Genomic DNA, 288,358 nt, shown 5'->3' on the forward strand with positions numbered 1-288,358 from the left:
ATGCTGTCCTTGACCTCATCCCACTTCACTCATTCATGGCCCATAGAGGCATGTGGGTAGAGGAAGAGAGAGTTTGAGGAATAATTAGAGTCCAATGTCAGGAACCTCCTGTCCTTTGAAGAGACATCCGTGCCAGGATGCTTCCTGAGATGTGTGAGTTTCTAGGTGGATAAAGTGCCTTCAGTTGGGTGGATAGGATCAGACATCCATTGACTGATATGGGTAGCACAATGTTTTCCCATTTAAAGCCAGCTCTCTCTCCTTTGAACAAATGTGAATATCATTCACTCAGAATAGTGCCCCGCAGGAACACTGAGGCTACCCCAAACTCAGCACATACACAAAAGAATTTGAACAGAAAAGACCCTTTTGTCACCTAAAGTGATCAATCCTCTTTTAGCAACATCAGTGGAATCCCCCTGTCCATTAGAGCGGCCATCTAATTTATTGCCTAAAATAGGAATTTATTAAAAGTTAAAGGGGGCACTATTAATAATTATGCCAGGAAAATACTTCCCTAAACAAACTGGGGCATGTGGTCACTCTGCTCAATGTGCAACACCCCCTAATGACTTGATTACAAAAGCTGCCATTGGCCACAGTAGGTTGTCTTGGGAGCCAGGTTCGTCCCATTTCCACCCCTGGGGCCTGCGTGGCTCCTCTCATTGTTGAAATTCCTGCCAGATTGGAGAGGACTCATCCTGTTTCCATTTCTTCCAGGAATTGAACTCTCCTGTCCACTTCTACCTTTCTCTGATGCTCTAAACTTAAGATGGCATCACTGACTCAATGGACATGAGTTTGAGCAAACTCAGGGAGATAGTGAAGGACAGGGAAGCCTGATGTTCTGCAGTCCATGGGGTCTCAAAGAGTCGGACACAACTTAGCAACTAAACAACAACAAGACTGTCTTTGACTCTCAGAGATGATGCACGTGACCATTAGATGTGGCTCTCTGAAATTTGGGTCCTGGGGAATGGATGAAATCTCTGTTTGGATCTCTCCATTTCTTTTCCTGCTCCTGTTCCCCTCTTTCAGAGACCCTGCTAGGTAATTCAGGTTAAAGAATTTCCCTCTACTTTTCTTTAAGCTAATTGGGTCATCCGTTCATGCTGCTAGAACTTTACATTTTCCATGGGGGGAGGGGTGGTCCCTGGCTCAGGTCCCTGCAGGACACCAGCTCTGAAGATCACACCACTTTCACAACCAGCAAAGGCATATCATTGCAGCAATAGTGAGTTTTATACTTGGCATTTGGGTGAGGAACAAAGAAAGTTTGGGGGCATTTCAAATAATGAAAGAAAGGAGCAGGCTTTTGAAATGCAAAGATATAAATCCCTTTCCAGGAGGCAAATTATACAGTGGAACAGAAGGGAAAAGAAAGGGAAGGAGGGGTTGAGGGGAGTAGGGTGGTGAAAGGAGGTGTTTAATGGATAGAGAAAGATCCAGAAAGGTGAGGTTCAGATCCTTCAGATAAAGCCACCCATCTACTCAGCGAAGATAAGAGGAAAAGCTGGTTGGCTTTATTCTTTTGACAAAGATGCACCAACGTGGCAGAGAGAGGAAGGAAGAGGGTTGGTGACAGCTCATTCCCATTTACCACTGAACTATCCTATCACTCTATAAAAAGGAGTTGCAGGAGACACGGGACATACAGTTTGACAGAATCTACAGTGGCAAAGAAAAAGAAGAGGAACACAGAGGAAAAGAGAGCTGATGTATTATTTACAGGTAGAGAACTTGAACAAAGCAGGATGCAAAAACAGGCCCAAAGACTCGTGTTTGTACGACTGTGGGATGAAGGCAGACACCTCTGAATTCTTGCTGCTGTACCTTTTGCTGCTGGAGACCTCTGTCAGTGCTGGGCCGGCGTGCCTGTGTGTCAGCTCATTGCTGTGCTCCAATCTGCCCTGCTCTTGGTTACATTTCCCTGCGGCCCGGAAGGAGTAAAGTTCTCACCAGGAAGCTGCTGGGCCTCTGTAGGTGCAGTCTCATTAGGCTGGGCACAGAGGGCATCTCGCTGGTAGTGGCAGGTCTAATAAGCATGCAGATGGAAGACACACGCGCACACACACACTCTCACTGAAGTCACGCAGTGGGCAGAGAGGAGGGATTCGGGGAATTGGATCCAAAAGGAACAAAAGGCTGCAGTCTCTGCAGTGAGCTGAGTGAGAGTGACAGGAAGACAGCGAAAGGCAACCAGAAGCAAAGTGTGAAAACCCACAGCCAAAGGCGCTGGGGAGCATATGCCCTGGACTTCGTGGCTTCCTCCTCTTCCCAGCTTACATTGGCTCCATATGCTGCTTCACATAGCGTTCCCGGGCCATAATGGGTTTTATTCCATAGTTTTTATACGAACGCGGATGACTCACATCTGCTCCAATACCCAATTCAGTCTCTAATGTCTTCGGCTGCTAGGAGAGAACTTGCCAATTGACAGGAGTGGCAAAAAAAAAAAAAAAAAAAAAAGCTTCAATTCAGGGATAAGGAAGGTTACCACCCCATAGGTGTGAGCTGGAAGGCCTTTGAGAGGGCAAGACCTTAGGGATGGGAAACAGACCCTGGGAAATGAGGAATTTGCTCCAGACTATCAAGACCTGAGGGTGAACCATTAAAGGGCAATAGGACAGTCCTAATTCAGAATGTACTTATTTTTCTTATTTCCCTGTCATGTTAAATCTTTTGCTAGGAACTTTTCTTCCCCATATAGACTGTGATGAGAAAAAAGTCACTTGGATTAATCACCAATGATAGCTAATCCCCCACTGGGATCAACTGTGTTCTGCATTACTTAAGCTGGTTATTAAAGTTTTAAATATTTGGGGGAATGCCTGGATAGGCTGGAGGCTGGGAGAGACTTAAAGGGCTGGGCCCTGCATGGAGACTCAACCTGGCTTCCAGATGTTTGAAGTCCCGTCCGAAATCAATTTCAAACCTAATGACAGTGACTGGCTTGATAACCCAAACTAATATGGCTTTTGGCTGGATCAGGTAATGACACTTGGCAAAACTGGATTCCCTTGACAGCTTTCATAGGCCCAGGGAATCTCCTCCACTTGAATGGAGGACAAAGTAGTAATCAAGAAGCAAGCACCTTGAAAGTTGATAACCGCACTCCCAGGCATCACAGGCCCCGGATGGAGCTGCCATGGGGAAACTAGGGCCTCAGTTTCCCCAGATGCCAGACAGCACGAAGCACCTTACATCCTCAGCAGCAGGCGGTGTGTGCTGCTGCAACCATCTCTAAAGCTTGGCGGTGGTGTTGTGTAACTGTTTGCCATCTGTTACTCAGAAGCAGCACCACAAAGCGCTGAGCAATGGACTACGGAGCTGCGGCTCCTGCCTGGAGCTGACAGCATCTCAGCAACTTGCCTGGGGGTCCCCTGCAGAGCCTGCCGCAGAACACTTAGCAGGCTCCAGACCGCAGGTCCAGGGCAAGGCTGCTGGAAGGGATCCAGGAAGCTCATGATACTGCAGAGAGGGGTTCTCTTGCTGCTGCCCCCAGCCCTCCCAGACTGTGATCTACCTGGACCTCTGCCCAGCCAAAGCAGTGGCTGGGGAGCCTACCCCAACCTTTCAGAGTACAGAGTTCTAATAAAGGCAAATGGTTCTGTGTGATGGTCTGAGAGCTCAGCTGAATCTTGAGATGGGCTGGCAAGACTGCTCAGCTTTTCTGGGCTGTTTTATTTTCTATCTTTGTTCCCACCCAAAACTTCTTATCTACAGCCTAGCCAAAAACACGATGGAGCTAGGAGGAAAGACTGTCCTGTGACTGAAAGACAATGTACCAAATACAGGAGCAGATGCCTCCATTTTTGACTCCACTTTTTTGCTGGCTTTGTCTTCCTGAAGAGTGAATTCTGGAGCCCTACTTCACACCTGCCCTGCCTCCTATGCTGGGCCCTGTGGGGAGAGGCAAAGAGGATGATGGCTAGAGTAGGAGGTGCATCACTTTCACCTCACCAACAACTTGATGAGATAAGCATTCTTCCAAGTCAGGCTCACACATCAGATGGCACTGTTCCCCAGGGAGAGCAAGGTGTCGTTCTCCCCCCCTTTCAGGGATCAGATGATCAAGTAACACCAGCACCTTGCACTTAGCTTTCACAACTATTCATTCACTTGTAAATCGTGCCCATTTCACAGATGAGGAATCTAAGCCTCCTGAGGTCTCCGTGATTCACACAGCTATTGCGGCTGACTGGGGCCAGGAACCCCTCATCCAGTGTTATCAGTGTCATTCCAGCCTAGCTGAGGCCCATGTAGGAATCCGGTTCAGACTGTGCTCTGCCTCTGGACCCAAGTAGTTTTAATCTTCAAGAGGAAGAAGGATGCACTTCCAAAAGGCATTTGGGGAAAAGGGCTTTTGAAAGATAGCCCTCTGCACCCACTACCCCCCTCCCTCCAAGTCACTTTGCAATGTTGACTTTGCAGTGTCAACCACATGGTTGACCCAACTTTGGACCCCACCCCCACCCCCTTTCTGCAAACACAGAGCCCTGATGCTCAGGGAGAGAAAACTCTTAAGGGAGGTAATTGCACCTTAATTTTTAAAAGGATTTCTTTAAAGTTAAATTTAGACCAACTCAGCGTTCCATTAAGCAGAAAAAGTTGCCAGGCACCTGCAGGCAGGCAGAGAAACACCCTGGGGAGTTGGCTGAACTCGGCCTTGGCCCTGAATGGCCAGGAGAGTGACCCTCGGGTGAGGCAGCAGGCCTGCCAGCGTCCTAAGGTCCCAGCGCCAGCTCCCCTAGGGTGGGTGCACACAGAGCGGGACCAGGCTGCGAGCGCCACGTGCAGACCCCCGTGGCGAGCGGGAAAGTCCTCCCAGGCACCGCTCCTCCAGGCACCGGCTGGCCTTTGGGTCCCGGCGTGCAGCTGGGGGCGGCGGGTCTCGCGGACGCACCGTTCCAGCCCCGCCCCGCCCCATCCCAGGATGGCCCCCGAGCTGCGCGCGGGGCTCGGCGCGGGCGGCCCCAGAACAGCACGCGGCGGAGTCTCGGTGGGCGGGCGGCGATAGCGCCCGCTCTTAGAGCCCAGCTCGCTCCCGCCCGGATTCCCTTTCGGAGTCGGTCTGTCTGTCGGTCCTCCCTTCCTCCCTCCCCCATCTCTCCCTCCCTCCACTCCCCGCTGGAGCTCCTCGCGGGGTGCCGGGCACAGCCTCGGATTCTTCCCTCCCCGCAGCTCGAGTCAGTTTCCCTCGCGGCGGCGGCGGCGGCAGCGCGGGGAGCATCTCGGCGGCCACCGCGCTTCTCCGGCTGGAGCGGTCGTCCAGCTTGGCGGCCCCTCCGCCCTCGCCTGCCGCGCCTCGGGGCACCGCGTGGTCCCCGCTTCTGCTCGCTGCTCTCCCGAGCGGGCGGGGCGCCTGGCAGGCTCCCGCCGGTCCTCTCCCGCTCCGGATCCCGGGGCTAGCGCTCGCGGGAGCAGGGCACTCTCCAGGACACCTGCCCCGCCGACCCTGACCGCCAGGGGGTGCCCCCGGGGCGCAGTGACGCCCAGAGGAGAAGGCAAGCGGGACCATGCGGCGCCTGAGTCGCCGCCTGGTGCTGCCAATCTTCGGGGTGCTCTGGATCACCGTGCTGCTGTTCTTCTGGGTAACCAAGAAGAAGTTGGAGGTGCCGACCGGACCCGAAGTGCAGACCCCCAAGGTACGGGGTTTGGCTGCGCGCCAGGCGCGGGGCAGTGATTGGCAGGAGGGCGCGCAGCTCGCGCGCGGGGTTTGCGGGCTCCCGGGAAGCCAGGGCGGGGGTCTGGGCGCTGCGAGCAGGTAACCCGGCGCCGGATGCGGCTACAGTGTGATATTTCTGGATTTTACAAAAGCTCAGGGGGCATCCCCGGCCCCGCGCTGTGTGGAAGTGGGAGTGGGTGTGGGTGGCGGGCGCGAGCTGGCTTGCGGAGCGGGGCTCTTAACTTGGGTACAGCTCGCCTGGGTCCCGGGGCGGCGAGGGCGCAGCGGTCGAGCCGCCCGGGGGTTGGTGGTCCGTGGACTCTGCGAGATAGTAGCTGGTGGGGGTCGAGTGGCAGGGCCGGCCGGCGCTTGGCGCCCGAGAGAAGTCTGGCGGCCGCGCTGACCTCCTTCCTTCCCGCAGCTGCCAGGCCGGAGCAGGGGAGGCCGGAGGCCCGGGGGTGCTCCGCGCGCGCGTGTGCGGCGCGGGCGAGCGCCCTGCAGCGTCCCGGGCGGCTGGCGCCCGGGCCCACCCAGCCTGTCGCAACCCTTGCTTTATAATTGTCTTCGATCTCTTCATCTGCATTGGAAGTTGAAATGAATGTGCCCTGAACATCACTAAAGAGCCTGTAAAAACAGACGCCTTGGTATTGGTGGGGAGTTGGGAAAATGAGAGTCTAAGTGGCTTTTCCAACTCCTGCCCAGGCGGTTCATCTGAGCGGAGCCACTGGGCTCTCCCTGCAGGCTCAGTCTTACCTTTACTCAGAGCCCCCATTCCTCGGTCTCTTCTTCCACAGACCTGGCCGTGGGACACAGAAGGGGGCCTCAGGGGGGTTTCCTGACCAGCCAGGCAACATTTATGAAGGGGTCCAGAGAGGTCATCCAGTAACTGTGAAAGACCCCTTGGAGAAGCTTATGGTCCCAAGCAGGAGACTGAAAATAATGGGGAGAGAGGGGAGTAAGTACAGCGCAAAGGACCGACTAGGTGCCAGGTACATGTGGGTGCTTCATAAATAGTTGTAGGAGTTGGGTGGGATTCTCCTTATTCCATATATTAGGAAACTGATTCAGTCTTGCCTTATGCTACTGATTTGAACTCAGACCTCTGATATTCAGGATCTTTCCACTGTATCAAGTTGCCTCTGAGATTGCCTTTTAACTGTCTTTGGGCACTTACATTCTGAAATCTTGCCAGTGCTTGATTGAATTCCCCAAGCATTTATTGATGATCTGCTGTGTGCCAGGCAGTGTGCTAGCTGCTGTGGGTACAGAGATGCAGAACCTATTCTCTGCAGGCAGGGGATTTGCTCAGGAATGGACCAGGACCATACAGTGTGCCCTAGGTGTCGTGGGGTCCTGGGGACTTAATGGAGGAGGAGGAGGAGGGCACAGGGAACTGAGTAGAGAAGGAAGAACAGTAGGTTTGGCACTAGGTAGGGAGGGTGTTCCAGGTAGAGGTTAATCGCACCAAACAGGCTGAGAGGAATGACACAGCATGCTGGGTGAGTTTGGCACAATTCGAGCGTCAAAGCATGTGGCTGATGGCGGGGATGAGCTTGGGGGTAATGTGTAAGAGTCCTGTGGGTAGGACCTTGAGGGTTCCAGGGGGCCTTGAGGCTGCATTAAGCAGGGGAGTGACAAGGTCAGATGGATGCCTTCCAACAGCCTTCATCACACTGGATCGATTTTCTCATTCCCTTCGGACCCGCCCATAGATCTGGGGAGCTTTTCCTCTTTTTCCTGGGTGGTTCTGCTTCTTGTGATGCAGTTAATGATGCCTGCGGGGACATGTACTCTCTCTGTTTTGTGTTGAACTTCATTACCTTAAGCTTGCTTATTCTAGTTTACTCCAGGGAGCTGGGACCAGAGATCTGTTTCTCCCTTCGTGCACTTTGTTGTTCTTCCTTACCTGCTTCTTCTCATCCCGCCGTGCGTTGAGCACACATTTACCCAGTGCAGCCACAGGCCAGGCTCTGTGCTGGGTTTCGGCATTGCTATGAGGAGCACACTCTGCCTCTGCCGTCTAGGGGTGGCTCTCACGACTTCCTGGTTGAGGCAGAATTGCAAACAAATGAGTAGTGGGATGGGGTGGGGGTAGTGGTCTCATGTCAGATATAGTGCTGTGCAGCCACGGAACAGGGGTCTCCTAGTTTTGACTACTTGCTCATTGTCTTAACATCTTCTTTCTCCCCCATTTTCTGTCTCCTTTATAACCATGAATTCTTTAGACTTGAACAATCTTGATACTTATTATTGTTGGTCACCCTTTCTTGTTAGTCTATTTCTTCTTTCTTTCACCTGTATTATGACTTTGTGTGTCTACTTACATATGTGTGTATATTCATGGGTGTATTTTGTGTCTGGTGGATGAGCACCCCTCTGCATCTTGGTGCATATGTATCTGAGGCGAGGGATGGAGAGACAGAGAGAGGTCCCTCTCAGTGCCACAACAGTCGTTCCCATCACTGATCTATCGGGAAATTTGCATGCTGGGTCCCAGGGAGTGCAGTAGGATTCCAAACCTGACTCCATGTCAGAACCACCTAAGAGAGCTCGTTTAACATACATGTTTTTATATTTACTGCAGAGATTATGATTCTGTGGGTTTTGGCAGAAGGTCCTAGAATCAGTATTTTTTTTTTTTTTTTAACAAGGGCCCCATGTGAATCTGAAGTAGCCTATTGACAGATGGTTTTGGAAGCTAGATGAAGAATATCAAGTCTATGGGGTTTTTTGTGGTTCAGTGGGCCCCGTGTAAATATGGCCGAATAATTTCATTCTTCTTGAGTTCCTGGTGGTCCAAGCTTGTGTGAGCATGTGCATTCATGTGAAATAACAATAGCTAGCATTTGCATTGGATCTCACAAATTCACAAACTCCATTTCACATGTATTAGCTCATTTAAGCTTCACAATGACCACAGACAATAAGGCAGATCATACTTTAATGCACATGAGCTTGAGTAATGAGGTTAAACAATTGGCTCAAGATAGCAGGGCTATTATTAAGTGGCAGCATCAGCACAAGAGTGGAATTGGATCATCCTGGCAACCACCCACAGCCTGTGCTCCTTCCTTTCGGATGCCTGGGTCTTTGCTGGGGGATGATGGGGTGAGGTAAGGTATACTTTCCAAGCACTTCATAACTCATTCCTAGGTGCTGGTCTTTGTAGAGCTCCAGGGAGGTTGGTGTAGTCTGTGGGGAAACCATCTCAGAGGGAGGCCTGCCCTACCCATGGAGGAGGCCATCTGGGGCCGTGGAAGCACTTCTGGCTGGACAGAGTGAACCCTGCTGGGACAGGTCCAGTGGGAGGCTACAGCGTCACTGGGTGGTTGCAACACCCTTGGTCTAGGAATCATTTGCCAGGGCAGAGATTGTTTCCTCAACAGTAAGAATTATCCAGGGACATTTGTCTATTGTAGGGTGAAAAATTTGGTTGTTGGGTGAGTTCAGTATCCCAGATTTCTCTAGATGATGCTTCTGCCCAGTCCTGGGGAGAGAGCTCTTGCCTTGGATGTGTCTGAAGCCATGGGGACTCTGCCTAGGGCTCTTCCCAGTGTGGTAGAAGGGTCAGTTTGTTTTCCAAAGCAAGAGCAGTGGGCTCCCTTCCCTCTGAAATATTTAGAGAAGTTGAAATGGTGGAGGGATTGGACAGGAGAGGGCTGCAGCCAGGACTCCTTGGCTGGGGACTTCCCAGCTTGTCCATTCCATGCAGCCAGTTGCCTTTGCTGGGAACCAGGCCCTGACTCTCTTCCTCAATGTAGGAAATATCCTCACTCACCTGGCAGTGGGATCTCCAAAGTGGGCCTGATAATAAAATAAAACCTATGCCCCGTCACAATCCAAGTGATATGGAGAAGCCAGGCTGCACTCTTGGTTTAAGAAAATTAATTGGGTTTTTTTCTTAGTTTCAAGAAGGGCTGGTTCTATTAATAGCTCAAACAAAGATTTCTTTAAGTTTGACTTTTCAATGTTGATTTGATTTTTATGGGGAGTCCCACCCCCAAATTCAGCAAAGCTCTAATTCCTAATTGAAAATCATGTAACAAGCTTGATGCTTTCATTTAAACAGGATTTTAGCAATAAGTACTGTACCACTAAAAAAAAAAAAAAAGAAAAATGTTTCCATTTCTTCTCTATCATTTGTTTGCCATTTGGAGAATTATTCAATGACTGACAGAGTTTTTTTTGTTTTTGTTTTTTTTAAACAGCATATTTTTCTCTTATTTTCAAGAAACTAAAATTTAGGCCAGGGGCTTGCTGCTGCTGCTGCTAAGTCGCTTCAGTCGTGTTTTACTCTGTGCGACCCCATAGACGGCAGCCCACCAGGCTCCTCCGTCCCTGGGATTTTCCAGGCAAGAATGGAGTGGGGTGCCATTGCCTTCTCCGAGGCCAGGGGCTTAGGGCTTAGTAAAAGAAGAATGTGAGGCCTGAGGGTAATTTTGGAGGAAGGTATTGGAAATGTAAAGGCTTTGAGTAAAGTGCCTCGGGCCCATGTAAATGTATTTGTGCTGTGCTAGAAATGTGGCAAACAGCTGTCAGAAAGGAGCTTGTTTTCTGTAATATTTGCATACTGCACACGCCTTATGTATATAGCACTGTCATTGTATTCCTCATTTATTAGATAATTTCTTCCACACACACACACAAATTCATCAGTTTTAGAGAGAGGCCCTAATAATCCGCTGAAGCTCCGTGGGCATATTTTAGATTCTGTTCAGGGAATTTCAACTCTGGCACGACCAGAAACAGCCCGTTTTCAGATGAACCTTCATCCTTCGTGAACATTCGTGCCTGTGTGTGCTGGTGCCCACGCTGGGCACTGTGCTGATTTCACATCTAAGCAATTCCTGGAGAAGGTGGCGGGGATGATGCTGCCTTCGTGGCCCAGATGTGGCTACCATGAGAAGCTGGGAAATATGAGACTAGCAGTTTAGAACTCCAGGTATTCAAGAAATGGCATGCCTTGCTTTCTAGATATTAACAAGCTTAAAGCAAAACAGAACAAAACAAACCACCGCCCCCCCGCCCACCTCCCCAAAAAGAAACCAAACCCTGAGCTCCCCTGTACTCCTCTCTTGCCTTGATCAGCCCCATCATGCTGGTGGCAATTTCTCTTCCCCGGGTCAGTTTTGGCCTGCCTGGGGTTGTACCCTTGTCCCAGCTGGTATTCTCCCCAGGCCGTATCCCAGGGACCCACAGATCTATTTTAAGGGAATCTCTTTGAGTCAATCTGGGGACCTGTCTCTCCCTCTCTGTCCCTAAACCCTTGTTCTCCTAAGTTGCCTGGTGCTCTTGGAAACAAAGACCAGGAATCCCCATCTCAAGATTTCCCAGAGGCCCAGAATGATACTTGCTGCAATCAGAGAAGACACAGGGACAAAACCAGAAAGGAAAGAGAAATTAATGTCCCTGTCACAAGCTTCCCCAGCCTGTCTAGAGACTACCCTTTTCCAAGGTTGCTCATCTGTTTGTATCATTTAAAAGTGCTAATCTCCACTCATAAGAGGTCATTTATTAGCTCAACAGGGACAGAATGAGGTTGCCCTTGGCTGATGCCTAAGGTCCAGGATCTTTACGAGGCCAGGTTCATGCCATCTCATCTGCTTCCTCTGCCTCCATCCTTTCCCACACCTCTCCCATCCCAAATTTCCAAAATAGTCTTATGCATTATCAGGCACCCAGGAACAAATTTTGAAGTTGAAGAAATGTGTTTCTGTGCCTCTGTTTAGTTTCTAACGTTTACAGTTATGTCATTCTTCCAGAGCATTTCGAAGTCCCTGATGTATTTTTCGGAAAAGGAATCTGAATTAGAAAGTAGGGACAAACCCCCGGCTCCCCTCTCTGGGGGTGTCTGTGAACCCTGCTATGACTTTTGCACATTCCACTTGAGATCAGTGTTATAGACCCGCCATCTGTTTGGGGAAGTGAGTCTCTACAGCTGACTGCTGCCTCTTCCCGCTTGCCCGCAGTGATCCGGAGCTGGGTAGTTGTCCTTCCTCCTTGTCTGGACCTCAGAGACTCAAACTGTGCACCAGGGTCGAAAAATGGGGACCCCAGCCCTCTCGTGGCAGCTCCCATCATGTCATAACCAAGTGTGGGTTTGCCCTCTGTTTTTTCTAATACACCTGGGAGCCCAGGTGTCTCTTTCTGCCATCGGTGGTGCCAGGGATCACTCAGATAGTCTTTTCTGGGCTCAGTCTCCTCATCTGTGAAATGGGAGCAGCACACTACAACCCTATCTATCCATCTCCCACTTGCCTTGCCAGCAGTCTGAGTCATTTTGCGTTACCTGTGAATAACTCTTGAAGTGAAACCTCATGGCTTTAAATAATTATACCACGGATACTCTGAGTCTATTACTTATCTTTTAATTATTTTATCAGAAACGCTAGATTAACCAAACACTAAATCAGTTTCTGAGTCCTGAGATGTTGAGCTGATTAAGAAAGAACCCCTTTGGGACAGTGAAAACTACATGCATGCACACACACGTGTACACTGGCACCCTGGGGAATTCTGCAGAAGCTCCTGAAATTTGCTGGCTCTGGCATTTTGGTATTTGAGGATAAATGGCCTGAGATGACCTTCTGGGGCAGCAGCCTTTGCATTCGGTAGCAGCTGCCGCCATCAGAGGACCTAATGGACACTAGGAAGCTGATGGCGAGAGGAAGGGAGATAACGTCTACAGTGAGAGGAATGTATATGCCTCCCAGGGAGTCCTCTTTCCTCCTGCTTTCCTTTCCATCACTTACTCTCCTCCCTTTATCACATTCTTCCTCCTTCTCTTACTCACATTTTCTGGGAAGCAAGAGGGCCCTGGAGCAGAGAGGCACAGGGCACTTGGTCAGGAGTCCCGGAAAGAAGTCTGGAGGCCTGGGAGCCTAGTACCTCCCTTCAGGCTCCGACCAAGGTCAGGAGCGGCTTGCCTAGCTGCTGGTCTGGACGCAAAGGCAGTTCTTTCCGAAGGAGGGATGTGTCTGCTCAGACGCCCTTTATCAGCACAAGTCCTTTTGGCTGGAATTAAGGGGCCAGTGGACCACTGCCTCCAGACAATGCCGATTTCAAGTATAGAGTCCCTTCTGCCTACCATTTCCCACAGACGAGATTAGGCACTTAAAAAAATAATTAAATTCTCCTCATATCACTTGTCTTCTTAACTGTGAGCACTACAGAGATCTTTCAAGGAAATGCAGGGGCGAGCAGCATAGGCACTTGTTCCTGCCACTGGATCTGAGTGCCCAGCCAAAGAGAGCCACCACCCAGCTGCCTCTTTCTAATGATCACGTTGTTTAAACCCAATTTGCATCTCATTCACGGCCAGGAGAGCATGAGGAACGTCTCCAGGGTGGGTAGGACCGCCCCATCGTGACACGCTCTTTCCCAAGAGGCAATCAGTCCCTTTCCTCAGTCCTCACTAAGGTTTGGAAATTAGGATTTTTTTCCTCTAATGGCCTAGGCTGAGGATTTATGTAGCTCCTGTTGTTCCTCTGAGAGCACTCTAATCGTTAATTCCCCACCCCCCGCCCCCCCAGCCACAGAGAGACTGAGCCGATCAATATTTATGCTCCCATCACTTGCAGCTGCAGTGTGTAGGCACAGTGGAGGCCAAACTCCTTGATGGTCATTGAGAAATTAGCTGGCATTCGTGTTTCAGGCTCATTGTTTTCTAGGATCTCCGGGAGATCAGACCACGTGGTCCATGGATTAACTAAGCCACCCAGATAATTGGCTGTTAATAGACGGGCAGTTGATAGCTGCCAGCTGAGTGCTGAATTGACAGGTCCTGATTGTGGTGGGCTGGTGGTCTTCACCTGCAGAGGGACTGCTCTGAATGATAAAGGTGAATCAGAAACTGGAGGATAAGAGAGACCTTCCTCCCTCCTCCTCTTCATGTGATGTTACAGAGTTTACAGAGCATTTTTATTCACAAATGCCTCCTTTGATTCTTCCTGCAACTGCATGTGGTGGGTGTTATTGTTACCCTCGTTCTCTGAAGTAGGATGAAAACTGAGGTTACAATAGGGAGGAGACAGGCAAGCTCGCCCAACCGTTACGTGGCCTTGAACTCACTCTTCTGACTGTAAAGCCTGTGCTGTTTCTATCATGGCTCTGCTCAATGTCCGGCTAGCTTCCTTTTCCAGGGGAAGTGGCAGTTCTTTTATATGTGTATGTGCTTTTTGTATATTTTCATCTGGACAAAAAGCTCGTGCTCTTGCTGAGAAATGATCTCTCTACCTCTGATAAACACCAGCATTGCTTTTCTGCATGTAAAGGGGAAGGGTGGGTCAGGTTAAGGGAACTGTACAACCTGTCTCTGAAGGGCCACCAGGACTTTGTGTTTTCTCCCAGGACAGGCCAGTTTAACTCAGTCTCAGACCCAGCAGAAACATGCTACGGGTGATTTGGGGAAGATCCTGGGCTGGACTGGCAGACTCGTGGTCCTGGGAGAAGTGGAGAGAGGCTTTCGTGCCCCTTCAGTCCTGTTGTCGGTACTGGCTCTGTCTTTCTATTAGTGAACCCCCCCAAGCCCCCACCCAGGATTGGCAAGGTTTGACAGCAGGAAATGAAGCTCTGCTGTCATTCAAGAGGCTGCTCAATGCAGAAGTCAATGGGATCCTGCAATTAAGACGGAAACTGTTGATCTGTATCCGTTTCGTGATGAATGTGGTTCTTAAACAATCAGAAGCAATTCCCCTCTAAGAGGAAAAATGTCATTTGAAAGAACCTAAGACGTACATCTTATTTGAAATGGAGGCAGGTAAATGGGGGAGTGACTCCAGGGAAGTGACTTTGGAAGGTACCCAGCATCACCTGAGAGAGCCTCATGGCTCAAAGATAGAGGGCGCCCTGCCTGCGTTGTGCTCTTCAGCCTTGAAGGGCCAGGGTTCAGCCATTTGGTGGCTGCTTTGGGGGTTGGGTGTGAGTAAGGGAGTTGCTGCCCATGTATATGCTTAAAGTTATGACAGCATAAAATCAGGAGGTTGCTGATATCTTCCTGGTATTTTTGTCTGCAGTTCTGGTGAGCTCCTAGAGAGCTCATGGTAATGCTTTTGTGATGTGGCCTGAATGTCACAGTCTGTATTGCGGGATCCTGGGCAGAAGCATTTTTCCACTCCTGTGCATTTCTACAGAGCGTGGCAACATTAATGGGGACAATATTTTTAAAGGATATGCTTGGAGTAAGAACGGAAGGAAACGTAAACCTAGTGAACTCTGATATTTTCCCTCTCTGCTCAAAAGTCCTGATGGTTTTCTAATCATTTGTTTAATTCTGGATCAGATAAACTCTCTGTAATTCTCCCTGCCTCTCTTAACACTGAGATTATGGCTTTTGCTTCAGGTTTTAGCTTTTCTGCTAAAACTGAGTGTGATTTTGGGGGCAGTGTCTTCTAAAGCTGAACATATGTATAATATATTAATATTCCTATGACCCTGCAATGTCACTCCTAGCCATAAACCCCAAAGAAATGCATTCGTATTTCAACGAACGCCTTGCATTCCAATTAAAGTCAGCACTTTTTTCTGTAAAGGGTCAGATACAGTAAGTCCCCCATATACAAACAAGTTCCATTCTGAGAGCACATTCGTAAGTCCAGTTTGATCGCTAAGTCCAACAACGTTGGCCTAGGTACCCAACTAACATAATCAGCTATATAGTCTTGTACTATAATAGGTTTATAATAGTTCTCACACAAATAATACATAAAAAACAAAAAAATAAAACATTTTTAATTTGGAAAAGGAAATGACAAACCACTCCACTATTCTTGCCTGGAGAATCCCACAGACAGAGGAGCCTGGCAGGGGTCCTCTGGGGTCACAGGAGTCGGACACAACTTAGCGACCAAAGAGACAGAGAATCTTACAGTCCAGTACTTTGAAAAGCACAGTATACAACAACTGGCATACAGGGGCTGGCATCGAGTGAACAGGCAAGAAGATTTACTAGCTGGAGGAGGGAGAGGAGGTGGGAGAAGGTAGAGCTGAAGGACTGTCAGCAATAGGAGACAGAGGGCAAGCTGCTGTTTCACTCATGCCTGACATTGATGGAATGCACGTTTGTATCTTTGAAAGTTTGCAATTTGAAGGTTCATATGTTGGGGATGTACTCAGAATCTTTTTTTTTTTTTTTTTTAGATCGTATGGTTTCTGTTGTAACTATTCAACTCTGATATTGTAGAGTGAAAGACATTATGTAAATGAAATGAGTGTGGCTGTGTTCCAGTAAAACTTTATTTATGGACCCTGAAATTTGAGTTTCATGTAGTTTTTCCCATCTTATGAAATGGATATCTCTTGGTGTGATTGTCAAAGATTTACAAATGTAAAAGCCATTCTTAGTTTGCAGGGTGTCCTAAGACAGGTGGCAGGCCAGATTTGGCCTTCAGGCTGTGGAAAGAAAGTAAAAGTGCTCAGTTGCGTCCGACTCTTTGCGACCCCATGGACTGTACAGTCCATGGAATTCTCCAGGCCAGGATACTGGAGTGGGTAGCCTTTCCCTTCTCCAGGGGATCTTCCCAACTCAGGGATTTAACCCAGGTCTCCTGCATTGCAGGAGGATTCTTAACAGCTGAGCCACCAGGGAAGCCCAAGAATACTGGAGTGGGTAGCCTCTCCCTTCCCCAGTGGATCTTCCCGACTGATGAATTGGCTGTGGAATTCTACTTAAAGTACAAGAACAGGCCAAACTAATCTGCGGTGTTTGGAGTCAGCTTCATGGTGACCCTTGGTTGGCCTCAGTGACCAGAAGGGAAACTGTGAGGCGGGGGAGCAGGGAGGGCGCGTTTGGGGAATTGTTACCCTGTTAGTTTCTTGATCTGGGTGCTTGTAACTTGCACAAAGTATGTTCGCTTTGTGGAAATTCACTGAATGCTTACTCTTTTCTGTTTGCATATGCCACCTCAATAAGGCCTTCGAAAAGAAAAGAATGAACTGAGTGGGTGGCTTCTGACTGCGGGTGTTAGCAACTCCTTTGAGGTCAGGGTACAGAAGTTTTCATTCTTATAGCCACTGGCTTCTGTTTCTGAACGGAGAACTGTCTTGATAGATCTTCCTAATTTCCCAATTCCTACTCTCTTTTACATACAGGGAGATGTTTCACAGCTAGTGTGGTACAGGTACCAGCCACCCAAAATACTATACCTGGAAGAGTTAACCTTTTAGTTGCTGAATCATAGGAAGATGGATAAGGGAGGGGAATTCTAAAGGAGACCCAGGCAGTGGGAACTGACAGTAGGAATTCGGCTGTTGGAGCTGCTCCATAGTGAATCTGGGCTGAAATCTACCTTTTTATTGTTAAGATGTGGAGGCTTAGATACATTTGTTGTTGGTTAGTTGCTCAGTCCTGTCCGACTCTTTGCGACCCCATGGACAGCCTAGCAGCCCACTAGGCTTCTCTGTCCATGTGATTTCCCAGGCAAGAATACTGGAGTGGTCAGGATGTTCCTGACCCAGGGATCGAACCCGTGTCTCCTGCATTGGGAGGTGGACTCTATACCGTCGAACCACCAGGGAAGTCCTACTTACAGTGAATGGAATTATATGGCATAAGCTACTGGCTTGTCGGAGAAAGCAATGGCACCCCACTCCAGTACTCTTGCCTGGAAAATCCCATGGACGGAGGAGCCTGGTAGGCTATAATCCATGGGGTCACTAAGAGTCGGACACGACTGAGTGACTTCACTTTCACTTTTCACTTTCATGCATTGGAGAAGGAAATGGCGACCCACTCCAGTGTTCTTGCCTGGAGAATCCCAGGGACAGGGGAGCCTAGAGGGCTGCTGTCTCTGGGGTCGCACAGAGTCGGACACGACTGAAGCAACTTAGCAGCAGCAGCAACTGGCTTGTAGAAAACCAGTTTTCCCTACCACCCCCCATCCAGCAAAAGAGCAGAGAACTAAGAACTCGAGCTCCTGTGAGTGCCAGGTGCTTCCTTTGTCAGACATCTGTCCTAACAGCCCTATGCAGTAGGCATCGGTAGCTTTGTTCTTCAGGTGAGCAACATCAAGGCTTAGGGAAGTTAAGTGACTTTCCCAAGGTCATGCCACTTACCAGTGGAGGAAGTGGATTCCAACCCAGATCTGTCTGGCTCCAGAACCCACCTCTTCCCACTTCACCATGCTCACCCCGGCTTCTTTCTCTCCCCTCACAGTCACACCGAATGTGGTCTCCTAAAAGAGATGCTGAATATATTTTCCCCTTAGCAACCTGCCGTTATAGCTGGCCTTTGTTCTGCTTCCTAGAATTACACACATCTTGTTGAGACCAGAAGCTGTTGAATGAGATAGTTTATATCAGAAGCTATCTCTTCCAGGACAAGTCATTTTAAAACAATAGGCAAGGAGAAACTTTACAACACTTTCAAAGAGAAATATACTGTGCTTTCAGCTTTGTTTGCTGTCCCTTGTGAACATGTCCAACCTATAGAGGACTGGAGATGTTTCTGGTCCCAGGGTTAAACTTTAAAAAAGGATGTCTTCAAGCTGTCACATTCTTGAGAGTGTGAAGGAGCTTTCGGTATGCCTCCAGACTGATTAAAGAGGGGATGGCATGGACTTAATCAACAGACACTGAAAATGCAAAGGCTGTCGTGAATGGAAAACAACCCCTCCCCCACAGCACCCCTCGGAGAGGAATAGTCCTGTATTCAGCATAATAGCACCAATTATTTGGTTGTTTGTACTGAGGAGTTGAAAGCTATCATGTGCCGGGAAAATACTCAGCATGGAGCAGTAATTATGGATCAGCTGATAATAAAGGATGCTCTGGATTGACTACTAATTAGATTATTAGCACCAAAAACAAATACCTGCTATTAACCATGAATAAGCCACATTTATGATATTTCCTACTTTTAAATATATATTCCTTTTTATAATGTGCAATTTCCTTTCTTCCCTTTCTGTGCCAAGACTTCCCATTTTCCCCAGTCATATTAAGCATAGTTGTCTGTTCAGCTGTAACCAAGTGGTTTTCTTGTTTCCTTCCAGTCTCTCAAAAGGGGCTGAGAATGCTGACGAATTGAGTGTCACATGTCAGACCCTATGTGAGATGTGCTAGGTGTTTTCAGGGGAGAAGTCAGGGTTATTCCAGAGCGGGATCCAGGTCTTTCCCAAGGAGCACAACATCTTTATAAGGGGTAAGGGGATGTATGGGCTTCCCTAGTGGCTCAGATGGTAAAGAATCCGCCTGCAATGTGGGAGACCTGGGCTGAGAAGATCCTGGAGAAAGGAATGACTACGCACTCCAGGATTCTTGCCTAAAGAATTCCATGGACAGAGAGCCTGGTGGGCTACAGTCCACGGGGTCACAAAGAGTCAGACACAACTGAGTGACTTTCACTTTCACACTTTCTTTTCACAAGGGATTGTACATTTTTCCCTGTCAAATACTGCTGGAGTTAATTGCCAAAGAAATGACCCAGTTGCTTTTTTTGTGGCACTTTGAGATTTGGTCCTTGTCTTCCCGATCTGAGGAGATGGGATGGGCATTTGGGTGCTTTGAGTGTCTGCTCTCACCCTCCCTGGCAAGTAAGCCATCTTCCTACAAGTTGGTTGACAATGCATTCCCAGTAGAATGAGATTCTAGCTATCTTCTGCCCAGGGCAGATGTGTGTTCTGTGGGTAGGACCATGTGGGAAGAGCCCTCAGGAGCCCCCTGGGATGTCTGCAGGGAGCAGCTGGCTATGGTAGGAGTCAGAGGGCAGCTCTGGCCACACCCTCAATAAGTGGTGAAAGTGACTGTCAGGAGTCCTGCAGGAAGTGCTAGTGATGGAACTTGTTTGTGACCACCATTATAAGCTAGAAGGGAGAAGCTTCCTTAGGGAGAGGGGTGAACAGCTACCTATCAGGAGAAATGCAAGTTGCTCTATCTGTGTTAAGTATTCGTTCTTTCCAAGGCCTACCACAAGACAGGCAGGCAAGATTTAGCTGGTACTTGCCAGTACAGTCATACTTGGTGTTTAAGACTGGCACCTTTCTGATTAAATAGTGTCTGAGCCATATAGATTGTTCAGATGTTCTCTTTTGAATATTATCTCTGGATGATGTATTGATTACTCTTATCTTACCACTGAAGAACTTGAGGTTTTATAGCATCCAGTGGGAACTTGCCTAAGTCTACAGAGCTCAAAAGTGTTGGAGCCAAGACAGGTCTGGTTGATGCTGGGGTGCCAGTGAGGGAGTCAGCAAGTGAGAAAGACAGTGCTCTCTTTGAAGGAGTATCTCCCTTTGAGCACCCATTCAGCGTGGGGAGAGAGGCTTGTCAAACACGGGGAGACAGAGTGGGCCAGTTCCCCTGCACTAGGCCACAGGGTCAGGCTCATCTGTTCATCCAGCAAACCTATATGGGCATTGCTGGGTGTGAAGTGCTGTGCAGGGCGTGGGAGATGACTGAGCCTGATTCTGCCTGCCTTGCCCTGGATGAATTCTTAGAGAACAGTAGAGTGTGGCCCTGTGGCCCCTAGCTGGTGCCTGGCTATTTCTGTCTCTAGAGCCCTGACTCCTTCTTGGACTTTAAGGTGTGTTGCTTTATTCCTGGAAAGATAGAACTGTGGCCCTGGGATGGCTGTTTAATGGTGAAAGGGGCTGCAAGATGGCTGGAAGTCTTTTCTGTCCTTTGAGTTAAAATGGGATGTAAGGCCAAGGGAAATGGAGAGAATCTTTACATGGGTTCGTCAGATAGAAGTTTGAGACAATTGCTTTTGAATTTACTAGCAGTTGTTCTGCAAGGTTGAATTTCTTCCCCTGATCATGTCAGTCTGCTGTTAGCTCAGAAAACTGTGGTTGAAGTTTAATCTCCTCCTTAAAGCTCTTTCACTAAAACAGGAACCTGTTATTCCGCAGGGCCTCTTATTAGAAGTAGAAGGATTTAGGGCGGCCTTTTAAAGTCAGTTCAGTGAGTTTTGAAGAAGTCCATTTGCCAGGACCCACTTGTCCCCAAAGTGTCTGGTCTTTGAAAAGCACAGCACTAGTGGAAGGATAATGGGAAAGGAAAACCAGTCTCGGGATAGAAAAATAGGCTAACTGAGCAACCCACTTTAATTTAGTCAAGGATGCTTATTGTGGCTTTTATACTGTTTTGGACACTGTAGACCGGGGTTGGCCCATGGGCCAAATTCAGACCCCACCTCCTCCTCTGCTTAGTCTGTGGGCTAAGAATGTTTTTTAAAAAATATTTTTAGTGGTTGGGAGAAAAAAAAAAAACTAGAAAGAAAAATATTTTGTGACACATGAACATTATCTGAAATTCAAATTTCAGTGTCCATAAATATAGTCTTATGGGAACCATCACCCGCAATTATGAGTTGTCCGTGGCTGTTCTCACCCTCCTGTGGGTGGCGGAGATGATAGCTGAGATGGAGACTAGGTGGCCCATGAAGCTGAAAATTTTACTGTCTTTTAGGAAAAGTTTGCTAACCCCTGCCTTAGACCTTCGGAGAAGGCAAAGGCAACCCACTTCAGTACTCTTGCCTCGAGAATCCCATGGATGGAGGAGCCTAGTAGGCTATAATCCATGGGGTCGCTAAGAGTCGGACATGACTGAGCGACTTCACTTTCACTTTTCACTTTCATGCATTGGAGAAGGAAATGGCCACCCACTCCAGTGTTCTTGCCTGGAGAGTGCCTGTTTGGGCTGCCGTCTATGGGGTTGCACAGAGTCAGACACGACTGATGCGACTTAGCGGCAGCAGCAGCGGCAGTGGCCTTAGACCTTTGCTTCTCAAAGTGTGTTTTGGTGGTAGTTTGTTAGAAATGCAGTTTCTGTGGCCACTCCACAGCTACTGATTGAAAATCTGCATCTTGACAAGATACTCAGGTGGTCGGTGCCACATTTCCCTGTTTATTGAATTCAGCCTGATTCTGAGCTCCCATTCCCCTGGGTTGAGGTGGGGATTCCACATCTGTCACAGGTTCACAAGGGTCGAGAAGGCTTCCTCATTGCCTGGTGACATGGGAAGAGCCTGGACCCTTTTAGCATCATGGTCATGTCTGTAACATCATCATTTTAATGCTCTCGGGCTGGTGGGTTCCTTGTGATGCTGGGAGCCTGGAGCCCAGGGCCCAGCCTCCCTAGGGGCACCACACAGCCATTCCTCTTGGACCCTGCTGTCCTGGGGGTACCCACCACTTTCAGGACTGGCTACCTTTGTTATCTTGCCAAGCTGGAGGAATTCCCTTTTTCCATCACCTTCTGGGCTACTCATTCTTTCAACATACCTAAGCTTTTATATACCGTTTCCCTGGGAGGGAGGGAGTGTCCTGTCCGGGTTATATGCTGAGGTTGGGGGCTGGTACAGGGCTGGGGTGAGAGTGAGTGGGTGGAATGCAGTGAGGATGAATACAAATGAGGATCCTGGTGCTTTAGTCTACCACTGTGGTGTGTTAGGGTATGGCTGGGGGACATGGCCAGCACAATGCAGTGGCAAATCTAGGATATCTTTCTGCAGAACAGGAAGAAATTCTGAAGGAATTTAGAGAAAGGGCGATTGTGTGGGTGGCAGGAGTGGAGAAGTTCTTCCTAAGTTAGTGGGACTCAGCAAGAGTGGCCAGAGGTCCATGCAAACCAGGAGCAGCCCAGATGGCGAAAGAGTCTGAAAATAAAGCCATTTGCTTATTTTTGTTCTTAGATGTGAATGTGTATGAAAGTAAATGGATCTCTTCAATTGGGAATGTTATAGTCTACTCACTGGGACTTTGTTCAAGAAATGTTTTATAATTTAAGAATTTTTAACTGCTTGGAGTACATTAATTGCTCTTAAAGGGGCAATTCCGTGAAACTTGGACATGACATTCCCTTTCTCTTACTCCCTGGCCTAAATGAGAGCTGCTGTGTTCTGTATTTCTCATCAAGGCTGATTCTGGTTTTTCTTGACCACCTATTTTCATCTTTAGTTTATGTAGCTGCTCTTAGAGAAACGCCTCATAGAGAAGTCATCTTTTCCATCTTAAATGAAGTCTTGGCAGGGCCATGGCCAAAAGTTACCTATAATAGTGAAGTCTTCTGAGTTCAGAAGACCTGAGTCTGTGTGTATTCATTGATGGATCAAGGAGTGAAGACATCCTGGCTGGTGTTACCAGGAGGATGGATTAAGATCAAGGCAAGGGAGATTTCATTCTTCTTATATATACCAGGTAACCCAAAGGCTGATGCCTTCCCTGGTGGCATTTGCTGAAATGTATGGCTAATCCACTGTATACTGTATCTCTCTCCAAATTATCTTCTTGGGAAACTAGACTAGGGGAGGACCTAACACAGTGGACATGTGATGTGCCAAATTAAAAAAAAAAGGATTCAAAGTTTTGTCCATAGTAGAATCCTATTTTGTTAAAAGCAAGATCAGTTCAGTCCAGTCACTCAGTTGTGTCTGACTCTTTGCGACCCCATGGACTGCAGCATGCCAGGCTTCCCTGTCCATCACCAACCCCCAGAGCAGCACACTAGGCCTCCCTGTCCATCACCAACTCCCAGAGTTCACCCAAACCCATGTCCATCCAGTCGGTAATGCCACCCAGCCATCTCATCTTCTGTCGTCCCCTTCTCCTCCTGCCCTCAATCTTTCCCAACATCAGGGTCTTTTCAAATGAGTCAGCTCTTTGCATCAGGTGGCCAAAGTATTGGAGTTTCAGCTTCAACATCAGTCCTTCCAATGAACACCCAGGACTGATCTCCTTTAGGATGGACTGGTTGGATCTCCTTGCAGTCCAAGGGACTCTCAAGAGTCTTCTCCAACACCACAGTTCAAAAGCATCAATTCTTCTGCGTTCAGCTTTCTTTATAGTGCAACTCTGACATCCATACATGACTACTGGAAAAACCATAGCCTTGACTAGACAGACCTTTGTTGGCAAAGTAATGTCTCTGCTTTTTAATATGCTATCTAGGTTGGTCATAACTTTCCTTCCAAGGAGTAAGCGTCTTTTAATTTCATGGCTGCAGTCACCATCTGCAGTGATTTTGGAGCCCAGAAATATAAAGTCAGCCACTGTTTCCACTGTTTCCCCATCTATCTGCCATGAAGTGATGGGACCAGATGCCATGATCTTCGTTTTCTGAATGTTGAACCTTAAGCCAACCTTTTCACTCTCCTCTTTCACTTTCATCAAGAGGCTCTTTAGTTCTTCTCCACTTTCTGCCATAAGGGTGGTGTCATCTGCATATCTGAGGTTATTGATATTTCTCCTGGCAACCTTGATTCCAGCTTGTGCTTCCTCCAGCCCAGCGTTTCTCATGATGTACTCTGCATATAAGTTAAATAAACAGGGTGACAATATACAGCCTTGACGTACTCCTTTTCCTATTTGGAACCAGTCTGTTGTTCCATGTCCAGTTCTAACTGTTGCTTCCTGACCTGCATACAGGTTTCCCAAGAGGCAGGTCAGGTGGTCTGATATTCCCATCTCTTTCAGAATTTTCCACAGTTTATTGTGATCCACACAGTCAAAGGCTTTGGCATGTCAATAAAGCAGAAATAGATGTTTTTCTGGAACTCTCTTGCATCCAGGTTGTTAGTTTACTTATTTTAGAGTGGAGGGGAGAGATGAGTGGAGGGCATTAGGGAGAAGATAAACATAAATCAATCAGTCAATTAATAGACAGCAATGAGAAATACGTGGGCTTCCCTGGTGGCCTAGATGGTAAAGAATTCACCTGCAACACAGGAGACCTGGGTTCAATCCCTGGGTTGATTGAAGATCCCCTGGAGAAGGAAATGGCAGGAAATGCCATAGATGGCAGCCCACCAGGCTCCCCCGTCCCTGGGATTCTCCAGGCAAGAACACTGGAGTGGGTTGCTATTTCCTTCTCCAATGCATGAAAGTTACAGATAGCTTTTTATCAGTCATATGTAGTGCAGATTTGTTTCTAGTTAATTGTTAAACTTTGGACTTTGTTTATAGTATATATTACCATATAATTTTTGCCTGTTTTTAGATAGTTAAATATGTCTTTAAAAGTAGTTAATGAGTGTTCTGTCTTGTTTTTTTATTAGAAAATCTTCCTAACTACTAAGTTGTATATAGAACATCCTAAATTTCCTCTTCTATATGAATTTCAAAAAAACCTTTTGAATCTTAAGTGCATCTGGATTTTAATTTCTAGTTTGCAGTAGGGATTTAACTCCATTTTCTTCCAAATGGATAGTTATTTGTGTCAGTATCATTAATTAAATGTCATCGTTTTCTCCACTAAACATTGAGTTTTAACTCTAGGAACTCTGCTCTATTGATCTTTTTATCTTACTATACTAATATCATACTTTTTACTAGAATTTTCTTAGTAAACCTAGAGGTTATGTGTTAATTAGTTCCATTAGATTTTCTAGGCATAAAATCATATAATTATCAAAATGAATTAAATTTATCTCTTCTTTTTGAATATTGATCTTGATTATTTCATTATTTTGTTTTGTCACATTCATGAGGACATTCAAAATGAAATACCCAGGCATATAAGACTCTTGATTTTGATGCACATGGCTATAGTATTTTATTATTTACTACTTCACATTTATGAAATATTCTTTATCATACTGTAGTAGTTTCCTTTCATTTCCTGCATTACTTCAGGTTTTTATTAGAAATATTTTTGGATTTTTAATTACATTTTTATTGAATCATATACTTTTTCTGTGTTATTGATGCAGTGAATTATTTTGATTTCTTTATTTTTGAACCATCCTTGCTTTCCTGGAATAAACCTTTCATAGTTATAGTTTATTTTTATTTATGCTGCTGGATTTTATTTGTTGGCGTTTATTTGGAAGTTTAACAGCTATGTTCATGAATTAGATTGATTTATAGTTTTTTTGGTACTCTATCAGGTTTTAAATTTAAGAGTATACTGCTTCCATAAAGCTGATTAGACAGATTTGTGTCTTTTTAAATGTTAAATAGTTAACATAATAGTTTAAATAACTTTGACATATCTGACATACATAAAACTCAGCTCTGAAGCTGTTAACTTCTTAAGTGGTAGCCCTTGATTCCTTTGAATACCTATTTTCATTTTTTAATCCAATCTGAAAATGTTAGTATCTTAATAGGAATATTCAACATATCATAATTAGTGAAATAATTGATATATTGAATATTTACTTCTTATTTTTCTTTCTTCTTTTTATTATTGTCACTATGTTAGCCAGTTGTTATTTCAATTTCTGTTTCCTTTTTGAATCTGGACATCTTACTTTACCATCAACACTGACTGTTACCTTCTTTTTCAGGATGTTCAAATAAGTACTTCTATCAAAACAAGATACAGACGAGTTTTCCCCACAAAAATGTTTCACTCATTTATTATCAATCTAATACATCAGGTCTTTTAAGAGTACTTGTACTTCTTTACTCTGTCTTACACTTAAATAGGGGGGACCTTTACAAGATTTTTACTCACCCTCTCCCCACTGCCACTAATTTCTAGATTTTGCTAAGATAATTTAACATTTCTAGAACTAAATGTCAGTTTTCTCTTTACAGAGTGTCTGTTTTTCAAGTATTCTTGTCATTTTTGTTACTTTATATTATCTGTTTAGAGTTAACTGTGCAAATTACACAGTTCATCACTCACCACTGTTTTCTCTTCATCTCATTCATCTTGAGATTTTTGTTTGAATTCATTCATTTTTTGACCTGAGTATCTTCCTGAGATGGGGTATGTCGGTTATATTTTCTACGAATGCTTGCATATCCACATATATCCTACCAGTCAGACAGGTGGAGTAACCTCTGGCTTAGCTGTCTGGCCGTCTGTGGATGGCTTCCCACTGTCTTCTAGGTTCCCAGTTTGCAGATGGCAGGTAATTAATAGTTAATTACATTTCCTTTATAAGTCACTTGTTCTTTCTGTCTGGCAGCCTGTGAGATTTCCTTCTTACCTTCAGAACTTAACATACTTTGGGTTAAGTCCTTTCCCGAGACTCCTGCAAGAAGCTCAATTCCATTTGCAGACATCAAGGGAAACCCTCTTCTTTCGTTTGTTTAATTCTTGTCTCTTACTTGTTCCTTTTTCTCCTTCTGGGATGACTCTTATTCACAAATTAGGTCTTCAGAGTAGATCTGCTATCCAAATTTTTCTTTTCCCTAATTATTATTTCTTTGTATGTTTGCTCTTATTTATTTTTTATTTTTTCTATTTGATCTTCTGAGCCACCAGTTCTGGTCAGTACTGTAACCATTCCTTACTCATTCATCTGATGAGATTTTTACTTTGAAAATCATGATTTTTTGTTCTAAAAAGTCTTCTCTTTTTCATGCTGTTGGAACATTTGTTCAGTTCAGTCGCTCAGTCATGTCCGACTCTTTGCGACCCCATGAATCAGTAAGTGCTGTTATTTTTGTTTGTATTGTTCTTTGGCTTCAGTGGCTCAGTTGGTAAAGAATCTGACTGTGATGAGGGAGGCCTGAGTTTGATCCCTGGGTTGGGAAGATCCCCTGGAGAAGGGAAAGGCTACTCACTCCAGTATTCTTGCCTGGAGAACTCCATGGACAGAAGAGTCTGGCAGGCTACAGTCCATGGGGTCGCAAAGAGTTGGACACAACTGAGCAACTTTCACTTGCCTTCTCCAGCATCTCTGTTTCATCAGCAGACTTCCCCTTCTGTGTTCTGCTCATTCATCTCTCTGGCTTCTGGTCTCCTCTGTGGGCAACTCTTTTCCTTTGTCTGTTGGATGAGTCGCTGCCTTTAGGTGAGAGCAGCAGAGAGTGGTGATGGGATTACAGTCTGGCTCCTGTACTTTGGAGTGGTTCCACCTGGCAGGTAACCAGTTCTCTGAAATACCAGAAGGAACTCCTGAACTGCTCTGGCTCCAGGCTAGAGGGGACTTAGCAGGATTATTCAGCTTCTAGCCCTTCCTCTGGGCCACAGAGCAGGAGGTCCTCTCTGAACACTCACACCAACTGAGCTGCCTTGCTCCTGGGGTCCATCCCACTCTGGGCTACGCTGCCCACAGGATTTTGGGAGCTCCAAGCTCACTCTGGCCTCTCTTCTGCTGCTCTCCAGGCTCTCTTTCAACCCTGCATCACTTTTTCCATCCAGCTCTGCAGGACCTGAGGTCTCTCTCATCGTAGACTCCAGACCACACCTGCGTGCTGGCCTCAGCGACTGCCAGGCTCACGACAGCAGCCTGCAGTTATTCAGATTGGCATTGAGAGAGACAACTCCAACTGTCAGCAGGGGCATGTTCAAGACCATTGTCTAAAATTGCTCCATCAACTCCTGAATTTTCAGCAGTGAGTTTTCAGAAATTTTTCAGCACACTGTTTTGAAATTTAGATCTCTTTGTGAAGCAGTTGAGTTCTAGGAGGAAGATGAGAAGACAGAGTCTTTGCCTCGACTTTTGTATCTTGCCATCTTCAAGGAGGGGCTTCCCCGGTGGCTCAGTGGTAAAGAATTTGCTTGCCATTGCAAAAGACTCAGGTTCGATCCCTGGGTTGGAAAGATCCCCTCAAGGAGGAAATGGCAACCCTACTCCAGTATTCTTGCCTGGAAAATTCCATAGACAGAGGTGCCTACAGTCCACAGGGTCACAGAGAGTTGGACATGACTGAACACCGCCCCCCACACATCCACACCTTCAAGGAGAGGGGGTTTTACTTTAGTTCTGAAAGAATTTCTATGCATTGGAAAGTGTTACTGTGATTTTATAGTAGCTGCATAGATAATACCACTGGATTGGCCGAATTTATCTGGACCAAAATTACTTCCTTATGGGGTTGTTTAGTCTACCACAAAGTAAGAGTTCCAGAAGCATATGGGGTGGGATTCTCAAATCAGAGGAAGGAGGTCTTGGTGTAGCCTGAGGATCAAAGAGGAGTGATTGGGGCTGGCAGGAAGTAGAAGGTTTGAAGTAGAATCAGGGCCAGACTCAATGGTGTTGTAGATAATGAGAATGTTCCATAGAGTGGACAGGATGCCAAGTGGACCCTGGGTCACTAGAAAATTCTTCGGTCAAGATGTTATCAGATGTCCTTTTAGGTTGGGAGAACTGGAATATGACCTAGGTCATGAATGTTGGCCGTTTTCCCTTGAAGATCACGACCTGTCACAAAGCCTACCTTATGAAGAATTCAAGAGATCCTCGTGTTTTTCAGAATTTATTAAACATTGGTTCCATACAAAAAATTGTGCCTAGTGCCCTCCCACACATCTGGTTTACTCTTCACCCAGTGATCTATGTTAAGCAGTGTTTCCCCAGTTTACCTAAAGAGCAAATTTGAGAAGTGAAGTGACTAGTTCAAGGTCACAGGTCAATAAATGCCCGGCATGATTTATTTGCTGGGCAGGAGGCCCAACTCCCATGTGATAGTGTGGTTGAAAAGCATAGGTTTTTGCCCAGAATTTACTCAAACGGTGGTTGGAATAAGAAAGCAACCGCGGTACATTGGTTACCCTCTGCCCTGTGCTGGCCCTCTGTGAGGAATGTTTCAAGGACCTTCTGCTGAATGGGCAGGAGTGCGACCAGTGGTGGTCTCCCCAAGGACAGCCTTTTACAGAATTGGCTCGAAATAGTAGCTGAGGTCCTCTGTGGAACAAGGAGACATACAAAGAAGAAAAGATGAAGAAACACACAGAGCTGGAAAGAGAGAAGGTGCCCAGCTTCATTGGTAGAGGCAACAGCTGTGTGGGGGACTGTCCTGTTGCTAATGGCACTTCTGGTAGCCTAGTTTAAAAATAAAAAGCAAATAAGATAGAAAAAAGAAGCAAAACAGATGTAGTCAAAGGAAGAGAAAATAAAATTGAAACTCCCTCTTGCATAGAAAAATATGACAAAAGCTGGTAAGGACCTTTGAAAAAAGTCTTAAGCAAATATCAACTTACCTGCCTCAACTCACCTCATTTTAAAAAGAAACAGAGGCTCTCAAGGTACACTTCAGGAGTCTCCAGAGGGCTAGGTTTAAGGGTGAGCTTTGGGTAGTCTATGATAGTTTATTTTCGGTTTGATGGGTTTGATGTGGTTTGAAGTCCTGGATGAAAGCCACACAGGGGGTGGACAGGAAAGCTGTCCTAGTCAAACCAGCCTGGAAGCCAGCAGAGAGGGGCTTTCCTGTCATTGATTTAGTGAACAGATTAAATTCTACAAACGTTTAGATGAACATCTGCTGTGTGTCCAGGGAGGAACTCAGCCTTGTGGGAATAAAATTTAGCCCTGGTCCTTATCCCTGGAGACTTGTGAAGTCTTGCAGGGTGGCTGCCCTGGGAGGGCCGCATGTCCTTGGGGGTCGCTTCTGCAGAGTCCTAGGGTCTGCCTTTTGGGTAGCTCAGCAATAGCATTTCCACATCTGCAGCCTAGACGGTTCCCTGGGGCTTCAGAAAGGAAGCAGGGGGCCTGTGTGTGTTTTCTGCCTCACCCCGGCTTGTTCCTTTGAGACTTTGGAGCACCCATGGGTTTCAGTTCTCTTGCTCTGCTGGGAGAGGGGATGGTTTGTCTAGCCGCGTCTTACAAATGGCCTGCATACCCCAGGGAGGACTAAAGTCCTTGACTCCAAGTCATTCAGGGGTTTGGAGTTACAGTCCAAGTTTCCTTAACCCACATGAGTCGGGTTGAGTCACATCTTTGAAAATCTGACTTGGAGATCTTTTTTCCCCTTATGAATCGAGTGCCTATGGGAAAGTTGATGTGAGTCAGTTTTCCCATTCAGAGAAAAAGACCAATCAGCTTGACATTAATCCCCCCAGATTTTCAAGCAGATGGTTTTCTGAGCACTTATGAAAAAAAATGTGATGGTTGCCAGGGCTAACATGGCTCTTCTCAGGACAAAGCATGTCTTCCTTCCTGTGGCCATTCTGCAGGGGGTCAGGGTGAAGACACAGCAAAGGAGGGCCAGCATCTAGCCCGTGTGCAGCCACTCCTTCCCAGCACTCAGCCCAGGGGAGACAGTGCTAACGGTCCCCTCTGCCAGCATACGGCCACAGTATTCATGGAAGCCAGTGCCAGGCTTGGTATCTCCTGTTCTGTTTTTGTTTTGCTCGTTAAAGACTGCCTTCTGGGTAAGAAGCAGGGTTCTTTCTTTCTTTGTGTGACTTTTTAAATCCTTGGCCTGTTTAATTTCCAAGATGCCCAGTGTGTGGAAGCTGTGTTCTTTGGGGTCAGTAAAGGTAGACAGCCTCTGACTTGATGAGCCAATGAATGGAGTATCTGAAAATGGGGGCCAGGAGGAGGTATTTGTGTACTTCTTTGTATTTATAGTGAATAAAGAGATTGAGGAAGTAAGAAGGGGAGAGAGAAGGATTGAGTCTGGCAATTCAGACACCTGGATTATTGTTTCAAAGACAGGCAGTGCAGAAATTAAACCATTTTTTTTTTAAAGAGATGGGGCTCAAAGACAAGGAAAGAATGGATTTGTTTTTAACGATTTCAAGTAGAATTGTGGCTGTTCCTGCAATTGTTGGAAATAAAATTGGTTAGAAAATGATGTCAGCAGAGAGTGGGGACTGTGAACCAGGAAAATAAATGAGCTCTGAAATCACCTTCTATTTTATAAATATTGTTTCTGGAGCTGAGAAAATTGAGACAGATTATTCCTTCTTCTCTCTCCCCAGCTATGGGTGGAAGAAACCCTGAGTATCCCATTTGGACCTTGTGAGGAGCGTCCCATCTTGTCCTGGCGCGCTAAGTAGCTTTGTCTGCATTTAGACACACTCCATTTCCCTCTCAAGGACCGCTATCAGCAGTAGCCAATTACAAACACACCTCATAACACATTATTGAGACACACTGCACACAAATAAGCTGGAGAGATGTTTAATGATTGTACCGCATCGCGTCCATTCCAATCTGTCCGCACTGCCAGAGGACGGAGGGGCCAGGCCGGGGCGCGAGCATCTCTGTGTACATGTTCTTATGTGTATTTCATTTTCACTGTGCCCTAATTGGACATAATTTGGGCCAAACCAGTTTACACTTTCAAGGAGGGAGAAAGGGCATCATTTCATAATCTGACAGGCTCCTTTTAAGCCTGAGATTCCTTGTCTTCAGTTTTCTAAAAGTATTGGAGCTATTAGCTGCCTGAATTCATCTGAGAACAAGGGGTGATGTGTTTTCCGACTCCATGGGTGGTTTTCTTCTGTTGTCTGTTTCTCATGGAGAAGCAAAAGGTGGGCAATTTAGAGAAATGCTACTTAGGCAGTCACTTCCTCCACTCTTACATCTATGGGTTTGGTTTTGCAGTAAGAGTTTGCTGAATTTTATTTTCTCTGCCATTTGCCATCTCTGTCAGTTTTGAAGTAATGACTGCATTTTGCCACGGCGACAGCTGCATTCCAGGCCTGGGAGAAGTCGTGGCTGGTTCAGAAAGCATAAGGCCTTCCCTTGCAGTGTGGGGTTAGGGGGATCAGAACTGGGAATGACATAACAGACAGGCTCTGGAGGGTAAACTGGAATTCTCACATGTTGAAGCAGGGAGCCTTTGGGTTTATCAGACCCACTTGCTCATCTTACATCTGAAGATGTTGGGACTAGAGAGATGGTACCCTCGCAATAGTACTCGGGGCTTCCCTGGTAGCTCAGTTGGTAAAGAATCCACTTGCAATGCAGGAGACCTAGATTTGATTCCTGGGTCGGGAAGATCCCCTGGAGAAGGGATAGGCTACCTACTCCAGTGTTCTTGGGCTTCCCTGGTGGCTCAGCTGGTAAGAATCCACCTGCAACGTGGGAGACCTGGGTTCAATCCCTGGGTTGGGAAGTTCCCCTGAAGGAGGGCAGGGCAACTCACTCCAGTATTTTTGCCTGGAGAATCCCCATGGACAGAGGAGCCTGGCAGGCTACAATCAATGGGGTCACAAAGTCAGACATGACTGAGCAGCTAAGCACAGCACAAGAGTACTCACTAGTTGGTGGTGGAACTTACCTGGAACCTGGCCTCTTGGCACTGAATCCAAGCTCTTTGCATGCTGCCTGTTTCAAGCTGGGTACATAGGCCTTCATCCAGTGTAGAGCTCAGGGGGGAGGTGGGAGCAGCTGAGGGGGATGTTGGGGGGCCTGCTGCACCCTCCAGCCATGAAAACCATCATGGAGCATGCAGACAATGAACACTTGTATAGTTCTCGTTCCCCAAGGAAACTCTTCCCCTTCCAAAGAGCCTTCTGAATGAGGGCATATGATTTCAAAGGATTATTTTATCAAAGGGTTGTTTTAATCCTCCTTCTTTTGGAGAAATGGTATGCCCAGCGTTCCTCCCCACGTTGCCTGGCTTTCATTTCACGCTTGTAGTTCTGAGCCTTCCTTGAAGGGTAGCAGAAAGAAGAGAGAACAAACCTTTATATCTGCCTTGAAATCAGTGAGGAAGGTTTTCAGCTGGATGGAAACCTGGGTCGGGTCTTCTAGAGCCTGTTTGTATAGCTGAGCGGGTGACGTGTCCAGCCTCCCAACTTGAAAAAATTTACTGTTCACACTTCATTCATATGTTCCCTAGTCCTTGGCAAGCAAATTGCTTTTGAAGAATTTATGTCCCCATCTGCCACTTCTATTACTAAGGGTGATGTTTGTGACTGATACGGTGATGGCAGAGTCCTGGGGCCTTGGTGATTTGACATTTCTCGTCTGTAGCTGAAACTTTGGGGTTCACGTGGGGTCATGAGTTTGGCATTTCCTGAATCACACCACCTGGCTGAGGGAGCCCGTGTTTTCTCCCAGCCAGGAGGATGGTGCCAAGTAGTGGCACATTCCTACTGCTCCTTTTGCAGCCAGCCAGGGAGATGAGACAGGGCAGCCAGCAAATTGGTATTTTGAAGAACCTGCTATGTCTGTGGGTGTGAGTGTGGGTGGTGTTGGGGAGGTGGTGAGAGTCTGGAGTCTAGTCCTAAAGAACCAGTTGTTCCCTGGCTGGTGGTCTACAGAAGAGCTGGTGCTGAAGGGGACGTAGGATGGGAGGTAAGACGATCAGCACCATGGAAAGCACCCTTTCTAACCCCAGGAGAGTTGCCTCAATTTGCACCTCCCATACTCTGCTTTCATCATCTTCAGAAGGAGCTGGGAGAAGGACAGCTGTTCCTTCTGCCCATTCTGCTGACGGGGACACTGAGGCTCATGGGGTGACAGGTTTGAGATGTTGTGGTGACCCAGCAGAACAGGCAAGTGGAACTTCCAGCATATGATTGTTTGTGTAAGGCACCCTCTTTTGCTTTCTGTTCTTGGATATTTTACAAAAGCAACAAAGAGAATAACTTAAAACTGCAAAGTGTCATTTCAGGTGGAATTAGAGAATAGGTATAGTCTGAAATCTGTGAAATCTGAAATATGTCCAAGGGCTACCCAGGAAGCTGGGTTCAGAAGAGGCCACTGGCAGATATGAAGAGGTGTAGAAGAGCAGCGGGAGGGCCTCAGGGCAGCAGATGGCAGAGAGTGTCAGCAAGATATGTGTCCTGGAGGTGCGAGGGCATCCCAAAGAACTCCAGCTGTGTCCTTTATTTGCAAATATTGGGCAGGGACTGGCATGAGCCGAACTGAAGGACGGTGCCTCTTGGTCCTCTGTTTTGCTTTAGAAAAGCAGAGGAGGTGGGTTGATACAAAGGATCCTCCAGAAAGACCTATTTGCAGAAAGTAATGTCTGTGCAGCAGAAAAACATCATTTCTCCCTCCCTCTCTTACTCCCTCCCTTCCTTCTTACCTACATTTTTCTTGATATCTAACATACATGCAATAAAGCATGTAACTATTTTTTAGCTTGATGAAATTTTATGTATGTGTACACTTGTGTAACCATCTCCCAGTTCATGATCTAGGGCATTTTCAGTACCCGAGAAATCTCCTTGTATCTCTTCCCAGTCATCCAGTCATTACCCCTTCCCACAAAGAGCTGTTTTGTTTTGTTTTGTTTTTTTAATAATAGTGAAGGGTTACCCTGGGTCTTCTGTCTGTCCCTCAAGGACTTCCTGCAAAAAAGCTGGTCTGAGAAAGTCCACTCATACAATAGTAAGTAGTAAAAGAGAAATGAGAAATTGAGAGTATTGGTAGAATAGAAGCAAATATTTTACAGTGAAAAAATATCAACAGTAGCCATAAAAAGTACCCCAAATAAGGAACATTCCCAGGTAAATGTAAGGAGGAGATGAAAATAATTGCAATGAAGTATTTCACCATGAATTTAAAGAACCCAATGAAGCAATCATTTCTATGAAAGAAAACTACAAACAGAAACAAGAATTTTGGAACGGATGACAAGATGGCAAGAGGTGGTGAAACACGAGCTGTCAGAACTCAAGGAGGAAATAGGAGAAAAAAGGCAAATCTATCTCAGAAATGAAGATCAAGTTGGAAGGACCTCAAGGGAAAATAGACACTAGAAAATTCAGTGCAGAACACAGATAATAGAAATGAGGACAGTGAATAATGCAATTGAAATAAGGGAAGTGCTCATAAAGATTCGGGAAAAAAAATGGTAAATGTAGAAGACATGTAGGAAATCCAACAGAAGCATCATTTAAGTTCCTGAAGGAAAACACAAACAATTGAATAGAATAAATATTTAAAATATAGATTAAGAAAGCTTTCATGATATACAAGAAGATTTAATATCTAAATGTTGAAAGAACACAAACTTGGGCTTTTGGGGGAAAATTACCCAGAAAAGTTAATACCAAGATATAGCCTTAGAAAGTTATAGGCATTAAAGAAAGGAGATCAGTCCCTTCTTTCCTTCTTTCTCTCCTCCCCTTCTCTTCTGTGTCCTCTCTTCCCCTTCACAGCAGAGTAGAGAGTAGGTGTGGAGCTGGCAGGCACAGAAGCTGGCCGGATGATTGGGAGATTAGTTATGGGGCAAATGAATTAATTTACTGAGCAAGTAAATATATAGAGAGAGGCTAATTGGATCCACGTTTTTCACTGTTTGTGAGAAGATTTATAAACAAGTAATGAGGGAGGGCTAGAAAGAACCTGGGGTGCTGGGATGGAACTAGAATTATCCATGTGTATGTGTATATATGTGTGTACACACATACATGTATTTCCTAACTCATTCTTCTGAGATGGTCTGGAGGCAGTAGAACTGCAGCAGCAGTGACTGCACGCTGAGTACTCAGATCCTGGTCTCTAAGTACTATTTTCCTCTAGGAATTACTGGAGCTCCTCAGAGAAATGGCTGATTTAAGAGATGGGGCAGAGAAAGTGTAAAATGAACCTGAAATATTGTTTTGCAGAAAGTCTGGAAAAGATTGTAACATGTCAGAAGGACACAGAAACCAGTTTGGAGTATCTACGGGCCAAATTGAGGACAGTATAAGCATCAAAGTAAATAATGAGTATCAGATTACAATCTATTGTGTATAATAGGAATCCATGTGATAAATGAATGAATAGATGAATGGATGGATGGATGGATGGATGAATCAGTCAATATACAGATAAAGAGATAAGTGGGGGGAGGAGGGGGAAAGTTTTCCTTATAGTAGAACGCCAACTGAGAAACAGAAGAAATGATGGAAATAGATATTCATCGCTTGACAGCTATCATAATGATAGTTTAAACAGGCAGGAGTTGTCAATGGATGCTAAGTCTTGTGGATGGAGATTTAATAAGACTCAGTGTTTCTGGCAAACTGGAATAGCTTCCCCCCAAGTTGTAATCAAATACAGTGGAAACATGGTAAATTGTCAGTGGCAAAACCTGGCAGATACTGCCTAGGCCAGATAATCAAAGTTAGCATTTCTAGTGGTGGAGTGGGTTGACCTAGGGCACCTTGGATGTGATGCGCTGAGAACACGGCATCATTTCTCTTGAATTCCTGCCAAGAGTGCATTGTCTTTGGTCATGGGGAAGCACTGAATGTACCGTCGCCCTTCAGAATGAAAGGCCTGAAACTGAAGCTTTGAAGGACTTGAGAAACAAAGAAAGACTGAGGGATTGTTCCAGATTGGAGGAAACTGATAAGACTTGACAACTAAGTGGAATACATGTTGATGGATAGACTCCTAGACTGGGAAGGGAAAGGAGGCTTTGTTAGGACATCTGGAGAAATTTGATTGGGCCTGTGGATCAGGCTGTACCATATCAGTGTTGAATTTTTGACTGGAAGGGTTTGTATGGTGGTTATACTTAAGAGAAGGATCCTTATTTTGGGGATGCATACATGTATTTAGAGGTGATAAACACCATGTCAAAAGAAAAATATCTCTCCACAGATGGGAAAAGTACAGTAAAATGTTCTCATTTAGATAATTTGTGTGGAGAGGGTCTAAGAGTTTGTATTGTTCTTGTAGCTTTTTTTTTTTTTAATGTTTGAAAAAGTGAAAAGTGAAAGTGTCAGTCACTCAGTTGTGTCTTTGTGATCCCATGGACTATAGCTTGCCAGACTCCTCTGTCCATGGAATTCTCTAGGAAAGAATACTGGAGTAGGCAGCCATTCGCATCTCCAGGGGATCTTCCTGACCCCCCCAGGAACCTGGGTCTCCTGCATTGCAGGCAGATTCTTTACTATCTGAGCCACCAGGAATGCTCAAGGTTTGAGATTACTTCAAAATTAACAAAAGGACCATGAAAAAGACAGTTGCAAAGAAGGAAGGAGAGAAGAAAGGAAGAAATAAAAGAAAAGAAAGGTAGAAAGGAATGGAAGACAAGGGAAAAAAGATAGGAAAAAGGAATTCATGGAGAATCTGGGCAAAGAAATCAAGTCACTTAGGAGGAGAAAAATAGCAGGGTGCCCCCAGTTTCCTCTGCAGAAGCATTAAACTCCTGGAAGTCAGTGAAATGTCTACAAGATAAGCAAGGGAAAAGGATATGAGCCAAAATTTACATCCATCCTAGCTGTCTTTTATGTATGAAGACAGTTTTGAGCATGTGATAACTCAGGGAATATTGTTCCCATGAGCGCTTCCTGAGCAAACTAGTAGAGGATGAACTTCAGCCAACAAAGAGAAGACAGAGGGTGAACAATGAGTAGTTCCAACTGTCAATCTATACTAAAGCTAAAACAAATATAAGGATTAGAGCGACAGAGGAGAATGTAAATGTTCTGTGTCCTGATAATGCAGAAATAATACCGCCAAAAAATACTGGAAGGGGAAGGGGTAAAAGTTAGTTGTCTGCCTCATTCAATACTAGCAGGGAGTCAAATAATAAAATTTAGAGCTGACAAATGGAGTAATATAAGCATAATTATATTTAACAATAAATGGTAAACATTACGAAAGATAATATTATTGACTAAAATCAGGTGATGGAAGAGAAACACAGCCTAGCCGGAGTCAGTGGTGCCCAAGGGGCTCTGTAACGTGCTTGGCATCTCCCTTCCTGTGTGCAGCTGCCACTGTGTTAAATCTCAGTGAATTTTTATAACCGGCATCCAGGGATTTGTGTCTTTTTCTCTTCCCACCCCAACCACGTCTTTGCTATTCTGCCTCTGTGGAAAGGGAAGTGAAGGGGAAAGGAGGAAATACACCAATTTTATCTTTGCTTGTACTATAGGACTCATAAATCACGTCTAAAGACATAGATTAAGATTATTATATAATGTTGTAGTTATGAAATGTAACCACTAGAATAAAAACATGAACCTTCCCAGAAGAATCCTACAGGATAAACAGTCACAGAAAGACTAAAAATAATGCCAAGAAGCCAAGAAACATGATATAAAATGAGAATGAGGAACAAACCCATTTGTCATATTGCTAAATATAAATGAATTTAACTCACATTTAAAAAAAGATTTTCAGATAGGATAACAAATCACAACCCAATTCTGTGTTGTTTAGAGCGACATCCCTCAGGAAAGTGGTATAGAAAGGCTGAAACTACAGGAAGAATGCATAAAGGAGCACCAGGAAAATGCTTAAAGTGGTTAATAAAAAGTAAGCATAAAACTAAAGTAATAATCACAGGCTTGCATCAGAAAAAGTAGTGTGTGCTGTGCTTAGTTGCTCAGTTGTGTCCGACTCTTTGTGACCCCATGGACTGTAGCCTGCCAGGCTTCTCTGTCCGTGGGATTCTCCAGGCAAGATACTGGAAAGGGTTGCCATGCCCTCCTCCGGGGATCTTCCCAACCCAGGGATCATACCCAGGTCTCCCACATTGAAGGCAGATTCTTCACCATCTGAGCCACCAGGGAAGCCCAAGAATACTGGAGTGGGTAACCTATCTCTTCTCCAGGGGATCTTCCCAACCCAGGAATTGAACCAGGGTCTCCTGCATTGCAGGCAGATTCTTTACCTCCTGAGCCATCAGGGAAGCCCAAGTTAAAATGCATTAAATGAAATAAAGGAATTTCATTATGCTAAATTGTACATTTCACAATGAAAAAAACCCAGCAATGCTGAGAAAAAAGAAATGTCAGGAGATGCAAGAAATAGACCAAAGCACACTAGTAACAGATCACTTTAATTTGCATGTTTTAGTCTCCAGATAGCTGGACAAGAATAAAAATCAATATTGAAGACCTAATTAACATAAGTAATAAAGCAGATCTGATTGATAAATAGCAAACCCAGGAGATTAAGTGAAGACAATGCACCTTTCAAGGGCCCATGAAACACAGATATTGACCATGTATTAACAGGCAAAGTGAACCTCAATAAATCCCCCAAATTAAAGAAAAAATGCAAACAGTATTTTCTGATTAAGCAGCATTAAGCTAGAAAATAATACTAACTCAGAAAATCAAAAGGCCATTCCATTAAAAGTAAAATCAAATCAGAACAAAAAGACCCCTTCAATGTATGGCTCAAAGAGGAAAATAGAAACTGAAATTTCAGATTTTCTGGAAAACAGCAACTGATATAAACACTAAAAATCAGGACAGATGTGATAAAGCTAAAGCAGAACTCAGAGGGAAAATAATGACTTTAAATATTTACACAAAAGAATGAAAACACATGAATAAAGTCATCTAAGTCAAGGAGTTATAACAGAATAAAAAGATTATAGTAGAGGGAAAGCAGAAGGAAGAAGTAGATAAAAGTGAAAATTAAGGAGTTAGAAAACAAAGCAGTTGGAATAAATTTCATACCTGGTTTTGGGGAAAAAACCATGAAATAGATAAATTGCTAGTTTGTGGGAGCAAGTGCAGAGATATCAAATAAAAATGATATGTGGGAAACAGTGACAAAAAAAGGAAGTTAAAGGAACCACAAATGCTACTTTGCTCAGATTTATGTAGATGTATCTGAAAGTCTGAATGTACTGTATTATTTTCCAAGAAAATAAAATTCACTAAACTGACCTCAGAAAAGAATCCAAAATGTCTAAGGCAGAACACAAAAAACAAACAAAAATTCCTTTTCAAATGGGGATACTCCACCCCAAAGAAAAAAACAATGCAGATGGTTCTACAGAGGAAATTTTATCAAACCTTGAAGAAACAGGCAATTCCAGTACATCCCAGAGCATAAGCAAGCAAGATAAATAGTTACCAAAATCTAACAAAGAAGGCACAAGTAGAAAGACAAAGACTAATCCCACTTATGATATCAATTCAAAAATCCTGGGGAAAATGGCAAAGCAATTTCAGCAATACAGTTGAAGACTAATAAATCATAATCAAGAGAGTTTTAGTCTTGGAATGAAGATATAGTTTTACACGAGTGAACATTAGCAGAAAAATGATTGGTTATCTTGAGAGAGTAGCATTGACATACATATATACATTCAGTTCAGTTCAGTTCAGTTCAGCCGCTCAGTCGTGTCTGACTCTTTGCGACCCCATGAATTGCAGCACGCCAGGCCTCCCTGTCCATCACCAACTCCCAGAGTTCACTCAAACTCATGTCATCGAGTCGTCGATGCCATCCAGCCATCTCATCCTCTGTCATCCCCTTCTCCTCCTGCCCCTAATCCCTCCCAGCATCAGAGTTTTTTCCAATGAGTCAACTCTTCCTATGAGGTGGCCAAAATATTGGAGTTTCAGCTTTAGCATCATTCCTTCCAGAGACCACCCAGGACTGATCTCCTTTAGAATGGACTGGTTGGATCTCCTTGCAGTCCAAGGGACTCTCAAGAGTCTTCTCCAACACCACAGTTCAAAAGCCTCAATTCTTAGGCGCTCAGCTTTCTTCACAGTCCAACTCTCACATCCATACGTGACTACTGGAAAAACCATAGCCTTGACTAGACGGACCTTTATTAGCAAAGTAATGTCTCTGCTTTTTAATATGCTATCTAGGTTGGTCATAACATTCCTTCCATATATACATTACCATGTGTAAAATAGATAGCTGGTGGGAAGCTGCTGTATAGCTTAGGGAGCTCAGCTCTGTGCTCTATGATGACCTAGATGGGGTGGGGGTGGTGGGAGGGAGGCTGAAGAGGGAGGGATGATATGTATACATATAGGTGATTCACATTGTACAGCAGAAACTAACACAACTTTGTAAAGCATTATATTCCAATAAAAAAGATATGGTTGTCTTCATAGATGTTGAAAGGCCTTTGAGAAAGTTCATTCATCATGTTTTATTAAAAATATATATATAAGAAAACAGGAACAGCTGGATGCTTTCTTAACATGCTAAAAGTACATTTATTTCAGACTAAATGCCAGCCTCATTCTTAATGGGGAAATGCTACAGGAATTCTTACTAAAGAAAAGAACAAGGGTCTCTACTATTAGTACTGTTATTCATCACTGAGATGGTGATACCTTCCTGTGCAACTAGATAAGAGAAAACAATTAGAAGAGAGAAATGGGGAGGAGCCAATAGTCACTATGTGAGATCCTGTGGCTGCATGACTGGAGAACATGTAAGAAATCACTGTAAAACTATTTCAGACAGTAAAAGAATCCCATGAGATGGCAAGGTACAAAAATTAGTAAACAGAAATCAATACCTTGCATATATACAGATGTCAAACAGAATGTACATTGGAAAAGCCCTCAGCTATAATAACAACAAAAAACATAAAGTGGTAATAAAACTTGGCAAGAAGATTTTTAGGGTATATAAAAAGACTTTTAAAATATTACAGAATGTTACAAAAGGAACCTTGAGCAAATGGAGAGATAGCTCATGTTCACTCATGGAAAAACAATAGATGTCATTCTCCTTATAAATTTAATACAATCTAAATAAAAGTACCAGTAGATCCCTTTGTTTAAAAAAATTCACATAAAAAATGAATAAGAATAGTCAGGAAAATTCTGAAAAAGAAAAACCGTGTGGGAAGACTGGCTCTACCAGATATTAGGATTTATCATAATGCCTCATTTATTGAGGGACTTCCCTGGTGGCTCAGTCGTAAAGAATCTACCTGCCAATGCAGGAGACTCAGGAGATGCAGTTTCGATCCCTGGGTCAGGAATATCCCCTGAAAGAGGAAATGGCAACCCACTCCAGTATTCTTGACTGGAAGATCCCATGGACCGAGGAGCCTGGTGGGCTACAGCCTGGTGAGTCTCAAAGAGTTGGACACAACCGAGTGTGCACTGCACACTTGCACTCATTCATTGAAACAGCATTGTAGGCACATGCACAAATAGTGAAACAGAATGGATAGTTTAGAAATAGATTCAAATACATGTGATCATTCAGTATTTGATAAAGGTAGCATATCAAGTCACTGGAGAAAAGTTTAAAAGTTTAAAGAGATCCCTATGGGAGAAGAATAAAACTGGAACACCATAGATATGCCAGGATAAAATTCAAAACAAAAATAAGATTTAAATATAAAAACAAAACTATAAAGATGTCAAAAGAAAACACAGAGAAGGCTTTTCTAACCAAGATTTAAACCTAGAAGCTGTAGAAGAAAAATCTGATATAACTTGATATGTATTTACATTTGCTTCTATATGCATGGAAAATTCTGGGAGGATATGTAACAGACTAACAGTGGTTTGCATTTAGGGGTGCTGATGTGAACTAAGGGTGGACAGGGGTGGAGGGAAACTTTTCATTGTGTGCCTTTTTTCCCCCCAACATGTAAATGCATTCATTTTTAAAGGGATTATTATACTAATAGGATTATGACATATTCACTGATAGATTTATATCACAAAATGCACATCCTCTTATCCCCTACCTACAGAACAGTTACATCTGCTTCTACTCCAACAAGATGTAATTTGCCTAAACATTTCCGCCCTTAATAAGTCGTGAAGATAGAGGCAGAGCGTCTCTGAGCCCACTGTTTTTCAGGTAACGTCAGCATCATCTCGAATCACTGACTTTTACGAGGCACTGGAGTGTTTGTTTGCAGAATGCAGTGCATTTGCTGAGTGTGCGGTTTGCATCTCCCCTGACAGTTTGGTATGGATGTGGATCAAGTGTTAGATGCTTGTTTTGCAGCTTTTTTAATAGAGATGTGCAATGATGACTAATACCAGTCTTGACCATAAGACAGCCTAGGATGTAAACTGGCGGGCGTGGAATGGATCATTGAATTCACTGGTCATCGTGGAAGGCACTCGGCTAGTCAGTGCTGAGCTAGAACAAAAGCCTTGAGGTTCTGAGCTGGAACCTGCCAGTTCTGGGTTCTTTCCTATCTTCCCCTTCCCCATGGCCGGGTCAGTACAGTGCGTCTCTGTGGACAGAATGAAGGAGGCCTAGTACTGGAGGATGAATGCCCCTTGTGTGAGGGCACTTGCACGTGGACTACAGGAAACAGAAGAATTAAGCGAAGGTAGGCTCAAAGTCCAGATAATACCCTTGGTCTCTCTCTGTAACAAAAGCCCTATTTTAGTTTATCATAGCCCATAACACTCTCAGAAAGATCTTGCTGGATTGTTGTTGCTGTTCGTTTGTTTATTTTTTAGTTCTGTGACTGAAGAGTCCTCATCTGGCTTACCTACTCCTGTACCTCTGATGCCAAGAACACATCCCAGGTGCTCAATAATTACTCGTGGGAGCAGTTAGTTCTCTGCCCTTGGAGTAGACGACGGAGGATGGAGCAAATATGTGGTCTAAGTGTGCGGAGAGGAATTGTCCCCAAAAGACGTTGAGAGGTGACAAATAGATGCCGAAATACAATTTTGGCATGAGGCCAAACTGTAACAAATGTCCCCTGAAATATAACAAATGTCCACCGTACCTCAAAGACTTTCAGGTAATCTTTAGTTCTCTTCTCCTTCCTTGTGCCCTAAGCAATGTCTTGACATTTTTAGGGCACAAGGAAAACACGTTTTCCCTTTTGTTGGATTTGACTCAAGAGGATGGGGAGAAGCTTCCATAATGGTGATAGGCACCTCGCACACCACTTAATACTCACACCACACTGTGGGACTCTCCCCAGTCCTTCCCCAGCTAGAGGATCCTGACTGCTTCTCCTTGATCTAGACCCAGGACTAACTTGATGGTGTGGAGTCTAACAGCAAGAAAAGAGGAGTATGGTTTTAGGAGTGAACTTTCGGTGGGACACAGCCATACAGAGGACTGAAATCCAAAGATGTCTTGATTCCTAGAAGCTGTGAGTATGTTAGGTTACATACTAATATGTATATTAGGTTACAAAGGGGAGTTAAATTGCTGATCAGTTGACAAAATAAGGAGATTATCCTGGGTTATCTAGGTGAAATGAAAGTGAAGTTGCTCAGTCGTGTCCAACTCTGCGACGCCATGGACTGTAGCCTACCAAAATCCTTAGTCCATGGGATTTTCCAGGCAAGAATACTGGAGTGGGTTGCCATTTCCTTCTCCAGGGGATCTTCCCGACCCAGGGATCAAACCTGGGTCTCCTGCATTGGAGGCAGATGCTTTACCGTCTGAGCTACCAGGGAAGCTATCTAGGTGAGTCCAATGTAAATATCAATACAAGAGTCCTTAAAGGGGAAGAAGGAGGCAGGAGAGGTCAGAGTGATGGTGTGAGAAGGACTAATCCAGTGTGCCTGGCTTTGGCAGGGGTCCCCAACCTCCAGGCCGCAGACCAGTACCTCCCGTCAGGTCAGCAGTGGCCTTAGGTTAGAAAGAAAATGCACAATAAATGTAATGCCCTTAAATCATCCTGAAACCACCCCTCACCCCACCCCCAGTCTGTGGAAAAATTGTCTTCTATAAAATTGGTCCCTGGTGTCAAAAAGGTTGGGGACAGCTGAGATAGAAGTCAAAGTCAAGAAATACAGGTGGTCTCTGTAAGCTGGAGAAGAGAAGGGAACCCGTTCTCCCCTAGGGCCTCTGGAGGGACCACACCATTGCAGACACCTTGATTTTAGCTCACTGACTTGTGTTAGCTTTCTAACCTGGAGAACTGCAGGAGAATAAATTAAACATTGTTTTAAGCCACTAATTTATGGCAATTTGTTACGGCAGCCATAGAGAAGGAATATAGGTCCCATCCCTCACATTTAACTAGGCACAGAAAGGAAGAGGGACTTTTTCTAGGTCATAAGTGTCAGCTACTTTGGGAACTTGTTTTAGATAAAGGAGTTGCCATGCTGAAAATATCCCATAAATACTATGGGAGATAACCTGGGAAAGCTTAGGATATTAAATAGCTAGTCTCAGAAATAAAATTTCCTCTCTTTTTAGCTAGCTTGCATTCCCTCTATGGAGGGTCAAGAGCTGTAAAATTTTTCAGTGACCTGATGTAATCATTGCTTGTCCTGATGAGCTGGCAGGTTGACCTTCTCAGGACCAAAGAACATCTTGGTGAAAGGTAAAACGTAGGAAGTTGAGGCAGAAACCATTTTTGTATAAATGGAAGTGGGGACTTTGGCATATGCACTTTTTTTTTTTTTTTTTTTAGGATGATTTACCCTGTGTTCAGTTAGCCTAGGTAGGAAAGGAGTGGGCTTCCCAGGTGGTGCTCGTGGTAAAGAACCCGCCTGCCAATGCAGGAGAGGTAGGCTATGTGGGTTCAATCCCTGGGTTGGGAAGATCCCCTGGAGGAGGGCAGGACAACCCATTCCAGTGTTCTTGCCTGGAGAATCCCCATGGACAGAGGAGCCAGGTGGGCTACAGTCCATGGGGTCGCAAAGAGTCGAACACGGCTGAAGCCACTGAGCATGCACACAGGGAAGGAGTAGCTTAATGCAGGGCCCGTGCTGAGGCAGATACTCAGCCTGCTCTGTTGTCCAAGCTGAGGCATCTTTGTTAGCACGCCTGGAACAAGGACACTGCGTTCTGGGTGGGATCCGAGTGGTTACCCTACTTGTTTCATGTTGATGACATTAAGCTGTTGCAGTGACAGATGTCTGCCAAGATGCAGTCATCTCTGGTTTTGCCACCTTTCTATTTCCACTCCCAGTTGTTCCCATGATTGTTCTTTTTTCTTTTGTAGTTTTCTTGGTTTATTCAAACATTTTATGACAGCTTGATTTATAATAATATAATTAAACTTATTTTCAAATACTTTTTATTTGAGTTAAAAAAATTTATTTAAATTGGAGGATAAATACTTTACATTATTGTGATGGGTTTTGCCATATGTCAACATGACTTGGCCATAGGCATACATGTCCCCTCTCTCCTGAACTGCTCCCCCCCACCTCCCTCCCCATCCATGACTGTTCTGCTGTTCCTCCCTCTTTAGTTCAGCACATTATTTGTACTCTCAGTGACTCAGCCAGAATATGCTCATTGATTCCACGCAAGACTTGACATTTGCCTGGTGGTTCTTTTGTATCAGTGTCCGACTCTCTTTCTCAGTTTGATCTTGATACTCCTCCCCCGTGCCTCTAACCTGACTTCTGGCCCAATCCATTCCTTGGACAGATGAGCTACTAAGGGCAGAGAGGAGAAATGACCCACGTGGGGTCCCGTGTTATTGGGGCAGCAGTGGAACCAGAGCCCACTTGCCTCTACTCCAGTCTTTGCCCCTCACCAGCACATCGCCTACTGTCTCTATGGGGACATCATTGCTGGACCAGAGGCAGCCTGTGCCTTCCAGTCTCAAGACCAGCCTTGTGTTCTATGGGAAAATTACTTAATCATAAACCTCCATTCTCCATAAGCAAAATGGAGAGAGCAGAGAAGAAGCTGAGAGATACCTGGGGAGTGGTAAAGTCTGGCATGTGCAATAAAAATGAATCAAGGGAAGCTCAAGGACATCCTATTGCAAAGAGAGTGATCAAGTGCTTCTGGCCACGTGTTGCCCACGGCCACTTTCACAGATAGCTTTGGTCTCTGAAGGGACCAGGTTAAAGCTTGCAGTCGGGGTAGATCTTATTGCACCATAAACAAATGTGACTGACCTGAATTCAGTGGGCTTCCATCCCATCAACATGCTTGGGAGGGACTTCTCAAGTCCTGCTCAGAGTAGATCTTGGAATAACCTGGCAGCCTTACTGTTATGCTCCTGGCAGTTTTTCTTTACAAGAGGTTGCAAGTCTGCAAAAGGGTTTTTCAGTCCATTTGCATTCAACACCTGCTGGATGCTACAGAAATAAAGTGATGTATACATGATAGATAATAATAAGAAATGTAGCACTTGTCATTTGTTAACGCTGCTATTCATTATTCTTTGCAGCAGTGTGGTATGATAGATTCGCGTTATCTTCCTCCTAAAGAGGAGAGACAGAGGCCTGGTGTGTGGGAATCAACATACCATGTCTTTGGTTCCTGCTCAGGATGTGCAGCCCGGAGTTCCCAGGCACTGCTTCTAGAAGTGGCATGGCCTTCTCTGCTGTACAAACATGGCCTCTGGGAATATTCTACCCTGTGGATGCTTGTGGTGTAGTTAAGGAAGCTTCTGTAAGATGAGTAGTCTTCTAAAAGATGAACAGATGCTGGTCACTGATCACTGCATTTTATATTCACAACATTGTATATTCACTACTTGGAGAATATGTAGTGATGGGGAACTCATTGCTTGAGGCAGCACTGATAGCCAGGATGCTTCTTTAGGTTGAGCTGAAATGGGTCTTCAGTCTTTCATTTACTTCTTACAACCACGGAGAAAGATCCTTATCTTCCTTCTTCCTAATAGTGTTTTGGATATTTGAAGCTCCCCTTTAATTATGTCTCTAGCCATTCTTCCCGTGACATGTGTCTGAGTCCCGGGACATTCCCGGTTGACTACCTGAATGTGATCCGTTTTGCCCATACCTCTATTAAAGTAAAATTCCCAGAGTCAAATCAAGACTCATTCTAGATCTTCTTCTGGAGTAGCCTTGGGGTAGTCCATTCTGAAGGAGATCAGCCCTGGGATTTCTTTGGAAGGAATGATGCTAAAGCTGAAACTCCAGTACTTTGTCCACCTCATGCGAAGAGTTGACTCATTGGAAAAGACTCTGATGCTGGGAGGGATTGGGGACAAGAAGAGAGGGGGACGACAGAGGATGAGATGGCCGGATGGCATCACCGACTCGATGGACGTGAGTCTGGGTGAGCTCCGGGAGTTGGTGATGGACAGGGAGGCCTGGCGTGCTGCGATTCATGGGGTCGCAAAGAGTCAGACACGACTGAGCGACTGAATTGAACTGAAGTAGAAAGAAGTTTATATTGGAAGTTGGCAGACTTTTCCATTGAAGAACAGTTAGTAAATAATTTGGCTTTACAGGCCATATGGTCTCTGTTGCAGCTACTCTGCTCTGCTGGTGTAGCTTGAAGGCAGCCACAGATAATATGTAAACAAGAGAGCATGGCTGTGTTTCAATAAATCTTTATTTATGGACACTAATTTGAATTTCATATAACTTTCATGTGTCACAAAATACTCATCTTTTGACTTGCTTTTCCAACTGTTTAAAAATGTAAAAACTGTTCTTAGCTCACCTTTCATACAAAAATAGGTGGTGGGTCAGATTTGGGCGGTGGACCACAGCTTGCTGACCTCTGGTCGATGTCTGTATTTAAGATCTGAGGATCTCCTTCAGTCAAAAAAATACAATTCATGGTATTTCATCCATGCTGGAAATACCACCATTGATGAGGATGGAAACATTGCCCTCCATGCAAAAGGGAAGGAAGGTCAGAGGGTCTGTTTAAAAGTGAAAATATTTTGGGGTGAGGGACTCCAATCTTTACAGTCTTTAGTATGAATCACTATTAATGACTTACCTTGTAAAACGCTTGCCAGTTCATGAACACACATTATTTAATTCTATCCTCACGGAACCTGTGAGGTGTATATTAAAATATCTAGCTTCACAGTAGAGGCGGAAATCCCTTAAAGATGAAGTGACTGCCTCGGGCTCCGTGGTTCAGGCAGAACTGAGGCTTAGTCCAGGCAGGTTGAATTCTCTGCTGCCTCCACTGTTAGGCTATAGCAAAGCATTTACTCAGCACCCACCTGTGTCTAGCACACTGCTAGAGAAGGAAATACAGGTGGGTAAGACACAGCCCCAGACCCAGAGAGCTTAGAGCCTTAAATTCTCAGGCTCAGGTATCTTAGATCTTTAGATACCTAATGTTATTGTCATTGTTTGGCTAGAAGGTAAGAGTAGGGTGCTTCTGGAATCTCAGGAGAGGGGACCTTCACCCAGCCCAGCCATAGACTGGAGGGCTTCTTGAGGGACATGCGTGTGTTCATGCTAAGTCTCTTCAGTCGTGTATGACTCTGTGACCCCATGAACTGTAACCTGCCAGGCTCCTCTGTCCATGGAATTCTCCAGGCAAGAATACTGGAGTGGGCTGCCATTTCCTCCTCCAGAGGATCTTCCTGACCCAGGGGTCAACCCACATCTCTTCTGTCTCCTGCACTGCAGGTGAATTCTTCACTATTAGAGCCATCTGGGAAGCCTTCTTGAGGGATGCTTTGCTCCAGTAGAGAAGGGAAGGTGGGCTGGCTTGATGATTCTGGCGTCTGGAAATGAGGGGAACTTGGGAGGGTAGATTGAACCTCTCTAGGGGATGGAAGGTGAGCGGCCTCCCTAACTTTACATGTTTGCTGTGGTAGCCCTGCAGCCTGGGGTGTTCTCTGGACCAGTCCTGTTTCCTCCACATATAACTGGTGGGTGTTGAGGGACCTTGTGAAACTGTCAGGCTCCTTGAACCGAGACTTCAAGGCACACTCTGCTACCCTGGCTCAGGCTAGGAAGGCCCTCGAGAGCTAGCTCCCTCTGATCTCTCCCAGGTATAAATAAGATCTGCATAACTGGGATGCAGGAAGCAGTCTGGCTGCTTGTTATTTCTGGGACCCCTTGTATGAAATACAGGCTCCCAAGCATCACCTGTCAGACCTGCTGCCCTTTGTTCCATTAAAAATAAAACAGAAAACCCTCTAAGCAATGGCATTAAAGCACATCTGGAAAATAACCCTTCTGCTTTCCCAGGGAAGATGTCAGTACGTCTGAGGCAGGATTGATGAAGGAATTTTTGAAGCAGTCCAGAAGAAAAAAAAAGACGGATCAGGCTTCAGGGAAGTTGGCATAAGAAGTGAGAAATAAAATAACCCCAAACCAGAAAATGTGTCTGTCTCCAAAAACAATAGTTCTAGTGGCTAACTCTTTAACAGCTAGTCTTGCCTGATTTGTTTTGGTCCAAGTCAGCTATTCTAGAAGATGAAACAGTGACAGACAAATACTTTTTCTTCTTAAGCCGGTTAACATGTAATTATTAAGCCTCCTCAGCATGACCAATGACATCACTATGTCATTGGTAAGCAGACGGCATGGCCCACGTGTCTTATCAGGCTCAGGTCCAGCAGAGCGAAGGGGAGGCATTAGTCCTGCAGGAAGCATTGAAAAGGCTAATCAGTATTGGATGGGAGTTGAGATTACAGATGCTGTAGGACAAGCGAGGTGTCCTGGTAATCTAGGGTCATTAGGAAAAGGTTTCAAGGAGAGAGCAGGGCTTATTAGAATCTAAATCAGTGGAGAAAATTAGACATTTAAGGAAAGGTATATAGCAGGCAAAAAGGCTCCCCCCCCCACCACCAAGAACACGTCCTAGAAATGACCTTGCATCTTTATTCCTTGAGAAGTTCGAGTCCATACAACCTGAGCTCTTCATCGTCCCTCGACCAGACTTTTAAATCTTCTGATGTCTGTACCCATTTTTTTCTCTGTTATTATAATGGAGGCTATATCACCCCCCTCACTTACCTTAGGCCAATGCCTCCACTTGTCTTCAGGACCTCCTTCCTTCTTGCTTTCTCATGGATGATGCCCTTCCAAAGCTATCTCACATTTCCAGGCAGCAAAATCCTCTTTCATGTCAATAGATCATTTTCCCATTAGTATACAAACATACTCTAGTATATCTTAAAAAAAAAAAGATATTTGAACACATACTTCACCTTGTATCAGTCAGTCATGTCCATAATCATGCTGCATAACAAATAAACACAGTGTCTCAGGCATTTGTATAATAAGTGTTTGTTTTTTGCTCGTTAGCCTCCGTGTTGTGGCTAGGAGTCCACAGATCTAAGCTGGGTTTCAGGTTGTGGGTTGTGTCCTAGTCTGTTCCACATGTCATTCATCCTCCTTCATCCAGAAGCTACCCAAGGTGTGTTCTTCTTGTCGAGAAAGGCAGGAGCCACAGAGAGTGGGCTCAGTCAGGCAAGCACATTTCAAGCCCTTGTTTAGGGCATATGCGCATCTCATTGGCCAGATCATGTCAGGTGTCCAAGTCCAGCATTAGCGGGGTGGGAAACACGCTCCTCTCCTGTGGGTGGTGGGAGAGGGAGTGCGTGCTTGATGAGCAATAATCTACTATAGTCTTTCATCGTCAGTGCCTTTGCTCTGTTCCTACTGATAGCCAGACCTCTGGAAGAGTTTGCCTGCACATGGGTGTCCCCAGTTCTTCACCTCCTGTTCTGCCTCCATCTCTTCCAGTGGCTTCTGTCACAACTACTTCACTCTGGTCGAGGCCCCTCTAGTCAAGGTCACCAACACTGTCCTCATTGTCAAAGCCAATGATGTGTTTCTATCCTCATCTTACTTTCTCCATCGCTCAGCAGCATTCCACCCAGGAAGCTGCTCCCTCCTTCCAGAACTCCTTTCTCTTTGGGATTTCATGGCTCCACCAGGTCCTGGTTTTACTCTCCCTCCACGACTGCCCCTCCTCAGCTCCCTCTTCTCTCCACCAGCTCAGGGGTGGTGTTTCTCAGGATAGATCTGAAGCCACTCTTGTTTTCTTTCTCTAAACTCCATCACTGTTCACAGAGTTTGAGGTGCTATCTCTGTGCTGATGACTCCTGGAGGTGGGTGTCTGGCTCAGGGTGTTCGCCTCCTCTCTATTCAGCTGTCTTGATGGTGCTGTTGGGATGCCATGCACAACCCTTGAAGTCGGTACATCCAAATGGAATTGTTTTTCTCTATAATGTGCCCCTTTAATGTCCCCATCTGCAGCCATAAAGATCTTAAACAGACTGCATTGGCACCTGCCTCAGAGCCTTTGGAAGGGCTGTTTCTTCTTCCTGGAAAGCCTTCTGCCCTCCTTCTCCCCACCCCACCCCTTCTCCTGGCTGATGTCTTGCCATTGTCCAGACTATATGGTCCAGTGTTACTACCCCCAAGAAGCCTTCCTTAACTGTTCTCTCTAAAGAAGGCCACTCCCCTCACACTGCTCATTCTTTATGTCCTGTGATTCCTACCAGTTACCATAATTAGTCATTCTTTCGAACTCATTTGTTCTCTTGGATTTTTTTCTGTCACTCTAACTAGAATGTATACTTCCTGGCAGGCACTCAGTAAGTATTTGTTGAATTAATGACCTTGAAAGGCCCTCGGAGATTATCTAGTCTTCTGTTTGCCAACCTACAGGCTGTGGACCCCTGGAGGACTGTGGAATTATTACCCTGGGTCCAGGAAGCCAGTGTGCCAGTAATAATAGACCTCACTCATCTATGTACTACTGTTTTTCAAATGATGGTGTTGTAATGAATACGGTACAAATTCATTTGAAGGTATTACCACATTCACAGGGTCTTTTTATCTTACCTTTTAACATAATTCATAGAACTCTGTCCTTAGAGCTGCAAACCCAGCTCCAGAGGGTTGAAGTTACTTTCTCAAGGTCACATTCTGCAGCAGTAGGAAGGTCTGGAGGGGGATGGGAAGTAAAGGTCAGGGGCCTGGGGAGCCATGCAGCCTGCTGATTAAGAGCGCTGTGAGCAGATGCTCTGAAGGGATCTGCTTCTGCAGGCAGGTGGGCCCGTGGGCCTGAGCTGACGTATGAGACTAAAAGACAATGACTTGGAGGGTAGTAGCAGGTGAGAGGGTTGAAGAGGTGACAACTCTATGTGCCTAGAAGTCACACTTTAGCCTGGAATAGTGTGGTGTGTCCAGAGGTCTTGGAACATAGTGAAGGCCTGATGGCCAGGGTGGGATGAGACAGAGCGGGTGTCACCCACGGGTAGGAACTGAGCATTTCAATGAGAGAAGTGATGAGAAGGCACAGGTGAGCTGAGGGGCCACAGCGGTGCACAGAAAGGAAGTGGAGTGACTTCCAATGATCTCATTAGAAGGCGGTGGGGGAGCGATGACAGGGAGATGGAGAAAGTGTGACGGAGGTGGTGGAAGTCAGGGTGCAGCTTGGGTTTTCATGGTGGGGCCACCAGTGCTCAGGCCCGGGACTGCAGAGGCAGACTCTGCGGCTGTGCTTGCGAGCATCTTTTAGAGACTCTGAAGTTTATGTCTGAGCACTGGCTCCCCTCTCTCTGTCTGGAAGCCCTTCTTGTTGTTCTGATCCTGGTTTGCCTTTTGGGATGACTGCAAGACCAGGAGTGAGGAATGGAGGCTTCAAGTCAGGCTCCTAGCTAGACAGGTCAAGTCAGGCTCCTAGCTAGACAGGTCAGTCTGGCATGGTTAAAAGCTGTTAATGGGGGGATGCCCATCGATTCTGTTTGGCTTAATGGCCTGGCACCCGGGTGGGTTAGCAAATGTTGCTCAAAATAATCTTCCCTATGTATGGAGGGCTACTCCGTACTGCATTCAGTGCTAAGCATGCCAAACGTGCTATTTTTTAATAGTCATACCAGCTATGGGTGATCCAGGTTATAGATGAAGAGACTGAGGTTCAGGGAGGTTAAGTGACTTGCTGAAGGCTGCCTAGTTACCAAGGGGCAGAGCCATGATTCCAGTCCTAACCTGTGGGGTGTATGAAGCCATGCTTCTCCTTCAATAGGCACCACAGCAGTGTTTCCAAAGAGGAACCGCCTGTCCATCCCACCCCCCAGGACCCAGTGAAGCTGAGCATCAGGTCATGGTGTCAAAGAGCTTAATAAACATAGAGGAGCTGGATACATCAACCACGAGGCTTTGAACACCACACGGGATGGCTGGCCCAGGGAAGACTTCCTCCAGCCCCAGGTCCCTGGGTCCTCACATCAGCCACCATCAACTGGGAGCATGTTCCTAATCCCCATCCCCACCCACATCTTTAAAGTTCCAGAATCAACTGGTTTTGCTTCAGCCAGCACACCCAGCTCCTCAGTAGCTTCGTTGCATGAACAGCTCACTTCTCTTAGCCTCGAATTCCACCTCGCTGAGATTGCTTCCTCATCCAAAAAAAAAAACAAAAGAGACATAGTAATGCTTATTTTGGAGTCTTATGCTGAGAATTAAATGAGGGTAAAATTTGCAAAATAGCCCTGTGCGGTGGCTGCTCCCAGTGCCTGTCTGGCGTGTGTTAGCTCAGGCTGAATTTGGAGGGCGATAAACATGCAGTTCGGGCTTCCCAGGTGGCACAGTGGCAAAGAACCTGCCTGCCAGTGCTGGAGACGCAAGAGATGTGGGTTCGATCCCTGGGTTAGGAAGATCTCCTAGAGAATTAAATGGAACCCACTCCAGTATTCTTGCCTGGAGAATTCTATGGACAGAGGAGCCTGGCAGGCTACAGTCCATGGGTCACAAAGAGTCGGACACGGCAGAGCACAGCAGCAAAAGTGCAGTTCTGTCGGTCAAGGGTGCTTTCTCTGGATTTACTATATAGCAGCAGCCTCTAGGAATTGTGTTCCTAAGCCCATCCCTAAAACCTCAGGGAACCGAGGGGTTCCTGGCAGCTTCCCCCACCAACAACCTCTCACCAAGCATCCTCCAGGAGAGACTTGTTTCCCCTGTTGTGGGATTCGTCAGCAGCAGGACAGGGAGTAGGAACTCCATTGCTCAGTCATATCCTACGCTTTGCCACCCCATGGACTGCAGCCCACCAGGCTCCTCTGTCCATGGAATTCTCCAGGCAAGAATACTAGAGTAGGTAGCCATTCTGTTCTCCAGGGCATCTTCCTGACCCAGGGATCGAAGTCACGTCTCCTGCATTGCAGGGAGATTCTTTACGTTTGAACCACCAGGAAAGCCTCTGAGGTCGTATAACTGCCCTCTTGTTGGGTTGCATTTAGGGTCTGGTGACAGATTATAGGGAAGGCCTTAGGCCTTGGCCCCTGACCCAGGAGACCAGGGCCTGCGCACTGAACCAGGGCTCCCTGACAGTAACCCCAGCTGAGAGCCTAGGCCTCTCTGCAGAGACACATCCCAGAAGGCAGCAGATCAAAACTCTGGGCTCGTCACACCACTTATTCAGATGCTATGTGTGAGGCTGAGTGCCCACCACCCTCCAGGTTCCTGCAGTGAGTGAGGCTCTGTCGGTACCCAGTGAAAGGTGGGGAGACCAGCTGAAACTCGATAATCCCAGGAGCAGCCAGACCCGGCTTCCTACCATTCCCTCCCGTCCTCTTGTTCTGTTTTCTTTAACTGGAACTGACGGGAGGAAATGATTAGACTCGGCAGCTCGTTAACGATCATTGATTCACCACGTTCACTTCACCAGGTGCTGTGACGGGAAAGGCCAGACCATGATCCGCAAATAAGAAAACTCAGTTTTCCCCGAAGCAAGATGCAGTACCTGGCTCCCTGACCCTGCTGGCCTCTGATGGCCACAGCTGAAGGCACTTAAGCCCACCTGCAGCTTCTGCCCCACCCCAGGCTCTGTGATCAGTTTGAAGGGCGAGAAGGACCAGCCATCCTGGTTTGCCTGGTTTAGTACTGGATGAACCACATCTTGGGAACGGATCAGTTCTGGGCAAACTGGACAGTTGGTTACACTAGCAGGGACGATTTCATCCACCTCCTCATCAGCAATAACTAACATTGAGCACTTCCCATGTACCAAGTTGACCTGTGCCACACATTCTAAATCTTTAGAAAGTCGATAATCCCCTTCAGGAAGCTGAGACCGGGTGACAGTTAATTTACCTGGTCAGTTTCTGCATGACTCTCTTTCCCCAAACCCCTAATTCATGTTCTTAGCAGCAGGTCAGCCTCCTGCAAGGGCTTCTCTAATCCTCTGGTTCCCCCTAAAATCCTGCCTTGTCCTGGTCTCTGGCTCTCAGCCCCTGCTATGGCTGACATCCGCTGAGTACTGCAGTCCCCCAGGACCAAGGTCAGCCTTGTTCCTGACTTCCATCCTGGGATTGAACAAAAGCCTGAATTGTCACACTTGAACTTCTACCGCTGAGGCTTGGCCTTTATACCTGCACTTGGATCCCATGTGGCTGCCTGCTCGTCACTTAGTGATTATCGCTGGTGCTTGGTTGGCCTTTCTGGAATTATCTGCAACTGGTCTGGGCTTGCAGAAGGCTGCGCTCTTGCTGTGTTGGCAAGGCGTGGGGAACACAGCCCTTTTCATATCACTCTGAACATCCTATAACTAGAGAGACAAATAGACCACTGGAAATAACATCATGCACTCCAAAGGCATGTATAAATGACTTTTGGAAAGGGTGGGCTCGATTAAAATCAAATTGATTCAAATCATGATTTGAATCACTAGTCAGGAAGAGTCGATTAAATCAATATTTTCCCTTCAAAAATGCATTCGTTTTTGATATAATTTTAATGCACAGCCTTCAGAACTCTGACAGAGATAGATGTGGTTTTCATTTTTAGAAGTTACATACCATGCATTTTTAAGCTGTGATTTATTTTGACATTTCGTTGAATCAATTTTGCAGCCACGTCTGAGTCTTGAGTGATGACTTGGTTATTTTATTTACCAAAGCTAATCAAACAAATGTGTATAATTTTCCCAACAAAATAAGCATGTGCACTTTTGAATGTTTAACTGTTTTTTTCTGTAAATGTAAAAATGTGTCTTTGCTGAGATGGAATTAGGCTGTTTTGGGCAGATCCAACACCAAAACACTTTTTATAGTTGGAGTTAACTCAGTCTTTACCTTTCCTTTCTGCTTACATGCATATTAGGAAAGAAAGGGTAAGCTTTTCTACTTTTGTGGTTCCCAAGTGATTTTAAAATTTAGGCCGAATTTGTCTTCTTTGGGAGGCACTCTTGAACCTGTCAGTCCTAAAGAAAATCAGTCCTGAATACTTATTGAAGGGCTGATGCTGAAGCTGAAGCTCCAATATTTTGGCCACCTGATTTGATGAATGACTCATTGGAAAAGACCTTGATGCTGGGAAAGATTTGAAGGCAGGAGGGGAAGGGGATGACAGAGGATGAAATGGTTGGATGGCATCATTGACTTGATAGACATAAGTTTGAGCAAGCTCTGGGAGTTGGTTATGGACAGGGAAGCCTGGCGTGCTACAGTCCATGGGGTCGTAAAGAGTCAGACATGACTGAGTGAACTGAACTTGAACCTGTAGAGAAGAAATAGCTATGATCACACAAACTTGATATTTGTCCTAATCGTTGTTGAGAATCCAGTGCTTGACTTCTGCCAGCCTTTGGTATGACCTTCATGAAGCTTTGTCAGCATCTTTCATGATTAATTGAGCTTTACCCTGTCTGAAACAAATTGTCTTCATGAGGATCAGTGGATTTTATTTTCAGAAAGTATTTTCACAACAACAAAATCTTTTAAGACATACCTTTGGAATTGGATACAGCCTTAATAGGGCTGTTTATGGAAGGGCTATTCTCTTTCCTTTTATCAGCCTGGGAAGGTTTTGGGATGGACCCCCATATGGTAGTAGAGGTCCAGGTAACTTACTTGGGTTCATCTTTTCTGATCCTATTTCTGTCCTCAACTCATGACATTTTCTCTTAGTGCAGGACCACATGAATTCTATGCCTGCTGGGAAATCAAGTGTCTACCAGTAGATGAATGGATAAAGAAAATGTGGCTTATATATGCAATGGAATGTTATTCAGCCATAAGAAAGTTGGAAATCCTATCATCTGTGAGAACGTGGATGAACCTGGAGGACATTATGCTAAGTGAAATAAGCCAGACACAGAAAGAGCAACACTGCATGATCTCATTTATATGTGGAATCTAAAACAGTTACACTCATAGGAGCAGAAAGTGGAATGGTGGTTACAGGGGGCGTGGGGAGGGGAGATGTTGGTCAAAGGGTACAAAGTTTTAATTATGAAAGATGAAGAAATTCTGGAGATCTAATATATAGCATGATGACTCTAGTTAATTAGATTATATACTTGGAATTTACTAAGAGGGTAAACTTAATTGTTCTTACCCTCCCCCCAAAGTGACTATGTGAGATGATGGATATGTTAAAATAGAAAGAAGAGACCTGTAAAGAAAGAACCTGCATCTTTTAAGCTGAAACAGGTGCCCTCTAGTTTTGTTTTTCTAAGACTTGGAACATAAATACATTTGTTTCACCCTGTTCCTATAGTTCTAATTGAATTGAATCATAACATTTTAGGATTGGAAAGAAAATACACATTTCCTAGTCCATCCTCAAACTAATTCTTTAGTAAAAATTATTGTATGTGACTTGTGTAGGTCACAAGCCTGGGACGAGAAACCATGTCCTCTGAGTCTCCTAGCACAGTGTTTCCTGTAATAATTCATGCTTGGGTTTGAGTAATTTCTCCTCTTAGTCTCCCTCTTCTGGAAAGTAATGGTTTTTAAAAACTAATTTCCATATACAAACATCTAACTTTTGTTTATTTATAGCTGTCCTTTGCTGGACTTTCACAGAAGTGCACTTAGAGTCTAGGTATAGAATGGATATTACATGGTTTTCTGGATGCCAGATTTAGCAAATGAAGATAGGGCATGCCCAGTTAAATTTGGAGTTCAGATAAGCAATGAATACTTTTTTAGTGTAAGTATGTCCCAGATATTGCATGGGGCAATATATGTTTTACTTATACCAAAACTTAACTGGGCTCCTGTATTTTACCTGGCAATCCTATTCTCCCTATTATTCAGGGTAATATATTTTATTTGGTTTCCTGTGCTGTTTCTAAGCATACGCATGAGCACGTGTGACTGTTTGCAGGAGCAGCTCTTCCTGGCCATCATCTTCCCTCTGGATGTGGTGCCTGGGCTATGGCTCTTGGTTCAGACAAGCTGGTTTCCCAAAGATGTGGTCACTTGAGCCAAAAAGCAGAGCATGCATTTCTGTTTCTTGTTTCTTGATGTTTTCGTGAATTAAAAATGGCCTACAGCTGAGGATCTGGGCCCCTCATCTCTGAATCCAGCCCTGGGCCCGCTATGAAGCTCCCTTGCTCTCCCTCCAAGGGCCTGGGATGGGCGTGCACAGTGGAAGACCTGCCCATGCAGCTTCCTGCTCCAGTGGACCCGAAGTGCCTGAGTCTGCAGCCCTGTGCTCCCCTCATCTATACACTAACCCTGCTTTGCCCTGCTCTCTGGCACCCGCTTTCTCCCAGCCTGTATCTTGTCCTGTGCCTTGACCTCACTTACCTGTCTCTTCCCTGTTGATCATCTTGGTGGCCTCACCAGGCTGCCCAGCTTCTGAGTCTTTGCCATGAGTGAACACTGTCCTGAGTGGGCAGGAGCCAGAGCCTAGGGGCTCCCTGGTCCTGGCACTGCAGCAAGGCTGGCCCCAAGACAGCTCACGTCAGCAGGGTAAGTGGGCTGGTTTGACCCGGGTCCAGGGAGTGGAAAGAGAAACCTTTAGTAGGCCAAATCCTCCCAGGATTGCTTTGATGAGAAATTCCAATCTTGACCCTTTCTTCTAAAGTCATTTAGTTGGCTTTAACTCTGGGTGCAATTTTCTGGTAACCTTTAAAACAATAGGGTTTTCTTATCAATCTGTGTTCCTTTAATAAGGGAAGGGCTGATTAAGACAGGAATGGAGGGGCAAACCTGGTGAACTTATGTGTCTAATGTTATCAAACCTAATTACCATCTTCAAAGCCTGGCTGAAACGCGCAAGTTGTTGAGCAGGATCATTACCGTTCAAGTTTTCTCCTCCTTAACAAGCCTGAACTTTCTCTGCCACAGCAGAACCTGATACTGTTGACGGTTGTCCCTACTGACTAATGAACATAATTGGTCGTGGCCTTTTTTCCAGCCTACTCGTTTCAGACCCAGCACAGTCTGTGCTGGAGCCAGTCTTTTCTTAACATTTCCTGTATCCCTGCACTTTTGCTCCTGCGTTGTCACTTCCGGCATGACGTAGCAAAGTCCTTAGCTCCCAACCTCAGCCTTGTGGCCTCCCCTGGTTGCTCTTGTCCCCAGGGTGGTACTGAACCAACTCCATCTGTGACCTGGTACACACTTCCCCGTGGATACAGCAGGAGGAATCTTACGTTCCTTGGCCCGTCCACCATAGCCTTTCAGTGTAGACCTACGCTGAAGTGCGATGCATGTGCAAGGGAAACTAGGCAGTGCTGTGGCTGCCCACCTCATCAGGCGATGAAACCCAGAGGTGATGAGAGTGAGTGAGAGATGTGTGTATTTTGCTGGTACCTAGGGAAAAGTCGGTTTAATTAAAGACAGATGAAGAGGTAAATAGAGATTTCTGGGGATTGTACAAGGGAACTTCTGGGCACTTTCGGTGTCATTATTGGATGATATAACTGTTTATTATTTTAAATTTTATTTTACAACTTAGACTTTCATTTGCCTTCATGAAGGAACTCAGGCTTATCAAACAAGATTAGTGAGCATCTTTGGAGATTTGTAACAAGAATGGAAACGGAGAAAGTGATATTTAGAGAGAAGGAAAGAGTATTATTTCCTGAGATAACTGAAGGGAAAACAAGAACAGATGTTAAGTAGGGAAACAGATGTTACAATGGAGGGAAGAAAACTCTGAAATGGCGGGAGCTGAGCTGTGGGTGGTGAAAGATGGGTGTGCGTATTGGATTTCATAACCTCCTTGAGGAATACGGGTCAGAACCTACACTTTTGTAATTAAGACAATGCCCTTTTTATTCAGGCAGTGCTGGAGTACTCACTGTTGTGGCCACTGGGCATGTCACTGAACCAAAACTCTTTGTTCCCTGTTTTACTATCTGTAAAATGGGTCTAAATAATGCCCCTCTCTTATCGTGAGACTCAAACAAGCTGATGTCTAATGGCTTAGTACAGTGTCAGGCATACCTAATCAGCAAAATGGCATTTATTAAAAGGATTGTTACTATAATAATATAAATAATAACAGAAGATTCAGTGCCTTGTCACAGGGACAAGGATGTGATGGGGTGGTACTGTGCAGAACTCAGCACTTGTATAGGACGCTTGAAAGTGCACTCTGTGTATGTCTGGCTGGAGTTTATGACCATCTAGCTACCTGAGGTGACCTTGCATCCTGGTTCACCTTGGCCAGTTCCATTTATATCTTTTTCCCAGTGCAATTATTAACAGTGTCTCCTTTCATTCTTGAGAGCATTCCAGTGTGGATGACAAATCATATAGTTATCCTACATGTGGTTCTTACTGTCTAAATCAGTTAGACAATGTTATTGTATTATTCATTGTTTCCTATTTTCTCAAATGGATTATGAGTTTCTTGAGGCCACTCTTTATATGCGTATGTATAAGTCTGTGTGTATATATCCACACAGGTACACACACACACAATTTAGTACTTCTTCTGTATTTGCATCAGTGCTTCAACAGTGCTCATCAGACAGAGAGGTAGTGCCCTCATTCTAAGTGGTCATCTCTCTAAGACCCTCCCCTCCCACTGTTACTGCTTTATGAGGCCCTCCCTCATTGCTCAGAGGGAGTCATCAGAGGACATCAGGTATGAGGAGACGTGGAGACAGAGTGTTCATAGGAGCAGGGTTAGTTGCTCAGTCATGTCCGACTGTTTGCAACCTCATGGTCTGTCCGTGGAACTCTCTAGGCAAGAATACTTTAGTGGGTTGCCATTCCCTTCTCCAGGGGATCTTCCTGACCCAGGGATCAAACCCAGGTCTCCTGCCTTGTAGGATTCTTTGCCATCTGAGCTACAAGGGAAGCAGAGTTGGTTCTAAATGAACTGTGGACCGATGGGTTTGCACCCTCAACTTCTCCTGGGTCAGTCACTGAACTTCTTCAAGTCTCCGTTTGCTCATATAGAAGAGTGAGTAACCTGGAAGGTTTGTTGGAAGGATTGCATTGCATGGTGCCTGACCGTAGAGGATGCTCAATAAATGGGAACCCTGAGCAGGACAGCCCTCTAAATACACATGGGCAACATCATGTCCCTGCCTGCTATTTCCCAGTCTTTCCTCCACTTCTCCCTGATGTTCCTTCTATATTTGGCTTCTGGTCTATGGGTGACCTGGGTCTGCTTGTGAGAAGACAGTTTCTGGCCAGATTGACAGACATGGCTGTTGGAGTTCTGGGGTACTTTAGAGAGTTCTCTCCCAGATTCATGAACGCATGTGTAGAACCCACCAGAGTCTGAGCCCAGTGTTAGGGAGAGGTCTTCCTACTGTGGGCTTGGTATTTCCTGCTTGCCTTGAAGTTCACTCGTGTTATGCAAACGGGATATTTGTGATTCAATAATCAATTCAACGGTGAAAGGCAAAGGAGCAGCCTGCCAGCCCTGGTGGAGTAAATCACCCCGTAAGCATACGAAGAGCAGCAGCCCCTAATAGCTCTTGTAAACATGCTGTCACTCTTGGGCTTGGGCGCGGTCCAGCCAGACCTCTCTCTGATGTTTGTCTCTATTTCTCGGAAGCGCTGTGAGAACCAGCTGTGACATGCATCCTGTACCAGTCAAGAAACACTTTTCCAACCCGTGTCTCTATCATCCCAAGATTGTTTCTGATTGTCTGCAGGTCAATCAAGAGGTCTTTTTGGAGCCACTTCTGAGTGGGGACCAGAGGGGAGGCTCAAGGATGGTTGAGTCAGGTTTGTATGTGAAAGATGCATGGGGATGGTGGAAGCCCTGTTCTGAGTCACACTCTGCATAGAATAGTTACATCTTTTGTCCAAGATCCTAGAGCTGCTGAGTGTTGGGTCCAGGCTGTTGGACTACAGTTAGAGCCCTTAAGTTGCTATTCCCAGGCGACCACTAGCTCCCATCACCAAGAAGAGGTGATTTTCCCAGCACAGATTGCCTGGCCTCTTTGATTCCCGGTGTTTCCTCTGAACCTGGGTATTTTCCTTACCCACATCTTCTTCCATGTATCCAACACTCAGGTGTTTAAGTGCACAAGACAGTTTATCATCATATGTTGAGAAAGTAGGGCTTAAGATACACAGACAATTAGCAAGGCCAGAGCAGGGCGCAGGAGCACAAGGTTGGAGTCTGGTGGCCAGGCCACCCTATTCGGCACTCTTCTGCCTGGGGTCCTAGTGTGAATGGCTTCCCTCACCCTCTGGCCCCATCTGCAAGGGGAGGGGAAGTCTGCTGGTCCCCATGCACTGTGAGGAGTCCTGTAGGGACATTGTCTGTCATGGGACAGGATGTCCTCCAGGTCTGCTTCAGCTGCAGGAGTCTGTGGGTCAGTGGGTCCACTAAGGGAGAAGCCGAGGAAGGCAGAACTGTTCAGGCAAACTAGAGCAGGGGAGGGGAGTGAGCACCCCTGAGCCGGGGCCACCCTAGGCTCCCCCTACCCCCCATCCACCCAGCACAAGGTGATCATGCCCTCCATTCCGTCCTCCCATTCTGAAATGCTTCTGTTTCCCCAGGTTCGTCTCTTCTTCCATATGTCTCTGTCACTTCCCTTTCTGCCCCTGCCGATTCCCTCTTTGGTCACACAAATGAACTCTATACCCCACAGTCCACACTGTCCCAGGGTGACAGCTCCTTCTGGGGGTGCTCAGCACCTCCAGTCCAGATGTCTGATTCAGGGCAGCTCCCAGAGCATGGCCAGCTTTCTGGGCCTGCAGTTCATGTAGCCGCACATGGCTCTGTGCTTGGCTTTAAGTCTGCTCTTAAAATTCTTGATGATTTTTTGAACAAGGAGCAGAACAAACTGCACTTTTGTTTGCACTGGGACCTACCAGTGATGAAGCCAGTCCTGTCTCAGAGAGTAGAAGCCCACCGAGGGGTCTGGAGGATGGGAGAGACACCAGAACTGAGAGAAGGATAGAGGTGCGAGCAAGGGAGGCCCAGACACACCAGGCCAGGTGAGGAGGAGGGCCTGGGAGCAGCTCAGAAGCTGCGGGGCAAGTTCCTGGGGCCAGGTGAGCCTAGCAATTCTGTAAGACAGGACAGGCCAGTAGGGACACTCAGAGTCAGAAGCTCCTGGGCTCTGACTCTATGTGGCTGGGCAATGAAAGAACCTGGAACAGCTGCAATGAGGAAGAAGATGTCACTCTTCACCAGTTTCTGAATGAAGCTTCTCTGTCCACCTTTGGTTTTAGATCCAGGTGACTGTCCTTGAAGCCTCTGGCTCTCCGTTATGCTCCGCTGTCCTTTGGACATTGTTCAAGAAACAGCTGCAGAAGCACAAGTCCGAGGAGGACTCAGGTTCATGATAAGCATCCTTGGTTGACCTTGGTTCTACTTTTCTCCAGGTTCAAGGAAGGCCCTGGCATCTCTCTGCCAGTAAAGGCGGCCCTTACTGCTCTTGCCAGTGTGTGCCCAAGCCCAAGTAGGGCCACCTCCCTCTGTCCTGCAAACATTGAACCCACACTTCCAAATCTGCAGTTTTGCAATTGGGCAAAGGATCTTGGATTGTTCTACCCACTCAGTGCTTTGGGCATTTGCTACACACTGGAATTTGGATGCACCTGAAAAAAAATTCAAGCTCCAGGATATAAGATTTCAAATTAAAATTAGAAGTGTGGTTCACAGCATTGCTTGTTTCGGCTGCACCGGCTCATGGCTGTCAGCCGCCTCCCCTTGGGCACACTGATAAATTGCTGCTGAGCAGTTTTCGGGCTGGTAGAAAATGGATGAATCACAGGGCTTGTGGAGCCTAACTGCAAGCTTGTGTAAGTTCAGTGTGAAATGGCAGGTGGAAGTAGATGGCCTATGAGTCAGAGCCCTAACAGGGGGACAGAAACACCTCTGTGTCTGAGGACAGGACCTCCTGGGCAAGATTTCTACAATCCTTTTGTGTTTAGAAGACTGTTTAGGACCTAGAGTGTCCCCTTTATAGTCCTCAAACTGACATCCTAGGTTTGTTTCTGTGCTCCTTTTGGGATGGTAGACAAACACTGGCTGGATTTCCAGCTGGTACTTGGCAAGTGGGTGAGAACATGGGAAGCAGGCTTGAGTGCACGATTGCGTTGAACATCCTGGGCCTCTGCTCAGGTGGTTTGTCTCTTTCCTCCCAGAGGCTCTTGGAGGATGCTTTGTGGAACTCCGGGGAGAGGTGTAGGTGGATGGAGGAAAGTGTGGCTTGGCTGTGGGCTGAGTGATTAAGCTGTTCTCCATTCCTTCACCGGGTCTGGGCCAGTGTTGATGGATCTCTCTCCTCCCTGTCACAGTGCCGGCTTCTCACCGAGCAAGGCTGTTCATCAGCCCATCGGGATGGGGGAGACAAATGACAGCAGTAACGTGAGCTGAGGAGGATTAGATAAAACCAAGGAGCTATCACACACAACAGTGGACAGTCATTTAAAAGGAGATCCATCTTGTTGTTGCCCGAGGCCTCTCGGGAAGAAAAAGACATCTTCCTATCACGAGTTTGGTTTTTATTGTGGGGGGTCAGCTCCTGCGGCAAGCTCTCCCAGGGTCAGGGGGAAGAGGGAGGGCTCCGGAGATGTACCTCCTGGTTCGCACTGGGTCTGCCTGTCCTCGGGCAAGACAGCACATTTAACCTCTCGGAAGTCCATTTCCTCGTTTGTCCAGTGTGGGTAATAAAAGCATTTCCTTTACAGGGCAATCGTGAAGGATAAATGAGGAGATACAAGCAGAGTGCTTAGGATGGAACCAGGATGCAGGCAGTGATAAGCGTGATGATTGTAGGGTAGATGCTGGCATCTAACCTGTCCATAGACAAATACACTCCAATGAACACAGACCCTCTGGCCTTCCTGATGTGGCCTGGGGTAAATAATCGTGAGGATGTTTAATGCTGTTTCTGAGATACTGATTTGCTCCCTACCCTTCTCCAGAAAGGAAGATAAAGGGCATGACTCAGCATCTTCTTATTTTTTAATAGCCTTATTGAGATACAGTTTATATACCATAAAGCCCACTCATAGAAAGTATACATTCAGTATTTCAGTGTATCCACAGGGCGTACAGCCATCACTGTCCGTACAACCATCGTACTCTTAGAGCATCTTCATCCCACCACCCCCGCCCCGCCAGGCCCTGATGCCCGCTAGTCTACTTTCTGTGAGGATTCGCCTGTTCTGGACAGTGGATACAAATGAGCGCATACAGTGTGTGGTCCTCTGGGACTGGCTTCTTTCACTCAACTTGTTTTCAAGGTTCATCCACATGGTAGCAAAAGTAATTGGGAAATAATATAGCCCGTTCCTCAGGCGGTGGGCACTTGGGTTGTTTCCGTTGTATTGTGAATAACCCAGCATCTGCTTAAACACCCAAGGACTCCACTGCTGTCCTGGGCTGCCAGGGGCTGGTGGTGAGGGGCGGTGTGCTGCTCCCAGGGTGACTCAGCATCTGATTTGGATACTCTGGGGTTGGGAGAAGAAGGGGGATCGCTTAAAGTGAGTATCGTGTTAGGGGCCTTTCTTGGGGTGCAGCCCTTTATTCTCCTTCAAAATCAGCCAGAACCCAGGTCCCTGCAGGGCCGGGCTCCACAGTCGTGACCAGAGGCTCCAGTTTGAGGAGTGACTGGGATCCCCTTTCTGAGTAGAGCTGGGGGCGGGATGGGGAGTGGAGGCTCCTAAAGTTTGTTGCTGTCTAGACAGGGAGAATCTACACCTGCAGGAAGGCAGAGCAGACTCAGGGACGAGGCCTTTCTGCCTGCATCTCCCCTGGAACGTGACTTGTGGGAACATTACTGCTGAGTGTGTCCAGATTGCCTGGAGGTGGCTCAGCCACCGGGGGATATTGAGCTGGTCACTGAGCACCTCTAAGCCCCAGTCCTTGTCTAAAAAGTGGAGTGAGTCACACCCACTTTCTAAAATGTAGATGAAAATTCAGTGAGCTGATGAGAGAGGAAACAGAGTGCGGCGTCTGTAACAGAGGGTCATTTTTACTGCACGAGTGGGATCTGCGCCTGTGTCTTCCCTTTGCAATAGGACAGGCTCCCCTACCCTTGATGCTGGGTAAACTGTGGCATGGGGAGGCAACCTCAGTCTTAGTGCCCTAGGGGCTGAGCTAGGGATCCTGCCTAGTTTCACAATAGATCCACTCACCTGCATATGCCCCACTTATCTGAGCAAATGTGTCTGCCTGTCGCAGGACTCCTGGGAAGAAGCTCGGTATTCTGTTAAGTCCTCAGGATGCGGTGGAGACAGCCCAGGCCTCAGTGATTCTGCGCCTCTGTGCTCACCAGCTCGTGGGCCTCTGCCCCTTGTCCTTGGCTTGGAGAGGGGGCTGCTGCTCCGGTCTCTGGACTCCCTATCTGGGTGCCAGGCTGGGCCCCCAATTCTCTTCCTCATCTTCGCTTGGAACATCCGGGCTGGAGAGGCTCTTCCTGCTAGCTTACCTTGCCCTTGTCCACAAATAGTCATGTATGAATGTGAGAATTGGACCAGAAAGAAAGCTTAAGCACTGAAGAATTGATGCTTTTGAACTGTAGTGTTGGAGAAGACTCTGGAGAGTCCCTTGGACTGCAAGGAGATCCAACCAGGCCATCCTAAAGATCAGTCCTAAATATTCACTGAATGCTGAAGCTGACATTCACTGATGCTGAAGCTGAAGCTCCAAAACTTTGACCACCTGGTGCAAAGAACTGACTCATTGGAAAAGACCCTGATGCTGGGAAAGATTGAAGGCAGGAGGAGAAGGGGGCGACAGAGGATGAGATGGTTGGATGGCATCACCGACTCAATGGACATGAGTTTGAGCAAGCTCCAGGAGTTGGTGATGGACAGGAAAGCCTGGCATGCTGCAGTCCATGGCGTCACAAAGAGTCTGACACGACTGAGTGACTGAACTGAGAACTGATGGCCAGGGAGGTCTAGTGGCTGGGTGAGAAGGACAGGGTGCGTCTGCTCCCCCAGAACCGGACGGAGGGAGTCTGAGTGGATAAAGTAGTCCCTGAGGGAAGGATGATGCCGTGGCTGCTGGGGGCAGAAAGAAGTCCTTGGCTGAGCCAGAAGTGGGCGCCATCCAGCCGCATCACTGGTGTTGGTGGGTGTGGGCGCCCCTTGCTGGAGGGTCTTGGGATTGGAGTTCTGAGCATCCCTGCACGTGGGTGAGGTGGGCCTGCAGCCAGTGCCCTCCCCAGTCTCCCCCTTCTTGGCCTTTCTGCTCAGCGCAGAAACCAGTATCTGCAGCCGATTTTATCTTTACGGTGAGATCTTTAGGATGAGGATGTTTTGGCCGAGAGGTAGTTCCTGTCCAGCCCGTGTCAGCATTTCTGAGGGGAAGAGCTCTAATTAAAGCCTTCCCTGCATAGCTCCTTCCCTGCTTGCTCAGCCCTAGGACATAAAGAAGCCCTTTATTTCTCTTGCACCAGCAAAACGAGACCCTTAACAGGTGGCTGGATGCCCTCTCCCCCAGCTCCACCCCCTGGCGGCCACTGGGAGTCCTGGTCAGAGTCCGTGAGTAACTGGGCCACTGGCCCAGCCTCAGCCTCCCTCTTCTAGCTTCTGACAGGCTCTTGAGTGCTTTACAGCAGGGAAGGGTGTTATAAATGCTTCCCTCTGCTTCTGACAGTGATGCGCTGGCCCCTGGGGTGGCCTAAGAATGGCGCAGCTGAGGAGTCTGTTGGTGAGAAGCATCTTACAATGGGTACACAGAATGGAGCCTTCGGGTTGTTGGGAAGAGGGGAATCGGGGTCCCAGGAAGGGGGCATCTGCCATGTGATGTCCTGCTCTGGGGGAGTTACCTTCCCTAGGATCTCATCTCTCTCACATAGTAGCCCTGGGAGCAAGCTGAGGAACAGAAGGCTCAAAGAAGTTGAGCAACTTGCTCTAAGTCACACAGCTAGGGAGAGGCTGGGCAGGGATTTGAATCCTGAGCTGAAGGCATACACTCTGGGCATCGCAGTCTACTGCCTTTTAGGGCAGTTGGTGGGGCTATTTGGCACGAATGTGTCAAAGCTAGAACCCAGACCCAGGCCCACCTCCTCCCTCTGCCCTGCTGTCCTGCTCCCCTTGGGCACCCAGGGCAAATTTGCTGGACACCCAGGATTTGTTGGGCACCTGGGGAAGATGTGTGAAATGGCTGATTGTGGTCTTTCTCAGAGCAGAAGGTTCCCATGCAATTTAAATGTGAGTCCTTTCACAATGCTTTGACTTACACATCATTTTTTAAATCTGATGATGGTGAGCAGAACCTAGAAATCTATGAGACTCAGGAGGGGCCATTACCAAGTTGATGGGTCTGAAAGGTGCATGGCAGCATTGGGCCATCCCAGGCCTTCCTCCTGGCCTCTTACTGGTGGGATGCTGGCAACCCCACCCAGCACCCTGCCAATCTTGTCCACTGAGATTTATCAGACATTGAACTAGGCTTGACCTTAATTCTAACCACTCTTGAAAATTATTCTCCTACTTCTCCTGTGCAGAAAATGGAGCCAGAGAGAATCAGTGGACTTGCTTAAGTTCCCACAACCTTGTAATAGAAGGGAGGGATCTGGACTAACTCATAGCAATGCTCTTCCTGGGTCATCTCAGCCTTTTGTGGAGGGAGGGGAGAGGAAGGGGGAGGCTTAAAGACAGAAGTGTAAAACAGATGAACTTACTGACAAAGCAGAAATAGAGACACCAATATACAGAACAAACTGATCATGCCAAGAGGGGAAGGGAGGGTGGGGTGAACTGGGAGATTGACGTATATACACTATTATGTATAAAATAGATATATGTATAACTATGTATAACTAATGAGAATCTACTGTATAGCACAGGAAATTCTACTCAGTGCTCTGTGGTGACCTAAATGAGAAGGAAATCAACAAAAGGGGGGATACACACACACACACACACACACACACACACACACACATATATATAGCTGATTCACTTTGCTGTACAGAATTAACACAACATTGTAGAGCAACTATGCTCCAATATAAAGTAACAAAAACATAGAAAGCAAACAAAAATCAGGCATTGTCTCTGCCCTCCAGGCGGACTTCAAGCATCCATATAATAGTTAAAATAATAAAAGGGTGAGTGATAAAGTATGTAGATGGATGCATAGATTTCTAATTCAGTGGGAGCCCAGAGCGGGTCTTCAGGGCTGATCTGGAAAGGAAGAATTTGGTTTGGGGCTTGCTTCCAGCTGTTCCTCCAGCGCCCCCACTTTTCATCCCCGAGGAGAAGCACAGCCAGCCTGAGACTCTGAGCGCTTAATCTGCCGGGAATGAAGGAGGAGATGAATCTCTTTAACCGTGCTAACGGTTTTTCACTGCTCTCTCCCTTCTCCTCTGTTTATTCTGGAGATCAATATAGACAAAGGAAAAGTTACTCCCCGGAGAGGACCTGGCTGTGTAGTTTTCAAAAATATCCTGAGTCCTTCTTTCCTGGTCCTGCTTGCCTTCCGCCACCACGTTTATTCAGAGCAGAGCCATTTCTGAGAAGCAGCACTGGGTTTGGTGCGGGACCTGAGCGCTCTGACTCCTGCAGCCTGGGCCTTGCAGGGCCAGTGGAGGACCCGGAAGCCTAGGTCTGAGGGATACCTAGCACAGGGAGCATAGCTCTTTCCTTAAGACAGAGACGTTCGCTTCCTGAGCCAGAGCCTTGGTGGGAAAGCGCTGCAAAGGCAGAGGACCCATGCTGGGTGGGGAGCGAGACGTAAATACCTTCTTGGCTTCAGATCTGAAGGGGCAGAGGTGTCTGACAAGATCCTGTTGGATGATCTGAAATCTGCCAGTCTAATAGAAATCAGTTTCCTTTGAACCATGGATTCTGACATGTAAACATACAGTCTTGACTACTCTATAAGTTAATTGAATGATCTAGGGAATTAGAATGGATGTTAACTTTCACATGTTACCCTTGGTGAATCCTTTTCGTAGGATTGATGTCTGCCATGTCGCAGATAGGAACCAGATTAAAGTGTAGCTTTGGTTTTAGGGGACCAGGGTTTGGGACAGACTCTACAGCCCCAGTTTCCCCTCGATGCTCCTATAGAATCTGGGTCTCTGAGGGCGGTAGGGGAAAGCACTGGAGGAGTTGGCCCCGAAGGTTGTCACTAGCTCTGATAATCTAGAAATTAACTTACATTATCCTACTCTCTCATTTGTGTCTAGACTCTCCACAGAGCCTGAAAGCCGTGCGGGCAGACACTACCTTCCATTTGATTTGTGCACCCAGTAGGAGCACAAAAACAGATTAGTGCCCACTGGAGTCTCAATCTCTGTTGCCACTGGAATCAAGGGTTTGCAGCAGGTTCTTTGGAGGAGAGAGCCGCTCTGCACCAATGTGGATGTGACATCCGTTCCATGTTCTGATGGACCTGGCTAGGAAACTTGCTGTTTTCCTCTCTTGGCATCTGTGAAAGAGGACTCTGCCCAATAGGGTTGAAATGAGAATGAAATTCTCATCTTGGAAGTCCCCTCCTGTCTTTTCAAATCTTTTGCTTCCAGGCAAGAGTATTCTCAAGTACTACCCGGGAGGAATTCAGTTCATTTTTAAGATTTTATTGAACCTGTTTGGTTCAGGCACTGTATGGAATGTTAGGAGTAGGAATGAACTTAAACTTAGATCTTGTCTTCAAGGACTGTTCAGTGTGAGTGGGGACAGTAGGTACATGGGGGCAGGTTTATAAGATGTAGTGATGAATACTCAGAAAAGAAGCAGGTTTAGAGTCGGTTGTAAGACTTTATTCTGAAAGGGCCGGGAAACTGGGCTGAAAGTATGAGCGATAAAGGAAAGAACAGTCCAGGAAGGGGAAATAGCGTGAGTGAACCCTTCATGTATCACGATGCTGGAGCTCGCAAGGTCACACAGTACTCTGGGGTAAGTGGGGAGGGTCTTTGGAGGTGAGACTGGCCAGAGAGTTTGGGTGCCAAGGGGGAGAATTTGAAGAGTTTGTTTCCAGAAGGGGACATTTGTGGTCATTCCTTAGTTTTGGGGAAACCATCCTGATGACATTTTTGAGGAAGCAAATTGGAGTGAGGAGCAAGAGGCACTCAGTTGTCCTAAGGAGGGATGATGGGAGTCCAGACTGGGATGGGATGATTTTATTTGGAATGGGAGCGAGGAAGGAGGCAGATTCTGGACATCTTTGGAAGCAGAATTAATAAACCCGTTTGTGAAGGTTGAGGAAGAGAAATTAAGGAAGATACCAAATGTCTGGTTTGAGAAACTGAATGGAGGAAAGAACTTGCAGCTGAGTTTGGAGCTGGGTGGAGAAAGAGCATGTTGGGCTTGGGAGGTGGAAATAAGGCTGGAACCAGGCTGGGTTTGCAGGGTTGATGGGATGTCCAAGTGGGACCCCTGGTAGGGAGTCTGCAGCTCAGGAGAGAGCCCTGGGGGAGTTTGGCATTTGGATGATGGCTGACTGCCTGAGTGTGGATGGCCACTGCAGGGGTTGAGGGGGTCACTTGAAAGCTGGGAAGAGAAACACCAACACTTAAGAAGGAAATGGAAAGGAAGATGAGAAAAATGCAGGACAAAGAGCCAGAAGACCTGTCTGTTCTTAAAAGCCTACTGGGAAGAAATCTGTGATTCCTGCAGCCTGTTCATCTCATATCTGTCCTGGGGCCTGCTGTGTCCTGGGCTTCCCCACAGGAGTCCTGGCTGGGGAGGTAGGGTGCAGTCAGACTCTGGGAAGAGTCAGCTGGTTCTGCAGAACTGAGTGTCCCCTGGGCCACCCCGGCTTCCCTTGGAGAGAGGTGACCCCACTTGGCCCCAGTGCCAAGACTCACTGGGAGAGCTCTTTAGCTTAGACGCATCACCCAACCCTGGCTGTGGGATGTGCAGCTGGCCCCCAGGAACCATGCTGACAGCCGTGGGCCTGTTAAAGGTGCATCGAGACTGGGGAGGCACCCCTCTGAGGCGCTGCTATGAACAGCATTTAATAGCCAGACTGTAGTTAATGGTTAGCAAATGTTTTATGAACAGATTCCTCGTGCTCTGTGAAGGCGGATTCAATTTATTCAGAATGGATTTGCTTTCCCCTGTTAAGCTCCAGAGTGTGTAATCAGCTCCTTCCCTCCACCAAAGGGCTTTATCCCTTGCAGAGGTGGGGCCTCTTTAGCACTGGTCCTGTCCAAGTTCAGTAGGAGGCCCTGGGTGGGAGGTGTTTCTGCAGGTCTCGTGTGGATTGTTGGCAAAGCGGAGGCTTGAGGGACTGATTGATGCTGGGCAGAGAGGGGCTACTGGAATAACTGCATGATCATAACAGCATCTCCCCAGCCTGATAGAAAAACCCCTGACCTGGGCCCTCCCTGCCTCCAGTCCCGGCTGCAAGGCTAGTTCCCTCATCACTCTTGGTGGAGCCATTTAGCTCCTCTCTGCCTCTGCTCTCCTCATCTGTGAAGTACAGCTAATAACACCTCTCACCCTCTCGAGTGTGCTGTAGGGATTAATGACCATGAAGCATCTCAAGCACTGGGGAGGGGAGAGGGCTGGGGGTTGCGTCCTTGCTAAGTGTTCAAGGAGTGTTGGGAATTCCTTTTGAAAGCCGGGGGTGGGGGTGAGGGGGTGGAATATAATTTGGCGTCGCCAGTACATCATACATTAAATTGAATTTCTGGTAATATTTATTCAGGCCAAGTCACATTTTAGGAGAGGCACAGAAAACACTGGATTGTTTCTATTCAGGAAGAAGTGGGCTGCAATGTCTGCTTTTAACCCAAGAAAACTACCATTGTTTTCTCCTTAGTGCTGGATGGGTGAGGAAGAGAGCAGAGACTCCAGGCAGGCTCACTCGCCCTTAAAACAAAGGTTAAGAAAATGTTGTCCCTTGGGAAATAAAAAATATTAGGACTTTAAACTCTCCAACTTTTACTTAAACATAAGATTCTTCCTTTGAGGACTTCCCTGGTGGCTCAGTCAGTAAAGAGACTGCCTGCAATGCAGGAGACCCAGGTTCGATCCCTGGGTCAGGAAGATCCCCTGGAGAAGGGAATGGCAACTTACTCTAGTACAGAGGAACCTGGTGGGCTACAGTCCATGGGGTCGAAAAGAGTTGAACCCGATTGAGTGACTAAACCATCCCACCACCAAGATGCTTCTTCTATTTCTCTGCTTTTTCCTGACAGTATTTTCACTAAATTACACAATCAAACCATAAACACTCAATGACTAGTAGATAGACAGCCTTGTCTCTTTGATACATTTATGTTTCTCAGTGCAAGAGGCTGTCTTTCCAGCCCAAAGACTTACTGAAGCGTGGGGGTTTTGTTGAGTCCATCTGAGCTCTTTCTGCTGGGAAAGCAATTGAGACATTGGTAAAGAAATATTAAGGATGAGGCCTGGTTTTGGTTTTCAGGAGGATGTATGATGCTGGACAAGTCTTCCATATCCCTGAACTTTGTCTCAACTCCCAAATATGTAGGGTAGTAAGGCTCACTTTATAATATTGTGAAGATCAAATGGGCATCATCTCTGAAAGCTCTGTGCACCTGTCAGGTGTGGGGATGTATTACTGAAGTGGGAAGAAGAGGGAAAATGAAGAGGAAATCTAGGGGTGTCACCCCCTAAACCAGATGGCTCCCCGGCACCCAGCCTGCCCTCCTTCTCTTCCTCCCATGGGGAATGGTCCCCTGGTTGCTGAGTGCTCTGAGGAGCAAGAGGCCCCTGTGTGTCTCCAAGAGACCTCTCCCAGAGTGCTTCTGGCCATGCTGGACTGGAGATCCACTAGGTCTGTTTACCTGGAACAAGCAGCAGGGTCACCTCTCCTTGGAGCACCTTGCTGGCTCTAATATGATGACTTGCCAGGAGCTTCTCCAGCCAGCACCCTGCTAGACCCTGCATACACACCATCCTGCTTCATCCGCACAGCCCCCCGTAGGAGTGGGTGCTGCAATTCCCCTTCCATGGATTAAGAGGCTCATATTGGTTGGGTGCCTTGTTTAAGGTCATGTAGCAGGGCAGGGATGTATCAGCTGGCAAGAAACGGCTGGCACACACTGTGGCTCAGAGGATCTTGGAGGATAATTGCTTTACAATGTTGTGTTGGTTTCTGCCATACAACAACATTAATCAGCTATAGGTATACATATATCCCCTCCCTCTTGATCCTCCCTCCTACTCCCATCCCCAATCCCACCCCTCTGGGTCATCACAGAGCACCAGGCTGAGCTCTCTGTGCTATGTAGTGACTTCCTGCTAGCTATCTATTTTACAACTTCCAGATGTTCAAGCTGGTTTTAGAAAAGGCAGAGGAGCCAGAGATCAAATTGCCAACATCTGCTGGATCATCAAAAAGGCAAGAAAGTTCCAGAAAAACATCTATTTCTTCTTTATTAACTATGCCAAAGCCTTTGACTGTGTGGATCACAATAAACTGTGGAAAATTCTGAAAGAGATGGGAATACCAGACCACCTGACCTGCCTCTTGAAAAACCTATATGTAGGTCAGGAAGTAACAGAACTGGACATGGAACAACAGACTGGTTCCAAATAGGAAAAGGAGTACGTCAAGGCCGTATATTGTCACCCTGCTTATTTAACTTCTATGCAGAGTACATCATGAGAAACGCTGGGCTGGAAGAAGCACAAGCTGGAATCAAGATTGCCAGGAGAAATATCAATAACCTCAGATATGCAGATGACACCGCCCTTATGGCAGAAAGTGAAGAGGAACTCAAAAGCCTCTTGATGAAAGTGAAAGTGGAGAGTGAAAAAGTTGGCTTAAAGCTCAACATTCAGAAAATGAAGATCATGGCATCCGGTCCCACCACTTCATGGGAAATAAATGGGGAAACAGTGGAAACTGTCAGACTTTATTTTTCTGGGCTCCAAAATCACTACAGATGGTGATTGCAGCCATGAAATTAAAAGACACTTACTCCTTGGAAGGAAAGTTATGACCAACCTAGACAGCATATTCAAAAGCAGAGACATTACTTTGCCAACAAAGGTCCATCTAGTCAAGGCTATGGTTTTTCCTGCGGTCATGTATGGATGTGCGAGTTGGACTGTGAAGAAGGCTGAGCGCCGAAGAATTGATGCTTTTGAACTGTGGTGTTGGAGAAGACTCTTGAGAGTCCCTTGGACTGCAAGGAGATCCAACCAGTCCATTCTGAAGGAGATCAGCCCTGGGATTTCTTTGGAAGGAATGATGCTAAAGCTGAAACTCCAGTACTTTGGCCACCTCATGTGAAGAGTTGACTCATTGGAAAAGACTCTGATGCTGGGAGGGATTGGGGGCAGGAGGAGAAGGGGACGACAGAGGATGAGATGGCTGGATGGCATCACTGACTCGATGGACGTGAGTCTGAGTGAAGTCTGGGAGTTGGTGATGGACAGGGAGGCCTGGCGTGCTGCGATTCATGGGGTCACAAAGAGTCGGACACGACTGAGCTACTGAACTGAACTTCCCCCACTGTGTTCCCAAGTCGATTCTCTTCTCTAGAAGACATAGAGACATCTGAGTCTCTATTCCTGCCCTGCAGATAGATTCATCAGTACCATCTTTCTAAATTCCGCATGTATGTGTTACTATATGATATTTGTTTTCTGTTTCTGACTTAATTCACTCTGTATTACAGGCTCTAGGTTCATTCATCTCAGTTCAACTGACTCAAATTCGTTCTTTTTTGACTGAGTACTGTTTCATTGTAAAGAGCTGTAGGCAGGGGTAAGGAAGCCAGCAGGGGACAGAGAACCCCCCAGGGGCCAGCACCAACAGGAAGCAGTTACTCTCTAGGGCTGGAGAGGCCGGAGAAGGGTGGTGTTACTGTAGCAGGTGCCCAGCACAGAATGGGTCTGCAGGGGTCAGCTCCCAGGGTGCAGAGCAGGGTGGGAATGGTCAGAGAATATATATCTGAGGGCAGATGGAGTATAACAGGATGCCAACCTGATTCTCAGGCATCAAAATTGGGCCTCGTTAGCATGTCACTCAGCTCAGCTAAGTGTTACATGTGCTCTCAGGTAGCCTATAGTTGTCATGCGATGACACAAAAGTGAAACTCTGGTGACTGTCCTTCCTGACAATTGTAAAGAGGGCTGTTACCTGTCCTTTGCTCCTGGAGCCAGACCTGGTGCCTCAGTACCTGAACGGGGATTCTTAACTTGGCCCTAGCTTTACACTTAACACGATGCAGCTGCTACAGCTCTTTTGAACTTTTTTTCCATCTTGTTGAAAGGTTAGTTGCTCAGTTGTGTCCGACTCTGCAACCCCATGGACTATAGCCCACCAGTCTCCATGGAATTTTCCAGGCAAGAATACTGGAATGCATTGCTATTCCCTTCTCCAGGTGCTCTTCCCATCGCAGGGATTGAACCCAGGTCTCCTGCATTGCAGGTGGATTCTTTACCATCTGAGCCACCTGGGAAGCCCTTTTCCCTCTTGTTACTGCCTTGAAATTATAGTAGTTCTTAAACCACTGCTAGATTTTGTTGAAAGCATTAATAAAGAAACACATATATGCTGTATCAACTTAAGATTTGTTGAAAAACCATATTTGAATAGAATGTTTCTTCTGTAACACCATGCATTTAACTTTGTGCATGTATAATAAGCCTTTTTTCTGAGAAGGGCTTCCCCACAGCACGTAGCCCCAGCCAAAGGCTCAGAACCTCTGGATGATCTGGACCCTACCTAAGTTGTTGCAGCAATAGGTCTTGCAACTGGATTGTGGTGATGCTTCGAAGGTTTAGGTCATAGGACCCAGCCAGGGGCTCCCCAGGTCCCAAGGTTGAGAGCCCTGGGCCAAGAATCAGGAGTGTTCTAAGATGGTTCTGGCTCTTTCTGCCTCTGGATTTACTAATGCAAACACCGATCCTTTCTCAGGATCACACTTTTGAGACAAGTGTCCTGAGGAGGGAAAGTGGGAATAGATAAGCCTTAACCTACCGAGTAGACAAGGGTAAACCAGCTCATCACCTTCAACTCGAGAGTTTCCTCAGTGTGTGGTCTGTTCATCCCCTGCCTTCCTCAGGATCACTTGGGAAGCTTATTAAAATGTAGATTCCCACTCCAGACCTCCTGAATCAGAATTTGGGGAGCAGAACCTGGGAATCTACATTTCATGGGGTTTTTATGTGGTTTAAGGGCACAGTGATATTTGAGACCCAGAACTGCTGCTTTGATTGGCTGTGCCCTGGGGCTTTTAATTTGACCTAAATTTCAAGATTTTAACTGGGTCTTCAAGAACACATCTAACTTCTAAACGAAGTTCCAGTCCAGTTGGAGGGAAGTGTGCATGGGAAGAGATTCGTGGCTTCTCAAATTGTGCTGGTCTGTCTGGCTCCTGTCCAGCGTAACTCAAGGTCTTCTTATCAGGTTCAACTGTGGCTCCAGCTCCTCTCTGGCTGGACCACTTTTCATAAGAGAAATAAGGCAACCAGTGACTGCACTAACAGGGTCTAATCTCCCCTGCTCTGGAAGCCACAAGAAGAAACAGATCCATTGGACCGTCCTTCAAGTAGAGACCTTCAAGACCTTTAGGCCATCGTAGCCAGGGACTGGCCAGTAGGGAGTCTCTGCCCTTTGCAGTGAGCCTACTCAAAGCTTCTTATTACAACAGGAGGCCACTCACAGCACCCAGTACACTGCAGGTGGGTGGAACAGACATTTGGGTGTCAGGGGCACGTCAGAGTCAGAGAGCGGGTGATGGTCTAATGGCCCCTTTGGCTCCAACAGCTGGAATCTCAGCTGACCTGGGCTGTTCTCTTTCTACTCTTAAAAGTTTTGCATTGCAGTGGCCAGTCAGTGGATCAAGTGAAATGACAAGGCAGTGGTTTATCCAGCATCTTTAATCCCAGCATTTAAAGAGCTGTTCAAAGGTCAGCTTCCGAGGAGTTAGTGCCCATGTCATTTAGCTTTTTAAACTATTAGGGAAAATGAAAAGCAGTTTACTGGCACCTTGCTAATGGATGCATACTTTCCAAATTTTCATTAGCCCTTCTGAGGATTGCCAGTATTATATGGATGATCCACTTGACAACAGGAAGCCTGAAGATTCATAGTATTTGTGCTGCAAATAATTTCAGCTTTCATGTAAATTACTCTCTTTTCTAGAACGGGATTTCTTTTATGTGCATTATTTCATGGCCAAGTCTCAGCCTCTTTTGCTCTGATGGTTTAGTGGGCAGACCTCTGGCCCAGGTTTCTTGTTCTCAATAAGGCTTGGGCCTCAGTCTTGCCATCCAGAAAATGGACAGCTATTCCTAGTCTCTGCTCCACCGCAAGAACCTTTTCATACTTTTTAATCTTGCTCTAAGATTTCCTGTCTTGAAAGATGTTTTCCACTTAATAAACGGCTTTGATGTTATAATGCTTTTGTTTTCCCACTTTTAATAGTCAAAACATATTCACTAATTAGAGTGTCTGATTAGCAAAGGAGCCAGTAATACTAACCCAGTTGAGATCCTTGTAGTCAAAGGCAAAAAAAAGGTGACATCTTATTTCTCTTGTGGGGCTTTATCAAGGGTAAGCAAACAGATGAAGCCTGGTAGGCTTTGGAATATAAGAAATTAACTCACAGGAGTCCTGGAGGTTGGAAACTTCTGGGTGGTTGTTCTTTCTGTTCGTTTATTTGTTCTTCGTTTGTGCACTACACTTCACTGCAGGCAGCACTTGCTGGGTGCTGAGGGTGTAGCTTCAAAGGGGACAGGCAAGAATGCGGGAGGACCTGTGAACAGAGAGGCCAGGCCCTGAGAAATGCCATCATAATGACAGGACAGGAGGCTGGGAGGGAGAGAGATGGGGCCACTTTAGATCAGGCAGTTGGGGGTGGTCTCTGCGGGAGGAGACATTTAAGGTGAGACGAGAAGGACAAGAGGGAGCCAGCCACACCAAGGTTACCTTTGGCCGCATTGACAGAGTGGCCTAGTAAGTCTACACATGTGTGAATGTGACTTCAGTCTTACTGTCAAGCATTTTTTTTTTCTCCAAAAAATCCAAACAGCCATAAAGTAGACAGCTCACCCCAGGGGCTCGAAGCATTTGTCACATTTCTGTGAAGTGTCTGTCTCCTTATCTCCCTCCCTAAATAATGTGTGACCCCTTTGAAGACGGGGACCCTGACTTGCTCTTCCCTGTAGCCACAGAGCCTGATGCTGTGCCTAACTCAGGGGAGGCCTGTAGTAAATTCAGCGGGTGGGGGAAGGAAGGGTAGAAGGATGGATGGAGGGAGGGAGGCAGGCAGTGTTGATTTTTACTTTGCTCAGGCTTTGTGGTGGGACATTCTTGCCAAGTAGTGACAGAGGCTCAAAGATGGGTGGGAACTGGTAAGTGGAGTCAGGAAAGGTCTTCCCAGCCTTCTTCAAGGGACTGATTTGCTAGTCCCTTGAAGAGTGTAGTCTGAAGACTGCAGGCAAATGAAAGGTCTTTAGTGAAATATTAATGCCCCTTGTTAAGAAAGCATGGGTGCCAGAATAGCTAAGAAGCCAATCTGATCAGACTTTTGAGCTGCCTGGAAGCAGCCCTGTCTATAGGGAAGGCTGGGAATGTGAGCAGAGGACAGTCCTGGGCTTCAGGCTGCAAGTGTAGTAGGGGCCTCGGGATGTGACAAGATGTCCGGGTTTCATGATTCCTGGGGCATTTTTGTGGGTCTTACTATCAAAGGCAGTCCTGCTCGGCACTGCACCTGGTTAAGATCTGATCCGCGGCCATCAGAGCTGGAGATGGGCTGGAGGGGAGGGCAGGGCAGGTGGGGAAAACAGGCTGAGAAGAGTTCCCCTCACCCTGCTGCAGGTAGAGTGGGTGAGTGTACACCTGCAGGCAGCATAGGGTTTGGGGGCTATAGCTGTCTTCAGTCAGGGAGGATAGGGTACCCAAGAGGAAGTGGCCTTCTACACAGTATGCCGGCTTTAGGCCCTCGACCCAAGGTCAGGCAAAGGGCCTGTGTTTTAGGCAGGTCCCCATGATAGCTCAGTTGGTAAAGAATCTGCCTGTAATGCAGGAGACCCTGGTTCGATTCCTGGGTCAGGAAGATCCGCTGGAGAAGGGATAGGCTACCCACTCCAGTATTCTTGGGCTTCCCTTGTGGCTCAGTTGGTAAAGAATCTGCCTGCAATGGAGGACCTGGGTTCGATCCCTGGGTTGGGAAAATCCCCTGGAGAAGGGAAAGGCTACCCACTTCAGTATTCTGGCCTGGAGAATTCCATGGACTGTATAGTCTATGGGGTCACAAAGACTTGGACACGACCGAGAGACTTTCACCTCCCCAGGCCTCAAAGAGGGGCTGAACTGGACCTCAGCACAGGCTTAAGAAGGGGATCACAAGACTAAGGCCTGGGGCCAAGGGAGAGTCTGTTGGGAGCACTGGGGCTATGCTTTGCTGTGTCTGGAGCTACTTAAACCCTTTCTGTCTCAGCTAAGGGGTGGGCCCAGCTATGAGGAAATGGGATGAGAGGCATGGAGGCTGGGGACCAGCAGGACCTGACTCTGTCACCCCCCTCCCCACTCTGCCACTGATCCCGGCTCTCCTGTGCTGGAAGTAGGGCTGTCAGATAAGATACAGGATGCCCAGTTATATTTGAATTTCAGAGAAACAACAAATAATTTTTTCATTATAAGTGTACCCCAGATATCACACAAAGTGTATTTGTAGTTGATCTGAAACTCACATTTTAACTGGGCATCCTGTATTTTTATTTGCTCAGTCTAGCAACCCTGATTTGAAGGCAAATGACAGACGCTCCCAAAGAAACCGCCGATTTCTGGCACATCGATTGCCTGGCTGTCGAGGCTGCTGGAGCCCATGCCTCTCCTCCAGTTCCTGAGCACATGTGCCCCTGGGTCAGCTGCTGGCCTGAGGCTGAGGGAAAGGGTGTCCGGGCCGAGTGGAGGAGGATATCCCGGCGGGCCCCAGGCTGCTGCTCCTTGCTCCCCTTCCTGGAAAACTGTCCAAAATGAAAATGCCCAGTGTCCCACTTTGTCCTTGAGTGTGTTCTCCAGCGACACCTAGCATGTGACCTCAAGGATGTCATCCACCCAACTACGTGGGTGGGGAGGGCCGGGCTCGCAGGACGTGAGTGACTGTGAGCCGTGTGGGGTGCTGGGGACATCGTCACCCTGACCTGCAACTCCCGGAAGCCCTGTGGAGGTTACTGGTTTCCTTGACGCTGAGAGAAGGAAAGCAGCCCACCCCAGTGGCTGGTTCTGCTCTGTGCCACGCTAACTGGTGCCCCTGTGAGGGTATCTCCTTGGCAGCCGGCATGTTTGTTCTCCTCCCTGGGGGACTTCTGTCAGCCCAGGCACACGTGGCTATGGGTGGCTGTGTGTGATGGGCTGTTATTTTTGAGTTGAAAACAAGAGGTGGGCGGGATGTCCACTAAGCTATTTCTGAAATGTTTGCCACTTCCTGTCCCTTTTGAGTACAGGGAAAGGCATTCTCTTAAGGCGATCAATATAAGCTCTTTATTTCAGTGAGGGAATGATGAAGCTGGGGAGCACCAGTGATGGGGAGTCACCATCTCCAGACTCACAGAGGGATGTCGCTGGGACCTGGGGTGAGGTCGCACACAGGGAAGGCCCCTTCACTGTGGGCTGCTCCCAAACCGCACCCACCACCCATGATGGAGACTCCTCACCTCCAGGAAGGTAGCACATTCAGTTGTTTTTTTTTTTTAATTAAACTTTCAGTTTAGAATAATTTTCAATTCATAGGAAAGTTGCAGAGATAGGACAGCATTCCTGCATACCTTCACCCAGTTCCCCACAAATGTTATCCTCTTATATCACATGGAACTTTTGTCAGCATGAAGAAACCACCATGGGAGCATTAACTCTGGGCTTTGTGTGGACGTCACTAGTTCTGTTCAGGAGCCAGTCCAGGAGCCCCGTTGTGCTCAGCGCTCCCCCACTTTCCAGGCGGGTTGGGTCTGTCGGCATCTTGCTTCTTCTCACCACACCTTTTCCGGGTCTCCCCCGCCCCCCCAGCAGATGTGTGTCACTGACCAGAGCTCGTGGCCGTGTCTGTTGATCTTTCTGCAGAGGCCTAACCTGGAGCTTTCTTCCCTCGTTCATGCTGGGAGGAAGGAAGCCACTCTGGCCACTTGGTAAATATTTTACAACATCTAATGGAATCAAGTTGTTTACTCTGCAGGAAATAGAAAGGCATTCGTTAAAGACAGTAACAAGCTGGCTGGTTGCTGACGCTTCAGGTTTAGCGAGAGACCTGGGAGCTTGAATGATTTTTACTTTAAGAAGCTTTAGTGCCGGCCTGCCGCTCGAGCATCCCTGAAGTGACTGGCTTCTGCTGCGTCTGGGGCAGGGCTCTGATTGCCGCAGGACCTAGGAGCCAGGGTCCCCACAGCCTCAGACTCACTAGGGGCCTCGCCAGGTTCCTGCTCAATTCTGTCCCAGAATGTCTCCCCTGCCCCAAACCTCATTCCTTCAAAGTTCTCTCTGTGGCCTCCTCCTCCCCAACCCGACTCTCCCAGCCTGTACCCTTGGGGGTGTCATCCCGAGCCTATTGTGTCTGAGCCCTACTGGGACCCCTGTGAGCTGTCCCATCAACACGGCTCCTTCCCCGTGGACCTGGCTTTTTTGTCTGGAACGAGAAGGACGGTGCCCAACATGCAGCCAGAGACAGAGTGAAAAGGGCTTCTCCTCCTGGTCGGGTCTGGGAGTCCCTCGTTGCCCAAAGCTGCCTTATTTCCTGCTCCTGCCCCCCGACCCCGACCTCCTTTCCCACCTCTGTTTTTCTGTACTTGGCCCCCCAGGAGTTTCATTTCACAGACGAGTGAAATAAAAATATTTATTATTTAAATCAGGGCACATAAAGGCTGCAGTAAATTGTTTTGATGCCGTTTACAAGCTGTGCCTTATAGTAAAGTTTAATGTGAAATCACAAGGGAATAAGTGAAAGAGGTCTGAGTGGAATTGTGAATGAAGGAGAAACGGATCTTACAGATCCTTAGGTTTGCAGTTTCGTCCCCTGCTGGCTTGTCATGCTGAGGAGAGCGCTGGCCTCCTGGTCCACCCTGCTCTGCCCCGTGGCTTCTGCTTCCTTTACTCAGTTGGCACCCCATCGTGCACCCTACCTGTACCCCCATTTGTCCTTCTGACCCCTGGAATGTGCATACCCAGTTCCAGGTCCTTCATGGCTGAGGGCGTCAGCGGCCTGCTGGTTCCTCAGCACCTCGTTCTGGCACCGGCCCACTGTCCCTGGGGACCTTTGATCAGCGCAGCTCTGGCTTGGAACACTCAGGAGCCTCCGACTGGATTTTGGGGATTTATGAGGATCCTGGGTCCTCTTTCTCAGTTGTTTTGAGTGATAGTCATTCCCGCTTTGAGCATTTCACCAGTGCACATTTGCATGTGATACGTGAGAGCAAGCTGAGAGCCTAAGAAGTGGGGACCCACGACAGATGGCGCTGAAGTGGACAGACGGACAGCTGCACCCCAAGTACAGCAAACAAGCGAGCCAGGGAATGGGTCTGTTACAGTGCAGAGAAGTAGCTGCATGAAATACATATTGCGGGAACCTGCAGGGTGTTCGAGGATAGCAGTGGAGACTTGTCATGGCCCGGATGCTCCCTCCTCATTCGTGTGGGAAGACTGGCCAGGCAGGGTGAGGGGAAGGGAGGAAAAGGAAGGAAGAGGGGTCTGTGGGCTGGACGGGGCATCAGTCCAGTGAAGGGGTCCTGGTAGGAATGAGCAGTTCAGGGGAAGGGCCCTGAATCCTGGTCGTGGGGGAGTTCAGTCCTCATCACAGGGACCGAGGGGCTTGTCTGGGGTCTGGGGGAGACAGCTGACCTGGCCCAAGGTCAAGAGAGTGATATCGTTGTTGTTTAGTCGCTAAGTCGTATCTGACTCTTTTGCAACCCCATGGACTGTAGCCCACCAGACTCCTCTGTCCATGAAGTTTTCTAGGCATGAATACTGAAGTGGGTTGCCATTCCTTCTCCAGGGGATCTTCCCGACTCAGGGATCGAACCTGCATCTGCTGCCTTGGCAGGTGGATTCTTTACTGCTGAGCCACCAGGGAAGCCTGCCAGAGAGTGATAGCAGCAGCGTAAAGTGAAGGAGTCAGCACAGGGCTCTCGGTACCTCGAGGGAGAGAGGATGAGACTGTGGCTCACGTTGGGGGCTCAGCGTGGGGGAGCGATGTGGAGAGGAAGGTGAGATAGGTGTCAGGGTGGGGAGGCTGTCCCCAGGCCTGGTCATCTCTAGCATTCCATCTCCCTCTCTTTCACGTTTTCTGCTAAGAACCTGGCCATCGATTGCTTTAGCCTTCAGAGGCTGGCAAGTGGTGAGTTTGGAAACTGGACGAAGGTGGGGTAAGACCCACTCCAGGCTGGAGCTCCCCGTCCGGGCCTTGCAGTCCATCTTCCATGAGGGCTGTCAGCTAATTGGCGAATGAAGTCAAGCCCTCTCCTCCGTCTGCCATTCTCCCTCATCAGAATCTCCAGGGGGAGAAGTGGCTGGTCCAAGGTACATCTGGGCATTCCTATACCCCTTAGCCAAAAGCCATAGAGCCAGCAACGCATCAAGCCTGTAGTTCCTAACAGAAAGCAGGAAGAAAGATGAGTGCAGGTGTCCTGCTATGTGCCCCCTACCCCAGCCTGGGATGGGCAGCACATACACACAGGAGCCCTCTTCGGGGTGATGAGGTTATCCCTGACTCTGAACATCACTCCATCTGGGCCCACAGCCACTGGGTTCATGGTCTTTGCATCTGGGCCATTTCTCCCGGAGAGCTCAGAGCTGGCTCTCTGGCGTTTGGAGTCATCCCACATGCTCAGCAGCTTTGGATTAAATGTTCTAAATCCGCCTATTATGGACCATAAGCTGGAGCGCCAAGGGGCTGGCACTTGGCTGCGAGCCAGCGCTCCCCCAAATAGGTTAGATACTGGCACTGAAAATGAGCCTGGAGACAAAGCTGGGTGGGTCCTCTTTCTGGTCCTGGCTGCTGAGAAGACTGAACCCCAGCTTTGTCCTCTTAGGGAGGGAGTCCCATCTGCAGAAGGTTGACATGCAGAGTCCAGGGACTTCTCGCCAAGTTTGTGTTTTCGTGTGTCTGGGGTATGGCTTGCATTTTGACGAAGATCTCCTGGGTGGTCCTGACATGCCTGCCGCCAGATTTGGAAAACCTTGCTCGAGTCCACCCTCCTAGAAAGACTCCCTTCAAAGTCAGTAGCCCAGGTTGTCATAGATTTGGATGTGGGAAAGAGACTGGGAAACACCCTGGGACCTTCCTCCGATTTGATTTTAGTTATACAGAGGGAGGAAATGTTACTGTAGTGCCCACTAGACTTCAGAGTATAGAGTCATTGGGAAGACCTGATTCTGAAGCTATTCAGGGCCCAGGAAGTAGCTGTGAATGGAGCCTGGGCCCCGGAGACATCCTGTCTCATAGTGAAGAGATGAGGTAGGGAGCAACATAAGGATGACTGGCTCTTGCCAGTGGTTGGGGAGGCAGGGCTGCTGGGGGGTCTCCTCGCTGCTTCTCTCAGCTACGTGAGGCCCATTCTCAGCCTCCTGCTGGATGGACTCTGCTCGGTGCTGTCCTGGAGGAGTGCTCCAGCCCGGTTGGTGGCTGGTGCTGTGCTCCCTCTGTGCTGTGGGGTTCCACTGGGGAGGACAGTCTGTCCTGGGAGATTTAGCCCCTCAAAAGGAAGCAAGAGGCTGGATGGAGTCTATTTCCAGCCTCATCACTTCCTAGCATCTATGCCCAGGTGAGGGCTCAGCCTCCCTGAGCCTTAGTTTCTCCATTGGCACAAGGGGTGAGGGTTGATTTCTGTCTTTCCTCCTCTAGAGAAACATTTCAAAGACCACATGAGTTGAGAGATGGGAGAATATCTTGAAATTCCTGAAGCAAGTCCATGAACTTACTATTTGGGACTAAATGAGTGAGCTGGGCAGTGAGGAATGGCGGGAGCTGCAGGGAACTGGGCAATAGAACTGGATTCAATTAGACAAAGTCAATACTATGGGCTCTGAATAGCTCATAGATGGGATCTAAATTTGGCTTTGCAGGCCAGCAGTTCACCTTTACTATCAAGTGTTATTCAAAAGTCAGGTAGCTGTCATAGATTTCCATACCATGTCCATCAGCTATGATATAGTAGCATTGCAAACAGTGCCCTGCAAAGTGTTTTATGCCTGGACTTATATATATAAAATGTGCTGTGCTGTGCTCAGTTGCTCAGTCGTGTCCAACTCTTTGCAGCCCTGTGGACTGTAGCCTGCCAGGCTCCTCTGCCCATGGAATTTTCCAGGCAAGAATACTGGAGTAGGGTGCCATTTCCTGCTCCAAGGGGTCTTCCTGACCCAGAGATCGAACCCAGATCTCCTGCGTCTCCACTAGCACCATCTGGGAAACCCCATATGTTTACGTGTGTGTGTGTGTGTGTGTGTGTGTATAGAGGCTCTAAGAGATGAGCTTAGACTCAGATCTGTTCTTTGGTGCTTAAGTTCAGTTCAGTTCAGTTCAGTTTAGTCGCTCAGTTGTGTCTGACTCTTTGTGACCCCGTGGACTTCAGCACGCCAGGCTTCCCTGTCCTCCACCACCTCCCAGAGCTCACTCAAACTCATGTCCATTGGGTCAGTGATGCCATCCAACCATCTCATCCTCTGTCGTCCCCTTCTCCTGCCTTCAGTCTTTCCCAGGGTCTTTTACAATAAGTCAGTTCTTTGCATCAGGTGGCTGAAGTATTGGAGCTTCAGTTTTAGCATCAGTCCTTCCAATGAATATTCAGGACTCATTTCCTTTAGGGTTAACTGGTTTGATCTCCTTGCAGTCCAAGGGACTCTCAAGAGACTTCTCCAACACCACAATTCAAAAGCATCAGTTCTTTGGTGATCAGCTTTCTTTATGGTTCAACTCTCACATTCATACATGACTACTGGAAAAACCATAGCTTTGACTGGACGGACTTTTGTTGGCAAAGTGATATCTCTTTAATATGCTGTTTAGGTTTGTCATAGCTTTTCTTCCAAGGAGCAAGTGTCTTTTAATTTCATGGCTGTAGTCATCGTTTGCAGTGATTTTGGAGACCAAGAAAATAAAGTCTGTCAATTGTTTCCCTATCTATTTGCCATTGAAGTGATGGGATGGGATGAAACAGCCGCACCTCTCCTCGTGAGAACTACCCTGAACCCAGGGCAAGAAAGCCATCTCACCTCTGGTGCTTAGACATGTTATTATGTTGTTTCTATTTTTCCTACTCTCATTTGCGTGTGTGTGTGTGTGCGTGCGCGCAAAATGTGGGTAATAACAGCACCTACATTGTTAGAATCCTATGTGGATTAAATGAGACAATCCATGAAAAGCTTAGCCTAATGAGTGCCCATAACTTGCTAAGTAAAAGTCCAGTATGATGGTTGTTGCTGTGTTATTGTTATTTTTTTCTGCTTTGTTGCACAAAGGATTGGAGGGCCATATGCAGTAGTAACAGGTAATAAGGATAAGAGATGGTAGTAAAGAAGAGTCAGAACTTAAGAGCAGACAAGGGTGACCCCAGAGGTCTCATGTGGTTCCTCTGGAAAGTTTGTATTTTACTTTGAGCTTCCTGTTAAACAGCGAGCCCAGGGAGAAATGGCCAGTTATAAGCTTCTTATCAAAATGGAAGAGGGGTCATGGAAGCTCCTTCTGGATCCACCCTTGTCTTTTGTTCAAGAAAAAAAGTGGAAAAAACTTTCATCCTTGGTTGCAATGACTGTGAATGTACCTGAATAATAGGTGTGTGGAGTTTGGAGACTAGTGTTTCCTCACTGGCAGGTCTGAGCCCAGTGTGATAACCTTGGTTGTTTTTAAACCTCAGTGGTCTTCAGACGCTGGGACCTAGAAATTGTCCCTTCATGGCTAGTGCCTCAAAGTTTAAGATTTGGGCCAGTGTTCTCATCTTCCTGAATGTGCCAGACCATGGGTGCTGCTCAAATATCTCAGTGGATCTGTCCTCATCTGCACCTGGTACCTAACCCTCTCCTGCAGCAAACTGGTCACTCTTCTCTTGCTGACATACCAATAGCTCTGACATCTGCCTTCTGTCCTCCCATCTTGAAGCCCTTTATTTCTTTTTTTAAAATGAAGAGAACATTTTTAAATTAATTAAGTTATTTATTAGTTTGGGCTGTGCTGGGTCTTTGTTGCTGCACGGGCTTTTCTCTAGTTGCTGTGAATGGGGGTTACTCTCTGGTTGCGGTGCCCGGGCTTCTCATTACACTGGCTTCTCTTGTCGAGGAGCATGGGCTCCAGGGTGCACAGGCTTCAGCAGTTGTGGCTCCTGGGCTCCAGAGCACAGGATCAGTAGTTGTGGTACATGGGCTTAGTTGTCCTTGGCATGTGGAATCTTCCCGGATCAGAGATCGTAACCATCTCTCTTGCGCTGGCAGGTGGGTTCTTTATCACTGAGCCACCAGGGAAGCCCTTGAGGCCTTTTCTGAAGGTTTTCTGGGTGGTGACTTCCTGTGAGCACACTGACTTGGGTTCCTGATGCCTTTCGTAGTTCTGACATCCCATACTTCTGACTACCCAAACATTGCTAGGAGAGAATGTGACTAGTATGTAATTTCTAGAAGACTCCTTTCTGGTTTGTGCACTGTTAATATGGAACATTGAAGTACAGCTTTCTAGAGTACACAGACCACACATCTGTTTATCTTACTCTGATTTATATTCTATGCACAGAAGGATACTTAAAGCAATGTCCTGATGAAGATGGGGGTAGTGTCAGTAAATGATAATAATTGGGGCAGCACAAGAGGAAAATAATACCTGATTTAAATGCAAACCTTGAGTTTTCAGAGGAAAGCAAGCTCTGTGCAATGTATTTATTTTAAGAAGGCAGTGTGTTGACTTTGCAAACCACTGCTGGATGAAATGAGTGGTGCATTATTCCATTGCTGAGTCCTTCCAAATGTTTTTGGGAACTCTGATTTTTTACAGACAATGCATTTTTACAACAATGCATGTCCTTAAAAGTCTTACTAATGGAACATGAAGAAACAATTATTGAAAAAATTTGATTTTTGAATGATTAAAGTGAAGTAAAAGTGTTAGTCGCTCAGCAGTGTCTGACTCTTTGCAGCCTCATGGACTGTAGCCCACCAGGCTCCTCTGTCCATGGGATTCTCCAGACAAGAATACTGGAGTGGGTTGCCATGCCCTTCTCCAGGGGATCTTCCCAATCCAGGGATCGAACCTGGGTCTCCTGTGTTGCAGGCAGATTCTTTACCATCTAAACCGAAGGACCTTGTAAAAAGTTGTTTTGGTCCTTTGCTATGCTGCTATAGGGTCCAGTACATGAAGTGGGCGGTCAGGAAACTCAACACGGTTCCCAGATGGTGGGTCGTTCTGGTACTGATTTCTGCGATGCGGGAAGGCACCCAGTAGCCTGGCTGGCCCTTTCCCTGGTCATCCTTTACCCCTGTCCACTCCAGTACCGGTTTCACCACTGTGAAACTGTGTTGCACCTGTGATTCGTATAGATGTCAATATTGTATTGCATTAGAATTCTTTGTTTACATGTTGATCTCTCTGGAATGTGCAGGGGGACCAGTGTGGTGTGATGTTGTGTTAATCTTCACATGCACATGAGGAGGCCCTCAGTATATATTTGTTGAATACATTAATTTTGGAAAAACAGTAAAAAATAACCACCTGGTCCATCCCTTCTGGTAAGGTGGAGGATCCCAGAGAGTTTTAAAACCTTGTCCAAAGCCCTAGGTCCAGAATGTGGCCCATACAGACTGGGTCTTTAGCTTTGTGTTCAACTGCAACGTTTTTGGCTGGAATTGTCAAGCTGTGGTTTTTCCCCTTCTTGTTTGATTACACTGTTTTTTCTTCTTTATACTTTTGTTCATTGATTCATTCTTATGTTGTTTATTGAACAGCTACAGTGGGCTAGGTACAGAACAGACAAAGAATGCTAATGGAGCTTCTGTTTTAGCAGAGGAAGATAGCCAATAAATAATGAACATAGTTAATAAGGAAAGTATATTGTATGTCAGAAGGAATTCATGCTATGCAAAAAAGAAACAGGAGAGGGATTTCCTTGGCAGTCCAGTGGTTGGGATGCTGTGCTTCTCATGCAGGGGGTGCAGGTTCGAGCCCTGATCGAGGAACTAAGATCCCATATGCCACAGAGCACCCCCCCAAAAATGTGTAAGCACTTTTCCCAGTGCCTGTTCAATACTAGGTATTCAATAAATGTGAGGTTGTTTTTTTTTTAATGAAAGAAACAGGAGAACAAGAAGGGGGCTTGGAAATACTGAGGTGGAAGCTGGCAATAGGTTACAGCATTTCATGGGGTGAGAGTGAGAAAGTGAGATTTGAGCAAAGACTTGAAGGAGGTGAGGGATTCCATCTACTGCTCTCTGGAGAAATGTGTTTCTGGCTGAGAAAAGAACTAAAGCAAAGTCTGTAAGGTAAGAGTGTGGTTGGAGTATTCAAAGCCAGGGGCTGGCAGAGAGGAGTGGACTGCATGAGTGTAGCAGGAGGTGTAGGATGTGAGATAACCAGAGCCATATCAAGTGGAGTCTTGTAACCTGTCAATAGGAGTTTGGCTTAAATTTGGAAGGAAATGGAGAGATGTTGGGGGCTTACCTGGTGGCTCAGATGGTGAAGACTCCACCTGTAAGGTGGGAGACCTGGGTTCAATCCTCTGGGAAGATCTCCTGGAGGAGGGCATGGCAACCCACTCCAGTATTCTTGCCTGGAGAATCCCCATCGACAGAGGAGCCTGGCGGGCTACAGTCCGTGGGGTCACAAAGAGTTGGACATGACTGAGCAATGAAGCACTCATGGAGATACTTCGAAGGGTTTCAAAGAACGGAATGACATGATCTGACTTGTTTTTTAAAGAGAACTGACTGTTGTATTGAAAACAGACATTAGGAGGGCAAGGATGCAAGCTGTCTGCTGACCCACCGGGGAAGCCCGAGATCTTTTAGGAGACTATTGAATGATCCAGCCCCAAGATGCTGGTGGCTTGGATCAAGATGGTAGCCACAGTAGAGGTGGAGAGAAGAGTCAGATACTGGGTGTGTTTCAGAGGGAGGGCCAGGAGGGCTTCGTGATGGACTGGATACTGTGGAACCCAAGGTTTTCCCCTTAGCAGATGGAGGGATGAAATTGCCATCTAGGCGATGGAAGGGCTGTGGGTGGAGCTGGGTCCCCCTCCCCCACCCACTGCACTGGTTCCCTTCCTGGGAAGGAAGAGGAGTGGAGAGAATGTGGAAGACCACCCATCCCGGTGAGATGACAGTCGCCCCTTCTGTTTTGAACCTTCAATAATCTTTTTTTCTTCACCAATTCAAATGCTGCCTGTTCAGTACCCTCTTCAAGATTCATCCCCTCCTTTATGACATCTAGCTTGATTAATTTTACCTGGCTGAAGTCTCCCAGTTCACTCCATATTCATACAGAGATATGTTTTACTTAACAGGGGAGTTTTTAAAAAGAGAGGTGTAAGTCACCTTTAAAAAAAAACATTAAAGCCTGGCTTATGTTCACCAGGGGAATGACTTAGAGTGCTCTATTATTAATGCTTTTGTAAGGTGAAGAATCCTTTTGTTGGATGACTATGGATCTCCAGTAATTTTCAGTTTTGAAAGATCAGGTTGAAGACATATAATACTGATTGCACACTTAGATGATATGTCTCCGTACATGAGGCACCTGCTAGGCATCTCGTTCCAGGGCCCACTGGGACCTCAGACTCAGTGCATTCTCACCTGAGAATTTTCTTCCTCAAGGCTTGTCCCTCTGTAATCCCTGCTTCACTCAGGCCTGAAACCTCAGAAATCTCTTGATGTCTGTCCTTGCCCTTCTGTCTGTCCCTCGTAGCCCCGGCTTGTCACTTCATGCCTGTGAACTCCCTTGTGTCTCCTGCATTCTCTCCATGACCCTCTGCCTCTATTATAGTTCAGGTACATGGACTTCTTAACTCTTCTCCCTGTAACAATTCTAGCTTGTTCTCTAATGCATTCTTTCCCATTCAGCTATGCGAGCAAACTGCCAAAAACATCATTCTTATCATGATCCTTCTCTGCTCAAAGATCTGTAATCTCCCCATCACCTTGCCTCTAGCTTGCAGCTAAATACCTGAGTGTGTCATCCAGACCCCTACCTTTACCAGCCTGCATGCACCTTCATCACCCCTGGCCTGGAGTGCCCCTTGGCCTGCCTTATTCTGCTCAAATCCTTTCCATTTTCAAAACCTCCCAAGCGTCCTTTTCTACTGGAAGAAGTCTGTTCTTCAGACAGAAATGACCTCTCTTTCCTCAACACTTTATGCAAATTATTCTCATAGCAAGTATCCTCCTAGTGCGTCCTTACACTACTTCTAATCTTCCTCCCCAACCTGTTTGCTTGCTGCCTGCTGGGAGCTGTCTTCATCCTCACCTTTCTCTTTCATGTCTTATGTGAAGTGAGTGCTTAATAAAGATGTGCTATAGGGCTGTACAGCTGTCCTTTTCCTTTTTCTTATTCATGTTTTGCTGTTGACATATGCTGCCCCCATTAAATTATAAGTTTTGTAAAGTCTGTAACTGCCTTTGTTTTTTTACATCCATCCTTACTGTACAATCCCCATTGCATGCATGCTCAGTTACTAAGTTGTGTCCAGTTCTTTGTGACCCCATGGACTATAGCCCACCCCCCCGACTGCCCGTTTGTCTGTTCATTGGATTTCCCAGGCAAGAATACCAGAGTGGGTAGCCATTCCCTTCTCCGGAGGATCTTCGTGACCTAGGGATCAAACCTGTGTCTCTTGCATTGACAGGCAGGTTCTTTACCACTGAGCCACCAGGGAAGCCTACAGTCCTCATCTCTCTCCCTCTCTCTCTTTAGTCGCTAAGTCATGTCCAATGCTTGCGACCCCATGGACTGTAGCCTGCCAGGCTCCTCTGTCCATGGGATTCTCCAGGCTAGAATACTGGAGTGCATTGCCATTTCCTTCTCCAGGGGAAGGAAATTCCCAACCCAGGAATCGAACCCAGGTCTCCTGCATTGCAGGCAGATTCTTTACCAACTGAGCTATGAGGGACAGTCTCCATAGATGGTGTTTATTATGCTAAGTGCTGAATTTTCCATTAGCCCTTGTGTTTCAAGGTTGTACAGCCCTAATGGTAGAAATACAGCAAATTGGCAATTCATCCCAGGCACTCTGGCCTTTGGTTTGTTTATTCATTCATTCATTTATTTATATCCCACGTGGAAGGTACAAATTTCAGGCCACAACAGTAGGGTGCAAGAAATGTCACATTTCTTTATTTCTCTAAATCAAATTTAATCAGTGCCAAGCTTCCACCTGCTGAGCTGGCAGGAAATTCAATCTGTCTTTTGAGAGGCCCCGCTCCCATCCTCCCTTTGAGGATTGTATAAAAGCCTCAGGGTTTTCACTAGTTCTGAGGAGCTGAGGAAGGACCCTTTTGTTTGGGGTCCATACCGGTCACATCCTAGCTCACATGATCTGCAGGACAGTGGCTCCTCTGCTTTTGTGTTAACAAAGCTGGAGGGCTCAGTCTGGAAGCCTCAGGTACTTTCTGAGATCTCCCATGGTCCCCCAGCACTACAAGGAGAAGAACCCTAGCCTTTACCTCTCAAGATTTCTCCAGAAACCAGGCTCCATCACTCCAGGGGATCTTCTCAAAAATGTCTCCACGTGAGAGAGGAAAAATACCTCTTGTTCTTTTTAGCCTATTTCAGTATTACCTTCCTAAAATCAATAGCAGAGTGATTTTTCTGTCAAACATACCAATAAACTGACTCATGCTCAGCACACATGTTATAACTTTGTGACAGTATAGAAACAGAAATAACAAATTTGGACCAGGAAAAGAACTCAAAGTCCCAGTAGCTCTAATTGCTATAGTTAAGCTTCACATTTGACTCTAAACTTTCTGTTGTTCAACTGAAAAGGGAGATGTGGCTTCATAACTTTGTTATCAGAAAGGAAGAATCATAACTCTATTATCAGAGAGGGAGAAACAATCAGTTTCTCAAGAGAGGCAAAGATTTTTCTGTTTCTTGATTCTCAACTAAATTTCTCTTGTGATTAGAGGGGCCATGAAGCTAAGCCTCTGAGGCCTCCCATGCAGGCCCTGTTACTGCCACTTGTGCCTGTTGTTAACTACCTGTGAGTATAAGTGTGCCCAGGGCCCTACACATGGGAGTGTTGAGCACCGACGCTGGCTCCTTCTTTTGCTACCTTTATCTTCCATTCACATGTCTAAGTATGGCCAGATATTATTGATATCATCACCGCACCACAGTCTAAGTGGAACAAAGGTGGAAATAAACATCTACTAAAGATCATGACCTAAGTAAACCCAAAGGTGTGTCCAATCTGCACAGGTGGGTTCTGCTCCTGATATTGCCTTTGGTTATTGATGGCTCTTGGCCAGTATTTTCTCCTGCTGAAATCTCTTTGAGCATCGGAGCTGGGACTCTTACCTTCATCATTGAATCACCGGTGTCTCTCATGATGCCTGGTTTTGAACAGGTGCTGATTAAATCGCTGTGAATTCATATGCTTTGTTTTTTTCCCCTCTATTTCATATTTGTAGCGTCATCTTTTAAGTTACCCTCCAGGGTTTCAGAAATAATGTGGAGATAAATGAGAAAAGAGTTCCTCCAAGGTGGACCTTTTTCCACCTCATACTTGACAGGTCTAATGAAATAGGTCTGAGGATCTATCATGGACTTAAGAGACATAGGAGAATTAAATCAAAGTATAGGAACATTGTTTCATTAAATAGAGAATATCAGTAAAGTGATATTTTATATATATATAGTGATACATATATCACTGTATATATGTATACGCTATATATCACTATATATATGTATACACACACACACACACACACACACACACACACACACACATATATATATGAGAACCAAATAGCCATTCTGGAGCTAAAAAGTATAATAACTAAAATGAAAAGTTCACTGGAGAAATTCAGCAGTATGTTTGAGTTGGCAGAAGAAAGAATCAGTGAACTAAAAGTAAGTCAATTGAGATTATCCAGTCTGAGGAACAGAATGAAAAAAGAATGACGAAGAATAGACAAAATATAAGAGACTTGTGGGATGCCATAAAGCATACCAGCATGTGGGTAATGCGGTCCCAGAAGAAGAGAAGAGAAAGTGACATGAAGAATATTTGAAGAAATAATATGCAAAAGCTTCTCAAATTTATGAAATACATTCATCAACACATCCTAAAAGCTCAATGAATTATAAATAGAGTAAGTCAACGAAATCCATGCTTAGGTACACCACAAACCATAGAAAGTCAAAGACAGAGAGAGGATTTTTAAAGCAGCAGGAGAGATGTGTCATGTACAAGGGATGTCAATAAGATTTACAGCTGACTTCTCATCAGAAAGCTTGGAAGCCAGAAGTCAGTGGTTTGGAATATTCAAAATGCTGAAAGAGAAAGATTGTCAACCAAGCATTTTATATTCATTAAAAAATAAGTAAAGGAGAAATTAAGACATTCTCAGATAAACAAAACAGAGAATTTGTCATTAGAAGACCTGCTGTACAAGAAATACTAAGGAGAGTCTTTCAGGCAAAAGTAAAAAAGTAACTCGAATCCATGCAAAGAAATAAAGAGCAGTAGGAAAAGTTACTTTACAGTGTAAATGTATTTTTTATTTGTTATTCTTTTATTTTCCTATCTGATTTAAAAGACAGCTATACAAAGCAATAATTATAAAGCTGTGTTGATAGGCTTATAATGCATAAAGATGTGATTTGTTTAGCAGTAATAGCATGAAGCAGGGGAAAGCATGGCGCTATATTGAAGCAAAGTTTTTATATACTATTGAAAATAAATTGGTATTAATCCAAACTAGATTGTTATAAATTAAGATGTTAATTGTAATTTCCAGGGAACTCATTAAAAAAATAGTTCCAAAAGAAGAAGAAGAAGAAAAAACAGTGGGTAATAAAATGGTACACCAGAAAGCATCCATATAACGTAAAGAAGTCAATAATGAGAAATAAAGGAAAAATACATCCATATAGAAAACAAATAGCAAAATGGCAGACATAAATCCTACCTTATCACTAATTACACTGTATTTAAATAGACTCAACACTTTAATCAAAAGGCAGACACTGGCAAAATGGATTAAAAAAAAAACACAATCCTGTCTACAAGATATATTTTCTATTCAAAGACACAAATCAGTTAGAAGTAAAAGGAGAGTTAAAGCTATAACAGGCAAACAGAAACCAAATGCATCTATACTAATATCAGACATAATAGAAATAGAAAAATTTGATTTCAAATTTTTTTTGGAGACCAAGAACATTTTATAATGATAAAAGGGTCAATTGATCAGGGAGACATAACAATTATAAGCATAATCACTTAACAGCAGAACCCCAAAATATATGAATTAACAGAACTGAAAACTCAGCAGATGGCCGACAAGGAAAAATGGCTTGGGCACTAGAGACCAACTAGACTTAACAGGTATCTATGGAACACTTCACCCAACAATAACAGAATAGACATTCTTCTCAAGGGCACATGGGACATCTTCCAGGGTAAACCATGTATCAGGCCATGCAACAACTCAATAAATTTAAAAAGATTGAAATAATGCAAAATATTTCCCCAGCCATGGTGGAGTTAAATTGGAAAGCAATTACGGAAGGAAATTTGGAAAATAAGCAAATATGTGGGAATTTAAGCTACATACTTCTAAATAACCAATGAATTAAAGAAGAAATCACAGAGAAATTAGAAAATACTTGGAGAAGCATGAAAATGAAAACACAACATACCAAAACCTACGGGATGCTGATAAGTCAGTGTGCTTAGAGGGAAATTGATGGCTGCAAATGCCTATATTTAAAAAGAAGAAAGATCTCAAATCAATAACCTACACTTCCACCTTGAGAAATTAGAAAACAGCAGATCAAAGAGATGGAAGGAAATTAATAAGGATTAAAGAAGAAATAAGTCAAATAGAGAATAGACAAGCAATCAAAAGACTAGAAAAAGATCTCAAGTCAGTGATTGGAGTACCCCGCCTTAGGAGGCTCAGGGGAATATTCCAGGCAGGGCTGCCAAGGATAGGTACCATTTTGTGGAAGGTCCTGGTGCTGGAATAAGCACCCTGTTTTGAAGTGTGGGCTGGGAGAAGTCCTTGAAACTTTTTTCCTGGAAGAGTAACCAAAAAAATGAGATAGGTATTCTAAAGGATTATCTGGAGTCAGGGTTCATTATTTGGGGTGTCCAGTGCATTTTAAAGGCCAAGGAGTGAAATCAGTAAAGTGAAGCTAGAGATTACTGCAGTAGTCCAGGCAGCAGGGACAGAAGTCCAGGGTCAAGCCATGGCAGTGGAAGGACAGATTTACTATAAAATGGATTCGTACAGAAGAAAGACTTCATAGGATTTGATGGCTGTCTGGATCTTTGCTTCGAGAAGTAAAGAAACGAGCAAGACTGAGTTCAGTCTTGGCTCCATCATGGACTTGCTATTTGATTTTAGGCTATTCTTCTGAGCCCCCAGGCCCCTCATCTATGAAACAAGACTAGCAGTGCTCGCCTGGCCTACATTCTAGGATTTTTTGTGTGATTGAAATGGAATAATGGGCATAAAAGAGGTGTAACAGCCACTTGTGAACGTTCAAACTCTTGACCAGTATGAGGGTTTGTTTGCGGTTTTCATGAGTTCTGTTTCTGATGTGCGTTTTCAGTAGTGAGCCCATCCAAGTGGCTGAGCTAATGGTTGGAAATGTGGGAGGAATTCTGGAGAGAAGTTGGTGTCAGAACCAACGTTTGTGCCTGACTTGCCTATTGCCTATCTCAGGGAGAGGAGTGGAGAGAAGTGGGGTGGTGGTGGGGTGGGCAAGGACTCTGCCAGCTGGGAGATGGATCTCCTTAGGGGCAGAGGTAGGTTAGGGTGGGAAGGAAGTAGGAACTCACTTGGGGACAGGGTTTCCCAGAGCCTCAGCTCTGAGTTGGGAGAGGGAGAAAGTAACAGGTTTGGGGATGAGGGGGTATCTGAATTACACACAGGAGTTTCTGTGGAAAGCGATGGAAGCAAAGGCAGCCTTATCTGATTTTAGCTGGAGCATCAAGGGTAAGGAAAGATAGGTCATGGGAGACAGTGTTCGTTTAAATGCCTGGCTTTGGATGAGAGAATTGGGACAGTCTCAGAGTCTTGCATTGAGGTGTCATTGCTCTTTATTTTGAAATAGAAACTCTGTTGTGGTTCTACTGTGTGAAGTGTCAGGGTCATGAGAGAGCCACCAGCGAGGACAGGTGCATGCGGGTTTGCAAGTAGGAGCCATGCCACACATCACATAGAGGGGGGACCCCCATCCACAGGAGCAGGAGGGAAATGCTCACAAATTAGAGATACACTAACGCCAAGTTTCAGGGCCTGTCTGAGCACCTGGAGAAGGAGCCCCCCACCCACCCACCCACCCTCACCCCAGGCCAGCAGTGCTCATTTTGGTGACTTGATGCCTTGACTGCCATATGTCCCCTCCCCTGATGCCAGTCCATTCCCCAAGCCAACTGCTTGCTGATCACGGTATAGAGATAAACCTGGGCTGGGTGTGATTCCATGTCCCTCCCAGCTCAGGGCCCCTTTGGGAGCTAACCGATTCAGTGATGCCCTTAGGGTGTGGGAGGCAGCCTTTCCTGGCTCCATCTCTCCCAGAGCCTGGCAGAGCCCAGCTGTTTTTCCAGCATGAAGCAAAGTGCTGCCTGAGGCAGGGCTTCCTGGCTCTGAAATGCAGGACTCATCTTCTGCTCTTCAAGGCAGATCAGTGGGAGGTTGATCTGACCTTAATGGCTCAGCGGTGCTGCTGGTCTATGCTGAGCAGGGGCTTCCTGGGCCTGAAAGAGTTGGAGGGTGGAGGTGGGGATGCAGAGAGGAACATTCTCAACAGCTCCCTTGGCTGGAAGATCCCAGAAGCAAGTTGTGACTGTGCTTCCATGGACCTCTGGGCTGCTTCTGTAATTTCACAGTCCCAGGATGCTTTTTTTTTAAAAAAAAATAATTTTGCATCTCTTTGTTTCTTTGTGGGAGGAGCTTGAATTGTCTCTGCTTTTTGGGGGAAAAAAAAGCAGAGACATTACTTTGCCAACAAAGGTCCATCTAGTCAAAGCTGTAGTTTTTCCAGTGATCATGTATGGACGTGAGAGTTGGGCTATAAAGAAAGCTGAGCACCGAAGAATTGATGCTTTTGAACTGTGGTGCTGGAGAAGAGTCTTGAGAGTCCCTTGGACTGAAAAGAGATCCAACCAGTCCATCCTAAAGGAAATCAGTCCTGAATATTCATTGGAAGAATTGATGCTGAAGCTGAGGCTCCAATACTTTGGCCACCTGATGCAAAGAACTGACTCATTGTTAAAGACCCTGATGCTGGGAAAGATTGAAGGCAGGAGGAGAAGGGGAAGACAGAGAATGAGATGGTTGGATGGCATCACCGACTCAATGGACAGGAGTTTGAGCAAGCTCCAGCAGATGGTGAAGGACAGGGATGGTTGACATGCTGCAGCCCATGGGGTTGCAGAGAGTCAGACACGACTGAGCGACTGAACAACAACAATCTACTTATTTACTTTTTAACTTGTTTATTCTACTTATTTGCTTACTGGAGATGACAATTCAAGTTCAGTTCAGTTCAGTTCAGTCACTCAGTCGTGTCTGACTCTCTGTGACCCCATGGCCTGCAGCACGCCAGGCTTCCCTGTCCTTCACCATCTGCTGGAGCTTGCTCAAACTCATGTTGCTTTAGTCAGTGATGCCATCCAACCATCTCATTCTCTGTCATTCTCTTCTCCTCCTGCCCTCAGTCTTTCCCAGCATCAGAGTCTTTTCCAATGAGCTGGCTCTTCACATCAGGTGCAAAGATAAAGTAGACATGAAATAAATAGATAGTGAAAATTATTTGTTATCTGTTAGATAGATTTAAAATATTTTTCAAAATTGGGTCATCTCCCAGGATGAAGAAGTTGTTTATTCCTGTGTAGCAGGATGCTTTTTTTTTTTTTTAACTTTTTATTTTGTATTGAAAGTGAAGTGAAAGTGTAGTCGCTCAGTCCTGTCCAACTCTTTGGGACCCCATGGACTGTGTAGCCTGTCAGGCTCTTCTGTCTGTGGAATTCTCCAGGCAAGAATACTGGAATGGGTTGCCATACCCTTCTCCAGGGGATCTTCCTAACCCAGGGATCGAACCCAGGTCTCCTGCATTGTAGGCAGATTCTTAATCATCTGAGCCACCAGGGAAGCCCTATTTTGTATTGGGGTGTAGCTGATTAATAATGTTGTGATGGTTTCAAGTGAACAGTGAAGGGACTCAGCCACACATGGATATGTCTTCATTCTCCCCCACATTCCCCTCTCATCTCAGGATGCTTCTTAATATGCTGGACTGCAGAAGGCACCAGAAAAGTAAAAGCAGCAGAAGTCAAGCTCAGCTACCCTGAACTACCGGCATCATCTATTTCTTGAAGCCTGGAAATGAACATTGCCTCTCCTTTGGTTGCTGTTCAAAGGGAGCCCAGCACGGTGGTCTCCCTACCTGATCCCCACACCCTGACTTCCTCTTCCCCAACCTGGGCTCAGGTAGGAATGAAAGTTCTGGGGTGTCAGTGGTTGGAGGCATCTTGAGTGGGTGAACCCCCAACCAGCCAGCCCCACAAGTTCCCCAGGGACTGTGGGTACAGAAGACTTTCTAAGAAGGGGTTTGGGCCTGAGACCTTGACTAGTCACCCACTTTAGGGATCTGGTCTCAACATCATAGACCTGAAGGGTTTCTTTGTATTCATGAGTCTGGCCCTGAGCATCTATCCCTCTCCAAGGCCATCATGGCTTCAGCATGGCCTTCCTGAAGGACGAAGAAGACTCCTTCTAAAGGCAGGATGTTCCCCAGCAGATAGTATGGCAGCTCCAAGGAGTTCCTCTCAGGAGGCGGAGGGGGCAGGGCACAGCTGGGCAATGCCAGGGATAGCAGATCCCAACCAGAGGACACTTGCTGGAGCCAGAACACATTACCCAGGGTGTGTCCCACCCCCATTCTCCTCCTTCTCCGGGTGGGGAGAGGAAGGGAGCCTCCACCCCTTCTTACAAGTCAGGATATACAGCCAAGATCCTGCACCCAAAGGCACATTTCCTTATGAGATTCGAAGGGTGGCAGCTCTTTTCAAGGCCCAGGCAGGGCGTGTGCAGACTTCCTTTTACTACATTCCACCATGTTTGGATGCATCGTGATTTCGAGAGGTGTGCCAAAAAGCTGGGACGGTTTGAGAATGAAGAGGACGCAGCCATGTGCTCTAGCTGCTCACTGTTTGGAAGACGCACATGTTACAGTCTGTGTGATGTGCCCTTACAGAGTGCTTGTCAGAGCGTGGGTGCGCCGTGGCTGCCCCGAGCAGAGAAGGACTCTCTTCCGGGAAGAACAGTAAGTGTATCTATTAGAACGTGGGCTGAGCTGCTGTAATAAAGACACCAAAAATGATAGTGGTTCCAGCAAGATAGACGCTGCTGCTTCTCTCTCTGAACAGTCCAGAGGTGGTCCAAGGTGGGCCCTGATCCACAGTGTGAACTCACATGGAGAGCCCAGTTGTTGTGTAGCTTCTCCACGTCTTAGTGTGTCATCCTTGTCCCCATGGCTGAGACTGGCCACCACCATCCCATCCATGTCCCAGTGCAGGGGAAGAAGGAAGGAGAGGAGCAGGGACTGCCCATTTCCTTTATAAAGATTGTGATCTGTGTGTTATACACGTAATAGCCACTCATCTTCTATTCATTAGGTGGTTCCATCTAGCTCTAAGGCAGGCTGGGAAATACAGTCGTTAGCTGGGTGAGCATGACCAGCTGAAAGTCAGAGGTTCTGTTCCCTGGTAGCTCAGCTCGTAAAGAATCCGCCTGCAGTGCAGGACACCCCGGTTCGATTCCTGGTTTGGGAAGATCCGCTGGAGAAGGGATAGGCTACCTACCCACTCTAGTATTCTCAGGCATCCCTGGTGGCTCAGATGGTAAAGAATCTGCCTGCAATGCAGGAGACCTGAGTTCGATCCCTGGATTGGGAAGATCCCGGGAGAAGAGAACCGCTATCCACTCCAGTATTCTTGCCTTGAGAATTCCATGGATAGAGGAGCCTGGTGGGCTACAGTCCATGGGGTTGCAAAGAGTCGGACACGGCTGAGTGACTTTCACTTTGTGTTTCCAAATGAATGAAGTGGAGAGAGACTCAAGGAGACAAAGACCAGTCTTTGCCCGAATGGCTTCACTGCCAGGGGACGCAGGTGCTACTGGAGGGCCGGGTGGTCGGATGCTGGTGGCCATGAGGAGGCGTTTGGGATGATGGTGGTGGAGGCACTGGGGGTGATGGAGGTGGCAGAGGCACATATGGCAGTGGATGTGGTGGGGGGCACGGGGCAGAACATGTATGAACAGGCAGCCTGGCTATTCCTGACTTTGGTTCTTGGTGTGAGAGTCACGGAGCTTATCCAACACTTCATTTTGCAAATGAGAAAACAGATCCAGAGAGTTGAAGTGACTTGCTCAAGGTCACACCCCTCTTGAGCTGCTGAAGAGAAACTCAGAGCGGGGCCCTCACTCTTCTGGGCCAATATTCTTCCCTTCACACGCGTTAGAGTTTTCTTGGGTGGGACAATTTGATGCGTGAGCGCACAGGGAGCGCCCAGGGGAGCTGAGGGTTGTAGGAACACGTGAGACCTGCTACAGATGCCCTCAATCCTGGCCCCCCGCCTGCCTTCTGAAAAGCTGTGCTTTCAGTTCGTTTTTTTTTTTTTCCCCCTAACACAGCCTATCCCTCAACTGTAAGCTCCTCTCCACCCGCTGCTACTTAGCATGTGAGCTGTCCTTTCCCGCTCCTCACCTTCCTTTCCCCGCTAGACATCGTGGCAATGAAATACCACCTTGGCAGAGTCGGGGAATTTGTCATTTTTACATCTCCACATCCTAGTGTCTTCTGCTCCCAGTGACAAATAAATCCCCGGGCTGATGGCTGGCCCCGGCCATTCATTAAGCAAATAAAGCCCCAGCGTTTGAGCCAGAGACTCGTAAATAATCCCTAGTGTTTTATCCCCGTCGCCTGCTGCCTCCCAAGCTTTGCATATTTATAATACAGGAGCAGTGTTTCTGACACAGCCTATTGTGGGTGGGAGACACGGGGGAGAAGGACAGACAGTGGAGGCCCAGTCACCGGGCCTGGCTGCGGGCAGCGGTCCTACAGCCCTGGGGTGTTGAAATCACCCTCCAGCAGGGCTGAGTGAGGGGCTGTATCATGTTGGGCCCTGGAGCCAGACCCGCTCTGGCTCCAGCTGAGATGCAGAGGAGGACAGAGACCTGGGCCGAATGGCAGCTTCAGCCCGTCCTGTCCTGGGGGTAGAGGACCAGCATCTTGGAGAAGGAAGTGACTGTAGTGTGGGGGAGCCCGTGGCAGCTAAGTGCTGGTCATGAAGGCTCCTCACAGAGGCCAGGCACCCTCAGGCCTGTCTCCCTGGGCAGTCTCATGGGTGAGGAGGTCAGACTTCTGCAGTGGGGAGCAGGAGGAAGATGAGAAAAAGTTTACGCAGGTAACAGTGAGGAGGAGGAGACTAGACACTGAAGAAGAGCATCTGGCTCATAGGCACATGCATGTGGGTTCCATGCCTCACTGCATACGTTTGAATGATGGACTCAGCAAACCTCTGTTATCTGAGAAGGGTGTCACCATGCAACACCCTGCCCCCCTGTCCACCCACACACACACACACGTGCACATGCACACACGCACACCGTAACCCTCTTAGCGTGTCACATGCCCCAGGCAGCATTTGTTGCCTAAAGCCTTCTAGAGGCAAAGACTATTATTTATGGAGGTGTGCTGTGTACACAGGTATGTGATGGTGGGTGTGAATTTCATTTCGGTTCCTATTTTAACCACAAAGTGTGGGCACATGAAGTGCGGTGAGAAAGAGACACACAGGTAATGGGCAGTAGATACTCTATACCAGTCCCAAAAGGGAGGCTGGGGACACACTGTTAAGCCGCTGTTATCCACGTACCAGGTTTCTTCTTAAAGTAGCCACGGTCATCTGAGCTCACCCAGGACCCCTTTTGTCTAGACTCCTTGTGCACTGGCCTAGGACCACCGAGTTTTCAGGTTTGCTCTCTTTATTTGGCCCTGTGATAACCTCAGTGTAGGAGAATGCTGAGAGCAGAGCTTGTCTCTATCTCTTGGTGAGAGCATGTGGGTGTCCCGTTTAGTGGGAGGTGGCCCAGAGAGTTCATTTAACATGGATTTTGACGCATTCCTGAACTGTTTTTTTTTTTTTTTTTTTAATGCATGGAGGATTGAATGAGAAAGCACAAGCAGAAAGGGAGAGTGGCATTCATAAAATGTTAGCTTTTGCTGTGTTTGCAGGTGTGTGTGCTGTGTGGGTGAACTGGCCACAGTGTGTCATGTATTCCTTACCTGGAGTTGCAGGTGGGCAGTTTCGGGATGGCTGGAGAAGAAGGGGCTCTGAACTTGGAGTTGAAGGTCCTGGATTTGGTTCCCAGGTGTGCCCTTGAGTCCTTCTGCACATGTTCACACACCTGACTCAGGCCAGTCCCCTGTCTATACATGAGCATGATAGAAATTACCGGTCCCGGTGGCATGGTGGAATGGTCCAGCCATAAGACAGCTTGGAAATAAGCCAGGTCGGCGTGGAAACAGGTGGTGCTAGTATTAAAGAACCCTCCTGCCAATGCAGGAGACATAAGAGATGCGGATTCAATCCCTGGGTTGGGAAGATCCCTTGGAGAAGGGCATGGTAACCCACTCCAGTATTCTTGCCTGGAGAATCCCATGGACAGAGGAGCCTGGTGGGCTACAGTCCATAGGGTCGCACAGAGTCGGACACAACTGGAGCAACGTAGCACATACCACAAGTGGAAACTCAAGGCCGGAGATTGGGAAAGGCTGGTCCACCGTCATCTGACACATTAGTGACCAAGGCAGGACTGGAACCCTTTTGATCCTTGCCCAGCCCCCCTTCTGAGAAGCCATAGACACAAGGGCATTAGGAATCTCCTTAGAAGCAAACGTCTCCATGGAACAGCCAGGATAACCTCAAGTCACCCCATCCTTAGCCTCATTCATCTCTGAGCCAAGGCAGGACAGCCTCTTACACCATTACAGTCCACACTCCAGCGTCTGTCTGGGAAGAGAAGACAAGATATTCTGCATCCAATTAAAAGCAACAGGAGAGTGTAAGGGAGACAGAAAGTAATTCTCCTTCTTGGAAGCCAGCCAGGGCATCCTCGTGCCAAGATTAAGAAGGATAATAACAGCAGCCATAATAGTGGGAAGGAAGAAGCTTCTACAAGGCCTCAGGGACCTGGCAAACTAAGAAGAGGAGAGGGGGAATCAGGATGGACAGTCTGACCTTTGCAAATCTGGAGAAAAGCTAGTGTCCCAGCCCCTCACTGGGGAGAAATGACCTCTTGGAGGTGCCCTTGGGTCTCCGGCCGGCTCTGTACCCTTAGCATGTCTGAGGACAAGCCCACTGCCATGGTTAAATGCCAGGTGTCAGCTGGGCAAGGCTATGGGGCCCAGTTGTTTGGAAGCAACTGGTCTAGATATTGCTGTGAAGGTATTATAGACGTATGATAATCATTTAAATCAGTAGATTTGGAGTTAAGCCGGTGACCCTTTGGAGTGTGGCTGGGTCCCATCCAATCATTTGAAAACTTCAAGTGAGGTTTCCTGAAGAAGAAGGAATTCTCCTCGAGATGCTATCCTAGAAAGCCTGCCAGAGTTTCCAAGCTTTGGACTCGAGCATCCACTCTTGCTGGAGCCAATTGCTTAACATCTCTCCCTCTCTCCTGTTGGATCTGTTTCTCTGGAGAAGCCTGACGAATACTTTGCTCGGCTCATTGCCAGATCTCCTGTCCCAGGTCCCCGCACCCTCCTCCCCACCCAGGTTAGAGCTCTCAGAGCTGACCTCGTCTCTGGCCTACTCTTCTCTCCATCCACATCCAGTGGGCCCACAAGCCTGTGATGGTTTTCCCACTACTGTGGGACTGTCGTTTGGTACTGCCCATCTCACTTCCAGCCCTGACTTAGCATTCTCTAGCTGGTCCTGTTTAGCTTCTCGCATCAGGGCGAATGAGGTAGCCTCCATAGCTGTCTCGTGTGCTCTTTCACCACCTCTCCATATTAGAGACTATTAGTGGTGGGAGGGTGGCTTGCTGATCATGAGCTCCAGCTCATCGGTTCTGGAATCAGACCTCCTGCATTGGATCCACACTTGTCAACTTCCTCACAATACCATAAATCTTTTTGTCTCAGTTTTTCCATCTCTGAAGTAGGTACAATAGTAACACCTACATCTTGGAGTTATAAGAAGGATTAAGTTAGGTGAGCCACTTGAAGTGTTTAATACTCAGATCAATGTTAGTTGCATTGTTATCACAGAAAAAAAAACCTGACCCAAATGGGGATGAAGTGACTGGCCTGCTCAAGAGTCTGTGGTGTAGCCGAGACACCTGGCAGATGTTTTGACTTCCGGTCGTGGGCTCTTTCTCTCCTGTTCCAACAGCTCACCATCACTGCTGGGAAGGCTGTCCTGGAGCCAGCTGTGTGGAATTGCTCTCCTCCAAAGTTTTCAGTGGCTCCCCATTGCTTCTCCAAATAAAATCGATACTTTGGGACCTGACACTTATTCGGCAAATATTTGTTGAGTAGGATTATATGCTAAACCTTGGACTGGGTGTTAAGGATACCCAATGGAGTTCCTGTCCTCATGGGGGTTATATTCTAGTGAGAGGAGAGAGAAGACAAATAGGTGTATAAAAATCTCCATGGTGCTAATGAAATGCTGTGCAGAGAAATTGAACAAAATAAGGGGAAGGGTAGCCCAGAGAAGTCCTCTGGAAAGGCGAGGTGAGATGTAAGCAGGAGGAGGTGAGACATGCAGCTATCTCAGGGAAAGACTTTTGGGTGGAAGTAATAGCACATGCAAAGGCCCTGTGGCAGGTGCTTGGCAGGGGTGGTGGAGGAATAACCGGGACCCCAGTATGATTGGAATGGGGTGACTGAGGAGGAGGATCAGGAGATGAGAATGTGTGGGGTCTTTGAGCCATTGAAAGGTTTTTGTTCCCGAGAGAGCTGTTCAGCCAGGAGATGGTTTGGTGAAAGAGTGTGTCATGACTTGACTTACATGTTCAAAGGATAACTACTGATGACTTATGTGTGGAGAATAACCTCTAGGGAGAAAGGGGAGAAACAGGGAGGCCAGTTAAGAGTTCAGATGTGGGGTGACTTTGGCTCAGGCTCTGGCGATAGTGGTGGGGGTGCTGAGAGGTCACCTGGGATGCGCTCCAGGTTTCCTGTCAGTGAAAGGAGCCAAGAGCGACACATGCACTGAAGGCTGGAGAATCGAGGAGGATGGATTTGCCTCATACTGATACGGGGAAGGCTTAGAGGAGAATGTTCAGAGAGGAAATCAGGTCTTGGGCTGGGGACGTATGTTCAGGATATATTTTAGACCTTAGAGTGGAGATGCTGGGTAAGCAGTTGGAAATGAAGAGGGAGAGAGGTTGGAGGTAAAGATATAAATTCAGGAATCATTTCTATATTGAAGTCCTGGGACTTGATGAGATCATGAGGGGAGTGTGTGTGGATGCAGAAGAGAGGATGACTGGCTACAGAATGGGGGTACTTCAGTGCTTAGCTGGGAGGATGAGGCTGAGAAGGGGTGGTCAGAGAGGTGGGAGGGGACCTGGAGAGAGTGGGGTTGCAGAGGTGAAGGAGGAAGGCACCCCAGTGGGAGGGCTGGAGCTGCTGTGCAGTGATGCTGTTGAATGAAGCATGCTGAGAATTAGGACTTGTCTATAGGATTTAATCTCTGTGGAAGGATGACCTCCATATGGGTCACTCACAAATCATAGCTTACCTCCATAAGGGCCATTTCAGTAGAGAGTAGAGCTGAGCCTGATGAGGTGGGGCTCAAGAGAAAAGGGAAGGAGACTGTAAATATGGGATCTTTTTTCATACGAGGGGATTATTGCTAGAGAGCGATCTAGGGGTCAAGGGAGTGTTTTTAAAATGGCAAGTATGTTACTAGGTGTGTGTGCTAGTGAGCTGATCCAGGGGAGAGGGAAACTGTGATGATGTAAGATAAGACCGAGAGGATACAATTACAGGAAGGAACTCCTTGAGGAGGCAGGAGGGCAGGCAAGTAGCATTCCCACAAGACCTGTCCTGGAAGTGGTCCCTCTTGGCCATCTGTGCTGTCTGCCTGGGCTTTCCGAGCACTTTTATCATCAGTGCTGACTTCACTAAGCAGATGAAGTTCATGCTGAGAGCAACAGCATAGCAGGACCACCGTGGGTGGGGAGTAAGGGAGGGAATTCAGCTCCCATCAGCTTACCCAGCATTTTGGTATTGGAAGAGCCACAAAGCTACTGTCCATTCCAATATACTTGTAAGCTTTACTGTGGCATGTTGTGTTTATTTAGAATTATATATGGGAGGCGTCACGATTTCTTCTGGCCTTAGGACCCCTAAAGATCCTCATCGGATCACCCTCACACCCCCTTCCTCCCTCAGGAGGCTGTGAGTGCCTTGAGGATGCATTGCAGCCCACCTGTCTTGGGGCCCCTGAGGCATCTCCTTAGCTCCTAAAGATACATTTGCTCTGTGTGAAAACACTGTTTAGCAGAAGTGTTAACATGGCAACTGGAGGCCCTGTGTGGGATGGTATTCTGACTTTGAGAAGGGTAGGATGGTGGTGACAAATGGTCATACTGCAGAACCTGGGGAGAGCAGGACTGAAGGGGTGAGACTGGGGTCATGATCCATAGACTCAGCCCAAGGGGAGGCTGACCAAAGCCAGGTGTTACAATGGACCCCACGTCCCAGCATCTGCCTCCGAGGAGACCCCCTGGGGGCTTTTGGGCCATATTTTGAGTGTGCCAGTGTCCACATTAAATGAGAGAAAGGGCTTTGATTAGAGTGCTCATCCATATTTCTCCTGAGAAAATCAAGTGGATGTCAAAGAACAGCTCTCCTTTCTCCCTTCTCTTCCTTTCCTTTCTGACCCACACCTGCCATCCATCCATACACATATTCACAAAACACAGTCAAGGTCTCTGAAAATATTCTAGCCCACGGAGAATAGTCTGCAGAGGTATATTTCAGAGCCATAGGGGAAGAAAGGTTCATCTCTTCTGTTGATGCATCTGCCTTCCAGGCTTCACTGTGCACACAGATTATCCCATTTTTACGAATTAGGACAATGCCCTTTAAAGTGGATGTTACATCCCCATTCTATAGATGAGAAAAACTGATCCATAGAGAAGTGAAGAAACCTATGCAGGGCACTCAGCCAGAACAGGACAGAGCACACGTTAACCTCCAGTCTCCTGGCTTCCAGGATCCAGGCCAGTGCTCTTTCTACTACCCCAGGGGTTGGAAAATGTTTCCTATAAAGGCCCAGATAATAGATATTTTAAGCTCTGCAGGCCATATGGCCTCAGCTCTGCTGCTGTAGTGAGAAGGCAGCACACGGTATAAATGAGTGGGTGTGACTGGGTTTCCATAAAACTTTATCAGTGGAGGTGGCGGCTGGATTTGGTTCAAAGGGCCGAGGGAGAGGACCCCAGACCTCCTTCACAATGTCTCCTCCCTTCACGCCCTTCTGTGACCCCAGCTTCACGAGGCCCTTGCGGGGTTCCTTCCTTGTCTACAAACGGGCCCATGCCTGCAGCACCTGCTGGCTTTTCCAGCTCCCCTGTGCGTCTCTCTTAGCTCCAGTATGGGCATTTTCCACTCCTGCCTTCCCTCTAGGCCCATTGGCAGGTGATTAAGAGCCCAGCTCTACATTTCTGACAGCAGCGGCTGGCAGGAGGGACCGCATGGCTGAGATAAGCGAGCGTGTACTGGGGAAGGGGGCCGGCCACGTGGGACGAGGGTTTCGTTCCTGGAGAGGAGTAATAAGCATGTAATTGGCTTTTCAGAATCATGCAGGCTACTGGAAAAGCCTGTCTCTGTCCCACACCGTGTTCTCTTCTGAGCGGCCGAGGCTGGCTCACCCAGAGGAGGGATGAGCTAGATGAATTCTGGGTCGGCAGGTGGGGGCTACTTTGTCCTCATCTTGTAGGCTGTATGATGCTTGGGAGCCGAGAGGCAGGTTAGGAAAAGACAGAAGGTAAGTTGTTCATAGCAGCAACATCCCCCCAGCACGAGGCAGGAGAAGTGAGTCTGGGAGGACCATTCCTAGATCCAGCATGACTGTTGAGAAGAGAATTAAGTAGCTTCCCCAGGGTGCTGGGGCCCTTGGGGGTCTGTAAAATAGACCATCTTTGCATGACCGACAAGGCCGCCTTGAACTCCAGGCAAAGGTAGGAATTCTATATGCTGCCAGGGGGGTGGATCTCTGACAATATTTGATGGTGGGGAGGGCAAGGGTTGTAGGAGGTCCCCTGCTTCTCTCTAAGCCTCTCTGTTTTCTGGGTGTCACTGACCCACATGAAGGTACTAACAACTGCAGCCATTTCTTTTTTTTTTTTTTTATGAAACTGTTTTTAGAAAAACCAGCTTTCACTGTAGGTTGTCTTTAGTTTAATCCCCCTTTAACGAACACAATTAAAATGTAACATCTATAGCATGAATCTGTGTTCACGTCCCGGCTAATGATCCTGCACTGCTTTGCGTGTTTTAGCAATGAAACACGTCTGTCTAGCGTGTTTGTTTCCCAGTCCCTGATCAATCAGCACTGGCCCCTCCAGCAGGGATGCTGTTTGCAGGGTAGATGGTTTGAGGACCTCTCACTTGTATTCTAGTACAATTCTGTGCTTAGATTCTGGCACAATAAGACTCTCTTACCCTTGTAGAGAGCTCTTAGGTTGTCAAGGCACTTTAATATGCACCTTTTTACTTTATTCCCACAGTGACCCTGTGACTTAGGTAGCTCCGGTATCATGATTTCCATCTTACAGAAGGGCTAATGGAGGCTCCAAGCTTGGACTTTTGAGGTCACACAGGGTCCAAGTGCTGGCCTCTGGAAAGGGACAAAGCTGGTTAACATCGTGGAGAAACACTTGCATCTGCCAGCCAGCCCTGTCATAACCTTCATGACCTTTCGTGTGGCTTACTGTCTCCTGACTCAGATGGTGTGTTTGTGTGTGTGTGGCCTGCTGCCTAGCCCAGGCCCTGCAGGGCACAGATAGATTCTCAATGAGTGGTCATTAAATGGGTGAATGGACAAGTGACCCTGGGCCCTTCCTAAGTGACACATCAGGTGTCAAACTATAATTACAGAAGGAAGAATTATTTACAAATGAAAATTAAAGCAACACTCACTCAAAGTAAGCTCTGATGTCAACAAATTCTCAACCTGTCTGATTCTAAATTAAGTCTGCATTGATTTGTGTTGACCTAGAGTTTCTGTAGCTGTGAAATTAAAAGATGCTTGCTCCTTGGAAGGAATGCTATAACAAACCTAGACAGCATATTAAAAAGCAGAGACATCACTTTGCTGACAAAGGTCTGTATAGTCAAAGCTATGTTTTTTCCACTAGTCATGTATGGATGTGAAAGTTGGACTATAAAGAAAGTTGCTAACTGCTAAGTCACTTCAGTTGTGTCCGACTCTGTGCGACCCCATAGACGGCAGCCCACCAGGCTCCCCCATCCCTGGGATTCTCCAGGCAAGAACACTGGAGTGGGTTGCCATTTCCTTCTCCAATGCATGAAAGTGAAAAGTGAAAGTGAAGTCGCTCAGTCGTGTCTGACCCTCAGAGACCCCATGGACTGCAGCCTTCCAGCCTCCTCCATCCATGGGATTTTCCAGGCAAGAGTACTGGAGTGGGGTGCCATTGCCTTCTCCAAAGAAAGTTGAGCACTCAAGAATTGATGCTTTTGAATTGTGTTGCTGAAGAAGACTGTTGAAAGTCCCCTGGACTACAAGGAGATCAATTAGTCAATCCTAAAGAAAATCAATCCTAAATATTCATTGGAAGGACTGATGCTGAAGCTTAAGCTCCAATACTTTGGCCACCTGATGTGAACAGCTGACACATTGGAAAAGACCCTGATGCTGGGAAAGATTGAGGGCAAAAGGAGAAGGGGACAACAGAGGGTGAGATGGTTAGATAGCATCACTGACTCAGTGAACGTGAATTTGAGCAAACTCCACTGTCTGGGAGATCGTGGAGGACAGAGGAGCCTGGAGTGCTACAGTCCATGGGGTCACAGAGAGTCAGACACGACTTAGCAGACTGAGCAACAATAACAACAGAGTTTTAGTTGGAGGGCCCAGTGGAGGCATGGCCGCCTCCACCCTGAGAAGGTCCCATCTTAGGGCTTGCATCCCTCCCACCCTGGAGGCACACAGGGTGGTGATTTAGAACGTCTGACTGCCTGCTGCCAGCTTGTGGCCTTGGGGACATGACTTAATCTTTCCTACCTCGTGGCACTGTTCTGAGGATGATATAAGATGATGTCCAGGAAAGCACTAAGTGTCGTGCCTGCAGACGCCTAGCTCGTCCATCACCAGTCCTCTCACACGATTATTTGTGGGGCCCAGGGTCACTGTTCATTCACCCATTTAATGACCAGTTGCTTAGAATCCATCTGCCCTGCCAGGCCTGGGCCAGGCAGACGGCCGAGGGGTGCACCACACAGCCTTGAGCCCGCAGGCCACAGTGAAAGGCCATGCGGTCCTGAGGGCAACACGCTGAGTAAAATTGTGTGTTTTATCATCACCACCCCTGACCCCATACTCTCACATCCCCAAGAACCTGCACACGTTTCCTTACTCCTCACTCTGTCCCTCCCCGAAAGTCTTCACTGTTCCAGATATCATTTGTCTCCAATGAAAGTGAAAAGTGAAAGAGAAAGTCACTGAGTCGTGACCAACTCTTTGTGACCTCACAGCCTATACAGTCCATGGAATTCTCCAGGCCAGAATACTGGAGTGGGTAGCCTTTCCCTTCTCCATGGGATCTTCCCAACCCAGGGATCAAACCCAGGTCTCCCATATTGCAGGCTGATTACCAGCTGAGCCACAAGGGAGCCCAACACCTTCCCAATACCACAAGGGAAGCCCAATATTGGAGATCATTTGTCTCCAATACCTTAAAAAAAAAAAGGAAGAAAGAAAATAGTCCACTCCTCCAGACTGTTCAGCAGAAATGAATGATAAGTGGCAATTATTCCTCCAAAGCCAGGCAATTATTCCTTCGAAGCTGATGCCTCCGGGTGTCTGAGATGGGTGACCTCCTTCCATCGTCCAGGTTGGCCCAGAGGCCTTGCTGCTCTGCTGGAGTGAAGCCCCAGAGCGCTGGCCCGCCCTCCTGCTCTTCCAGAGTTTCTCCCTTTCACACATCCCCAGGCCCCTTTCTTCTCAGGAAAATTGCTTTTCTCGGAGCTGGGAGGCCGCTGAATTGTTGGCCCTGACCTGAGTCAGGACGCAAGCAAAGAGCCACCCCCAGGGTCCAGGGCCTGCGGGAGGGTAATTTCACCCTTATCGCTATAACTACAGACGCCCTTATTACTCACACACACGTCTCACCCTTGTTTAACAACATATTAAACCATTAGTCTCCGTGCCAGTGGGTTCAGTTAGTTCACAGTGGCAAAAGCTGATCATTAAATCCCCTTTTCCCTGCTTAATCTCTTTTAAATTGGTTGCCTTTTAATTTCATCAAGTGCCCTCTCTCTCAACCGTTTCATCACCCGGTGCAGCAGGGCTGCCATGTTCCTAGGTGAGAGGGGCTGCTGGGCTTTCTGGGTCTTCCCCCAGTGGGCTCTGTGGACTGCAAGGCCAGGGGGCAGAGGCTAGCCGGCTCCTTTTCCCTGCAGAACGGTCCCTGTGAAAACTGGGCACCGTGAAAGGGTTATGGGCTTTACTCTCCTCTCACCCATATCTCTCACCCATATCTGACTCAGTACCTGAGGCAGATGATTCCAGGCTTTAGACCTTTTGCTGCATCAGTCTGTCTAAGAACCTGGATCCCCTGTAGGTAAAAGTTAAAATCTTGTGTTTTTTCAGGAGGAAATTTAGGAAGTCATAAAAATAGACAGTATATATATATATATATAAATCTGCATGCAAAGTTGCTTCAGTCATGTCCAACTCTTTGCAGCCCCATGGACTGTAGCCCCCCAGGCTCCTCTGTCCATGGAATTCTCCAGGCAAGAATACTGGAGTGGGTTGCCGTGCCCTCCTCCAGGGGCTCTTCCCAACCCAGGAATGGAACCTCTTATGTCTTCTTCATTGGCAGGCAGGTTCTTTACCACTAGTGCCACCTGGGAAGCCCCATATATGTGTGTGTATGTATATATGTTGGAGAAGGCAATGGCACCCCACTCCAGTACTTCTGCCTGGAAAATCCCGTGGATGGAGGAGCCTGGTAGGCTGCAGTCCATGGGGTCACTAAGAGTCGGACACGACTGAGCGATTTCACTTTAACTTTTCACTTTCATGCATTGGAGAAGGAAATGGCAACCCACTCCAGTGTTCTTGCCTGGAGAATGCCAGGGACGGGGGAGCCTGGTGGGCTGCCATCTATGGGGTCGCACAGAGTCGGACACGACTGAAGCGACTTAGCAGTAGCAGCAGTATATGTGTGTGTATATATATATATATATATATATTACTTACAGTAAATTCGAATTACATTAAAGATGTAACGGGCTTCCCTGGTGGCTGAGATGGTAAAGAATCTGCCGGCAAAGCGGGAGACCTGGGTTCAATCCCTGGGTTGGGAAGACCCCCTCCTGGAGAAGGGAACGGTTACCCACTCCAGTATTCTGGCCTGGAAAATTCCATAGACAGAGGAGCCTGATAGCCTACAGCCATGGGGTCGCAAAGAGTTGGACACAACTGAGAGACTAAGCAAAGATGTAATAGAAAGAGGCATGTTCATATTGTTAGGACCCTGTCAGTCCGTGGTTGTACTCTGTACAGTTATGGCTGAGCACCTGGATGCCAGGAGATGCTCCAGGGAGTCACCCTGCGTGCCAAGCCTATTCCTCCCTTCCCCTGCTATGTAGCAGCTCCATCCCCTCACCTTACCTCAGTGACCCTTCTGGTCAGATTATTTAACTATTTTCTGTGCCTGCTGGTCTCTTGATAAGAGGAATGAAACCTGAAGGAGTGGCAGCCGTAGCTTTAAGTGTAAAGAGCTCTGTTCACTTAGGTGGGACTGAAAGGTGGAAGCATCCGTTGGCACCCAGGTGCTCATAACTGTACAGAGTGATGCACATATGGGCCCACTCCTACTCCTCGGTTCCCAGATCCATCCGTGAATTCTGAGTGTTGGCTATAGAGCTGTATTCTGGCCATAGGAGCACGGCGGCACCCTGAGGACCGGCGTCCTGTCTTCTCAGGGAACCATGACCATGCTGGTGCCTCAGCTATGCTCTCGTAGGCTTGTGACTTTTCGATGGCATAGTATGTTTTAGGATCAGTGGATCTGTAGTCTTGTATACACTGCTTTTCCCCTTTGAGATAAAGCAAGTTCCTTGGTATAGGATGATATCTTTTTGGGGAATCCTTTGCTGGTAGGTCAGACTTTCTGTGAGCCTCAGCAGTGGTACTAGTTGAGGCTCTGTGGACAGGAGATTCAAACACATACCTGGAATGTGTGTTCATCTGGAAAGGATGAGTCTCTGGCTGCCTTTTCCATTGTGGAAGGGTGCAGTGTACACCCTTGAACAACACAGGGAATGATCTGAATATAACTTATGGTTGGCCTTCCGTATCCATAGTTCCTAAGATCCCACCCACAGATCATGTAGTACTGTTTTATTTACTATTGAAAAATACCCATGTATGAATGGACCTCTGTAGTTCAACACACGTTGTTTAAGGATCAACTGTAATTAACTTGCACCCAGTGGTTGGTTGGTCTCCAGCAGCCAATGAATGGTGCTGTACTGGACTCAGCATTGGGCCCCCATTGTCAGCAGGTTGACCATGTGGCTGTGGCTGTGGCTGGCTCAGACTTGGTGAGAGAGAGCCCAAGCTGCTAAACCCACACATACCCTCTGTCTTTGCCCCCATGACTACTGCTTCATTCCTGAGCCAGTTGGGAATGCACTAGGGTGGCTGAGGACAGAGGCTGGCTGGCTTCTGAGGAGTTGTCATGGCCACTGCCTGTTCTGCCATGGATGTTCTTGGTAGACATGAGCATGTGAGAGTTCCTCACACGTGCCAGCGTCCATAAGGCTATCACGTGCTTCTACCCCAGATCTCCTTGTCTCCAGTCTTTTAATCTTGCTCCTTCCAGGCCCTTGACCAACCAGCTCAGCCGTTCACCACTGCTCATCAGGCCACGGACGTCCTTTCCTTGGGCCACTCCACACAAGGCGCAGAACTGGGCGCCTCGTCTGAAGCTTACCCACTGGGAGGATTTCCCTTGGCATCATTCCAAGACCACATCAGGGTGTGGCTAATGCAACCACAATCTGTTTGTGGTTTGCATCCATCTATGGATCCAACTAACCTGTAAATAAAACTGAAACTTTCCCTTTTATCTGTCATGGGAAACTCTGACCCTTTCCCCATGATGCCAGATTGGTGAGCTGAGTGAGCAACGTGGGTGGAGTCGTTGTAAGTGATGACCAGGAGGAGGAGTCTGGGCCACTTGTTTGGGCAGTCTTCTTTCTGGATGTGCTTTAGCCTAGTTCTGGGTGTTCCAGCTCCATTTTGTGATGGTTTCTCTAGGGCCTACTCAACCTTATCACTTGCTAGGTCCCACACTCTCCAGTTCACTGTGAGTAGTTTGGGCTCTGTGGTTGTTTCGCGTCTCATGGTTAGATTTTTCTATGCTTTTCCCAGGGTTAGGGTGTGTGTGTGTATGTGTGTGTGTGTGTGTGTGTGTGTGTGTGTTAATATTCTGTTTCTACTAGAGCCCAGAATTGTCTCCTGCATAGAGCTCCATGCCTCAATGGTGTATGTACCATTGCTACAAAGTCCTATGGTTCTATGTTGCAACTCCCCTTTTGGTTCCTTCCAGAAGCTAATGCAGTGTTTTTCTCTACCACGATACCTCTAGTACCATGGGCTCTTCCAGGTTATATGCTCTGAGTGTCAGAACTGCTTGACATGTAGCTTTGATCTTCTCTGGAGCCCGTTTTTGTTCTGGGTCTTTTTTAAAACCAGTAAACTTTGAAGTTACCTGATAAACAGTATTCCCAAGTATGGAATATGCTGATTGCAAACCTGTAGACACCTAGCAAGTGCTGTGCTTCTGTTTCAGCGGGAAGTGCGAGGTGTGCGCCTGTGTCTTTCACTTTGGAGGGGATGTCCTGACAGTCCCCAGGTCTTGGGATCCCTAGAACCTTAGCCGTTGGTCAAGGCATTGCATCTTCATAGGGTGTATCTCACACACTGTGCAGCACATGTGTCTCACCAAGACTTCCAAGATCCTTGCTAATTCTCCTCGTCTAGCTTGATTAACATGACGCCATCAGTGTAATGGACCAATGTGATGTTCTGAGGTATGTCCAGATAGTCTGGGGTCCTTTGGATGAAATCGTGACAGAGGATTAACATAGTCCTGGAGCTAGCCTGTGAATGTATGGTTGTTGTCCTTTCCATATGAAAATAAACTTCTGGTCTTCCTTCTTGAAAAGTGAAAGTGAAGTTGCTCAGTCTCCAGACTCTTTGCGAACCCATGGACTGTAGCCTACCAGGCTCCTCGGTCCATGGGATTTTCCAGGCAAGAGTACTGGAGTGGGTTGCCATTTCCTTCTCCAGGGGATCTTCCCGACCCAGGGATTGAACCCATGTTAGGCAGACGCTTTTGCGTCTGAGCCACCAGGGAAGTCCTTCTTAAAGGGTGTGAATAAAAGCATCACCAGATCAGTAGCCGTGACCCAAGACTGTGTCAGTCTGTTCTAGTGAAGACACCACATCTGGCATAGCTACTTCTCTTGTGTCCACTATCCGGTTAGATCTGTGGTTGTTTATTATCATCTGCCATAATCCATCTGGTTTTTGCCTTGGCCAGGGTAAGATGGTGATTTAAATAAGCATTGATAGGCATCACTGCCTTGTCATTTTTAAAGCTTTGTGAGTAGTGCTTATTTCCCAGGGGAAACGGGATTTCAGAGTCTCCCACTTGTCCTTTCCTATCACAGTGGCTTTTACACTATAGGTCAGAGAAGCAATGTGGTATTTCTGCTATCTATTGTACATATGTCCTTTCCAGTTTTGTATTGAAGAATCAGAGAAACGACCACCAGGTAGGCCTGTGGATTGGGCCAGGCCTCCATTTCTTAGCTGACCCCTCTCTGCCCCCAGTCCAGCAGAGGGACTATGATGGCACTTTGGGTCACAAGGTGTCAGTAACAAATTAGACCCCGAAATTTACAGTCCACAAAAGACCTGGCTATGGTTACCTTTTTGAAAGAGGAATAACTTTTTTCTGCACCTAATTCCCCTGCAGCCACCTGATTCCACCTGCTGGGACACACCTTTTCACCTGTGTCCTGTCTGGTCCACCACACAGATGTTAGAAATAACACAATTTCTTCCATCTGCAGTCAGTGCTGGGGTCCTGTTGCTATCTAGCCAGTATGTCATCCATCTCCTTAGAGTCTGACCCTGGAAGCAGAGCCTGAGACAGGGGCCCTTGTGAAAGTGATGTACTTGGGATGGGCTTCCCGGGGGAGGGACCTTGGGGAAGCAGGACAGGGCAGGGATGTACTCCTTGGAAACCTCACTTTAGCCTGGTCCCACAGGGAGCTCTGGATGAGGAGTTGCTTCAGAGTTGGTCCCACTTTCATGCAAGAGGACTGGCCTGGGGTGCCCTGTGCCCGTCGGTCACTGACTTCTGGGTTCCTCTCAGAAAAGGACCCTGCAGCACTCCTGCTCACTGGGGTGAATTCTATGGAGAAGGAGACAGCTTTGAGTCATTAGGCTATCAGCAGCCAAGAGCCAGCTGAGGGATGAGCATCTTGAGCCCAGGAAAAGGCTCAGGGTGGGACACTAATGCACCTAAAGGCACCTGGGATCTCTATGGACCTGCTGTTCTGATCTCATTTTACCCACGAGGAAACTGGGGCACAAAGAGATTGGGTAGTATTTCAGGGGTCATCTAGCAAGTAAGTGTCCGGGCTGGGCTTTGAACCCACACTCTCCATTCTTTGAATTTGGGACTATGTACATCATTGTCATGCTTCACTGCTTTCCAGGCTGCCAGACCAAGGCCTGCATCTCTCTCTCTCTCTCTCTCACACACACACACACACACACACACACACACACACTGGGCACATCAGGGGCAGGAGTGTCTGGTAGAGTGGACTTAAGTAACAAGGTAGGAAGACTATTAATTTTAGAGAGTTCAGTGGCCCATGAATTTGGACAGATGAAGGCTTTTTAAAAAACAACTTTTTATTTTGAAATGATTTTAGATTTATAGAAAAGTTGCAAAATAGTAAAAGAATCCTCCTATACCCTTCACTCAGCTTCTCCTAATATTAGCATCTTATATAACCATAGTATAATTATCAAAACCAGGGAATTAACATTGGTATAATACAGTTAACCAAGCTACAGACCTAATATAAACTAGGCTGCAGTTTAAGAGTTTCCCCAGTTTTTCCACTAATGTCCTTTGTCTCTTCTGGGATCCGAGTCCAGATCCCACTTTGCCTTTGACTGTTCTGTCTCCTTGGTCTCCTCCAGTCTGTGACAGTTTCTGTCTTTCTGTGTCTTCAGCACCAGTGACAACTTTGAAGAGTACCAGTCAGTAATTTTGTAGAATGTCTCAACTGAGTTTGTCTGATGTTTTCTCCTGACTGGATTGAGGTTCTGTGCTTTGGGTGAGGATGCTACAGAGGCCACTCTTGGTGCATCATTTCGGGGGTACCTGCTGTCAATATGTCTGATTAGTGTGGTGTTAACCTTGTCCCCTTGGCTAAGGTGGTACCTGCCCATTTTCTCCATTGTGAAATTAACCATTTCCCCTTTTTGTAATTAATAAAAATCTTAAAGGGATATACTTTCAGTATGTATATATTGAGTCAAATATCCTGATTTGACTCTAGTTTTAGGATAGATGGATACAGTTTTTATGCCGTTTCCTGGACTCTTTTAATAAGGTAGAGTTGACTTCTTTCAGCAGTTGACTTCTTTCCTGACTCTCTGGTCAGGAGTGGAATTTAGGGGGCTCTGTGCAGGTTGAAGGCAGTGCCTCCCAGTCCTCCCTGCAGGCAGCCAGCTGACACCCCTTTCTGGCTGTTAGTCATGGTTGGTTCTGTCACGGAAACATTATTAGCCTTTTCTGCTTCCTTTCCTCATCCCCTCCCCTACTCATTTACACTTCAGTCCCCTTGTTTCCTGGCCTTTCCCCCTCCTTCCTTTGGTTTGCTTGTTGAATCAATTGTGGCCACAAAGACTCCCTGTGGGGCTTGCAGTCTGCTCAGAACTCTGCAGACTACACTTACAGTAAACCAGAGAACATAGAGATCACCAGCTTCCACCCTCATCCTTCATGGGTGAGGAAAGACACAGAGAGGTGCGGAGAGGAATAAGTGAATGCCACAGCTGGGTCTAGAACGGGGCTTCCTGACCTCCATGCTATCTGTTCCCCAGGCTGGCCTCTCCCTCGGGGCTGATCCTGCAGAGATCAGGAGGAGGTCCCTGCTGACTGGCTGCCTTGAACCTCATCACCTCTTACCCTGCTCCTCACCTGTGGGGGAGTCTGGCTTCCTGTCCTGGCTTCTTGTCCTCAGTCCTGAGAAAGGGGACTGCTGTCTCTGCCTGTTTGTAAACTAGGGGCCCCATGTCTGGCTGTGGGGAAGGCTTCCCCTGCTGTGTCTTGGGGCACCAGACAGAAAACCCAGAGTCTTCTGCCAGTATCCAGACTAAGTGGTGGTTCCTCCTCTTGCCTCTTGAGGACCGGGTTGGGGTGGGCGTGCTCACCTTCATTCCCAGTTTTGACCTCATCTTTGGTCTTCACCTCTTAGGGAGCAGTTATTGTGTGCAAGTCACTGCTTTTTATATGCATTTTCACTGAATCCTTAAACTCTGTGAGATAGGCATGAGTCTCCCCATTTGGCAGGTAAAGGAACTGAGGCTCAAGTAGGTTAAGCAGATTCCTCCAAACTGCACAGATAGTGAGTGTTTGAGCTAGCGTCAGAGCCCAGGTCTTGAGAAAATGTAGGTCTATTTTTGTTCTTATTAGCAGCTTTTATGATTGCTTACAGAGATAGAAGCCTAAAGCCATTATCCACATTATTATTATTTTCAGATTGTCAGAGTCTATAACATTTTCACAGTTTTATATGAACATTCCCATAGCTGTTTCTTTTAAATTTCATTGTTAAATAGATTTGATGTGATCCTGGTTCTTATGCACCATTCCTGGGCTTTTCATTCTGAACCATCTCTTCATTGGCTGGATGTTATCATTTAGTACAGCAGTCCCCAGCCTTTTGGGCACCAGGGGCCGTTTTTATGAAAGTCAATCTTTCCATGGACCTGGGCGGGGGGCGGGGTGGGTATGTGGTGAGGGAGAATGCTTTAGGTTTCTCCTGCCGCTCACCTCCTGCTGTGCAGCCCAGCTCCCAACAGCCCACAGGCCATTACTGGTCCAGGGTTGGGGACCCCTGATTTAGTAGATTGTTCAAAATGGACTCAGAGGTGCTATGATCCCCTAGGTCCTGGATGGTGGGAATGTCAGTCTCTTGCCTTCCGTGCTTGAGCAGGTGGAGATGCTGTCAGGTCACACCTGGAGTCCAGCCTTTGCGTCTATTCCTTCGCTGTCGATGAATGTTGCTCTGGGGAGGTTTGAGGTCAGCAAGTGCTTTCCCTTTTGTAGACGAGAAGATGACTTAGTTCTGCCTGGGTTCTTGATGATTTCTGTCTCAATCGACTATGTTCAATACCTAAACCAAGAAGCATCTCTGGGGCAGTTGTTCCGCGTCAGTTCTTCGTGGAACATGGTGTACTTTTTGGTTGTACACATTCCATTCTTTATTCTTCAGTTCAGTTCAGTCGCTCAGTCGCATCTGACTCTTTGAGACCCCATGAACCGCAGCACACCAGGGCTCCCTTTATTCTTATCAGGGGCTTTAAAAAAAACCCCAAGAATGAATACCTTTTTGTGTGTTCCCCCGGCTTCAGGTTCGCTGATTTTCTGATGTTGGGTCACCTTTGCCGTTTCAGCGTATTTTATTTTCTCTCTTCTAGTTGCTTCAGGAACTTGAGCGCTCCTCCTCTGCGCTCTGTGACTCACCCAAAGGTGCTAAGTTGCTTCAGTCGTGTTCAACTCTTTGCTACCCTGTGGACTGTAGCCCACCAGGCTCCTCTCTTCATGGGACTCTCCAGGCAAGAATACTGGAGTGGGTTGCCATGTCCTCCTCTAGGGGGTCTTCCCCACCCAGGGATTGAATCCGAATCTCTTATGTCTCCTGCATTGGCAGACAGGTTCTTTACCACTAGCGCCACCTGGGAAACCCCATTCTGTCAGTAGGATCCAACTATATTTTAGAAAAGTCACTCCAGCAGCAGTGTGAAAATTAAACACATCTCCAAAGCGTATCTGTTGGTCGGCTCTGCAAAGAGGCCATGTTGTTGTTTGGTCACTAAGTCGTGTCTGACTCTTTGTGACCCAATTGCAGCAAAGAGGCCAGGGGAATACCTTTTGTACTTGGAGCTGGGGCACCGTAGAGCAGTTTCTGAAACAGGCTGACACCCCCTCCCCTTCCTTATCCCTGCCCCACTGCAGACACCCTTAGCTTCTGAGGGCAGCTGAAGAACGCCCAGCTTCTCCTCCCACTGCTGTTCCCTCGTGGACTTCTGGAGATGGTTTCTAGAGCTGTCCAGATGGCAGCCAGGGCCAGGGGCTGCACATCTGGATAATAGATCTCAAGGTTGTTGTGTTTTCCCAGCACAGCACAGAGTAGGGACCAATTATGGGGTCCCTCTGCACAGCAGGCCTCATTACTGTGCTCAGCATGGCTGGGCAGAGGCAGATGAGCTGGGAAACTGGCTTTGGCCCCCTGAAGGGCAACTTAGCAGGGTTGGTGGGGGGAGGAGAAAATCATTGATTCCTTCTCTGCCACTCAGGTCTGCCCATGTGAGCTTGTCTTCAGGGAGGTTCTCACGCCTCTGTACCAGTCTTGAGAGCCAGCTTCCTCCTGGGGCTCCAGGGTGGCCCTGGGTCCTTCATACTATAAGCAGAAGTTTGTATCCATGTCTGTAAAGACATTTCTCTGGGGAAAAGGGCTACCATCACATTGAAAAGGGGGCTGTCTATCCTCAGAACAGTTAGGAATGCCTGCTCCTACACTTGACAGGTGAGGAAAACTAACCAGAGACCCAGTGAGTAGAAGCAGTTTACATAAGGATGCAAGGGAGTGGCAAGGTAGATCTAACAGTCAGATCTCCTGGCTCCTTCTGGGAGTTCTCGATGCCTCTCTGGTCAATCACTTCCTGCTCCACAGGTCACCATGTTGTCTTCACTTTACTAATAAATGAAGTTGTAACTTCTATTTACTGAGTCCTCATGTGTGCACAGCACAGTGCCCTTTGCTTTACTTAGTCTATTTGTTCGCAAAACAGAATCATGATTTTACCGACTAGGCAGCCAAGGCTCTCCCAGTGGAGAGGGAAAGGTTAATCGCTTGCCCAAGGTCAGAGAGAGTAACTGGAGGACAGAGAGGGCACACTCAACTGTCTTTCTTTCTGGGCCCAAAGCAGGGCTTCCCCCTCTCTGCAGTGTTCTCTGATGGGCCCAGCCCTTGCTGGTCTTCCTGTCTCTGGGAAGACAGGACCATGGCAGGTTCTTTGTAGGTAAATGATTTTGGTTCAGCTCTTGGTCCTGCTACTTCCTTGGTGACTGCCCTTGGGCATATTTACTTCTCTTCTAGCTCTGCTTGTGTGTGACATGGGAATAGTACTATCCAAATCTTGGGGATTTTAAGAGGATTAAATGAGATAATTAACATCCATTGAGTCATTTATTCAACAAATATTGGAGAACCTACCATGTATTGGGTTTCCCTGGTGGTGCAGTGGTAGAGAATCCACCTGCCAATGCAGGAAATGCAAGAGCTGTGGGTTCAATCCCTGAGTTGGGAAGACACCCTGGAAGAAGAAATGGCAACCCACTCCAGTATTCTTGCCTGGAAAATTCCATGGACAGAGGAGCTTGGCAGGCTACAGTCCATGATGTTGCAGAGTCAGACAGGACTGAGCACACATGCGCACCGTGTACCATGCACTATGCCAACAGTGGTGAACAAAACAGAAACAGTTCCTGCTCTCAAGAAGGGTGTGGCCAAGTCGGAGAGACAGGCATGAGATATATATTATAATGAGACAATTTTGCCTAATATAGGCTGTGACTTCCGAGTTCTATGAAAGAGATGTATAAGGTTCTAGGAGAGTATAGGAGGGACGTTTTTTCAACCTCAAGATTCATAGAAGCCCTCTTTAAAAATATAACACTTGGTTTGAGAGCCGATGGATGAAGAGGAATTGATTAGATGAAGAATATCCCAGGCAGAGAGCATGGCAGGTGTGGAGGTTTGAGATGATGTATTTTTTTGCAAGAACTGCCATAACAAATTGGGAGGCAGACTGCTTAAGACTGGGAGGCTTAAATTGCAGAAGTTTGTTTTCTCAAACTTCTGGAGGCCTGAGGTTTAAGATCAAGGGGTTGACTGCTGGCTTTTCCTGAGGCCTGTCTCCCTGGCTTGTAGATGGCTGCCTTCTCATTGTGGTCTTTTCTCTGTAGGAGGGCAGATTTACCTGGTATCTCTACCTCTTTTTTTTTTTTTAAGATTTTTTTTTATTTAATTTTTTGGCTGTGGGTATTCATTGTTGCACATGGGCTTTGCCTAGTTGTGGCAGGGGATGGGGTATTCTCTGTGGTGGTGCACAGGCTTCTCATTGCGGTGGCTTCCCTTGATACAGAGCACAGGCCCCAGGGCACACGGGCTGTAGTAGTTGCGGCTCACAGGCTCAATTGCTCCACAGCATGTGCGATCTTTCTGGACCAGGGATCAAACCAGTGTCCCCTGCACTGCAAGGCAGATGCTTAACCATTGGACCACCAAGGAATCCTTCTACCTTTTTTTATAAGGACACAAGTCATATGGGATTAGGGCTCCACTCTGATGGCCTTTTATAACCTAATCATCTCTTTGAAGGACCTATCTCCAAATGCAGTCACATGGAGCAGAGTACACCCAAATAACCTCATTTAACCATAGTAGTAGTGAAGTCGCTCAGTCGTGTCCGACTCTTTGCGACTCCATGGACTATAGCCCACCAGGCTCCTTGGTCCATGGGATTTTCCAGGCGTGAATACTAGAATGGGTTGCCATTTCCTTCTCCAGGGGATCTTCCCGACCCAGGGATCGAACCCAGGCCTCCCGCATTGTAGGCAGACGCTTTACCGTCTGAGCTACCAGGAAAGCCCAAATTACCTCTAAAGGCCCCGTGTGTGTGTTCCTTTGCTCAGTCTCGTCTGACCCTTTGCAACCCCATGGACTGCAGCATGCCAGGCTTCCCTGTCCTTCACCATCTCCTGGAATTTGCTCAAATTCATCTATTGAGTCAGTAATGCCATCTAACTATCTCATCTTCTGCTCCCCTCTTCTCCTTTTGCCTTCAATCTTTCCCAGCATAAGGGTCTTTTCCAATGAGTCACTCTTTGCATCAGGTAGCCAAAATATTGGAGCTTCAGCATCAGTCCTTCCAATGAATATTTGGGGTTGATTTCCTTTAGGATTGACTGATTTGATCTCCTTGCTGTCCAGTTCAGTTCAGTTCAGTTCATTTGCTCAGTCATGTCCAACTCTTTGCGACCCCATGAACCGCAGCACGCCAGGCCTCCCTGTCCATCACCAAACTGCCAGAGTCTACCCAAACCCATGTCCATTGAGTCAGTGATGCCATCCAACCATCTCATCCTCTGTCGTCCCCTTCTCCTGCCCTCAATCTTTCCCAGCATCAGGGTCTTTTCAAATGAGTCAGCTCTTCGCATCAGGTAGCCAAACTACTGGAGTTTCAGCTTCAACATCAGTCCTTCCAATGAACACCTAAGACTGATCTCCTTTAGGATGGACTGGTTGGATCTCCTTTCAGTCCAAGGGACTCTCAAGAGTCTTCTCCAACACCACAGTTCAAAAGCATCAATTCTTCGGTGCTCAGCTTTCTTTATAGTCCAACTCTCATATCTATACATAACTACTGGAAAAACCATAGCCTTGATTAGACGGACCTTTGTTGACAAAGTAATGTCTCTGCTTTTTAATATGCTGTCTAGGTTGATAATAACTTTCCTTCTAAGGAGCAAGCGTCTGCAAGGGGCTCTCAAAAGTCTTCTCCAGCACCACAGTTTGAAAACGTCAATTCTTCAGTGTTTAACCTTCTTTATGGTCCAATTCCCACATCTGTACATGACTACTGGAAAAACCATAGCTTTGACTAGACAGACCTTTGTTAGCAAAGTAATGTCTCTGCTTTTTAATGTGCTATCTAGGTTTGTCTCTAAACATAGTTACCCTCTGAGGTATTGGAGACTTCAACAGATGAATCCGGGAGAGCCAGAATTCAGAAGGGGAGGAGCTTGACTTGTTTTATAAGCTGAAGACAGGCCAGTGTGACTAGAGTATAATAAAGAGGGGAAGAGAGAAGTGGGTGAGGCTGGAGAATTTGCAGGTCCAGATCAGGAAGGGCTTGGAGGGCCATGGTACAGATTGCAGATGGTGTTCTGAGTATAGTGGGAGTCCCTGGAGGGATTTTGAGCCAGAATGGGAGAGAGGGGATTGGGTGTCATTTTACGAAGGTGACTCCTAAAAATGAATTGTCGGGGCTGGAAGTAGAATATGGAGTTGGGGCCTATTACAGTCAGTATTTCACAAAGGAGTCAGTGGTGGTGAGCATTGTTGTAGAGACGGAAATGGTGAGGGGAAGGGTGGAGAAGGTAGGATCCATAGGACGTGGTGAAGCGTTAGCTCTGTGTTGGGGACGGGGAACAAGCAATCAGAGTAAAGATGATGTTGAGAGAGGAGTGTGAAGGGTGACTCAGATTCCTGGCTGAGCAGCTTTACAGATGGTGGTGCTGTTTCCTCAGTGGGGACAGGCTGGAGGAGGAGCTGGTTGTGATGGGAAGAGCAGGAGTTCCATATGGGACCTACTCAGGGTGAGACACTTGTGAGACATCAAGTGGGCATGGCAAGTAGGCATCTGTTTAATCTAGATGTGAGCTCAGAAGAGATCTGGGCTGGCAAGATGTAGTGAGAATTATCCACCTGTAGAAGGCTTGGAAGGAGAAGGCAATGGCACCCCACTCCAGTACTCTTGCCTGGAAAATCCCATGGACAGGGGAGCCTGGTGCGCTGCAGTCCATGGGGTCGCTGGGAGTCGGACACGACTGAGTGACTTCACTTTCACTTTTCACTTTGATGCATTGGAGAGGGAAATGGCAACTCACTCCAGTGTTCTTGCCCGGAGAATCCCAGGGACGGGGGAGCCTGGTGGGCTGCCGTCTATGGGGTCACGCAGAGCTGGACACGACTGAAGTGACTTAGCAGCAGTAGCAGTAGCAGAAGGCTTGGAAGACATAGGAATGGAAGAAGTCACCTGTGAGGAGCATATAATGAAGGTGGGATGGGGGAGCAGGATTAAATCCACAGGCAGTTCCAATGTTTAGAAACCAGGGAGAAGGAGAAGCCAACAAAGAAGATGGGGAAGAGGGCAGAGGATGAGGAAAAGCCCAAGAGAAAGGGCTCCTGGGAGCCAAGAGGTAATAGCACCAGAAGGGGATGACTTTGGTTGGGGCAGATGCAGCTGAGGATTCAAGGAAGAGGAAGGAGCCAAATCCTGGCTCCGTGGTGGGCACCCTGTGGGTACCCGATTGACATGGAGTTCTTTTCCTTATCCCTCTCTCTATCTTGATTGGTTTTTATATGTCTGAATATCTATCGCCTTTTCCTTCAGTGGACAGTAAGAGCCCAAGAAATAATGACTGAATGAAGAAGTGAATGACAAGGGCAGTGAGATGGGTGGTCCCCAGGGTGAGGCACAACTCCCCTCGTCTCCTCTCCTGCATCCCTGGGCATCAATTTTGTCCAAGGGTGAGGCTGGGCGCAAGTCTCCTAGATACCGATGGCTCCTGTCCAGCAGAGGACCCTCCAGGGAGCCACTTGCCATGCTCATCAGGCATCCTGGCCTGAGCAGGACCGAGACAGTCCCCCTGGCTGCGGGCACAGGGAGCCGCCTCCCCCAGCAGGTCGCCGGAGTCCCGGTTGCCTTTCCTCCCTGAGCGGTGTCGACTGCACTGTAATCACACAATTATGATGCCATTAAAATGTCACAATTGGAGAAATCCATATAAACAAAGCATTAACAACCGCTTGAAAATTGTAGTCTTTACCACTAATGACCTACTTTCTCTACATACCCCGCTCTCCCGCCACCCCGACTCAGCTGCCGCTTTCCCCAGCCTCACTTTCAGAGGCAGACCAGAAGGTACAGTCGTGTCTGCTGCCTGGTAAGCCTTAATGTTTAATGTGCTTGGAGAGGCTCTTTGATGAGTCCAAAGATGGCAGGCCAGGGGGAACCTGGCGCTGAGCTGCTTAGCAAATGAGATAAGAGGATCCCAACACCCAACCCCACCCTCTCACCTTCCCCACCTTCCCCACCCCCGCTCCCCACCATGAAAGATCCTGATGGAAGAGCCTCCTGAGAGGATCTGTGTGCTGTGCTAAGTCGCTTCAGTCATGTTGGACTCTTTGTGACCCAGTGGTCTGTAGCCCACCAGGCTGCTTTGTCCATGGGAGTTTCCAGGCAAGAATACTTGGAGTGGGTTGCCATGCCCTCCTCCAGGGGATCGTCCTGACCCAGGGATTGAACTCGTGTCTCCTGTGGCTCCTGCACTGCAGGCGGATTCTTTACGGCTGAGCCACTGCGGAGAGAATCTGGTCCCTGGAAAACTGAGGATGGTGTTGAAAGACATGAGAGTCAGATTTGTGCCATTGGCTTTGACTCCTTCCTTTTGGGAAGAGATTGAATGAGACTTAGTGAAAGGCATGTAGGAGGAAAGCATCCTGCCCAGGGCCTTGGGCCAGAGTGAGTCCAAGCTGAGAATGCAAGGGAGTGGAGAGGCACAGGGCAATAGGGCTTTAATGGTTTTTACCTCATTCCCAGAATAGTGCTCTGGAGAAGTTGAGATACTGACTTTTGTCACTGGAGTCTAATTTTCATGCACCAAGGAAATGGATTACTTAAAGGAATCTTGCAGTGAGCGCTCTTATGCAGTAAAACATAAACCAAAGCAGCTCTGGCCAAGTGATTAATCTCTTCCTGATGTATCTGAATTGCAAATCTGGATTCCCAGAGAGTCCCATTTGTAGTTAAAGTCAGAGTAAGCTTTATTCTGAAGAAGCAAAAGAGAAGACCACTCTGGGTTTAAAAATTTGAATTAGAGGATAGGAGGTGTTTTATTTTTATTGAAGTATAGTTGATTTATAATGTTGTGTTAATTACTGCTGTGCAGCAAAGTGATTCACTTATGCATAGGTCTATCCTTTTAATATATATATTCTTTTCCTTTATAGTTTATCATGTGATATTGAATATAGTTCTCTGTGCTATACAGGAGGACCTTGTTTATCCATTCTATATATAAAAGCTTATATATGCTAACCCTACCCTCCCACTCCATCCCTCCCCCAACCCCATCCCCCTTGGCAACCACCAGTCTGCTTTCTGTGTGTGTTAGTCTGTTTATGTTTCCTTGATAAGGTTCATTTGTATCACAACTATAATCCAAAAAAAGATACGAGCACCCCAGTGTTCATGGCAGCACTGTTTACAATAGCCAACACCTGGAAGCAACCTAAATGTCCACTGGTAGAGGAACTGATCAAGAAGATGTGGCACGTATATACAACGGAACACTGCTCAGCCATGAAAAAAGAACGCAGTCATGCCACTTGCAGCAACACGGCTGCAACTAGAGATTATCCTACTGAGTGAAGTAAATCAGAAAGAGAAAGACATAACATATGACATCACTTATACGTGGAATCTAAAATATGACACGTGAGGATAGAAGATGTTTTAAATATCACTCTGGCACTTGACATCCCTCTCAGCTCAGGATTAACCTGCAGAAAGGATTGTGCCACAGGCGCTTTAATGAATAGACAAGAATGGTCAGTGACAAGCATGTCGTTGAGGGAGTGATAATTTGTGCTTCCTGGTGTGGGAGAAATGCCCCCGTGGGTCTTATTTACATAAGCAAGTGCGTTATAAACCCCTTCTTTATAGTTCATGTAAGACATCATAGACGAGATTCCTGCCAGGCCGTAAAGATGGTCAGTATTTAGGTCAGGCTTGTAAGGATTTCTCCCAGTTTTTCAACCCACAGCCATCATCACTCCCTGTGTCGCCTGCAGCACTAAATATGCCCTTGGCGGAGGCGGGCATCCTGCCCCCACCTAGTTCAGTGGCCATGACGTCGGGTAATCTGGGTCTGCTTTTGACATTAAAGAGCCTCTTTCATTGAAAGTCAGCCAGCAGCCCGCATGGAGTCCTGGGAGATAAAAGTCCTTTAAAGTTATTTACTCCAACCCTATACCTACATATTCAGCAGCTGACCTAGTTTTGAGAGAGCTGGAGGGTATCTGGGTGTCACCTTATTTACAGAGCGGATAGAAAATGCGCTAAGCTCTGGGCCCTGCCTGCACATGGTATCTGGGGAGATCTAGCCGGCACCTCGGAGGCAAAGAGAGAGGAACAAATTCTTCTCAGTCAAGCACTAGAGGCTTCTTGCTAATGTCACCTTTGGGGAATGAATGACAGGGCTTAAGGGGCGCAACTCCGAAACTATTTCTAGCCAGAAAATCCAGTTTAGAACCTTTTGACCTGTTCATTAGGGGAGGTGTTTGTAGGATAGCCTTGGTGGAGAGTGTATGACAGGCTTCTGGCGGGCGCCTCCTCCCCTCTCCTTCCTTCATCCTTCTCTAGGCAGAGCTGGGTTTCGAAGCCTCCTTCCACGAATGACCCTCTGCCCTTGTAGGTCCTAGTAAAGGACATGACAGAGCTTACCCGCCTTGGTTTCAGTCACCTTGACTGAGTCCCCTTAGTTCCTCGAACCTCAGTTTCACCTTCAGTTAAAATAGGTTGGTAGTATCACCTGCTTCAAGTTTGTCCTGAGTACTCAGTGAGTGACATTTTTAGGACAGAGCCTGACACAGTAAATGCTACACAACTGTTAGCTGTGGCTGCTGTTCTGAGCGGCTCTGTCCGGTGTGCGAACTGTTCACCTCTTCAAGTCGGTCCCTTTCCCTGGCTTCCCACAGCCATTTCCATCTTGGCTCCCCCAAGGTCACCTTGGCCTGAGAAGAACCCAGAGGGAGATTTGGGGAAGCTGCAAACCCTGGTGAACACATTCCTTGCGAGGGCGACTGTAGGGCTGGCCATCCCAGCTCTTGGAAGCCAAGTCCCAGGAGGTACCCAGGAGACCCTCCGGGGCTGCTGCGTTGGAGAGGGAGAGGGGCCAGCCCTCGAGCAGGGAGCCCTGACGCCCAGGCTCCTCGGCCTGATGGGAGCCTCGGCGTCTCAAGCAGGTTCTGGTTTCTGACCTCACCTCTGAGATCCCGGGATCTCTACCCAGAATCGCCCAGCGTGACTTCCGTGCCTGACCCAGGTCCCACCTCCAGCCACGTAATAAAGGAAGTTTGCACAGAGGCCTCGCAAAGCTAGATTTCTAGCCTTCCAAGCTGGTGATGAAGTGATTAAAAGTAGTTTCCTGGCTGTGTTGTTTGCATGGCTCTGTGTTCAGACCCATATCTGAGATAGGGCTTTTGGGTGGATGAGCCCTCCCAAGCCCCAGGCAACATCAGCAACCTGTCCCTTTCATCACAGGCAGACAGGAAGGAGATGCAGTCAGAGACCCCATTTCTGCCACAGGGAAGGAAGAAGCTGAACGTAAATTAGCTGAGTGTAAATTGTAAAATAGTAAATTTTCTTCTCATTAGCATTCTGTCCCCAAAAGGAATAATAGTAACCACAGCAATGCTGACAATAATAATGGGTTACTTTCGCCTTATGTTTTGCCCAGCAATTTTTCCTGTATTATTTCTGAGACTTAATTCAGATCTGTAAAATCGTGTGGGGTAAAGGTTCATCTTGCCCCTGGGGTGGAGGGAGAAACCTACCATAAGAGGTTGAAGGGATGTGGTAGCAGAGCCAGGCTCGGGGCCGGCTCTCCTGACTCCTGTTCTCTTATGGCATCTTCGGGACCATTGAGGGGAATTGCAGGATCTTCTCTGGTGCTGTGCATCCCTTTCTTTGCCCACCTCCACCTTTCCACACCTCAGAACTCTCTGCTGCATTTCTGTCTGGATGAAATTGGGTTGAAATGTACAGGGGGCCCCTTGAAGGAGAGAGATGTCACAAAAGCCTAATATGTAGAGTGAGCACCTTTCCTTTTATTTCATTCTTCCCTCCTTTATCTTTCTTTACCCGCTTCCTTTTATTCCATGATTGTCCCTGGGTCACAATTTGGTAGATTGCAAACTCAGCCCACGGGCATATATTGTCACCAACAATGGAGGATGGCTCCTCCATTCATGGGATTTTCCAGGCAAGAATACTGGAGTGAGTTGCCATTTCCTTCTCCAGGGATCTTCCTGACTCAGATCGAACCTGGGTCTCCCTTATTGCAGATAGACTCTTTACCATCTGAGCCACCAGGGAAGCCCTGTTTCACCCAAAGGGGAGATTTAAGGCAGCGTCACTAGGCGGGTGTTGTGTGGCTCCTGGAAAGTCTTTGCTCACATTTCTGTTTCTCGTGTCCCTGGAGGCATGTTCACACGTGGCCCCTGCCAAACACTGTGGTTCAGTCCAGCCCCTTGAAAACTGCTTGCTTCCAAAGCTACTCCTTGAGGCTAATGATACTTCTGATGATGCCTCAAGATATTTCCTGGCCCTGTATATGTGAAGAGGGAGACCTCCTCTGTCACTGGGGAAATCCAAATCTTGTTTTTAACATTTTGGTTTTTTTCCTGCTTCTAGTGACCATGAGGCTCTATTTCTGTCCTGCTATGGCCATGCTTTGGGCTACCCCAGGAGAAGTGGCCTCCTCTTCCCTCACACCCCTGCCCTGGGACATGGCTGCAGTGTCAGTCACCTGTCAGACCTCAGTCTTTTGAGATCACAGTGACTCAGCTGTCCACTCCAGAGACAGTGAGTTTCAGTGTCTGGTTCTGTTCCACTGGGGGCCTCCCTTCCTGAGCCTACTTCTGGGCCTCTCTCCCAGGTGTAGGCCCTCTCCTTGGTCCCTCCTGAACACTGGTTCCATCTCTTCACGCCTGCTGTCCTCCAGTGCCAGCTTCCTGGTGATGGGGCACAGCCACCCACTTTGCACCACCATACAGTCCACCAAATCTTCTTCCTCTCGAGTTGTGGGTGGTTACTTGGCTCCCTCTGCACTTGATCTGTTGCTCCCTAGGTTCCAGAGCTGGAAGGGACCGAGGCTTCTTGTGTTCCCATGTCTGTTTACTGTTCCACCTTAGAACTCAAAGAAGATGCAGGAATCAATGCTGCAGCGAAGACCGGCTCTCTCTCTCTGTCTTCCTGCTGACCAGCAACTGGGAGGTGTTCTTCAAGCAAACAACAAGTGACCTGAGATGCTGATATCCATAAAGGAGCTCTGGGTTTGGTCTTTGGTGGTAGATGTATAAGGTGTGGGGTAGGAAGCAGACACATAGCATTAGAGCTCACCCATCCTGGCACATGCAGGGGGACCAGACCTTCTTGCCCAGTCACGCTGATTTATACTTCCCTGGCATCTCCCTCTCACGCTAATTAGCAAGCAAGTTAATCTCCATATAAGGCTCAAATTGCAAGAGATTTTTTTTTTCCTATTACAGAAACAAAAGTTGGGCTTCTGTCCATTCTGTTAATCACATTATATTTCACAGTTGGAGTTTTCAGGCAATTATAATAATTATCAGAACTTGTCTTCTACCAGAAGGCTCATAGCACCTCCCAAAGCTGTGATGTGGTGAGTGTGTATTTGGGGGCAGTGGTGGGGAGGAGAGATCTAGGCGATGGCGGCTCTGGTCAGAGACCAGATGAGACTGAATCCAGCAATAGAGGGGCTCTTGATGTGGGGCTAGGCCATCAGACCTCCCAGTAGCTCAGAGAAGCCACAGCAGACCCCATTCCTCGGCACCTGGCTCTTGATGGAGTTGGGGTAAGAAAGAAAGTGGGGAGAAGAGACAGAAGGAGGTAGAATAGAAAAGTAAACTCATCCTACTGAATGATCTGCTACCTCATTTGGTCTGAGAAATTGCCCTTCCTCCTCTATTATATGTCCATTCCATCTACCAAATTCTCTAAGAGTGACTTTCATATAATTAATACTAACCATTAAACTACAACATTGAAGGAGCAATTGCCTAATTCTGAGGAAAATTTAAATTTATTACCAGCACCCGAGATAAAATGAATTCTAAAGAGAAGAGAAAACCGTGCAGAAGATAAATAGAAAGCCAAGTGGGATATTGACTTGATCCTTCTCCAGTGCAGGGTAATTTGGCTTCTAAAGTGAGTTAGATCATAATAAATTAAATTTAGATTTCTGCACATCAGTTAAATAACTCCCCAGACAGAATTCCAGTGAGAGGGAGAGGTGATAATACATGGTGGAAGTATTAAAATGGAGATCTTATCTAATAATCCATAATTGATGCGCTGTCCCCAGATGAGGGGGAAGGATTTTGCAGCTCTTCCCTGTGTCGTGAACCCAGGTGGGGTGAACGAGGGCTGGCTTGTCCCTCCCTCTTTGTTTGAGCTGATCCTGCACACTGTGGGGAGTCTGTTACTGGCAGTCACTCCTCTCACAGACCCAGTCTGGCTAAGTAGCACTTACCTAGCAGTGTTGGTCTGATGTGGGATCATGCTATCCTCTCTTGACTGGCCCCCTGGAAAAGCAAGGCCATTCCCTGGATGGGTTGACAGCAGAATAGTACAGAGGTGGGCAGATTCTCTGTATTCTTGTGACTGCTTAGCAGGGGGAGCAAAGTGGCCCCGTGAATGAGTGACACATCTGGTGATGGGGCAGGAACACCAGTTTTGAGGTCAGAAGTCTTGGGTTAGAGTCTCAGTTATAAGCTCCTATCTATGTGGTCTCAAGAAAGTTCTTTTGCTATCGTGAGCCTCAGTTTTCCAATCTGCAAAATGGGAACAACCTAACTGGCCTGCTGACCAAGTAGGGATAATATAAATGAGACGTTCTTGTGAAAATGCCATGAAGATTGTAAGCATTTGTTTGACTTTCAATCATTAATATATACATTTTTTTGTTTCTAGAAAGTCTGTTTGATTCTTTTTCCAAGAACTTTTGTTCTTTGCTAGTTTTTCATTCCACATTTCAAGCTGCATATGCTTTATTCTGTTACTGTAATTTCTGTGTCTGAATTTCTTGGTGGATCAGAATATGTTCTTTATAGTTTCCACTGACTTTCCCTTATAGTGACTTGTTTCCTTGTGTGTATGATCATTTTTCACTGTGAATTCATCTTTTGGTGAGCTGCGTGGGAATCCTGGGAGCTGCCTTGGGACTGCTTTCCTCCAGATAGGGTTTGTGTTTGCCTTTGCCGTGAGCCAGCTCACAGCTAACCTGGGACCATGTAGTCCCTGTTCTTGTCCTTAACTGGGCTTCCCTGATGGCTCATCAGGTAGAGAATCTGCCCGCGGTGCAGGAGACACAGGAGATGCGGATTTGATCCCTGGGTCAGGAAAATCCCCTGGAAGAGGAAATGGCAACCCACCCAGTATTCTTGCCTAAAATTCCACAGACAGAGTAGCCTGGTGGGCTACCAGTCCATGGGATCACAGAGTCAGACATGACTGAACGACTAAGCCTTAATTATGGAAGACTCAGGTTCAGTGTCTCCATCTTTTAGGAGGTGGGCTTTACTTTCTCAATGACCATTACCCCTGGGGCAGCCTCACATGTTATCTTAACTTACTATCATCTATCCCACCTCTGGGGTTAGAGTGGGATATATTATCCCACCCTATATTATCCCACCCTATATTATCCCTGGCCTCATCCCTCATCTCATGGTGAAGATTTTCCTTCTAGAAGGTCCAGCAATGCATTAAAAACCACATTTGTTTTTAATTATGCAAGATGTGGCTGTAGTTTAGCATGGAAGTCCTGGCATCCGGTCTGCCATGGTGCTGGAAGCAGACAGCTGCAGTGGGTGAAAGGCAGGGGCAGTGCCTGAGGTGGTGCTAGGAAGCAGAGGCTGCAGTTCTGGAAGTAGCCTGGGTACAGGGAGGTATGGCTGTAAGACTGCATGGCTGGCCGAGAAGCTGGGTCTGTAGGCTTTGAGACACACTTCTCAGTTGTGTGAACTTGGGCAACTTATTCATCCTCCCTGTGCCTGTGTCCTCACAGGGAGACTGGGGATGCAATTTTCTGTGGAATATTGGGCTTGTAAGGATTAGACATCATTTGGGGGACCTCTCCCTCTAGGGTTCTGACAGGGGAGCTGGGATGAGTAGTTTTATGTGTTCAGAAAGTAGTGGGCATTATCAGAGGAACAGCACTTTAACAGAGCAGCTTCCATCTGCATATGAAAGCTAGACTCTGTCGTGAGCAATGCCTCTCTCCTTGTTCCACACGTATGGAAGGCTTTCCAGGGTATTTGAATTCCTTGATGAATCCCACCCGACTTCACTTAGTCATGTTCTCTTGATCCTTTGGTAGATCTTTGCACTCCTCTGGGTCATTTTTTCTGAGATACAAGTCACGTAATGGGGGGCTGGAAGACCTGGAGGACACAGTAGTTGTCATTCAATATCTCAAGGACATGAGAAAGGAAGGTCAGATTTGCATCAAATATCCCTGGGGATAAAAACCAGCTCCCAAAGGGAGATATTACAAGGAGACAAATTCTGGTTCAAAATTAGAAGAAAACTTCTAGAAGTTATATATAGTCCTTTGAAGCTTGGAGTGGGCATCTTGGGGCCTCTGTGTTCCTAACTGGATGAATGTGCATTGGATCCAGCGGAATGTTACACTGGAGTTTCACACATTGGTTGGATAGATGAATTATATCGTCTTTATTATTTTTTTTTTTTGATGTAGACCATTTTAAAAGCCTTTATTGAGTTTGTTACACTATTGCTTCTGTTTTATGCTTTGGATTTTTGGCCATGAGGCATATGGGATCTTAGCTTCTGGACCAGGGATCAACCCACACCCCTTGACTGGAACATGAACCCTTAACCACTGAACCACCAGGGAAGTCCCTGTACTGTCTTTAAATGATCAGTTCTATCATTTTTTTTTTCAGTGATGACCTTCTCTGTGCTGCTCTATCACATTCCCATCATCCTGCAGGAGTCTGCCTGCAGCCCTCCCCCTTTTCTTGGCCTGGGCTGTCAGGACCAAGACCACTGTTGGGAGGAGAACAGCTGCCCAGATAGGGGAGCGAAGAGCAGGCAGGGGGAGGTTAAGAGGGGTGTACAGATGTCTTTGCTTGGAGGAAGATCTCTAAGAAAATAAAGAACTGGACCTAGAAAAATGGTGGGAAACACATAGACAGTCTTTGAAGACCCAAGAAAATGGCAGTGAAGATGAAGCCAGGCAGAGTCCCCTAATGGCTGAACACATGGAACTGAAGCCAGGCTACTCTGGGGTTCAAATCTTGGCTCTAACACCTCCTATCTGTGTGACACTGGGTAAGTTACTCAATCTCTCTGTGCCTCAGTTTTCCCAGTTACAAGATGGGGACAGTCCTATTGATATCCATTACAGTAAGTATTGTGGATTTCCTGGGTGGCGTAGTGGTAAAGAACCTGCCTGCCAGTGCAGGAGACTTAAGAGACATGGATTCAATCCCTGGGTCAGGAATATCCCTGGAGGAGGGCACGGCAACCCAATCCAGTATTCATACCTGGAGAATCCCATGGACAGAGGAATTTGGTGGCTACAGTCCATAGGGTCGCAGAGTCGGACAGGACTAAAGCAATGCACACATCACAGTGAGGGTTAAATGTAAATGTTTAGGACACGTGGTGGATGCCCCTCAAGGCGTTAGCTGTTACAGGGTGACTCTGAGATGTTCCTTGAGGATCAGGTGCAGTTCAGAGTAGGATGGAAGCCTTAGCAAGGGCTAGAGATTTTCCCATTTGAAGAAGAAGAGAATTAGAGCAACAAGAGAAAACTAGAAGTGCCAAGCTGCAGAAACAAGGGGAAGGAGACAAAACCATTGGTGGAACAGAGAGGCAGCCTCAGAACCTAACAGAAGGGAAGGCTACCCCCGTGATTCCTGAGCCAGATAATCAGCTGGAAAACAGAGCGAGAGAAAATAGGCCAGGGAAGGATGGAGGGAAGGGGTTCCAGATTTCTCACAGAAGCCTGGTGGGAGGAAAGACATGAAGCAGCTTAACAGATGTGCTTTTGAGCTTTTGATTTTGGTGCCAAGTTATTTAAGCACTGGTCTTGGCCAGGGGGTTGGCTGGCTTAGTCAGAAATTTTCTGTTTAAAAGATGATCTTTGTTTCTGTTTGTGGCTTTATACCCCTCTTTGGAAACACGCCCACTCTGGACTGAATAAATTTTGGTCAGAAAGTCGAGTGAGGGCAGCCTGGGGGGAGCTGCGTGGGAGTGGGTGAAGTTCTTGGGTGGGCCCTCTGGGGGCTCCTGTGTCCTTGTTTGGAGCAGCAGCATTCTACTTCCTGGGCTGGGAAGGCTTGTTAAGGTGAAAATGCATGTTCAGAAGCTTTCTGGGCATTCACATGAGCCCAGGAACCAAGGAGCCCAATGCATGGGTACAATGTACATGCTCTGGGCCCTTAGACACCAGACATGGGACTTATGGATTGAAGAGCTTGGAAATCAGCCCCAAAACAGGCCTATGACGTCACTGCCCCTTCAGAAGTCCTTGGAGGACTGTGGTCACTCTATTCCGAGGACAAGTAGAGCAAGAGGGGCTGGGGTCCTTCCCCTGGGCATGTCTTCCACCCTCCTCCTCAGAGGGGGTCTTTCTCTGCTCACTCACCCTCAGTAGAGAGGACAACCTTTGTTCTGTCCATGATGCTGGGACGCTCTGAGGAGACTCTGTCGGGGGTCCCTTCACTTACCAGCTGTCAAGAATGGATGAGCCATCTTACCTCTCTAAGCCGACCCCACCTCATCCAAATGGGGGATTCTGCCATGCACCTGCAAGGTATTTTGTAAAACAGAAATTGCTACTCAACTGGTAGCATTGTCTTAAACACAGCTTCACCATTACTTAATGCATCCAGGCTTCACTATAGGAATACCAAGCTCCCAGGACAGGGAGATCCCCACAGTGGATCCAGTGCAGGGAAGTGTGAACCCACTCCATGCCCATGACTATCTGAGGGAGTGGTCCCTTGCAAGGCCACCTTGACTGATTGTTCAGACAGTTTCTCTTGCCAGCCTGGCTGCTGCTCTGGTTCTAGGATTTCTGGAAGCCAGCTCAGTTCTCATGGCGCCATCTCCAAGGATGCCAAGGGTGCTTAGCTGCCCTAGGGTGGCAGTTGTTGAGCAACACCCCCGGCCTTGTGCCCTCTTGGCCTTGAGCCTGGTCTGGTGTGAGTAGAGAGTGGGTGTGGGGATGAAGCCAAGGTTGGTTGAGTGCTGTTTCTGCAGGTCAAGTGTCATTTCTCCAGCCCCCGTGCCTCCCCAAAGAGCCTGCCTCACCACCAGCTTCTCCAGCCAATGGGTAGAACCATCCACCTGGACCCCAGCAGGCTTCCCTTCTCACCAGGCTGAAGGGCTAAGGTCACCTCTCAGCTGGTCTCCTTGCAGAGCTCTCTTCCCTCCCCTCCCTCCTAAACATGTAGCCAGACACTTTCCCCTGACCTGCTTCATACAGGACCATCTATGTTCCAGAATGTTCTTTCACTCATGCTCTCTTTGCATTCTCAGCTCTGACTTCCCCAATCCTGAGCTAGCCATTTCCCCGTTGGCTCTAAGCTGTCATGTCTCTTATCTGGATTTTCACTGCACACACTTCCCTTCCCATCTCCCCTTCAGTAAAGCAAAATCCAAGCTCATCCTTCAAGCCCTAACTCATTTGATGTTTCTTCTGGGAGGCTGTTCCTATTCCTATCCCTCCTCTGTTATAGACATCTTCATGCAACGTTGCAACCCGCTGGAGGGCAGGGGCCTGTTGTCTCTGCATTTCCTCCTCCCTGGCACACTGCATTGTCAGTTCAGTTCAGTCGCTCAGTCGTGTCCGACTCTTTGCAACCCCATGAATCGCAGCACACCAAGCCTCCCTGTCCATCACCAACTCCCGGAGTTCACTCAAACGCACGTCCATCGAGTCGGTGATGCCATCCAGCCATCTCATCCTCTGTTGTCCCCTTCTCCTCCTGCCTCTAATCCCTCCCAGCATCAGAGTCTTTTCCAATGAGTCAACTCTTCGCATGAGGTGGCCAAAGTACTGGAGTTTCAGCTTCAGCATCATTCCTTCCAAAGAACAGCCAGGGCTGATCTCCTCTAGAATGGACTGGTGGATCTCCTTGCAGTCCAAGGGACTCTCAAGAGTCTTCTCCAATACCACAGTTCAAAAGCATCAAATCTTCGGTGCTCAGCCTTCTTCAAAGTCCAATGCTCGCATCCATACATGACTACTGGAAAAACCATAGCCTTGACTAGACAGACCTTTGTTGGCAAAGTAATGTCTCTGCTTTTGAATATGCTCTCTAGGTTGGTCATAACTTTTCTTCCAAGGAGTAAGCGTCTTTTAATTTCATGGCTGCAATCACCATCTGCAGTGATTTTGGAGCCCCAAAAATAAAGTCTGACACTGTTTCCACTGTTCCCCCATCTATTTCCCATGAAGTGATGGGACCGGATGCCATGATCTTCATTTTCTGAATGTTGAGCTTTAAGCCAACTTTTTCACTCTCCTCTTTCACTTTCATCAACAGGCTTTTTAGCCTCTTCACTTTCTGCACTGTAGGGGCCCACAAATTATTTTTCGAGATTTGCAGTAAATTCAGTTGGGCATGAGCCAGCTGCATGGCCCTTCCTGCAAGAGTGGGATGTCAGGGTAGCCCTGAGGTCATGTTCCAAGCACAGATGACAGCTGTCAGGCTATGGCATGGCACAGCCCAGGTTGGGGTTTCAACTCCCCCGCTCAGTGTCCCCATGTAGCAGCAGTATCACAGGACATTAATAAAATCAATTATTGGATAAAAATCACTGGTTTCCAATGCTTCATTTTGTGCTATTAGCAGGAGAATGCTGTTTCAAAAGAAGATAACAGAGAGAGTGTGAAAGGGAGAGATCAATTACCTGATAAGCTGGAGGGGTGCCTGAGATGAATGTGCATGTGGGCACGAGTGGCCCCCCCCTTACCTGCCAAGTGTGGGCTGAGTGCCTGCACTGATGTCTGCGGTGCCTGCCCTGGGCTCTCCTGTTAGGTGCCTGGAGGACAGAAGGGCATCCTAGTAGTGATGGGATGGGTGGTACCCAGGCAGCTTCAGATACTTGCACAGGGCCAAGGGTCAGTAACACATGAATGAACATCTCATCCTTGGTGACTATGCCAGCCCCGGGGCTCCAGCCCTCATGGTCCAGGTCAGGGCCTGGTCAATAGTTTTTTCCAGATGCAGTGTTCTTTTGGCTTTCTTGAACCTAAAAGGTCTGAGCTTTGCTGATACAGACTGCCTCTCCCCTAGTGGGGGCAGTACTAGCATCCACTGGGCAGTGACTATCAAGGGAAGCACCCAGCTTGCAGAGGCCCTGAAGCCCAGACCCCCTACTGGCTGTGAGGAATCTCTGGTGGCTGCAGAGCTGGGTGGGCAGGACAGAGGCGGCAGCCCGGGGTCTGGGCAGGAACCGGCCTCCCCCTGTGTGAATCTCCTTGCCTCCTCTGCGCTGGAGGGTCCAAGAGTCAGAGCTCTGCTTGGGCTTGCTCTGCCACCATCCACCGGGGGACCTCAGACAAGCCAGTAACCTTTCTGAAACTTTGTCTTCCCTACCCTGCAGAGGGTCTTGGTGAGAATGAATCAAGATGATGAATGCAGAAATCGCTTTACACATTCTAAAGTGCTGTCTCCTCATATGATGAGGGTTGTTACTTGCTCCCCCTTGGAGGCTTCTTAAAAATAACTATAGATTCCTGGGTTGCAGAAGGAAATGGCAACCCACTCCAGTATTCTTGCCTAGAGAGTCCTGTGGACAGAGGAGCCTGGTTAGCTGCTGTCCATAGGGTCGCCTAGAATCAGACAAGACTAAAGCGACTTAGCATGCCTGCATGCGTTGGAGAAGGAAATGGCAACCCACTTCAGTATTCTTGCCTGGAGAATCCCAGGGACGGAAGAGCCTGGTGGGCTGCTGTCTGTGGGGTCGCACAGAGTCGGACACAACTGAAGCGACTTAGCAGCAGCAGCAGCCTGGGTTGGAGGAAGGAAGGAACACACAAGGTGTCTGTCCAGCAGGTATCACCCCTCCCCCCCCCCCCCCCCCGCCCCCGCCGTTATAGATGGATCACTTGCTTTCCATTGCTGCCCCCCTTTGGCAGAGCAGGGAATGGCAGTCATTGTGTACCTACTATGTGTCAGCCATTGTGCCGGCACTTTCCATCACGTGTCTAAAATTACCCCCAGAGAGGTGGCCTCTGGGGTTAGTATTCTAGAATCCAAGTCCCAGCCCTGTTGCTTCCAAATTGTGGTATCTTGAGCAAGGTGCTTGGGCTGTTGAGACGGCTTCCTTGTCTGCGTATTGGGAATATGAGCAACATCCATTTCCTAAAATTATGAGAATTACATGATATAAGTGTGTATAGGTCCTAACCCAGTGCCTGGTATATGAGTACAGCACTCATTAAATGGTAGCTGCCATTGTCGTCATCATCATTTATTATTACTGCTGATGGTTTTATTAAAGTCCTACATCTGCCCCATCTTTGCATTGAACCTTGCTGGCACATGCTTGGTCTCTGGGCACTGACAGAGGGAGCTGAGAGGACCCGGAGCCGTCCTCACCGACTTCCCCTTCATGTCCCGTAGATTTCGGATGGTGATTGGGATGACCTATGGGACCAGTTTGATGAGCGGCGGTATCTGAATGCCAAGAAGTGGCGTGTTGGCGACGATCCCTATAAGCTGTATGCTTTCAACCAGCGGGAGAGTGAGCGGATCGCCAGCAACCGGGTGGTCCCAGATACTCGTCTTTTCAGGTACTTCCTCCCGACCCCTCCCCACAGTCATGAGGGGTAAGTTCAGTGCTGGAAAAATGGGTGTGGAGTGTTAGTCATGAGTGGGAGTCCCAGCGGTTCTCAATCCAGGCATCTCCTAATAATTACTTGGGGAACTTTTAAAAAATGCTGATGCCAGCCTCCAACCGGCTGAAGCATCTCTTTTCTAAGCTCCCCAAGTGATGCCAGTGAGCAGCCAGGATTGAGAATCGCCACCGCAGGTAAGTGTTTCTTGAACTTAAATAATCTGAGGTTCTTGTCACACCGATTCAGCAGGTCTGCGGTGGGGCCTGAGAGTCTGCATTCCTGTCAGACTCCCAGGTTCTGCTGACGGATGGTCCAGGGCTCACATTGAATAGCAAAGGCTTAGAACGACAGTTCTCAAAGTGTGGTTTCCCAGACCAGGAGACCAGCATCAGCATCACCAGTTAGAACTGTAGGTTCTAAGCTTCCCCCCATAACTACTGATTGAGGTGCTCCAGGAGACCAGGATCAACATCGCCAGTTAGAACTGCAGATTCTAAGCTTCCCCCAAAACTACTGAGTGAGGTGCTCTGGGGTGGGGCCTGGTGACCTGTGTCTCAGCATGCACCGCCAGTGATTCTGATGCCTGCTTAAATTTGTAAACCACAGAGCATCAGCTGGCGCTGCGGCTTCCTTTTGTGGATCAGATGAAGTCCATGGTTGGTGGGTGGGTCCAGCTTAGAGGCCCTGGGTTTGAGTAGACAGTAGGCCCTGGAATAAAGATGCTTATTTGCCTACACTCTGCACCCCTCTGCCTCTGTCCAGGAGACAGGCTTTGTCTCAGTTTGTTTGGAGACCTCTGGCTTCTCTGGTTCCTTCCTGCCCCCTCCTCTCAGTTTCTTTAACCACAAGGGTCAATATGCTGCCATCCTGTTGGCAACTGGCATCACCTTTACCAAGAAGCTCCTACTATAGCTCTTGGCCCACCCTGGGGACCCGACTCCATAGACACAGTTTAACCTCTCCCTTTTCCCATCATGCCTTGCAACTAAGGTTCAACTAGTTATGACACCAGTTGCCCTCTAGGGGGAGAAATCTGTGATGTGTGATAGGAATTCAATAAATGTTAGCTGAGCAGATGAAAGGGAGAGTAAGCCTGGAAAGACAACTGACTGCTCTCTTCCCATCTGCCTTACGAGTAAACAGGACAAAAGGAGCTAGAGGAAGTCCCCTTCTCCATATCCTCCCATCCTCATGGGCTTCAGATAAGGAATCAGGAGAATAGCCTCCGTTAAAGGGAAAAAGGCCTTTTCCCTTAAAGAATTCTCATTACTGAAAAGAGAAGAGTGAAGAAACAGCATGGGGGAGGGGGCTGAGCTTATTAAATTTGCTTCCAATTTCACTACCACAGTAATTGCATTGTGAGTTATAGGATGCATTAGGACAGTGCCTGAGACCCAGAACTATTAGCTGAGCATTAGAGCAGGTGCTGCTGAGAGGGCGGGCACTGGGGGGCATGGCCTAGGAATCCACAGTTGCACAGGTGGAGTGAGGAGGGGAGAAAGGAGGAAGTCTGTGAGGGTTTCACCAACAGCCCGCTGTGCTGGCTGAAAAGCCAATGCACTGGGGGATGGAACCCCTGAGAAACTAGTCATATTGGGGCATCATGTGATAGAAGCCTCGGAGGGGCAGGGGGCTTGATCCTCTGTGTGAAATTGATCAGACTCACCATCTTTCTCTTGGTCCTTTTTCCCATGGAGTCCATGGTATTTTATGGGAGGCAGTGGGGTTTCCTGTAGCCTGGAATGACTGAGTTGAAGAGTAAGAAATAAGACTAGGGAAGGTTTTGAACTCCCCATTCCAGGGTTTATGGGAGTCTTAGGGTCCATGGGGTAGGTGGTGAGGATAGTTTAGAAATGAGTGACTACAGTTTCCAGTGAATCTATTCATTCACCCTATGAGGTTATCAACCTCTCCCTGCCCACCCCACTCCTTATGTAACACTTGACATTTTCACAATCTTGAGACAGAAAGCTGCTGTCTTGGGTCTTCAGTCATGTCTTTGCTGCCGCTCCATCTCCTCATCCCCGATTCAAGCCCAGTGAGAGGAGCTGAGCAAGGTGACCAGCAATGGCCTTCCACCCATCCCTGCCCCGTCTTAGGTTTGTCTTCTCATCTGTGCTTGAACCAGGTAACCTTGAAGCTTTCTCACTCCCCGAGTGCCGCACAGTTGTGATGCGCTCGTTCTTCCATGGTTGACCTTCTCTTTTTCATATATAAATACATACATACACTCTGCTCTCCCACCCGCCTTGGTCTCATGTGAAGACTACACGGGTGCTTCATCAGAGCATCCAAATTTTCCCCTAAGGCCCATAGTTCTGTTAATGTGGATGAGAGCCTTAATTTCTAGTGGTCACAAGGGTGAATAGATGTGGCTGCCTGTGTTGGGGATGGGGTGGGGGTGGAGTGCCATAAATAACTATTTCAACGTGAGGAAGAGACAGTGTCTAGCTGGGGTGAGTCTGAGAAGATTTCCCAGGGGAGTTCCGCTATTTATAAAGCATTGACTGGTCCAGCAAATAGTCCCTGTTTCCCAGGCCTGGCGCTCCCACCCATCACCACATTCTGGTGACAACAGCTGGATTTGCCATCATCCAAGTAGCACATAAAACGTCTGGCAGACAGGAAGCCATTAAGTGAGGCATACCCCTTGAGAAGGGGGAAAATATTTTGATAAAGCACATGTATATTTTTGCTGTTGCCTGGCAATGATTATTATGGGGTTGCTTTGATTGCAGGGGAGCAGGTGGCAGGGTGGATGCACCCAGAAGCTATGGGCTGGTGGGGGGTGGTGTTGGTGAGAGCTGGGAAGCCTCGTTAGTTCACCTCCCCCTGGCCAGGCTGTGTCTGAGTGTTCCCCTCGGCATATCCTCCTGGGCTCTGTCCAGTGCGGTGCTAAATGGTTCGAACAGTGGGATGCCCATTGCTTGCCTGGAGGGAAAATTCCACACTTCGATACATCTCACCGGGAAGACACTTTTCCTTTGCTCTTTTCCATCCTGGGAAATGAAGGGGCTGTGGCCCTGTCTAGGATTGCATTTCTCCTTCCTTGTATTTACTCAGTTGGAATGGCTGTCAAAGATGATCATAATTTCTCTCCTTGTACTCGTCACTTAGTGGTAATAGGAAAAAAATCTTTGTGGTTGAAATGGCTAAGCATAAAAAATGTTCATATTCCCTCAGAGTCAAGGCGATTCCACCAGCTCAGCACAGAGTTGGTGAGTCCACATCAAGGTGGAGGGAGGCGAGGGGAAACCCATCACAGACACTTAGCTTTGCAAACAGGCTCGCCCATCCACTGCATTCTGGCCGCTCCTGTGCACCATTTTTCAGCACAGGAGTTTGTGAGCCTGGTGACAGTAGTTCTGAGAGCGCTTCACTCCAGAGCACTTCAGAGTTTCAAAGAGCTTTGAGGGGAATAGTGGGAGGAGCTTCCCAACAGCCTGGGATTTCAGCAGGAGAATTATGTCTGCTGCCCTGAGGACCACCTGCAGGGCCGGGAAGGGGTTCTCACCAGGGTCCGGGGGAAGAAACACCACAGAGGCTGAGACAGCAGGTGTCTCTGTGCCAGGATTCCTTCCACTCTGGTCCTATGTCTCTTGCCTTCTGACCCTGTAGGCTCTTCCCTCACCCCCTCCCCGCAATCCTGGTCTGCTCTGTGAGTTTCAGACAGATTTCCCTTATAGTTAATTCAGTAAACATTGGACCACTTTCACTTTCACACTGGCCCTATCTTATCATTGTAGCAACCCTGAGAGATGCCCTAGGCAACACATCCTTGGGCAGCACAATATTCTGAGAGCCCCTGCTGGTGGAGAGACCAAGCTCAGTTTGAATTGGGAGCCTGCCCAAGGAGGTGGAGTGCAGTGTGGGATCTTGGCTCTGAGGCTCTGACATCTTCAGGGTAGGGTGTTGGGTCTTAGACCTCGGAGTTTACTCGGAGGTGAGGTGGGAGAGATGTGTGAATTCCAGTCACATTTTGCGAGACAGTTTGTTCATTCTCGTGCTGTATAGTATTCCTTTGGAGGAAAGTGTTACAATTTGTATATCTAGTCTACTGTTAATGCTTATTTAGGGTTTTTCCAGTGTGAGATTCTTCTGATAGATCGCCTATGAGTAACCTTTTATTTATCTCCGGGGAACAGGCATATAGGTTCCTGTAGGGTGTGTCCCTGGCAGCTTTTCTAGATATTGTCAAACATCTAAGGAAGTGGTCATACCATTTCCACCCCACTGGCAATGCCAGAATTCCAGCGGCTCCGCAGCTTTGTTGCCGGTCGTTGGCTAGTGTCTGTCTCTTTCATGTTAGCCTTTCTAGAGCCTGAGCAGTAGTGTATCACTGTGGTTTAAGTCTGCCTTTCCCTGCTAATCAGTGAAGTGGAGTACCTCTTCCTAAGCATATTAGCTACTTGCATACTTGATCAAGGGTCTTGCTCCTCCCCTGTCCATCTTGCTATGTCCTTTGCCCAGGAGCCAAACACGAAGCCTGGCTCTTAGTCCGTACTCAGTCATCTGCTCCTCTTCTGATTAGTTTCTGGCATTTTGTCCTGTATCTGGGCAGCGTGATAAAATGGGGGAAACAGCTGGACTGAGCATGAGAAGAGTGGAGTTTCGTCTAAGTTACTTCCCAACTCCTCAGCTCTCTGGGTATGTTTCTTCACCTGTAAGAAGTAAGAGAGCTTCCCAGGTGATGCAGTGGGAATCTGCCTGTTGATGCAGGAGACATGGGTTTGATTCCTGGATCAGGAAGATCTGGAGAAGGAAGTGGCAACCCACTCCAGTATTCTTGCCTGGGAAATCCCATGGACAGAGGAGCCTGGCGGCTTCAGTCCATGGGGTTGCAAAGAGTTGGACATGACTGAACAACTGAGTGCAAACACACACACACACACACACACACACAAGAAGTGAGAAGTAGCTCAGAGACTGTGAATAAGGTTATCTCTAGCTCTGCTGCTGGTGGAAGATACTCTGCCAGTACATGCCAGAAGTGACTTAGAAAGTGGTTCAGGTTGGAGGCAGTTTCCAGATGTAGGACTCCCTCTGTCTTAGCAGCACCTCCCTACTCCTCAAAGCCCTGGATTAATCCTTCTTCTCACACACAGGAGGCAAGGGTCCCACAGAACCCATAGAACCATCCTTTTAATTTGCTGCCATGGCCATTTCCATGCATGACCTCCCCCTCCCTCTCATGCCTTCCCCTCAGTGGAGGTGACCAGACTCCCTCCCAACTGGAGATCCAAATGTAAGCTGGTTTAACACAGTCTTTGCACTTATTTGAACATCTCAGGACGTCTTAAACACAATGACAACAAAACTGTTTGCCCCTGGAGTTGACATGTCACGTGGATGGCAACTTGACTGCAAACTGCAAACTGGCCTGCCCACGTTTTTCAGTCTAAGTATAGGAAGTTGGAACATGTGGCTTCTTTCCCTTTAAGACCCAGGATGCTGGCATGTGCAGTTACCATTACCCACTAACACTTTGAAGAACACTTGTGGTGTGATGCCCCTAATGCAGGGAGAAACAAGGCTGGCAGGACTGGCTCGATGAGGCCCAGGGGATCTCAGGACACCTGCCGCAATTTCTCAGTGAAAGGCTGAACCTTGTGGTGAGTCCCTCAGATTAGGATAATCACATCTTATATTTATAGGAGACTTTCCTAAGCCCTCTCACATCTCCTGCCCTTGATGTCCTCAGTACCCTCTGGGTGAAGGGGCCATTGTGATTTCTCAGTGGATGAAACAGAGGCCCAGGCAAGGCTACTGGTTGGCTAAGTGGCAGGTAGGTTTCCTCACCATGTGAACTTGGAGAGAGAGCATCTTTGCCACTTACCAGCTGATCCTGGTGTGAGTTACTCAACTCCTAAGCCTCAGTTTCCTCATCTTTAAAATGGGAATAATAATGGTACCCAGGGTTGCTGTGGGGGTAAGCAAATCCATCCATGTCAAATGCAGAGCCTGGTCTTTAACCCCTCATAAGCATGTGGTGACTATTAGCTGTGGTCATGAGCAAACTGGTATTAGTCTGAGGACCAGCATTAGCACTCAGACCCTGGGGTCTTTTCACTGCTTCGCAGCTGTGGGCAAAAGCAGGTCCAGGAGGTGGGAGAACGTGACTGAAACCAGGAGAAAGGGGCGACGTGGGTAAGTTTGGAGAGGTCCTGGTTTGGCACCTGCCCCCCACGCTGTTCTCCGAGAGCTAGGTAGGCAGGGGTGGAGGGGACGGGGGCAGGGAAGTTGTGCAGAGAGCGTCCTGCCTCAGCCTTGGCTCTCAGCACCCAACACTTCACTTGCCTGAATGTCAGACTTACTTTGAAAATGAGAACGTGAAACAAGCCATGAGGCAATCGCAATGCCGCGTCTGGTAAAATTTGCACTTTTCAGATCCTAGGGATAGATGCCAAGGCCAGCAGAGGGAGTGATTTCAGGGCTGGGGGCCAGGAAGTACAAAATGTGTTTGACAAGAGCTGAAAAGAGCAGAGAGGAGATGACAGCTGTGGGTGGGAGAAGCCGTGGGAAGGAGGCCACCCGTGTGGTCCTGGTGACAGACAGTGGGATGAAGTGACATGAGCCCCGGGCCCCAGGGTGCCAGGAAAACTCACTGAGGAATGTGTGATGTGACAGAAGAAGGGCTCTGCTGGGGGACCTGTGGAATCATGTAGCAGCCGGGCTTCCATCTGGGCTGGCGAGGGGCACAATCAGCAGAGGCCCCTTGCGGAGTCCTGGGTGTCCTGGACGCAGTAAGAGGAGCCACTTACGTTGGACTGAAGCAGATTATATCCAACAGCTCTCACCTCCTGCGCTCACCTCACCCTCCCAGTGACCCTGAAGCCAGCCCATCAGGCATCGTTACCTCTGTTCTCCAGTTTTCCCGCTTCTCCCTGTCCCTGCTTGATTCATTAAGTAGACACTTCCTTTTTTCCCTTGCCACAAGCCTTGCTGAGCCTGCCTCTCAAGACACCAAGTACCCAGTCTGCTTTCATGTCTCCGTCTCAGGGCAAGCCCACTGCCCGCCCTGTAACTCAAGCCTTTGGTGCCCCCGCTCCTCGCCCACCCTTGATTTGTTGAGTCTACCTCTTGGATAGCTCTTGGCTTCTGACTTTGCTCCCTGCTCATTGGTGCCCCCTCTACCTGGGTGACAGCAGCAGCCCCCAGCCGCCCTCCCACTGGGCTGTGGTCCCACACCCGTCCACCCTCCTCGCCTCCTCCATGGGCAGCATCCCAGAGGCGGATGCATGGAGCCCCATCCAAAGCCCTGCCCTGCTGCCAGCTCACCCCGCCCCTGAAGCCACGCCCACCGCAGCCAGGCCCAGGCTTGCAGCTGCCTGACTGTGCACGAGGGTTCATGCCTTCTCACCTTCTCATCTTCACAGCCCTCTCTGCTCTGGATGCTCTCTCACCTTTCAGGAACCCGGGTGGGTGGGGTCCCCACTCCAGGGAGACAGTGTGCCCCCTCAGGCCAAGTAGGGGAGCACCTCCCACTCCCATGCTCACTTCTGAGCAGCACCCGTTACCCCAGTTTCAAGCTCTCCCTCTCCTCTCCTTGAACGACCTGGGCAGGCGTGCTGGCTTATCTTTGCAGCCCCCTCCAGAGCCCTGCAGAGTACCTGGCACTCAGATGCTTCATCAGTCTCAACTGAAGACTGATGGATTCAAAGAACACCCCACTGGATTCATTCTCAAACGATCTGAAAGCATCAGGGTTTGCAAGTGCAGGCGTGGGAATGAATCCTCAGAGCAGAGGGAGAAAATCAAATCACAGGAAATTTAAAACCACCTTCACTCAACAAAGAATTCTCTGTGTTAGCACATAAATCCAGGACCATAATCAGCCAACATTTATTGATCAAACTATTCCCCTGACACGTGGTAGGCACCTTATATATGTTCTTTCAGTTAAGCCTCACAACAACTTTGCTATGATCCGGGGTTTAGACAGGAGGAAAGTGACTGCAGTCAGTTGACGATCTGGCCCATGGGAACATCAAGCAGTAGAAACGTGGCCACTACCCATGGAGAAGATCGCACAGCTGTGCAGAAGTGGGAGGGAGGCCAGGGAGCCCATGAAAAGTGCAATGGAGGCACTGACCTGGGCTGAACGTTGCACAAATAGAGGCATCTATAGAAAGGATGATGGCTGGATGGGGGGGCATGTGGAGATCATGGTGCGGTTATGACCAAGAAGAAGTGGACTGGGTTAGTAGGGCTAGAAGGCTCAGGTGAGGGAACTATCAGGCAGGACTAACACAATGGTGGGGGCTTTGGGATGCAGCCAAGGTTTAGCTTAGATAACTACCAAAGGTAGGGAGACTTAGATATGTGAAGCAGGATGTTAGGAAGATTAATATGGAAGATTGGGGGGAAGGAATGAGATGAGGTGCAGTCAGAAGGCCGTTGCAGTCCCACAGACCATGGGGGTGGGCCAGGCTTGGGCACAGGGGAGTGAGAATAAAGGGATGGAGGTAAAAGTTGGTGCATGACTAACTTGGGGATGGACCAACCGTCTAGAAGGGTGTGGACAGGCATGAGAAGTCTTGGCTTTTTACCTCCTCAGCTCAGACCTTCCACAAGGCCACCACTGTGAGTTCCCTGGAGAATAAGCGATGCTTGGCCTTCAAGCAGATCATTCCAGATCTCAGTGTGCTGGGTCTGACCACATCCCTGGAGTCACTAGGGTATCTTACCTCAGCTGTTTCAGTTAGAGGAACATTTCCCCCTTCAGGTAAAGGGAAGGAATGACTCTTCTCTGATCCTTTAGCTGAAATGTCTAATAAATACCAGGAAATAGCTCAGAAAGATCAAGGGGGGACATCCTTCCTTCTGGACAGCCAGACTTGTGATTTTCCATCTTTCCAGTACCTTCCAGCGTGCAGACTTCAAGAACAAAGACAGAGAGAAAGGTCAATATGAACCAAAGGTTTTCAAGTGAGAGAGCTGGCTGATCATCAAGGGGCATTCTAGTGGAGCATGAGAGCTCAGAGTTGGGAGCCAGGCCATCTGGTGTGACATCGAGATGTGGCTGCTTACTGACTGTGACCTCACAGTCTTCTCCATGATGGTCTCAGAGCACCTTCCTCAGGGAATGATTTTGCAGATTTAAAGCTCTTGGAAGAATACCTGAGACATAGGGTTCCGTCGCTGTTATCTTTTATTACTACTGTGTAATGTGATTCAAGCAGGACTAAAATAAGACTTGGAGAAGCCCTAGTCTCAGACACTGAGGAATCTTTTTCAGGAAACATTTCAAAAATAAGCCTTGGCCCACCTCCACACTTCCGGGTCCTGGCTAGACTCTGCACTTGTCTTTTGAGAACATGCTGCCCTGCGCACACACATGCACATATGCGGGCACCCAGTTACCATCTGGGTGGTGCTTGGTACCAACTGACATGGGGCCTGGCAGCATCCCAAGAGAAGCCTCTTTGCAGCTTCCTAAGAACAGCCGATCTTCTTGGGAAAACGGTGCGGCTACTTCCCTGTGGTTTCCACCAGACCTCAGTGTTCCACTCCCTTCAAAGGGGCTGCTCAACAAAAGGCCAAAATTAGTTGTCTAGGAAAACACAGTGGTCGGAGTGGAGCCGTGGTCATTTCTAGGAGGTCTAAATGTGACCAGAGGTGTCCTCATTCTGCAGGTCAGGTGTGTGTCTTGAGCCCAGATAGCACGTGATTGCTTGGGTGGCAGTAGTGCGTGAGGAGATAAACTGGGGCTGTGCTGTGTGGTGCTCAGTCATTTAGTCACGTCCCACTCTTTGCAACCCCATGGCCTGTAGCCAGCCAGGCTCTTTTGTCCATGGGGATTCTCCAGGCAAGAATACTGGAGTGGGTTACCATGCCCTCCTCCAGGGAATCTTCCCAACTCAGGGATTGAACTCAGGTCTCCCGCATTGCGAGTGGATTCTTTACCATCTGAGCCATCAGGGAAGCCCAAGAATACTGGTGTGCGTAGCCTATCCCGTCTCCAAGGGATCTTCTGGACTCGAATTGAACCAGGGTTTCCTGCATTGCAGGCAGATTCTTTACCAGCTGAGTTACCAGGGAAGCCCAAATTGGGGCTAGAGATTGGAAAAACCATACCAACTCATTCCTATCAGCAGCACCAAGAACAGAGCTGATGTTGGTTCCAGAGCAAGTGTGGTGATGTCGTGTCTCCTGTGTTTAGTGTCCACACTGTCTGTGCAGGGTAGACATAGGTGCATTGTTATTTAGTGGAACAAATGCTTGAACTATATGTTCAGATACCATTTGATATATCTGTGCAGATCTGATCTGTAGAGTTGGGGAAAGGAGGAGATGCTGAGGGAGATTTTCTCAAAATTTAATTTTACAGTTTATAGTGCTTTTAATTATTCTGAGGTTGTGGCCTTTTGAGTATTTAAACACCCTTTCTTTGATGAAATAACAATGATGCTAGATGCTGAGAGTTTTAAAATATATTTTTGCTGCAAAAGAAAATGGTGCAAGCCTAATAATGGCCTTGATAATTTTTGAAAATTTTATTTTGCTCACATGAAAGAACCCAGTATCTAGAAACTATTGTCTGACACTAATGTTGAAATTTTAATTTGCATTATATACAAGCTCTAGTAATGACCTAGGACAATAGTGTCTAATAGAAATATATGTAAGCCATGTAGGTAATTTAAAATTTTCTAATAGTCACATTTTAAAAAGTAAAATTTTAAGTGCAATTAGTTTTAATAATATATATTATTTTAACCCGATCACCTGGAGAAGAAAATGGCAACCCTCTCCAGTGTTCTTGCCTGGAAAATCCCATGGACAGAGGAGCCTGAAGGTCTACAGTCCATGAGGTTGCAGAGAGTCAGATACGACTTAGCAACTAAACCACCAGCACTACCACCATTCATGGGTATCATTTTGACGTATAATCAATGTCAAAAAATTACTGATGAGATATCTTATGTTTGGTATCAGTGTTGGAAATCTTGTGTGTATTGCACACTTACAGTGTATCTCCATTCTGATTTATCTCAAGTGCTCAATAGCCGCATGTGGCTGGTGGCTACCATATTGGACAGTGCAGGTCTGGGAGAAGAGAGCATCCGAGCTAACGTCTGGCAGCCCTACTGGATAGGATTCCGTCTCTTCCCTCCCATGTAAGGAAGCATTGTTCATCCCCAGGACTCATTGAACAAGGGGAACATCCCAGTGTTTTAAACACAGCTGAGTATTTTCACTGCAACACAGAATGCCTCAGAACCTCCACAGACACGAGATGACTATCCCAGATGTCTCCCTGGACAGTGTGAGCCAGAGGCTCCCTGTTTTCCCCACATGGTACCATTCTCAGTTTTGGGACTTGTTTGGTCTCCTCTATATGACTCACCTTGGCACCTCACCCAACTTGCAGTTCTGCAACTTCCTTGAGCTGGTGTAACCTGTCACCTGGCAAGGGACATTTTTTCCTCTGGCTTTGACCCCATGAAAGCCTCACCTGCTTCCTCCCCCACTCATCCACCCACTCATTATTCAGATGTTTATTATATATGTCTACTGTGTTTAGTCACCATGCCAGGTACTGAAGTTAGAACTACAAACGAGCCCTGGGTTTCTCTGCAGCTAACAATCAGCAGAGGAGACAGAGAAGTAGTTCCCAATGCCTGATCATAAACTGCACTGGTAGGGGGAGTGCAGAGTCCTAGGGGAGCACATTAGAAAAGCCTTAGATGTCAAGAAAGGCTTCTGGGGGAAGTACCTTCCAAGCCAGGATTAGAAGAGGAGAAAATAACCAGGCCTGGGAAAAGAGGAGAATGCATTCCAGACGCATCGGACGGGGGGCAGCACCTTCAGAGGTCCAGAGGGAGAAAGAGCAGGTCAGGCAGAACGTGGCTGAAAATTGGAGGATGTGACGGGAGGAGTCAGAGGTGGTGCCGGGTCACCAAGGATGGTAAGCGGTGATTTGGAGTTTCAACTTTATTTTGTGAGCACTTGGGCAGTGTTGAAACATGTTAAAGATGTACAGTTTGGAATGATCATTCTAGCTGCGGCATGCAGGAGAGATTGGTTAGGGATAAAGTCAGCTAGGAAGTGGCTGCAATAATCCCGCAAAGACATGAAGGGAATAGAGAGAAACAGCCAGGTCAGGAGATAAGTAAGAAGGATTGACAGGACTAGGTTTAGTGAGATTGGATGTCGGGGAGGTGGAGGCAGGATTTGAGAATCTCTCTTGGGTTTGGGCACGTGATAGGTGGTGAGTTGGGAAACATGGAAGGGTCAGCAGACTTGGACAAGGTGAGAGAGGCGGAGGGCAGCTGAAAAGGTCATCACGTGGGGACATTCAAAAGAAGATGTTCATCAGGTTAAGGTTAGGGTTGGGATCATTAGCAAACAGATGGGAAATTGAAGGCTTAGAAACAAGTAAAATAATCTAAAGAAAAGGAAGATTGAGAAGAGGATGGCTTAGGAGAGAATTTTGGAGGGGAACATCAGAATTTCAGAGGGGAGAAAGAAAAGGAAAACCAAACCAAGAAATAGCTTAAGAAGGGGAGAGCCATGCTAGGGTGATTTCACCAGAGCCAAGGGCAAAGAACCAAACATTTAATGATATGTGTGACCTTCAATATTAACTACTACAGAGTTGACAAGCAAGATAAAGACTGAAAAGTTTCTGTTAGATTTAGCAACATGGATCGCTTCTTGGCCTTTTGGCTAAGATCAAGTGTAGATTGAGCGACATAGAGAAATAATAGGGAGTTTGGTGGGAATGTTTTGAGGGGACAGGCTGATAAAGACCACTGGAAAGCAGTGGCCAGTAACCCTGTATGGACTGGGGCTGCTGTCAGCCATCTCAAAGTACCCCGTGACCCCCCCAACAACACCCCCAACCAAGCCTAAGTGCTTTAAGGAAGCAGTCAGTTCAATAGACAAGAACTAGGAGATCTTAGCTTGGCCACTACCTAGAGGCGTGATCTTTGCGGGTCAATTCACCCACTGTTCTGGGCCTCAGTTTACACATCTTAAAAAAAAGAGAGCTGGAAGCAGTGTGTTTTAAAATCTGTGTCCTACAAAATTCTGTGTGGTAGGAGGTTAAGTGGTTCAGTATATCCCTTAAATATAGAGTTCCCGTTATATGTGAAGGATTACAGGGCAAGGTCAAAGCTTGGTTAATAGAGGCTAGTGGAAGTCTCAGTGTGCAAGGATGAATCACCAAAAAAGTATTCTAATAGTTTTCCAGTATTTCTCATGCACCAAACTTATCTGACTCTTGTAGACTTTCTAAAAATATATTTATGTATTTATTTGGCTGTGTCAGGTTTTATTTGCGGAGGGTGGGCTCCAGAGTGCACAGGTTCAGTAGTTGTGGCTTACGGGCTTAGCTGCCCAAAGACATGTGGGATCTTGGTTCCCTGACCAGGGATAGAACCTACATCCCTTGAGTGGAAGACAGATTCTTAACCACTGGACCACCAGAGAAGTCCCAACTCTTATAGACTTTATTCACAGAGCATGCACAGACTTCTCTTGGAAATACAGTCCAGCAGCTCACAGTGTAGGAACTGATCACCAGAGGAGCTCTGTGGTCCTTTCCCATCCAGTACGGCAGCAGTCCCGGAGTTTATATGGAGCCAAAGAGGGAAAGATCTTACATCTACTCTGGGCTGCAAAATAGAGGCAGAGACTGAGCCTTTGGGGGCCTCCAGACAACGTGGCCCTTTACATCCTGGTGACTCCCTGCGCCAGTTAGCTTCCCAGTTTGTCAGCAAAGACCCTTTGGGGCATTCTTATAGTACATCGCCAGGAAAATGCAGAATTGACTTAGGAGATCACCATTCTGATCTACAGCCTGCAGTTAATAATGACAGTGGAAGTGCTCTAGAATTGTCAAGATGTAGATTTTTCTTATACACCTGATGCTAATGAAAGTAGATGGCTAAGAAATCTAGAGGGTCCTCTGAGGAGCAGGAATTGAACTGCAGACCTCGAACTGGCCTGACAGATAGATTCAACCAAGAACAAGGCGATGGTTGGTACAAGGAAATGTTTTTATTGGCCTAAATAGGCCCACCCTGAGAACAAGTGCTCTGCCACATGGCCTTGTGTTCATGGAATGGAGGGATGTCTGTGATGCCATCTAGGTCAATCTTTCTTAACTGAACTTCTGCAAGTGAATCACACCTTAAAGCCCTCTGACATCATTGTAGGAAATGCATTAACCTCTGTGCATGGAAGGGTACTTACTAGTTATGCACCATCCATGGGACAAGTAAGAAGAGAGACACTGCAACAGTTTTTCCATGGATTGTGATTCATATTAAGAAGTCCTCAAGACCTGAAATTAGACTGCAGCCATGAAATTAAAAGATGCTTGCTCCTTGGAAGAAACGCTATGACAAACCTAGAGAGTATATTTAAAAGCAGAGACATTGCTTTGCTGACAAAGGTCTATATAGTCAAAGCTATATTTTTTCCAATAGCCATGTATGGATGTGAGAGTTGGACCACAAAGAAAGCTGAGCACTGAAGAATCAATGCTTTTGAATTGTGGTGCTGGAGAAGACTCTTGAGAGTCCTTTGGTCTGCAAGGAGATCAAACCAGTCAATCCTAAAGGAAATCAATCCTGAATATTCATTGGGAGGACTGATGCTGAAGCTGCAATACATTGGCCAACTGATGCCAAGAGCTAACTCATTAGAAAAGACTCTGATGCTGGGAAATATTGAAGGCAGGAGGAAAAGGGGACGACAGAGGATGAGATGGTTGGATGGCATCACTGACTCAATGGACATCAGTTTGAGCAAGCTCCAGGAGATGGTAAAGGACAGGGAAGCCTGGTGTGCTTCAGTGCATGGGGTCGCAAAGAGTCAGACATGACTGAGCGACCAAACAACAGCAAAAGAGCTGAACTGTGAATATTGGAACAGCCCCCACAGGTACCCCTTAAGAACTTCCCTCTGTATACTGGGGCCCTAGGAATCCATACCTGACAACATCTTGATGCCAGCAGAGCATGAACAGAGGATCCAGTGGAGGTTCTGGAGTTCCATGCTGGGAGAATTGTGATGCCTTTGCATAGCTCTTCCACTAAGTACCCCAGGAGATTTACCTTTGACTCTGCAGGGAGTGAGAAACCCTGGTGAAGTTGGTTTTTCAGGAGCTAAGGGTACCCATATTCATTGTCTGTTGCTACATAACAAATTACCACAAAATTTAGTGCCTTAAAATAATGTTTATTGGGATTTCCCTGGTGGTCCAGTGGTTAAGACTCTGCACTTCCACTGCAGGGTCCGTGGGTTCGATCCCTGGTCAGGGAAATAAGATCCCACTTGCTGCCAAAAAAATAATAAGGTGCAGCCAAAAAAAAAAAAAACAATGCTTATCATTTCAGAGTTTCTGTGGCTCAGGAATTCAGGCATGGCCTAGGTGGGTCTCTCACAGGCAGTGTTCAAGGTGTTATCTGGGGCTGCAGGTATCTCAAAGCACATCTTGGGGCACATTTCGGGTTGGGGGCCCTCTTCCAAGTTCACTGACATGGTTGTTGGCAGAATTCGTTCCATCACAGGCTATGGACCAGAAGCCCACTCTCAGTTCCTTGCCATGTGAGGCTCCCCATCATGGCAGCGTGCTTCAGCAAAGCATACTAGCCCAAAAGAGGAAGTCACCGTCTTTTGTGACCTGATCACAAAAGTGACATCCCATCACTTTAATTGTAGTCTGTCCCTTAGAAGCAAGACACGAGGTTCCGTCCACAAATGCCCATTTACCTCCTTCCCAGGACACTGCTGCCGCTGCTGCTGCTAAGTCGCTTCAGTCGTGTCCGACTCTGTGCGATCCCTTAGACGGCAGCCCACCAGGCTCCCCCGTCCCTGGGATTCTCCAGGCAAGAACACTGGAGTGGGTTGCCATTTCCTTCTCCAATGCATGAGAGTGAAAAGTGAAAGTGAAGTCGCTCAGTCGTGTCCGACCCTCAGCAACCCCATGGACTGCAGCCTACCAGGCTCCTCTGTCCATGGGATTTTCCAGGCAAGAGTACTGGAGTGGGGTGCCATTGCCTTCTCCTCCTAGGACACTAGAATTTAATTATGTGCTCAGCAATTCAAAATATGGCAGGGTCAGGGAATTGCAGATCTCACTGTTATCTTAAGTGTCTTTCATGAGATGCGGGATTTCTATAACACTAAGTGAGAGTGGCTGTGGAGGCAAGGAGTCAGAGCAGTATATGTTTATGTGGATGAACAAATTAATCTGCATGTGAAATCCCAGTGAAATTGACATGAAATAAAAATTTCATGCCTTACAGTGTATCAGTGTTGCCCATGAAATGAGATTAAAAGGAATTTCTGGTTTTACAGCAGTCGTACTTTTTAGACTGCTTGTGTTTTTCTCTTCCGAAGAGTCAAGTTGGAACCTAGAGGCCAGTCACAGATTTGGCGTTTCATAGGTTTAGGTCCTCTTCCTTTTCCTCCTAGCTGAGAGTGGACTTTCTTGCATAGAACTGAGCTGGGGATGGAGTAGGTGTTCTTGGTCTCGGTGCAGAGGAAGCTGACATTCTGGAAGAGTCATTGGACCAAAAGCTCTTCCTCTTTTGTCCTTGCTTTGTCACACACATCAGTTTTGGGGAAGTGTTGGAGGCAGGGGAATGGGGAGGAGATGTGGTCCCCGTGGGGCCTCTTCTGGGCTCGTGTGGAGGACACGGGGGACGGAGATGAAAGTGGGGAGCAAGGGAAGGCTGTGCCCCAACCAGCTGCATGGGAATCTAGATCATTACTCCCTTGGGGACCGTGTTCTGCCGGAAACTACCCCCACCCCTGCTTTCCATCTTATGCCTGGTTCCCTTGGCCTTTGTGACCTTAGAGTTCAGGCAAGTGGCCCATGTGGAGATGAGAACCCAGTTGTTTTATATGCCTGATCTGGTCTGTGGAGTGAGCACTGGACCTTCGGAAACTGGAGGGACAAACCATAGCTTTCTGTTTAAAAACAGGTTCACATGCCTCCCAGGGCCTCGTTGAAGTCACCCTGCCCCTGCCTTTTCAGGCTCCATCTGGGTGTTAGGGAGCCTCTGTCAGGATGTTCCTGTGGCAGCTCAGTTGGCAGCATCCCGGTCTTCCTGTGGCTACCCAGAAATGGCAGGCAACCTGGCCCTCCCTGTGGGGTTCTAGAGCTCGGTGGAAAGTGCGACTTGGGGTGGTGATGGTGTGTGAGCCCAGCGATCCACACAGTCTGCAGGGCACAGAGTACACTGTAGGGACAGCTGGCTGCCAGCGGCACGGAGAGGTGGTGGCTTGGCGACATGGATGTGTGGCAGGCCCGGGCTCACTAGCTGCAGTGAGTTACCTGATCTCTCTGTGTCTCAGTCTCCTGAGCAAATCCATACAGTGCCTCTCCACCCTCCACCCCTACACTTGTAGGGCTGTTGTGAGCATTAAATATGCAGGTGCTCAGGACAGCGCCTGAGCAGGGATCACTAAATGGTCATTTAAAAACCTTCCCTGAAGCGGATCATTTCATCACAGCAGTTGCTTTCCAGCTCCCAAGTGATGAGGGCTTGGCCCAGTGTGTCCCACCCCAGGCCTATTTGATTTCCACTGTGTCACACTGCATCTTTGCGTGACCTTTCCCCTTTCTCTAACTGATCTCAGCCTCCCCTCTGGGACACTAGAGCCTCCCTTCAAGATTTTGCCTTCTGGACACAGAGGATTGTCAGTTCTGGACATATTAGTAACAGTAATTACGCTGTCCTCTCTGCTTCAGAGTTACTGAGTCTGCCTCTCCGTCAGTCCCTCCTGCTTTTACACTCGAGAATAAAATCCTGAATGTTTATAATTGATGACCACTTCTTTTCTTCCATAAGGGTGGCATCCTACAGGGGAAGAGCGTGTGTCCAAGAAGCAGAGGACTACGGTTGTAGCCCCAGCAGGCACATTGTGGGCAGGCCCGGCAGGAGCCCTCCTGCCTGATGATAAAATGGGGATGAAGATCATCAGAACACTGTTTATGGGTGACTGTCAGTTTAATGAGCTTGTGCAATAAAATAAAAGGCATGTGCACACATTACATTTCTGGGTTAACTGACAGCCATCCTCGCTTGGTATGTTTCTAACATCCCCGCTTTGGCACCTATTCAGGTGCAGAGACGAGGCAGGGTAGGCAGCAGAGCAGTGATTGGCTGGTGGAGAGGTGGAAAGAGATGGAAGAAGAAGCTCTGACCCCGTGCCGGGGGTTAGCATCTCAGAGCACCTCTCTAGAAGCATCCTCAGTGGATAACTGATGGTGAACACTCAAGAAATAGATGGTTAGGATGCACTGGGAGACCCACCTGAACTTGCAGAAATGAAGTCAGTTGACTCTTTAAAAAAAAAAAAAAAACGAAACTACCCGTGGAAAATCAGCTCAGAGGAGCATGCATTATTCAGGAGCTGCTGTGGCAGTCAGGACGGCAGCTCCGGGCTGGCATCTGTCTGCACACACAGTGGTGGTCCCGCCCTTCCTCTCCCGATTCCACCCCACCCCCAGTCTTTGCTGCTCACAGCTCTTCTCTCCAGTAAAACCCCTGAATCTTTAATAAATTATAAACATGCTTTCTCATCCGTCTGTCGGCGCCAGATCTCAGTGTTGGCAGCTGTCTCCATTCCCCTGGTGCCCCTAATAGATCTAGCTGTTTGATTAATCTTTTAGATCCTCTCACAGAAAGCCCAGGCACCATCTGACTGTCCTTACGACAACCAGTTTTAAGGACTTTTCCAGGCACCTCGGCCTTGTTGCTGCCAGTGCCCGGGGCTCATTCCTAAGTGGTTCTGCAGCTCCCCCTGGACCTTGGAGGGCAGGCAGGTGGCTTGTGCACAGGGCTTGGGAAGGGGGGCCCTGCCCAGCATCAGCTCCTCAGGCTCCTGCGCCTTTACCTGGGTGAGATCACAGAGGGATTCTAGGGACACATATCACGTTAGAAGTCTTGGAACCTGGACGCAGCCCATCTCGGCCACTCACCAGACGCGGGACTTTGAGCAAGATCCCGAGCCTCAGTTGTCCTCTGTGGAGTGGAGGTTCTCAGAGGCTGTGGTGAGGGTCAGAGGAGACAAAGGATGAGTCCAGGCACTTAAGCTGTGAGCAGGGATGGGAGGAAGATACTACCCTGTGCCAGGAGCTGTAAGGCACCTCCCTCCTAGAGCTCACCTTCCCTGGGCCTGTGCACGCAGGAGACATGCATGGGGCTCCTGCCCTGCCTCCAGGAAGAGCTTGTGTCCTTTATCCTGGAGGCGCAGGAGGCTGGAGGGGGCTGAGGCCCGGGAGCACAGCAGCACAGGTGCCCACGGAGGCCTGTTACGCCACCAAGTTCAGCCCAGCTTAGGAGGCTGGACTGAGTTGTCTCCAAGTCCCTTCCTTTCCTGAACTCTTGAGTTAGCAGTTCTAGTCCATAAGCGTTGAATGTAGCCTGGAGGGACAGTTCAGCCACTGTGTAGTCAAAAGTTATAATTCTCACCACCATTTATTCAGCAGCTGTGAAATACCACATGTTTTGCCTGCATTCTCTGCAGTCTTCACCTCTTCTCCCAGGTGATAACATTGAAGGTCAGAGAAGAGAAAGGACATGTCCAAGGGCACACAGCCAGTTTTTCAGCAAATCCAGGATTTGCATCAGTGTCACAGCCCAGGTTTCTTTCTCTAACATGGATGCTATGTTCTTTGCTCTCTTCTGCCCCTCTTGCCTCCCAGTGCCCCTCACCCATGGCGGGACAGGGCAGAGCCACTCACCGAAGGTGCCTTTCCAGCCCATGGAAGACTTGGCTCCACCTGATGGGAGGAGGAGACTGCAGGCTTCAGTGTGATGTTCAACATCATAATAGTTATTATTTGTCGAGCTAAGCACCTAACATTGTCACAATCTAGGGGGGGAATCTACAACTGAAAATTTATCTCCATGTTCCAGATGAGTCTTAGAAAAGTATTAATAAATGTGAATGTCCAGCTACACAGTGGAGCCTCAGCTGCCGAATGGTTTTTGCAGCATTTTGTTCGAATCAACCACACTTATTGAATGTCAGCTACAATCAAAGCTTCTGATTACTGATGCTTGGAGAAACTTGAGCAGGAGAGCCGTGGGCCCAAGTCCTGTTTTACAGATGAGCAGACAGCAGCCTGGAGAGGCGAGTGGTTGACCCACCATCTCACAGAGCTGCTCAGTGGTATCCAGGCCCCCCGGGGTCAGTATTCTGTGAGCTGCTTCCCTGGGCATCTGGCATTCAGGTCCAAAAACTGTACTGTGATGGGGAGGCTGTACCCCATATCTCTCCATCCATCCCTACGTCACCCTGAGACCCAGCACCTCCTCCTCCATGAAGCCTTCTTTACTCCCCATTCAGGGGCCTGCCTCCCTCTGCTCCCCCAGCACCTGTGGGGCCACACTGTGTCTCAGCTGGATGCCTCCAAGGCAGGAAAAGGGGCCCATCCAGCCTTGCTTAGATCCTCTGTGTTCAGGGTTTGCCCTTACAGAATTATCAGGGAAGCCAAAGGCGTGTCAGGCCCATTGGCCTAGGATTGAGGTTCTTAAGTATTTCAGTCCACAGGCTTCTTTGAGAATCTGCTGAATGCTATGAACGATCTTCCCAGGGAAAAAACAAACACATATTCATATACAAATTTGCAGATGATTTCAGAGGGCTCACAGTCCTCTTGATGTCCATCCTTGGGTCTCTGGACCCCAAAAGCCCCACACTTGGAAAGAAATGGAAAAACAGGCAGAGGACATGTTTGGCTCACCGAACATCTCTTATTTACATCCTCATTTACTACCCCTGGAACAGTGAGAAAAGAGAGGCGGCATTGCCCAGGGATTGCCCCTGGTGGCACCGGCCTCACTAGGTGGGTTTATTTCCATTATTATTGTAATTTTCAGGCTGCGGGCTATAATTTTCACTTGCAGTGAGGTATTAAGTTCAAATTACCCTAGATGTAATTGTCATACAGAACGATCCTGGACACGGGGAAATGAATGTCTTTTCAAGACACAGGTTTATTGCATATGCCGAGTTTTAGGGCTCAGCCTCTTTAAACGTGCCAGATTTTGGTGTAGGTATTGGGGCAGCAGGAGGTCGGGAATCAGCACGGTGTGGTGGGCTGGAGCTGCTTGCCCAGAACATGGTGAGATCTCGGCAGGCCGAGATCGGCATAGACTGGGCTGCGGAGCCTGAGTTTGAGCGTGGGCTTTTGCGGCTGCCAGAAGCCACTGTGCAATGCCTCAGGGATGCGGGAAGTCCTGCACTGATGTTCTGTGGTTGTTGTCCAGTTGCTCAGCCGTGTCTGACTTTTTGCGACCCCATGGGTTGCAGCATGCCAGACTTCCCTGTCCTTCAGTATCTCCTGGAGTTTGCTCAAACTCATGTCCATTGAGTCGGCCATCCAACCATCTCATCCTCTGTCACCCCCTTCTCCTCCTGCCCTCCATCTTTTCCCACATCAGGGTTTTTTCCACTGAGTCAGCTATTTGCATCAGGTGGCCAAAGTATTGGAACTTCAGCTTCAGCATCAGTCCTCCCAATGAATATTCAGGACTCTTTTCCTTTAGGATTGACTGGTTTGATCTCCTTGCTGTCCAAGGGAACTCTCAAGAGTCTTCTCCAGCACCACAGTTGGAAAGCATCCATTCTTCGGCACTCAGCCTTCTTTAGGGTCTGTGTGTTAGTCGCTCAGTCGTCTCTGACTCTTTGCATTCCCATTGAATATAGCCCGCCAGCCTCCTCGGTCCCTGGAATTCTTCAGGCAAGAATACTGGAGTGGGTAGCGGATCTTCCCAGCTCAAGGATCAAATCCAGATTTCCTGCATTGCAGGCAGATTCTTTACCATCTGAGCCACCAGGGAAGCCCAAAAATGGCTTGTATATCCACTTAATTTGACTCTAAGCCCGTTTCCCGAGGTTGGTAGGAGATCCCGCTGTAATCATTCTCAGAGCTTCCTTTCCATGCTATAGGACCAAGTGAGGCTCTGGGGTCTTACATGGTGCTGTGCAGCTGTGGCCCCACGAGACACCAGGCATCATCCACTCCAGCGATGCCCACGGTTCCAGCCCTTTATGTCTGCTCTGTCTCTAAAGTCCTTCCTGTCCGGCTGTCTTTCCTTCTCCAGATGCACCCTGCTGGTGTACTGCGCAGACCTCCCTCCCACCAGCATCATCATCGCCTTCCACAACGAGGCCCGCTCCACTCTGCTCAGAACCATCCGCAGGTAAGAGCCTTCCTGTCTGTCAGCCTCCGGGCTGGCCCTCGGTGAGGCTGTGTCTGCTTACTGGGGACTGCTTCAAGTGTTTCTAAGCACCCGCCAGGCGCTGCTCAGCGCACTCCGTGTGCGTCCACTAGGGCAGTCACTCCTCACATGCCTATGGGGGTGGCCTTTATCCTGCTATATGGGAGGAAAGACGGAGGCCGAGGCATTAGGCTACTTATGGAAGGTCACTGAGAGTCACAGAGGACTTGACCCCAGGGCACTCGCCCTTAACCACCGCACAGGCCTCTAGGACAAGAGTTCACATTTTCACAGCCAACGAGGGAGCTGGAGCCCCGAGAGGCTGTGCACATCCTCCACCCCCAGCATTCAGCTGGGGTTAGAACTCTGGTCTGCCAGGTGTGCCCATCCCAGCCCCTGCCCCTCCACTGCCTCCTGCACCCCAACCAGGGACCGTGGTGCAGGTCAGATCAGCCCAAAGGGAACAGCTGATGTCCACTTTCTTGCTGGTCACCTTGTATTCCAGCCCCAGGCCCCCTCAGGCCTCTCTGTCCACCCTTGGCTCCTAGTCAGAGCCAGGCCCTCACTCGGATCAGTGTTTTCTCGCTGTGTGTGGCCTGCGTGGATTTTCATTATGCACCACCCACCCTCAGCAGAACTCCCCTTAGAACACAGTCGGGGCCCTGGAGACTTGGCCAGGAAAGCCTTGCCTCCCCCGCCTCTCAGAAGACCCGGGTTGTGTTGGCTCCCCTTCCCCACGCCTCACCCCGTCCTCTCCTCTGGAGCCCCTCCTATGGCCGCCCTCCCTCCAGCATCACCTGGGCCGCCCCCCTCACTCAGGTCCTCAGCATCACTGGCCCCTCAGGTGGCGCCACTGTCACTGAGTCCCCTGGAGGGCAGATGCGCCTGAGCTCATGCTCTCAGGGACTGGCCACTGCTGTGCCCGCTTCACAGCGGAGGAAACTGAGATCAGAGATACTAAATTAAGGCCTACTGTTGCTCAGCTGACAACGGTGAGGCAGAGTTTCAACCCTTGCACTCTGACCTCAGAGTTCTCAGCAGCTTGACAGGGCAAGGCTAGTCCCAGAGGTGGCATTCAGCTTCTCTGGGGGAGGAGTTGGCATCGGGATGCCCCCAGTCACACTTCCAGCAGAGCAAGGGGCTGGCCTTGGGGTAAACTGCCCCACATCCCTGGGACACAGCCCCTTACAGCCCGTCCTGATCTGCTAGCCCATCACATGGTCAGCTGATCCCAGAGAGAAGGAGGTGAGATTAAATGTGGGCCAAGAGTACGATCAAGCACAGCCAAACCTCTTGCCATTTCCATCACCAAGCCACACCTTCCGCTCTCCTTCCCGTATGGGCATGGCGGTGGGTAGGTGGGGCGGTCCAGGTGTTGGGAGGGTGTCGGTAATAGGCAGACTCTGATGGTGGACAGTGTCTTCAGCGCTACCTGTCACTCATGATGCATGTCCACTATGTAGGGTCACAGTGTCCTTTGAAAACTCAAGAGGGCACAGCCCAAATGCGCTGTCTTCAACTTGGCGCTTCCCACTTCTCTGGGGGCAGCTGTCGGTGCCCAGCTATCCTTGGCCTCAGACTGACCGGTTCCTCCTGCCAGCTGTTTGTCCCATCTGCCCTGGTTTCTGCATTCACCCCACAAGCCACTGCCTGATTCGAATTTGATTTCCCAGCAAGGCTTCAGCTCTTGACAAGAAAATGTCCCAAGTCACTGTCAGGTGTCACCGTGAGTCTGGACGTAGATTAATAAACTGCCTTTGTGATATGTGAGCTGGTGCAGTTGTGTGGGGGCACAGGGCTCAGCGGTGGTTCAACTGATGATTTACCTAGGTTTCTTCTGCTGAAGGGAGAAGGCAATGGCACCCCACTCCAGTACTCTTGCCTGGAAATGCCATGGATGGAAGAGCCTGGTAGGCTGCAGTCCATGGGGTTGCTAAGAGTCGGACACGACTGAGCAACATCACTCTCACTTTTCACTTTCATGCATTGGAGAAGAAAATGGCAACCCACTCCAGTGTTCTTGCCTGGAGAATCACAGGGACTATGGAGCCTGGTGGGCTGCCGTCTATGAGGTCGCACAGAGTCAGACACGACTGAAGAGACTTAGCAGCAGCTTCTGCTGAAGGGAGAATGGAGTTTCTGAACCTTGCAGACAAAGCAGGTCCATGGGGAGCAGAGGAAAGTGATTCCACAGTGCCAGACCAAAGCCTGCCCTGCCATGCAAGGCCGCATCTGGGCATGTCTGCCGGATGTTTCCATGAGGACACCAGAGCATCCGAGAGAGGCTTCCTACCTTCCAGGCTGGCCACGCACCTCCATCCCGCTCAGTACACACACACACACACACACACACACACACACACACACACACACTCACACTCCTTCAGGGATCTCTTCTGGGCTCCTTCTCTGCATATCTCAACTCTTGCACTTAATGCATTTTCCCAGACATAATCAGTGAACTGTTGGTGAAGGCCTGTATCCTATTCATGTCTTACCTACCCTCCCTGTGGCATCCAGATCAGTCCTTCAGCTTAGAGCTGCCCTGATTAATTGGGGTAAAAAACTGAGAACTGTGCTGGCCTAGAGCAGCCATTCCTGGGTCTGTATGGCTCTGAAGCACTTTTAAAGGGGCACCCCACCTGGGATCTGAAGACCTGTGTCCAGTCCCCACCCTACCATTTCCTAGCTTTGTGACCTTGGGCATGTTGTTAGCCACATTGGTATTGATGATGATAAAAATACCATTCATGTTTCAAGTTCTGTCACATTTACCACAAGAAGACATTATCCTTGGACATTTAGGGTCTGTTATAATGTGAGGACCCCAACCCCCCATGTTTCCTTACACTGTGTTTATGTTCTCGGGGGCACTTCAGGTACTGCCCCCAGACTCATCCCTTTCAGCTCTAAGACGTATTTCTCTTTTTCTTCCTGCTGTTCCTCCAGCGGTTTATAATAGTAATAATGATACTTTATGATAATAATATTAATATGTTAATATTAATGCTGAGTTTTATGGTCCACAGAACACCTTCCATCTCTCACTTCATTTGGAGCCCCATCAGAGTCTGTGAAGTCAGGGTGCGCATAGTGAATGGAGGCCAAGGCCCCAGAGCTGGGAAGTGCAAGAGCCAGGACTCAGGTTTCTGGTTTCCTGGGGGGAATCCGGGGCAGTAGGGGTCTGCCCCAGTGTCTCTGTCCACCAGCCTGAAGGAGGGCCTCCCCAGAGGCCCTGGTGCCCTGCACTCTGGAGGGGGAGGGCATACTTTTCAGAAGGCCCCATGAAGTGCCAGATGCTACACCACACTCTACTGGGTGCCTTGCTGGCCGAACCCAGGACCTCTTTTCTGCCTCTCTGGAACTTCAGTGTGAGCCAGCCTCCCACCTCAGACCCTGTGGTCCATGAAAACTGCAGAATGGGGGCCCAAGAGCCAGGTGTGAACAGATGGTCTTAACATCATCAGTGGGCAGAGTGGAAGTGACTTTTAGGGGTGGAGGCGAGGATGATTACTTCTGGCAACTTCCACAGCCAGGTGTCACTTGCCTTGGGAATCCGTACTTCCCTTGTATCCCCTGTTCTGTCACACAAATAAATCACTAGCCACTGGGAGGGAATTGAATGAAGAGCACTTCCTGTCTCACTTTTGTCATTGATGGAAGGATCTTTTCTAAGGTGTTTTTCATCTTCGAGTGAGTAAGTTGTTCAGTCATGTGACCCCATGGACTATAGCCCACCAGGTTCCTCTGTCCCTGGAATTCTCCAGGCAAGAACACTGGTGTAGGTAGGCATTCCCTTCTCCAGGAGATCTTCCCAATCCCAGGGATCAAACCTGGGTCTCCCGCATTGCAGGCAGATTCTTTACCATCTGAGCCACCAGGGAAGCCCGTTTTTCATCTTTAGTTCTCTAGAATTTAGATGGCTTTGCTGTCAGGCTCTGGCAAGGGAAAGATGCTTGAGGAACTGGGTGGGGAGGACTGAGCTGCCCTCTGGTTCCTCCCACCCAGCACCTGGCCAGGCCTTGGTCCCTCTGCCCATCCCTGCCCAAGTTCCTGCATTAGCCAGGGGAGGGGGCTGGGAAGGTGCACATGAGGGCACCCAGAGCCAGGCAGAGGCACAATGGGGTGGGCGATAGGGGGAGGGAGAGAGTCGTGGTCTTGATGAGTTAGGGCACTTTTCTCACTTAAGGACAGAGAAAAGCCCTGAACACCAGTTTCTCTTCACTGCTGCTGCCACGAGTCCTTGTATATTTATGAGACTTAGGGCCTCCTCTTTCCTTTTGGGGCATCCTCCTGCCCCCTGCCTCCCATGGGGGCTCTGGAGCATGGCCAGTTTATATCTTGATTCTCCTCGCTGTGGCTTTTCGTAATAATCTAGATTTAGAGGAGCAATCTCTCAGATTAAAGCGGTGAAGAAATTGGATGCTGGGGCCAGATAGATATTCCCACTCTGTCCTTACCAGCTGTGTGACATCTGGGCACCTCTTCACCTCTCTGCCTCAGTTTCCTTTTCTGCATAACAGGAATACTGTTAATAACAGCTTCAGATGATTGTGGCAAGGAGTGAAGGAGTTCAGGTGGTTAAAGGCCTTGGAACAATGCCTGGCACAGAGTGAGCCTGGACGGGCGACAGCACGTGCCATGAGGCACCTCCAGCCCAGGAAGACAGTAGGGTTCTAATGCCATGGCTCCCAAGCTTGAGTGGACATCAGAATTGGAGGGCTTGTCAAAACACAGTTTCCTGGGCCCCATCCCCAGATATTCCAACTGAATACATCTAGAGTAGGGCCCAAGAATTTGTGTTTCTAACAAGTCCCCAGGTGACAATGAGTCTGTGCTAGCTCCAGGATCACACGTTGAGAACCAGAAGTGAAGTGTGAAGTATGAAGTTTTGGTCGCTCAATTGTGTCTGACTCTTTGCAACCCCACGAACTGTAGCCTGCCAGGCTCCTCTGTCCATTGGGATTCTCCAGGCAAGAATACTGGGGTGGGTTACTATTTCCTACTCCAGGGGATCTTCCTGACCCAGGGATTGGGCTTGGATCTCCTGCACTGCAGGCAGATTCTTTACCATCTGAGCCACCAGGGAGACAGTATCGTCACAATTATCAAGCCCCAGATTCCAAGAGCGGCTGCTACGTGCCAAGCAGGGTGCTAAGCTCGTTTCCTGTGTTTCCTGCGGCTGAGGCAGTTGTGCTGGTGGTTCCATACTTCCTGAAGGTCTCCAGCTAGTGAATGGCAGATACACAGACACAGCACTTGAACCCAGACACAGCACTTGAACCCAAGATGGCCTGACTCCAGAATGACTAAACTCAACTGTCAACCAGCCTCAGGTCTTCATTCAGCTGGCATTTATGGAGCGTCTGATAAATGCTGCCTGCATAGAGCCCCGTGCAGTTCAGAAAGCAATTTCAAATACATTTCCTCATTTCATACACACAAAAGCCTGTGAAGTAGGTCAAGTATTAATATCGCCTGCCTTTACAAGGAAAATGTAATTACAGATGGAAATGAAAGCTGGGAGCTGCCCGGCGTCCCTCTCAGGATCGCACACTGGTAGATGGTGGAGGCCGCGTGGCCTCCCACGCTGCCGTAACCAGCCTCCTCTCGGGGGGGCTGGAGCGGGGGGCGGGGGGAGCTGTGGTTAGGGTGCAGTGGGCAGAAAGTGTAGACCCTGCGGGCAGCTACCTTCTGGCAGAGAGTGAGCTGTGGATAGGAAACCCATTTCCTGGATAATTCCCAGGCTCCAGTGACTGGGATGTGCCTGTGAGACGAGCACCCACTTCCCTGTGAGACTGTGAAAGGAAGGGGCACAGAACAGCCACAGTGGGGTTGAAGTAAGGGAAAAACCGAGCCATGGAGAGAAAGGAGGACTGGCGTGGCTGCAGAGGGGCTGGTGAGGTGTCCTGACAGAGAACTGGTAAGACCAAAGGAAAGAGGGAGGTGCAAACCCCCAGGGTCTGTGTGGCAGGGATGAGGGTAGGGTGTACAGAAGAGAGGACCCAGGGGGACCACCCGGGACCTGAGCCAGGTCCCCGGGGCTGGACTTGACCTTTCTCCTTCTCCAGCCACCCCAGGTGCCCAAAGCCCCTGCCCATCTCAGTTCCTCCCAGCCCTGAGCCACTTTTTCGGCACCGCCCCCCACCCCATCACTCCAATTGCTCTGTTTAGAGGAGCAAAAACCAGCCAGGTGTTACCAGGAAATAGTCTAATTAGCACTTACTGCTGACAATTTCGTTCTTTTTTTTTCTTCTTCTTCCTTTTTTACACTCTGGACATTTTTTATTCGCTAATCATCTCTCAGTTCAACCAGCGCAGAGCTGCACGCGATTTACCTTTTGATGTTCACAGAAGAGAACTCTTGAATTTCAAAGAGCGGGCAGGGATTCAGGGGGAGGGGGACGCAGATCGCGTGAGAAGCTACAGCCGTAATCAAACCTCATTAGAGGGTATTCTTCCAGCAAGTTTTCCTTCTCTCTCTGCCTCCCTCTCCCCCTACCCTCTGATTGGAGGGCTGGTTGTTGAGTTTGGCGTGTTTGCTTTCGATGATGGTGGTGAGGTTCCCCTCGCACCACCTCCTGCTCTCCGGGTGTTCACCTTCCAACAGCAGTGGGCTCAGGGGCTGGGGTTGGGGTTCCTCTCTCCACCTCACTCTAGTTGCCATGGTGAGAATTAAGGCTTCATAAATAAAGGTAGCTCCAGGGGAAGTTCTCCTCCTGGGAAGTCTCTGCATCTTGCTTTGAAAGGACGGCTCACCAGAAACAGGGCTTGGTGAGCACCTCTGCCAGGCCTATCTGAACCCCTCCCCACTACACACGGGGCTCTGGATGTCCTGTGGCAGGTGGCATGGGCCAGGAGTGTTTCCGAGGAACCACACGGTTTGGTGTGTTTAGAGAAGCAGGATGCAGCCATCTCAGTCAGGACTGAGCCTCAGAATAAACACGGAAACCTAGTCTTGCCTGGAGGCAACAGATTCCCAGCTCAGGAAGGGAGATGAAGTCAGTTCAAAAACCACCGCTGATCCAGAAAACAGTAATAATTGTTACAGCTTTTTATCACTGTTATCAGCAGACGCTGTGCTGAATGCTTTAGAAACGTTCCCCTTTAATTCTCCCTACAGCCCTATGAATGATGGGTACTACTCTCATTATCCCTGTTTCACGGATGGGAATACTTTACTGCACAGAGCAGGAAAGTAACCTGGCCAAGTTCACACAGCTTGTAGTAAGTAGCTCCTAGACCACAGCTGCTGAGGGCCGGGTTCACGTCTCCCTCGATCCGCATCACGTACGCAGTGCCTAGCACAAAGAAGGTGTGCACTAAACATCCTTGGAGGGAACGGTCATGGGCTAAGGTGCAGCTGCACTCTGGCAACACAGAGAGTAGCTTGACGAGGCCACTGCCCCTGGGAGGTGACCATCTGGAGGGGCCAGGAAACCAGCCCTCAGAGTCAGGCCGCCGTGAGAGATGCAGGAAGCTTCAGATACAAACGGCTGAGGGATCCCGGAGGAGGAAGCAATTCATTCTCACTAAGTGGATTGGAAAGCTGTTAGAGAGGAAGTGACATTTGAATGGGTCCTTGTAACAGACAAGGGGCATCTCACACTGTGACAGCAGTAGGGGAACCGGCCTCAGTTGTAAGACGCAGGATGTCTCCAGACAAAGGCACTGGGCGTGAGGAGGCTGGAAAGGGGGCTGGCTCCAGCCTGGGAAAGGCCTTGAAGAGCGTGCTGAGGGTTTGGGGTGTAGATCGTGGGGAGCCTTTTTGTCAACTTCTCTATTTGCGTTAGTGAGGGAAGTTGCACGATTGAAGATCAGATCTGTGCTTCAGACAGCTCACTCTGAAGGTCACAGGAGGATGGCCTGGCAGCAGGTCAGGCTACTGCAAAATAAACAGGCAGTGGTCTGTTCCCTGGTGGTCCAGTGGTTAAGAATCAGGCTGCCAGTGCAGGGGACACGGGTTCGAATCCCTGGTCCAGGAGAATCCCACATGCTATGGAGCAACTAAGCCCGTGCGCTGCAGCTATTGAACCAGCTGCACTCGAGAACTTGTGTTCCCCAGAGAAGCCACCATAATGTGAAGCTTGTGCACCACAAGGAAAAGTAGCCCCTGATCGTCACAACTAGAGAATGCCTGCCTGCAGCAAAGGAGACCATGCACAGCCAAAAACCAATAAATAAAATTTTTTTTAAAATATGTGTTTAAAAAACCAGGCAAAAGAGGTTGAACCAGAATGGAGGCATAAGAAGTGAAGGTGATCTGAGTGATATTTTCAAGGAGAACCAGCACATTCTGGGTCACTGGTGTGATTCAGGATTTCGGGGAGAGGGAGGGTTGTTGAGTGTGGCTCTGGAGCTCTGGGTGCTAGGTGGGTGCTGTGATATTCACCAAGACAACGCAGAGTTGTATCCCAGTGGCTCAAAGGTGAGCATGTGACCGGACAAGTTTTTGGGTTGCTTAGAGTCTTTATTCTTCAGATACAATGGCGTCTACTTAAAGCTCAAGTTGATACGTAGATTTGACTCCAGAAGTCACAGTGATCTTTCCTCTTTCCATCTCACAGCATATTAAACCGCACCCCTATGAATCTCATCCAGGAAATCATATTAGTGGATGACTTCAGCAATGACCGTAAGTACCACGGTTGTCCTGTGCTATGGACACAAGCGTCTGTTCCCAGGCTCTGTGTCGCGGGCAGAGGTGAACCTGCAAGTTCCCTGGGGATGGAGGAAAGCCTGGGTTTGTCGTAGGTGTGGAGGACATGGAGTGTCCTTGTGAATCAAGAAGTACATGAACCTTACGTTAGGGAAACAGTGTCTCAGGTCCTCTGCTATGAGTCTTTGAGGACCTAACCAGATCTGAATTGTAGATTCTTAATGGGGTCGGTGGGCTTCCCAGGTGGCGCTAGTGATAAAGAACCCGCCTGCCAATGCAGGAGACATAAAAGATGCGTGTTTGATCCCTGGGTTGGGAAGATCCCCTGGAGGAAGATACGGTAATATTCTTGCCTGGAGAATCCCATGGACAGAGGAGCTTGGTGGGCTACAGTTCATACGGTCGCAAAGAGTCAGACACGACTGAAGCGACTTATACACACATGCAATGGGGTTGGTATGTGTATGCGTGTGTCTCACTGCCCCCAACCTGCTGATGCATTCCTGGACTTGAAGAGACACTGCACCTTCAAAGAGCCCCCGAGCCCTGAAGCAATACCCGTGAATAGAGATCTCGACTCCTGTGCTCTGATAATCCACCAGCATGAGCCAAGGTCACCTACCCTCTTCCTCTCATTCCCATGGCAGGACTTGTTGGGGAACAGGGGGCTCTCTCTTTGGGACATCCCATCACTTGGCCATGACATAGTGAGCAGCTGCCTTCCAACTTTCCAACCACTGGTCATTACCCATCTCCTAGCTATCCTGCCCAAGAACCTGGGTCCCACCCAGGTTCACAGTCCAAGTCCACCTTCCCCGAGAAAGGCACGCGGGAGTTTTCAGATACCTGTGTGTTCAGTTTGACAGGGACGATCATTGCAGAAGTGTTGTTACACTTCAGGTATGTAGTGCTCAGGTGTGTAGGAATCAGGTAGTGCTGATTCCTGTCCAAGAGCTGTCATCACAGCCTGGGTGCTGCTGCAGGCAGTCAGCCACATCCAGGCAGAACCGCTTCTTAGTGATGAACCAGGGGATGCAGGTGATGGCCTCTGGGGACAGCTCTGAGTCCCAAGGGAGTGGAGTCTTTCCATACCAGCCTTGATGCTGAAAGTTTGACATAGGAGCCAGTACCACACAGGGGTCTACTGTCGGAAGGCTGGAAACCCACACACCTAAGATAGCCTTAGGAGCTTGGGAGTTATGCACAAGTGGGTCATGTACCAAATTCAGGGTGATCAGATCGGACTTGAGTTCTGAAACTCAGTGATCTGCTCTCCCTTCCCAAGTGTGGAAGGGGTTGGAGGCAGGGAGCCACTCATCGTGTCGGGAGGTAGCTGGTACTCAGGCTGGAGATTGGGAACACTGCTGAATTTACTTAGAAGCAGAACAGCTTCAGTGGTTAGAGCATCACCTCTGAAGCCAGCTGCCTGGCTTCAAATTCTAGACCTGTCACTGGCTCACTTACTAGCTATGTTCCTTGGGCAACTTATTAGCCTCTACATGCATCAGTTTCCATATAGAATGGAGATAACAATAACATATATATGGTTTATATGAGGATATAAATGTGTTGATACATTTGTGTGCTTAGAGCAGTACCTGGCTCTGAGGAAGCCCCTGTAAGTCTTTGTGGTCACTCCGTAGAGTCCAGAACTGAGCAGAGAAGCTAAAGGTTGGTAAAACCAGTGAAGCAAAACCACAACTTATGATAATGGAGTTCAGAGCCAAGAATTGGTGAGCCAGAAGAGTGCTGGGGCAGGCAGGCAAGCCAGGACAACCCAGGCTGAGTGCCTAGGATGGGTCTCTTGCTCAGCCCCACACATTTCCCCCATTTGGAGAGTTGAACCAGCTCTGTGTGATGGATATACTGGAGGGATACCCTGATAAATAGGGTCTCCTGTATTGAGTCCGTGAGCTGAAAGGAAACGCCATAGTTTGTCTCATCCATTCTCCGGCCTCTCAGCATCTTTTTCCTAAACCCTACCAAAGTGAACAAGACTCCCACCTCATGTTTCAAATAAGCTATAGAAAAGGAGAACTGTCCCCAGGTGACCATCTGGCAGTGTTCTAGCAAGTACGCAAGTGCCAGTGTGTGACTATCTTCTCCAGAGGCCCCCTTACAGCCACCTTGCAGAGACCAGGCCATACTGTATGTGGCTAGCCATGGTCAGTCAGCACCTTCCAAAGCCCACAGTACCCTGGAGTCAGGACAGGGCAGTGTGGTTGGGGGTGGGGATGAGAGGCAGGGTGCCTCACCTACTCTGCTGGTTCACCTCCAGCCCCGGGCACTCAATCACGTGACCTCTTGTCTTTGTAGCCGAGGACTGCAAACAGCTCATCAAACTGCCCAAGGTGAAGTGCTTACGCAATAATGAGCGGCAAGGTAGGTCTGCACTGTTGAGTGGGCCTGGGGCAGGGAGTGGGGACACGTTTGGGTGTGTGTTCAGTGTGGTCTCCTTGGATGATGGAGCGGTGGGGGCACTCCTTTGGCCGATTGTCCCTCCTGCAGGTTTGGTGCGGTCCCGGATCCGGGGTGCTGACATCGCCCAGGGCACCACCCTGACTTTCCTTGACAGCCACTGTGAGGTGAATAGGGACTGGCTCCAGCCCCTGCTACATAGGGTCAAAGAGGTAAGTGAGGTGTGTTCCGTGTCCCCCACTTTCTCCAGCTCAGCACTTCATATGTACCCACAGCCCCTTGGGAAGTGGAGCAGGGGGCAGATTGCAGTGCACATTTTATGGATGAAGAGACTGAGGGAGAGCGGCCTGCCTGGGGTCACGCAGCAGACAGTGGTGGAACAAAGCCCAGGATGTCTTCTTTGCCTCACAGTGTCACCTACAGCAGCCCTGCAGGTGGGGCACCAACAGCTGGGACATGACACACACAGCTTCCTGGGCAAGAGAACGGCCCGAATCAATTTTTCCCAGATGTTAGAAGGTTCCAGAAAGGGAGCCCCGATGAGTGCCATTTGTGAAAATGAGGCAGAAGAATTAACAGGGCCTTGTCACCCAGTTCCCGAGGCCGCCATTGTACCTCCAGCCATGTCACTTTCAGCCAAAGACCAAGACACAGGGGGCTGGATGCCAAGAGACCTGAATTCCTTGCCTCTGTCTGCCCTTATGTTATTCTAGAACTCTGTCTGCTTCCTCTCTCTGTGTCTCTTATTCTTCTTGAAAGTGAAAAAAAAATTTTTTAATTCGCCCATCAATATTTTATATCCCCCAAAATCTATCCACCCTCCACCCCTATCTACAGAAGGCCCTGCATTTTTAGATGCCAGTGTCTGTGACTGGCATTCATGCTGCTCATTATGCCCCCGAGTTACTGACTGTGCAGCTGCTCTGTGAAGTGGGAGGCCAGGTATTTTTTAACATATCCATTTCACACATGAGGGTACGGCTTCAGGGACAATGACATAACTTGGACTGATATTCCCTAGCTGGTACCACCAGCCCTGAGACCTTCAGTGTCGCCTCAACAGCATCTCCTTTGTGCTTTGTGCTGTGGTTATTTCCCTTCTCACTCTTCGAGGTGACTCCTTGACTCCTACCTGCAAAATGACAGTGTCAGGCAATGGAAGAATTGAGACACGTGAACTGCTCAGAATACTAAGAAATCCTTTCCAACTTTGTTCACCTGATGAGAGAACCTAGCTGGATGTACAGAGTTCTCACGCATGAGCCTGGATGTTACAACCCATCGCATGGCCACTTTCCCTAAAGTTGGGAGGGCTCATATACATTTGTGATGGTGAAGAGGTCTGGATGGAGACATGGTAGGTTATGAGCAGACCAGTCTATTGAGGGGCCTCACCAGGCACTGGAGGCCCTTCCAAGCTCTCTCTCCCTTGTGCTCCATCTGTAAATGCAGCCAGCCTCCCGGGTCTAATACTCTTCCAAAGTTGGGCTGTTCTCTCCCGCTGACTGTGTCCCGACATTCCCAGTGCTTCATCTCCCACCAAGTCCTTCCTGTCCCTGGATGCCCTTCCCTTCCTCTTTACCGCCCCTTGCTCTCCAGGGCTCATCTATGTCTCCTCTCCTCCAGGAAGACTTTTCTGACTGTGTGGCCAGCTAGGATCACTCCCAGAAAGAATTGTCCCACAATTTCCTTCTCTGGGTTTAGCTCTCTCTTTCTTCTAAAAGATTGCAAACCCAAAGAGGGCACCAATCACCTCCTGGTGATCCTAGAGTAAGTGTTTGGAATGATAATAAGAAACTAGATGCAGTGGGAAGTGATACACTTGGAATAGAAGGAAAATGTGCTTGCTTCCTGACTATAAATTAACAAACAGGTATTTATTGAACACTTGTTTTGGGCAGGGTTTTGAGGAAGAATTGGGGATGGACCACATAAAAGGAATCTACATCCTGCTTAAGTTCCCCAATCCAGAAGCTCTTCAAACCATGTCGTTTAGGGTTGTTATGGAGACTTCTTTACATAGTTGAGCTCAGTCTCTCCTCTCCTTGGGGGTGGAAAGAGGGGAGGTCAATGGGGAAAGAAATGTGAGAGGGCTGGGGATGGGGCTGAAGTTTCCAGCCCTTTAATCAGAGGGTTGGTTCCTCTATAAACCAGCCTCCATCTTCAGAGAGTCACCTCGTTAGTATAAACTTAGATATAATGAAAGAGGCTCATTATGAGAAGAAAAAAGGTTCCTGTCACCCCAAGTGAACGTGAAAGTGTTAGCTGCTCAGTCATGTCCGACTCTTTGTGACCCCATGAACTGTAGCTTCTGTTTGGATTTCTGTAGCTTGCTGAAATTCCTCAGGCAAGAATACTGAGGGGGTTGCCATTCCCTTCTCCAGGGGATATTCCCAACCCAGGGATCAAATCCAGGTCTCCTGCAGGCAGATTCTTTAGCTTCTGAGCCACCAGGGAAGTCCCTCCTGTCACCCCAATTAGTCAGGAACTTCCAAGAGTTTTAAGAGGAACAAAGGCCAAATATATTTCTTATTATATCACAGCACAGTGTATATTGCATTTTATCTATCCACTTATCTACTAATGGACATTTGGGTTGTTTCTGCCTTCTCACTGTTGTGAATAATGCTGCTGCGAACATTCATGTGCAAGTTTTCCCCTGAGTACGTGCTTTCAGTTCTTTAGGGGACATACCAAGGAGTGGAATTCCTGGGTTGGTGGTGATTAAGCGTGGGATCTGTGTCCCACATCCAAGCTGATGTGTCCCTGCAGGATGTCATCCTCAGGCAGCTTTAATGAACCTGGAGGCCCTTCCTTTCCCTGTGGCTCTGAGCCCACCTCAGAAGCCCTCTTTGAAAAATGTCCTCTTGTGCATCCCTGGCTAGCTTCACCTGCACAGCCATCCTCCTGTAGGAGTCATAGAGTCCCAGGAGTGAGCTCAGCTCCCAGGGCTAAGCTCCCAGTCCCCATTGCTGTCTGACCTAACGCTTTCATAGTGGAGGACTGCTCAGACAAACGCTGACTGTGGTCCCGCCCTGCCCCTACAGACCCCGACTCTTGATGATGAGACGGTTCTGCTGAGACACCCCTTTCTGGATGGGGAGTGTGGGTGTGTGTCAGCCTCTGTTTCCATGTCTTTGGATGTGTCTCATCTCAGAGTAAGACATGATTTGATCTTGTGAGCGCAAGTGGAAATTTTCAGCTGTAATTGGAGTTGGGGATTTTCGAAAATAGAGATAAGAGAGAGGCTGGGTTTGAGCTGTCAGAAGCTGTCCTCAGCTGGTGTTTTCCACATGGAAAATCTCCTTGATTTCCCTTCCTTCCCTTCAATTACTTGATGATACTTGAAGCAAGCACCACGTTGTTGGGTTTCTTTAAACAGAGTCTTCTTCCTTCTTCTCCTTATCTACATATTCCTTTAGTAGGAAAAAAAAAAGATTTTAAGAAATTTCCATCCCAATAGCATTTGGCAAGTTGATATAAATAATGGCTTACATAAGCTTCAAAGCCCTTTCCCATGCTTTCCTCTCTTGTTTCTTCCAAAAGCCCTGTGAGGAAGGCAGGATAGTTTTGCAAATTATAGATTGTTTTTGCTTCATAGATGAAGAAGCAGAGCTCCTCAGAGTATGCTGCTTTGCTTTAAGGTCAAATGTATCCTACATGGCAGAACCAGAATAGGAACCCAGGTCTCTGGCCCTGCTCCTGCTCCCCTATCCCTCCCTCCAGGCTAACAGAGACCCCGCACTGTCGTCCTCTACTCTCCTGTGCACCACCTTCCCCAGACAGCAAGGCCTTAATCATCTCTGTGCCAACCACAGTCCCTAACCCATAGTAGCTGCTCCAGTAATGCTGGCGGATGCAATGAGTGAACAGTCATCTCTGGAAGTCCCTTGACTGCCCATTCACAACGTGGTTTTGATTACGGTGGAGAAAGAAGAGACATAACTAGAGGGGTGATTGATGGCCATTGGCTCTCAGTGGGGGTTGGGGGTGGGCTTGGATTTGTGTGGGGGAGAGGGCAGGGCCTTGTTCTGGATCTGTCAGGAATTCCACCAGATGCTGCTGAAGCTTACCTGTGGACCTAGCCTTGAAGATATAGCCACTTGGGCACACAGGTATGAGCCTGTGGGGATCTGAGCATCTTTATGGAGAATACATCCATCTCTGGAGAAGGCAATGGCACCCCACTCCAGTACTCTTGCCTGGAAATCCCATGGATGGAGGAGCCTGGTAGGCTGCAGTCCATGGGGTTGCTAAGAGTCAGACACAACTGAGCAACTTCACTTTCACTTTTCACTTTCATGCATTGGAGAAGGAAATGGCAACCCACTCCAGTGTTCTTGCCTGGAGAATCTCAGGGACAGGGGATCCTGATGGGCTGCTGTCTATGGGGTCGCACAGAGTCGGACACGACTGAATCGACTTAGCAGCAGCAGCAGCATCCATCTCTGAGCCTACAGAAGGCGAGGCCATGTTGCTCAGCCATAATTGGCCCACCTGCTCTGTCTCCAGTGACTGACAGTGTCCTCAGAGGGAGTTCATAGTTGCCCTCTTTCATCCAGTGCCAACTGAACACCTGCTGCCCAGCAGGCTCTGGACTGGGGGGTGGGCAGGGGCTGCTGGGGAATGCAAAAATGGAGCAGATGAGACCCCCAAGGTCATTCAAGAAGCTTGTGTCCTGGCTTTAAGAGGTCATGTCTAACATCCCCTGCAGCTCTCTCTTAAGGTCTTGGCTCCACACATCACTTAGCCCTAAACATCCCTCTCTGCCTAACTGGCCCTCCATTGTGTCTGAACCAAGAAGTTGCCATGGCTAAGTTGTGATGGGAATAATAGAAGGATAGAAATGCTCTGAGAGAGCTTCTCAGGTAGCGCTAGTGGTAAAGAACCTGCCTGCCAATGCAGGAGATTTAAGAGATGCAAGTTTGATCCCTGGGTTGGGAAGATTCCCTGAAGGTGGGCCTGGCGGCTTACTCCAGTCTTGCCTGGAGAAACCCATGGACAGAGGAACCTGACAGGTTATGGTTTATAGGGTCACAAAGAGTCGGACATGACTGAAACTAGTTAGCACGCATGCATGCAGAAACCCTCAGAACTCACAGGAGAGTACCCAAGAGCCTGTCGTAGCCCTAGAGGCTGTGCCCATGGGTGGCTTCCGGGGAAGTCTGTGGCCAGAGTAAGCAACCAGCATTTTATTTTGCATTTCACTTTCCAAATATTGAGGAGAAAGTTTTTAGAAAACCAAAACAGGATTTCAGTTTGGGGTTTCTAAGACCACCCTCATGTTCAATAATTCACTAGATACGCATGGTTACTGTGCATTACCACAGAAGGATATGGATTAAAATCTGCAGCAGGAAAAGGTGCATGGGGAGAGTTCCAGGCATGATCATCCTAGAGCTGGTGTGTGGGCAGCACTTGATTCCTGCCACCAGGACATGTGGCAACATACATGGAGAACTGCCAAACAGGGAAGCCCACCTCAGCCTTGGTGTCCAGGGTTTTTATTGGAAGTCAGCCATGTAGATGTGACTGATCACTGCCACAGTCTCCATGCCCCTCCAGAGGTTAAATTGAGTTGGTACCACATGGCCCAAGGCTCTCACCACAAATCTCCTTGTCAGCAGAGTCTGATACAGCCCAGGGCTCCCAGGTAACCAGAGACACTTATAAGCAGAACAAGTCAAGGGCTTAGAAGATACCTCTTAGGGGCTGGGCAAGGGCTAAGGCAAGGGCTAAGCATATCTCTAGGTCAGTCCTTTGCTGCACAAGGACCTACCTAAGGATTCGGTGAAGCTGCAGAGGCCAAACTCAGCGGACAGAGGCAAAAAGAGGACTTTGTCAGCCCCACAGAAGAAAGTCAGTCTCTGAACTTCTGAGAACATTTCAGATTTCAAGTCAGGAGTGGGGTGTGTCTCTGTGTAGATAGTGGTGTGGGTGGGGGTGGCTGTGTGTGCATGCAGTGTGTGTACACACTTGGACACACGATGGCAGTGGCCCCAGAGCACTGTGGCAGCCAGTCAGATACGACACTGACTGTGCTGGAAGCATCTGTGTACATCCTAGAGGGGGAAGCAATGCACTGAAAATGAGCATTTCCTTCCGCGGGAGCCAGTGGGCTTCAAAGGCACCTTGTCACTCTCAGAATGAGTCCTGTATGGAAACTGAGGCTAGATTAAGTCTGTGAGCATCAAGGCAGGTACTCAATGATTCTGAGCTTAAAATAAGAAGACAGCCTCATTTAGGGGAGAGATTGAACCAGGAAATTAAATCGCTGCAAGAGAAACAGAAGTGCCTGCCCATGCTGACCAGGACAGGGAGGGGCAGAGGACTGGAAAAGTGGTACTGCCTGGCTGGTCCAGGCCTGTTGGCTCTTCCCAGCTCTGGAACTCTCATTCATCCTGCCCTTGGGGCCCAGTTTCCCCTCCTCCACATCAGTATAGGCGTGTTCACCCAGCAGTAAAGTGAAAGAAATGAAAGTGAAGTTGCTCAGTCGTGTCCGACTCTTTGTGACCCCGTGGACTGTAGCCCACCAGGCTCCTCCATCCATGGGATTCTCCAGGCAAGAATACTGGAGTGGGCTGCCATTTCCTTCTCCAGGGGATCTTCCTGACCCAGGGATCAAACCCAGGTCTCCCACATTGCAGGCATATGCTTTAACCTCTGAGCCACCTGGAAGCCCCAGCAGTAAGGAACCTTTTAAAACTACGTGTAATGCCTTGATGGCCCCTGAGAACCGATAGATTTGTCTTGCACATTTTGAAACTATCCCCTTGATGACTTTGCTGCCTATCAGCAGGGTAGCCTGGGGGAAAGAGCAAGTGACGAGCCTAGAAAGCTCATTGTTGTTTAGTTGCTAAGTTGTGTTAGACTCTTTTGTAACCCCGTGGACTGTAGCCCACCAGGCTCCTCTGTCCATGGGATTTCCCAGGCAAGAATGCTGGAGTGTGTTGCCATTTCCTTCTCCAGGGGATCTTCCAGACCCAGAGATTGCACCCGCATCTCCTACGGTGTGGCTGGTGGATTCTTTACCACTGAGCTACCTGGGAAACCCAGCAGAAACTAGATACAGGCCTGTTATTGATGGTCTTGGATGCTGGGCTAAGGAGTTTGAATCTTATTTTCAAGGCAGTTCAGGTTTTTAGCTGTTGAGCTGCAGAGTGAGATTTGAAAGTCAACTGTGTCAGCCACCTGTAGAATGACAGGGAGAGGGGTGAGAATGGGGAGGGGGAGGGCCAGGAGTTCATTGCCATTGCCTTGTACTCCAGGGGTGAGGGGATAAAAGAGAGGTTCCATTCAGAGGAGCGGTTTTAGAATTACAGTCAGCAGGGTTGATCCAGTTGATGGGCAGAGGTGGGGCTTCTTAAGTTCGTGCTGGAGAGGAAGGGGGACATGTTGACAGAAGTAGGGAACCAAGGGAAGGAACGTGTGCGGGGAGGCTGGTGAAGGCACCACTGCAGTGCTTTGTGAATCTGCATGGAGGGGTGGCTGGTGTCCTGGATCTGCTTGAGTCGGGAAGTGAAGAGCAAAGTCGGGGCTGAAGTTACGGACTCGAGTATCACAGGTGACGAATGAAGTTAAGAATCTCTGGCGATGCTATTCTCAACTTGCCCATGAACCATAGGCATAGAAAGTTAAGTACTGGGAAATTCCCACTGTGAGGGGAGCTGTTGAGGTCACCTTCCCAGCTGACTGTGTCCACTGCCTCCTGAGAGCCCCGTGACACTGAAGGGCCCCCTTCTTCCTGATGTCCGTTTCCTCAGTGAGCAGCACACTCCAGCCAGCCTCCCCGTGTCCCCACCATGCCTAGATGGCCATGAGAAGGCACCCAGGAGTAAAGGAAAGGCTCTTAGCATTGTAGGCATTGTGGAGAGGTCACAGTGTCTAATGGCCCACTATATACATGAGAAATGTTGAAATGCAGAGGGGGAAGTGCTTGGTCAAGGCCCTGAAACCAGTCTGCGGCCCTGCCCCACCCCACCCCCCCATCCCAGGCCTGCCTCCCTGATGCCACCATCTGAGTGAGGGCCTTCTGTTTTCCAGGACTACACACGGGTGGTGTGCCCCGTGATTGACATCATTCACCTGGACACCTTCAACTACATTGAGTCAGCCTCAGAGCTCAGAGGGGGTGAGTGGGGCCAGCCAATGCCCTCGCCCAGAGGGACTTTTTCCTCCTAGTCATTGCTGCCAAGGGAGAGAGAGGAAAGGTCTCCTAGTGGTTTTTCTGGAGCCTCCAGCCCTGCATCCTGTAATGTCAGTAGCTGCAGGGTGGCCCTGACCACGGGGACTGTGCATGGAAGGATCAGAGAGGGGGCAGGTCACCCCAGGGCCTGAAGATGGAAGGGAAGCAGGGCCCCGCTCCGCCCCGCCCTGTGGGGCCTGCATTGTTCTGACACCTCAGCACTGGGCGCCTCTCTCTCCTTGAGGCCCACCACAGTTGTGCCCAGGGCTGAGCACTGGCTCCCAAAGACCGACTGGGGGTGATTCAACCCCTCACAGACCTGCTTACACCCCCAACTCTCAAGACTCATGACCAAGGGCCTCACTATGAAATTGTCCATCATGTCCCCCTTGGGTACCACTCTTGGGGTCTCTCAACTCCCACTCTGTAGCCTCTGCTCTTCTTCCCTAAGTCCACCAAGCAGAGAAGGCTCAGAGAGTCAGGAGGGGCTGGAGAAAGAGAAGAAGCAGTGGAAGGGAAATCAGGCAGCTCTGTTGCCAACCAGCCTGGGTGAGACCTCTTATCCCAGGACCATCTGGGAAGCTGGATATGTTCATGAGCCCGAATGAGCAAGCTTTGCAGGTACATCAGAGAGACTGAGTCAATCATGTGGATGCTGTGTTTCAGGGTTTGACTGGAGCCTGCACTTCCAGTGGGAGCAGCTCACACCAGAGCAGAAGGCTCGACGCCTGGACCCCACTGAGCCCATTAGGTGAGTCAGGGCAAGGGTGGGGTGGGAAGATTCATTACCACTTGGCCCTTCCCTCTGTCATGTGCTATAGGGAAGCTGTCCATAGGAGAGGCTCAAAAGATTGGCCAGAAACCAAGAGGACCTTTTGCCAGGCCAACAGCACTTTTGCCCTTATTTTAGGAGGTTTCTGTCCTCGTGGAGATTTCTGCTAGAGGGGTGGGGGCTGGCGGAGACCTGTGCTGAGGACTGGCTCAGCATCGTTCACATCTGCCATGATGTACTTACCTGCGTGTGTGCTAAGTTGCTTCAGTCATGTCCGACTCTTTGCGACACTATGGACCATAACCCGTCAGACTCCTCTGTCCATGGGATTCTCCAGGCAAGAATACTGGAGTGCGTTACCATGCACTCCTCCAGGGGATCTTCCTAACCCAGGGATCAAACCTGTGTTTCTTATGTCTCTTATGAACTCCTAAGGTGGGTTCTTTACCACTAGCACCACCTGGGAAGCCCTGATGTACTTACACTTCCTGCTAAATATTGGAGGGTTCCACGTGGTCCCAGTTGAGCCTCTGTCAAGGGGAAAGAAGGTTCCTTAGCCTCCAGGTCCTGGATGTCAGGATTCAGCCCAGGAGGGTTGTCAGCCATTGCTATGGGTAGGGGCTGCTGTCAAGGAGTGGCCACTGCTACGTGCTCACACACATGACTGCTGTGTCCCGTGTGAGAACACCACAGGGGCGTCAGCTCTGGGCTGCTTGTGTGGTGCTGTAGATGGCCCTGTCCTGATCTACATTCTCACCTCCAGCCCTCACTGTGACCCACAGCACAGTGGCCTGATGGCTGCCTGGGGTTCGGGCCCATCTGAAGGCTTGGCCGTCCATGTAATGGTCTCAGCATCCTGTGTGTGGCCTTGATATTCCTAAGACTGGAGAGTACGCGTGTCCCAGGCCTGTTGGGAACCTCCAAGCCAAAACTTATCTGTCTCCAGTGGAGCCTCAGGAGGCCAGCAACTGCTTGAGGATGTGGCGAGAAGACCAGGGAACTAGAATTGCTCCTTCTGGGGAAATGCCGAGATGCCCTGGGCTCCTGGGGGGCACCTCTGCATCTGGGGGCCTGCATAGAATAAATGTCCTATCATTCTCATTGAACTGTGTGTGTAAGTTGCTCAGTCACGTCCGACTCTTTGCCACCCCATGGACTGTAGCCTGCTAGACTTCTCTGTCCAAGGAATTCTCCAGACAAGAATACTGGAGTGGGTTGTCATTCCCTTCTCCAGGGGATCTTTCCAACCCAAGGATTGAACCTTGGGTCATCCGCATTGCAGGCGGATTCTTTACCATCTGAGCCACCAGGGAAGCCCTTTCAATGAACTAACTTAAGTCAAATAGAGACCTAAAGGGCTATGAAGAACTGAGTGGTGACAGACAGACAGTGGAGATTGGGAGACCCCTGCAGTGGAACCTCTGTCGCAAGCACCAGCTGGCCCCTCCTCCCTCCTCCAGCCTTCATGATCTGCAGTGATGCTGAGAGGGAGATGGGAGCTACGTGGCACACCAGATAGTGCCCTTGTTCCTCGAGGGAGAGCAGGACCTTCTGATCATCCTGAGGGCCATGCAGCACAGCAGTGCCTCGGGTACTCGCTACACTCCCTGAGTCACCTGATGCAGCAGTAGGCCGAGGCAAGGACAGGGTGGCTCTGGTTTCCCTTCTCTGTCCCAGGGGTGGGCTTCTCAGGGCCGGTTCTATTCCTGTGGGAATATCTCTGCTCAGCAGAGGACAAATGTTTCCAGTTGTCAGAGGACAGCAGGATGTCATGGCATTGGGAGACCAAGCTTCTGACCTGCTCCGTATCAACTGACTGTTTGACATAAAGCTCTCTTCTCTGGACCCGCTGAATGAGGGGCCTAGTCCCAGGGGCTCGCCCTCCACCCCCAGCCCAGATACCCGTCCTTGTGCTCATTGAGTTGTTTGACTGGATTCTGCAGCCCTTTCTATTCCAAGTAGCTTCTTTGGAATCTCTCTCAGCAGTCAAAGAGAGGGGAGGTGGGGAGGGTCCCCAAGGAAAGAGAATGAAGATGAAGGCTGCTGCAGCAGAGCGCCACAGGCTGTGTGGCTTAAACCATAGAAATGTGCTGTCTTGAGTTCTGGAGACCAGAAGTCCAAGTTTGAAGTGTCATCAGGATGACTTCCTCCTGAGGGCCGTGCCGGACCCCATCCTGGGCTTGCAGAGGGCCACTTTCTCTCTGTGTCTCCTCACCTCATCTTCTTTCTGTGCATGTCTGTCTCTGTGACTGAGTATCTCCTTTTATAAGGACACCAGTCCTATTGGATTGGGACCAGCCCCATGACCTCATTTTAGCTTTATCACCTCTGTGAAGACCTTTTCTCCAAATAAGGTCACATTCTGAGGTATTGGGGGTTGCATCCGTGCTAAGTTGCTCCAGTCGTGTCTGACTCTTTGCGACCCCATGGACTGTATAGCCCACCAGGTTCCTCTGTCCATGGGATTCTCCAGGCAAGAATACTGGAGTGGGTTGCCATGCTTTCCTCCTGGGGTCCAGGGGCATCTTCCTGACCCAGGGATTGAACCCGTATCTCCTGCATTGGCAGGCGAGTTCTTTACCACTTTCGCTACCTGGGAAGCCCACTGCGGGTTAAGACCCCAACACATTTTTCAGGGCATATAATTCAATCTGTAGCAGAGGGGGGAAGGGGTGGGAGGGGAGAGAGACCAGTCTCAAGAAACAGAAGTGCTGTTCACAGTGCTGCCCCAGCCCCTCTTCTGTGCCCTGTCAGTGGCCCACAGTCCCTGCCCTCTGTTGTGGGGCTCCCAGGAGACCCCCACTGGGCAGGGCCTGTGAGAGAGGCAGGGAAGGCTGGACTTCTGAGCAAATTCGGAAATCCCCCCACAGGAGGTGTGCAGATGAACAAATTAGCCTGTCTGCAGGGTCAGTAGATTTACAGTCAATGGGAAAAGTCCCAGAGTGTGTTCTTGTTTGGGGTAAGTGGGCCATATGTGGGTCTTTCTGAAGAGGAGCAGAAACGGGAAGAATATGGCCTCAACATCAGGACCGAAAGGGCCAAAGAACATGACCATGGTCCCCCACCCTTGACTGACCCTCTCTTTTCCTTCCAACTTTACAGGACTCCCATCATAGCTGGAGGGCTCTTTGTGATGGACAAATCCTGGTTCTACTACCTGGGGAAATACGACATGGATATGGACATCTGGGGCGGGGAGAACTTCGGTGAGTCCCTGGTTCTGCATCTTGGGGCCTGGCCAGGGGTCTGTGTGTCCTTGGATCACCTGGGCCTGTGATGAGGGCCAGGGAGATGGGCAGCAGGTCACTCCTTTGGGGGAAGACCATGTGGGGCATCAGAGGAGGGGTTGCTGGAAGTGGGGAGGAAAGGAGATTGGGGCCACGTGGATGCTGAGGACCAGGGAAACATGCCCAGGGGACTCTTAGGGAGAAGTTGACATGCAGAAGTCAGAAAGACCAAGGAAGAGTGCCAAGTCCGAGGGTGGGCTGGGGGCAGACCCGAGCTAGGAGTGCTGAACTTTGGAAATTTAGAGTTGGAAGGAGACTGGGGATAAAAGCATGAGGAAGGTTGAAAGCACTGCCACTAACATCTGGATCACATCTGTTGGCTGCTCTAGGGGTATAGCCTGGGTTAATGAGGAGGGTCTGAATGTTCACTGGATGGACTGATGCAGAAGCTGAAGCTCCAATACTTTGGCCATCTGATGCGAAGAGCCAACACATTGGAAAAGACCCTGATGCTGGGAAAGATTGAGGGTGAGAAGGTGACAGAGGATAAGATGGTTGGCATCACTTACTCAATGGACATGAGTTTGAGCAAGCTCCAGGGGATAATGAAGGACAGGGAAGCCTGACGTGCTGCAGTCCATGGGGTCACAAAGAGTCGGACAGGACTGAGTGACTGAACAATAAGAACAACTGGGTGACTGCTACAGAAGCCCTGGAGGCAACTTGCCCTTACCTTTTCTTGAAAAGCGATGCAGAGTGAAGGGGATGGAGGGGCTGGGTTCCAGGCTCTGCTGCTGCTGCTGCTGCTGCTAAGTCGCTTCAGTCGTGTCCAACTCTGTGCGACCCCATAGATAGCGGACTGTGCAAACAGATGGCCAATTGTGGCCGCAGTGGCATAGGGCTGCCATATACAGATACAGGAGAAAGTAGTCAGAGACCCATTCCGTCTTGCTGATGACACTGACTGACCCTCCAGTTTCCTCATGTGTTAGAAGTGTAATACACGGGTGCTTGGGGGTTGTTGTGGAAATCCACGCAGGTAAGTCTGTAAAAGCTCCGAGCACCATATGGACACAGTCTGTGTTAGTTACTGTTCCTTCCCTCCAGCAAGTGAGACCTAAGAGATGACCAGTATGTAAGCTGTACAAAGCAGGGACTTGGTCTGTTTGTTTGGCAAGCTCCGTACGGTGCGAAGGACGTTTCAGTAACTATTTGATGAATAAACCAGAGGAGAGGAAGAGTAAGAGTCTGGGATGTCAGGGCTCCTTCCCCCTCTCTGGACACCAGGGAGTGTGTTTGGCACAGTCACCCCCGAGCAGTGGTGCGAGCCAGGAGAATGATCCATGGGGCTCATCCTGGCATTCAGTGGTAATGCCATGCATTGTCCTCTGCCATTGTTTTCTCCTGTCCCTGCCTCCAGGCTGCTTTATGGCTTTCTTCCTCAGTCACCAAGAGTTATTTCCCTTAAATTTATGGCTATTGGCCTGACCAACGGCATCTGTTCTCCCAAACTGGGCCGTGTAGAGAAATCCATCAGAAAAATCCATCTCCTGCCATATGGGGGCCAGATTGGAAACTCCACAAACAAAGCAGAAAACCCCAGCTCCTACACACCAAATATCCTGCCTGGGACTCAGTCCTGGGATCCCATGAGGGTCTTTGGAGTGGAGTTCGAGGTGGGATCTCCCTGCACCAGCCCAGGAGGACTTGGAGCCAGGCACGCCCTTGGTGTTCTCAATGGGGACGAGATCTGTCTCGCTCTGAACAGAGCCCGTCAGGTGTCCTGATGTTCACAGTACGTCTCATGATTCTTCATGGTGTGCTCTAGCCTTTCTTCCCGTTCATGGAATCCTTTCTACAGCCCTTTTGATAGATAGCAGTCATCCAGTGTCCGCTCGAATGCTATTTATGATGATGTGTTTGCTGCTTCACAATCTGGCAAGTTCTGTCATTGAGAATGTTTGTGTTGAATTGTTAGTAAATCTTCTAAGTCAAACCAGAGCCCAGCTTCCATCTGCTGGGCCGTGTTCTGCCCTGTGGACCCTCACAAAGTGTGTGTGATCCTTCCTTACCACGGCAGCCACGTGTAGATGCAGGCAGCATGTTATTTTCAATGATGTCACATTCTGGTCCAGCCTACCAGTGCGTCTGTGCTAAGTCGCCTCAGCCATGTCTGACTCTGTGTGACGCTACGGACTGTAGCTCACCAGACTTTCTGTCCATGGGAATCTCCAGGCAAGAATACTAGAGTGGATTGCCATGCCCTCCTCCAGGGGATCTTTCCGACCCAGGGATCGAACCCGCATCCCTTATGTTTCCTGCCCTGGCAGAGAGATTCTTTACTACTACTGCCGCCTGGGAAGCCTCAGCCTACCAGTACCATCTCGCTATAGCAATGTTGGCACACATCTGCTCACATCCAGGGTGATCCCCTCTAGTTGGCTTCCCAGTGGCCTGGCATTAACAAGTGTTGATTGGAACAGGAAAGTAGAGAGAGACTTCAGGGGAGGTGTGGGAGAGACATTTTATAATCATCACAAAATGTTTTAAACCACACACACACAAAAGAACCCTGCAGACAGCTATCACAGGAAATACTGTTTCCCCCAATTCCAACATTCCATTTGTTAGAGCCAGCTCCTAGCACTTTAAAAGTCATTTCTGGACATTTTTTTTATAGCATTTTACAAGCCAGAAAAAGCAATGCTTTTTTTTTTTTTAAAGAAAAATTGAAGTATAGTTCATTTACAATACTGTGTTAATTTTAAAAGTGAAGTGAAGTCGCTCAGTCGTGTCCAACTCTTTGCGACCCCATGGACTGTAGCCTACCATGCTCCTCTGTCCATGGGATTTTCCAGGCAATAATACTGGAGTGGATTGCCATTTCCTTCTCCAGGGGATCTTCCCGACCCAGGGATCGAACCCGGGTCTCCCACATTGTAGACAGACACTTTACTGTCTGAGCCACGACCCACAGAAGCTCGGTGTTAGTTTTAGGTATACGGCAAAGTGGTTCAGTTATACATATACCTAGAGATTCTTTTCCATTATAGCTTATTGTAAGATATTGAATATAGTTCCCTGTGCTATATGGTGGGTCCTTTTTGGCTATCTATTTTATATATGGTTATGTATAGATATTAATCTCAAATTCCTAATTTATCCTTCCCCCACTCTCCACTTTCCCCTTTGTTAACCATAAGTTTGTTTTCTATGTTTGTGAATCAATTTCTGTTTTGTAAATAAGTTCATTTGTATAATTTTCTTAGATTCCACATCTATGATATGTGGTCATATGATATTTGTCTTTTGCTGTCTGACATTTCATTTAGTATGTTAATTGGTAGATCCATTCATGCTGCTGCAAATGGCATTATTTCGTTCTATTTTTATGGCTTAGTAGTATTCCTTATGTGTATCTATATCTATATACATCTCTCTCTCTATCTGTATATAGATGTATGTACATATATGCACCGCATCTTCTTTATCCATTTGTCTATTGATGGCATTTACATTGTTTTCATGTCTTGAATATTGTGAATAGTGCCTCTGTGAACGTGGAATGCATGATCTTTTCAAATTAGAGTTTTCCATCTTTTCTGGATATATGTCCTCAAGTGGGATTGCTAGATCATATAATAGCTCTATTATTAGTTTTTTAAGAAGTCTCCATACTGTTCTCCATAGTGGCTGCACCTACTTGCAATCCTTCCAGCAGTGTAGGAAGGTTTCCTTTTCCCCACCCCTTCTTCAGCATTTTTATTTATAGACTTTTTGATGATAACCTTTCTGACCAGTGTGAGCTGGTACCTCACTGTAGTTTTGATTTGAATTTCTCTAATTATTAGTAATATTGAGCATCTTTTCATGTGCCTGTTGGCCATCTGTATGCTTTCTTTGGAGAAATGTCTGTTTAGGTCTTCTGCCCCTTTTTTGATTGAGTTTTTTTTTTTTTATATATCAAGTTATATGAGCTTTTTGTATATTTTGGAAATTAAGCCCTTGTTGGTTACATTGTTTGCAAATACTTTCTCCCAGTTCACAGGTTGTGTTTTCATTTTGTTTGTGGTTTCCTTTGCTGTGCAAAAGCTTATAAGTTTGCTTAGGTTCCATTTGTTTGTATTTGCTTTTATTTCTTTGGCCTTGGGAGAGTGACCTAAGAAAACAGTGGTACTATTTATAGCAGAGAATGTTTTGCCTATGTTCTCTTCTAGGAGTTTTATGGTGCTATGTCTTATACTTAAGTCCTTAAGCCATTTTGAGTTTATTTTTGTGTGTGATGTGTTCTAACTTCATTGATCTGCATGCAGCTCTCCAGCTTTCCCAACACCACTTACTGAAGAAACTATCTTTTCTCCATTGTGTATTCTTGCCTCCTTTGTTGAGGATTAATTGACCATAGGTGTGTGGGTTTATTTCTGGGCTCTTCATTCTGTTCCTTTGATCCATATATCTCTTTTTGTGGGGAATAACAGCAGGAAGAGATATCTCTTCTTTCCCAAGACATGAAATTTTTGTGTGTTTCAGATGTGGTTGCTTTTGTTGCATTGATTTGATTTCACAGCACAAAAGCCCATGAGATCACTGGACAAGGCTCCAGCCAGGGTGACTGGGACCATCCTCAGTGGGATGCTGCCTCACCCGCCCATCTCACTTTCATCGTCTGGGAGCGACCTCAGCAGCCACTTGAATGCCAGCCCTGCTATGCACTCAAGCAGCCAACCCTGGTGCCATTATTCCCACAAAGCATTTCTAAGAGGAACTGAAGAGTGTTGATAATTACATCTGCAGTTCAGCATAGAAGAAGGCTTTAGGGAAATGTGGCTTTTAGCCTTTTTTTCCCCCAGAAGTTGTTTTGCATTAATATTGGATGTTTAAACTCCAATTTGCATAACACAGGATACATGAAAAATATCTAATACATCTACTCACTTTAGCTTTTGATCTTTAGAGATGAAAGGAACCTATTGCCCAGTAGAAGTGTGTGTGTGTATGCACATGCATGCATGTATGTGTGTGTGTCTCTGTGTATGTGTGTGTGTGTGTGTGTGTGTGTGTGTGTGCGTGCATGGTGGGAAGAGGTGTACATTTCCAAAGTGGAGGCCTTGGTACATATATGAGGGGAGAATATGGGATTTCTGGATTTAAAATGGAGGTGGGTGGTTTCCAAAGCACAGCAGATACAACAGACAATACTGAGGAAAGAGAGACGAGGTGGGTCCCAGAGAGGAGCCGCCACCACCACCTCCCCCATCCCCAGAATGTAGTCAGGGATGTTAGGCTGTGTCAGGCTTGGAGGGTCACGTGTGTGTCAACATGGGCTGTGGGGTCAGACAGGCCTACTTGTGAATCCTGTGGTCGTCCCTGGCTGCGTGTCCCTGGAAAAGTTACTTTCCCTCACTGAGTTTGCAGATGGCTACTGCATCCTAAGCTAGGCCAGCAGCCCGGATTATCTGGGGGCACCCAGTCTAATCAGGTGGGCCGTTTAATGCAGAGAACTTTCTTTGACTGGAGAGAGAGGAGATGGAGCAGAAGCAGTTGAGAGATTCACAGCCTGGGAAGGATCGTCCAGGTGTGACGAGGAAGGGACCACGCAAAAGGAAGAAGGGGGCTCCTGACCTACAGCCAGCAAGGAAGAGAGGACCTCAGTCCCACGACTGTGAGCAGCTGGGTTCTGCAAACAAGCTGAGTGAACTGGAAAGCCTCAGAGCCCCCAGACAGGAGCCCGATCCTGCTGATTTTGGCCTTGGGAGACCCTTGGCAGAGGGCCTGACCAACCCTTGCCCCCCCAGGCTGGTGTGGTAATTTGTTAGGGCAGCAGTGGAAACCATTAAGCTCCCAGGGCCGCCCGCTTCCTTTCTGGGCTGCGTGAGCAGGCTTGTCAGAGGAGCGCCCTGTCAGACCTGCAGCGACAGTGGATCCCTCCCGCTTTCTCTTCGGCCTCACCCTTTACAGGTTCAGGGGCTCAGGAGAAGAGAAGTGGCCTCATCTGAGAAGAGCATCCAGGTCTGATGAAAAGTCATCTTTCCCCCCAGGTGGGGCTGCTTGCTAAGCCCCAGGCCCAGGTGCGGTCCCTTAAGACCACCCATTTCCAGAGGCATGGTGGAGAGGTAAAGGGTGTGTGCCATGACACTCGCTGGATGGCCCGTGGTGACCGTGGTGAGCCTGTGCTTACCCCTCAGAAGTCGGGAGCCTGGCTGCAGCCCTGACTGTCCCCAGTGATGTGAAGCACAGTTTTGCTCACAGGTTCAAGCCTATCCTTTGTGGCTCAATAAGATTGCTTCTACTCAAGTCTGTGGACTCATTAAAAAATAAAAACAGAGGTTTCTGGCCAAGTGGCCCAAAGAACGTAAAGATTTTTTGAAAGGAAAATCTCTGTCATCGCATTTGTCTCTGTGGACTTATGGGCAACTGTCTCTTTCTGCCCATCATGAGAAACGCTGGACTAGAAGAAACACAAGCTGGAATCAAGATTGCCGGGAGAAATATCAATAACCTCAGATATGCAGATGACACCACCCTTATGGCAGAAAGTGAAGAGGAACTCAAAAGCCTCTTGATGAAAGTGAAAGTGGAGAGTGAAAAAGTTGGCTTAAAACTCAACATTCAGAAAACGAAGATCATGGCATCTGGTCCCATCACTTCATGGGAAATAGATGGGGAAACAGTGGAAACAGTGTCAGACTTTATTTTTCTGGGCTCCAAAATCACTACAGATGGTGACTGCAGCCATGAAATTAAAAGACACTCCTTGGAAGGAAAGTTATGACCAACCTAGATAGCATATTCAAAAGCAGAGACATTACTTTTCCAACAAAGGTTCGTCTAGTCAAGGCTATGGTTTTTCCTGTGGTCATGTATGGATGTGAGAGTTGGACTGTGAAGAAGGCTGAGCGCCGAAGAATTGATGCTTCTGAACTGTGGTGTTGGAGAAGACTCTTGAGAGTCCCTTGGACTGCAAGGAGATCCAACCAGTCCATTCTGAAGGAGATGAGCCCTGGGATTTCTTTGGAAGGAATGATGCTAAAGCTGAAACTCCAGTACTTTGGCCACCTGATGTGAAGAGTTGACTCACTGGAAAAGACTCTGATGCTGGGAGGGATTGGGGGCAGGAGGAGAAGGGGACGACAGAGGATGAGATGGCTAGATGGCATCACTGACTCGATGGACATGAGTCTGAGTGAACTCCAGGAGTTGGTGATGGACAGGGAGGCCTGGTGTGCTGCGATTCATGGGGTTGCAAAGAGTCGGACATGACTGAGCGACTGATCTGATCTGATCCACCCCAATCCCTTTGTCCTCACAAGATTTCACTTTGTCCAGTGCTAAGTGGCTGATGCTGTTAGATAAAAGATATCTGTGTACAGTCCCTGAGGATCCACTTAATACAGGCTTACTGCCTTAAGTAGAGCAAATCTAATGCCCCCTTTGCCTTTGTCCAGAAACCAGGCTATCAAAGGAAATTCCAGCCTTGACCTGTGTGGCTGAGAAGTGGCAGAGGATTTGGTGTGATTCTTGGGGAGGGAGCTGTCTCCTCTCGCCTGAACTCCTGTCCACCATCACGGCTTGTCAGTGGACATTGGTTCTGGTGAAGGGTTGGGGTTTTATGAGCACTGGTAAAGCTACTGATCGGTCGATGTGGAGATAGAAGGGAAGAGCTGAGAACAGAGAGAGGGTGAGGAGGGCAGTTTCTTCCCAAATATTAATCTGAAGTTTAAAGAAAATAAGGTAACAGCACCCCCAGTGTGGATGGAATAATTACACATCTCCCTGCCTGGAATTCAGAGCGGATTTAGGTCTGCATGACATTTGTCATCTGGGAGTTTATGCGGGTGCTGACTCAGCAAGAACCACCTCCTCCCCCAAACTCCCTACATTGTCTTTTTGCTCCTTCACACGAGAAAGTGATGACTTTGCAGGAGTTGCTGACATGTGGAGGATCAGGGCGGTACCTGCAGAGCCCGCTGCTTTGTGCCTCGGTCTATGGCCCCCACTGCCTGGGGCTTTGGGATCACAAGGCTTTCCCAGAGGCTTCAGCATAAACCTGTGAGTCACTGGGCCTGGCTCCCCGTCCTGGGAGGATGCACAGCGTTATCCTGCAGTCGTGGTGTAGATATGCGTAGGATAACTAGAGGGATGTCCCAGGTCTTAAATACTTCACATTGTGGTACCCAAACATCCTTACACCTCTCTGAACACTTTAAGCTTCCTCACTCAGACTGCCTTGACTCTGGCCGCAGTACAGCAAGGCACGCTGCTCAGGTCATCTTGGTTACAACATTCTGGACTCCGGAGCAGAGACGCTCTTACTGCATCTCAGACTGCAGGCTCTGGGGGCATCAGTTAACCAGAAGGAGAGGTGAGACAGGCAACTGTCAGGAGTGGATGAAGGAGTAGATGAGGTAGAAATGGGACAGCTGGTTATAGATTGGCCTCTCTTGTTCATCTGTGAGTGCCCTGAAGTCAGTATCTTTGTGCCTGCAGCAGTATTGGCTGATGGTGGGTGTTCACACTGAGGGAGGTGGGATCAGGGCAGGGGCAGGAGTTTTGGACCTGGGGAGATGCGCTTTGAATGCTAGCTGCCCGCAGTCCCATCAGGACTGCTTCTGCTTTGAAAAATAACATCCACAACCACGAGTGGGCTTGTAACAACTCATAAGTTACTGCCTGAGAGAAGACCCAGCAAAGCCCAGCCCAGGAGTAAATGAAGGGGTCCTTTCCTCCCATGGCTTGTGCCTGCAGAACTGAGACGTTTTCAACCACAGACACAGGAAAACAAGCAGGGACGATGGTTTTGGAGGTGGAGGAGAGGAGGCAGGCTGCAGGGGGCTACGAGAGGAAGCTGATGGGTAGAAGATGTACTGCATCTGAGGGCATCCAGTGCATCTGGACAGAGCCAGAGGCAGCCACGGGAGTTGGTCCTGGAGGCCAGAGGAGAGCTGGGCTGGCAGAATGGGAATGAGTCCTCAGCATCAAGTGAAGGTTGGGCCAGATGCGGAAGCAGGGACAGCAAGGCACTCAGACCCAGAGCCTTGGGGTGGAGAATGCCAGGAGCCCAGATGGAAGGTAGAGAAGGACCAGGGTCAGGGGTCAGTACTTCCTGAGATGGGGATCTGTGCACGATGGTGGCAGAGGAGAAGGGCGGGGGGGGGGGCAATAGATTCAGAGCAAAGCAAATTGGTGGGTGAAGGAAGCACAGGGAAACAGGTTTAGTGGGAGCTGAGGGTGTGGAGACTGCATAGGTTGGAGGGATTCATTCTGCAAATGAGGAGGGACATATGTCTCATTTGAATGCAAGTAAGGAAGAGACCACAGAAATGTATGCATATTTTTGGAAGAAAGCTTGCACAAAATTCACAGGTTATATCCATAAGCAAGGCCTCCATCTCAACTTTTGAGGGGTGTGAGGGTTTTCCTTTCTGGGAGCTAGAGCGAACCCTGTTTTGAGATCCTGGAGAGAAGTTGGTTGGAGTCCAGTAGAGCTTAGCCCTGGGGACTAAATTCACACACATACCTTCACAGTTCGCTGCACTGAGCCCTCCCGCCCCTCCGAGCATCAGTACAAGGTGGAGAGCTGGATGTTGGCCATCAGCTAAGCTCACTCATCATCTCCCACAAACACCAGGTTGGGGCCCACGATTCCACCAGTGCCCCAGCCAAACGCCAGGTTACCATATATTATTGACTTTTGTGGGGAGTCAAAATCTCCAGTGTTAGGTCCACAGATTTCAAGCACCTCCTGTGTCAGAAGCAGGAAGCTGTGAACTGTCTAGGAAGTTGAAAGTGGGCACAAGGGGGTGATATCATTGGCATCCATGTCTTAAAGAGACTGGCTTTAGAGGAGTGTTTTGTGTCACCAAGCTTTCCATCGCACTTAAGAGTTTTCACATTTACTCTCGAAGTTCCACTTCAGTGATACCAACAGCAATCCTGTGGTGTTCTTTTATGATCTTCATTTGATAGGTGAAGAAGCCCAGGCTCAACTAGGTTTCCCCAGGGATGGGGCTAGTAGATTTCTGCAGACTCAGGGCCGCTGACCCCAAAGCCAAGTTCTACCAGTCTCTCCCCACCCTATGTTCTTGCCGTCATTTGGCAGCAATCTTGAGAAGTCCCTTCCTCACCCTAGTGTCCACGTTGCCTCCGCTCTGAGGGAAATCTGAGCAAGCTGGGAATGAGCTCTATCCTGCTGGGGAGAGCACCTGGGCAGGTAGAGACAGGTATCGAGGAAGCTTGGCATGCAACTTTCCCAGGGACACAAGGCAGGAGTCAGGAGGGGACAAGGAGTGGGTGAGAGAGCAGGTGAGGATCAGGATGAAGAATTTATGTCCAAGCACTTGTTTGCAGGGTTGAAAAGAAGGGAGAAAGACAGCAGGACATGGGAGGGACAGAGGCTGAGGGAGAGGACCCCCTGGTAAGGAAACCTAGGAAGGTGGGGCCCAAGGTGCGGAGGGACGGGGCACATCAGATGTGCTGGGCAGTAGTAGAATACCCACATCCTTGGTCCCTGCTCGTGGACACCAGCCTGAGTGTTTCCTGAAGCAAACTCCTCTTTCTTCAGCTTGACTATAGAAGCATGGCCCAGGCAGGCATCCAGATGTGAAACTGGCTCTTCCCACTGGTGGCATATCCAGCGGGATGCAGGGGGGCAACTGCTCTGGGTGCCGTCAGGAAAGGCTGCACCATTTGTAGAAAAGTTACAAGCGGTAATGAAACGCCCTGACAGCATTCAGCGGTTCCAAACAAAGGCAGTGACGGGGTCCTCTCCCACCCTGCTGGTATAGCACCACTTCCTTCTCGGGCAGGACCACTGCTCCAAGCCTGCAGGAAGCAGCTTCAAGGGAGGAGGGCACCGGCCAGCATGGTCTCAGCCCACCCAACTCTGCTGACTCTACCTCACCCGCCTCCCCGAGGTCCCTGCTACAGCAGCCAACCGGGGAAAAGGGGTTTGTGTGCAAATCCCTACCCAGGCGAGCACCCCAGCAACAGCTTCGAGGCTTCCAGCACTTTCTATGGTTGTTCACAGCTCTTGACTATGGCTCAGAGATGTCCTTGCAGGAGATAGAATGGCCTCTTGGCATTGACACCTTGTCCAGGAGCCTCCTGGGAACTGGTCTTATCTGTCCCATCCTGGCCATGTGGCTTGCCAGCCTGTCAGAGTGGGAAATGCACTAACTCTATGACAACCCCTTCTATCTGGACCTTGACCAGCAGAAAATTCTCCCATAGTCTCTAATGGAAGTCTTTCTCCTTGGTCCTGGTTCTGAACTTCTAGGGTCATAGGAGCTGGTCTAATCCATATTCCACCCTGAAACCTTCCATATGCTCAAAAGCAGTTCTCTCATAGTCCCTGGGCTCCTCTGTTCCAGGCCAAAGCATCACACAGAGGCCCCACCCTGCTGGCCCCTGAGAGTGTTCCGAAGGCGCAAGCACAGCCCTCCATGTGTTCCCCTGTGTCCGCCAGTTTCCTTGTTAAGGCAAGCCACCCTCCCAGGTGTGAGTTATCAGCATCCTCGTGGTGGGCAGGGAAACTGAGGTAGCAGGCCTGTGGAGCACACAGTCTGGCTGTGGAGTCGGTGCCTTAGGCAGGCTGCTGGCAGCCCTCCCCTTGCCCTGGGACCTGGGATTCCCCGGCGCCTGGTGTCTCGGTGCTGCCGTCCTGTGCTGCTCAGTCTAGGAGGCAGAGCAGTGATGGGGGCGTTGCTGTCTTGCAGAAATCTCCTTCAGGGTATGGATGTGTGGGGGCAGCCTGGAGATTGTCCCCTGCAGCCGAGTGGGCCATGTCTTCCGGAAGAAGCACCCGTATATTTTCCCAGATGGCAACGCCAACACATATATAAAGTGAGTATGCGTTGTGGGTTGGGGTTCCCCGGGGGTGGCAGTGGCCATGGGCTTTTCTGGTGATAGGCTGTGGCTGTGCCAGGTTCTCCGGTAGGTTCGGCTGCCCGGGTGTCGTGAATGGACAAGGGCTGCATGCTATGCTTGCTGGGCCACAGCCTGGACGAGAGAGGTCAGGCCTGCCCATCCAGGTCCAGGCCGGAGGCCTTGAGGCCTTTCTCCACCCTTGACTTCTCCCAGGCTTGTCAAGGCCCTGCCTGTGGCCTCAGGGGCTTCGAGTCACTGGGCAGCACCCTCTTGTGGGGCTCAGGGCTCTGGGCATTCTTTGGGGCAGGGGGAGGGCAGCCATTTTTGCCCCTGAGTTCTAGAAGATCCCCTGCAGGGATCTGCAGGGATCACCTTCAGGCTGGGTCACCAGGGGAAAGGCCATTCGGGAATGGGGAGGCACAAGTAGATACAGCCCAGGTGACTGCTCCACGGCCTCGCAGGTGCACAGAAACGGCCAGGCTGGCGTAGTCCCTGAGGCCCTGGGCTCCTTTCCTGGGGCTCGCCGCTTCCTGCCTGGGAAGGTCGAAGGTGTAGGGTCTCAGTGACCCAGCGATGCCCACTTGCCTATTCTTGCTTCCTCGCTCCCTCCATATACCCGTCTCCTTTTCATGATTTCTTCTCCTTCAACCTTTTCCCTCTTCTTTAAAAATAACTCTGTACCTCCTTTTCTCCTGCTGCTCATCTTTTCCTCCAGCTTCTTCTCCCCTTCTCTCTAGTCCTCTTGTCACTTGACAACTTCACTCCCCATTTATTCCTCCTTTGCCCTTTTTCCCTCATTTGGTCCGTTTTGGGCAGGCGGAGCAGAGCACCTCTTTGAGTGTTTTTCTTCCCCTGCAGTGTTTTCTTCTGGGTTCTCTCATCCTCGGTTACTCGCACGTGTGGACAGGTGTGGGTGTGTACAGGTGTAGCGGAGCTATAGGCTTGACCAGTGAGAAAGCTGACCTCATGCTGGGAAGGTTAGGGTCATGAGAACCCCTTTAGCAGGGACTAGAACAAAGGCAGGGCTGCCTGGGGTCTTGACAGGGAAAGGTGAGCTGGAATGCCTGGTGCAGGAAAGTCAAGGGGTTATGATGTGGAGTGGGGGCCAGCCGGGGAGTGGGGGGCAGAGCCTCAAGCTCTAGAAAGTTCTTTGCATTTGAGACTGGCCCCTGCTTGCCACCAATGGAGTTGGGGGAAAACTTGGGGCAGTGTGGTCTCGGCAGCGTCCAGTGTGCTGATGGTCAGGCCAGTGGAGGGAGCCGGCAAGGAGCTGTCTTCAGTGCACCAAGAGCTGGACTGCGTGTTGGAAACTCCTTCAGGTCCACGGGCTTGAAGGGCAGGCCATGCCCTCTCAGTGACACCCCCGAGTCCATGCACTCAGGCCTTGGGAGGTGCTGCTCAGGCTTCTGATTGTTTTCCCATGTCTTCTCTTCCTGGTACCCTGGTGTCCCTGACAGCTGAGTGACAACATCCTCCATGTCTGTCTCTTTTTCTGTGACCTTGGGGTCAGACTCACTGCAAATAGCTATTTTAAAAAAAAAAATACTTCAGAGTCTTGGAAAACATTTGACCAGGATGGCTTGGTTACTTCATTCTTTACACCTGCGCCAAGCTAATCACATGGCCGGTGCAAATCTCGTGTGTGACTGGCTTCCCCCTTGGAGTGCTGCGCCCTTTGCTGATGGGGAGAGTTCTAGAATAGGAGCCCACGGATGACCAGAGGTGAGATGGTCAACACTCTTCCTTCTTGTACTGGCACCAAAGGGGCACGCCAGATTCTCCTGGCTTTTTTTCTGTTTTTCTGAGAGCCGTGGGAAGTTCAATTTCTGGTATAATTTCTCTGGTCTGTGCCTTTTGGGAAGAGGGTATGTCATGACTACTAGAATCCTGTGTCTTGGGGGAGAGGCCCCTTTGGAGACTGGTGGGCTCAGCACCCTGGGGAGAATAAAGTTACTGGATCGTGGTGGCTCCCATGGGGGTGACACTGCCCACTCATCACATGTGTGTATTTTACCTAGATATGTCCCCGGTCCTCTCAGACAGCCCGTCCCTGACACCCCTTGTCTCCCCAGGAACACCAAGCGGACAGCTGAAGTGTGGATGGATGAATACAAGCAGTACTATTATGCTTCCCGGCCATTCGCCCTGGAGAGGCCCTTTGGCAAGTAAGTGTCTCCCCTGGTTGGTTTGTGCAGACAGCCCAGAGCCCCAGCTCACCGGCCCGAGGCGAGAGGGTCTCGCTGGCCGCCAGGCCCCTCCAGGGCCAAGGCTGGGCCTGTTCTCCCTTCCTGTGCCTTCTTGCTCCTGCCTCGTCCTGGGCACAGGGCCGTGGGCCACGCCTGTGGGAGACCCTGGCAGCCTGGACCATTCACTCAGTGGGTAGAGCCATGCCCCGTGCAGTGGACTGGTATTTCCAGCTTTTCACAGAAAGGTGGGATGCTGGGCTAAGCAGCCCTGCTCCCTCTAGATTAGAGTTTCCTCCTCCTCCCTCTCAGCTACCGAAGCCTAAGTCCTCCTCTTTTTAGGAGGAACAGTACTGTGTAGACCGCCTCTAGAGCAGGGCTCCAGCTTCTTGTGGGTGGAAGAGGACAGGGAGAGGAGTTAAGGGCCAGATGCCATTTCATGAGTTGCCTCACTAGTCCTCTGCAAACTGAGAAATGGGTATAATTACCCCTGTTTTACAGATAAGGAGCCTGAGGCTTCTACAGCTTCAGGTACTTGCCATGGATCACACCATTATAGGAGGAAAAGCTCAAAACACACCTGTCTGATCCCCCCAAACTTTGTGATGTTGCATTCCCCAACTCAGGGCTGGTCTGAGTAGAGAAAAATGGCAACTTGATTGATGTTATATTCATCTTTTTTGCGAGGGGGCGACTGGTGGCTTTTGTCATCTGATGTCCCTCAGTCGTACTAAGGCTGTGGAGCAGATGGCATGTTTGCAGCCTACACGCCACCGATCGAGCCCATCACTCCCAGGTGGATTAAATCACGAGCCTGCCAAAGTGTTTGCATTTCTGAAACTGAAAGCCCACGCTGGTCTCCGCTTCTCCTCAGAGCCTCCCACAGTGTTTCTTCTGAGTCCTCAGCTAACTTCCGGTTCATTGGCCATGTCCGTCCACCCTTCCTTTCTTCACTGCTTTCCCCCTCCAGCTGGGGTTCTACTTTCTTGCGTAAGCAGAGTGCTTAAAAGACGTTGTCCTTGAATCTCTTGCCATGTTGGGCATCTACCCACCCTCCCAGGCCTCCCTCTTGACCTTGGGTGAACCTGACTTTGTGCCTTTTCCTGCCTGTGGGCAGGCTGCTGAACAGCTCTGGGAGTATCAGCCGGTGCTGCTAAGCCTCTGTGGCCATCCGGCTCAGGGAGGCCCTCAGCGGGGCTCTTAATCCTGCCCCCTTGCCGGCCGGCATTCTCCCTCAACCTCCATTTGTACCTTTTCCATTTTCCCCAGCGGCGGGGTCCGCTCTGCTTTCACTCACAGCATGTGACACCTCTGTTTTATGGATGAAATAGACAGCACCAGCTTCCTGAGCCCGACCACCCTGTACCTGCACTATCCTCCTGTCTCTTTTATCTGGAAGGATAAGGGGTGCCTCCCGCTGCGGCAGGCCAGCCCTCTACCTGTTCCCCAGATGCACTCTTCTCTCCTGCATTCATTCATAAATCAGCACTGATCAAGTTCCCACTGCCTGGATTCATCTCCTCCTGCCTCTCAGCTTCTCAAACTTTAATGTGCACACGAATCTCCCGGGGATCTTGTAACAGTGTGGATGTTGGTTCAGTAGGCGTGCATTTCTACGAGCCCCAGGTGGTGCTGTGCTGCTGGCCTGAGGACCTCAACTCAAGGAGCAGAATTCCAGGGTGATGGTTTCCAGACTCTCTGCAGTCTCAGTCACCTGGGGAGCTTCAAAAACTGCTGCTGCCTCTATTCCAGCCCCAGAGAGTAGACTGAATCTGGGCTGTGTCCTGGGCTGTAGAATTTGTAAAAGATGCGCCCCCCCAACTAGGTGACTCTAACCTGCAGACAGTGTGGGAGCCCTTGTTCCAGGGGACTTCGCCTGCCCTGTGCCTTCACGCTCCCTGATCACCCAACTCTCTTCTCAATTGCATGGTTCCCATTAGTATTTAAATTTATTCTGTATCTTACATATGTTTTAAAAAATAAAATAGAGAAGGAAAGAAACTATAAGAACTCTCCCTCAATCCGACGTTGCTCATCGCCTAACTTGTCTTCTGCTCCTTCAGAGCCAAGCTTCATGAAAGAGCTGCCACATCGCTGTCTGTGGCTCCCTGTTTCCCTGCTTCTGACTGTGAGCTGAGGCCAAGGCCTCCATCCCCTATGATCACTCCCACCTGGCCCACCCATGGCCCCCTGGGACCCTTACCTTCCTCGATTACTCCATTGATATGAGTCTTCTTCCACCCAAACCCCTTCAGGCACCCCTCTGATCTCGGTTTCTAGAACTAAAGTCTTGGCTCTCATCCTGAGATGCAAGCTGCACCCTCTCTGCCCACTCTGCAAGCTCAGGTTCCTCTGCCCACCCTTGTATGTTGGTCTTCCCCGAGGACCTGTCATAATCCCTTGTCTTACTCCAGGTTTTCCCTGCCATCAGCCACCTCTGTGCTGCCAATAAGCATGTTTCCATCCCTCTCCTGCACCTCTCCTCTGAGCTCCAGCCCTTAGAGAAGGAAATGGCAACCCAACCAGTATTCTTGCCTAAAAAAATCCCATGGACAGAGGAGCCTGGTGGGCTACAGTCCATGAAGTCACAGAGTTGGACACAGCTGAGCGATTAAACATATCCTGCACCTCTCCTGAGCTCCAGTCCTTATGTCTGAATAGCAACTGGACATCTCTGCCTGGATGCCCCCAGTCTCCTCTGACTCAATGAGTTCTAACTGAACTCTTCCTGTTTGCTCCTAAACTTGCTCCTTTCCCCATATTCCCCACCTTAGCTCTTCCATTCATCCTGTTGTCAAACCAGAAATCTTGAGTGTCAACTTTGACTTCTCTCTCCCTGTCCTCCCACACCTAAACAATCACCAGGTCCCAGAGATCCTGCCTCACTCATACACTGATCGTCTGGATTCTTGCAAATACTGAACATTTAGCCTTTTTCAAAAGATGTCATTCCTGTCCTCATGTTACTTAGCATCTGGTGAGGAGATGCAGTTAATGCTGTATAAGAAGTTCCAGTATCATGAGGGCACCCAGTCCAGTCTTTGGGGTGGAAGGAGGCGAGGCTTGAGAAAGCAGGGCTGGTTCTGTGTGGTTGCCCAGGAAGAACAGGGTGTATGTGGAAATCAGGTGTACTGGTGGAAGAGTAGAGAGAATGAAACCTGTCCCTTCTCTCCCATCCCACCCTACTCCCCTGCCAGAAAGCATGGTCAGCACCGGGTTTCGACAGTGATCTCCTAACTGCTCTCCCAGCTTTGGGCACCAATCTTATGTACCTTCAGTTGCTATTGTTCAGTCGCTCAGTCATGTCCAACTCTTTGAGACCCCACAGACCCGGATTCCCCGTCCTTCACTATCCCCCAGAGTTCACTCAAACTCATGTCTGTTGAGTTGGTGATACCATCCAACCATCTCATCCTGTTGTCCCCTTCTCCTCCTGCCCTCGATCTTTCCCAGCACCAGGGTCTTCAGTGAGTCATTTCTTCGCATCAGGTGGCCAAAGTATTGGAGCTTCAGCATCAGTCCTTCCAATGAATATTCAGGGCTGTTTTCCTTTAGGATTGGCTGGTTTGATCTCCTTGCAGTCCAAGGACTCTCAAGAGTCTTTTTCAACACTACAGTTTGAAAACATCAATTCTTTGGCACCATCGGTAGATGCTCTTAAAGGAATAATACTGTCACACTGTACTCTGTTTCAAACCCATCCGTGGCAGCCCATTGCCCTGAAAATAAAGGCCAAGCTCCTCCTTGGTATTTCACAGGACCTTTATGACTGCACGTTCACCTCTCCCATCACTCACCTCCCTTCTCCAACTCCCCCCACACACATTCTAACCTGCACCACTGCTACCACCAACAGACCCCTTCCCTCTTCACATGCACTCATCTCTTTTTGCTGTTTTCCTGCCACTACCAGGGGCCCCCATTTTACCCTCTTTCTGGTTTGTCTAGACAATGTCCACTTTCCTCCCAGCTTCCACATCACCACCCAACCACCACCAACCCGACAAGCAAGGGGCCACCTCTGAGGTGCTCCCACAGCCCCTGCACACCCACCCCACATCCACCCTGGGCTGTGAGCACCTTGTTCATTACCTGTCTTTCTTGCTTGAAAGCTCACCATCAGGTCCCTCTTGGGCACAATGCCTGGCACATACTAGGTACTCAGTAAATGATGACAGAGGATGAGATGGCTGGATGGCATCACTGACTCGATGGACGTGAGTTTGAGTGAACTCCGGGAGTTGGTGATGGACAGGGAGGCCTGGCGTGCTGCAATTCATGGGATCGCAAAGAGTTGGACATAATTGAGCGACTGAACTGAACTGAAATATGTGATTCAGAAGCCCAGAACCAGCTAAAGAAGAGAATTCTTTGAGGCTGGCTTGGCCGGGATGGGGGTAGCGGGCGGGGGAATAAGGGTGGTATATTAACAGCAGAATTCAAAGGGGGATTTGTGAGTAAGCAGACCCAGAGTCCTGGCAGTGAGTTATCAACAACACACCAAATATTCTTGTAGCTTTGTTTTTAATGAAAAGTAAAAACACCCCCAAATTCTGTTTCCAAGTAAAAGCACAAATCCTTGGTGTCATCACCACTCCACTGTGAGGTAATTGCCAAGGGTTTCCATAGGTCTCTCTCGAGCTCTCAAAATCTCTCTTAGTTAATTTCTCCAGCACCCTCCAGAGATTCGTGGGTGCAGAGAGCGGGCACGGGCTGCACGGGGCACCTCCCAGCCTGGAGGGTGGGTGCCCCTGGGCCCATGTGGCTGGTACCTGTCACCAACCAGCTGTGTTTTGTCTCCATGTCTCCCCGCCTCTGCCGCCCCCAGCATCGAGAGCAGACTGAACCTGAGGAAGAACCTGCAATGCCAGAGCTTCAAGTGGTACTTGGAGAATGTCTACCCAGAACTCAGGTACCCGCCCTGTGCTTTGAGCCTTTGCTGCCTGCAGAGAGAGACCCTCTGCTAACTTGGTTTGGAGAAGGGACTGCCCGTGGCCATCTGTATGAGGGGTTTTAACTAGATGGAGGTCTGAAAAGACCAGTTGGCTCTGCTTATCCCGGAAACCAGAGAGAGAATTTTATTCATTGGTGGCATGAGGGATTGAGGTTGGCTTCTAGCAGTATTTCTCAACTGCTGGGGTTTGAGCTCTGGAGTGTGACCTCAGGGCGTGGACTCACTGATTCCAGGCTCCAGACTCCTGAGTCATTCCTTGCTGCCTCATTCCTAGTGGCACCTCTCCCATCCTCAGGCCCTGAGTAGTACAAGTCATTGCAACGCAACCAGGGCAACATGTCCCTGCCATTTTCCAGACACTGCCTGACCTGTCAGACAGCTGGTGTTACTGTTAATCCTAAGAACCATGGATTCTCATCCCTCCCGTGGCCTTCCTCTAGGGTGCCCAAGGACTCTTCCATCCATAAGGGCAGTATCCGACAGAGGCAGAAGTGCCTGGAGGCTCAGAAGCAGAAAGACCAAGAGATCTCCAACCTCAAGTTAAGCCCCTGTGTCAAGACTGAAGGCAAGGATGCCAAGTCCCAGGTAAAGTAACCTGGGACTACTTGAATGGCTGGGGATACTTGAACATATGAACGTGCTTGGCCTCTGCTTCCTGCTTTTGCATGAACCAGGTGTCTAGTTATACCTGGAGCTCTGCAGCAGAACAGGAGAAGCACAATTCTCCTCACTCTGGGACTGGGTTCACTCTGCTAGGTTTCCAAATGCATGGGCTTTCTCTTAAGATGCCTCCCCGGGCAACTTTGCACCTCTAGGGATTAACCATTAAATTAACAGGAGTTGAACAAGGGTGTCCAAGCTGCTGCTGGTAAATGTGGGTTGGATCAGGCAGGGTGGGCAGCATGGCCACCTCAAAAGTATAAGATGCAAACTGAAAAGCCACTGCCTCCAGGATGAAATACCTGCTCTATGAGTCTCCCTGCTGATCTAACCCTGTCTTCCAGGCAGTCACATCAGTGGCGGTACGGCTTTTCCCATCGTCCACCATTCTGGTCTCTGGGCAGGTCCCTTGATCATTGTTCTTCTGCCCTCCGCAGGCCTATGGCTCCACCTCTGTTCTCTCCTGCTTCCCCCAGGTCTAGAGACCTCGGTCGCCCCTTCTCAGAAAGGTTTCCTTGTGCCTTAGCTGATTCATCAACACTCTGTGAGTGTTCTGCCCTCTGAGGATCGAGCTCTTTTAAAAGTCACTGGCACATTCACAGCCTGTCTCAACCTCTGTAGCACTTGACCTGCTGGATGCACTAGAGCTTGTCCATCTTGTGACTTCCCTCCTGGCTCTGGGGACGCTGCGTGATCCCAATTATCCTGCATTTCCGTTCTTTCCACTGCTTGTTTTTACTGCTGGCTCCTCTCCCCAGCTCTCAGACCCTTATGGTGAATATTCACCAAGGTTTTCAATTCACTGTTCTTTTCTCTGTGAGTGGTTTCTTGGAAATTTTATTCATGCTTTCAGCTTTAGTAACCTCCTCTGTCTTACTGATTCACAAATTCAGTGCCTTCACCCAACCGTGAATTCACTCATTCATTCATTGATTCACTCAACAAACATGTACATTCTTTGCTGACTGTGGAGATGCACAGTGGCCGGCGTTGGTGGCCCCTCGAGGGATCTAATGTTCCTTGAACAAGTCAGCAGCCACTGTGATCTAATCTCTGCCCTGGAGAGAGTTTGGTCCATGATGCTGTAGAAGTGCAGAGCAAGGGTGTCCAACCTCTACATGAGGGTTGGGAAGTCTTCCCAGAGGACCTGAGCAGGAGTGGTGTCCTCAGAGATGAGTAGAAACACATGGGTCAGGAAGGGGAGAAAGGGCAAGCGGGGAAGTCCAGCATGTACCACGCTCTGGGCCTGGGAGGCAGGGTGCCTTTCAAGACATAGTCAGAGGGGTGGAATGTGAGGGAGCTACAAAGGTGAGGCCGGAGAGGAAGAGGCACATCACAGCCTCTTTTCCCAGCTGAAGAGGTTGAGTTTTATCCTCAGGAGTAGGAGCTGTGCAAGCCAAGGAGATGGATGGAGGCTGGTGGGTTTACACTTAGCTGACTCTCCCTCTCAAACACCGGGCGATCGAGCCAGTCCACGGCCGTGACAAACCCTTCTGAAATTCAAGCCATCAGATGGCTCCAAGCACCTATCAGGCTCCCCAGCCATTGCACCATCCCATTAATTCTCTCTGAGTGGTCACCTATCCCAGGCTCTGAGTTTCCAGTCCTGACCATCATCTCCCATGGCTCCTGTTTCTCCCGCATCCCCCATTCCTGCAAAGCCCAGCCCTCCTCCCCTCAGAATAGCTGTTCTCAGCCCCGGCATTCACTTCTTCAGGCCAGATCAGCAGCCCTCCGGCACTATTGACAGTTGGGGCCGGGTCACTCTGTGGTGGGGACCATCCTCTGTGCTGTAGGCTATCTAGCAGCTCCCCTGGTCCCTGCGCACTGGATGTCAGTAGCATCCCCCCCACACACACCAGTCATGCCAATCAAAGCTGTCTCCAGGCTTTACCAAAGGCCCCTGGAGGACAAGACCACTCTGCTTGGGAACCGCTGTGTTAGATTATGGCCACTGTCTCAAGTAACATGTAGTCACCAGACCATGGTTCCCCATCCCCATGCAGCCTTCAATGGCTCCCCAGTGTCTGCCAGAAAAACCCACGGCCTCGGCCTGGCACTTGAGGCATCACACCCCCAGCCTCCAGATTGCCGAGATTGTTCCAAAAATCATCTCTGCTCCAGCAGGACATGGGAGGGGGCTGCCTGAGTCAGACAGGAAAGGGGGAAGGAGACAGAGGTGTCGACTGTGCTTGAAGTGTGGCAGTGCGGCTGAGAATGACACCACTTGTCAATGGCGTTTTATGAAACGTGTGAGGAGGTAACGCGCATCGCTCTCTTCTGATTCTGTGTGTGGGCCCTGCTCGTGGGGGATTGCAAACAGCCAGAATGTCATTGCCCCCGCTCCCTGGAACAGAAGTTTGCCTTGTCCATTTGTAGCAGAGTAGGGGTTCTTCTGTCTTTGGTTGCATAAGAAGTGGCAGCGGGTAGCCACAGGCTCTCTGGGTCTCAGGAAGGCGCCCACCTACTCCTGTAACCTGGCCAAGGGAGATGCTGCCAGGCCTTCATTTAACTGGGAGGGAAAGGTCCCTCCTCTGGCTGACATTCTGGTGGAGTGAGGAAGGGGAGAGGAAAGAGCTGTCACCGTTGTAAACTACGGCTTATCACGAAAACAGTCTTCAAGTGAGCAAAGAGTTCTTTCCTAGAAGATCTTGCCAAGCTGTCACTCCTCTCTGCTTCAGAGAGAACAGTTGGGTGTGTGCGGCAGCCGTTCGAATTCGGGATATGGAAAGAACACACGAGTTAGGAAGATGTTCAGTTTTCATCAACAGATGACACCTACTGAGTGTGCGTGGTGCCCCGGGCACCAGGCTGCGTGCTGGGGTACAGGGTGGGACTAAGCCGGGTTAGACACAGCTCTCTCCTAGCGGGGCCCACAGCCAACAGCAGGCCTGGGGTGCCTGTCCAAGTATTCTGAAGGTGTTGAAACCATGAAGAGAAATCCACATAGTTATTTCAGCCAGACTGGTCCCCCAGGTGTGTGCCTGGGGGTGCATGCATGTGTTTCTGGGTGTGTGCGTGTTCGAGCCTGTGTGTGCATGGAGTGTACACCCTTGTGGGATTGACTTAGGTTACCTTTCTCTTCCTTTCGGTGTCTGCTTCTCCTTCCTGCATAGACTCCCTGAGCTTCCTCCTGTTTCCCGACCCCTCCTGCTAATGCACTCACCCTCCTTTCCTCCTCTCCCTTCCCACATCTCTGGCTTCTCCTACCCCTTGGCCATTCAGAGATGTCACATTGCCCCTCAGACCCCGGACTCTCTCACCTTCTCTCCTGCCCCCACCTCTCTGTCTCTGAGAGGCCATGTCAAGGAAGTGATATAAAAACCCAGTTAAGTAGATATTATCCTCATTTTACAGATAATGAGACTGAGGTCTGGAGAGATGATCCTAGGTCAGATGCTAAGAAGTGAGGAAGGCAGGATTTGAAAACCTGGCCGCCACACTACATCTGCTGTTGCTGCTGCTGCAGCTCGAGTCATAACTGGTTCCAGGGCCCTTTTATTCCACTGAATCTCAGGAGAAGATGTCCGTCTCTGAGGCCCCTCCTCCAGGCTGTAAATATTAAAACTAGAGATCAGCTCCTCCTTGACAGGAGATAGCCGGCATGAGGTTCTTCCTCTTGGCTACTTTCCAGTGGCAGCCCCTGTGAGAAGGAAACCAAGGTCACACCCCATGTCAGGGACCTGGGAAGGGGCAGACCCGACATCGACGGGAACTGAGCAAGAATGTGAATGGAGGCCCGCTCTCCGCAGACTCTGTACCAGCCCGGGGACACACACGGCTCTGCCTTCCAGCCTGGGCTGCCCCCTTTTCTTCCCACCTCACCTCTGTCCCCACTGTGAACTCCCAGCCTGCATCTCACCATGTGGTCACTCCCCTCCAAACAGTCCACTTAGGGCCTGGGTGTGGGTACTAGGGACTCAGTCAATCCTCTGGAATGGACCCAGGGAGAGAGATCCATGCAGGTCCTGAATTGGGCTCAGGTCATTTGGGTGGTGGGTTCTGGGGTCCTTGACTGGTGAGCAGAGCATGGGTGTCTGGGGCCTTGAATTCTGCTTCCAGTTGGCCACTCACTCCCCAGGTGGCATGTCCCTGGGCACGTGGGTGTCCATGATGTTGAGAGAAGTCCATATGACCGTGGCTGTTTTCTGGCTCCAATGCTGGCTTACCACCCTGCTCTACCCCCAGCCCCATCCATCCCTCACCCTGCCTTACCTTCCTTTCTCCACTTGTTTGTCAACCTTGGGAACAAAATAGTTAACCCGAGTGTGTTTTCAAGATGATGGCAGCCTGGTACCTTGGGTAGAGAGTGAGAGAAGTACACCATCAGTTTGTAAATATGTGAAGCCCCAGGAGTCTCCTGGGTAATAAGTTTCCTGTCAATTTTATTGGATTCCCTAGAAAAATATTTGTGAAGGATAGAAAAAGACAGATGTACCAATATAGCCATATCCCAATTTAAAGAAATGGGGAAAACATACAGCTTTTCAATGTGTCCTCCTACCTGGAAGCCCAACAATTCAGGCTACCGGCTTGTGAAGGATTCAGGCAGGCAGCTGGGTGGCCTGGAGATGAAGATCAAAGCCCTTCCCCCCAAACCCACACTCGCACTGGCGCCTCTCCATGAGTCTCCACATGGGACAGGCTGCCAGCAGTCACTCCCCACCTGACACCACCCTTCCTCCCCAGCTTTCTCAGCACACCCTTGGGCATGGCCCCAGCACGACTGCCTCTCAAATGTCTCTCCTGGGAGGTAAAGCAAAGGCAGTTTTCCAAAGGGAGACCTCCAGGGCCATCTCTCCTGTTGGCATCCTGCACCAGTACAACCAACAGGCAGTAACTGAGCTCTTGGTCTGTAGCCAGCACCGTCTGGAATGTCTATGCATCACCCTCCATGTAAGGGGCTGCTATTACCTTCATTTCACAGAGGAGGAGACCAAGGCGCAGAGTTAAGTAGATCATCCAGGTTTGGGGGTTCATAAACAGGCGAGCCAGGATTCCTGCCCCGGCAGTCACTCCAGGGCCCAACACAGTACATCCTGGGTGTATTCTCACAGCGTGGGAGGAAAGCACAGGATGGACTGGAAACGAAGACTCCAGAGTGAGTCTGTTGAAGATGCCAACTTCACTAAAGGAGGGGAGCGTGTCCCAGAGCCTCCCCTGGTTAGAGGGCCCCAAACTGGGTGTGGCTCAGCTCTGTCCTTGCGGGTGATGAAGACTCCCAGCACAGCTGATCAGTGCATTCGGGGGATCCTGCAGCTATACAGGTGCATCAAGAGGTCAGCTAAACTGAATGTTCACTTGAATCCACCCGTTCATGCCCAACATCTTGTCTGAAGTGGGCTTCCAGGGCATGTTTGATGAACCAGTGTGATGCCCGGTGTGGCCTAAGAGGTTCAAGGCCAGCCCATGGCCCTGGCTTTGCTAGGTTTGGATCCCATCTCACCAAGGGGGTCCCACGTTCACAGTCAACCCTGGGCTCTGCTCCTGGTGTAGCCCAGAGCAACCGTTGACCTCAGTGCCCCTCCCATCAAATTGCACCTACCTCCCAGAGTGGCTGTGAGAGTCACATAGACAATGAAAGTGGAAGATCTAGGACAGGAGCAGCCCTCGGCATTGCTTAATTGTGGCTGCCTAATCACAGAACGGCCAGCAGGGCTGGCTCCCATCCTCTATTTCTTCTCCATTGTTTATTCTTCCCCACATGGGGGAATTTTTGAAATGGAAACTGACCACCAGCAGGAAATGAGCTGCACTTCTGCCTAAAGGAAACACAGCCCCCTAACTTCTGTCAACTTGGGAATGTTTCTCTGTCCTCACCTAACCACTCCTCCTTCCCACGTGTCGGGAAAATACTGTTCACGGAGATTCTGCTCCGGGGCCAGGCCCGTAGGTTGGTGTTCCACATGCATCTTCTTACCTCACCTCACAGCAATCACATGAACCATGTCAGTACCCCCATTTCACAGATGGTGTAAGCAAGGCTTAGATACGTTGACCAAGGCTACCCAGGTCATATGAGAATCTTGCCAAAGCAGGACACGGGCCACCTGCCTCCAGAGACCAAGCTCTTAGACTCGGCTAGGGTTTCTCAACCACAGCACTATTGGCGTTGGTCTTAGATGATTCTTCATTGTAGGGACTGTCTGTGCATCGTAGAATGTTTAACAGCGTCTCTGGCCCGACCTACTAGTCAGTAATATCCCCAGCCTAGTCATAGTAGTCCAAAAATGCCTTCAGACACTGCCCAGTGTTTCCTGGGTAGGTGGCTGGGGGCAAAAGCACCTGAGATGAGAAATACTACCCTAGGCTTATTGCTTCTTACCTGCTAGAGGTGGCTCTGGACCATTCTAGGGTCATACCCTGTGCTGAGCCCCTGACTTAGCTTCCTGCCTACTTCCTTCAGAACTTTGCTCCTTCAGGTATCTCCTCATGAGAACTTGTTTCCTCTCTGCTTCTCCATCCAATGCAGGATGGTGAGCCCCAGGCTGGGCGCCATGGGGTCTGCTCCCCACTGACAGGCACTACCATCTCCACTCACACAGGCAGTTCCAGAGATGTCCTCTGAGCACGGAAGGCCTGCAGGTGGTCCAGCCTGGACCATACCCTTCCCATCATCGGTCCCCATCTTTCAGGGCAGGAACAAAGCAGGTCAAGGGCCAGGAGGAGATGCCCTCCTGGGGCATCGCCTCCAGGATGGCCTCTGGGGTCTTCCCATGGATACGGCTGTCTGTGTGCACTGGGCTGGGACTTCTCCAGTCCCCCAGATGAAGCTGTCAGTGCTTGGCGATCAAGGCCAGGCTGGCCTGAGCCACCAGTGCTGCCTTCTTGAATTCATTTCAGACTCTGAGATTCATTTAATAAGCCCATTCATCACCGGCCATTCTGGGAAGCCAGACAGGCCGCAGAATGGGAATTGGAAACCCTCTCCTCACTTCCTGCCCTGCCTGCTCCTGTGTCGTGCTTCCCGTTAAGCTCTCTCCTCTCCTCTCCTCTCCTCTCCTCTCCTCTGTGCTTCTCTGGGGAAATGCAAGACTGGATTATTCTGATGCCAGTAAAGCACCAGCTAATGGAAAGTCCACGTGGTGTGAGGGCTTTGATACCTGTCTGACCTCCCTGGGGGATGGTCGGCTCAGCCCCCAGCCCCCCAGTGTACCATGTGCGTTCCTTCCTAAAACGCATTTGTGGATGGGAGGTGTCTCGGGGCACAAGGACCCCCTCTCCCCACTCTCCCGCCTGCCATCCCCAGCATTTCTGGGTTTTGAAGCCCCTAAGATACTTAAAAAGAAATGCCAATATGGGTTTCCAGAAATTGTGGCATATGTTAAGTTTTGTGTTTAATCAGTTAACTTTTTTAACGTAAAAAAACACAAAGCCAGTGTATTATAGTGATCATAAGATAATTACAGGGTTTATTTTTAAAATGCTAATTCATGGTTCACTGCAGGCTGTGTGGTCACCCGACATTTTAAAAATAACAGGACAGAGCGATGAGCCTCATCTTTCTGCATCTCTAACTGTGTGTTTAGCCTCATTTCCCGACAATACGGAAGTCTAACACTGAGGCCAGTTGTACCATGGGCCTAGGCAAATGGCCTCCGGGCAGCCCTGCCCACAAACACTGGCCCTTCTCTCCCCTCTCCACTGGCCAGGGGATTGTCTGGGCTCACACCCAGGACCTGTGCCCACTTTCTTCATTACTCTCCCCAAATGTTTCGGACCCTAGAACCCACCGCTGAGCCTGATTCAGGACCTGTGTGGGTCTCTCTCCCTGGGTCCATTGCAGAGGATGGACTGTGTCCTTAGTACCCACATCCAGGCCCAAGGGGACCCTTAGAGGGGAGTGACCATGCGGGGAGGTGCAGGCTGTGAGTTCATGGTGGGGACAGAGGCAAGGTGGGAAGTAAAAGTGGGCAGCTCAGGCTGGGAGCCAGAGCTGCGTAGGTTCCCTGGTCTGTTGTGGGGTCTGCAGAGAGGAGGCCTCCACTCATATTCTTGCTCAATTCCCATCAATGTCAGGTCTCCCCCCTCCCCAGCCCCCAACATGGGGTGTGACCTTGGTTTCCCTTCTCATAGGGGCTGCTGTTGGAAGCTGGTCAAGAGGAAGAACCTGCTGCCAGCTGTCTCCTGTCTATAGTTTTAATATTTACAACCTGGAGGAGGGACTCTCAGAGACAGACATCTTCTCCAGAGATTAAGTTGAATAAAAGAGCCCTGGAACCAGACATGATTCCAGCAGCAGTGGCAACAACAGCAGAGAGGCTGGGGAGAGTGGGTGCAGGGGCCACTTCCTGTCACTGACTTAGGGTGACCTCTCTGACTTTACCTTCCTCCTCTATAAAAGGGGAATGATAACAGTACCTACCTAACTGGAGTCTCATGATTAAGTTAACATGTGTAAAGCTCCCAGAACAGCGCCTGGTACACAGTAAGTGCTCAAGAAATGCGAGCTGGTGTTAGCCGTATCGTCATGGTTCTGGTGTCACCTCCATGCATGTGGGTGTCTTCCCCTTTCAGCTAACCCTGGAGGAAGGCAAATGGTACGTGTAAGATGGTGATGTTCACAAGGCCAGAGGAGTATTATGCATTTCCTAATGTTTTTATTATAAAACAGTTTTGAATAGATATAAGACTCCTTGGAGGAGCATGAAGAACCCCGGCAGACCCATCCCAGGCTTCAGGAATTTTCAGTTCACAGCCAGTCTTCGTTTGTCTCTATGTCCATCCTACTCCCCAGGAGGACTTTCTGGGCTGGGTCTCTTCCTGGCACCGGTGGCCTGCTATGGCAACAGAGCATCAGTTGGACAGTGGGGGTGTTATGGAAGAGGAGGGGTACAGTGCTTACTGGGGTCCTCTCTGCAGTTCCCCTTGGGGCATCCAGTTCACAAATCTTCTCTATCCCGTGATGAAGGCAAAGGACAGATGCTATCCCTGTTTTACAACCTGGGGAAAAACCTCTTAAAGGTTCGAGTTTGACAACTATTATGCCAGCATTCCTGCCCCTGATTTAAGAGCTAAGCAGTGGCCCGGGCTGCTTCAGCTGTTGGTTGCTGTCTTGTCTGTGGCACTTGGAACTCGTTTCTCATAATGAGCCTCACTGAATACCCCTTTTCATCTGCCACCAGATCTCTGCTCGTCCTTCCAGTTCCTCAGCTCCTCCAGCTGCAAGAGCCCCAGGGCCGAGTGCTGGGTTCCCGTGGAGCACTGGTGTGCGTGTGCCCTCTTGCAACAGTTTTATTTCTTGTGACTTCCTTCTTTCCATCCTGCTCTTCTTCCACCCGTCCGTCAGAACACCTCCTCATTCCCTTTGTCCCTCTGTCTTCCTGTTGTCAGAGCTCTCACGTTTCCAGGGTGCCGATTTGGACGTCTTTTCAAAGAAGAGATGTTCTAAAGACAACTGCAGGGGGTGGGGGGATCCCTGGTCACGTGCCAGGTGGCTGCTTTAAATGTCAAGTGTGGGGAAGAGACACTCATCGAAACAGAGAAACTGGAGGCTGTGACGCTCAGCTGGGGTGTCGTTCAGCTTCCTGCCCAAGCCCAGAATTGTCCCTTGCCTCCCAGAGGTGACCTGCCTGCCCCAGGCTGGTCCCCTTCATTGGAATAGGGGCGAGGACTTCACTGGAGGTGTGACCTGAGAGTCTCTGACTCTTGAGCAGCATTTTCCCAGGTGACCTGTTGACAGTGGGGTCCTCCTAGGACCCCCGCCCCAGTGCTTTGTACCAAGCTGTGCTAGTTGTCACACACGGGCACAGTAGTGTCCCAGCAGGGTGGCTTCCAAGCACCCTGAGGTGACCCTGCCTGGCCTCTTCTTTCCAGATCTGGGCCTTCACCTACACCCAGCAGATCTTGCAGGAGGAGCTGTGCCTGTCAGTTATCACCTTGTTCCCTGGCGCCCCAGTGGTTCTTGTCCTTTGCAAGAATGGAGATAAAAGACAGGTAAGTGCTCAGTGCGTCCACCCTGGGAGGTGGCCGCCTGTGTAGGTCTGAGTCTGTGTGTGGGAAAGAGAGAGGCTAGAGAGGAGGGAGAGTTGATAAAGAAGACATCCTTCTGGCTAGGAGAGAGGAGGGGAACTCTGGTCCCATCTGTGGTGCCCAGGCAGCCATCAGCTGCCATGTGAAAGCCTGTTGACCACGTCGGACCTCTGCTTCACGTGTGTCCTGTACTGCCCAGTCCTGCTCAAACGCCTGCCAGGATCCCAGAGCATGCTGGGACAGAGTCTGCAGGCCACTAGGATAAGCAAGACTCGAACCTCTGCCTTTGGGGGCCTTGCTTGGGCTCTGGCAGAACGTCCCACGGAGTTCATAGCACTCTGGATGCATGGCGTGCCTGGTTCCTGTGGGGGCAAAGTCGTTGGCTTCACCCAGTTCCCACCAACTGGGTCTTGTTTGGTGGGAATGCCCATTTTCATAGCTCACCAGCCGTGTGACCCTTGGCAGGTTCGTGGACGTCTCTGAGCCTCAGTTTCCTCCTCTGTGCAATGAGGCTGGTGATGAACATCATACAGGGCTGCTGATTAAAGCAGTTCACCGAGTCATCCATCCATGACACCTGGTCAGCAGTAGTTCCTCCGTACCTGTCCATCGCCTCCCTCCTTGTTGTGTGTGGTGAGGTGTGGGATGCAGCCACACGAGACCCACTCTCTGCTTGGGCCCTCGTGTGCTGAAGCTCTTTGGAGGAGCAGAGATTCAGGCGCAGGGAGCTGCCCTTCCATCCCTGCTGCTTCACCACCCACCCCCCTCCCCCCAGCCACTCTCGCCCACTCCTTCATGATAGCGTGGATAGCGAGTGTGGATCATTTCTTTCGTTGCTTCTGTGACTAACTTGCTTCACATTTTCTGGCCTAGTGCTTGGAAAGTTATTGCCTTCTAATGAGTTTTCCTAGCAAACATATTGATTTTGCTTTTACTTTTTCTAATCCAATTTTTTAAAAAGCCAGCAACAATACCTGGTAAGGCAATTAGTTGCAGCTCTCTTCCTCCTTGAGACCATGAAGTCAAGTCTCTGGATGACCCTAGCCCTGTGGTGTCAACATTTTTGATAACACTGGAACTCCTGATACTGTTGCTAGAACTCAGGGCCTTAGTCGGAGAATCCCGCTTAATCCTCTCCCCTCTCCGACTCTCCAGCAATGGACCAAGACTGGCTCCCGCATCGAGCACATGGCGTCCCACCTCTGCCTGGACACAGACATGTTTGGCGATGGCACCGAGACTAGCAGGGAAGTCGTCATCAATCCGTGTGAGTCCTCACTCATGAGCCAGCACTGGGACCTGGTGAGCTCTTGAGGAAGCATTCGGCACGAGCAGGGGCCATGGGGCGGTGCTTCCCTGGGTGAGATGCAGACTGGAGACCAGGCTGCACGTGGCCACATGCTTAGCAGAAGCCCTGAATGGGGAGATGGACGCAGAGCTCCCCCCCACCCCCCAGGACGGGAGCGGTTGTCTCAGGGAGGATGCAGGCAAAGATGCAAGCCAAGAGGAACTCGGAGACAGATCCCCGTGTTCTCAATGCCATTAAGTTCCAGTCCTGGCTGGGTGTGCCCCGGAGTGGTGTCTGGAGACAGAGATCTGATGGAAAGTGTTGATGTTTGTCCCCTGTCTTACAAAAGAGGCCAGAGAAGAACAGCTTTCCTTGTCACTAGGCCAGGACTCCAGTGAAAGATGAAGAGTGGAGGTTGTTTTCAAAACAAATAAAGAACCTTAAAAGTTTTGTCTGTGTGTCTCTTACTTTGTGTCCACTTACGTTAGCTCAGAGCTAGGTTAAGTTCTCCTTTGAATTGGGGCGTGGGGCTGATGGGGACTCATGGATGAAGAGGAGGACAGGGAGATGGAACCCTGCACCACCGACAGGCTGTGCAACCTTGAAAAGAGAGAGAACTTCTCTGACCCTTCATTTCCTATGATGTCAAGGAGGGGAGTTGCAGTGTTTCCTCCCAGGGGAGACATAGTCTCTCTCACCCAGGGATGCTGCATCTATTTAGGAATGCCAGGCTCTGCCTGGGGAGACCCTGCTGCAGTGGATCCAGGGTAGGATCCAGGCTCCTCCCTGGCTGGAATCACTGCCCTAGGCATCTCTGTGGACCCTATGACTTTATAGTCTATGGCCATTGGTTCAGGAGTTTCTTCTGCTAACAAATCCCCAGTCTGGTCTGGGAATTGGTTCTGTGGTTGTCCATTCTTAGTAACTAGGGTTTAAGAAAAGAACAGACCCATATTGTTTAAAAGTTCCCAGAATATGCCTGTACATTCTCAGCCAAGGTGAGTTCACTGCGTGTCAATTAGTAATGGTCTTAGCTGTCTATCACCAAGTAACAAACGACCCCAAAACATAGCAGCTTAAAGCAAGGTACATCTCTGATCGGACAGTTTCTATGGGGTGTGGCCTCACTGGGTCCCCTCCTTCAGGCTGACTTCAAAGGTTGCAGTCAAGGCATTGCAGTGGTGGTTGGTTCCTCACTGTTGGCCCAAAGCTGCCCTCAGTTCCCTGCCATATAGGCTTCTCCAGCCCAGCAACAGAGCCAAGCAAGCCAGGAGGGCAAGGGTGCTGGCAAGACGGAAGTGACTGCCCTTTCCAGCCTCATCTCACAAATTATCTTCCATCACTTGTGCCACATTCTGTTTGAGAGAAGCAAGTCATAGGCCCAGCCACACTCAAGGGGAGAGGATTTCACAAGAGAGCAGGTGCCAGGAGGTGGGGGTCACTGGGATCTGTTTTAGAATCCATCTCGCATCTTATACACTAAACAGGTGTCTGTCTCCCCTTCATCCAGAAAGCCTTCGACGATGCTGTTCAAGCTCCTCATTATAAAACTTGTTACTGTGGTAAGTGAAGGGCTGAAAGTGCACACCCAGCATCTCCACTGGTGACTGGATTTGTTTATGCTTTGTCTCCTATGTTTGCCGTGTTTAGTTACAATTTGGCTCTTTTATGGGGCTGTGTCACTTTCCACTGTGGAAAGGAGACAAGGCCACAGTAAAGACATCTATAGAAGAAGTGTTCTACTGGCTCCTTAAGCTATGTGTCCATGGGGTGTAAACCAGGCTTGCAGAAAAGAACAGATAGTTTCACCAGCGCCCTCTCCCCTAAGTCAGGGGAGCAGATTCTACTCTAGAATAGCTAAGGGAGCTGGTGCTGTCCTCATCTGAGTCCTTATCTCCCTCCATATCTGTAGCTATCTGGGACTTCCCTGGTGCCAGGAAAGCTGACTCGTGCCTTGCTTCAGCTCCAGCACTGGGCCTGACACCTCACGCTCTCTGTGAAGGTCTTCCTAAATGGTGATTGGAAACATTATTTCTTGTCCAAGATCAAGTGACATTACTTTTTTACTCACCCTGTGAAGTCACAGTGTAGGTGACCATAGGTCTCTCAAATACCCAAGGACATAGAGACACAGAAATGGAGGCCTCTATCCCAGAGGGTTGCCAACATCCACTGGATCATCGAAAAAGCAAGAGAGTTCCAGAAAAACATCTGCTTTATTGACTATGCCAAAGCTGACTGTGTAGATCACAAAAAACTGTGGAAAATTCTTCAAGAGGTGGGAATACCAGACCACCTGATCTGCCTCCTGGGAAATCTGTATGAGGGTCAAGAAGCAACAGTTAGAACTAGACATGGAACAACAGACTGGTTCCAAATCGGGAAAGGAGTACATTAAGGCTGTATATTGTCATCCTGCTTATTTAACTTCTATGCAGAGTACATCATGAGAAATGCTGGGCTGGATGAAGCACAAGCTGGAATCAAGATTTCTGGGAGAAATATCAATAACCTCAGATATGCAGATGACACCACATTTATGGCAGAAAACAAAGAAGAACTAAAGAACCTCTTGATGAAAATGCAAGAGGAGAGTGAAAAAGTTGGCTTAAAACTCAACATTCAGTAAACTAAGATCATGGCATCTGGTCCCATCATTTCATGACAAATAGATGGGGAAATGGGGAAATAGAAATGGAAACAGGGACAGACTTTATTTGGGGGGGCTCCAAAATCACTGCAGATGGTGACTGCAGCCATGAAATTAAAAGACGCTTGCTCCTTGGAAGAAAAGTTTTGACCAACCTAGACAGCATATTAAAAAGCAGAGACATTACTTTACCAATAAAGGTCTGTCCAGTCAAGGCTATGGTTTTTCCAGCAGTCATGTATGGATGTGAGAGTTGGACTATGAAGAAAGCTGAGTGCCAAAGAATTGATGCTTTTGAACTGTGGTGTTGGAGAAGACTCTTGAGAGTCCCTTGGTCTGCAAGGAGATCCAACCAGTCCATCCTAAGGGAAATCAGTCCTGAATATTCATTGGAAGGACTGATGCTGAAGCTGTAGCTCCAATACTTTGGCCACCTGATGTGAAGAGCTGACTCATTGGAAAAGATCCTGATGCTGGAAAATACTGAAGGCGGATGGAGACAGGGATGACAGAGGCTGAGGTGGTTGGATGGCATCACCAACTCAATGGACATGAGTTTGAGTAAGCTCTGGGACTTGGTGATGGACAAGGAAACCTGGTCTGCTGCAGTCCATGGGGTTGCAAAGAGTCGGACACGACTGAGCGACTGAACTGAACTGAATCCCAGAGGAGCAAACATTTTTTTAAAATCTCAGCTGCTTTGATGTAGCAGAAAAGCTTAGTCTCTGGGTTACTTTCCTCTTCCTAGTGAAAGACTCCAGGATAATAACAAAGACTGTGGAGGAGCTGGGGAGTAATCTGCTAATGGAGATACCAAAGGTTCATATTTGAGCTGCAGGGTGTGCATCATAAGGCCTCCTTAGTGGAAAGCAGAATTTAAAAACTGATGCAGATAGCTGCTTATAAATAGCTGTATCACTGTGACTGTGTAGGGTTATCCAAATAGCCTCTCTTCACTAAGTTGATACTGATGAAGCCAAAGTAAGAGTAATTTGTGATTTAAAAGCAAGAATAGCAGCAGTTCCAAAGCTCCACCAATTCAAGACAAAGCTGATGAAACCCGGATAGGACGGCAACCTGCCCCAGTCTGAGATGCCTGCATCCTGCAATTATACAGCAGAGCATGTGTGGCCAAGCTTTGCCCAGAGGCCAGGTCTTTAGGTAGGTGCCGAGTTAGTTAGAGGCCTCAGTCAACCTGATTATTGAGCTTGAATGTCAGATTTCAGGAACCTGGAGAGCTCACTTTGTGGGTCACTGGTGGTTGTGGGTGAACATCTGTTAACGATACAAGTGTATGAAAACAGAAAAGACCCCTACTCTTCACATTTTCCAGGCTTGCAAGATTGAGACCTGAAACTGAGCTTGAAGAGTCACCGCTCTGGAACAGTCTCATTACGCTGCCAGGTGAGGAGGTGACTGGGTGTGGCAGAAATCCCTCACCAGGGATCACATCTGGCTAATGCAGACAGATGTGAGCAATATGGGCTCCTAAGTAAATGGTGTGGTGTGTGAATTGAATGAAAGGAAATTCATGCATACATTTTATACATTTATGAACTTGAGAGAGGGGTTTCAGGAACTCTCTAGTACCTGGATTAGAGTTGGAGGGATGACGGTGTTGAGTAGATGGGCAGAAATGGGAGTTTTTCAGTAGTTCCGGGGTCAGCATAGGTGGCCAAGCTGGGTGCTATATTGAATCTGAGGCTCACTCTCTTGGCAGTTTCTTTTCTTATGTGCTGTGTGACTTCCCTGTGTAAGCTCATCTCAGCGGGCGTCGTTTCCTCTGGGCTGTGGAAGTATGCCTTGGGGAAGGGTCAAGTTTGCCTCGGTTCAAACCAGTTTGTACACTGATTTTTCCTGTTGTGGTTTCCACTAAAAGATGTGGAACCCCACATCTAAGCTTGGCACAAGCTTGGGTTTTGATCCTTTGCAGATTATCTTTTCTTTACCCAAATTGTTGTCCTGCTTCCCTGCCAACTAGTAGGTAGGTGGGGTTTGTTTAGCTCCCTGGTGGCTCAGATGGTAAAGAATCTGCCTGCAATGCAGGAGACCTGGCTTCGATCCCTGGGTCGGGAAGATCCCTTGCAGAAGGAAATGGCAACCCACTCCAGCATTCTTGCCTGGGAAATCCCACGGACCCAGGAGCCTGGCAGGCTACAGTCCATGGGTCGCAAAGAGTCAGATATGACTAAATGACGAACACTTTTACTTTCTAAAGCATGTACCTAAGTCTCATCTCTGGCCCCAGCCACTCATGAAGCTTCCTATGTGCCTCCACTTGGGTGAAGCTGGGGCTGAAGCCCCAGCCCTGGTTATAATAGGTATCTGGCTTCAATTCCCTTTTAACTCTCATTCACCACGCTGACTTTGAATTCCCACTCATTTTCAGAATCTGGATTTTCTCCTTTCTTCCTCTCAAATGCAGCTATGATTTCAAATTGTTTTATTGTATTTTATCCAATATTTATATGTGTTTGTGGCAGGGAGCTTCCTGTGTCAGCTCAGACCAAAATTCCTTAGTGCTGTAATTAGCCGTCAACACTGTCTTTCCCACTGGCTCTGGGATCATATCTTAGTGTAGACACTCCATAAATTTCTGTGAGTGAGTGAAAGAATAAGCCAGTGATTCTTTAGTACCACTTCCCAATTACCTCCTGGCTATAGCTACCAGACATTAGAGTTTTAAAAAGACAGCAAAGGCAGAAATGGAGGACTGAGAAGACAAATTTATAACAATGAAATCTCGTTATAATACACATGGATTTAGGGATCGTGCATATTTTACTTCATAATGACAGAGTTTAATACTGAAAGTCCTAACTGGAAAGAACTATCAGTTATGGAAATCTTTAATACCGCAGTGGAGCCTGGCATGAGAGACTCTGTTCTCATAAACTCTGGGGGATGGTGGTGGGAGGGTAAGCGGGGTGCACTCACGTCTCCCCTGCAAGCATCTCAGGTATATTCACCTGCCATCTGGTAACCTGGGTCCCACTGGCCTTCAAGGAGAGGCTCACCTTTTACCTGCGCTCCACCCTAGTCTACCTGCAAGGGAGATAAGCCTCCTCCCTTTCCCACCCCCTGCATTGCTCCTGGAGACAGGGCCATGGCTTATCTGTTCCCTTGGCACTTGATGGCACCTGGGCAGCGTCTGGCACACAGAGGAGCACAGCGAAGTGTGGCAGGAGAGGTCTGGCAGCCTTGCGCACGTGGTGGCCTCTCGGATATCCCCCTAGGTGGAAGGGAGCCTCCCCCCCTGAGCACGCAGAGCCAACCTGCTGAGCTCCCTGGTGGTCTAAGGTCTCAGGCAGCCCAGCTCAGATTAACAAAATCCCCAGCTCTGGGCGCTTTTCCATTTGCCATGGAGCTGACTAATTTAATGAAGCCATCACAGAGCAAACCTCAGGGCTTATTGGAAAAGGACTCGAGCACGACATTATTTCACAGCAGTAGATTGCATCATTTTCATTTCACAGCTTTCCAATGGGAAATAATAAAACAAAATTACAAACATAATGAAGAAAGAAAGGAGAAAGAAAAAAAAAAAAAAAAAACCTTGGGTGAGAGCTGCATCCTTTGTGCTATGAAAGGGCTGGTTACCTTATTCATTGGAGGCAGTAGATATTACCTGGCTTCGCTCACAGGAAGGAGCACAGCCCAGGATGTTCCACCTGCTGCTGAAGATAACAGGCTGCAATAAGTCACTGCCCAGCGCAGCGAGGAGCCCGGAGCACCCCTGCAAAAGGCTCACTCGATGGCCTGAGAAATTCCAGCCTCCAAGAGCGCAGCCCTCCCAGGCCAGCCACAGTGCTGGGGTGAAGGGCTGCTGCTGGTGATGGCCAGGCAAGGTGTTGAGGCGTTGGCATGCCCTGCACCTCCCTTCCCTCTGGAAGAGAAAGTGGCAGCTCTAACAGGGGCTTCATTCGTCTCCAGTATGGAGGAAAGAATAGGCCCCTCCCTTCCCTGTATGAACTGAAAGCCAGGGGCTAAACAGGCATCACAGGAGAGACCGAGCTCTTGCCAAAGCTGTGCTCGTTTACCACACTTGAGGTGTAAGAGCGGGGAGGCAGCTGGCTCATCTGGGCCTTTCATTCCATCCTGCAGACCTGGCCCCACAGCCAAGAGACTGAATCCATCCATCCAGGGCCAAGTTCCTGCCCTGCCTTGCACTTTTCAGTTATTTTTCATAACTTTCTCCTCAGCTAGTGGAGGGGTTTGAGGTCCCCCTCTTTCCCCCAGGGCTCGCCGCCTCCCCTTGCTTCTCCTCCCCCTCGTCTTTGTCCACCCCTCCTTGTGCCTTGACCCTCCTCTCTTCTCGCTCCTACAATTAAGACTTCACCTCTGCCACCCCCTCCCCATTCACTGAAGAGTGTCCTGGTTTCTCCTACCCTGACATAAAGAAAAAAAGCCTTCCCTTGACCCTGGTCTCCCCTTTTTCTTTGTCCAACATGCTTCTCTAAAACACATAGCTGGTTCCATGGACTTGGGTTCAAATCCTGGTTCTTCCAGTTCCCAGCTGTGTGACTAGAGACAAATGACTTAACTTCTCTGAACTCAGTTTTCTCCTCTCTACATCGGGCTAATAGTTGGGTCTATCATACATGTTTATTGTGAGATTAAATGAAGTGACTCGTGGGATGCTCTCAGCATGGTGTCAGGCACGTGTTATATCGAAAAGTGTCGGTCGTCGTCATAGGTCTAATTGTGAGAACCAGTTTCCAGAGCAGGGCCTGGGAGTGGGGAGGGCTGACCCTCAGTCCTCGAGAAGTCACTTAGAAGTCAAACTGGGGCCTGAGACCCACTATGGGGTTGTCAGGAGAACCCTTTGACAACCTTGCTCTTTGGTTCTGGATTGGTGATAGGCCAGGAGGGGAGGAAGCCGAGAGGAGCGGCCAGGACAGTGAGGGAATGACAGTCCCCCCGCTGCTTCCGCCACCCTCGCTGGACTCGGCCGTTCGTTGCCTGCAGTTCACCATTTGCCTTTCCCAGTGCTGCCTCAGCCTGTGTGTTCGCTGTTCACACATGCACACTGATGACTCTGTCACCCGTGTGCTAGGCCCCACGTGTGCCATGGCTTCCGCAGGAGGCAAGGCTGTGCACAGCACCGTAGTGTCACAGACGAGGACCAGGGACAGGCATGTGAGTCAGGCACGGTAAAAGAAGCCCAGCCTGGCGCATACCCCTGAAGCCCCCTCCACCCCCGCGGGGTGGTCATGCCACACCCCAACACCCAGGAATGTCTCCAGCTTGGCTTCCAAGCCTCTGTTTGAATCTTCATTCTACCCTGAGAGTTCAGCTGTCGTGCCTGAACTCTGCCCCTGTTCCCTTGTCCTCCTGGCCCTGGCGTGGCCTTCGGTTTTAGTGTTACCCCAGACGCTGTTGGATGTGTCCAGAGTGGCTGCCAGTGCTCAGTACCCCAGGCTTCCACCTGCCTTCCTGTGGGGTCCCCTGCTCCAGGAGTGGGGTCTGATCTATCTCACCACACCGGCTTCGTGGGACACTCAGTTCTGAGCAAGGGGGTAGAATGTTAAGAGCCCAAAGCAGTTCAGACAGAACGTCGCATCTGAAAAAAGGTTCCAGTAAAGAGCTATGAGATTCAAAGGAAGAAAAGAGCCCATGTGATATGAACTTGAAACATACCTGAGACTTCAAAATGGTGGACTCAGGGACGTGTGCTGGGTGGTAAGAACAGCCTGAACAAAGTGCAGAAGCAGGAAAGGATGGGGCTTTTTTCAGAGAATGTGGAGCAGGTCAGTTAGCTGCTGGTATAGAAGACATGGAAGAGAGCAGAGAGCCAGCGAAGGGGGGTGTCAGCTAAGGCCAGAGAGGGGGCTTCCAATGCCAGGCAGAAGGTGCTGAACTTCACTGGGTAAGTACTTGTGAGCTACTGAAGGTGTTGGAGCAAGGAAGTAACATTGGCCAGGGTGGAAGAGGAGGAAGTCAGATGGCAGAGCTGGGGTAAGATGGTTTGGGGATGAGATTCTGTGAAGAGGGTGCCTGACGGAGATTCCAGAAGTAGCCTACAGAAAGTATGAGGCCTGAGCTATGTCACTCTCGGTCAGAGAGGAAAACAGACAACAGTTATGGGAGACTCTAGCAGTGGGCGTGGGAGGGGAGGAGAAGGAGGAAGAGGAGACAGAACAAGGCGGGAGAAGGGCCTTGATGTCAGATGGATTCTGCTCTGCCTGCTGAGCAAGTGCCTTTGTGGGCCCACGTTTAATTGAGTATCTGATAACCAGGCTTAATTATTTAATTATAAAACATTGCAGATACAAAGGAAGACTGGTAGCATAGCAACTGCTTGCACAGCGATTCCTCTGTGCTTGGCATTGTTCTAAGAGCTTTAAAGAATTTAACTTAGTTAATCCTCCTGATAATAGTAGTGACATAATATAATAACAGCTATTACTATCTCCGTCTTACAAGTGAGTGACTTGAGAGCCAAGAAGGTTAATAAGCAGGGGAAGTGAGATTCAAGTCCAAGAAATCCACTCCAGGGCTTGGGGTTTCCAACCACAGGACTACGCTGCTTCTCACTAAAGGGACAGAATAGCAGACATTCCTTTCCTCACCAGAAAGAACAGGCTACAAATGCAGGGAAGTCCCTCGTGCACAACTCCCTAGTGGGCTCACTTGTTTTCAAACTAAGTAGTTCTACATGTTTAACACCTGGTGAGCCATGTTGACCCTCGGATTCATGCATTTATCAGTCATCCTCCGCGAGGTAGGATGGGTGAAGGGAATTAGTGTTAAGGGAGTTATAATTATTTGTATTATTGATTTGACTACCCCGGGTCTTAGTTACAGCATGCAGGATTTTTTTCCTTTGTTGTGGCATGTGTGATCATTTTTTAGTTGTGGCATGTGGGAGCTAGCTCCCTGACCAAGTATCAAACCCAGGCCCCCTGAACTGAAAGTACAGAGTCTTAGCTACTGACTACCAGGGAAGTCCTTAAGAAGCTATAGTTATGTGCCAACTATATGCTTATGGGCTCTGTAGTCACTATTTTGTGGAATTCTGACAGCATCCCATGAAGTAGGTTATTCTTTGCTTTTACAGATGGGGAACTTGAGGCTCAGAAATGAAATAACCAGTCAAGGTTGCCCAACTGTTACGTGGCAAAGCTGTCTGCCTCTTCTCAGTGACCATGTTGCCTTCAAAGCACAGCCATTCAGCCCCCAAATGCATATGACAATCACTAAGCAATAAATATTTACTGGGCACCTGTCATAAGACAGGCGCTATGCCAGGAGCTGGCCACTGACCTTGCCCTCAAGGACAACAAGTGAAGCATAGAACAGAGTTTTATTTCAGAGAGAGTGGAGGATGTGGGGGTAGAGAGTGGGGCGGAGGGTCGGGAAGGGTGCACGACTCAGTGTGACCATGGCTATAAGAGATCCCTTGAAGGCAAGGGGCACAGAGGAAGGGATGAGAAGGCTTGGCAGAGGCTGAGATGGCTGAGTTGTGAGGCCAGTGGGACTAGAGGAAGAGCAGGTGGGATCACAGACCCAGGAACCCAAGTTTGCATCTCCACACTGTCTTGGAGCCCCTGGCTCAGCCCTAGCAGTCATGGAAGCAGGGGGGCATTATCCTTATGAACTTCATTGAGAAGTTGGAAGACAACATGGGATGGAAGAAGGGCTGAGGCATCTCCTAGGAACCCCTTTCTGGACCCTCCAGCAGGAAGGACTCGGGGAGACTAGGTATCTCCTCTGCGTCCCCATGGAAGGCTCTGTGTCTCCAGGTCCTCCTGTGGAACAGCACTTGCACAGCTAATGCAACACTTACTCCATGGCCTGCACGGGTACCCGGCCCCTCACCCCCATTTGTTTGGATGCTCCTCCCAGGGTATGTGTTGAATTGAACCACCTGCATGGACCAAACTAGACCTTCCAGGTGAAGCTGCTCCCTGGTTTAGTCCCGTATCCCACCAGTCAGGCCAGCATCATAGACATGTTTCTGTCCAGAACAGGCCCTTGCAACGTCAGCAGCACCAACAGGCTCTAGTTGGATCATGAGGCAGATGAAAACCTCTGAGGGATAGTCAGGGGCCTCTGCCCTGAGGCCCTGTGGACTGACAATACAGACTCAGCAGGGGCTTTGGAACACTCAGAACTGTCTCCAGGAGCTCCGAGGTCTTGAGGACTATTCAGCCTTGAGCAGGACTGGCCCTTCTAGAATGGCAGGGCAGTAGGCCAAGAGCCCAGAGGGGTGACTACTGACCTCCCTCCCCACTGCAGGTGGCTTTGGGACATCCAGACCAACTCAGCTTCAGGGTAATGGCTGACTGTGAAGTGACGCCTGGGAAGGGGAACCTGTAGGAAGGCCGAGGTGGGCACCAGCAGTCATGTTCCAACCACAGGACATAGTTCAGATTCTAGAACCAGAAACTCCCATGTGGAAGCATCGGCTGGGAATTGGCGAGGCCAAACCTGAATTCTCCAGTATGAAACCAAGTCACTCCTGGGGAAATGGTGCAATTACTGGTGCCTCTTCTCTACCCAGTCTAATTGCAACAGCCCAACTGCATTGCCTTGCATCGTGTATTCTCATGGCAGAAGGAAAGAAAAATCTAGCATAGTGAGCACAAAAGAACTTTGAAAGAGCATTTCTAATCCAACTCCAGCTTCTTGGCAGGCCTGTCCCCAAATCATCACAGCCATTTGCTTCTATTTTTAAATGCCTTCAGAAATCACTCTTAATTTGCTCAAATCAAACCAATACTCAGTGGTGCCTACTTTGTGCAAGAAGTCAGGGTTTGCTGAGGCTGGGGTGAAGTGAAATGCCCTTCCCCACCTGTAGCCAGGCTTCCCAGGTGGCGCTGGTGGTAAAGAACCCACCTGCCAGTGCAGGAGACATGAGATGCGGGTTCGATCCCTGGGTCGGGAAGATCCCCTGGAGGAGAGCGTGGCAACCCACTGCAGTATTCTTACCTGGAGAATCCCCATGGACAGGGTAGCCTGGGGGGCTATGGTCCGTAGTGTTGCACAGAGTCGGACACAACTGAAGCGACCTAGTACTTACATAGGCACGCCTGTAACCACCGTGTGAGGAGGGTGACGTTTGCCTCTGTTTGCAGAGCAGGAAACTGTGTTTCAGAGCAGTGCAGTACTTTCCCCAAGGACACACGGCAAGTAAGGAGGGAGGGGGTGGACAGGCAAGGCTGGACCCACCTCTTTCAACTCCAGATCCCAGCCCCCTGTTCTCTTTCCTTTTTTTCCCAAAAATCTAATCAAGAAAAACATGAAACTGATATTGTATATGGGCTTCCCTTGTGGCTAAGCTGGTAAAGAATCTGCCTACCATGCAGGAGACCTGGGTTCGATCCCTGGGTTGGGAAGATCCCCTGGAGAAGGGAAAGGCTACCCACTCCAGTATTCTGCCCTGGAGAATTCCATGGACTGTACAGTCCATGGGGTCGCAAAGAGTTGGACACAACACAATATTGTATATAGTGTAACTAAGGAGTTCAAAATATAGCACATTTTAAAAATTGTCATTTTTGTTCATGATGAGGAAAGCTGAGATGGGCTGACTAGTTGGGCTGAAAAAACGTCCAGCCCACTGACAGGCTGGGCCAGCTGTCTATGTCATTTTGTAAAACTCAAATTTATGTTTGTTAATTAATTTTTATCAAAGTAATACTTCAAGTAATGTTTACATACAGAAACCCCCCATTCTATACACACTCCCTCCCCTCAGAGAGACCATCCCTCACGTTTCCAGGGCTTTCCCCTGGCATTTACCTCTGTCATTTGAAATTATCCTGCTACTTCTTGCAATACCAGTTTTAAACATTATCTATTGACTTTGGGCCATGGTAGATAAGGATTTCATTTTTCCATACCGCTGCCTGCATTTCTCTCCTTTCATCCCTCTGACATATTTTATAAAATAATTTTTGGCAAAGATCAATAATCAGCCCTGACACACTGAGCCAAATGGTAAAATGCAACCAAACTCCTTTCTCATACAATCTCTTGTTTGCCTAGAATGAATAATTGCTTCATTTGTTGTCAATTTACCTGGTTTTCTGTGAATTTTCACCCTTTCCTCAATTGTTTCTATATGTCATAGTAATACTTTCCTAATTTCAAACAAATCCTCATTTCCTTGTTTTCTTTTTTGTTTGTTTGTTTGTTTTCTTTTGCTTTGTTTTCCTTAAGAGTCTTCACTTAGAAGCCCTCTGTGCAAATGTTCCAACATTGATTTCATTGCATGCTGCTTAGCAGACATGCTGGGAACTTTTTTCTCCAGCCTCTAATTTTGGTTCCCCTCTTTCCTGAGTCATATATCTTCTTATTTCTTAATTTTCTCCATTTTATTTATTTTTTTTTTTACTGGACAGCATCATAGAGTACATTCCTAAGAATGGGTGCATTGTATTTTTTTATTTTGAGTTTGTACAGGCATACTTTTTAGTTGGAAAAAGTCTTTATTCTACTTCACAATTGTTTTCTACTTTGGTTTTGTATGCAAACCTAAGATGAAAGTTATTTTCCTTCCAAATTTTGATGGCATTGCTGTCCAGAACTGTGAAGGGTCAAGTTTTACACTCTTTGCAAGGTAGCAGCTGGCTGTCAGTTTCACCAGGACAGCACATTACTCACAGCAGTGGGAGAAGCCAGAATATCAGCTGGTTTTGCACCTACTCTCCTAACCCCAGTTCTCATAGCGGGCACAAAGAGGACCGAAAGACCCCTGCTCACACAGGCAACGGTTGTGCTACAAGAGAGGAACCCTGAGCTTAGGGAAGCCAAATCTTTTATAATGGGTGTCCTGCCTTTTGCTCTGGACAGAAACACTATATCTCCCAAAGCTCTTCACTCTTCAGATATGCTTGGAAAGGTAGTGCATCCAAAACAGAGGGCAGCTGGGGCCTCTCTCATCAGACACTCGGAAAGGCGAGAGACACGTGGCAAAGTGTCTCCTTGCCTCCAGCTCCCCACACTGCTCCTGAGCATCCACTGACATCCATGCAGCCATTGTCTGTAGTTTATTTCACCCTTGGAAGCCCTTGGATCATCTTCTAAAATTTCAAACATCAGCTTGGAGACTGTTATATCCTATGTTTCTAGAGATTTCTCTATACTATCCCTTTGATTATTAGATGGTCTCCTTCTCTTTTGTACCCTCGCATGGAATTATCTATTTTTCTTTGGATTTATTTGCCTTGTCATTCAGGTTGCAGGATTTTCATCAAGTTTCCAGTGGTCTATAGATGTAACAGTATATTTAAGAATGAGAGACTAAAACAGCTGGTAATTCTGTATCTGTGGCCAGGGCATGCCACCTGCTGGGCTGAACCACAGGGTAATCAAGGGTGATTTGGCCTTTTCATTGGGGGGCGGGGCTCCCAGTTGTCAAAATCAGTAGGTGTTTGCTCTTGACTCTTAATATTTTCTCTAGAAAATAGTCTATTGGTTTCCTACCTGGGAGATTTATGCCAGGCTTGGCTTTCTGGAAGTAAGGCAAGGTAATAGAGCTGCCACATTTCAGAGAGCATGTTTACGAAGAAGAAATAAATAGGTTTGGTTACCTGTTACACCTTCACCCTGTTGTCCTCCCGGGGGTCCTGCCCTCATCCCCAGTCTCTGAGGGGCCAGGCCTTAGCTTAGAGCCTGAGCCTCCTCTTCTCACAAGGAGGAAATTATAATGCCTGGAAATGGATCCAACCAACAGGATATACGCTTCAGTACTTCCTGATTCATACTGTGCTCTCATACAAACACTGTCATTCTTTATGGGTCTGTTTGAAGGGGGATGTCTGATGTACTGTCCTGTAGAGAGAACCTGGGATCCCAGTGGTGGTATTTCTTCATAGAGCTTTCTTCAGGAAATGACTGTTTTCCTTTTTCTCTTTATGTAATTTTACCCTGGTTTCTTGGAACCCTTCTTTTTTAAAAATTTTCTTCACTAAGTATTTGTGGGCTCGTCATGCTCACTTTCTGAGCATCTGGTCCACATGCCTTGAAGTCCTCCTGCCTCTTGGTAAACCTTCATCAAGCGTTTGAGTTTCAAGGTCATTGCTGTGAGGAGGGCTTATTTAGTCATCACTGGGTAAGCTCACGCACTCACAGAGCAGGAGGGCCCATCGTCTCTTCTGACAGTGTGTCCGATTTACTCCATCAGAATCTCCCCAGCTCTGGAGCCTGAAAATTTGTATTTTGAGAAAACCTCCAAAGTGATTCTGGGGCCCACCTAGTTGACGGGGTCTGCACACCCTTGCCCTACCTGAGGAATGCCTGAATTTGGAGCTGTGGGGTCCCTGGACCACATGTCCCTAAGTCAAACTACCTGCCTATTCCAACCTCTACCAACCCACTGCCATGGCTGGTCAGGGCCTAAACCCCAGACCTTAAACTCTGCATCCCTCTTCAGCTATGGTCCTCCCACCTGGCTGTTCTCCATCCTCACACTGGCCTCCTGGACTCAGGAGGGCTGATTTGCCCTTTCCAGAGCTCATTTCCTCCCTTCCTGTCATCCACCACCACTCTCTGTACATCCAAGTCCGGTATCTTGCTCACTCTGCCCTGGCCCACCTGGATCTGCCCGAGCTCTGGGTCCTGTAACTAGAAAGGATGCTATTGGGTATTATGCCATTTGGTCTAATGAACACTGCAGACAAAGAGCACTGAAGAGGAAGTGGTGACCCTAGGCTGGCGTCTCAGGGAGGCAGCACACTGAAATGGGGTTTCAGCTGGACTTTATTGGATGAATACTTTTGCATATTCAGTAGAGCAGAGTGAAGTCAAGTCTAGGATATTCTTGTCAAATGTCTCCTGCTATTACAAGTACTCCTGCTACCACTGTTCCTGCTGATAATCATATGTATTACCAGTGAATCTCTATGATAAGCACTGCATATCTGTGTATGTGTATATGTATGTATAATTTATATATATTATTTGAGACTTTTGACAAGCCTACAAGAGAGGTGTGGTTGTCCCTATTTTACTTATTTATTTTTAATGTTTTCATTTATTTATTTATTTGGCTGGGCTGTGCTGGGTCTTAGTTGCGGCATGTGGGGGTTAGTTTCCCAACCAGGGATCAAATCTGACCCCTCTGCATTGGGAACGTGGAGTCTTGGCCCCCTGGACCACCAGGGAAGACCCCATCCCCATTTTAGAAGTGTAGGAAATGAGGCACAGAGGAGAAATGTTCTTCCAGACCCCAAGAATACCAAGTGCTAAGAGGAAGACTGGCAGCCCAGTCTGCCGACTGATTTCTTTTTTCCTTGCAGTTTGCTCCTGCTGCTTCCCTGTAATTAAAGAAAGCAGCTCTCCCCTCTGGGAGCAGCAGCCTCCTCTCCGTCTTCCCAGGGAGACTTTTGCAAATAAAACTCAAATCAAATCACACTGTCTCCCCCTGCCCGCCACCCCCTCAGCACGTAGACCTGCAGGCAGGCTCCTTCCTCGAGGGCGTCCATTATTCTGGTAGGTGAACTGTGGCTAATGGTGATCTTGGTAATTCGGCGGCCCTGAGAGTTGTCTGAAAGCCCGGTTCACTCTACACCCTTTTTCATTCCCCGTAGCTTTCTGAGACATTTACCCGGAGACTAAAAACATTCATGGTTCGATGCAGCCCCAGATCTGAATGACTTTGTGAAACTTACTAAGTGCTTTGAGAGTTAGGCAAGCAAGAAAAGATTTGACTTTTGTTCTAATGAAAGCAATTTTTATCATTTAAAATAGGGAAAACAATCCCACTTTTGCACTTCAGACACCAATATTTGCTAGCATGCGTGGCCCTATAAGTGCACAATCCATGAAAATCTTACATTTGCAGAAAAGTTAAACTAGAGGAGATTATTTATGTGTTTACCAGGATGGCTTTGTGCAGGAATTGCAGTAATTTGAAAACCTGAATCCTAGGCCAGGCCCTGCCACTTCCTGGCATAACCTCTCTGCCCTCAGTATACATCTCTGTACAATGGCAAGATGTCAGGTTATGCCATTTCACCTGTCCCTCGAGGTTGTCATGAGAATCCAATGGGCCATAGACTGTAAACCAAGGCATATTTAGAAAGGGGAGGCCCCTTTGATAGAAGGAGAGGACTCGGTCGAGGGCAGAAGGCCATCCTGTCCAGGGATGGTACCCCAGGTTGTTGGGGAACCAGTCCCCTTCCTAGTTTGATTAGCTTGTGAACAGGCTCCCACCGCAGAACAGGAGCCATTCCAAGTCCCATTATCCTGCACATTCTCACCCTGCAGCCCTGCTATTCACTTAAACACCGCAGCTCCCGAGTACATTTTAATCTCTGATCATTAGTTACAAGATTTTCTTGTTAATTCTGATTCAGCAGATTTTGCTGAGACAACGCTCTTTTTTCCCTTTTCATTTTGGTCACGCTGCACATAGCCTGTTCAGACAGACAATAAATCTGGTGGCTAACCTCCCTCCCGAGGATGAATCATCCAAAACTCTGCAAAGGACACAGCCACGGGGGTGGCCACAGGGAGGGGGCCTCCTCTCAGGCTCTTTACAGGTGACTCTGGGGGAACTTCGTGACTCTGGCCCCGGGACACAAACCTGCCTGTGGTGATTACATGGGATGTAACAAGATTACCCCAGAGCTCAATAGCAGGCAAATCAGGGAGGAAGAAAAAAAAAACAGAACAGCCTAGGACAACTCAGCAGAATCAGTTCCTGCTGCTTTATTAGGTCACAGGTATCATGCATTGAATATGCTGTGGTTTTATCTAACCTGGAGATACCGACAGAATTTTGCAACCAGCAAGATTGATTTGGGGCCCTGCACTTCGTTCCCTTTTCCTTCCCTCCTTGTTTCTGGTTGCTCGCCCTGGCCTTTGGCACGAGGAGGTTTATTGTCCTCCTTGGTCTGGTAGGTAACCCCTCCTAACCTTAGACCTAGGAAAACGATGAGCTCATTCAAACTAAAATGTTGTTCTGATCAGTTGCAAGACCCTTCCCGGTGACCAGTGGTCTTTTCAGACATTCTTAAGAAGAGCAGACACTCATGGAGGATTTACCATGAACTGGGCACTCTTTTTTAAAATTAATTTTTATTGGCATATAGTTGCTTTACAGTGTTGTTTCTACTATACAGCAAAGTGAATCAGCTATATGTATACGTATATCTCCTCTTTTTCAGGTTTCCTTCCCATTTAGGTCACCACCATTCTCTGTGTTATACAGTAGGTTCTCCTTAGTTACCAGTGTTATGCATGTGTGTGTGCTAAGTCGCTTCAGTTGTATCTGACTCTCTGCGACCCTATGGACTATAGCCTGCCAGGCTCCTCTGTCCATGGAATTCTCCAGGCGAAAATACTGGAGTGGTTGCCATGCCCTCCTCCAGGGGATTTTCCTGACCCAGGGATCGAGCCCAGGTCTCTTATGTCTACTAGCATTGGCAGGTGGGTTCACTAGCACCACCTGGGAAGCCCTATCTATTTTATACATAGTATCAGTAGCATATGTGTCCATCTCAATGTCCCAATTCATCCCATCCTGTGTTTCTCCCTTGGTATCTGTGTTCTCTACATCTGTCTCTGTTTCTGCTTTGCAGATAAGATCATCTATACCATTTTTCTAGGTTTCACATACATGCATTGATATACCATATTTGCTTTTCTCTTTCTGACTTATTTCACTCTGTATGACAGTCTCTATGTCCATCCACATCTCCACAAATGGTCCAAATTTGTTCCTTTTTATGGATGAGTAATTGTGGTGTTGGAGAAGACTCTTGAGAGTCCCTTGGACTGCAAGGAGATCCAACCAGTCCATCCTAAAGGAGATCAGTCCTGGGTGTTCATTGGAAGGACTGATGCTGAAGCTGAAACTCCAATACTTTGGCCACCTCATGCGAGGAGTTGACTTATTGGAAAAGACCCTGATGCTGGGAGGGATTGGGGGCAGGAGAAGGGAACGACAGAGGATGAGATGGCTGGATGGCATCACTGACTCGATAGATATGAGTTTGGGTAAACTTCTGGAGCTGGTGATGGACAGGGAGGCCTGGTGTGCTGCGATTCATGGAGTCACAAAGAGTCGGACACAACTGAGTACTGAACTGAACTGAATGTTCCATTGTATATACATGTACCACATCTTCTTTATCCATTCCTGGGCACTCTTTTTAACACTTCTTATGTATTAACTCACTTAACTTCACATCAGCCCTGTGAGACAGATGTAATAATCTCCCCCGTTTTGCAGATGATGAAACTGAGGCACACAAAAGGGTAAATACCTCTCTGGAATCACCCATGTAGTAAGTGGCAGGGCTTGGATTTGATCTCAGTTCCAGAGTCCATGCTCTTAGCAGTTGCATCTTATTGATGAACTTGACTTTGTTGCAAAAGACTGCTAGAGTGGCATGATGCAATCTCAGGATAGCTCAGTCTTAGGGAAGAGAGAGGGCCTGGGTTAGACCTATGACAGGGATGGCCTGCAGGAACAAACCTAGCTGTTGGCTGAAAGGAGGTCCAATCTAATGGAATCCAATCCAAGAAGTAACAGTCCAGACAAGCAATGCTTGTCATGGAAGCTGACATAGGCTGAAAGAGTGTCCCAGACCAACAGATAATTCAGGGCAAGAAACATGTAGCAGGGCAGGCATCAAGGGTTGCTGCCAGCAGGCTAGGGGACCCAGATTGCCTTGCAAGATGAAGTGGGCTCGGGAGCTGGGGTTAACAGTTAGGAATACCTATCCCACATAATATACAAAAAGTAACTGAAAATGAAATGATGGCCTAAATATAAGAGCTGGAACCATAAAACTCTTAGAAGGAGCCACAGGGGTAAATCTTCATGACCTCAAATTTGACAATGATTTCTTGAGTATGACTCCTAAAGCACAGGCAACACAAGAAAAAAGCAGATAAATAATAATACATCGGAATTAAAAAGGTTTGTAGATCAAAGGACATTATCAAGCAAATGAAAAGCTAGCTTATAGAATGGGAGAAAATATTTGGAAATCATATATCTAATAAGGGTGTAGTATGGGTCAGAAATATCACCTGGAGAAGGGCATGACAACCCACTCCAGTATTCTTGCCCAGAGAATCCCATGAACAGAGGAGCCTGGTAAGCTACAGTCCATGGGATCACAAAGAATCGGACATGACTAAAGTGACTTAGCTCACACACATCCAGAATATATAAAGAACTCTTACAACTCAACAATAAAAGGACAAACAGCCTAACTAAAAAATAAGTGAAGGAATAAAGTAGACATTTCTCCAAAGGAAACACAAATGGCCAATTTCACATGAAAAGACACTCAACATCATTAGTCATTAGAAAAATGCAAATCAAAACCACAATGAGATACCACTTAATATCCACTAGGAAGGCTATAATAAGAAGAATAATACCAAAGAAAAAACACCCGGAAAACAAGTGTCGACGAGGATGTGGAGAAATTGAACACTTGTACATTGTGTTATATAACACACAGGAAATATAATGGTTCAGCCAACATGAAAAACAGGTTGGTGGTTCCTGAAAAAGTTAAGCATAGAGTTTAATCACATGAACCAGCCATTTTACTCCTAAATATATACCCCAAAGAAATGAAAACAGCCACTCAAACAAATACATGCATCTGCATATTCATAGCAGCATTATTCACCACAGCCAAAAGTGGAAACAATACAAATGTTCGCCAACTGTCGAATGGGTAAACAAATTGTGGTGTATACATCCAATGGGATATTATTTTGACATAAAAAGGAATGAAGTACTGATGCATGCTGCAATGTGGATGAACCTCGACAATATTGTGCTAAGTGAAAGAAGCCAGAAACAGAAGGTCCCATGTTGTGTAATTCCATTTATGTGAAATATCAAGAATAGGTAAATCCATAGAGACAGACATTTGGTGGTTTCCAGGGACTGCGGGCAGAAGGAAATGAAACGTAACTGCTTCATGGGTACGGGGTTTTGTTTTTGTTTTTCTGGAGTGATGAAAATGTTTTGGAACAACCGAGTAGTGGTTGCACAACATTATGAATGCGTGGATGAACAGTGCTGCGGAACAGCTCACTTTGAAATGGTGAATTTTATGTCATATGAATTTAAGCTCAAATAAAAAAGAATAAGGAAGGATCTTGAGAGTCCCTTGGACTGCAAGGAGATCAAACCAGTCAATCCTAAAGGAAATCGACCCTGAATATTCATTGGAAGGATTGATGCTGAAGCTGAAGCCCCAATACTTTGGCTACCTGATGCGAAGAGCCGACTCATTGAAAAAGACCCTGATGCTGGAAAAGATTGAAGACAGGAGAAGAAGGGGGCAACAGAGGATGAGATGATTGGATGGCATCACTGACTCGATGGATATGAGTTTGAGAAAGCTCCGGGAGGTGGTGATGGACAGGGAAGCCTGGCGTGCCGCAGTCCATGGAGTCTCAAAGAGTCAGACATGACTGAGCAACTGAACAACAAAATGAAGTTAGAACAACCATGGCACCAGGCAGAGACCAAGGCAGATTTTCAGGTACTTGAACAGGGGTATCGATGATGTGGGCCGTGTCTTTGGTACAAGGCAGTAGCCGAGTTATTAGCCAGAGGGTCTGGGGCGAAGCCTTGGCATATAATGCAGGGCTCCTCAAGTAGGCGTAGCCCCAGGAAAGGGTCAAGGGCAGAGCCAGCAGGGGAAATGGACTGTGTTTAACGGGGCACAAAGGAACCTGGGGTCCTCTTTCCAGGAAGGCAGTTTTCAGTGAGGAGAGGCAAAAGCAAGAAACTATGGCACAGAGGTTAGCCCCTGTGATCCAGCCGTTCCTGGTCTGCCTCCCTCCCTCCACTTGTGTGAGCCTGGAGCTTAGACGAATGCATTTAGCTGATAATGGATCCCAAACACAAAGGAACAGGCGGGAGGGGTAGAGATGGAGGGAATGTTCTGTTGTTCAGAAAATGAACAAAACAGCTGGAGGTAAAGCTTTTGTTACAGGCTGCCATCTCTGATTCATGTGTCTTTATAATTCTGACTATGGCTTGAGGGAGCCAGGAAGAGCGATTATTACCTCGAGCGCTGCACCCACCAGCATGGGGTTTATTAGAAGCCAGCCTCGAGCAGCATCGTGGCAGGTGCGTCATTATGCAGAACAGGTTGTGGCCTGAGTGGAGAGCCACTGCCCCTGCTCAGATGCCCAAGGCAGTGGGCTCAAAAAGCCGGAGGCCCAGGGAAGGACCTTTGCAGCTCTCCCGGGAACCCCCTGCTGCTGGCGTGAAACATGCACGGAGGCCTCAGCCCAGATCGAGCAGAGTGAAGCTTTGGGTGCCTTGAGTTGAGGTCCTCCAACCTCCCTCTTAGCCATCATCTAGGAGTAGCTGGAAAGGAAAGGAATTTGTAAAAAGGAGCAAGAGGCCTCTGATGACTGCACCACTCGGTGCCCACCCTCTCCTCCCCTTCTTCCTTCCTTGGCTTCTCTTTCTCCTAAGCTCTCCGTGTCTTCCCTACGCAAACTCTAAGGCTGAGCTGAATGGCTGCCGTTCCAGAGGTGAGACTCTCGTCATCTCTTTTTGCAGTGGCTTCTGCTCCATCCATGTTGGGCCCTACCCTCCAGCCCCACCTGTTTTCCCCTTGCCCCACCAGGAGGCCAGGTAACATGGTCTCCATTTCAGGGTCTTTCCTGATTGTCCACCCAGATATGCCCTCCCTGCATAAACAGACTAGGGCCTTTTTACGCCTTTCTTGATGGCTTATCTTATTCTGTCTCAAGTCATGGTTATTTCTGGACTTGTCTTGACCTCCCTTACTAGGCCGTATGGGCTCACCACTGAACCATTTCACACCAGCTCACGGTGTTTGTACATGCAAAATGATGATATGTTTAGTGAATGAATGAATGAACTTTTCTAACCTGAGTCATGTGGAAGACAGTCTAGGACTCTGCCAGCCAGGAACCCCTGTGTACCAGCTGTGACTTAATTGCACAAAAAGCCCTTCTATCGCATCTCGTTAAGAAAAGGCAGCAGGGCAGAGGCTCTGGGAAGTATGATACCTGGCCTTCTGCTCTTTCATCAAAGGGGCCAGGCCTGGAAAGCAAAAATAAGGGAAGTCTGTTTTTATCAAAACTGAACCTGACTCAGTTTTCTCCTAGGTGGGAGAACCTCAGCAACATCAGCCACTAGGGAAGGGAAGGCTCCGTCTTCTGCCAGTTGAGCCAGGCAGAACCAGTAGTTCAGGGGGCTTACAGGATGGCAGGGCCCAGCCAGGTGAGCTGGGCCTCTTGTCAGGGGGTTCCCTCTCAGCCCAGGACATAAAGCAGCTGCTCAACCCCCTCATACACTGGGCAACCCCAGCAGGCCAGAGGCAGGAGGCGGGGTTTGGAGGGGAGAGGGAGGTGTTTGGTGGTGGGGCAGGCCCCAGATAGACAGGTCCCAGGCGTGGGATTGGCCCTGAACCCAGGTAGATATCTGATAAGGGTGGGCTAGTTAACTCTTGACCCGGCGGGGGCTGGAGACCAGTGTGTGCCTGGCTGGAAATCAGGACTGGCTCATGGGTTACGGGCCGTCCCTAACACTCACCCCCAAGACCTCTCTTCCCTTGAGCCCTTTTCTCCCACTCTGAATTCCAAGAAACAAGGCAGGAAAAAAGAGAAGCAAACCAACAAAGGTGGGAGGGAGGGAATAAAGGAAAGTACTAGGGACAGAGGGCTTTCCTTGTGGCTCAGCTGGTAAAGAGTCCACCTGCAATGCGGGAGACCTGGGTTCGATCCCTGGGTTGGGAAGATCCCCTGGAGAAGGGAAAAGCTACCCACTCCAGTATTCTGGCCTGGAGAATTCCATGGACTGTATAGTCCATGGGGTTGCAAAGACTTGGACACGACTGAGCGACTTTCACTTTCACTGGGGACAGATACAGGTTTTCAGGGACCTAAAACTCAGTTTGGCAAGGGGGGTTCTCTCAAAACATGAAAATGCAACATTGGGTATTGGAAATTTCATCTCCCAGGGGAGGTAACCTCTGCCCTAGTCTGAAGCCATTGTGTGCAAGGAGGGCAGAAAGGAGCAGGGAGATAGAGGGCTAAAATGTCCCACAGAAGCAGAGGCACACGCCGTCTCGCCACCCTGACTGTTTCCCTTACTCCTCTCTAGCAGACCTGGCTGGGATGCCCAAGTTGGCTCCCTCCCACTCTCCCCCCTCTCCCAATTAAAAAATCTATTCTGTATTTCCTATGTGCAGCACCCTTAATATTAGGTCTGAAAACAATTTGCAATCAGTTGCACTAATTAATCTAATTGAATTTAATTTCCCTTTCTTGGTGTTAGGGGTGAGCGAACTCCATATGCTGACTTATGTAAAGCAATATGCAAATTTGTATCTTGAGCCCAGAGCCCTGCAAATGTTTTTGATTACAAAGAAAAAAAAAAGCTATGCTGAGGCCCCAGGGAAGCATACCACTGCAGTTTCTGGCCTGACACTCCTCTCGTCCAATGGCCTTGCTGTGTCACCAGTGACCTGGTCACCCTTGTTCCTGCCCCAAACTATATTTATGGGTCCCTCTGAGGGATCCCTAGGAAGCTGAAAAACATCTTTTCTACTTTAACTCCCCAGAATCTGAGTTCCTTCCCTTTGTTAAGCTGCTGTTCCTCCTCACTCAGCCCTTCATTAAGCTCAGGAACGGATTCTAACTTATTCTGAGAAGTCAGCTGAGCACCCTATACTGCTGGTGAGGCCTTCCGCATGGGGAGGTGGAGAGCAGTGCTTTGCTGGCTGCTCCAGATCCCACTGGGCTTCCCTGATAGTTCAGCTGGTAAAGAATCTGCCTGCAATGCAGGAGACCCCAGTTTGATTCCTGGGTCGGGAAGATCCCCTGGAGAAGGGATAGGCTACCCACTCCAGTATTCATGGGCTTCCCTTGTGGCTCAGCTGGTAAAGAATCCACCTGCAATGTGGGAGACCTGGGTTCAATCCTTGGGCTGGGAAGATTCCCCTGGAGAAGGGAAAAGCTACCCACTCCAGTATTCTGGCCTGGAGAATTCCATGGACTGTAGAGTCCATGAGGTTGCAAAGAGTTGGACACGACTGAGTGACTTTCTCTTTCACTTTCTTTCCAGATCCCACCAGCAGAGGGCAGTGCTTGGAGGCCTTGGCAGGAACCCACAGTGCAGGGAGTCCTGGCATGAGGCCCCAAGGACTTCTCTCAGCTTCCACATAGACTGGGAGGTGTCAACCACAGATGAGAGTGGAACAAGGGTCATGAGCCTTGATTAGCCGTGACTGCATCCCAGAGTCCCTGGTAGAGCCCTTACCTCAAGAGCCGCCATGTGGGCACTGAGGCTGTGACTCACAAAGGACTCCTTACCCTGGTGCTACTGCTCTGTTAAAACACAACTTTTGGATTTACATCCAAATAACACAGGCTGCACAGAGGAGGCTGGAGGACTGCAGTCCGTGGGGTCACAAAGAGCCAGACACGACTGAGCACACAACCCAGGCTGAGAAGGGGGAAGCGGGTGAGGTGTAGGGAGTAGAGAAAAAACAGGATTGGCCATGAGCTAAAAAGCGGTGAAGGTGGATGATAGTTCATTGGGATTTATTATACTTTTCTATTTCCATATATGTTGGAAATTGTCGATCTTAGTTTTCTGAAGCTGGACCTAAGAGCTGGCTTTCTGTTTCCCACTGAATGGGAGCTTACAGTGGTAATAAGTTAAACTCAAGGAGGGACTTCCCTGGTGGTCCAGTGGCTAAGACTCTGCATTCCTAATGCAGAGACTCTGCATTGCCAATGCAGATTTGATCCCTGATCAGGGAACTAGATCCCAGATGCAGCAACTAAGAGTTTGCATCCCACAACTAAGAGTTTGCATGCTGCAACTAAGACCTAGCACAGCCAAATAAATAATAAATAAATATATATATATATATATATAAAAGAAAAACCAAAGGAGGATTTATTGTCAGCTCTTGCCATGCCAGTGTGGATGAAGGCTACATAAACTCTTATGCCACCTCCCTAAGCAGGGTAGGGGAAAGGCAATCTGTGGGTCACGGGCATGGGGAGGGGGAGCATTGTCACAGCCACCCGCCAGTCCTGTAGGGCCCCAAGTTCACTCACTGGGCTGGGGAAGGACAGTGATCCCAGCAGCAGGTTCCAGACAGTGAAACAGCAGTGCAACGGACAAGGGAGTGGAGGACAGACTGGTAAAGGAGACTAAGGAGAGGAAGACCTGTTAGGGCGTTTTGCAGCGTTTTGGCAAGATAAAAAAAATGTGAGGGTTTGACTAGAGCAGGAATAATGGATATGGAGACAAAGGCACAGATAAGAAACATTCCCAAGGACAACCCATAGAGTTTATCTATATGTGAGATGAGCGGGCAGGAAGCTTTGAAGGTTGCTCTGCATGTCTAAATGGGTGATGAGGTCATTAATGGAGACAAAGAATCAGGTCAGGGAGGAGGTTAGGGGAGATGATGCTGTTGCTGCTAAGTTGCATCAGTTGTGTCTGACCCTGTGCGACCCCATAGATGGCAGCCCACCAGGCTCCCCTGTCCCTGGGATTCTCCAGGCAAGAACACTGGAGTGGATTGCCATTTCCTTCTCCAATGCATGAAAGTGGAAAGTGAAAGTGAAGTTGCTCTGTCATGTCCAACTCGTAGCAACCCCACGGACTGCAGCCTACCAGGCTCCTCCGTCCATGGGATTTACCAGGCAAGAGTGCTGGAGTGGAGTGCCATCGCCTCTCCACAGGGGAGATGAGAGGAAAGGCAAATGGTTTTCTTTCAGGCAAATTTAATTTCAGGCACAATAAGAACCCAAGTGGTGTGATCTAAGGAGGTTGGGTATTTGAACCCAGAGCCCTGGGATGAGATGGGAGCTGGAAGGAAAGACGTGGAAGCCATAGGCATGGAATTGACACAGTGCATGAGGGCAGTGAGATCCTCCTGGGAGAGAATCCAGGGAATTCCAGTGTTTCAGGGGCAGGAGGAGGGAATGGAGACAGAGACAGCAAAGACTGACTGAGAGAGGCAGAGAAAGGAGATGCAGTCATGGAAACCAGGAGAGGAGAAGGTGTCAGGAAGAGCAGTTAGTAACGCCACAGACTCAGAGAGGACTTGTAAAATCAGTGGCACAAAAATATTTCACACAAAATCTTACCCACTGGATTTCCCACAAAGAGGTCAACACTGACTGTGGCAAGAGTTTGAGGAATTTGTGTAAATGAATATCTCTTGCACTCAAAATTCACATCACACTTAAGAAATCATTTTTTTAAATAAAAGCAATTTCCAAGCCTAGGTCTGAAATGCATGTAACCCATGCTGCTGCTGCTGCTGCTAAGTCGCTTCAGTCGTGTCCGACTCTATTCTTCCCTAACCTTCCCTCCAACCTTCCCTCCAGTATAATAAATGTACTTGAGACATTATTCAAAGTTCTTCAAGACCAATGAAAAATTTTCCAATCTAGACTCTGATGGGAGGAAGAGTTCATTAGTAAGAATAAATCCAGTCGAGAAGGCAGAGAGTAGAAGACAAGGACTGATGGGTTAAGTACAATTTAAAGGGGCCCCAGGGTGCTTTTGGCCCCTCCCTCCTTGGCATAGGACTTTATGTCACCATTGCTAATTTTCTTTTTAAATCTTAGGCATCATTCAAAATTTCAGTCAACCCCAAATTTATTAAGGGTGTACTGTGTGCCAGCCACATGCTGCGTGCTGCAGATAAGATTTTTAAAAAGTTGATTAAGACAAATTCAAGCCCTTGAGGATTCAGAGTTCAGTAGGGGATAAGGAAGACCCAATAGGAGAACCCCATAGACAGAGGAGCCTGGCAGGCTACAGTCCAGGGGGTCACAAAAGAGTTGGACACAATTTAGTGACCGAAAGACAAAAACAGGAGATTTTATCACAGAGGCTTAGAGGTATGAAACAGGAGTGGCCAAGTAGGTCACATAGAACCGAGCCCCAATCCCCTTACCTATTCGGGGCTCCTCCCTGGATTTGAGCCTCTCAAGTCCAGGCTCTGATTTCACAGGGCATCTTACTTAGCCAAGCATCAGAAAGTATGCCAGGGCTTCAGAGGAAGCCAGATAAAGGCATTCAAATCTGTGCCAGGTTCACATGCCAGTGGCTACCTGGCTTGGAGTTAAAAGCTTACCAAAGGCACTTCATTAACATTTTTCTTTTTTCTCTGCCGGTGGCCAGACCTCTGTTGGTTCCTTTATCTCTTCCAGGTAGAAACCCCTCTTTAAGACTACTGATGGTCCCCACAAAGGACAGAGGGCACTTCAGCCAGATTCTTTGGGTCTGCAGAGTGGGGCTTGTCACCAAGTTTCTGAGAGTCTGTCTGTTTTGAAGCCCTCCTTGGTTGCCAGTTTCTGAGGATGGCTGATGGTTTTCCAGCCTCTCTGCGTTTGAGAACGATTAGATGGTGAAGAGCCATGCCTCTGTGCTTGCATGATAAATACGCCAGAGAAAGGTGCAGGGTGGGAGGTGTTAAAATTGCTGGCAGGAAAATAAAAGCTGAGCCAACTTCCTTCCCATTGAGCTGCTTCTGAGAAAGAGGGTGAGGGCTTAGAAAACTGAGCTAGAACTAGGACGATGAGAGTGAGTCACTCACCTCAGGCATGAAATTTCCAGGGGTGCCAAGAATTCAGTAAGAGAAATCACATTCTAAAACAATATTATGAAAAAATCAAGCAAAAATGTACCAGGAATAAAAGATCAAAACTTTAGGTCAAGGTACTATCAATAGGATCCATCAGATTGTGGAGTTGCCCTGAACTAGATGGGAAGTGCTGAGGTTGTCCCCAGGAGATGCACCTCTTGCTAACCCTAAGAGTGAAAGTTGCTCAGTTTTGTCTGACTCTTTGCGACCTCATGAACTATACAGTCCATGGAATTCTCGAGGCCAGAATAATGGATTGGGTAGCTTTTTCCTTCTCCAGGGGATCTTTCCAACCCATGGATCGAACCCAGGTCTCTCTCATTGCAGGCGGACTCTTAATCAGCTGAGCCACAAGGGAAACCCAAGAATACTGGAGTGGGTAGCCTATCGCTCCTCCAGCAGGTCTTCCTGACCCAGGAATCAAACCGGGATCTTCTGCATTGCAGGAGAATTCTTTACCCTAACCCTAAAAGCCAACTGAATTTCCTCCTCCTGCTTAAAAACCTCCCCTATTCCCAAAAGCAGCAAGATAACTCTTTACCCTGTGATTGCAGCTTTCCCCATTGCCCAGCACACTCTAGCCGTAGCAACCTCCTTCTCTTCCCAGGATCAGTCAGTTCACTCAGTCGTGTCTGACTCTTTGAGACTCCATGGACTGCAGCAAGCCAGATTTCCCTGTCCATCACCAACTCCAGGAGCTTGCTCAAACTCATGTCCATCGAGTCAGTGATGCCATCCAATTATCTCATCCTCTGTTGATCCCTTCTCCTTCTGCCTTCAATCTTTCCTAGCATCAGGGGCTTTTCCAATGAGTCAGTTCTTCGCATTAGGTGGCCAAAGTATTGGAGCTTCAACTTCAGCATCAGTCCTTCCAATGAATATTCAGGACTGATTTCCTTTTGGATTGATTTGTTTGATCTCCTTGCAGTCCAAGGGACTCTCAAGAGTCTTCTCCAACACCACAGTTCAAAAGCATCAATTCTTTGGCACTCAGCTTTCTTTATAGTCCAACTCTCACATCCATACATGACTACTGGAAAAACCATAGCTTTGACTAGACAGACCTTTATTGGTAAAGTAATGTCTCTGCTTTTTAATATGGTGTCTAGGTTTGTCATGGAGAAGACAATGGCACCCCACTCCAGTACTCTTGCCTGGAAAATGCCATGGACAGAGGAGCCTGGTAGGCTGCAATCCATGGGGTCGATACGAGTTGGACACAACTAAGCAACTTCACTTTCACTTTTCACTTTCATGCGCTGGAGTAGGAAATGTCTCTGCTTTTTAATATGGTGTCTAGGTTTGTCATGGAGAAGACAATGGCACCCCACTCCAGTATTCTTGCCTGGAGAATCCCAGGGACAGGGGAGCCTGGTGGGCTGCCGTCTATGGGGTCGCACAGAGTCGGACACAACTGAAGTGACTTAGCAGCAGCAGCAGCAGCTAGGTTTATCATAGCTTTTCTTCCAAGGAGCAAGCATTTTTTAATTTCATGGCTGCAGTCACCATCCGCAGTGATGTTAGGGCCTGAGAAAATAAAGTCTGCCCCTGTTTCCATTGTTTCCCCATCTATTTGCCATGAAGTGATGAGACCAGATGCCAGATACCTGATCTCTTTCCCATCCCAGGACCTTTGCACTGGCTGATTCTCCATCTGGAGCTTCCACCAGCTCTTCCTGTATGAGAGTTACTGTCATCCTTCAAGTCTCAGCTCAAGTGCTACCTCCCAGAATACTTCCCAACTCTTTGGATTTAAAATAGGTCTCTCCTACATATGGATGATCACCAGCTTCTTTTCCTCTTCCTTAGCACGTTTCACAGTCTATAATTATCTTGTTTACCTGTTCATTATCTCCACAGCTGCAGTGTAGGCTCCATGAAGGCAGGAACTCTGACTGTCATTCCTGTGGTGCTGTAGACCCTGACATACTGCCTGACAAAAGGAAGGGACTCACTAAATATTTGTGACCTTGATAGTTGACTGAAACTCCTTTTCAGGTATCGTCTCCTCTGTTAAGGTTCCCAGTATACATGTCCTCACCACCGCAGAAGTCACTGCTTCATTCTCTGTGTCCTCAGAGCCCTTTTAGTACATCTGCATTGCTGCATTCTACCTAGCTGTGCACACACCCAGCTCCTCCATGAAGCACTATCTCCTGGACATCAGGGACTGGGTCTTATGAACCTCAGTATTCTTGAACACAATGCCCAGCACAGTGTCTGACATTAAATGCTCAAATAAATACAAATAAAATCTACATTAAATCAAAGTAGTCAGGGGCACGTAAATGTGTTCTGGAAATGTAAGGTCTAATTAAAATTTTGCAAACCAAATAATGTTTCAATAGCAGTAGAGGAGTTCACTGCTTAAAGGAACCCTATGGGGAATCCTACTGCAGAGAGAGAATCACCCCCTTACTTATCCTTTAGTTTTTAATTTTGGATGTTCATAAATCCGATCTGCTAAGTCACTTCAGTCGTGTCCGACTCTGTGCGACCCATAGACGGCAGCCCACCAGGCTCCCGCGTCCCTGGGATTCTCCAGGCAAGAACACTGGAGTGGGTTTCCATTTCCTTCTCCAATGCATGGAAGTGAAAAGTGAAAGTGAAGTCGCTCAGTCGTGTCCGACTCTTAGTGACCCCATAGACTGCAGCCTACCACGCTCCGCTGCCCATGGGATTTTCCAGGCAAGAGTACTGGAATGGGGTGCCATTGCCTTCTCCGTAAATCCGATCAGGTTGGTCCTAATCCTGTGCACATTCTTCAGAACTTTCAGATGTGCGTCCTCAGCCCTTCAGAGGTTATTGTTAGACTCTGAGGAACCTGTATATTTTGGGGGGTCTTCAAGATGATCTCCAGGTCCCTCTATGTTTTTTTCTTTACCTGAAAATACAAACTTATGGGCACCCCCTGCTCCATGGAGAAGCCTTACTTGATCTCTACTAGATAGGAAAAGGAGCTTCCCCAGTGGCTCAGCAGTAAAGAATCTGCCTGTAATGCAGGATATGCAGGTTTGATCCCTGAGTCAGGAAGAGGCCATGGAAAAGGGAATGGCAACCAACTCCAGTATTCTTGCCTGGAGAATCTCATGAACAGAGGAGCTTGGTGGGCTACAGTCCATAGGGTCGCAAAGAGTTAGACACAACTGAAGTGACTTAGCATGTACGCAGCCAGGAAGAGCTGGCATCTTGGAACAAACCAAATGCCTATGATACCTGAAACTGACTGACCCAGTGCCAGGATGCTACATGACACATACAGTCAAAGAATGGCAGAGGGAGGAGCAGACTGAAGAAAATCACGGCTGCAAAGTCTTTACATTCAGTGTGCGATATTTAATCTCTGAGCAGTTAAAGATTCCGTTATAATCTCTAGAAAATTTGTGCCAAAAGGTACAGGTTAAAAATCAGTAGATATATTTAAATGAAATAATAAGAAATATTCAATTAACCTGAAAGTAGATAGGAAAGAAAAAACAGAAAAACAAAAAATTGATCGAACCAACAGAAAATAGCAAAATGGTAGTCTTATTCAACGATATCAATTTTGACATAAGTTAAAATTATATGGTTTAACATAAAAGGAAGAGGTTGTAAGAATGGATAAAAATCAACACCCAATTATATATCATCCATCAAGGGACATATTTTAAATATTAAGAAACAGGTTGAAAGTAAAAGTCCAGAACGGCATGAAACTGTTAATCAAAGAGCTTTGAAGTCGTTCTATTAATATCGTACAAAGTGAGTTCATGGTAAAACAATATTATGTTTCATAATGATAAAAGAATTAATTCTTAAAGAAAACATAATAATAAATTTGTATGCACAAATACAGACCTTTTTTTGTGATTGCAGACCTTCAATGTATATGGAACAAAAATACAGCATATCAAAATTAAAGGGAGATCTAGAGAAATCCAATATCATACTCTCAGTAACTGGCAAAAATGGAGACAAAAATCTGCAAAGACACAGGTGTGAACAACAATACACACCATTTGATTGAACTGACATTTATAGAATAGTATACTCAACAGCAGCATACAGATTCTTTTCAAGTGCACAGAGAACAGTCACCAAGGTAAAACATACATCGGACCACAAAATTAATCTCAGTACATTTCAAAAGATTGAACTCTTCTGGCAGAAAACAACAAAATTCTGTAAAGCAATTATCCTTCAATAAAAAATAAATTAAAAAAAGATTGAACTCTTTTAAAGAATCAACAGAATTAAATTAGAAATCTAAGATAAGATATATATAAAGGCTTAAATAATTAGAAATTAAACACTACATTTCTAAATCAGTGGCCCAAAACATATCCTGGGTCACAAAATAAATTTCCATACATTTCAAAAGATTGAACTCTTTTAGAGTATCAACAGAATTAAATCAGAAATCTAATATAAGATATATACACAGGCTTAAATAATTAGAAATTAAACAATACATTTCTAAATCAGTCATGAGTCAATGAAGAAATCACTAGGAAAATTAGAAAATATTTCATACTAAATAGTAATAAGAATACAATATATCAAAATTGTGTGATACAGCTAAAGCAGCACTTAGAGGGAAATTCATTGATATAATACCCACATTGGAAAAGAAGAAAGGTTTAAAATTAATTATCTACATTTTTACCATTTAAAAATGAGCAAATTAAACCCTATGTAGATAGAAGAAAGAAAATAATAAAGATTTGAGCAGAAATTAATGAAATATAAAACAGACAATAAAGAAAACTAACCAGAGCCATAAATGTAGTCCTTTTAAAAGATTAATACAAACAATAAAACCTCTAGCTATATTGATCAAAAAAAGAGAAACACAAACTATATTAGGGGTCTGTTATCACTACAGATCCCACAAACATAAAAATTATAATAAAGATATAAACAAGTTTATGCCTATAAATTTGATAACTTAGGTGAAATGAATGAACTCCTTAAAAAACACATTTGCTAAAACTGACACAAATTAGAGAATCTGAATAGCCCTGTATTAAAGTCATTAGATTTGTCTAAAATCTTAAAGCTAAAATCACAATAAACTCCCTAAATCCAGGTGGTTTTATTGTTCGTTTTATCACCAACCTTATATAAATGCTTTCAAAGAATAGAGGAGGAACATGCCTCACTGTATTTCATGAGGTCATCCTAAGCCTCGTACAAAAATCTGACAAAGCTTCTACAAAAATTACAGATGATAACCCTCTTGAACACAGGGACAAAAATCATAAACAAAATATAGCAAGTCACATCCAGAAAAAAAGATAATCCATCTTGACTAAGTGGAGTTTGTCCCAGGAATGCAAGGTTATTTCAACATTTTAAAATCAATATATTTCATCACATTAACTGAACAGAGGAGAAAAATAATATGATCATCTCAGCAGATGTTGAAAAAGAATTTGAGAAAATGAAATAATACCCAGGGAAAGGAACTTCTTTTGGATTTAAAAAAGAAAAACTGGGTAAAAACTTTATGGTTTACATTATACTTGGTTGTAAATGTTGGATGCTTATTAAGCATTAGAATCTGCTGCTATACAGGGAGCTTTTCTAGTAGGAACCTAATGGGTCATGGGGCGTTTATTGGTTAGTTATCTGAGACTGCAGGGAAAATGTTCTAAACATATGTTCTCAGGCTAAAGTGTTTGCCTCCTCTTCAAACTGAAGACAGAAGTGTGTGGAGAAATTCTGCATGAATGGTGATTTTGGACAGAAAATTTGTTCATTGGTCCAGGTACTTTAGTGGTTCACTAATAGAGAATAAGACTATTAACCAAAATTTAAAATATGCCTGTACTTCAATCCAGAATATCTTCTTCTAGGTTTCTAGCCCACAAAAATAGTAATATGTACAAGGATGATCATTGCAGCATTATCTGTAATGGGGAAAAACTGGAGAAAAACTAAGTTCTATCAATAGATTGGTTAAGATTATGGAATACTACATAGTCAGTAAAAAGGATGAAGTCAATCTGAATGCAAAGACATGAAAAAATATCTGTAATATAGTTTTTAAGAGCAAGTTGATACATAATATTTATAGTACAGAACACACTTTTATGAATATTAATTTTATTTATACATATATAAAACAAATGCCTGAAGGGTGCATACTAAAATGTTGATCCTACTTGCTTTGGGTGGTAGTGCTTGGGAGGTTTTAATTTTCTTTATGTTCATTTTCAAATGTTTCAACAAGAAACATTTTTAAAAATGTGAGCCACCAATTGTGAAAAATAGATATAATTATTGCCCTTACTGGGAGCTAGAGAGTGGGGAGTGGTTCTATTAGAAGCCCAACTGTGTAACTTTGACAAAATGAGGCTCTTATCTCATCTCCAATGAGAATTATTATAATATTACATTGTGCAAAGAGTCATTGTGAGCATTTGAAAGACCTTCTGTGCTTATATACATATTCTCATATGAGTCCCCAGAAGTCTTGTGTGTTGATCCATGAAGCAGGCAGAGTTTAAAGCATCACACACACCACATCCACACCCCTTGCATGCACATTTAATACTAATGATGATAGAACATAGCCTGGGGACAGTCCTGTGTGGTGTGCTTTATATCTGTTATTTCTGATCCTCTACAAAGCCCAGAAAAACATGCATAATTCAACACTCACTTTATTTAATACATATTCACTGATCATCTACTACATGCCAAGCACTTTTCTAGATGCTGGGGATACAGCACTGAATAAAAATGACAAAAACCCCAGCACCTTCTGTAGTAAAATGTTCTTAGAAGAGACAAGCAATAAACCTAATGAATATCTGTAATTTAAGGAGTTAACAGTAAGTATCTAGTGTGGTTGAAGGTAGTAGATACTAAAGAAAAATACAGTGAGATAAGGTGAATTTGGAAAGTGAGAAGGGGTTGAGCTTGCAGGATGCAGGGGATTGAGCACAAAAGGTTGATGAGAGTGGGTGTTCTTATAAAGGAAACTTTTGAGCAAACACTTGAGGAGGATGAGGGAGTGAGTCAGACAAATATCTGGGCAAGGGTTTTCCAGGTAGTGGGAACAACCAGTGCAAAGGTGCTGAGCTGCAGTGAGGAGCTATGGAAGCTGCACGGAATGAGTAAAAGGAGGTAAAGTCAGAGAGGGAACATGGGGCCCAATCCTAGGAGGCCTTTTAGGTCAGCGTGAACACTGAGTTTTACCCTGTATGGAACAGAAGCTATAACCACAGGGGGAGCGAAGTACACAGGTGTAAGATCTGATCAGAGCTTTTAAAAATTGATTAAAGACAGGTGCAGCAGAAACCAGGACACCGGTTAGGAGGCTACAACAATAATCCAGTCTTGGGCAGGGTCATATTCCCATTTTAAAATCAGAATATTGAAAGTCAACAGGACTGTCTGGCTCATAGTCACACAGTTAATGAATGGAATCCAGGACCATCTGACTCCAAATCTAGTGTTCTTTTATCCAGAAAGGAAAACCGGGCTTTGTGTTGTCCTGGGAGTTACTTTATTGCCAGTATCCTCACACTTGATTGAGAGGGGGTATCACCTCTCAACCCCGTTTCAAGCCTCTCTCCCACCCCATCATCTCTCCTTCCAACCCTCCTGCCCCTGCTACCTGCCAGCTGTGAAAACGGAGCTGATGTAGGTGCTTCACCAGTGCTGGGAATGCCATTTGACATCCTAATGTTGGTTTCAAGTGTTTCTCCAATACCTGAAACAGCCTGGGGTGGCAAGTGACAACCATGGTAGTCAAGGCTGGAGAAACTGAGGTACTGTCAGATCAGCAAAGCACCCCACAGTCACACAGCAGTTTGGAGCTGGAGCCTCTTTCTCTCCCCATTGCCCATTTAGCATCTCCAGCCTCCTGGTCTGGGCTGCTGCTGCTGCTAAGTTGCTTCAGTCATGTCCGACTCTGTGCGACCCCATAGATGGCAGCCCACCAGGCTCCTCTGTCCCTGGGATTCTCCAGGCAAGAATACTGGAGTGGGTTGCCATTTCCTTCTCCAGTGCATGAAAGTGAAAAGTGAAAGTGAAGTTGCTCAGTCGTGTCCAACTCGTAGCAACCCCACGGACTGCAGCCTACCAGGCTCCTCTGTCTGTGGGATTTTCCAGGCAAGAGTACTGGAGTAGGGTGCCATTGCCTTCTCCATGGTCTGGGCTACTGGGTATCAAACAGGCTGTTCTTGGTCCCCAGTGGCTCAGTCCCCATAGGGTGCCTATGCCCCTTGGCAAGGGTGAGCCTGCAGCAATCCGACAAAGCTAGGGTGAGTGATTGTTATTTCCTCACACAGCATCCATCAGGAGACAAGCCCTGGCATTTATCTAGCTGTGGCGATTGTTATCTGGTAGTGATGTTCTTCTCTCTGACAGTATCTTTTAAATAAGGGTCAGCTATCCAGGGCTCTGTCTGCTGCTGATTTCTTCCTGGGGATTGAACCACAATCAAACCCAAGGCAGCAGGGGCACTGGGTGGGGTGGGGAGAGAGAAGGTGATTAAGGAGGAGTCATTCTCACAGCTGAGCCAGAGAAACTTCCCTGAGCTTTGATTCTGACAAATGTTTGGGAGGATACAGAACCCTCATTGCCACTTTAGCAAACTTCTATACATAAATGGAACAGACCATCCAGGAAATTCTCTGGATAATGAAGTTCTGGGTATGAGGAAGGTGAAAGCCTCTTGATCTCTGTTGCTTGCCTTCCTGTCATCAGACTGGAATCAGAAATGGGTTTCGATTGAGGAGCTCAGAATGAACTATCATCAGCTGGTCCTGGCCCCCTGCATCAGAAGACCCCACCGACTCCAGGATCCTGGACCTCAGGAAAGTCTCTAAACTTCTCTGAACTTTGATTGGTTCACCTGCCTAATGAGAATGGGAATGACCCCTTTCTCGGGGGCTGCTGTGAGGCTTGGGGGAGATTATAATACCGTATCTTAGAGACGCCGTGGCGACCATGCAGTGCTTTTCACATGCGAGCTACTGTTGTCCCTCTTCGGGTCTAGGGTTTGGTTGATGTCAGGTTGCTTGCCCTGCACTGTCCCCCATACCCGTCCTGTTGACTTAGAGGCTAGCCTTCTTTCTATTGTTGTTGTTGCTGTTTTTTAGTCTCTCTCATGTCCGACTCTTTGCGACCCCATAGACTGTAGCCCATTAGGCTCCTTGCAATTTCCCAGGCAAGAAGACTGGAGTGGGTTGCCGTTTCCTTCTCCAGAGGATCTTCTCTACCCAGGGATCAAGCTCACGTCTCCTGCACTGGCAGGCAGGTTCTTCACCACGGAAACACCAGGGAAGCCCCTTCTTTCTATTCCTTTGCCTCTTGTGGTCTTAGATTGAAAGCTACGGTCCAAGTAACGAGTCTTGGCCACCGAGAGTCCTACATAGCTGAGGCTGTACTAGCCTGTGGGGGTTTGAGAGGAATGTGTGATTCAGTCTGTGCCCTCATGGGATTTACTAAGGTTCACTTTTGGACAGATTGAGCCCAGGAGAAGTCAAGGTACAATCATGAACTGCTCTGTAGGTGGATTCTATTTACTGAGAGCCTTACATGTGCTAAATGGTGCCAGGTGCTTCCATATCATTATGCTGTTTAACACTCTACAACCAATCTGAGAGGAAGGCGTCCACATTTTACAGATGAAAAACTGCTATTTGGAGAGGTTGAATGACCAACCCAAGACCACCCTGCTGACAGGACAGTGGTGAGGGCCATGTCTGGTTTTCTCCAGTCTGGGGCTCTCTCTCCTATTCCAGTTAGAGTATCAGTTCAGTTCAGTCACTCAGTCGTGTCCGACTCTTTGCGACCCCATGAATCACAGCACACCAGGCCTCCCTGTCCAATACCAACTCCCGGAGTTTACCCTAACTCATGTGCATCAAGTCAGTGATGCCATCCAGCCATCTCATCCTCTGTTGTCCCCTTCTCCTCCTGCCCCCAATCCCTCCCAGCATCAGAGTCTTCCAATGAGTCAACTCTTTGCATGAGGTGGCCAAAGTATTGGAGTTTCAGCTTTAGCATCAGTCCTTCCAAAGAAATCCCAGGGCTGATCTCCTTCAGAATGGACTGGTTGGATCTCCTTGCAGTCCAAGGGACTCTCAAGAGTCTTCTCCAACACCACAGTTCAAAAGCATCAATTCTTAGTGTGGTGCTTTAACCTGTCTCTTACGGAGAAGTGAAAATCCCTGGCTTGCCTTCCAGGCAGCTGAGGCTCTGGGAGGCTCCTATGCATTGATTCTGGTTGCTTCCAATTCTGAGGCCTTGCTACCATTGGGTACTATTACCCGTAAGCTCCTTTTGAGGGACTTGGAGATTGAAAACCCGGAGGAGAATTGCAAATCAAAACCACATGAGATTACTACTTCATACCCACTAGGATGATTATTGTTTTAAAAAATGGAAAATAATATGTGTCGGTGAGAGTGTGGACAAATTAGAGCTTTTGTGCATTGCTGATAGGAATGTAAAATGGTGTGGTGACTGTGGAAAACCATATGGCAGTTCTCAGAAAGTTAAACATAGAATTATACGATCCAGCAATCCCCCTTCTGGATTCATACCCCCAAAAATTAAAAGCAGGGACTAAAACACATTTGTATACCATGTTCATAGTAATATTATTCACAATAACCAAAAAAAGTAGAAGCAACACCAGTGTCCATTGATGGATGAATGGATAAACAAAAGCTGGTGTATACCCACAGTGGAATATCACGCAGCCCCGAAAAGGAAGGAAATTGGAACACATGCTACAACATGAATAAATTTTGATGACATTATGCTAAGTGAAAAAAGCCAGACACAGAGGGACAAATACTATAGATTCCACTTCTGTGATGTACCTAGAGCATCAAATTCATAAGGACAGGAAGTAGAATGCAGGTCACCAAGGACTAAGGGGGGAGGCAAATGGGAGTCACTGTTTTACAGATAGAATTTCTGATTGGGATGATAAAAAGTTTCTGAAATTGATCATAGTGCCATTTCCACAACACTGTGAATATACTTAATTGTACACTTAAAATGATTAAAATGGTAAATCTTATGTTATGTATATTTTCAGTTCAGTTCAGTCGCTCAGTCATGTCCAACTCTTTGAGACCCCATGGACTGCAGCACACCAGGCCTCCCTATAGTAGTAAATGTGTATTTACTACTATAAACGTATAGTAATAAAATGTAAATTTTACGACAATAAAAAAAAGCCCTCAGGGAGAAATGCTTCACTTGAAGAAAAGGAATTTATGCTACCAGTTCCTTTCACTAGTGAGTCCAGGTGATGATAATATTTGTTTCAGTTCAGTTGCTCAGTCATGTCTGATTCTTTATGACCCCGTGGACCACAGCATGCCAGGCTTCCCTATCCATCACCAACTCCTGGAGCTTGCTCAAACTCATGTACATTGAGTCAGTGATGTCATCCAGCCATCTCATCCTCCGTCATCCCCTTCTCCTGCCTACAGTCTTTCCTAGCATCAGGGTCTTTTCCAATGAATCAGTTCTGCATAGTTCAGTTCAGTTCAGTTCAGTCGCCCAGTCGTGACTGACTCTTTGCAACCCCATGAATCGCAGCACACCGGGCCTCCCTGTCCATCACCAACTCCCGGAGTTCACTCAGACCCACATCCATCGAGTCAGTGATGCCATCCAGCCATCTCATCCTCTGTTGTCCCCTTCTCCTGCCCCTAGTCCCTCCCAGCATCAGAGTCTTTTCCAATAAGTCAACTCTTCGCATGAGGTGGCCAAAGTACTGGAGTTTCAGCTTTAGCATCATTCCTTCCAAAGAAATCCCAGGGCTGATCTCCTTCAGAATGGACTGGTTGGATCTCCTTGCAGTCCAAGGGACTCTCAAGACTCTTCTCCAACACCACAGTTCAAAAGCATCAATTCTTCAAGTGGCCAAAGTATTGGAGCTTCAGCTTCAGCATGAGTCCTTCCAAAGAATATTCAGGACTGATTTCCTTTAGGATTGACTGGTTTGATCTCCTTGCTGTCCAAGGGACTCTCAAGAGTCTTCTCCAGCTCCACAATTCAAAGGCATCAATTCTTCGGTGCTCAGCTTTCTTTATAACTCTCACATTCATACACGCCTACTGGAAAAACCATAGCTTTGACTAGATGGACCTTTGTCGGTAAAGTAATGTCTCTGCTTTTTAATATGCTGTCTAGGTTTGTCGGCATGTTTGTTTAGAAATCATTAACTGCTCATCAAAGAAGGGGCAGCCAAGACACTCAAGAGATGACAGGGCAAGTGAAACAGCTTTGCAGTGTTAATGTAACTCAATAGAAAATGAAGATTTGATTCCATAAAACTCATTTTCACTTTTTATGCAACTTTCTTCTGAGCCCATCTATTGTCCAAAGCAAACAAACCTGCATCAGTATTCAGAGGAGCTACAAGAAAAACCACAGGTCCCTTTAAGTCACTTAACAATGCACATTTATGCCACATGTTTCTCGGGCTTTTAAAAGGCAATGTTCTGTGCCGATGGCCCCCCTGGCTGTATAGATAATTGTAAAACAAACTCCATATTCCGCTGACACCCTTTCTAATTACATCTCACCTTCATTAGGCTATTAAAGTGATAGATGGTTGCAATTACATTGAACCCCACTGAAAACTCTCTATCTGTGACGCGCAGTGACGAGAACATGAGTTATTTACCCAGAAGCCAGGAAGAACTTGGCTGCCTCAGCCAAGCCAAGCAAAGAGAAACCCCAGGTTCCTGGGGCTGTGGCAGGAGGCGGAGTGGCAGAGTATACAGCTGGTGCTCACTTTTCTACTGGCCTCAGAGATGCCTAGGTGTGGAAAACAGAAACTAGCATCAAGTGTTACATTAATGTGTACTGTGTGCTCAGTCGTGTCTGACTCTTTGCAACCCCATGGGCTGTAGCCCTCCAGGCTCCTCTGTCCGTGGGATTTCCCAGGCAAGAATACTGGAGTGGGTTGCCATTCCCTTCTCCAGTGGAACTTCCCTAGCCAGGGATCGAACCCCAGTCTCCTGCCTCCATCTCCTGCGTTGTAGGCGGATTCTTTACCACTTTTACCACCAAGGAAGAATTACTTAAAATAATATGAATGTACTCAGGAGAGAGTCTCCAAAATGCTGAAATATTCTCAGTCATTCCATATAAAATGGCAACCCACTCCAGTATTCTTGCCTGGAGAGTTCCATGGACAAAGGAGCCGGGCAGGCTACAGTCTATGGGTTCGCAGAGTTGGACGTGACTGAGTATCACTCTCTCGTTCATTCCATGTGAGGAGCAGATGAAGGAATTAAAGAAGCTGAACCTGGGAAAAAGATGGGAGCAGAGTGGCCATTGCTGGATATTCCAAGATGAAGTCGATGTGTTACATCTACATGGCCCAAGGGAGATGAATTTGGTGCAAGTAACAGAACACCCAACTCTAACAGGTTCCCATAACTAGGGCATACAGTAGTTTGCATTATTGGAGGTGCAGAAATAGATGGCCTTTGAGGGTGGTTGATTCATGGGCTCAGTGATATAATCTAGGCCTCATGTACTTTCCGTTCCTCCACTCCATTCTTTAGCAGCCTTGCCCTAAATTGGTGACTCCAGAATGTTTATGACGGATGCCAGTAGCATTATGGGCTGTATGCTCTCTTATTCTCTTCCAATAGGAAAGCAAGGGCTGACTTCCTCTAACTCTCATGAAAATGAGGAAAGCTCTTAGAAGCCTTCATCAAATATCTCTGATCTTACTGGCTGGAACTGGGCCACATGCTCATTTGTAAACTACTTACTGTGTAGGGAGGATGGGGTTACTCTGGTTAGTTAAGGCAAATCATGGTCCACCTGGAGCTGCTGAGAGGTCAGCGTCTTCTGAGATATCGGGGAGAAATTCATGGCAGGACAGGGAAGGAAGGAAGGGGATTGACATTTGGCAAGGCCACAGACAGTAAGGAATCCACCTGCCAATGCAGGAGACTCAGGTTCAATTCCAAAGTCAGGAAGATCCCCTGGAGAAGAAATGGCAAGCCACTCCAGTATTCTTACCTGGAGAATCCTATGGACAGAGAAGCCTGGAGGGCTATAGTCCATGGGGTCACAAAAGAGTTAGACATGAGTTAGCAACCAAACAACAACAAAACTAAAGACCACAGACATTGTTTGCTATAGAGAAAAACAAGGAGCAATAGTAGAGGCAGAAATGACTCATAGAAAGAAGAGCTTTTAGGACTGGGGGCAGATGTGTTGCATCCATTCCATAGCTGCCCTCTTTGATACCCATGGCAGACAAGGTTAATTAATCACACTACCACTGAACCTGGACAGCCTCAGCATCCTCCTTAACTTGACTGTCCAGGAAATCACTAACAATAAATTAGAGACAGCTCTCAAAAAGAACCCCTTTTGTGCTGCTGTTTTATCAGCTAGGACTGCCCAGAGTTGAAATGGGCAGACTTGTAAGGTAGTGAGCTCTCGGTCACTGGTGGTATCCAAGCATAGGCTATGTGACCTGCGGAGATGCTATCTGGGATATTCGACCACAGGTGAAGGTTGGGATCCAACTGTCCCCAAGATTTCATGACCACAGAGGGCTCGGGAAGAAAGCTGGGGTACTCATGCAAGCTGCAAATTAGCGATAGGAGAAAGGTTTGAGAGCCTTATCCTAGCTCTTGGCTTTCTCTCTGTGGTCCTGAAGCTGCAGATTCCTTACTTGAGATCTTACTCCAGGCATCCCCAGTCCTTCTCCAGTGTACCCATCCTACACACAAAGTATCTATACCTTTGCCTGAGGCTTTAATTTGTGCACAGTCTTTCCTTTTAGCTTCCAAACTCTGGTTCTCATTAAAACACACAAGTGAGATGGGCAGCATCATTTTACTGATACACATACCTGAGAGGTTTGTTGACTTACCCAAGATCACACAGTTAGGGTGATGGTAGGACTGAGATGGGACCTTGGGTCTCCCGTCTTGCAGCCCAGAATGTTCCTCTGGGAGCACAGGGCTGTGGGGCTCAGGTGTCCTCATCTGGGCATATATGTGATGGAGACGGTTCTGAGATGGGCATGAGGGTCAGACACGTGAAGCGTTGTCCTCATGCTGGGTACCATAGGAGGCTTGAGTGCCAGCGATTCCAAGGACTCTGAGTGTTGTGGGTCATCTCTCCTGCCTGGGTTTCACTTCTTCCATCCACCTCCTACGGCCTACAAACAGGAGATGCTGGAATGGTTAGGATGCTGTTGGGCCAAGATGAAAAGTGAAGACTCTTCCTCCATCTTCTCCCTCTATATCAGATACTCTAGTGGGAACCTGAATGACTGCTTCTTACCATGGGCTCCTGGAGCCTGTAACCTGGCTAGATGGGGGTGGGAAGGTGGGGAGGTAGTCTGAGATTAAAGCCACACCTTGGCCAGACACAGCTTCTGTAGCCCTGCTCTGTCTCTTCTCTTAAGCCTTTTTCAGCTTGTAAAATATGTGAGAAGACCAGCACAACATGAAGCAGGGAACTGAAAAGTTCTCTCTGAAAAGACCACTTGATTTCAGTGGTTTCTGGTGGCACAGCCAGCACTCTGAGCCCTCCTCTGTGGTAGGCCAGGGGAAGGCACTTCATGCACTTTATCTGGGCGGTTCTCACTCGCAGAGCTGTAACACAGCAGTATTTCAATCAGCTGCTAGAAATCCAACAAATAGGTATCATAGGGCCTCATCTTAGTAGATGCTAAAAGAATAATTCACTGAAGGACTCAATGACTGCTTAAACCCATTTTATAGATGAGTAAACCAAGTTAGGTGATCCCCAGTTGAAGACCAAGACCACCTATGAGTTAACAGCAGAGCTGGGACTGGAACTCTGTCTTCTCCCTCCTACTCTGGTCTGGGGCAGGACTGGACCATCTCTACCAGCCCTCTGGGCTCCCCAGTAGCTGGACACTTGGATTCTGGACCAGCAAATAAGTCTATGGGGCAGTGCTAGGCAGCAGGACATTGTGCAATGGTGGAAATGCTCTACCTGCTCTGTAATATACAATAGCCACTAGCCACATGTGGCCATGTGCTAGTGTGACTGAGGAGCAGAGGTTTTAATTCACGCAGCTAGTGGTGACCATGTCAGACAGCACAGCTCTGGCATGTTCTCTTCCCCAGGGTACAGCATCACAGCCTCTGCCAAATAGGGATGCAGTGGAAGTTTGCTGTTGGTGATGCTCAGAGAAACTTTCTTATCATCTTGGCAAAACACACCAGGTACCCCCAGATGCACCAGTTATTCTTCAGTGGCTATGCTTCTTTCTACAGAAGGGAGATGAAAACAAAATTGGAAGACTTGAAGCAGAAAGCCTATTGATTTTTAATCCTTTTTTTTTTTTATCGTCCAAGAAGTTCAAGGTGTATTCCTCATGTCATGGCACTCCTCTCCTGGAAATGGTGAGAACTGACGTGTAAGGCCTGGATGGCATCAAGTGATATGAATTAAACACACTTTAAAGAAAACCTCTCTAGTCAACATTAGTTTTTCCTCAGTGAAATGTTTGGACCTTTACTAACTATTCTTTCTCTTTGGGTTCTTGCCAGGAGAGGATTTTTTTAAAAATAGATTAAACCATGAATCCATTAACCAGTGATTTAATTTCTTTTTTTTTTCCTTTTTTTTTAAAAATTTAATTAGTATACATGTGTTCCCCATCCTGAACCCTCCTCCCTCCTCCCTCCCCACACCATCCCTCTGGGTCGTCCCAGTGCACTAGCCCCAAGCATCCAGCATCGTGCATTGAACCTGGACTGGCATCTCGTTTCATACATGACGTTTCACATGTTTCAATGCCATTCTCCCAAATCTTCCCACCCTCTCCCTCTCCCACAGAGTCCATAAGACTGTTCTATACATCAGTGTCTCTTTTGCTGTCTCGTATACAGGGTTATCGTTACCATCTTTCTAAATTCCATATATATGCGTTAGTATACTGTATTGGTGTTTTTCCTTCTGGCTTACTTCACTCTGTATAATAGGCTCCAGTTTCATCCACCTCATTAGAACTGATTCAAATGTATTCTTTTTAATGGCTGAGTAATACTCCATTGTGTATATGTACCACGGCTTTCTTATCCATTCATCTGCTGATGGACATCTAGGTTGCTTCCATGTCCTGGCTATTATAAACAGTGCTGCGATGAACACTGGGGTACACGTGTCTCTTTCCCTTCTGGTTTCCTCAGTGTGTATGCCCAGCAGTGGGATTGCTGGATCATAAGGCAGTTCTATTTCCAGTTTTTTAAGGAATCTCCACACTGTTCTCCATAGTGGCTGTACTAGTTTGCATTCCCACCAACAGTGTAAGAGGGTTCCCTTTTCTCCACACCCTCTCCAGCATTTATTATTTGTAGACTTTTGGATCGCAGCCATTCTGACTGGTGTGAAATGGTACCTCATAGTGGTTTTGATTTGCATTTCTCTGATAATGAGTGATGTTGAGCATCTTTTCATGTGTTTGTTAGCCATCTGTATGTCTTCTTTGGAGAAATGTCTATTTAGATCTTTGGCCCATTTTTTTGATTGGGTCATTTATTTTTCTGGAGTTGAGCTGTAGGAGTTGCTTGTATATTTTTGAGATGAGTTGTTTGTCGGTTGCTTCATTTGCTATTATTTTCTCCCATTCTGAAGGCTGTCTTTTCACCTTGCTAATAGTTTCCTTTGATGTGCAGAAGCTTTTAAGTTTAATTAGGTCCCATTTTTTAATTTTTACTTTTATTTCCAATATTCTGGGAGGTGGGTCATAGAGGATCCTGCTGTGATGTATGTCAGAGAGTGTTTTGCCTATGTTCTCCTCTAGGAGTTTTATAGTTTCTGGTTTTACGTTGAGATCTTTAATCCATTTTGAGTTTATTTTTGTATATGGTGTTAGAAAGTGTTCTAGTTTCATTCTTTTACAAGTGGTTGACCAGATTTCCCAGCACCACTTGTTCAAGAGATTGTCTTTAATCCATTGTATATTCTTGCCTCCTTTGCCAAAGATAAGGTGTCCATATGTGCGTGGATTTATCTCTGGGCTTTCTATTTTGTTCCATTGGTCTATATTTCTGTCTTTGTGCCAGTACCATACTGTCTTGATGACTGTGGCTTTGTAGTAGAGCCTGAAGTCAGGTAGGTTGATTCCTCCAGTTCCATTTTTCTTTCTCAAGATCGCTTTGGCTATTCGAGGTTTTTTGTATTTCCATACAAATTGTTCTTGCCAGGAGAGGATTTTTTTAAAAATAGATTAAACCGTGAATCCATTAACCAGTGATTTAATTTCTAAGCCCTTATTCTTTTAAATTATTTTCTCATCACATAATAGAACCAAGGCACATCTGACCTAGAAAACAGCTTAGGCAACCTCCAGTCCGTAAAACTGACAGGATGAAAGAGTTAACACTTATCCAGGTTTATGCAACCACTGGATTGTGTTCTCTCCACCATAACTGTACGGATATGTAAAATTCTCCCCATTTTACAGATGGGTAAGGAGCTGAGCTAGCATTTCTATCAAGGCCTACCTGGCTCTGAGACTGGGACTCTTCCTCTGGACCTTAACCTTTCCAATCATTTCGTGGACAAGGACACGGAGACCCAGAGAGTTGTCAGAACTCCAGCGGTAAGGGCCCGACCCTTTGTTTTTGTGCTCCATTCAGTTCCACCCTCTGACCTCAGATTTACAGTCCCACCCACACTCAGCTTGCACGTGTCACCCCTTCTCCCATAAAAAGTAACAATGCCTTCATTTGCCATCCAAGCCCCACCGACCCAGTTTGGTACCAACCTTCCGTGCACCATCCCTCATCCCCGCTCAATCAAAGGAGGCGTCTGAGCAAGTTCAGTGCTTGCATTCCTTCTATACTCTCAGAATTGAGCTGCTTTTCTTGCCACAGTGAATATATACATATACATACACACACAAAAATTACATACCTGTATACTGACAAAGGTGTTTTGGCATTAAACACAAAGATGCTTATTACAGCAATATACATTACAGTAAAAAGTAAAACCAACATACACGGTCACCATAACAGAAATGTTAAGAATAAAGTATTTCTACTCTGTAGATTAATATAAAGCCACTGAAAGGCAAATAAGAGCCCATAACAGGGGAGCATGTGGCTTCCCACAATGGGCACAGCTAAAAGAGGAGAGAGTCTATCTCCCTGAGGCATCGTTGGCATATACAGCATTGAGCAAAACCAGAAATGGCTGAAATGGACCCCAGGATAATAATAACAACAAAAGCAGTGAAAATGTGAGCTAATCAAGCTTTGCATTCATTTTTAAGTTAAAGTTTCCAGTACTTGCCAGCTTCTCCTTGAAGCGGTCCCTCAGGGTAGCTGGGAGAATAAAAAACCACAATGGGCTTAGAGTCAGAAACCATTAGCTGAAGGCCCAGCTGGGTCACTGAGACTTCAGGGTGCCCATCTGTTAAATGGGGGGAGATTCTGTCTACTGAGGAGCTGCCTTGAGAAAAACGGATAGCTATTAGCATTCCCTGGAGTGTGTCTCCCTGCTGTTCCATTGTTCAGGGCTTTCTCCAAGCACAGGGAGAGTTAGGGCAGCTTCCACATGGCAGCCAGACAGAAAAGGGGGCCAAGCACTACCGCTCGGATTTGCCCACCCACCAGGTTCGGCCTTAACCTGAGGAATCAAGTTGTTATGCAGCCGTTTGTCCACAAGGTGGCAGGCATGGGGAGTCAGGAACCCGCCATGGCTCCCCCTGGAGTCCTGCTGTATTTGTGGGTTCTGCTGAACCAGAATATTAAAACTGGGCCTAGCAATGATGGTAATAGCTGCACATACCTTCGGGGCTTCTCATGCTTTAGCAACCGTTTAGAGGACTATTTCCAGACCCTGGTCAGTGCACAATGCAATTACTACTATGTATTTCCATAGAAGATTATTGTCGACAAATGTTCTTACAAATTGTTTGGTTCAACTGGCTGTGCTAGTAGAAGCCATGGTGGAATGATTTCAGCCCTGTACTGTTATACTTTAGCACTGACCTGGAATCTGTCCTCCAAGGCCACTTAGATTGGGAGCTGACTGCTTATCTGATTTGCTTTTTAAGCCTCTAACTCAGAATCATGTGAGATGGCGAAGAACAGGGATTTCAAAATTTCTAAGCAGCAGCAGATTTTTTTTCCCCAAATGAAATCAAGTTTGGAACGTATGTGTTTACTTTATAATTTCTAATTAATAATACTTTTTTTCAATCAGTGACAACACTGAGATTGTTTTGATTAACAAATAAGATTAAATCAGGAACCGCGGATGACAGTTGCATTTTTATATCAACTTCAGTATCTGATTTATATCTGTGTTTTATTCAAGTTGTATTGTATTAATAATGCATAACAACTAATACTTCAGCACGGCTCTGAGTACTTCAAGCATTTTAACTCATTTAAGCCTCGGGACTCTTAACAGATTATATTATCATTCCCAGGGGAGGAAATAGAGACCCAGAGACTTGGTTAACACTTGGTTAGTGGCCCAAGATCACATAGCTGGGGAGTGGCCAGAGCTGGGTTTCGAATCCAGACAATCTAGATCCATAATCCAGGGTTGGAATAACTAGTTTATTATGCAGCTCCCAGTAAAAAGCTATATATATATATATATATATATATATATATATATATATATACACACATAAAAGTCTGTAGTTGTAGAGAATAAATTTTAATTGCCTGCCCTGCAAACTTGGGCTATTCCTTAATTAAACTGGGAGGGCAGAGAAGTCTTATTCCCTGTTCTAACAAAAAATAATAAATAACCAAGCCCCTAAAGCACTCCCATTAGGATTTGGGGAATAGTTTGAAATTCCTGACCCAGAGCACCAGGGACATATTGAAGGAACAATCAGTCTGTCAAACACATGTGGAGAGGACCCTCAGAGTACAGGAGAGGCAAAGACATTGGCTGGCATTTCACCAAATGGAAATCTCTAGTCTCTGGCACTACCAATAGTCCCCATTACAAATCTTTCCAGCTGGTAAACAGAATGATGCCACTGACATTTAATTGAAATGTCAGCACATTTAGAAAGAGCCCTGATGAAACTGCCAAGTTAAAGTTATCGCTGATGACTTAAGCTAAATGGAAACAGAAAATCACCACTAACACCCACCACCCCCACACATACACATACCCGCACTGTAATATCAGACAGAGAGAAGGCAGAGAGCTTCAGCTGTCCAAGAAAAATTTACAGATAGTTTTTAAATGGAGTTTTATTCTAGCTACGAAAACTATGAGGCAATTGGAAAAACTTGTGGAAGTAATCAGGTCTGAGACAGGCCAATGGCCATATAAATCATTTCAACAAGCACACACTGATTAAATTGTGTTTGGATAGTAATATTACCTTACATTTATTTGCATAGCTTATGGTTTATAGAGGCCATAGTAGATGGCAAGAAATGGCCGCAATTCTTCACCACTTTCTGAATCTTCACCTTATGCCTTTGTACTTTGCATGTTGGGCTTAACCATGTGATTTGCTTTGGCTAATGAGTTGTCAGAAGACGTGACATAAGCAGAGGCTCATTTCCATTCATCCAGCCCTACCCTCTGCCATCGCCTTTAGAAGAATATACCTGTGGAACAGAGCCAAGTTGTCCTAAGACCATCATAGGTCAGCAGTGGCTAGCCAATTCCCAAGAATATGAATCAGCTCATTCATATCAGCAGAGCCATTTAGCTGTGACCTGAAGGTGACCACAGTCATAAGCAAGCACAGTGGGAGTAGCCAAGCGCAAATCAGCTGAAATCCACAGGCTTCTGAGCTAATTCAGTGTTTACCATTGTATGCCGCTGTGGTTTCTGAGGGTTTTGTTCAACATCGATAATGTGGCAACAGATAAGTGATGGAGAGACTCGCCTTGTATGACCTTCTGTGTCCCCTCCTTGGGAAGGAGTGTGGGACAGGGGTTATATCTCCCATTTTATAGATGAGAACGCTGTGATTCATCGAGTTTAAGTGGATTGCCTTTATTCCACAGCTGCTGCTTCTGATGCCTGGTTCTCTGTGCTTAAGTCATACAGCCTATCTGAAGTACTTAGCCAACAGCATTAACCTAGAGGCTGAATCCATTTTTTCATTTTAGATCAAAGGGGAAGTTTTTATAGGTTGAAAACGCAGAGGGAGAGCAGAGGTTTCAGAAGTTCTTGGGCCCGAAAGGCAGAAACTGTGCAAGCATTGGCTTTGCGGGCCACCGTACCCACCCCCCACCCCTACAACCTGGAATACCTCCCTCCTTCTCTGGGTTCCACTCTGCTTTGGAGAGATATGTGATTCAGCTCATGTCAAATGTGTGTTTCTCTTGCCGTCACTCTGTGGCTGATTCACGCACAGGCATTCTTCAAATGGTTCACACAAATCCCTGCCAGGTAGGGAAACCACCGGGGACTTATGAAGAAATGATCAAGAATAATTTTTTTGACCTTGCAGTGCTCACCTTAAAAATCTACTCTAGCTCCCAGCTAAGGCCCAGACTCATGTAAGATCCTTTACAGTCTGGACCAACCTACAGTTTGAGCATCACTACTTCCTCCACATCATCCCCACAAATGCCTCTCTGTTTCAGAATCAGAAACGTCCTTCTCTTCCTGGATAAGTGGCCCAAGACCACACAGCTAAGGAGTGGCAGAGGTGGGGTTCAAAGTCAGGCAGGTTAGCTCCAGAGTCTGTCATCTGTGACTCTGAAAGCATTCTGAACTTTTGCCTCTGCTCACACCCCTCTGTTCAGAATTCTCGTCTCTTCTTTTCTTTCACCTGGTCAACCTCTATTCTTTCCTATAAGATCACACTCACTTCCTAAATACTTTAAAGACCCACCCACTTTATGTGTGTGTTCATACATTGATTCTGTCTGCCCAGGCCCGGGAAGCATCCTAAGACCTTGTTGTCAAAACATTATGGCATCCTGGTTCATGAGGAGCTCTTGAAAGTCATGGGAAATGGCAGGCTTCGTTCTACCTTGTCTTGCTCCCAAGTTGGGGGTGAAACACGATGGGTCCCAAGGAGGTAACCCTTACCTGAGGGAGGACGGGATTTCTGCCTTTCACAAACAGCTAAATCTAAGCAGGTCCATTTGTATAAAGTGGATTGACACCTGCTCACTGGCCACCCTTCTCAGGCACTCAGGCACCCAGAGGTGGGATAAATTCCAAATTCCTCTAGCCTGTAAAGACACTGCTGCAGCTGCTGCTAAGTCGCTTCAGTCATGTCCGACTCTGTGTGACCCCATAGACGGCAGCCCACGAGGTTCCCCCGTCCCTGGGATTCTCCAGGCAAGAACACTGGAGTGGGTTGCCATTTCCTTCTCCAATGCATGAAAGTGAAAAGTGAAAGTGAAGTTGCTCAGTCCTGTCCGACTCTTAGCGACCCCATGGACTGCAGCCCACCAGGCTCCTCCGTCCTTGGGATTTTCCAGGCAAGAGTATTGGAGTGGGGTGCCATTGCCTTCTCCGTTAAAGACACGAATCACACTGATTTTAACTGCCTCTCTTAAGCACTGATCTACTCTTACACTTGCTGAAAGCTCATCAAAGGCATCTGACCTGTTTCATTCATGTTTCTATTTCTGTATCTCTCCTGGAACTCCCTCACCTCCAACAGCAGTCACCTTCTATAATGCCTGACACATATTAAAAACTCAACAATCGTTTGCAAAAAAGTGAAAACCCAAACGAGCTATTGGGCATTAGATTCCCAAGAGTTCCTCTGAGAAGTAAAGGTACCTCCTCAGAGCCTTTGATGAATTCCCCTAAAAAGCTAGGAGTGTGATAGAATAGTATGTGCTATTACTACTAAGGAAGGTGTCAGGAAGACCACTTACTCTCATTGGCCTTTAGTTTCCTAATCTGCAAAATGAGAACAGCAGATGTAGCATCTTAATACTATCACTTAAAAAAAAAAAAAGAAAAGCTCATTTTTCAAGAACCTACGACACATGGAGGAGGGAAGCAGAGTGATGAGTGGTAGGCATGTCTTTTGAAAATCTTTCCACGAGATTCTGATATCCTCTCCCACCCCCAACATGAGACTCTTTAGTTTAGGTCTGAACACAAGAGAATTGGGTTGGAATGGAGGAGTATATGGTGTTCCGGGAGAAGGCAGAAGTTCTAGATAATTTTTTAAAAAAGGAGTGAAGCTTAAAAAGGAGTGATGCTGACTCCCAGGAGAATGAAGACAAAAAACGTTCAGAGGGCAGGGAAGAGGTAAAGGAAAGTCACCGCTGGATGTTTTATTATCCACGTAGACCGAGGATAAATATAGAGAAAAGTCTGAGGCTATGATCCTGGATGTCTTATTGATGACCCTGTGTGTTTTGGGGTAATTCTATGGTCCAAATTCATGGAGTGCATTAGAAGTATGTGAGGGCATGCTCAGGACCATGAGGGTGCAGGATGTGGGGGAGGGAGAAGCTAGGAAGATGCTTTCATTCCCACTGGCCTGGTGGAAAAAAGAAAATCTAAGATGGAGTAGGTGGTGGCTGTGGAGCAAGAACCAAGAAGGCTTGTTACATGGTCTGCAGGAGAAAAGGCCAGGAGGGGCTATAATATCCAAAAGACAGCCCCAGAGAGGATGTCCCAGCAGAGCTTTTGAGATGTGCTCTGTAACTCTGGGCTCTGACCTTGATTTAGTCAAGACCTTCCCACTCCAGTATTCTTGTCTGGAGAATCCCATGGACAGAGGAACCCCACAGGCTACAGTCTGTGACGTCGCAAGAGCTGGATACAACTTAGCAACTAAACTGCTAAATTACTTCATCATGTGGCTCCTGGACTATTGCAGGAGCTTCCCAATGAGTCTCCGTAATATCTACTTCAAGTTATGTTCCCCACTAGTACCACCAAAGTGATCTTTTCCCCTCCGCATTATAGGTACGTTAAAAATATAATCATATACAGATTTATGTATTTAATATATGCATATGTATATATATTGTCCTTTGTAATTATTTTATTAAAAGGGTATTGATTATATTATACACATCCTTCTGTATCTTTCCTTTATCATTCAGCCAAACACATAGAATTTCCTCTAAGTTTTCTAGTAGTTCTGCAATTCACAATTTTTGTTGCATAATAATCCACAGTATAGATGTACCAGCCTATTCAGCTTGGGGTCACTGTAAACAGCAATAACCAATCCAGTAAACACATGTGCGTGTATATATATATAAATATTCCTTTGGCATCTGTGTCCTTAGAAACTTTTCTTTTTATTTATATAAGCTAGGTTCACAGAAGTTAGACTGCTAGGTCAAAGAATATATGTACTTATACTAATGATTGTTGCTTTCTAGCTTCCAAGAAGCTGTAAATTTATCACTATCCTAACCAGCAGTGTCTGAGGACACTCTTTATTCTCTGCACCCCTGCCAGCAATAGATATGATAGTTCTTTTTAATTTTCACCAGTCTGGCAGGTACAAAAAGATACTTCATTGTTATTTTAATTTATGACTATCAGTGAACTGAGTACATTTTGTGCCATCTGCATATGCCCTTCTATGAATTGTATGTTGATATAATTTTTCTGTTTATTGTGATTTAGTTTTTTGTCAATTTATAATTTCTCTTTGTGTGGTAAAAGAATTGACACTTTACCATCTGAATTACAAAAACTGTATTGTCTTCTTATTATCTTTGTTCTGTCTTTTTTTTGTCAGAATGCATAAATGAAATTTTTTATTGAGGTAAAATTTGCGTGTCATAAAATATACCTTTTAAAGTGTACAATTCATTGGTTTTCAGTGTATTCACAGGTTGTACAACCATTAGTCCTATCTAATTCTGGGACATAGTCGTCCCCGTGAAGAGGCCCTGCACCCGTTAGCAGTCACTCCTCATGCCCCTCTTTCCCAAGTCCCTGACAACCACAAATCTGATTTCTGTCTTTATGAATTTGCCTATTCTGGACATTTTCTATAAATTGCATGGAATCATGCAATATGTGGCCTCTTGTGTCTGCTTCATTCTCTTGGCATAATGTTCTCAAGGTCCGTCCACGTTGTAGCGTGCATCAGAACTTCATTCCCTGTCAGGGCTCAATATTCCCTTGTATGCTGCTACTGCTAAGTCACTTCAGTCGTGTCCGACTCTGTGCGACCCCGTAGACAGCAGCCCACCAGGCTCCCCCGTCCCTGGGATTCTCAAGGCAAGAACACTGGAGTGGGTTGCCATTGCTTCTCCGATTCCCTTGTATGGATACACCATATTTTGTTTAACCATTCATCAGCTGATGGACATTTGGGTTGCGTCTACCTGTGGCCTATTGTGAGCAGTGCTGCTATGAACATTCGTATACAAGTTTTTGTACAAAGATGTTTTCATTTCTCTTCAGTCTTTACTTAAGAGTGTAGCTGCAGAGTCACATGGTGTCTCAATGTTTAACCTCTGAGAAACTGACAGACTAGTTATTTTCCCAAGAAGCTGCATCATTTTACATTTCCCAGTGATGTATGAAGCGTCCAGTTTCCCCTCCTATTATGTGGAAGAACTTTTATAAAAGGGTTGGTGCTAATTCTTCTCTCAAAATATTTAGAATTCACCAGTGAAACCACTTGGTTCTAGGCTTTTCTTTGAAGAAATTTTTCTGTTATTAACTCAGTCTGTTTACTCATTATAAGTCATTCGAATTTTTCTATTTCTCCTTAATTAATGTGTATCTTTCTAGAAACATGTTCATTATTTCTGTCTTTTAGCTTGTTGGCCCACACTTATTCATAGTATTCTCCTAATTCTCTCTATTATAAGATCAATAGCAATGCCTCCTAATTTTAGTAATTTGAGTCTTCTTTCTTTTTTACCAGTCTGGTTAAAAATGAATCAATTTGTTGATTTTTTTTCAAAGAATCAAATTTTTATTGTATTGACTTTCTCTAGTATTTTCTATTCTATGTTTTATTTGTTTCCATTCAAATCTTTATTATTTCCTTCCTTCTCCTTTCTTGAAGTTTAGTTTACTCTTATTTGTCTAGTTTCTTAATTAGGGTAGACAGTTAGGATTTTGTTTTGAAATCTTTCTTCTTTTTTCATATACTACTTTACAGCTATAAATTTTCTATCAAGCATCACTTTTGCTGTATCACATAGGCTTTAGAAAATTATATCTTCATTTTCCTTCTTCCCAGTTTTCTAATTTTCCTCATGACTTCTTCTTAGACTCATTGGTTATTTAGGAGTTGGTTGTTTAATTTTCATGCACTTATTAATTTATCAAATTTCCTTTTGTATTGATTTCTAATTTCATTATATGTGGATAAAGAACAAACTCTGTGTGATTTTTATCCTTTTAAATTTATTAAGGCTGGTACTGTGGCCTAACATATGGTCTATCCTGGAGAATGTCTATATGTACTTGAGAATGTCAATGCAGCTCTTGTTGGGTAGAAAGTTCTGTAGATATCTGTTGGGTCTAGTTGGCTTGTAGTGCTGTTCTATGTAGGGAAGTATTCTATTTTTTAATTGATTTTCTGTCTAGTTGTTCTATCCATTATTAAAAGTAGGATATTGAAGATTCCAACTGTTATTATTAAAGTGTCTACTTTTCCCTTCAATTTGTCATATATTTTGCTTCATGCATTTGGGAACTCTGTTGTTAGGTGCATATGTATTTATATTTCAATGTCCTTCATTGTCTCTTGTAACAATTTTTGTTTTAAAGTCTATTTTTTGATATTGGTACAGACACACCTCAGACTTCTCTTGGGGCATAGTGGTTAGAATTTGGGGCTTTCACTGTGATGGCCCGGGTTAAATCCCTGGTCAGGAAAGTTGCCACAAGCTGTGTGGTGTGGCCAAAAAGAATAAAATAACATTAAGTTTTAAGGGAAGGCTGGCATGCTGCGGTCCATGAAGTTGCAAAGAGTCAGTCATGACTGAGCAACTGAACTGACTGACTGAAGTTTTAAAAAAATTAAAAGGTATAGGTACACCTCAGAGATATTTCAGGATTGGTTGCAGGCTACCACAACAAAGCAAATATCCCAGTAATATGAGTCACACAATTTTTTTGGTTTTCCATTGCATATAAAAGTTATTTTTATAGTATACTGTAGCCTATTAAATGGAGAAGGCAATGGGAACCCACTCCAGCATTCTTGCCTGGAAAATCCCATGGACAGAGGAGCCTGGTAGGCTTCAGTCTATGGGGTTGCGAAGAGTCCAGACACGACTGAGCGACTTCACTTTCACTTTTCACTTTCATGAATTGGAGGAGGAAATGGCAACCCACTCCAGTGTTCTTGCCTGGAAAATCCCAGGGACGGCAGAGCCTGGTGGGCTGCCGTCTATGGGGTCGCACAGAGTCAGACACGACTGAAGTGATTTAGCAGCAGCAGCAGCAGCAGCAGCAGCAGCCTATTAAGTGTGTGACAGATTTATGTCTAAAAATGTACATATCTTAATTTAAAAATACTTTATTACTAAAAAATGCTAAACATCATCTGAGCCTTCAGTAAATCATAATCTTTTTGCTGATGGAAGGTCTTGCTTCAGTGTTGATGGCTACTTGCTGATCAGGGTGGTGGTTGCTAAAGGGTGGGTGACTGTGGCAATTTCTTAAAATACTGATAAGACAGCGGTGAGGTTTGCTGTATTGATTGACTTGCCTTCATGAATACCTTCTCCTTTCATGAATGATTTCTCTGTAGCATGAGATGCTGTTTAACAACATTTTACTTACAGTAGGACTTCTTTCAAAATTGGAATCAATCCTCTGAAACCCTGCTGCTGCTTTATCAACTAAGTTTATGTAATATCCTAAACCCTTTACTGTCATTTCAGCAATCAATTAAGTTTGCCATCTTACATGGGAACAGTCCATGGTACCCGAAAACAATTACAATGGTAACATCAAAGATCACTGATCACAGGTTACCATAACAAATATAACAATAGAAGTTTGAAGTGCTGCAAGTATTACCAAAAGGTAAAACATACACAAAGTGAGCAAATGCTATTGGAAAAATGATGCCAATAGACATACTCAATGCAGGGTTGCCGCTAACCTTTGATTTGTAAAAAATGCAGCATCTGCAAAGTGCAATTAAGTGAAGCACAATAAGACACGTATATCTGTATAGCTATTCCAGCTCTCTTTTGATTACTGTTTGTGTGATGATATATCTTTTCCATCCTTACACTTTCAACCTATGTATGTCTTTGAATCTAAAGTGAGTCTGTTGTAGGCAGCATATGGTGGGATTATATTTTATGGATTCTGCCAGTCTCTGCCTTTTGATTGGAGTTTAATAATTATATTTAACGCTAAATCTGTTTGCATTTAATGCAATTACTAAAGAGGTATTATTTACATTTGCCTTTATGCTATTTGTTTTTACATGTCTTTTTTGTTACTCCAGTCCTTTTTTGTTACTCCAGTCCTCCATTATTGTGTCATTTGTGTTAAATATTTCCTAGTAGTATACCTTAATTAAGTCCTTTGTCACTTCTTTTACTATCTATATTTTTTAGTTATTTTCTAAGTCGATGCCCTGGTGGCTGCCAGGCTGCTGGTTTTCACAGAGATTGTGAGCTATTGACCTTCAGGGCTACTGCAGAGCTGGTGAGAGGGAGATGAAAGTAGGACAAGCTAAAAAGTCATGTGTCCACTGTTTTTATCACAATTCAGCCACTTTTCTTGTATAAATGCCCCTTGGATTTCTTCAACCCTTTGGTTAATTTTCAGAGTTCTGAAAAAGTTTGTTCCAAACATTTTTGCTAGTGTTATTATTGCCTTTATGGAGGAGTGAATTTTTGAAGGTTCTTACTCTGTCATTTTCACTGATGTCTTTGTAACATCTTTTTTCCCCATAAAAAGTCATATTAATGTGTATTTTCTGTAAAGGTTTGCTTTTTAAATTTGTATAGAGTTAAATATGTCTATACTTTATTTATTCCAGGCGTCCACTGTTCATTAGCAAAGTCTCCTCAACCTTAGACTGTAGTCTTCTAGGTTAATGTATGGGGCTTCCCTGGTGGCTCAGATGGAAAAGAATCTGCCTGCAAGCCAGGAGACCTGGAGATAGATAAATACCACATATAATATAAATGTGTATATATTATGCATGTACATAATACATTCAAAGATATGCATCATGGTTTTGTGCAAACAACATACATATTCAATTTATTTATATAATTGTATATATCGATATAATGATGTAATGAATTGTTTTAATAGATACTCTCATATGGGACTACCTTTAGTATAAAACTTGCTTAATCACAATATATTTTTCTTTAGACCATTGCCAGATTCTATTTGCTAATATTTACATTTGAATTTTGTACCTATGCTTATAAGCAATATTGGGATATAGTTTGTATTCCTTGTTGTCTTCATCAAGTTTCTTTTTTATCATCTGAAACAGTTAAATGGAAATTACCTTTCTTAAGTTACATAAAATCTCCTAGTGATTTTTTAAAATATAATTCACTAATCAGTTTGTCTATTTCTTCTCCGGTAATTGAGCAAATCAAGATTTTCATTTCCTCTGAAATCAATTCTAATGGGGAGTGTTTTACCTAGAATTAATACATTTACTCTGTTTTAAATATTGCTGGTGTAAAGTTCAAGGACGTAGCAGTGCCATGTCTCCTTTTTATTTCCAATCTTGTCTATGTTTACGCTTTATTTTTCTCCCCGTTAATGAGACTTGCAAGAGGTATATCTGTTTTATTGTTTTTCTTTTTAAGAAAATCAGATTTTGGATTTATTTATCCTTTCCATTTTAAAATTTCCATTTCACTGATTTCAAAGAGGAAATTTAAAAAGAAATCACTTCCTAGCTATATACGAGTGAAAAATATAACACTTCATACAAAATAATACAAGACGCTATAAAAGCAGTACTTAGTTATTAAAGAACACTGAAAAATAAAGGAACCAAGGGCTCACTTTAAACTATAACAGTGAAATAAACCAAGCAATCAGGAAGAAAAGAATCAATAAAGACAAAAGTTAAAATCAAAGAGATCTTTCAATTCTGGTTCTTCCTTGCTTATATGTTTTATCTCTACCTATACGGGGTAAAAGATAAGACCAGCTTCTTAGCATAAAGCATGGCACCTAAAGTCACTTATCATCTAGTATCTATTTACCTCTTGGCCCCATCAGTTGGCATTCTTCAACACAATTCAGGCTTCAACAATACCTAGTTGCCTGAATTCCCAAATACATTCTCTTCCTTGCCTTTATTTTATTGCATTTTATCCCAGTTCTGTGGAATGAACTTCCCATCTTCTTCCACCTGGCAAGCTCCTTTTAATCTTTCAAAATCCAGCTTTATGACATCTCGGTAGGAAGTATCCCCAGCTTCTCCACCAGATAGAAAAAAAATTTTTCTTCTTCTGAGCTCCACCTCTGCCTGTATATATCTTCACTGTTAATTTTGTACAGTGTTTGCATCTGCCTCTTTATAAGACTAGGAGCACCTTGAAGGCAGAAATTATATTTTACTGGGTTCTCTAATGACTCCCAGTTCAGTACCTGGAAAGTATTATCAGCTTGAAAACTATTTATTAATGAAAGCCATGACTGTAATATCCAATCATTCAAAGTCCTAGTTTGCTGGAATACTCTATCACGGTGTTTTATATATTTGCTTTTTCTACTTTCTGTACATTTGATTCCTCATAATCTTTTACATAATACATTCTGCTCCCATCATTTCAATAAAATGGCTTAACCCAAAATCTCCAACAGCCTTCTTGCTACTGAATTATTCAGTGACCCTCCTTTCCCCCAGGTCTTGTTTGGCCTTCAAGTAGCATTTCTCCTGTAAAACCCCTTCATCTTTTTGCTTCTTCCCTCCTTTGATTGTAGGGCAGCATTCTCCCTGCTGCTGCTAAGTCGCTTCAGTCATGTCCAACTCTGTGCGACCCCATAGCTGGCTCCCCCGTCCCTGGGATTCTCCAGGCAAGAACACTGGAGTGGGTTGCCATTTCCTTCTCCAATGCGTGAAAGTGAAAAGTTAAAGGGAAGTCGCTCAGTCGTGTCCGACTCTTAGCGACCCCATGGACTGCATTCTCCCTAAGCATATATTTTAAATTGCTTCACTTAGCTGCTTCTAAACAAGTTTCATCCGTGTACTTACTCGTCGTCTTCATTCTTTTCTGAATGGCTTCATGCATTCCTATGGGGACAGATGGAAAATTTTTTGAGGCTCATCCATGCTGTTTTCCACAGTGGCTGTACCAGTTTACAATCCCACCCACAGCACACAAGAGTTTCCTTTTCTCCACATCCTTGCCAGCATTTGTTATCCCTTGTCTTTCTTGATGATAGCTATTCTAACAGGCGTGAGGTTATAAATGGTATAAAATCTTGTCCCCTATTCACACGGGGCTCCTCCTCTGTGGAGCACTTCTTCTGTCTGTCTCTTTAGTTCACCTGCCATTCCGTTTTATTGAAGTATAGACCCACAGAATGTCAGAACTGAAAAGGGAAACTGAGGGCCCACAGTTGGAGTGACTTGTCTAAGGCCATATGGCAAAGAGCCAAGGCCAGGGCCAGATCCACTTTCTTAAGGACAGTATCTTTCCCACTTGACTCTCTGTCTGCTCCCTCTTTATACCACCTTCTTTCAGATGCCTCCCTAATGGGAGACGGTGTAAGGGAAAGTGTCAGGGAGTGAAAGGAAATCCATAGGCCATGGGGCCATCGTGTGTGTGTGTGTGTGTGTGTGTGTGTGTGTGTGTGTGTTTCCCTCCTTTATATTCTATGCATAGCCCTCTGTGCGGCTGCATCAGGCTCCTGGAAATGAGCAGAGAAGTCTCTGATCTTGACGGGATCTGTGAGGAGAGAAGTCATCACTCCTGGCTCTTCCCAAATGACTCACCTTCTAGAAGATACCCAAAGCCCACCCAACCTGGGCTCTGGCACTCTCTACCAGAGCAGGGTCAGAGGTGAGCCCTGAATGGCTCACACAGCCACACAGCCTTGACTGTCACTGTCACTCAGAACCCAGATCCCTAGACATTATGGACATTGATAAGCCCATGACCCATCTCACTCCATCGCCTTGGCAGATAGCAACCCAGCGAAAGCCTCTGACCTCTGTCTTGCTCTGACCCTCATGGTTCAAACACAGAGCAAGGAATAGCTCAAAGGGATGTCAAGCTCCAGCATCCTCCAATATCAAATTTTTTAAAGTGCATTACCATTAATAGATGTGGTTTTATTGTAACTGTTTGGAATTTGAATAGCATGCTATAACCATCCCCATAAATTGGACTTCTTTAGATTTATTAAGCTATTTATTGAATGGTGGGTAATAAACATTCGGGATTAACAGCTCTGCAACTGCTCTGAGACAGTTACACAGAGAGTTGCTAAAATCCCATAAAATAATTACGAATCAGTCACCATGCTGACAAACCATCATTGTCAAAAGTTCAATGCAGACTCAGGGCCTTATTTAAAAGTTTGCTCTTGTTTGCAGCTTTGATATTCCTCTTCCTTTCTCCTGGCATTTCCTTTCTTTTCTCTTTTTCCGTACTTTCTTCTTATTACCATGTCCTCTTCTCCTCTTCCCCCATTCCTTATCGTTTCTTTCACTTATAATATATGTAAGAAGAAGCATGGTGTAAAGAAAAAAGTTGAGATGTAGAATCCATGACATCTGAGCTCAAGCCAGGGATCTGCCACCTGCTGCCTTTGGGACCCTGGGTGAGTCTCTCTTGGCCTTTCTCTCTTTAGATCAATGCAGAGGCATATGCAGAGCATCCAGAACATGAGGCTTTGGATGACTTTTGGCTTACTTCTCTCCTCCTCCTCCCCCCACTTAGTTCATCCTGAGCGTGACTGCCAGACTGGCTCTCCTGCAGTTCCATACTCTCCATGTCTCTTTTCCATGACTCCTCTGACATCACAGTTTAGCTGTGATATCGAGGCCCATGTGGCCCCCTGCCTTCCAACTTTATCACTAACTTTATCACTTTATCTAGGAAGGACCTGGCATTATCTGGATTTTAATTCAAGTCAGATGAAAATAAACATTTAAAAATTGTGGTTAAAATATATATATAAATATATTAAATAAATATACATACATACATATATATATATATATATATATATATATATATATATATATATATATATAAAACATGGGGGCTTCCCTGGTGGCTCAGTAGTAAAGAATCTGCCTGCCAATATAGGAGACACAGTTTAGATCCCTGGGTCGAGAAGATCCTCTGGAGATGGAAACGGCAACCCACTCCAATATTCTTGCCTGGGAAATCCCATGGACAGAAGAGCCCAGTGGGCTACAACCCATGGGGTTGCAAAAGAGTCAGACATGACTTAGCGACTAACCAACAAAATACAACGTGAAATTTACCATTTTAACTTTAAGTATGCAATTCAGTGATGTTGCATACATTCACATGACTGTGCAACCATCGCCACCATCCAACTCCAGAACTCTTTTCATCTTGCAAAACTGCAACTCTGTGCCCATTAAAGAGCAATTCCCCCATAGCCCTCTCCCCTAGTTCTAGGTAACCAGCATTTTGTTTTCTGTTTCTATGAATTTCACTAGTTGAGTTTCCTCATATCAGTGGAAAGGTACAGTATTTGTCCTCCTGTGACTGGCTTATTTCACTTAGCACAATGTCCTCAAGGTTCATTCATGTTGTAACAAGTGACAGATTCCTTCCTTTTAAGGATGAGTATTATTCAGTTGTATGTTTATACTACATTCTGTTTATCCATTCTTCCATCAATATATACTTGGGTTGCTTCCACTTTTGACTGTTGTCAAATAATGCTGTGAATATGGGTGTGCTAACTTCTGCTTGAGGCCTTGCTTTCAATTCTTTTGGGCATGTACCTAGAATGAAATTACTGGATCATATGGTAATTTTATATTTAAAATTTTGAGGATCTACCATATAGTTTTTCATAGTGGCAAAAATGGTTTTAAAATATCTTCCTTAATTTTAAGACTAATATACATGCTTTATGAATGATTTGGAAATGACTGTAAAAGAAAATGAAAATTATTCATAGCACCACCATTCAGAGATAATCTGTTTATATTTTAATGCTGGCCTTGTAAAATGAGTTTGGAAATGTTCCCTTTTCTTCTGTTTTTCGAAACATTGTGAGAAGGATTCAGTTCAGTTCAGTCGCTCAGTCGTGTCCAACTCTGCGACCCCATGAATCGCAGCATGCCAGGCCTCCCTGTCCATCACCATCTCCCGGAGTTCATTCAAACTCATGTCCATCGAGTCGGTGATGCCATCCAGCCATCTCATCCTCTGTTGCCCCCTTCTCCTCCTGCCCCTAGTCCCTCCCAGCATCAGAGTCTTTTCCAATGAGTCAACTCTTCGCATGAGGTGGCCAAAGTACTGGAGTTTCAGCTTTAGCATCATTCCTTCCAAAGAAATCCCAGGGCTGATCTCCTTTAGAATGGACTGGTTGGATCTCCTTGCAGTCCAAGGGACTCTCAAGACTCTTCTCCAACACCACAGTTCAAAGGCATCGATTCTTCGGTGCTCAGCTTTCTTCACAGTCCAACTCTCACATCCATACATGACCACTGGAAAAATCATAGCCTTGACTAGACGGACCTTTGTTAGCAAAGTAATGTCTCTGCTTTTCAATATGCTATCTAGGTTGGTCATAACTTTCCTTCCAAGGAGTAAGCGTCTTTTAATTTCATGGCTGCAGTCACCATCTGCAGTGATTTTGGAGCCCAAAAAAATAAAGTCTGACACTGTTTCCACTGTTTCCCCATCTATTTCCCATGAAGTGATGGAACCAGATGCCATGATCTTCGTTTTCTGAATGTTGAGCTTTAAGCCAAGTTTTTCACTGTCCTCCTTCACTTTCACCAAGAGGCTTTTTAGTTCCTCTTCACTTTCTGGCATAAGGGTGGTGTCATCTGCATATCTGAGGTTACTGATATTTCTCCCGGCAATCTTGATTCCAGCTTGTGCTTCTTCCAGCCCAGCGTTTCTCATGATGTACTCTGCATAGAAGTTAAATAAGCAGGGTGACAATATACAGCCTTGACGGACTCCTTTTCCTATTTGGAACCAGTCTGTTTTCCATGTCCAGTTCTAACTGTTGCTTCCTGACCTGCATACAGGTTTCTCAAGAGGCAGGTCAGGTGGTCTGGTATTCCCATCTCTTTCAGAATTTTCCACAGTTTATTGTGATCCACACAGTCAAAGGCTTTGGCATAGTCAATAAAGCAGAAATAGATGTTTTCCTGGAACTCTTTTGCTTTTTTGATGATCCAGCGGATGTTGGCAATTTGATCTCTGGTTCCTCTGTCTTTTCTAAAACCAGCTTGAACATCTCGAAGTTCACGGTTCACATACTGCTGAAGCCTGGCTTGGAGAATTTTGAGCATTACTTTACTAGCGTGTGAAATAAGTGCAATTGTGCGGTAGTTTGAGCATTCTTTGGCATTGCCTTTCTTTGGGATTGGAATGAAAACTGGCCTTTTCCAGTCCTGTGGCCACTGCTGAGTTTTCCAAATTTGCTAGCATATTGAGTGAAGCACTTTCACAGCATCATCTTTCAGGATTTGAAATAGCTCAACTGGAATTCCATCACCTCCATTAGCTTTGTTCATAGTGATGCTTTCTAAGGTCCACTTGACTTCACATTCCAGGATGTCTGGCTCTAGGTGAGTGATCATACCATCATGATTATCTTGGTCGTGAAGATCTTTTTTGTACAGTTCTTCTGTGTATTCTTGCCACCTCTTTTAATATCTTCTGCTTCTGTTAGGTCCATACCATTTCTGTCCTTTATTGAGCCCATCTTTGCATGAAATGTTCCCTTGGTATCTCTAATTTTCTTGAAGAGATCTCTGGTCTTTCCCTTTCTGTTGTTTTCCTCTATTTCTTTGCATTGATCGCTGAGGAAGGCTTTCTTATCTCTCCTTGCTATTCTTTGGAACTCTGCATTCAGATGCTTATATCTTTCTTTTTCTCCTTTGCTTTTCGCTTCTCTTCTTTTCACAGCTATTTGTAAGGCCTCCTCAGAGAGCCATTTTGTTTTTTTGCATTTCTTTTCCATGGGGATGGTCTTGATCCCTGTCTCCTGTACAATGTCACGAACCTTAGTCCATAGTTCATCAAGCACTCTATCTTTCAGATCTAGTCCCTTAAATCTATTTCTCACTTCCACTGTATAATCATAAGGGATTTTATTTAGGTCATACCTGAATGGTCTAGTGGTTTTCCCTACTTTCTTCAATTTAAGTCTGAATTTGGCAATAAGGAGCTCATGATCTGAGCCACAGTCAGCTCCCGGTCTTGTTTTTGCTGATTGTATGGAGCTTCTCCATCTTTGGCTGCAAAGAATATAATCAATCTGATTTTGGTGTTGACCATCTGGTGATGTCCATGTGTAGAATCTTCTCTTGTGTTGTTGGAAGAGGGTGTTTGTTATGACCAGTGCATTCTCTTGGCAAAACTCTATTAGCCTTTGCCCTGCTTCATTCCGTATTCCAAGGCCAAATTTGCCTGTTACGTCAGGTATTTCTTGACTTCCTACTTTTGCATTCCAGTCCCCTATAATGAAAAGGACATCTTTTTTGGGTGTTAGTTCTAAAAGGTCTTGTAGGTCTTCATAGAACCCTTCAACTTCAGGTTCTTCAGCATTACTGGTTGGGGTTGGTATTCTTTAAATGGTAGAATTCACTGGTGAAGCAATTTGGCCCTGGACTGTTGTTTGTTGGGAGGTTTTGATTACCGATTCAATCTCCTTACTTATAATTGATCTGTTCATATATCCTATTTGTTTATGATTAAACCTTAGAAAGTTTTATGTTTCTGAAATTTATCAATTTCTCCTATGTTTTCCATTTGTTGGCATATAATTATTCATAGTTGTCTCTTATACTCCTTTGTATTTCTGTGGTATCAATTGTAATGTCTCCTCTTTCATTTAAAATTTTATTCTAGTCCTCTTTTATTTCTTGGTAAGTGTACTTAAAGTTTTGTCAATTTTGTTCATCTTTTCAAAACAATAGATTTTAGTTTCAATGATCTTTTCTATTGTCTTTTTACTCTCATTTATTTCCACTCTTTCGTTATTCCACTCTGGCCTTTTTTTTTTCTTCCTTCTCCTAACTTCAGGATTAGTTTGTTCTTCCTTTTCTAATTCCTTGAGGTACAAACTTAGTTTGCTTATTTGAGATCTTTCTTCCTTCTTAATGTAGATATTTATCACTATATACTTCCCTCTTAGAACTGCTCTTGCTGTATCTCACTACTTTTGGTATGTTCTGTTTCCATTTTAATTTGTTTTACAGTCACTTTTCTTTTTTTCCAGTTTTCTTAAAGAATAATTAACATATCATTGTATATGTTTAAGGCATACAGCTTGATGATTTGCTTTATATGTATCATGAAATGATTATCACAATAGTTTCAGCTAACACCAAGATTTTTCATTTCTCTTTTGTTTTCATCTTTGATGCATTGGGTATTGAGGAGCATGTTGTTTAATCTCCACATACTTGTGAATTTTTCAATTTTGTTCTTATAATTGGTTTCTAGTTTCATACTATTGTGGTCAGAAAATATGCTTGATATGATTTCAATCTTAAATTTATTAAGCCTTTTTTGTGCTCTAATATGTGATCTATACTGGAGAATGTTCTGTGCGTGCATGAGACGAATGTGCATTCTGTTGCTTTTGGATGGGATGTCCCATAAATGTTTCTTAAGTTCATCTGATCTAACATGTTAAGTCCAATATTTCCTTATTAATTTTCTGTCAGATGATCTACTCATTGATGAAAGTGAGGGATTGAAGTTTCCCACTATTAGTATATTTCTATTTCTTTCTTTGGGTCATTTAATATTTATATATGTAAGTGCTCCTCTGTTGAATGCATATTTACTAATGTTATATCTTCTTGGTGAATTAACCCCTTTATTATTATATAATGGACTTCTTTATTTCTTTTTACTGTCTTTGGTTTAAAGTCTGTTTTGTCTAATATGAGTATAGCTAATTCTGCTTTCTTTTGGTCTCCATTTGCGTGGAATATTGTTGTCATGTTCAGTCCACTGTGTCCCTTAAGCTAAAATGAGTGTCTTGTAAGCAGCATGTGTTTTGGTCTTGTTATTTTCTTTGCTTGGGCACTCTGTGTTTTTTGATAGGAGAATTTAGTCTCTTTATATTTAAATGGATTATTGCTATGCATTGACTTACTATTGCCATTTTGTTCATTTTTGGTGTTTTGTAATTCCTTTGTTCCTTTTTTTCTCTTTTCTTTCTCTTCTTTTGTGAGTTGATGATTTGTTGCTGTAGTATGCTTTGATTCCTTTCTCTTTACTTTTTTATGTATCCAATACGAGTTTTTGCTTTGTAATTACATGGAGGTTTACGTAAAACATCTTGTATTTATAAAGTCTATTTTAAGCTGATAACAACTTAACATATGAAAGGTCTACATTTTTAACCCCCTCCCATTCTGTGTTTTTGATGTCACAATTGCATCTTTTAACTAGTGTGCTGCTGCTAAGTCACTTCAGTTGTGTCCGACTCTGTGCGACCCCATAGACGGCAGCCAACCAGGCTCCCCCGTCCCTGGGATTCTCCAGGCAAGAACACTGGAGTGGGTTGCCATTTCCTTCTCCAATGCATGAAAGTGAAAAGTGAAAGTAAAGTCGTTCAGTCATGTCTGACTCTTCACAACCCCATGGACTGTAGCCCACCAGGCCCCTCTGTCCATGGGATTTTCCAGGCAAGAGTACTGAAGTGGGGTGCCATTTCTTTCTCCATTTATGTAGTGTATGTAATAACAAATTATTATAGTAATAGTTATTTAGCACTTTTGCATGTTAGTCTTCACATTAGAGCTAGTATGACTTACCCACCCCATTACAACACTAGCATCATTTACTCAATGAACATGAGTTTGAGCAAA

At 47.4% G+C, this 288,358-nt stretch overlaps 1 protein-coding gene and 1 non-coding gene across 4 annotated transcripts; both read left to right on the forward strand.

Moving 5' to 3' along the window:
- The first annotated feature begins 4,968 nt into the window (after nucleotides 1-4,968).
- GALNT14 (polypeptide N-acetylgalactosaminyltransferase 14) lies at nucleotides 4,969-220,662 on the forward strand. 3 transcript variants are annotated; one of them, XM_070798930.1, is made up of 16 exons: nucleotides 5,544-5,648; nucleotides 100,974-101,188; nucleotides 143,619-143,788; nucleotides 165,913-166,011; nucleotides 174,597-174,664; nucleotides 177,005-177,070; nucleotides 177,197-177,318; nucleotides 185,150-185,237; nucleotides 185,958-186,042; nucleotides 189,166-189,269; nucleotides 201,005-201,131; nucleotides 203,228-203,320; nucleotides 208,167-208,250; nucleotides 208,733-208,877; nucleotides 218,769-218,888; nucleotides 220,080-220,662. In XM_070798930.1, exons 2-16 carry the CDS (start codon nucleotides 101,084-101,086, stop codon nucleotides 220,236-220,238), a joined length of 1,635 nt encoding a protein of 544 aa, XP_070655031.1. In that variant the 5' UTR covers nucleotides 5,544-5,648; nucleotides 100,974-101,083; the 3' UTR covers nucleotides 220,239-220,662. The 3 variants fall into 3 exon arrangements, with proteins under 3 accessions (XP_070655032.1, XP_019826034.2, XP_070655031.1); XM_019970475.2 differs by lacking the exon at nucleotides 100,974-101,188 and having other exon boundaries at nucleotides 4,978-5,648; XM_070798931.1 differs by lacking the exons at nucleotides 100,974-101,188; nucleotides 208,167-208,250; nucleotides 208,733-208,877 and having other exon boundaries at nucleotides 4,969-5,648.
- On the forward strand, nucleotides 159,037-159,109 carry TRNAG-UCC (transfer RNA glycine (anticodon UCC)). Its single transcript has one exon. It is a non-coding gene; the product is annotated as a tRNA-Gly (tRNA).
- Nucleotides 220,663-288,358: the final 67,696 nt, after the last annotated feature.

This window comes from Bos indicus, chromosome 11, assembly GCF_029378745.1.
Source record: "Bos indicus isolate NIAB-ARS_2022 breed Sahiwal x Tharparkar chromosome 11, NIAB-ARS_B.indTharparkar_mat_pri_1.0, whole genome shotgun sequence".
Taxonomy (NCBI): Eukaryota; Metazoa; Chordata; class Mammalia; order Artiodactyla; family Bovidae; genus Bos; species Bos indicus.

What these genes read in the sequence shown, in the direction of transcription:
- GALNT14 (XM_019970475.2), top strand. Translation starts at nt 5,520, where the DNA reads ATGCGGCGCCTGAGTCGCCGCCTGGTGCTGCCAATCTTCGGGGTGCTC. An exon ending in AGCCTCAGAGCTCAGAGGGG is followed by an intron (nt 185,238 to 185,957) that starts GTGAGTGGGGCC and finishes GCTGTGTTTCAG; the next exon opens with GGTTTGACTGGAGCCTGCAC. An exon ending in GCAAGGATGCCAAGTCCCAG is followed by an intron (nt 208,878 to 218,768) that starts GTAAAGTAACCT and finishes TCTTCTTTCCAG; the next exon opens with ATCTGGGCCTTCACCTACAC.